This window comes from Melozone crissalis, unplaced genomic scaffold (assembly GCF_028551555.1).
Source record: "Melozone crissalis strain CALT ecotype California unplaced genomic scaffold, PUWL_Pcris_2 ptg000155l_1, whole genome shotgun sequence".
Lineage (NCBI taxonomy): Eukaryota > Metazoa > Chordata > Aves > Passeriformes > Passerellidae > Melozone > Melozone crissalis.
The window spans coordinates 1,022,553-1,310,910 of NW_026535926.1; the positions used below are offsets into that span (position 1 = coordinate 1,022,553).

The 288,358-nt window shown below is 43.7% G+C and overlaps 1 protein-coding gene and 1 long non-coding RNA gene across 2 annotated transcripts; both read left to right on the forward strand.

The window, feature by feature from the left end:
- The first annotated feature begins 40,598 nt into the window (after positions 1 to 40,598).
- On the forward strand, positions 40,599 to 215,775 carry LOC128948752 (inositol polyphosphate 4-phosphatase type II-like). The gene is made up of 21 exons (XM_054293515.1): positions 40,599 to 40,629; positions 90,696 to 90,709; positions 118,654 to 118,704; positions 121,822 to 121,901; positions 127,095 to 127,204; positions 128,816 to 128,890; positions 133,718 to 133,865; positions 149,061 to 149,191; positions 152,231 to 152,335; positions 155,568 to 155,676; positions 160,833 to 161,010; positions 165,714 to 165,926; positions 170,601 to 170,745; positions 178,823 to 178,994; positions 179,864 to 179,988; positions 180,904 to 181,021; positions 182,709 to 182,849; positions 185,398 to 185,495; positions 189,154 to 189,266; positions 191,092 to 191,246; positions 215,550 to 215,775. The coding sequence occupies exons 1-21, from the start codon at positions 40,599 to 40,601 to the stop codon at positions 215,680 to 215,682; spliced, it is 2,445 nt and encodes an 814-aa protein (XP_054149490.1). The 3' UTR covers positions 215,683 to 215,775.
- A 53,759-nt stretch (positions 215,776 to 269,534) lies between these two features.
- LOC128948753 (uncharacterized) lies at positions 269,535 to 279,586 on the forward strand. Its single transcript, XR_008484156.1, has 4 exons — positions 269,535 to 269,612; positions 269,729 to 269,988; positions 270,379 to 270,496; positions 279,365 to 279,586. It is a non-coding gene; the product is annotated as an uncharacterized LOC128948753 (long non-coding RNA).
- The last annotated feature ends 8,772 nt before the right edge of the window (positions 279,587 to 288,358 follow it).

Consider the following 288,358-nt stretch of genomic DNA (forward strand, 5'->3'; position numbering starts at 1 on the left):
AAGGCGCACACCGCAGAGCACTGTGAGCGGCAGAATCGTCTTTGCGCGAAGAAGCAGCTTCTTCGTCTCCGGGAGCCGGAGAGAGCGGCAGCTTCGCAAAGGTGATGAAACAAGCTGTACAACACTGCGATTGTGTGCGCAGCTTGCCAAGTGAGAGAAAACAGTACCTGACACTCTCCTGCCTTTTCTAATCACATGAATATTCGATTGCAAGCTGTTTTGGATAACTTTCTTTCTCTTCTTGCAAAACACTCGGCAGACCTCCATGCAGCCTCTAGAACACGATGGGAGATGTTTTCTGTGCTGGCAAAGTTTCTCCTTGCCAGACAGAGTGGAAAAGCTTTTTGCTAAGATGTAGACGAGAAGAGAGACTAAAGACGAAGGTACGGTGCTCTGCAGAGCTAAGCACAGCCCCCGGGCCTCTTTCGGCAGAAGGCGCACACCGCAGAGCACTGTGAGCGGCAGAATGGTCTTTGCGCGAAGAAGCAGCTTCTTCGTCTCCAGGAGCCGGAGAGAGCGGCAGCTTCGCAAAGGTGATGAAACAAGCTGTACAACACTGCGATTGTGTGCGCAGCTTGCCAACTGAGAGAAAACAGTACCTGACCACTCTCCTGCCTTTTCTATTCACATGAACATGCGATTGCAAGCTGTTTTGGACAATTTTCTTTCTCTTCTTGCAAAACACTCGGCAGACCTCCGTGCAGCCTCTAGAACACGATGGGAGATGTTTTCTGTGCTGGCACAGTTTCTCCTTGCCAGACAGAGTGGAAAAGCTTTTTGCTAAGATGTAGAGGAGAAGAGAGGCTAAAGACGAAGGTACGGTGCTCTGCAGAGCTAAGCACCGCTCCCGGGTCTCTTTCGGAAGAAGACGCACACTGCAGAGCACTGTGAGCGGCAGAATCCTCTTTGCGCGAAGAAGCAGCTTTTTCGTCTCCGGGAGCCGGAGAGAGCGGCAACTTCGCAAAGGTGATGAAACAAGCTGTACAACACTGCGATTGTGTGCGCAGCTTGCCAACTGAGAGAAAACAGTACCTGACAACTCTCCTGCCTTTTCTATTCACATGAATATTCGATTGCAAGCTGTTTTGGACAACTTTCTTTCTCTTCTTGCAAAACACTCGGCAGACCTCCGTGCAGCCTCTAGAACACGATGGGAGATGTTTTCTGGGCTGGCAAAGTTTCTCCTTGCCAGACAGAGTGGAAAAGCTTTTTGCTAAGTTGTAGACGAGAAGAGAGGCTAAAGACGAAGGTACGGTGCTCTGCAGAGCTAAGCACCGCTCCCGGACCTCTTTCGGCAGAAGGCGCACACCGCAGAGCACTGTGAGCGGCAGAATCGTCTTTGCGCGAAGAAGCAGCTTCTTCGTCTCCAGGAGCCGGAGAGAGCGGCAGCTTCGCAAAGGTGATGAAACAAGCTGTACAACACTGCGATTGTGTGCGCAGCTTGCCAACTGAGAGAAAACAGTACCTGACCACTCTCCTGCCTTTTCTATTCACATGAACATTCGATTGCAAGCTGTTTTGGACAACTTTCTTTCTCTTCTTGCAAAACACTCGGCAAACCTCCGTGCAGCCTCTAGAACACGATGGGAGATGTTTTCTGTGCTGGAACAGTTTCTCCTTGCCAGACAGAGTGGAAAAGCTTTTTGCTGAGATGTAGACGAGAAGAGAGGCTAAAGACGAAGGTACGGTGCTCTGCAGAGCTAAGCACCGCTCCCGGGCCTCTTTCGGCAGAAGGCGCACACAGCAGAGCACTGTGAGCGGCAGAATCGTCTTTGCGCGAAGAAGCAGCTTCTTCGTCTCCGGGAGCCGGAGAGAGCGGCAGCTTCGCAAAGGTGATGAAACAAGCTGTACAACACTGCGATTGTGTGCGCAGCTTGCCAACTGAGAGAAAACAGTACCTGACACTCTCCTGCCTTTTCTAATCGCATGAACATTCGATTGCAAGCTCTTTTGGACAACTTTCTTTCTCTTCTTGCAAAACACTCGGCAGACCTGCGTGCAGCCTCTAGAACACGATGGGAGATGTTTTCTGTGCTGGCACAGTTTCTCCTTGCCAGACAGAGTGGAAAAGCTTTTTGCTAAGATGTAGACGAGAAGAGAGGCTAAAGAAGCAGGTATGGTGCTCTGCAGAGCTAAGCACCGCTCCCGGGCCTCTTTCGGCAGAAGGCGCACACCGCAGAGCACTGTGAGCGGCAGAATCGTCTTTGCGCGAAGAAGCAGCTTCTTCGTCTCCGGGAGCCGGAGAGAGCGGCAGCTTCGCAAAGGTGATGAAACAAGCTGTACAACACTGCGATTGTGTGCGCAGCTTGCCAACTGAGAGAAAAGAGTACCTGACCACTCTCCTGCCTTTTCTATTCACATGAACATTCGATTGCAAGGTGTTTTGGACAATTTTCTTTCTCTTCTTGCAAAACACTCGGCAGACCTGCGTGCAGCCTCTAGAACACGATGGGAGATGTTTTTTGTGCTGGCACAGTTTCTCCTTGCCAGACAGAGTGGAAAAGCTTTTTGCTAATATGTAGAGGAGAAGAGAGGCTAAAGACGAAGGTACGGTGCTCTGCAGAGCTAAGCACCGCTCCCGGGTCTCTTTCGGCAGAAGACGCACACCGCAGAGCACTGTGAGCGGCAGAATCCTCTTTGCGCGAAAACGCAGCTTTTTCGTCTCCGGGAGCCAGAGAGAGCGGCAACTTCGCAAAGGTGATGAAACAAGCTGTACAACACTGCGATTGTGTGCGCAGCTTGCCAACTGAGAGAAAACAGTACCTGACCACTCTCCTGCCTTTTCTATTCACATGAACATTCGATTGCAAGCTGTTTTGGACAACTTTCTTTCTCTTCTTGCAAAACACTCGGCAGACCTCCGTGCAGGCTCTAGAACACGATGGGAGATGTTTTCTGTGCTGGCAAAGTTTCTCCTTGCCAGACAGAGTGGAAAAGCTTTTTGCTAAGATGTAGACGAGAAGAGAGGCTAAAGACGAAGGTACGGTGCTCTGCAGAGCTAAGCACAGCGCCCGGGCGTCTTTCGGCGGAAGGCGCACACCGCAGAGCACTGTGAGCGGCAGAATCGTCTTTGCGCGAAGAAGCAGCTTCTTCGTCTCCAGGAGCCGGAGAGAGCGGCAGCTTCGCAAAGGTGATGAAACAAGCTGTACAACACTGCGATTGTGTGCGCAGCTTGCCAAGTGAGAGAAAACAGTACCTGACCACTCTCCTGCCTTTTCTATTCACATGAACATTCGATTGCAAGCTGTTTTGGACAACTTTCTTTCTCTTCTTGCAAAACACTCGGCAGACCTCCGTGCAGCCTCTAGAACACGATGGGAGATGTTTTCTGTGCTGGCAAAGTTTCTCCTTGCCAGACAGAGTGGAAAAGCTTTTTGCTAAGATGTAGAGGAGAAGAGAGGCTAAAGACAAAGGTACGGTGCTCTGCAGAGCTAAGCACCGCTCCCGGACCTCTTTCGGCAGAAGGCGCACACCTCAGAGCACTGTGAGCGGCAGAATTGTCTTTGCGCGAAGAAGCAGCTTCTTCGTCTCCGGTAGCAGGAGAGAGCGGCAGCTTCGCAAAGGTGATGAAACAAGCTGTACAACACTGCGATTGTGAGCGCAGCTTGCCAACTGAGAGAAAACAGTACCTGACCACTCTCCTGCCTTTTCTATTCACATGAACATTCGATTGCAAGCTGTTTTGGACAACTTTCTTTCTCTTCTTGCAAAACACTCGGCAAACCTCCGTGCAGCCTCTAGAAGACGATGGGAGATGTTTTCTGTGCTGGCACAGTTTCTCCTTGCCAGACAGAGTGGAAAAGCTTTTTGCTGAGATGTAGACGAGAAGAGAGGCTAAAGACGAAGGTACGGTGCTCTGCAGAGCTAAGCACCGCTCCCGGGCCTCTTTCAGCAGAAGGCGCACACCGCAGAGCACTGTGAGCGGCAGAATCGTCTTTGCGCGAAGAAGCAGCTTCTTCGTCTCCGGGAGCCGGAGAGAGCGGCAACTTCGCTAAGGTGATGAAACAAGCTTTACAACACTGCGATTGTGTGCGCAGCTTGCCAACTGAGAGAAAACAGTACCTGACCACTCTCCTGTCTTTTCTATTCACATGAACATTCGATTGCAAGCTGTTTTGGACAACTTTCTTTCTCTTCTTGCAAAACACTCGGCAGACCTCCGTGCAGCCTCTAGAACACGATGGGAGATGTTTTCTGTGCTGGCACAGTTTCTCCTTGCCAGACAGAGTGGAAAACCTTTTTCTAAAATATAGACAAGAAGAGAGGCTAAAGACGAAGGTACGGTGCTCTGCAGAGCGAAGCACCGCTCCCGGACCTCTTTCGACAGAAGGCGCACACCGCAGAGCACTGTGAGCGGCAGAATCGTCTTTGCGCGAAGAAGCAGCTTCTTCGTCTCCGGGAGCCGGAGAGAGCGGCAGCTTTGCAAAGGTGATGAAACAAGCTGTACAACACTGCGATTGTGTGCGCAGCATGACAACTGAGAGAAAACAGTACCTGACCACTCTCCTGCCTTTTCTATACACATGAACATTCGATTGCAAGCTGTTTTGGACAACTTTGTTTCTCTTCTTGCAAAACACTCGGCAGACCTCCGTGCAGCCTCTAGAACACGATGGGAGATGTTTTTTGTGCTGGCACAGTTTCTCCTTGCCAGACAGAGTGGAAAAGCTTTTTGCTAAGATGTAGACGAGAAGAGAGGCTAAAGACGAAGGTACGGTGCTCTGCAGAGCTAAGCACCGCTCCCGGGTCTCTTTCGGCAGAAGACGCACACCGCAGAGTACTGTGAGCGGCAGAATCGTCTTTGCGCGAAGAAGCAGCTTCTTCGTCTCCGGGAGACGGAGAGAGCGGCAGCTTCGCAAAGGTGATGAAACAAGCTGTACAACACTGCGATTGTGTGCGCAGCTTGCCAACTGAGAGAAAACAGTACCTGACCACTCTCCTGCCTTTTCTATTCACATGAACATTCGATTGCAAGCTGTTTTGGACAACTTTCTTTCTCTTCTTGCAAAACACTCGGCAGACCTCCGTGCAGCCTCTAGAACACGATGGGAGATGTTTTCTGTGCTGGCACAGTTTCTCCTTGCCAGACAGAGTGGAAAAGCTTTTTGCTATGATGTAGACGAGAAGAGAGACTAAAGACGAAGGTACGGTGCTCTGCAGAGCTAAGCACAGCCCCCGGGCCTCTTTCGGCAGAAGGCGCACACCGCAGAGCACTGTGAGCGGCAGAATCGTCTTTGCGCGAAGAAGCAGCTTCTTCGTCTCCGGGAGCCGGAGAGAGCGGCAGCTTCGCAAAGGTGATGAAACAAGCTGTACAACACTGCGATTGTGTGCGCAGCTTGCCAACTGAGAGAAAACAGTACCTGACCACTCTCCTGCCTTTTCTATTCACATGAACATTCGATTGCAAGCTGTTTTGGACAACTTTCTTTCATTTCTTGCAAAACACTCGGCAAACCTCCGTGCAGCCTCTAGAACACGATGGGAGATGTTTTTTGTGCTGGCACAGTTTCTCCTTGCCAGACAGAGTGGAAAAGCTTTTTGCTGAGATGTAGACGAGAAGAGAGGCTAAAGACGAAGGTACGGTGCTCTGCAGAGCTAAGCACCGCTCCCGGGCCTCTTTCGGCAGAAGGCGCACACCGCAGAACACTGTGAGCGGCAGAATCGTCTTTGCGCGAAGAAGCAGCTTCTTCGGCTCCGGGAGCCGGAGAGAGCGGCAGCTTCGCAAAGGTGATGAAACAAGCTGTACAACACTGCGATTGTGTGCGCAGCTTGCCAACTGAGAGAAAACAGTACCTGACACTCTCCTGCCTTTTCTAATCGCATGAACACTCGATTGCAAGCTGTTTTGGACAACTTTTTTTCTATTCTTGCAAAACACTCGGCAGACCTCCGTGCAGCCTCTAGAACACGATGGGAGATGTTTTCTGTGCTGGCACAGTTTCTCCTTGCCAGACAGAGTGGAAAAGCTTTTTGCTAAGATGTAGACGAGAAGAGAGGCTAAAGAAGCAGGTATGGTGCTCTGCAGAGCTAAGCACCGCTCCCGGACCTCTTTCGGCAGAAGGCGCACACCGCAGAGCACTGTGAGCGGCAGAATCGTCTTTGCGCGAAGAAGCAGCTTCTTCGTCTCCGGGAGACGGAGAGAGCGGCAGCTTCGCAAAGGTGATGAAACAAGCTGTACAACACTGCGATTGTGTGCGCAGCTTGCCAACTGAGAGAAAACAGTACCTGACCACTCTCCTGCCTTTTCTATTCACATGAACATTCGATTGCAAGCTGTTTTGGACAACTTTCTTTCATTTCTTGAAAAACACTCGGCAGACCTCCGTGCAGCCTCTAGAACACGATGGGAGGTGTTTTTTGTGCTGGCACAGTTTCTCCTTGCCAGACAGAGTGGAAAAGCTTTTTCCTGAGATGTAGACGAGAAGAGAGGCTAAAGACGAAAGTACGGTGCTCTGCAGAGCTAAGCACCGCTCCCGGACCTCTTTCGGCAGAAGGCGCACACCGCAGAGCACTGTGAGCGGCAGAATCGTCTTTGCGCGAAGAAGCAGCTTCTTCGTCTCCGGGAGACGGAGAGAGCGGCAGCTTCGCAAAGGTGATGAAACAAGCTGTACAACACTGCGATTGTGTGCGCAGCTTGCCAACTGAGAGAAAACAGTACCTGACCACTCTCCTGCCTTTTCTATTCACATGAACATTCGATTGCAAGCTGTTTTGGACAACTTTCTTTCTCTTCTTGCAAAACACTCGGCAGACCTCCGTGCAGCCTCTAGAACACGATGGGAGATGTTTTTTGTGCTGGCACAGTTTCTCCTTGCCAGACAGAGTGGAAAAGATTTTGCTAATATGTAGAGGAGAAGAGAGGCTAAAGACGAAAGTACGGTGCTCTGCAGAGCTAAGCACCGCTCCCGGGTCTCTTTCGGCAGAAGACGCACACCGCAGAGCACTGTGAGCGGCAGAATCCTCTTTGCGCGAAAACGCAGCTTTTTCGTCTCCGGGAGCCAGAGAGAGCGGCAACTTCGCAAAGGTGATGAAACAAGCTGTACAACACTGCGATTGTGTGCGCAGCTTGCCAACTGAGAGAAAACAGTACCTGACCACTCTCCTGCCTTTTCTATTCACATGAACATTCGATTGGAAGCTGTTTTGGACAACTTTCTTTCTCTTCTTGCAAAACACTCGGCAGACCTCCGTGCAGCCTCTAGAACACGATGGGAGATGTTTTCTGTGCTGGCACAGTTTCTCCTTGCCAGACGTTGTGGAAAAGCTTTTTGCTAAGATGTAGACGAGAAGAGAGGCTAAAGACGAAGGTACGGTGCTCTGCAGAGCTAAGCACCGCTCCCGGACCTCTTTCGGCAGAAGACGCACACTGCAGAGCACTGTGAGCGGCAGAATTGTCTTTGCGCGAAGAAGCAGCTTCTTCGTCTCCGGTAGCCGGAGAGAGCGGCAGCTTCGCAAAGGTGATGAAACAAGCTGTACAACACTGCGATTGTGTGCGCAGCTTGCCAACTGAGAGAAAACAGTACCTGACCACTCTCCTGCCTTTTCTATTCACATGAACATTCGATTGCAAGCTGTTTTGGACAACTTTCTTTCTCTTCTTGCAAAACACTCGGCAAACATCCGTGCAGCCTCTAGAAGACGATGGGAGATGTTTTCTGTGCTGGCAAAGTCTCTCCTTGCCAGACAGAGTGGAAAAGCTTTTTGCTGAGATGTAGACGAGAAGAGAGGCTAAAGACGAAGGTACGGTGCTCTGCAGAGCTAAGCACCGATCCCGGGCCTCTTTCAGCAGAAGGCGCACACCGCAGAGCACTGTGAGCGGCAGAATCGTCTTTGCGCGAAGAAGCAGCTTCTTCGTCTCCGGGAGCCGGAGAGAGCGGCAACTTCGCAAAGGTGATGAAACAAGCTGTACAACACTGCGATTGTGTGCGCAGCTTGCCAACTGAGAGAAAACAGTACCTGACCACTCTCCTGCCTTTTCTATCCACATGAACATTCGATTGCAAGCTGTTTTGGACAACTTTCTTTCTCTTCTTGCAAAACACTCGGCAGACCTCCGTGCAGCCTCTAGAACACGATGGGAGATGTTTTCTGTGCTGGCAAAGTTTCTCCTTGCCAGACAGAGTGGAACAGCTTTTTGCTGAGATGTAGACGAGAAGAGAGGCTAAAGACGAAGGTATGGTGCTCTGCAGAGCTAAGCACAGCTCCCGGGCGTCTTTCGGCGGAAGGCGCACACCGCACAGCACTGTGAGCGGCAGAATCGTCTTTGCGCGAAGAAGCAGCTTCTTCGTCTCCGGGAGCCGGAGAGAGCGGCAGCTTCGCAAAGGTGATGAAACAAGCTGTACAACACTGCGATTGTGTGCGCAGCTTGCCAACTGAGAGAAAACAGTACCTGACCACTCTCCTGCCTTTTCTATTCACATGAACATTCGATTGCAAGCTGTTTTGGACAACTTTCTTTCTCTTCTTGCAAAACACTCGGCAGACCTCCGTGCAGGCTCTAGAACACGATGGGAGATGTTTTCTGTGCTGGCAAAGTTTCTCCTTGCCAGACAGAGTGGAAAAGCTTTTTGCTAAAATGTAGAGGAGAAGAGAGGCTAAAGACGAAGGTACGGTGCTCTGCAGAGCTAAGCACCGCTCCCGGACCTCTTTCGGCAGAAGGCGCACACCTCAGAGCACTGTGAGCGGCAGAATTGTCTTTGCGCGAAGAAGCAGCTTCTTCGTCTCCGGGAGCCGGAGAGAGCGGCAGCTTCGCAAAGGTGATGAAACAAGCTGTACAACACTGCGATTGTGTGCGCAGCTTGCCAACTGAGAGAAAACAGTACCTGACCACTCTCCTGCCTTTTCTATTCACATGAACATTCGATTGCAAGCTGTTTTGGACAACTTTCTTTCTCTTCTTGCAAAACACTCGGCAGACCTCCGTGCAGCCTCTAGAACACTATGGGAGATGTTTTCTGTGCTGGCAAAGTTTCTCCTTGCCAGACAGAGTGGAAAAGCTTTTTGCTAAGATGTAGACGAGAAGAGAGGCTAAAGACGAAGGTACGGTGCTCTGCAGAGCTAAGCACAGCTCCCGGGCGTCTTTCGGCGGAAGGCGCACACCGCAGAGCACTGTGAGCGGCAGAATCGTCTTTGCGCGAAGAAGCAGCTTCTTCGTCTCCAGGAGCCGGAGAGAGCGGCAGCTTCGCAAAGGTGATGAAACAAGCTGTACAACACTGCGATTGTGTGCGCAGCTTGCCAAGTGAGAGAAAACAGTACCTGACCACTCTCCTGCCTTTTCTATTCACATGAACATTCGATTGCAAGCTGTTTTGGACAACTTTCTTTCTCTTCTTGCAAAACACTCGGCAGACCTCCGTGCAGCCTCTAGAACACGATGGGAGATGTTTTCTGTGCTGGCAAAGTTTCTCCTTGCCAGACAGAGTGGAAAAGCTTTTTGCTAAGATGTAGACGAGAAGAGAGGCTAAAGACGAAGGTACGGTGCTCTGCAGAGCTAAGCACCGCTCCCGGACCTCTTTCGGCAGAAGGCGCACACCTCAGAGCACTGTGAGCGGCAGAATTGTCTTTGCGCGAAGAAGCAGCTTCTTCGTCTCCGGTAGCCGGAGAGAGCGGCAGCTTCGCAAAGGTGATGAAACAAGCTGTACAACACTGCGATTGTGTGCGCAGCTTGCCAACTGAGAGAAAACAGTACCTGACCACTCTCCTGCCTTTTCTATTCACATGAACATTCGATTGCAAGCTGTTTTGGACAACTTTCTTTCTCTTCTTGCAAAACACTCGGCAAACCTCCGTGCAGCCTCTAGAACACGATGGGAGATGTTTTCTGTGCTGGCACAGTTTCTCCTTGCCAGACAGAGTGGAAAAGCTTTTTGCTGAGATGTAGACGAGAAGAGAGGCTAAAGACGAAGGTACGGTGCTCTGCAGAGCTAAGCACCGCTCCCGGGCCTCTTTCAGCAGAAGGCGCACACCGCAGAGCACTGTGAGCGGCAGAATCGTCTTTGCGCGAAGAAGCAGCTTCTTCGTCTCCGGGAGCCGGAGAGAGCGGCAACTTCGCAAAGGTGATGAAACAAGCTGTACAACACTGCGATTGTGTGCGCAGCTTGCCAACTGAGAGAAAACAGTACCTGACCACTCTCCTGCCTTTTCTATTCACATGAACATTCGATTGCAAGCTGTTTTGGACAACTTTCTTTCTCTTCTTGCAAAACACTCGGCAAACCTCCGTGCAGCCTCTAGAACACGATGGGAGATGTTTTCTGTGCTGGCACAGTTTCTCCTTGCCAGACAGAGTGGAAAACATTTTTCTAAAATATAGACGAGAAGAGAGGCTAAAGACGAAGGTACGGTGCTCTGCAGAGCGAAGCACCGCTCCCGGACCTCTTTCGACAGAAGGCGCACACCGCAGAGCACTGTGAGCGGCAGAATCGTCTTTGCGCGAAGAAGCAGCTTCTTCGTCTCCGGGAGCCGGAGAGAGCGGCAGCTTCGCAAAGGTGATGAAACAAGCTGTACAACACTGCGATTGTGTGCGCAGCATGACAACTGAGAGAAAACAGTACCTGACCACTCTCCTGCCTTTTCTATTCACATGAACATTCGATTGCAAGCTGTTTTGGACAACTTTCTTTCTCTTCTTGCAAAACACTCGGCAGACCTCCGTGCAGCCTCTAGAACACGATGGGAGATGTTTTTTGTGCTGGCACAGTTTCTCCTTGCCAGACAGAGTGGAAAAGCTTTTTGCTAAGATGTAGACGAGAAGAGAGGCTAAAGACGAAGGTACGGTGCTCTGCAGAGCTAAGCACCACTCCCGGGTCTCTTTCGGCAGAAGACGCACACTGCAGAGCACTGTGAGCGGCAGAATCGTCTTTGCGCGAAGAAGCAGCTTCTTCGTCTCCGGGAGCCGGAGAGAGCGGCAACTTCGCAAAGGTGATGAAACAAGCTGTACAACACTGCGATTGTGTGCGCAGCTTGCCAACTGAGAGAAAACAGTACCTGACCACTCTCCTGCCTTTTCTATCCACATTAACATTCGATTGCAAGCTGTTTTGGACAACTTTCTTTCTCTTCTTGCAAAACACTCGGCAGACCTCCGTGCAGCCTCTAGAACACGATGGGAGATGTTTTCTGTGCTGGCAAAGTTTCTCCTTGCCAGACAGAGTGGAAAAGCTTTTTGCTAAGATGTAGACGAGAAGAGAGGCTAAAGACGAAGGTACGGTGCTCTGCAGAGCTAAGCACAGCTCCCGGGCGTCTTTCGGCAGAAGGCGCACACCGCAGAGCACTGTGAGCGGCAGAATCGTCTTTGCGCGAAGAAGCAGCTTCTTCGGCTCCGGGAGCCGGAGAGAGCGGCAGCTTCGCAAAGGTGATGAAACAAGCTGTACAACACTGCGATTGTGTGCGCAGCTTGCCAAGTGAGAGAAAACAGTACCTGACACTCTCCTGCCTTTTCTAATCGCATGAACACTCGATTGCAAGCTGTTTTGCACAACTTTCTTTCTCTTCTGGCAAAACACTCGGCAGACCTCCGTGCAGCCTCTAGAACACGATGGGAGATGTTTTCTGTGCTGGCACAGTTTCTCCTTGCCAGACAGAGTGGAAAAGATTTTTCTAAGATATAGACGAGAAGAGAGGCTAAAGACGAAGGTACGGTGCTCTGCAGAGCGAAGCACCGCTCCCGGACCTCTTTCGACAGAAGGCGCACACCGCAGAGCACTGTGAGCGGCAGAATCGTCTTTGCGCGAAGAAGCAGCTTCTTCGTCTCCGGGAGCCGGAGAGAGCGGCAGCTTCGCAAAGGTGATGAAACAAGCTGTACAACACTGCGATTGTGTGCGCAGCATGACAATTGAGAGAAAACAGTACCTGACCACTCTCCTGCCTTTTCTATACACATGAACATTCGATTGCAAGCTGTTTTGGACAACTTTCTTTCTCTTCTTGCAAAACACTCGGCAGACCTCCGTGCAGCCTCTAGAACACGATGGGAGATGTTTTTTGTGCTGGCACAGTTTCTCCTTGCCAGACAGAGTGGAAAAGCTTTTTGCTAAGATGTAGACGAGAAGAGAGGCTAAAGACGAAGGTACGGTGCTCTGCAGAGCTAAGCACCGCTCCCGGGTCTCTTTCGGCAGAAGACGCACACTGCAGAGCACTGTGAGCGGCAGAATCCTCTTTGCGCGAAAACGCAGCTTTTTCGTCTCCGGGAGCCGGAGAGAGCGGCAACTTCGCAAAGGTGATGAAACAAGCTGTACAACACTGCGATTGTGTGCGCAGCTTGCCAACTGAGAGAAAACAGTACCTGACCACTCTCCTGCCTTTTCTATCCACATGAACATTCGATTGCAAGCTGTTTTGGACAACTTTCTTTCTCTTCTTGCAAAACACTCGGCAGACCTCCGTGCAGCCTCTAGAACACGATGGGAGATGTTTTCTGTGCTGGCACAGTTTCTCCTTGCCAGACAGAGTGGAAAAGCTTTTTGCTGAGATGTAGACGAGAAGAGAGGCTAAAGACGAAGGTACGGTGCTCTGCAGAGCTAAGCACCGCTCCCGGGCCTCTTTCGGCAGAAGGCGCACACCGCAGAACACTGTGAGCGGCAGAATCGTCTTTGCGCGAAGAAGCAGCTTCTTCGGCTCCGGGAGCCGGAGAGAGCGGCAGCTTCGCAAAGGTGATGAAACAAGCTGTACAACACTGCGATTGTGTGCGCAGCTTGCCAAGTGAGAGAAAACAGTACCTGACACTCTCCTGCCTTTTCTAATCGCATGAACACTCGATTGCAAGCTGTTTTGGACAACTTTCTTTCTCTTCTTGCAAAACACTCGGCAGACCTCCGTGCAGCCTCTAGAACACAATGGGAGATGTTTTCTGTGCTGGCACAGTTTCTCCTTGCCAGACAGAGTGGAAAAGCTTTTTGCTAAGATGTAGACGAGAAGAGAGGCTAAAGAAGCAGGTATGGTGCTCTGCAGAGCTAAGCACCGCTCCCGGACCTCTTTCGGCAGAAGGCGCACACCGCAGAGCACTGTGAGCGGCAGAATCGTCTTTGCGCGAAGAAGCAGCTTCTTCGTCTCCGGGAGCCGGAGAGAGCGGCAGCTTCGCAAAGGTGATGAAACAAGCTGTACAACACTGCGATTGTGTGCGCAGCTTGCCAACTGAGAGAAAACAGTACCTGACCACTCTCCTGCCTTTTCTATTCACATGAACATTCGATTGCAAGCTGTTTTGGACAACTTTCTTTCATTTCTTGAAAAACACTCGGCAGACCTCCGTGCAGCCTCTAGAACACGATGGGAGATGTTTTTTGTGCTGGCACAGTTTCTCCTTGCCAGACAGAGTGGAAAAGCTTTTTCCTGAGATGTAGACGAGAAGAGAGGCTAAAGACGAAAGTACGGTGCTCTGCAGAGCTAAGCACCGCTCCCGGACCTCTTTCGGCAGAAGGCGCACACCGCAGAGCACTGTGAGCGGCAGAATCGTCTTTGCGCGAAGAAGCAGCTTCTTCGTCTCCGGGAGACGGAGAGAGCGGCAGCTTCGCAAAGGTGATGAAACAAGCTGTACAACACTGCGATTGTGTGCGCAGCTTGCCAACTGAGAGAAAACAGTACCTGACCACTCTCCTGCCTTTTCTATTCACATGAACATTCGATTGCAAGCTGTTTTGGACAACTTTCTTTCTCTTCTTGCAAAACACTCGGCAGACCTCCGTGCAGCCTCTAGAACACGATGGGAGGTGTTTTCTGTGCTGGCACAGTTTCTCCTTGCCAGACAGAGTGGAAAAGCTTTTTGCTATGATGTAGACGAGAAGAGAGACTAAAGACGAAGGTACCGTGCTCTGCAGAGCTAAGCACAGCCCCCGGGCCTCTTTCGGCAGAAGGCGCACACCGCAGAGCACTGTGAGCGGCAGAATGGTCTTTGCGCGAAGAAGCAGCTTCTTCGTCTCCGGGAGCCGGAGAGAGCGGCAGCTTCGCAAAGGTGATGAAACAAGCTGTACAACACTGCGATTGTGTGCGCAGCTTGCCAACTGAGAGAAAACAGTACCTGACCACTCTCCTGCCTTTTCTATTCACATGAACATGCGATTGCAAGCTGTTTAGATAATTTTCTTTCTCTTCTTGCAAAACACTCGGCAGACCTCCGTGCAGCCTCTAGAACACGATGGGAGATGTTTTTTGTGCTGGCACAGTTTCTCCTTGCCAGACAGAGTGGAAAAGCTTTTTGCTAAGATGTAGACGAGAAGAGAGGCTAAAGACGAAGGTACGGTGCTCTGCAGAGCTAAGCACCGCTCCCGGGTCTCTTTCGGCAGAAGACGCACACTGCAGAGCACTGTGAGCGGCAGAATCCTCTTTGCGCGAAAAAGCAGCTTTTTCATCTCCGGGAGCCAGAGAGAGCGGCAACTTCGCAAAGGTGATGAAACAAGCTTTACAACACTGCGATTGTGTGCGCAGCTTGCCAAGTGAGAGAAAACAGTACCTGACCACTCTCCTGCCGTTTCTATTCACATGAACATTCGATTGCAAGCTGTTTTGGACAACTTTCTTTCTCTTCTTGCAAAACACTCGGCAGACCTCCGTGCAGCCTCTAGAACACGATGGGAGATGTTTTCTGTGCTGGTAAAGTTTCTCCTTGCCAGACAGAGTGGAAAAGCTTTTTGCTGAGATGTAGACGAGAAGAGAGGCTAAAGACGAAGGTACGGTGCTCTGCAGAGCTAAGCACAGCTCCCGGGTGTCTTTCGGCGGAAGGCCCACAACGCAGAGCACTGTGAGCGGCAGAATCGTCTTTGCGCGAAGAAGCAGCTTCTTCGTCTCCGGGAGCCGGAGAGAGCGGCAGCTTCGCAAAGGTGATGAAACAAGCTGTACAACACTGCGATTGTGTGCGCAGCTTGCCAACTGAGAGAAAACAGTACCTGACCACTCTCCTGCCTTTTCTATTCACATGAACATTCGATTGGAAGCTTTTTTGGACAACTTTCTTTCTCTTCTTGCAAAACACTCGGCAGACCTCCGTGCAGCCTCTACAACACGATGGGAGATGTTTTCTGTGCTGGCACAGTTTCTCCTTGCCAGACAGAGTGGAACAGCTTTTTGCTGAGATGTAGACGAGAAGAGAGGCTAAAGACGAAGGTATGGTGCTCTGCAGAGCTAAGCACAGTTCCCGGGCGTCTTTCGGCGGCAGGCGCACACCGCAGAGCACTGTGAGCGGCAGAATCGTCTTTGCGCGAAGAAGCAGCTTCTTCGTCTCCGGGAGCCGGAGAGAGCGGCAGCTTCGCAAAGGTGATGAAACAAGCTGTACAACACTGCGATTGTGGACGCAGCTTGCCAACTGAGAGAAAACAGTACCTGACCACTCTCCTGCCTTTTCTATTCACATGAACATTCGATTGGAAGCTGTTTTGGACAACTTTCTTTCTCTTCTTGCAAAACACTCGGCAAACCTCCGTGCAGCCTCTAGAACACGATGGGAGATGTTTTCTGTGCTGGCACAGTTTCTCCTTGCCAGACAGAGTGGAAAAGCTTTTTGCTGAGATGTAGACGAGAAGAGAGGCTAAAGACGAAGGTACGGTGCTCTGCAGAGCTAAGCACCGCTCCCGGGCCTCTTTCGGCAGAAGGCGCACACCGCAGAGCACTGTGAGCGGCAGAATCGTCTTTGCGCGAAGAAGCAGCTTCTTCGTCTCCGGGAGCCGGAGAGAGCGGCAGCTTCGCAAAGCTGATGAAACAAGCTGTACAACACTGCGATTGTGTGCGCAGCTTGCCAAGTGAGAGAAAACAGTACCTGACCACTCTCCTGCCTTTTCTAATCGCATGAACATTCGATTGCAAGCTGTTTTGGACAACTTTCTTTCTCTTCTTGCAAAACACTCGGCAGACCTGCGTGCAGCCTCTAGAACACGATGGGAGATGTTTTCTGTGCTGGCACAGTTTCTCCTTGCCAGACAGAGTGGAAAAGCTTTTTGCTAAGATGTAGACGAGAAGAGAGGCTAAAGAAGCAGGTATGGTGCTCTGCAGAGCTAAGCACCGCTCCCGGGCCTCTTTCGGCAGAAGGCGCACACCGCAGAGCACTGTGAGCGGCAGAATGGTCTTTGCGCGAAGAAGCAGCTTCTTCGTCTCCGGGAGCCGGAGAGAGCGGCAGCTTCGCAAAGGTGATGAAACAAGCTGTACAACACTGCGATTGTGTGCGCAGCTTGCCAACTGAGAGAAAACAGTACCTGACCACTCTCCTGCCTTTTCTATTCACATGAACATTCGATTGCAAGCTGTTTTGGACAACTTTCTTTCATTTCTTGCAAAACACTCGGCAGACCTCCGTGCAGCCTCTAGAACACGATGGGAGATGTTTTTTGTGCTGGCACAGTTTCTCCTTGCCAGACAGAGTGGAAAAGCTTTTTGCTGAGATGTAGACGAGAAGAGAGGCTAAAGACGAAAGTACGGTGCTCTGCAGAGCTAAGCACCGCTACCGGACCTCTTTCGGCAGAAGGCACACACCGCAGAGCACTGTGAGCGGCAGAATCGTCTTTGCGCGAAGAAGCAGCTTCTTCGTCTCCGGGAGACGGAGAGAGCGGCAACTTCGCAAAGGTGATGAAACAAGCTGTACAACACTGCGATTGTGTGCGCAGCTTGCCAACTGAGAGAAAACAGTACCTGACCACTCTCCTGCCTTTTCTATTCACATGAACATGCGATTGCAAGCTGTTTTGGACAATTTGCTTTCTCTTCTTGCAAAACACTCGGCAGACCTCCGTGCAGCCTCTAGAACACGATGGGAGATGTTTTTTGTGCTGGCACAGTTTCTCCTTGCCAGACAGAGTGGAAAACCTTTTTGCTAAGATGTAGACGAGAAGAGAGGCTAAAGACGAAGGTACGGTGCTCTGCAGAGCTAAGCACCGCTCCCGGGTCTCTTTCGGCAGAAGACGCACACTGCAGAGCACTGTGAGCGGCAGAATCCTCTTTGCGCGAAAACGCAGCTTTTTCGTCTCCGGGAGCCAGAGAGAGCGGCAACTTCGCAAAGGTGATGAAACAAGCTGTACAACACTGCGATTGTGTGCGCAGCTTGCCAAGTGAGAGAAAACAGTACCTGACCACTCTCCTGCCTTTTCTATTCACATGAACATTCGATTGCAAGCTGTTTTGGACAACTTTCTTTCTCTTCTTGCAAAACACTCGGCAAACCTCCGTGCAGCCTCTAGAACACGATGGGAGATGTTTTCTGTGCTGGCACAGTTTCTCCTTGCCAGACAGAGTGGAAAAGCTTTTTGCTGAGATGTAGACGAGAAGAGAGGCTAAAGACGAAGGTACGGTGCTCTGCAGAGCTTAGCACAGCTCCCGGGTGTCTTTCGGCGGAAGGCCCTCACCGCAGAGCACTGTGAGTGGCAGAATCGTCTTTGCGCGAAGAAGCAGCTTCTTCGTCTCCGGGAGCCGGAGAGAGCGGCAGCTTCGCAAAGGTGATGAAACAAGCTGTACAACACTGCGATTGTGTGCGCAGCTTGCCAACTGAGAGAAAACAGTACCTGACCACTCTCCTGCCTTTTCTATTCACATGAACATTCGATTGCAAGCTGTTTTGGACAACTTTCTTTCTCTTCTTGCAAAACACTCGGCAGACCTCCGTGCAGCCTCTAGAACACGATGGGAGATGTTTTCTGTGCTGGCAAAGTTTCTCCTTGCCAGACAGAGTGGAAAAGCTTTTTGCTAAGATGTAGACGAGAAGAGAGGCTAAAGACGAATGTACGGTGCTCTGCAGAGCTAAGCACCGCTCCCGGACCACTTTCGGCAGAAGGCGCACACCGCAGAGCACTGTGAGCGGCAGAATTGTCTTTGCGCGAAGAAGCAGCTTCTTCGTCTCCGGGAGCCGGAGAGAGCGGCAGCTTCGCAAAGGTGATGAAACAAGCTGTACAACACTGCGATTGTGTGCGCAGCTTGCCAACTGAGAGAAAACAGTACCTGACCACTCTCCTGCCTTTTCTATTCACATGAACATTCGATTGCAAGCTGTTTTGGACAACTTTCTTTCTCTTCTTGCAAAACACTCGGCAAACCTACGTGCAGCCTCTAGAACACGATGGGAGATGTTTTCTGTGCTGGCACAGTTTCTCCTTGCCAGACAGAGTGGAAAAGCTTTTTGCTGAGATGTAGACGAGAAGAGAGGCTAAAGACGAAGGTACGGTGCTCTGCAGAGCTAAGCACCGCTCCCGGGCCTCTTTCGGCAGAAGGCGCACACCGCAGAGCACTGTGAGCGGCAGAATCGTCTTTGCGCGAAGAAGCAGCTTCTTCGTCTCCGGGAGCCGGAGAGAGCGGCAGCTTCGCAAAGGTGATGAAACAAGCTGTACAACACTGCGATTGTGTGCACAGCTTGCCAAGTGAGAGAAAACAGTACCTGACCACTCTCCTGCCTTTTCTATTCACATGAACATTCGATTGCAAGCTGTTTTGGACAACTTTCTTTCTCTTCTTGCAAAACACTCGGCAGACCTCCGTGCAGCCTCTAGAACACGATGGGAGATGTTTTCTGTGCTGGCACAGTTTCTCCTTGCCAGACAGAGTGGAAAAGCTTTTTCTAAGATGTAGACGAGAAGAGAGCCTAAAGACGAAGGTACGGTGCTCTGCAGAGCGAAGCACCGCTCCCGGACCTCTTTCGACAGAAGGCGCACACCGCAGAGCACTGTGAGGGGCAGAATCGTCTTTGCGCGAAGAAGCAGCTTCTTCGTCTCCGGGAGCCGGAGAGAGCGGCAGCTTCGCAAAGGTGATGAAACAAGCTGTACAACACTACGATTGTGTGCGCAGCATGACAACTGAGAGAAAACAGTACCTGACCACTCTCCTGCCTTTTCTATTCACATGAACATTCGATTGCAAGCTGTTTTGGACAACTTTCTTTCTCTTCTTGCAAAACACTCGGCAGACCTCCGTGCAGCCTCTAGAACACGATGGGAGATGTTTTTTGTGCTGGCACAGTTTCTCCTTGCCAGACAGAGTGGAAAAGCTTTTTGCTAAGATGTAGAGGAGAAGAGAGGCTAAAGACGAAGGTACGGTGCTCTGCAGAGCTAAGCACCGCTCCGGGGTCTCTTTCGGGAGAAGACGCACACTGCAGAGCACTGTGAGCGGCAGAATCCTCTTTGCACGAAAACGCAGCTTTTTCGTCTCCGGGAGCCGGAGAGAGCGGCAACTTCGCAAAGGTGATGAAACAAGCTGTACAACACTGCGATTGTGTGCGCAGCTTGCCAACTGAGAGAAAACAGTACCTGACCACTCTCCTGCCTTTTCTATTCACATGAACATTCGATTGCAAGCTGTTTTGGACAACTTTCTTTCTCTTCTTGCAAAACACTCGGCAGACCTCCGTGCAGCCTCTAGAACACGATGGGAGATGTTTTCTGTGCTGGCACAGTTTCTCCTTGCCAGACAGAGTGGAAAATCTTTTTGCTAAGATGTAGACGAGAAGAGAGGCTAAAGACGAAGGTACGGTGCTCTGCAGAGCTAAGCACAGCTCCCGGGCGTCTTTCGGCGGAAGGCGCACACCGCAGAGCACTGTGAGCGGCAGAATCGTCTTTGCGCGAAGAAGCAGCTTCTTCGTCTCCGGGAGCCGGAGAGAGCGGCAGCTTCGCAAAGGTGATGAAACAAGCTGTACAACACTGCGATTGTGTGCGCAGCTTGCCAACTGAGAGAAAACAGTACCTGACACTCTCCTGCCTTTTCTAATCGCATGAACATTCGATTGCAAGCTGTTTTGGACAACTTTCTTTCTCTTCTTGCAAAACACTCGGCAGACCTCCGTGCAGCCTCTAGAACACGATGGGAGATGTTTTCTGTGCTGGCACAGTTTCTCCTTGCCAGACAGAGTGGAAAAGCTTTTTGCTGAGATGTAGACGAGAAGAGAGGCTAAAGACGAAGGTACGGTGCTCTGCAGAGCTAAGCACCGCTCCCGGGCCTCTTTCGGCAGAAGGCGCACACCGCAGAGCACTGTGAGCGGCAGAATCGTCTTTGCGCGAAGAAGCAGCTTCTTCGTCTCCGGGAGCCGGAGAGAGCGGCAGCTTCGCAAAGGTGATGAAACAAGCTGTACAACACTGCGATTGTGTGCGCAGCTTGCCAACTGAGAGAAAACAGTACCTGACACTCTCCTGCCTTTTCTAATCGCATGAACATTCGATTGCAAGCTGTTTTGGACAACTTTCTTTCTCTTCTTGCAAAACACTCGGCAGACCTCCGTGCAGCCTCTAGAACACGATGGGAGATGTTTTTTGTGCTGGCACAGTTTCTCCTTGCCAGACAGAGTGGAAAAGCTTTTTGCTAAGATGTAGACGAGAAGAGAGGCTAAAGAAGCAGGTATGGTGCTCTGCAGAGCTAAGCACCGCTCCCGGGCCTCTTTCGGCAGAAGGCGCACACCGCAGAGCACTGTGAGCGGCAGAATCGTCTTTGCGCGAAGAAGCAGCTTCTTCGTCTCCGGGAGCCGGAGAGAGCGGCAGCTTCGCAAAGGTGATGAAACAAGCTGTACAACACTGCGATTGTGTGCGCAGCTTGCCAACTGAGAGAAAACAGTACCTGACCACTCTCCTGCCTTTTCTATTCACATGAACATTCGATTGCAAGCTGTTTTGGACAACTTTATTTCTCTTCTTGCAAAACACTCGGCAAACCTCCGTGCAGCCTCTAGAACACGATGGGAGATGTTTTTTGTGCTGGCACAGTTTCTCCTTGCCAGACAGAGTGGAAAAGTTTTTGCTGAAATGTAGACGAGAAGAGAGGCTAAAGACGAATGTACGGTGCTCTGCAGAGCTAAGCACCGCTCCCGGACCTCTTTCGGCAGAAGGCGCACACCGCAGAACACTGTGAGCGGCAGAATCGTCTTTGCGCGAAGAAGCAGCTTCTTCGTCTCCGGGAGCCGGAGAGAGCGGCAGCTTCGCAAAGGTGATGAAACAAGCTGTACAACACTGCGATTGTGGGCGCAGCTTGCCAACTGAGAGAAAACAGTACCTGACCACTCTCCTGCCTTTTCTATTCACATGAACATTCGATTGCAAGCTGTTTTGGACAACTTTCTTTCTCTTCTTGCAAAACACTCGGCAGACCTCCGTGCAGCCTCTAGAACACGATGGGAGATGTTTTTTGTGCTGGCACAGTTTCTAATTGCCAGACAGAGTGGAAAAGCTTTTTGCTGAAATGTAGACGAGAAGAGAGGCTAAAGACGAAGGTACGGTGCTCTGCAGAGCTAAGCACAGCTCCCGGACCTCTTTCGGCTGAAGTCGCACACCGCAGAGCACTGTGAGCGGCAGAATCGTCTTTGCGCAAAGAAGCAGCTTCTTCGTCTCCGGGAGCCGGAGAGAGCGGCAGCTTCGCAAAGGTGATGAAACAAGCTGTACAACACTGCGATTGTGTGCGCAGCTTGCCAACTGAGAGAAAACAGTACCTGACCACTCTCCTGCCTTTTCTATTCACATGAACATTCGATTGCAAGCTGTTTTGGACAACTTTCTTTCTCTTCTTGCAAAACACTCGGCAGACCTCCGTGCAGCCTCTAGAAGACGATGGGAGATGTTTTTTGTGCTGGCACAGTTTCTCCTTGCCAGAGAGAGTGGAAAAGCTTTTTGCTAAGATGTAGAGGAGTAGAGAGGCTAAAAACGAAGGTATGGTGCTCTGCAGAGCTAAGCACAGCTCCCGGGCCTCTTTCGGCAGAAGGCGCACACCGCAGAGCACTGTGAGCGGCAGAATCGTCTTTGCGCGAAGAAGCAGCTTCTTCGTCTCCGGGAGCCGGAGAGAGCGGCAACTTCGCAAAGGTGATGAAACAAGCTGTACAACACTGCGATTGTGTGCGCAGCTTGCCAAGTGAGAGAAAACAGTACCTGACCACTCTCCTGCCTTTTCTATTCACATGAACATTCGATTGCAAGCTGTTTTGGACAACTTTCTTTCTCTTCTTGCAAAACACTCGGCAGACCTCCGTGCAGCCTCTAGAACACGATGGGAGATGTTTTTTGTGCTGGCACATTTTCCCCTTGCCAGAGAGAGTGGAAAAGCTTTTTGCTAAGATGTAGAGGAGAAGAGAGGCTAAAGACGAAGGTACGGTGCTCTGCAGAGCTAAGCACCGCTCCCGGGCCTCTTTCGGCAGAAGGCGCACACCGCAGAGCACTGTGAGCGGCAGAATCGTCTTGGCGCGAAGAAGCAGCTTCTTCGTCTCCGGGAGCCGGAGAGAGCGGCAGCTTCGCAAAGGTGATGAAACAAGCTGTACAACACTGCGATTGTGTGCGCAGCTTGCCAACTGAGAGAAAACAGTACCTGACCACTCTCCTGCCTTTTCTATTCACATGAACATTCGATTGCAAGCTGTTTTGGACAACTTTCTTTCTCTTCTTGCAAAACACTCGGCAGACCTCCGTGCAGCCTCTAGAACACGATGGGAGATGTTTTCTGTGCTGGCACAGTTTCTCCTTGCCAGACAGAGTGGAAAAGCTTTTTGCTAAGATGTAGACGAGAAGAGATGCTAAAGACGAAGGTACGGTGCTCTGCAGAGCTAAGCACCGCTCCCGGACCTCTTTCGGCAGAAGGCGCACACCGCAGAGCACTGTGAGCGGCAGAATCGTCTTTGCGCGAAGAAGCAGCTTCTTCGTCTCCGGGAGCCGGAGAGAGCGGCAGCTTCGCAAAGGTGATGAAACAAGCTGTACAACACTGCGATTGTGTGCGCAGCTTGCCAACTGAGAGAAAAGAGTACCTGACACTCTCCTGCCTTTTCTAATCGCATGAACATTCGATTGCAAGCTGTTTTGGACAACTTTCTTTCTCTTCTTGCAAAACACTCGGCAGACCTTCGTGCAGCCTCTAGAACACGATGGGAGATGTTTTCTGTGCTGGCACAGTTTCTCCTTGCCAGACAGAGTGGAAAAGCTTTTTGCTAAGATGTAGACGAGAAGAGAGGCTAAAGACGAAGGTACGGTGCTCTGCAGAGCTAAGCACCGCTCCCGGACCTCTTTCGGCAGAAGGCGCACACCGCAGAGCTCTGTGAGCGGCAGAATCGTCTTTGCGCGAAGAAGCAGCTTCTTCGTCTCCGGGAGCCGGAGAGAGCGGCAGCTTCGCAAAGGTGATGAAACAAACTGTACAACACTGCGAATGTGGGAGCAGTTTGCCAACAGTGAGTAAACAGTACCTGACCACTCTCCTGCCTTTTCTATTCACATGAACATTCGATTGCAAGCTGTTTTGGACAACTTTCTTTCTCTTCTTGCAAAACACTCGGCAGACCTCCGTGCAGCCTCTAGAACACGATGGGAGATGATTTCTGTGCTGGCAAAGTTTCTCCTTGCCAGACAGAGTGGAAAAGCTTTTTGCTGAGATGGAGACGAGAAGAGAGGCTAAAGACGAAGGTACGGTGCTCTGCAGAGCTAAGCACCGCTCCCGGACCTCTTTCGGCAGAAGGCGCACACCGCAGAGCACTGTGAGCGGCAGCATCGTCTTTGCGCGAAGAAGCAGCTTCTTCGTCTCCGGGAGCCGGAGAGAGCGGCAGCTTCGCAAAGGTGATGAAACAAGCTGTACAACACTGCGATTGTGTGCGCAGCTTGCCAACTGAGAGAAAACAGTACCTGACCACTCTCCTGCCTTTTCTATTCACATGAACATTCGATTGCAAGCTGTTTTGGACAACTTTCTTTCTCTTCTTGCAAAACACTCGGCAGACCTCCGTGCAGCCTCTAGAACACGATGGGAGATGTTTTTTGTGCTGGCACAGTTTCTCCTTGCCAGACAGAGTGGAAAAGCTTTTTGCTAAGATGTAGACGAGAAGAGAGGCTAAAAACGAAGGTACGGTGCTCTGCAGAGCTAAGCACCGCTCCCGGACCTCTTTCGACAGAAGGCGCACACCGCAGAGCACTGTGAGCGGCAGAATCGTCTTTGCACGAAGAAGCAGCTTCTTCGTCTCCGGGAGCCGGAGAGAGCGGCAGCTTCGCAAAGGTGATGAAACAAACTGTACAACACTGCGATTGTGTGCGCAGCTTGCCAACTGAGAGAAAACAGTACCTGACCACTCTCCTGCCTTTTCTATTCACATGAACATTCGATTGCAAGCTGTTTTGGACAACTTTCTTTCTCTTCTTGCAAAACACTCGGCAGACCTCCGTGCAGCCTCTAGAACACTATGGGAGATGATTTCTGTGCTGGCAAAGTTTCTCCTTGCCAGACAGAGTGGAAAAGCTTTTTGCTAAGATGTAGACGAGAAGAGAGGCTAAAGACGAAGGTACGGTGCTCTGCAGAGCGAAGCACCGCTCCCGGACCTCTTTCGGCAGAAGGCGCACACCGCAGAGCACTGTGAGCGGCAGAATCGTCTTTGCGCGAAGAAGCAGCTTCTTCGTCTCCGGGAGCCGGAGAGAGCGGCAGCTTCGCAAAGGTGATGAAACAAGCTGTACAACACTGCGATTGTGTGCGCAGCTTGCCAACTGAGAGAAAACAGTACCTGACCACTCTCCTGCCTTTTCTATTCACATGAACATTCGATTGCAAGCTGTTTTGGACAACTTTATTTCTCTTCTTGCAAAACACTCGGCAAACCTCCGTGCAGCCTCTAGAACACGATGGGAGATGTTTTTTGTGCTGGCACAGTTTCTCCTTGCCAGACAGAGTGGAAAAGTTTTTGCTGAAATGTAGACGAGAAGAGAGGCTAAAGACGAATGTACGGTGCTCTGCAGAGCTAAGCACCGCTCCCGGACCTCTTTCGGCAGAAGGCGCACACCGCAGAACACTGTGAGCGGCAGAATCGTCTTTGCGCGAAGAAGCAGCTTCTTCGTCTCCGGGAGCCGGAGAGAGCGGCAGCTTCGCAAAGGTGATGAAACAAGCTGTACAACACTGCGATTGTGGGCGCAGCTTGCCAACTGAGAGAAAACAGTACCTGACCACTCTCCTGCCTTTTCTATTCACATGAACATTCGATTGCAAGCTGTTTTGGACAACTTTATTTCTCTTCTTGCAAAACACTCGGCAAACCTCCGTGCAGCCTCTAGAACACGATGGGAGATGTTTTTTGTGCTGGCACAGTTTCTCCTTGCCAGACAGAGTGGAAAAGTTTTTGCTGAAATGTAGACGAGAAGAGAGGCTAAAGACGAATGTACGGTGCTCTGCAGAGCTAAGCACCGCTCCCGGACCTCTTTCGGCAGAAGGCGCACACCGCAGAACACTGTGAGCGGCAGAATCGTCTTTGCGCGAAGAAGCAGCTTCTTCGTCTCCGGGAGCCGGAGAGAGCGGCAGCTTCGCAAAGGTGATGAAACAAGCTGTACAACACTGCGATTGTGGGCGCAGCTTGCCAACTGAGAGAAAACAGTACCTGACCACTCTCCTGCCTTTTCTATTCACATGAACATTCGATTGCAAGCTGTTTTGGACAACTTTCTTTCTCTTCTTGCAAAACACTCGGCAGACCTCCGTGCAGCCTCTAGAACACGATGGGAGATGTTTTTTGTGCTGGCACAGTTTCTAATTGCCAGACAGAGTGGAAAAGCTTTTTGCTGAAATGTAGACGAGAAGAGAGGCTAAAGACGAAGGTACGGTGCTCTGCAGAGCTAAGCACAGCTCCCGGACCTCTTTCGGCTGAAGTCGCACACCGCAGAGCACTGTGAGCGGCAGAATCGTCTTTGCGCAAAGAAGCAGCTTCTTCGTCTCCGGGAGCCGGAGAGAGCGGCAGCTTCGCAAAGGTGATGAAACAAGCTGTACAACACTGCGATTGTGTGCGCAGCTTGCCAACTGAGAGAAAACAGTACCTGACCACTCTCCTGCCTTTTCTATTCACATGAACATTCGATTGCAAGCTGTTTTGGACAACTTTCTTTCTCTTCTTGCAAAACACTCGGCAGACCTCCGTGCAGCCTCTAGAAGACGATGGGAGATGTTTTTTGTGCTGGCACAGTTTCTCCTTGCCAGAGAGAGTGGAAAAGCTTTTTGCTAAGATGTAGAGGAGTAGAGAGGCTAAAAACGAAGGTATGGTGCTCTGCAGAGCTAAGCACAGCTCCCGGGCCTCTTTCGGCAGAAGGCGCACACCGCAGAGCACTGTGAGCGGCAGAATCGTCTTTGCGCGAAGAAGCAGCTTCTTCGTCTCCGGGAGCCGGAGAGAGCGGCAACTTCGCAAAGGTGATGAAACAAGCTGTACAACACTGCGATTGTGTGCGCAGCTTGCCAAGTGAGAGAAAACAGTACCTGACCACTCTCCTGCCTTTTCTATTCACATGAACATTCGATTGCAAGCTGTTTTGGACAACTTTCTTTCTCTTCTTGCAAAACACTCGGCAGACCTCCGTGCAGCCTCTAGAACACGATGGGAGATGTTTTTTGTGCTGGCACATTTTCCCCTTGCCAGAGAGAGTGGAAAAGCTTTTTGCTAAGATGTAGAGGAGAAGAGAGGCTAAAGACGAAGGTACGGTGCTCTGCAGAGCTAAGCACCGCTCCCGGGCCTCTTTCGGCAGAAGGCGCACACCGCAGAGCACTGTGAGCGGCAGAATCGTCTTGGCGCGAAGAAGCAGCTTCTTCGTCTCCGGGAGCCGGAGAGAGCGGCAGCTTCGCAAAGGTGATGAAACAAGCTGTACAACACTGCGATTGTGTGCGCAGCTTGCCAACTGAGAGAAAACAGTACCTGACCACTCTCCTGCCTTTTCTATTCACATGAACATTCGATTGCAAGCTGTTTTGGACAACTTTCTTTCTCTTCTTGCAAAACACTCGGCAGACCTCCGTGCAGCCTCTAGAACACGATGGGAGATGTTTTCTGTGCTGGCACAGTTTCTCCTTGCCAGACAGAGTGGAAAAGCTTTTTGCTAAGATGTAGACGAGAAGAGATGCTAAAGACGAAGGTACGGTGCTCTGCAGAGCTAAGCACCGCTCCCGGACCTCTTTCGGCAGAAGGCGCACACCGCAGAGCACTGTGAGCGGCAGAATCGTCTTTGCGCGAAGAAGCAGCTTCTTCGTCTCCGGGAGCCGGAGAGAGCGGCAGCTTCGCAAAGGTGATGAAACAAGCTGTACAACACTGCGATTGTGTGCGCAGCTTGCCAACTGAGAGAAAAGAGTACCTGACACTCTCCTGCCTTTTCTAATCGCATGAACATTCGATTGCAAGCTGTTTTGGACAACTTTCTTTCTCTTCTTGCAAAACACTCGGCAGACCTTCGTGCAGCCTCTAGAACACGATGGGAGATGTTTTCTGTGCTGGCACAGTTTCTCCTTGCCAGACAGAGTGGAAAAGCTTTTTGCTAAGATGTAGACGAGAAGAGAGGCTAAAGACGAAGGTACGGTGCTCTGCAGAGCTAAGCACCGCTCCCGGACCTCTTTCGGCAGAAGGCGCACACCGCAGAGCTCTGTGAGCGGCAGAATCGTCTTTGCGCGAAGAAGCAGCTTCTTCGTCTCCGGGAGCCGGAGAGAGCGGCAGCTTCGCAAAGGTGATGAAACAAACTGTACAACACTGCGAATGTGGGAGCAGTTTGCCAACAGTGAGTAAACAGTACCTGACCACTCTCCTGCCTTTTCTATTCACATGAACATTCGATTGCAAGCTGTTTTGGACAACTTTCTTTCTCTTCTTGCAAAACACTCGGCAGACCTCCGTGCAGCCTCTAGAACACGATGGGAGATGATTTCTGTGCTGGCAAAGTTTCTCCTTGCCAGACAGAGTGGAAAAGCTTTTTGCTGAGATGGAGACGAGAAGAGAGGCTAAAGACGAAGGTACGGTGCTCTGCAGAGCTAAGCACCGCTCCCGGACCTCTTTCGGCAGAAGGCGCACACCGCAGAGCACTGTGAGCGGCAGCATCGTCTTTGCGCGAAGAAGCAGCTTCTTCGTCTCCGGGAGCCGGAGAGAGCGGCAGCTTCGCAAAGGTGATGAAACAAGCTGTACAACACTGCGATTGTGTGCGCAGCTTGCCAACTGAGAGAAAACAGTACCTGACCACTCTCCTGCCTTTTCTATTCACATGAACATTCGATTGCAAGCTGTTTTGGACAACTTTCTTTCTCTTCTTGCAAAACACTCGGCAGACCTCCGTGCAGCCTCTAGAACACGATGGGAGATGTTTTTTGTGCTGGCACAGTTTCTCCTTGCCAGACAGAGTGGAAAAGCTTTTTGCTAAGATGTAGACGAGAAGAGAGGCTAAAAACGAAGGTACGGTGCTCTGCAGAGCTAAGCACCGCTCCCGGACCTCTTTCGACAGAAGGCGCACACCGCAGAGCACTGTGAGCGGCAGAATCGTCTTTGCACGAAGAAGCAGCTTCTTCGTCTCCGGGAGCCGGAGAGAGCGGCAGCTTCGCAAAGGTGATGAAACAAACTGTACAACACTGCGATTGTGTGCGCAGCTTGCCAACTGAGAGAAAACAGTACCTGACCACTCTCCTGCCTTTTCTATTCACATGAACATTCGATTGCAAGCTGTTTTGGACAACTTTCTTTCTCTTCTTGCAAAACACTCGGCAGACCTCCGTGCAGCCTCTAGAACACTATGGGAGATGATTTCTGTGCTGGCAAAGTTTCTCCTTGCCAGACAGAGTGGAAAAGCTTTTTGCTAAGATGTAGACGAGAAGAGAGGCTAAAGACGAAGGTACGGTGCTCTGCAGAGCGAAGCACCGCTCCCGGACCTCTTTCGGCAGAAGGCGCACACCGCAGAGCACTGTGAGCGGCAGCATCGTCTTTGTGCGAAGAAGCAGCTTCTTCGTCTCCGGGAGCCGGAGAGAGCGGCAGCTTCGCAAAGGTGATGAAACAAGCTGTACAACACTGCGATTGTGTGCGCAGCTTGCCAACTGAGAGAAAACAGTACCTGACTACTCTCCTGCCTTTTCTATTCACATGAACATTCGATTGCAAGCTGTTTTGGACAACTTTATTTCATTTCTTGCAAAACACTCGGCAGACCTCCGTGCAGCCTCTAGAACACGATGGGAGATGTTTTTTGTGCTGGCACAGTTTCTCCTTGCCAGACAGAGTGGAAAAGCTTTTTGCTAAGATGTAGACGAGAAGAGAGGCTAAAAACGAAGGTACGGTGCTCTGCAGAGCTAAGCACCGCTCCCGGACCTCTTTCGGCAGAAGGCGCACACCGCAGAGCACTGTGAGCGGCAGAATCGTCTTTGCGCGAAGAAGCAGCTTCTTCGTCTCCAGGAGCCGGAGAGAGCGGCAGCTTCGCAAAGGTGATGAAACAAGCTGTACAACACTGCGATTGTGTGCGCAGCTTGCCAAGTGAGAGAAAACAGTACCTGACACTCTCCTGCCTTTTCTATTCACATGAACATTCGATTGCAAGCTGTTTTGGACAACTTACTTTCTCTTCTTGCAAAACACTCGGCAGACCTCCGTGCAGCCTCTAGAACACTATGGGAGATGTTTTCTGTGCTGGCACAGTTTCTCCTTGCCAGACAGAGTGGAAAAGCTTTTTGCTAAGATGTAGACGAGAAGAGAGGCTAAAGAAGCAGGTATGGTGCTCTGCAGAGCTAAGCACAGCTCCCGGGCCTCTTTCGGCAGAAGGCGCACACCGCAGCGCACTGTGAGCGGCAGAATCGTCTTTGCGCGAAGAAGCAGCTTCTTCGTCTCCGGGAGCCGGAGAGAGCGGCAGCTTCGCAAAGGTGATGAAACAAGCTGTACAACACTGCGATTGTGTGCGCAGCATGACAACTGAGAGAAAACAGTACCTGACCACTCTCCTGCCTTTTCTATTCACATGAACATTCGATTGCAAGCTCTTTTGGACAACTTTCTTTCATTTCTTGCAAAACACTCGGCAGACCTCCGTGCAGCCTCTAGAACACGATGGGAGATGTTTTTTGTGCTGGCACAGTTTCTCCTTGCCAGACAGAGTGGAAAAGCTTTTTGCTGAAATGTAGACGAGAAGAGATGCTAAAGACGAAGGTACGGTGCTCTGCAGAGCTAAGCACCGCTCCCGGACCTCTTTCGGCAGAAGGCGCACACCGCAGAGCACTGTGAGCGGCAGAATCGTCTTTGCGCGAAGAAGCAGCTTCTTCGTCTCCGGGAGCCGGAGAGAGCGGCAGCTTCGCAAAGGTGATGAAACAAGCTGTACAACACTGCGATTGTGTGCGCAGCTTGCCAACTGAGAGAAGACAGTACCTGACCACTCTCCTGCCTTTTCTATTCACATGAACATTCGATTGCAAGCTGTTTTGGACAACTTTCTTTCATTTCTTGCAAAACACTCGGCAGACCTCCGTGCAGCCTCTCGAAGACGATGGGAGATGTTTTTTGTGCTGGCACAGTTTCTCCTTGCCAGACAGAGTGGAAAAGCTTTTTGCTGAAATGTAGACGAGAAGAGAGTCTAAAGACGAAGGTACCGTGCTCTGCAGAGCTAAGCACAGCTCCCGGGCCTCTTTCGGCAGAAGTCGCACACCGCAGAGCACTGTGAGCGGCAGAATCGTCTTTGCGCGAAGAAGCAGCTTCTTCGTCTCCGGGAGCCGGAGAGAGCGGCAGCTTCGCAAAGGTGATGAAACAAGCTGTACAACACTGCGATTGTGTGCGCAGCTTGCCAACTGAGAGAAAACAGTACCTGACCACTGTCCTGACTTTTCTATTCACATGAACATTCGATTGCAAGCTGTTTTGGACAACTTTCTTTCATTTCTTGCAAAACACTCGGCAGACGTCCGTGCAGCCTCTAGAACACGATGGGAGATGTTTTTTGTGCTGGCACAGTTTCTCCTTGCCAGACAGAGTGGAAAAGATTTTGCTGAAATGTAGACGAGAAGAGAGGCTAAAGATGAAGGTACGGTGCTCTGCACAGCTAAGCACAGCTCCCGGACCTCTTTCGGCAGAAGTCGCACACCGCAGAGCACTGTGAGCGGCAGAATCGTCTTTGCACGAAGAAGCAGCTTCTTCGTCTCCGGGAGCCGGAGAGAGCGGCAGCTTCGCAAAGGTGATGAAACAAACTGTACAACACTCCGATTGTGGGAGCAGTTTGCCAACAGAGAGTAAACAGTACCTGACCACTCTCCTGCCTTTTCTATTCACATGAACATTCGATTGCAAGCTGTTTTGGACAACTTTATTTCTCTTCCTGCAAAACACTCGGCAGACGTCCGTGCAGCCTCTAGAACACGATGGGAGATGATTTCTGTGCTGGCAAATTTTCTCCTTGCCAGACAGAGTGGAAAAGCTTTTTGCTGAGATGGAGACGAGAAGAGAGGCTAAAGACGAAGGTACGGTGCTCTGCAGAGCTAAGCACCGCTCCCGGACCTCTTTCGGCAGAAGGCGCACACCGCAGAGCACTGTGAGCGGCAGCATCGTCTTTGCGCGAAGAAGCAGCTTCTTCGTCTCCGGGAGCTGGAGAGAGCGGCAGCTTCGCAAAGGTGATGAAACAAGCTGTACAACACTGCGATTGTGTGCGCAGCTTGCCAAGTGAGAGAAAACAGTACCTGACCACTCTCCAGCCTTTTCTATTCACATGAACATTCGATTGCAAGCTGTTTTGGACAACTTTCTTTCATTTCTTGCAAAACACTCGGCAGACCTCCGTGCAGCCTCTAGAACACGATGGGAGATGTTTTTTGTGCTGGCACAGTTTCTCCTTGCCAGACAGAGTGGAAAAGCTTTTTGCTAAGATGTAGACGAGAAGAGAGGCTAAAAACGAAGGTACGGTGCTCTGCAGAGCTAAGCACCGCTCCCGGACCTCTTTCGGCAGAAGGCGCACACCGCAGAGCACTGTGAGCGGCCGAATCGTCTTTGCGCGAAGAAGCAGCTTCTTCGTCTCCGGGAGCCGGAGAGAGCGGCAGCTTCGCAAAGGTGATGAAACAAGCTGTACAACACTGCGATTGTGTGCGCAGCTTGCCAACTGAGAGAAAACAGTACCTGACCACTGTCCTGACTTTTCTATTCACATGAACATTCGATTGCAAGCTGTTTTGGACAACTTTCTTTCATTTCTTGCAAAACACTCGGCAGACGTCCGTGCAGCCTCTAGAACACGATGGGAGATGTTTTTTGTGCTGGCACAGTTTCTCCTTGCCAGACAGTGTGGAAAAGATTTTGCTGAAATGTAGACGAGAAGAGAGGCTAAAGATGAAGGTACGGTGCTCTGCACAGCTAAGCACAGCTCCCGGACCTCTTTCGGCAGAAGTCGCACACCGCAGAGCACTGTGAGCGGCAGAATCGTCTTTGCACGAAGAAGCAGCTTCTTCGTCTCCGGGAGCCGGAGAGAGCGGCAGCTTCGCAAAGGTGATGAAACAAACTGTACAACACTCCGATTGTGGGAGCAGTTTGCCAACAGAGAGTAAACAGTACCTGACAACTCTCCTGCCTTTTCTATTCACATGAACATTCGATTGCAAGCTGTTTTGGACAACTTTATTTCTCTTCTTGCAAAACACTCGGCAGACGTCCGTGCAGCCTCTAGAACACGATGGTAGATGATTTCTGTGCTGGCAAATTTTCTCCTTGCCAGACAGAGTGGAAAAGCTTTTTGCTGAGATGGAGACGAGAAGAGAGGCTAAAGACGAAGGTACGGTGCTCTGCAGAGCTAAGCACCGCTCCCGGACCTCTTTCGGCAGAAGGCGCACACCGCAGAGCACTGTGAGCGGCAGCATCGTCTTTGCGCGAAGAAGCAGCTTCTTCGTCTCCGGGAGCCGGAGAGAGCGGCAGCTTCGCAAAGGTGATGAAACAAGCTGTACAACACTGCGATTGTGTGCGCAGCTTGCCAACTGAGAGAAAACAGTACCTGACCACTCTCCTGCCTTTTCTATTCACATGAACATTCGATTGCAAGCTGTTTTGGACAACTTTCTTTCTCTTCTTGCAAAACACTCGGCAGACCTCCGTGCAGCCTCTAGAACACGATGGGAGATGTTTTTTGTGCTGGCACAGTTTCTCCTTGCCAGACAGAGTGGAAAAGCTTTTTGCTGAAATGTAGACGAGAAGAGAGTCTAAAGACGAAGGTACGGTGCTCTGCAGAGCTAAGCACAGCTCCCGGGCCTCTTTCGGCAGAAGTCGCACACCGCAGAGCACTGTGAGCGGCAGAATCGTCTTTGCGCGAAGAAGCAGCTTCTTCGTCTCCGGGAGCCGGAGAGAGCGGCAGCTTCGCAAAGGTGATGAAACAAGCTGTACAACACTGCGATTGTGGGCGCAGCTTGCCAACTGAGAGAAAACAGTACCTGACCACTGTCCTGCCTTTTCTATTCACATGAACATTCGATTGCAAGCTGTTTTGGACAACTTTCTTTCATTTCTTGCAAAACACTCGGCAGACGTCCGTGAAGCCTCTAGAACACGATGGGAGATGTTTTCTGTGCTGGCAAAGTTTCTAATTGCCAGACAGAGTGGAAAAGCTTTTTGCTGAGATGTAGACGAGAAGAGACGCTAAAGACGAAGGTACGGTGCTCTGCAGAGCTAAGCACCGCTCCCGGACCTCTTTCGGCAGAAGGCGCACACCGCAGAGCACTGTGAGCGGCAGAATCGTCTTTGCGCGAAGAAGCAGCTTCTTCGTCTCCGGGAGCCGGAGAGAGCGGCAACTTCGCAAAGGTGATGAAACAAGCTGTACAACACTGCGATTGTGTGCGCAGCTTGCCAACTGAGAGAAAACAGTACCTGACCACTCTCCTGCCTTTTCTATTCACATGAACATTCGATTGCAAGCTGTTTTGGACAACTTTCTTTCTCTTCTTGCAAAACACTCGGCAGACCTCCGTGCAGTCTCTAGAACACGATGGGAGATGTTTTCTCCGCTGGCAAAGTTTCTCCTTGCCAGACAGAGTGGAAAAGCTTTTTGCTAAGATGTAGAGGAGAAGAGAGGCTAAAGACGAAGGTACGGTGCTCTGCAGAGCTAAGCACCGCTCCCGGGCGTCTTTCGGCGGAAGGCGCACACCGCAGAGCACTGTGAGCGGCAGAATCGTCTTTGCGCGAAGAAGCAGCTTCTTCGTCTCCGGGAGCCGGAGAGAGCGGCAGCTTCGCAAAGGTGATGAAACAAGCTGTACAACACTGCGATTGTGTGCGCAGCTTGCCAACTGAGAGAAAACAGTACCTGACCACTCTCCTGCCTTTTCAATTCACATGAACATTCGATTGCAAGCTGTTTTGGACAACTTTCTTTCTCTTCTTGCAAAACACTCGGCAGACCTCCGTGCAGCCTCTAGAACACGTTGGGAGACGTTTTCTGTGCTGGCACAGTTTCTCCTTGCCAGACAGAGTGGAAAAGCTTTTTGCTAAGATGTATACGAGAAGAGAGGCTAAAGAATCAGGTACGGTGCTCTGCAGAGCTAAGCACCGCTCCCGGACCTCTTTCGGCAGAAGGCGCACACTGCAGAGCACTGTGAGCGGCAGAATCCTCTTTGCGCGAAAACGCAGCTTCTTCGTCTCCGGGAGCCGGAGAGAGCGGCAGCTTCGCAAAGGTGATGAAACAAGCTGTACAACACTGCGATTGTGTGCGCAGCTTGCCAACTGAGAGAAAACAGTACCTGACCACTCTCCTGCCTTTTCTATTCACATGAACATTCGATTGCAAGCTGTTTTGGACAACTTTCTTTCTCTTCTTGCAAAACACTCGGCAGACCTCCGTGCAGCCTCTAGAACACGATGGGAGATGTTTTCTGTGTTGGCACAGTTTCTCCTTGCCAGACAGAGTGGAAAAGCTTTTTGCTGAGATGTAGAGGAGAAGAGAGGCTAAAGACGAAGGTACGGTGCTCTGCAGAGCTAAGCACCGCTCCCGGACCTCTTTCGGCAGAAGTCGCACACCGCAGAGCACTGTGAGCGGCAGAATGGTCTTTGCGCGAAGAAGCAGCTTCTTCGTCTCCGGGAGCCGGAGAGAGCGGCAGCTTCGCAAAGGTGATGAAACAAGCTGTACAACACTGCGATTGTGTGCGCAGCTTGCCAACTGAGAGAAAACAGTACCTGACCACTCTCCTGCCTTTTCTATTCACATGAACGTTCGATTGGAAGCTGTTTTGGACAACTTTCTTTCTCTTCTTGCAAAACACTCGGCAAACATCCGTGCAGCCTCTAGAACACGATGGGAGATGTTTTCTGTGCTGGCACAGTTTCTCCTTGCCAGACAGAGTGGAAAAGCTTTTTGCTGAGATGTAGACGAGAAGAGAGGCTAAAGACGAAGGTACGGTGCTCTGCAGAGCTAAGCACTGCTCCAGGACCTCTTTCGGCAGAAGCCGCACACCGCAGAGCACTGTGAGCGGCAGAATCGTCTTTGCGCGAAGAAGCAGCTTCTTCGTCTCCGGGAGCCGGAGAGAGCGGCAGCTTCGCAAAGGTGATGAAACAAGCTGTACAACACTGCGATTGTGTGCGCAGCTTGCCAACTGAGAAAAAACAGTACCTGACACTCTCCTGCCTTTTCTAATCGCATGAACATTCGATTGCAAGCTGTTTTGGACAACTTTCTTTCTCTTCTTGCAAAACACTCGGCAGACCTCCGTGCAGCCTCTAGAACACGATGGGAGATGTTTTCTGTTCTGGCACAGTTTCTCCTTGCCAGACAGAGTGGAAAAGATTTTTGCTAAGATGTAGACTAGAAGGAAGGCTATAGAAGCAGGTATGGTTCTCTGCAGAGCTAAGCACCGCTCCCGGGCCTCTTTCGGCAGAAGGCGCACACCGCAGAGCACTGTGAGCGGCAGAATCGTCTTTGCGCGAAGAAGCAGCTTCTTCGTCTCCGGGAGCCGGAGAGAGCGGCAGCTTCGCAAAGGTGATGAAACAAGCTGTACAACACTGCGATTGTGTGCGCAGCTTGCCAACTGAGAGAAAACAGTACCTGACCACTCTCCTGCCTTTTCTATTCTCATGAACATTCGATTGCAAGCTGTTTTGGACAACTTTCTTTCATTTCTTGCAAAACACTCGGCAGACCTCCGTGCAGCCTCTCGAAGACGATGGGAGATGTTTTTTGTGCTGGCACAGTTTCTCCTTGCCAGACAGAGTGGAAAAGATTTTTGCTGAAATGTAGACGAGAAGAGAAGCTAAAGACGAAGGTACGGTGCTCTGCAGAGCTAAGCACAGCTCCCGGGCCTCTTTCGGCAGAAGGCGCACACCGCAGAGCACTGTGAGCGGCAGAATCGTCTTTGCGCGAAGAAGCAGCTTCTTCGTCTCCGGGAGCCGGAGAGAGCGGCAGCTTCGCAAAGGTGATGAAACAAGCTGTACAACACTGCGATTGTGTGCGCAGCTTGCCAACTGAGAGAAAACAGTACCTGACCACTCTCCTGCCTTTTCTATTCACATGAACATTCGATTGCAAGCTGTTTTGGACAACTTTCTTTCTCTTCTTGCAAAACACTCGGCAGACATCCGTGCAGCCTCTAGAACACGATGGGAGATGATTTCTGTGCTGGCAAAGATTCTCCTTGCCAGACAGAGTGGAAAAGCTTTTTGCTGAGATATAGACGAGAAGAGAGGCTAAAGACAAAGGTACGGTGCTCTGCAGAGATAAGCACCGCTCCCGGACCTCTTTCGGCAGAAGGCGCACACCGCAGAGCACTGTGAGCGGCAGAATCGTCTTTGCGCGAAGAAGCAGCTTCTTCGTCTCCGGGAGCCGGAGAGAGCGGCAACTTCGCAAAGGTGATGAAACAAGCTGTACAACACTGCGATTGTGTGCGCAGCTTGCCAACTGAGAGAAAACAGTACCTGACCACTCTCCTGCCTTTTCTATTCACATGAACATTCGATTGCAAGCTGTTTTGGACAACTTTCTTTCTCTTCTTGCAAAACACTCGGCAGACCTCCGTGCAGCCTCTAGAACACGATGGGAGATGTTTTCTGTGCTGGCACAGTTTCTCCTTGCCAGACAGAGTGGAAAAGCTTTTTGCTAAGATGTAGACGAGAAGAGAGGCTAAAGACGAAGGTACGGTGCTCTGCAGAGCTAAGCACCGCTCCCGGACCTCTTTCAGCAGAAGGCGCACACCGCAGAGCACTGTGAGCGGCAGAATCGTCTTTGCGCGAAGAAGCAGCTTCTTCGTCTCCGGGAGCCGGAGAGAGCGGCAGCTTCGCAAAGGTGATGAAACAAGCTGTACAACACTGCGATTGTGTGCGCAGCTTGCCAACTGATAGAAAACAGTACCTGACCACTCTCCTGCCTTTTCTATTCACATGAACATTCGATTGCAAGCTGTTTTGGACAACTTTCTTTCTCTTCTTGCAAAACACTCGGCAGACCTCCGTGCAGCCTCTAGAACACGATGGGAGATGTTTTTTGTGCTGGCACAGTTTCTCCTTGCCAGACAGAGTGGAAAAGCTTTTTGCTAAGATGTAGAGGAGTAGAGAGGCTAAAAACGAAGGTACGGTGCTCTGCAGAGCTAAGCACCGCTCCCGGGTCTCTTTCGGCAGAAGACGCACACTGCAGAGCACTGTGAGCGGCAGAATCCTCTTTGCGCGAAAACGCAGCTTTTTCGTCTCCGGGAGCCGGAGAGAGCGGCAACTTCGCAAAGGTGATGAAACAAGCTGTACAACACTGCGATTGTGTGCGCAGCTTGCCAACTGAGAGAAAACAGTACCTGACCACTCTCCTGCGTTTTCTATTCACATGAACATTCGATTGCAAGCTGTTTTGGACAACTTTCTTTCTCTTCTTGCAAAACACTCGGCAGACCTCCGTGCAGCCTCTAGAACACGATGGGAGATGTTTTCTGTGCTGGCACAGTTTCTCCTTGCCAGACAGAGTGGAAAAGCTTTTTGCTAAGATGTAGACGAGAAGAGAGGCTAAAGACGAAGGTACGGTGCTCTGCAGAGCTAAGCACAGCTCCCGGACCTCTTTCGGCAGAAGTCGCACACCGCAGAGCACTGTGAGCGGCAGAATCGTCTTTGCGCGAAGAAGCAGCTTCTTCGTCTCCGGGAGCCGGAGAGAGCGGCAACTTCGCAAAGGTGATGAAACAAGCTGTACAACACTGCGATTGTGTGCGCAGCATGACAACTGAGAGAAAACAGTACCTGACCACTCTCCTGCCTTTTCTATTCACTTGAACATTCGATTGGAAGCTGTTTTGGACAACTTTCTTTCTCTTCCTACAAAACACTCGGCAGGCCTCCTTGCAGCCTCTAGAACACGATGGGAGATGTTTTTTGTGCTGGCACAGTTTCTACTTGCCAGGCACAGTGGAAAAGCTTTTTGCGAAGATGTAGACGAGAAGAGATGCTAAAGACGAAGGTACGGTGCTCTGCAGAGCTAAGCACCGCTCCCGGGCCTCTTTCGGCAGAAGGCGCACACCGCAGAGCACTGTGAGTCGCAGAATCGTCTTTGCGCGAAGAAGCAGCTTCTTCGTCTCCGGGAGCCGGAGAGAGAGGCAGCTTCGCAAAGGTGATGAAACAAGCTGTACAACACTGCGATTGTGTGCGCAGCTTGCCAACTGAGAGAAAACAGTACCTGACCACTCTCCTGCCTTTTCTATTCACATGAACATTCGATTGCAAGCTGTTTTGGACAACTTTCTTTCTCTTCTTGCAAAACACTCGGCAGGCCTCCGTGCAGCCTCTAGAACACGATGGGAGATGTTTTCTGTGCTAGCACAGTTTCTCCTTGCCAGACAGAGTGGAAAAGCTTTTTGCTAAGATGTAGACGAGAAGAGAGGCTAAAGACGAAGGTACGGTGCTCTGCAGAGCTAAGCACCGCTCCCGGGCCTCTTTCGGCAGAAGGCGCACACCGCAGAGCACTGTGAGCGGCAGAATGGTCTTTGCGCGAAGAAGCAGCTTCTTCATCTCCGGGAGCCGGAGAGAGCGGCAGCTTCGCAAAGGTGATGAAACAAGCTGTACAACACTGCGATTGTGTGCGCAGCTTGCCAACTGAGAGAAAACAGTACCTGACCACTCTCCTGCCTTTTCTATTCACATGAACATTCGATTGCAAGCTGTTTTGGACAACTTTCTTTCTCTTCTTGCAAAACACTCGGCAGACCTCCGTGCAGCTTCTAGAACACGATGGGAGACGTTTTCTGTGCTGGCACAGTTTCTCCTTGCCAGACAGAGTGGAAAAGCTTTTTGCTGAGATGTAGACGAGAAGAGAGGCTAAAGACGAAGGTACGGTGCTCTGCAGAGCTAAGCACCGCTCCCGGACCTCTTTCGGCAGAAGGCGCACACCGCAGAGCACTGTGAGCGGCAGCATCGTCTTTGCCTGAAGAAGCAGCTTCTTCGTCTCCGGGAGCCGGAGAGAGCGGCAGCTTCGCAAAGGTGATGAAACAAGCTGTACAACACTGCGATTGTGTGCGCAGCTTGCCAACTGAGAGAAAACAGTACCTGACACTCTCCTGCCTTTTCTAATCGCATGAACATTCGATTGCAAGCTGTTTTGGACAACTTTCTTTCTCTTCTTGCAAAACACTCGGCAGACCTCCGTGCAGCCTCTAGAACACGATGGGAGATGTTTTCTGTGCTAGCACATTTTCTCCTTGCCAGACAGAGTGGAAAAGCTTTTTGCTAAGATGTAGACGAGAAGAGAGGCTAAAGAAGCAGGTATGGTGCTCTGCAGAGCTAAGCACAGCTCCCGGGCCTCTTTCGGCAGAAGGCGCACACCGCAGAGCACTGTGAGCGGCAGAATCGTCTTTGCGCGAAGAAGCAGCTTCTTCGTCTCCGGGAGCCGGAGAGAGCGGCAACTTCGCAAAGGTGATGAAACAAGCTGTACAACACTGCGATTGTGTGCGCAGCTTGCCAAGTGAGAGAAAACAGTACCTGACACTCTCCTGCCTTTTCTATTCACATGAACATTCGATTGCAAGCTGTTTTGGACAACTTTCTTTCTCTTCTTGCAAAACACTCGGCAGACCTCCGTGCAGCCTCTAGAACACGATGGGAGATGTTTTTTGTGCTGGCACAGTTTCTCCTTGCCAGACAGAGTGGAAAAGCTTTTTGCTGAAATGTAGACGAGAAGAGAGGCTAAAGACGAAGGTACGGTGCTCTGCAGAGCTAAGCACCGCTCCCGGACCTCTTTCGGCAGAAGTCGCACACCGCAGAGCACTGTGAGCGGCAGAATCGTCTTTGCGCGAAGAAGCAGCTTCTTCGTCTCCGGGAGCAGGAGAGAGCGGCAGCTTCGCAAAGGTGATGAAACAAGCTGCACAACACTGAGATTGTGGGCGCAGCTTGCCAACTGAGAGTAAAGAGTACGTGACCACTCTCCTGCCTTTTCTATTCACATGAACATTCGATTGCAAGCTGTTTTGGACAACTTTCTTTCTCTTCCTACAAAACACTCGGCAGGCCTCCGTGCAGCCTCTAGAACACGATGGGAGATTTTATTTGTGCTGGCACAGTTTCTCCTTGCCAGACAGAGTGGAAAAGCTTTTTGCTAAGATGTAGACGAGAAGAGAGGCTAAAGACAAAGGTACGGTGCTCTGCAGAGCTAAGCACCGCTCCCGGGCCTCTTTCGGCAGAAGGCGCACACCGCAGAGCACTGTGAGCGGCAGAATCGTCTTTGCGCGAAGAAGCAGCTTCTTCGTCTCCGGGAGCCGGAGAGAGAGGCAGCTTCGCAAAGGTGATGAAACAAGCTGTACAACACTGCGATTGTGTGCGCAGCTTGCCAACTGAGAGAAAAGAGTACCTGACCACTCTCCTGCCTTTTCTATTCACATGAACATTCGATTGCAAGCTGTTTTGGACAACTTTCTTTCTCTTCTTGCAAAACACTCGGCAGACCTCCGTGCAGCCTCTAGAACACGATGGGAGATGTTTTTTGTGCTGGCACAGTTTCTCCTTGCCAGACAGAGTGGAAAAGCTTTTTGCTAAGATGTCGAGGAGTAGAGAGGATAAAAACGAAGGTACGGTGCTCTGCAGAGCTAAGCACCGCTCCCGGGTCTCTTTCGGCAGAAGACGCACACTGCAGAGCACTGTGAGCGGCAGAATCCTCTTTGCGCGAAAACGCAGCTTTTTCGTCTCCGGGAGCCGGAGAGAGCGGCAACTTCGCAAAGGTGATGAAACAAGCTGTACAACACTGCGATTGTGTGCGCAGCTTGCCAACTGAGAGAAAACAGTACCTGACCACTCTCCTGCGTTTTCTATTCACATGAACATTCGATTGGAAGCTTTTTTGGACAACTTTCTTTCTCTTCTTGCAAAACACTCGCCAGACCTCCGTGCAGCCTCTAGAACACGATGGGAGATGTTTTCTGTGCTGGCACAGTTTCTCCTTGCCAGACAGAGTGGAAAAGCTTTTTGCTAAGATGTAGACGAGAAGAGAGGCTAAAGACGAAGGTACGGTGCTCTGCAGAGCTAAGCACAGCTCCCGGGCGTCTTTCGGCGGAAAGCGCACCCCGCAGAGCACTGTGAGCGGCAGAATCGTCTTTGCGCGAAGAAGCAGCTTCTTCGCCTCCGGGAGCCGGAGAGAGCGGCAGCTTCGCAAAGGTGATGAAACAAGCTGTACAACACTGCGATTGTGTGCGCAGCTTGCCAACTGAGAGAAAACAGTACCTGACCACTCTCCTGCCTTTTCTATTCACATGAACATTCGATTGCAAGCTGTTTTGGACAACTTTCTTTCTCTTCTTGCAAAACACTCGGCAAACCTCCGTGCAGCCTCTAGAACACGATGGGAGATGTTTTCTGTGCTGGCACAGTTTCTCCTTGCCAGACAGAGTGGAAAAGCTTTTTGCTGAGATGTAGACGAGAAGAGAGGCTAAAGACGAAGGTACGGTGCTCTGCAGAGCTAAGCACCGCTCCCGGACCTCTTTCGACAGAAGGCGCACACCGCAGAGCACTGTGAGCGGCAGCATTGTCTTTGCCTGAAGAAGCAGCTTCTTCGTCTCCGGGAGCCGGAGAGAGCGTCAGCTTCGCAAAGGTGATGAAACAAGCTGTACAACACTGCGATTGTGTGCGCAGCTTGCCAACTGAGAGAAAACAGTACCTGACACTCTCCTGCCTTTTCTAATCGCATGAACATTCGATTGCAAGCTGTTTTGGACAACTTTCTTTCTCTTCTTGCAAAACACTCGGCAGACCTCCGTGCAGCCTCTAGAACACGATGGGAGATGTTTTCTGTGCTGGCAAAGTTTCTCCTTGCCAGACAGAGTGGAAAAGCTTTTTGCTAAGATGTAGACGAGAAGAGAGGCTAAAGAACAGGTATGGTGCTCTGCAGAGCTAAGCACCGCTCCCGGGCCTCTTTCGGCAGAAGGCGCACACCGCAGAGCACTGTGAGCGGCAGAATCGTCTTTGCGCGAAGAAGCAGCTTCTTCGTCTCCGGGAGCCGGAGAGAGCGGCAACTTCGCAAAGGTGATGAAACAAGCTGTACAACACTGCGATTGTGTGCGCAGCTTGCCAACTGAGAGAAAACAGTACCTGACACTCTGCTGCCTTTTCTATTCACATGAACATTCGATTGCAAGCTGTTTTGGACAACTTTCTTTCATTTCTTGCAAAACACTCGGCAGACCTCCGTGCAGCCTCTAGAACATGATGGGAGATGTTTTTTGTGCTGGCACAGTTTCTCCTTGCCAGACAGAGTGGAAAAGCTTTTTGCTGAAATGTAGACGAGAAGAGAGGCTAAAGACGAAGGTACGGTGCTCTGCAGAGCTAAGCACCGCTCCCGGACCTCTTTCGGCAGAAGCCGTACACCGCAGAGCACGGTGAGCGGCAGAATCCTCCTTGCACGAAGAAGCAGCTTCTTCGTCTCCGGGTGCCGGAGAGAGCGGCAACTTCGCAAAGGTGATGAAACAAGCTGTACAACACTGCGATTGTGTGCGCAGCATGACAACCGAGAGAAAACAGTACCTGACCACTCTCCTGCCTTTTCTATTCACTTGAACATTCGATTGGAAGCTGTTTTGGACAACTTTCTTTCTCTTCCTACAAAACACTCGGCAGGCCTCCGTGCAGCCTCTAGAACACGATGGGAGATGTTTTTTGTGCTGGCACAGTTTCTCCTTGCCAGACAGAGTGGAAAAGCTTTTTGCTAAAATGTAGACGAGAAGAGAGGCTAAAGACGAAGGTACGGTGCTCTGCAGAGCTAAGCACCGCTCCCGGGCCTCTTTCGGCAGAAGGCGCACACCGCAGACCACTGTGAGTCGCAGAATCGTCTTTGCGCGAAGAAGCAGCTTCTTCGTCTCCGGGAGCCGGAGAGAGAGGCAGCTTCGCAAAGGTGATGAAACAAGCTGTACAACACTGCGATTGTGTGCGCAGCTTGCCAACTGAGAGAAAACAGTACCTGACCACTCTCCTGCCTTTTCTATTCACATGAACATTCGATTGCAAGCTGTTTTGGACAACTTTCTTTCTCTTCTTGCAAAACACTCGGCAGGCCTCCGTGCAGCCTCTAGAACACGATGGGAGATGTTTTCTGTGCTAGCACACTTTCTCCTTGCCAGACAGAGTGGAAAAGCTTTTTCCTAAGATGTAGACGAGAAGAGAGGCTAAAGACGAAGGTACGGTGCTCTGCAGAGCAAAGCACCGCTCCCGGGCCTCTTTCGGCAGAAGCGGCACACCGCAGAGCACTGTGAGCGGCAGAATCGTATTTGCGCGAAGAAGCAGCTTCTTCGTCTCCGGGAGCCGGAGAGAGCGGCAACTTCGCAAAGGTGATGAAACAAGCTGTACAACACTGCGATTGTGTGCGCAGCATGACAACCGAGAGAAAACAGTACCTGACCACTCTCCTGCCTTTTCTATTCACTTGAACATTCGATTGGAAGCTGTTTTGGACAACTTTCTTTCTCTTCCTACAAAACACTCGGCAGGCCTCCGTGCAGCCTCTAGAACACGATGGGAGATGTTTTTTGTGCTGGCACAGTTTCTCCTTGCCAGACAGAGTGGAAAAGCTTTTTGCTAAAATGTAGACGAGAAGAGAGGCTAAAGACGAAGGTACGGTGCTCTGCAGAGCTAAGCACCGCTCCCGGGCCTCTTTCGGCAGAAGGCGCACACCGCAGACCACTGTGAGTCGCAGAATCGTCTTTGCGCGAAGAAGCAGCTTCTTCGTCTCCGGGAGCCGGAGAGAGAGGCAGCTTCGCAAAGGTGATGAAACAAGCTGTACAACACTGCGATTGTGTGCGCAGCTTGCCAACTGAGAGAAAACAGTACCTGACCACTCTCCTGCCTTTTCTATTCACATGAACATTCGATTGCAAGCTGTTTTGGACAACTTTCTTTCTCTTCTTGCAAAACACTCGGCAGGCCTCCGTGCAGCCTCTAGAACACGATGGGAGATGTTTTCTGTGCTAGCACACTTTCTCCTTGCCAGACAGAGTGGAAAAGCTTTTTGCTAAGATGTAGACGAGAAGAGAGGCTAAAGACGAAGGTACGGTGCTCTGCAGAGCAAAGCACCGCTCCCGGGCCTCTTTCGGCAGAAGCGGCACACCGCAGAGCACTGTGAGCGGCAGAATCGTATTTGCGCGAAGAAGCAGCTTCTTCGTCTCCGGGAGCCGGAGAGAGCGGCAACTTCGCAAAGGTGATGAAACAAGCTGTACAACACTGCGATTGTGTGCGCAGCTTGCCAACTGAGAGAAAACAGTACCTGACCACTCTCCTGCCTTTTCTATTCACATGAACATTCGATTGCAAGCTGTTTTGGACAACTTTCTTTCTCTTCTTGCAAAACACTCAGCAGCTCTCCGTGCAGCCTCTAGAACACGATGGGAGATGTTTTCTGTGCTGGCAAAGTTTCTCCTTGCCAGACAGAGTGGAAAAGCTTTTTGCTAAGATGTAGACGAGAAGAGAGGCTAAAGACGAAGGTACGGTGCTCTGCAGAGCTAAGCTCTGCTCCCGGGACTCTTTCGGCAGCAGGCGCACACCGCAGAGCACTGTGAGCGGCAGAATCGTCTTTGCGCGAAGAAGCAGCTTCTTCGTCTCCGGGAGCCGGAGAGAGCGGCAACTTCGCAAAGGTGATGAAACAAGCTGTACAACACTGCGATTGTGTGCGCAGCTTGCCAACTGAGAGAAAACAGTACCTGACCACTCTCCTGCCTTTTCTATTCACATGAACATTCGATTGCAAGCTGTTTTGGACAACTTTCTTTCTCTTCTTGCAAAACACTCGGCAGACCTCCGTGCAGCTTCTAGAACACGATGGGAGATGTTTTCTGTGCTGGCACAGTTTCTCCTTGCCAGACAGAGTGGAAAAGCTTTTTGCTAAGATGTAGACGAGAGCAGACGCTAAAGACGAAGGTACGGTGCTCTGCAGAGCTAAGCACCGCTCCCGGGCCTCTTTCGGCAGAGGGCGCACACCGCAGAGCACTGTGAGCGGCAGAATCGTCTTTGCGCGAAGAAGCAGCTTCTTCATCTCCGGGAGCCGGAGAGAGCGGCAGCTTCGCAAAGGTGATGAAACAAGCTGTACAACACTGCGATTGTGTGCGCAGCTTGCCAACTGAGAGAAAACAGTACCTGACCACTCTCCTGCCTTTTCTATTCACATGAACATTCGATTGCAAGCTGTTTTGGACAACTTTCTTTCATTTCTTGCAAAACACTCGGCAGACCTCCGTGCAGCCTCTAGAACACGATGGGAGATGTTTTTTGTGCTGGCACAGTTTCTCCTTGCCAGACAGAGTGGAAAAGCTTTTTGCTGAAATGTAGACGAGAAGAGAGGCTAAAGACGAAGGTACGGTGCTCTGCAGAGCTAAGCACCGCTCCCGGACCTCTTTCGGCAGAAGTCGCACACCGCAGAGCACTGTGAGCGGCAGAATCGTCTTTGCGCGAAGAAGCAGCTTCTTCGTCTCCGGGAGCCGGAGAGAGCGGCAGCTTCGCAAAGGTGATGAAACAAGCTGCACAACACTGAGATTGTGGGCGCAGCTTGCCAACTGAGAGTAAACAGTACGTGACCACTCTCCTGCCTTTTCTATTCACATGAACATTCGATTGCAAGCTGTTTTGGACAACTTTCTTTCTCTTCTTGCAAAACACTCGGCAGACCTCCGTGCAGCTTCTAGAACACGATGGGAGATGTTTTCTGTGCTGGCAAAGTTTCTCCTTGCCAGACAGAGTGGAAAAGCTTTTTGCTAAGATGTAGACGAGAAGAGAGGCTAAAGATGAAGCTACGGTGCTCTGCAGAGCTAAGCACCGCTCCCGGGCCTCTTTCGGCAGAAGCCGTACACCGCAGAGCACGGTGAGCGGCAGAATCCTCCTTGCACGAAGAAGCAGCTTCTTCGTCTCCGGGAGCCGGAGAGAGCGGCAACTTCGCAAAGGTGATGAAACAAGCTGTACAACACTGCGATTGTGTGCGCAGCATGACAACTGAGAGAAAACAGTACCTGACCACTCTCCTGCCTTTTCTATTCACTTGAACATTCGATTGGAAGCTGTTTTGGACAACTTTCTTTCTCTTCCTACAAAAGACTCGGCAGGCCTCCGTGCAGCCTCTAGAACACGATGGGAGATTTTTTTTGTGCTGGCACAGTTTCTCCTTGCCAGACAGAGTGGAAAAGCTTTTTGCTAAGATGTAGACGAGAAGAGAGGCTAAAGACGAAGGTACGGTGCTCTGCAGAGCTAAGCACCGCTCCCGGGCCTCTTTCGGCAGAAGGCGCACACCGCAGAGCACTGTGAGCGGCAGAATCGTCTTTGCGCGAAGAAGCAGCTTCTTCGTCTCCGGGAGCCGGAGAGAGCGGCAGCTTCGCAAAGGTGATGAAACAAGCTGTACAACACTGCGATTGTGTGCGCAGCTTGCCAACTGAGAGAAAAGAGTACCTGACCACTCTCCTGCCTTTTCTATTCACATGAACATTCGATTGCAAGCTGTTTTGGACAACTTTCTTTCTCTTCTTGCAAAACACTCGGCAGACCTCCGTGCAGCCTCTAGAACACGATGGGAGATGTTTTTTGTGCTGGCACAGTTTCTCCTTGCCAGACAGAGTGGAAAAGCTTTTTGCTAAGATGTAGAGGAGTAGAGAGGATAAAAACGAAGGTACGGTGCTCTGCAGAGCTAAGCTCTGCTCCCGGGCCTCTTTCGGCAGAAGGCGCACACCGCAGAGCACTGTGAGCGGCAGAATCGTCTTTGCGCGAAGAAGCAGCTTCTTCGTCTCCGGGAGCCGGAGAGAGCGGCAACTTCGCAAAGGTGATGAAACAAGCTGTACAACACTGCGATTGTGTGCGCAGCTTGCCAACTGAGAGAAAACAGTACCTGACCACTCTCCTGCCTTTTCTATTCACATGAACATTCGATTGCAAGCTGTTTTGGACAACTTTCTTTCTCTTCTTGCAAAACACTCGGCAGACCTCCGTGCAGCTTCTAGAACACGATGGGAGATGTTTTCTGTGCTGGCACAGTTTCTCCTTGCCAGACAGAGTGGAAAAGCTTTTTGCTAAGATGTAGACAAGAGCAGACGCTAAAGACGAAGGTACGGTGCTCTGCAGAGCTAAGCACCGCTCCCGGGCCTCTTTCGGCAGAAGGCGCACACCGCAGAGCACTGTGAGCGGCAGAATCGTCTTTGCGCGAAGAAGCAGCTTCTTCATCTCCGGGAGCCGGAGAGAGCGGCAGCTTCGCAAAGGTGATGAAACAAGCTGTACAACACTGCGATTGTGTGCGCAGCTTGCCAACTGATAGAAAACAGTACCTGACCACTCTCCTGCCTTTTCTATTCACATGAACATTCGATTGCAAGCTGTTTTGGACAACTTTCTTTCTCTTCTTGCAAAACACTCGGCAGACGTCCGTGCAGCCTCTAGAACACGATGGGAGATGTTTTCTGTGCTGGCACAGTTTCTCCTTGCCAGACAGAGTGGAAAAGCTTTTTGCTATGATGTAGACGAGAAGAGAGACTAAAGACGAAGGTACGGTGCTCTGCAGAGCTAAGCACAGCCCCCGGGCCTCTTTCGGCAGAAGGCGCACACCGCAGAGCACTGTGAGCGGCAGAATCGTCTTTGCGCGAATAAGCAGCTTCTTCGTCTCCGGGAGCCGGAGAGAGAGGCAGCTTCGCAAAGGTGATGAAACAAGCTGTACAACACTGCGATTGTGTGCGCAGCTTGCCAACTGAGAGAAAACAGTACCTGACCACTCTCCTGCCTTTTCTATTCACATGAACATGCGATTGCAAGCTGTTTTGGACAATTTTCTTTCTCTTCTTGCAAAACACTCGGCAGACCTCCGTGCAGCCTCTAGAACACGATGGGAGATGTTTTTTGTGCTGGCACAGTTTCTCCTTGCCAGACAGAGTGGAAAAGCTTTTTGCTAAGATGTAGACGAGAAGAGAGGCTAAAGACGAAGGTACGGTGCTCTGCAGAGCAAAGCACCGCTCCCGGGTCTCTTTCGGCAGAAGACGCACACTGCAGAGCACTGTGAGCGGCAGAATCCTCTTTGCGCGAAAACGCAGCTTTTTCGTCTCCGGGAGCCAGAGAGAGCGGCAACTTCGCAAAGGTGATGAAACAAGCTGTACAACACTGCGATTGTGTGCGCAGCTTGCCAAGTGAGAGAAAACAGTACCTGACCACTCTCCTGCCGTTTCTATTCACATGAACATTCGATTGCAAGCTGTTTTGGACAACTTTCTTTCTCTTCTTGCAAAACACTCGGCAGACCTCCGTGCAGCCTCTAGAACACGATGGGAGATGTTTTCTGTGCTGGCAAAGTTTCTCCTTGCCAGACAGAGTGGAAAAGCTTTTTGCTGAGATGTAGACGAGAAGAGAGGCTAAAGACGAAGGTACGGTGCTCTGCAGAGCTAAGCACAGCTCCCGGGTGTCTTTCGGTGGAAGGCCCACACCGCAGAGCACTGTGAGCGGCAGAATCGTCTTTGCGCGAAGAAGCAGCTTCTTCGTCTCCGGGAGCCGGAGAGAGCGGCAGCTTCGCAAAGGTGATGAAACAAGCTGTACAACACTGCGATTGTGTGCGCAGCTTGCCAACTGAGAGAAAACAGTACCTGACCACTCTCCTGCCTTTTCTATTCACATGAACATTCGATTGCAAGCTGTTTTGGACAACTTTCTTTCTCTTCTTGCAAAACACTCGGCAGACCTCCGTGCAGCCTCTAGAACACGATGGGAGATGTTTTCTGTGCTGGCAAATTTTCTCCTTGCCAGACAGAGTGGAACAGCTTTTTGCTGAGATGTAGACGAGAAGAGAGGCTAAAGACGAAGGTACGGTGCTCTGCAGAGCTAAGCACAGCTCCCGGGCGTCTTTCGGCGGCAGGCGCACACCGCAGAGCTCTGTGAGCGGCAGAATCGTCTTTGCACGAAGAAGCAGCTTCTTCGTCTCCGGGAGCCGGAGAGAGCGGCAGCTTCGCAAAGGTGATGAAACAAGCTGTACAACACTGCGATTGTGTGCGCAGCTTGCCAACTGAGAGAAAACAGTACCTGACCACTCTCCTGCCTTTTCTATTCACATGAACATTCGATTGGAAGCTGTTTTGGACAACTTTCTTTCTCTTCTTGCAAAACACTCGGCAGACCTGCGTGCAGCCTCTAGAACACGATGGGAGATGTTTTCTGTGCTGGCACAGTTTCTCCTTGCCAGACAGAGTGGAAAGCTTTTTGCTGAGATGTAGACGAGAAGAGAGGCTAAAGACGAAGGTACGGTGCTCTGCAGAGCTAAGCACCGCTCCCGGGCCTCTTTCGGCAGAAGGCGCACACCGCAGAGCACTGTGAGCGGCAGAATCGTCTTTGCGCGAAGAAGCAGCTTCTTCGTCTCCGGGAGCCGGAGAGAGCGGCAGCTTCGCAAAGGTGATGAAACAAGCTGTACAACACTGCGATTGTGTGCGCAGCTTGCCAAGTGAGAGAAAACAGTACCTGACCACTCTCCTGCCTTTTCTAATCGCATGAACATTCGATTGCAAGCTGTTTTGGACAACTTTCTTTCTCTTCTTGCAAAACACTCGGCAGACCTGCGTGCAGCCTCTAGAACACGATGGGAGATGTTTTCTGTGCTGGCACAGTTTCTCCTTGCCAGACAGAGTGGAAAAGCTTTTTGCTAAGATGTAGACGAGAAGAGAGGCTAAAGAAGCAGGTATGGTGCTCTGCAGAGCTAAGCACCGCTCCCGGGCCTCTTTCGGCAGAAGCGGCACACCGCAGAGCACTGTGAGCGGCAGAATCGTCTTTGCGCGAAGAAGCAGCTTCTTCGTCTCCGGGAGCCGGAGAGAGCGGCAGCTTCGCAAAGGTGATGAAACAAGCTGTACAACACTGCGATTGTGTGCGCAGCTTGCCAACTGAGAGAAAACAGTACCTGACCACTCTCCTGCCTTTTCTATTCACATGAACATTCGATTGCAAGCTGTTTTGGACAACTTTCTTTCATTTCTTGCAAAACACTCGGCAGACATCCGTGCAGCCTCTAGAACACGATGGGAGATGTTTTTTGTGCTGGCACAGTTTCTCCTTGCCAGACAGAGTGGAAAAGCTTTTTGCTAAGATGTAGACGAGAAGAGAGACTAAAGAAGAAGGTACGGTGCTCTGCAGAGCTAAGCACAGCCCCCGGGCCTCTTTCGGCAGAAGGCGCACACCGCAGAGCACTGTGAGCGGCAGAATCGTCTTTGCGCGAAGAAGCAGCTTCTTCGTCTCCGGGAGCCGGAGAGAGCGGCAGCTTCGCAAAGGTGATGAAACAAGCTGTACAACACTGCGATTGTGTGCGCAGCTTGCCAACTGAGAGAAAACAGTACCTGACCACTCTTCTGCCTTTTCTATTCACATGAACATGCGATTGCAAGCTGTTTTGGACAATTTTCTTTCTCTTCTTGCAAAACAATCGGCAGACCTCCGTGCAGCCTCTAGAACACGATGGGAGATGTTTTTTGTGCTGGCACAGTTTCTCCTTGCCAGACAGAGTGGAAAAGCTTTTTGCTAAGATGTAGAGGAGAAGAGAGGCTAAAGACGAAGGTACGGTGCTCTGCAGAGCTAAGCACAGCTCCCGGGCGTCTTTCGGCGGAAGGCGCACACCGCAGAGCACTGTGAGCGGCAGAATCGTCTTTGCGCGAAGAAGCAGCTTCTTCGTCTCCGGGAGCCGGAGAGAGCGGCAGCTTCGCAAAGGTGATGAAACAAGCTGTACAACACTGCGATTGTGTGCGCAGCTTGCCAACTGAGAGAAAACAGTACCTGACACTCTCCTGCCTTTTCTAATCGCATGAACATTCGATTGCAAGCTGTTTTGGACAACTTTCTTTCTCTTCTTGCAAAACACTCGGCAGACCTGCGTGCAGCCTCTAGAACACGATGGGAGATGTTTTCTGTGCTGGCACAGTTTCTCCTTGCCAGACAGAGTGGAAAAGCTTTTTGCTGAGATGTAGACGAGAAGAGAGGCTAAAGACGAAGGTACGGTGCTCTGCAGAGCTAAGCACCGCTCCCGGGCCTCTTTCGGCAGAAGGCGCACACCGCAGAGCACTGTGAGCGGCAGAATCCTCTTTGCGCGAAGAAGCAGCTTCTTCGTCTCCGGGAGCCGGAGAGAGCGGCAGCTTCGCAAAGGTGATGAAACAAGCTGTACAACACTGCGATTGTGTGCGCAGCTTGCCAACTGAGAGAAAACAGTACCTGACCACTCTCCTGCCTTTTCTATTCACATGAACATTCGATTGCAAGCTGTTTTGGACAACTTTCTTTCTCTTCTTGCAAAACACTCGGCAGACCTCCGTGCAGCCTCTAGAAAACGATGGGAGATGATTTCTGTGCTGGCACAGTTTCTCCTTGCCAGACAGAGTGGAAAAGCTTTTTGCTGAGATGTAGACGAGAAGAGAGGCTAAAGACGAAGGTACGGTGCTCTGCAGAGCTAAGCACCGCTCCCGGACCTCTTTCGGCAGAAGGCGCACACCGCAGAGCACTGTGAGCGGCAGCATCGTCTTTGTGCGAAGAAGCAGCTTCTTCGTCTCCGGGAGCCGGAGAGAGCGGCAGCTTCGCAAAGGTGATGAAACAAGCTGTACAACACTGCGATTGTGTGCGCAGCTTGCCAACTGAGAGAAAACACTACCTGAATACTCTCCTGCCTTTTCTATTCACACGAACATTCGATTGCAAGCTGTTTTGGACAACTTTCTTTCATTTCTTGCAAAACACTCGGCAGACCTCCGTGCAGCCTCTAGAACACGATGGGAGATGTTTTTTGTGCTGGCACAGTTTCTCCTTGCCAGACAGAGTGGAAAAGCTTTTTGCTAAGATGTAGACGAGAAGAGAGGCTAAAAACGAAGGTACGGTGCTCTGCAGAGCTAAGCACCGCTCCCGGACCTCTTTCGGCAGAAGGCGCACACCGCAGAGCACTGTGAGCGGCAGAATCGTCTTTGCGCGAAGAAGCAGCTTTTTCGTCTCCGGGAGCCGGAGAGAGCGGCAGCTTCGCAAAGGTGATGAAACAAGCTGTACAACACTGCGATTGTGTGCGCAGCTTGCCAAGTGAGAGAAAACAATACCTGACACTCTCCTGCCTTTTCTAATCGCATGAACATTCGATTGCAAGCTGTTTTGGACAACTTTCTTTCTCTTCTTGCAAAACACTCGGCAGACCTCCGTGCAGCCTCTAGAACACGATGGGAGATGTTTTTTGTGCTGGCACAGTTTCTCCTTGCCAGACAGAGTGGAAAAGCTTTTTGCTAAGATGTAGACGAGAAGAGAGGCTAAAGAAGCTGGTATGGTGCTCTGCAGAGCTAAGCACAGCTCCCGGGCCTCTTTCGGCAGAAGGCGCACACCGCAGCGCACTGTGAGCGGCAGAATCGTCTTTGCGCGAAGAAGCAGCTTCTTCGTCTCCGGGAGCCGGAGAGAGCGGCAGCTTCGCAAAGGTGATGAAACAAGCTGTACAACACTGCGATTGTGGGCGCAGCTTGCCAACTGAGAGAAAACAGTACCTGACCACTCTCCTGCCTTTTCTATTCACATGAACATTCGATTGCAAGCTGTTTTGGACAACTTTCTTTCATTTCTTGCAAAACACTCGGCAGACCTCCGTGCAGCCTCTAGAAGACGATGGGAGATGTTTTTTGTGCTGGCACAGTTTCTCCTTGCCAGACAGAGTGGAAAAGCTTTTTGCTGAAATGTAGACGAGAAGAGAGTCTAAAGACGAAGGTACGGTGCTCTGCAGAGCTAAGCACAGCTCCCGGGCCTCATTCGGCAGAAGTCGCACACCGCAGAGCACTGTGAGCGGCAGAATCGTCTTTGCGCAAAGAAGCAGCTTCTTCGTCTCCGGGAGCCGGAGAGAGCGGCAGCTTCGCAAAGGTGATGAAACAAGCTGTACAACACTGCGATTGTGGGCGCAGCTTGCCAACTGAGAGAAAACAGTACCTGACCACTGTCCTGCCTTTTCTATTCACATGAACATTCGATTGCAAGCTGTTTTGGACAACTTTCTTTCATTTCTTGCAAAACACTCGGCAGACGTCCGTGCAGCCTCTAGAACACGATGGGAGATGTTTTCTGTGCTGGCAAAGTTTCTAATTGCCAGACAGAGTGGAAAAGCTTTTTGCTGAGATGTAGACGAGAAGAGACGCTAAAGACGAAGGTACGGTGCTCTGCAGAGCTAAGCACCGCTCCCGGACCTCTTTCGGCAGAAGGCGCACACCGCAGAGCACTGTGAGCGGCAGAATCGTCTTTGCGCGAAGAAGCAGCTTCTTCGTCTCCGGGAGCCGGAGAGAGCGGCAACTTCGCAAAGGTGATGAAACAAGCTGTACAACACTGTGATTGTGTGCGCAGCTTGCCAACTGAGAGAAAACAGTACCTGACCACTCTCCTGCCTTTTCTATTCACATGAACATTCGATTGCAAGCTGTTTTGGACAACTTTCTTTCTCTTCTTGCAAAACACTCGGCAGACCTCCGTGCAGTCTCTAGAACACGATGGGAGATGTTTTCTGTGCTGGCAAAGTTTCTCCTTGCCAGACAGAGTGGAAAAGCTTTTTGCTAAGATGTAGACGAGAAGAGAGGCTAAAGACGAAGGTACGGTGCTCTGCAGAGCTAAGCACCGCTCCCGGGCATCTTTCGGCGGAAGGCGCACACCGCAGAGCACTGTGAGCGGCAGAATCGTCTTTGCGCGAAGAAGCAGCTTCTTCGTCTCCTGGAGCCGGAGAGAGCGGCAGCTTCGCAAAGGTGATGAAACAAGCTGTACAACACTGCGATTGTGTGCGCAGCTTGCCAACTGAGAGAAAACAGTACCTGACCACTCTCCTGCCTTTTCAATTCACATGGACATTCGATTGCAAGCTGTTTTGGACAACTTTCTTTCTCTTCTTGCAAAACACTCGGCAGACCTCCGTGCAGCCTCTAGAACACGTTGGGAGACGTTTTCTGTGCTGGCACAGTTTCTCCTTGCCAGACAGAGTGGAAAAGCTTTTTGCTAAGATGTAGACGAGAAGAGAGGCTAAAGAAGCAGGTACGGTGCTCTGCAGAGCTAAGCACCGCTCCCGGACCTCTTTCGGCAGAAGGCGCACACTGCAGAGCACTGTGAGCGGCAGAATCCTCTTTGCGCGAATAAGCAGCTTCTTCGTCTCCGGGAGCCGGAGAGAGCGGCAGCTTCGCAAAGGTGATGAAACAAGCTGTACAACACTGCGATTGTGTGCGCAGCTTGCCAACTGATAGAAAACAGTACCTGACCACTCTCCTGCCTTTTCTATTCACATGAACATTCGATTGCAAGCTGTTTTGGACAACTTTCTTTCTCTTCTTGCAAAACACTCGGCAAACCTCCGTGCAGCCTCTAGAACACGATGGGAGATGTTTTCTGTGCTGGCACAGTTTCTCCTTGCCAGACAGAGTGGAAAAGCTTTTTGCTGAGATGTAGACGAGAAGAGAGGCTAAAGACGAAGGTACGGTGCTCTGCAGAGCTAAGCACTGCTCCCGGACCTCTTTCGGCAGAAGCCGCACACCGCAGATCACGGTGAGCGGCAGAATCGTCTTTGCGCGAAGAAGCAGCTTCTTCGTCTCCGGGAGCCGGAGAGAGCGGCAGCTTCGCAAAGGTGATGAAACAAGCTGTACAACACTGCGATTGTGTGCGCAGCTTGCCAACTGAGAGAAAACAGTACCTGACCACTCTCCTGCCTTTTCTATTCTCATGAACATTCGATTGCAAGCTCTTTTGGACAACTTTCTTTCATTTCTTGCAAAACACTCGGCAGACCTCCGTGCAGCCTCTCGAAGACGATGGGAGATGTTTTTTGTGCTGGCACAGTTTCTCCTTGCCAGACAGAGTGGAAAAGGTTTTTGCTGAAATGTAGACGAGAAGAGAAGCTAAAGACGAAGGTACGGTGCTCTGCAGAGCTAAGCACAGCTCCCGGGCCTCTTTCGGCAGAAGGCGCACACCGCAGAGCACTGTGAGCGGCAGAATCGTCTTTGCGCGAAGAAGCAGCTTCTTCGTCTCCGGGAGCCGGAGAGAGCGGCAGCTTCGCAAAGGTGATGAAACAAGCTGTACAACACTGCGATTGTGTGCGCAGCTTGCCAACTGAGAGAAAACAGTACCTGACCACTCTCCTGCCTTTTCTATTCACATGAACATTCGATTGCAAGCTGTTTTGGACAACTTTCTTTCTCTTCTTGCAAAACACTCGGCAGACGTCCGTGCAGCCTCTAGAACACGATGGGAGATGTTTTCTGTGCTGGCAAAGATTCTACTTGCCAGACAGAGTGGAAAAGCTTTTTGCTGAGATGTAGACGACAAGAGAGGCTAAAGACGAAGGTACGGTGCTCTGCAGAGATAAGCACCGCTCCCGGACCTCTTTCGGCAGAAGGCGCACACCGCAGAGCACTGTGAGCGGCAGAATCGTCTTTGCGCGAAGAAGCAGCTTCTTCGTCTCCGGGAGCCGGAGAGAGCGGCAACTTCGCAAAGGTGATGAAACAAGCTGTACAACACTGCGATTGTGTGCGCAGCTTGCCAACTGAGAGAAAACAGTACCTGACCACTCTCCTGCCTTTTCTATTCACATGAACATTCGATTGCAAGCTGTTTTGGACAACTTTCTTTCTCTTCTTGCAAAACACTCGGCAGACCTCCGTGCAGCCTCTAGAACACGTTGGGAGATGTTTTCTGTGCTGGCACAGTTTCTCCTATCCAGACAGAGTGGAAAAGCTTTTTGCTAAGATGTAGACGAGAAGAGAGGCTAAAGACGAAGGTACGGTGCTCTGCAGAGCTAAGCACCGCTCCCGGACCTCTTTCGGCAGAAGGCGCACACCGCAGAGCACTGTGAGCGGCAGAATCGTCTTTGCGCGAAGAAGCAGCTTCTTCGTCTCCGGGAGCCGGAGAGAGCGGCAGCTTCGCAAAGGTGATGAAACAAGCTGTACAACACTGCGATTGTGTGCGCAGCTTGCCAACTGAGAGAAAACAGTACCTGACCACTCTCCTGCCTTTTCTATTCACATGAACATTCGATTGCAAGCTGTTTTGGACAACTTTCTTTCTCTTCTTGCAAAACACTCGGCAGACGTCCGTGCAGCCTCTAGAACACGATGGGAGATGTTTTCTGTGCTGGCAAAGATTCTACTTGCCAGACAGAGTGGAAAAGCTTTTTGCTGAGATGTAGACGAGAAGAGAGGCTAAAGACGAAGGTACGGTGCTCTGCAGAGATAAGCACCGCTCCCGGACCTCTTTCGGCAGAAGGCGCACACCGCAGAGCACTGTGAGCGGCAGAATCGTCTTTGCGCGAAGAAGCAGCTTCTTCGTCTCCGGGAGCCGGAGAGAGCGGCAACTTCGCAAAGGTGATGAAACAAGCTGTACAACACTGCGATTGTGTGCGCAGCTTGCCAACTGAGAGAAAACAGTACCTGACCACTCTCCTGCCTTTTCTATTCACATGAACATTCGATTGCAAGCTGTTTTGGACAACTTTCTTTCTCTTCTTGCAAAACACTCGGCAGACCTCCGTGCAGCCTCTAGAACACGTTGGGAGATGTTTTCTGTGCTGGCACAGTTTCTCCTATCCAGACAGAGTGGAAAAGCTTTTTGCTGAGATGTAGACGAGAAGAGAGGCTAAAGACGAAGGTACGGTGCTCTGCAGAGCTAAGCACTGCTCCCGGACCTCTTTCGGCAGAAGCCGCACACCGCAGATCACGGTGAGCGGCAGAATCGTCTTTGCGCGAAGAAGCAGCTTCTTCGTCTCCGGGAGCCGGAGAGAGCGTCAGCTTCGCAAAGGTGATGAAACAAGCTGTACAACACTGCGATTGTGTGCGCAGCTTGCCAACTGAGAAAAAACAGTACCTGACACTCTCCTGCCTTTTCTAATCGCATGAACATTCGATTGCAAGCTGTTTTGGACAACTTTCTTTCTCTTCTTGCTAAACACTCGGCAGACCTCCGTGCAGCCTCTAGAACACGATGGGAGATGTTTTCTGTTCTGGCACAGTTTCTCCTTGCCAGACAGAGTGGAAAAGCTTTTTGCTAAGATGTAGACTAGAAGGAAGGCTACAGAAGCAGGTATGGTGCTCTGCAGAGCTAAGCACAGCTCCCGGGCCTCTTTCGGCAGAAGGCGCACACCGCAGAGCACTGTGAGCGGCAGAATCGTCTTTGCGCGAAGAAGCAGCTTCTTCGTCTCCGGGAGCCGGAGAGAGCGGCAGCTTCGCAAAGGTGATGAAACAAGCTGTACAACACTGCGATTGTGTGCGCAGCTTGCCAACTGAGAGAAAACAGTACCTGACCACTCTCCTGCCTTTTCTATTCTCATGAACATTCGATTGCAAGCTCTTTTGGACAACTTTCTTTCATTTCTTGCAAAACACTCGGCAGACCTCCGTGCAGCCTCTCGAAGACGATGGGAGATGTTTTTTGTGCTGGCACAGTTTCTCCTTGCCAGACAGAGTGGAAAAGGTTTTTGCTGAAATGTAGACGAGAAGAGAAGCTAAAGACGAAGGTACGGTGCTCTGCAGAGCTAAGCACAGCTCCCGGGCCTCTTTCGGCAGAAGGCGCACACCGCAGAGCACTGTGAGCGGCAGAATCGTCTTTGCGCGAAGAAGCAGCTTCTTCGTCTCCGGGAGCCGGAGAGAGCGGCAGCTTCGCAAAGGTGATGAAACAAGCTGTACAACACTGCGATTGTGTGCGCAGCTTGCCAACTGAGAGAAAACAGTACCTGACCACTCTCCTGCCTTTTCTATTCTCATGAACATTCGATTGCAAGCTGTTTTGGACAACTTTCTTTCATTTCTTGCAAAACACTCGGCAGACCTCCGTGCAGCCTCTCGAAGACGATGGGAGATGTTTTTTGTGCTGGCACAGTTTCTCCTTGCCAGACAGAGTGGAAAAGATATTTGCTGAAATGTAGACGAGAAGAGAAGCTAAAGACGAAGGTACGGTGCTCTGCAGAGCTAAGCACAGCTCCCGGGCCTCTTTCGGCAGAAGGCGCACACCGCAGAGCACTGTGAGCGGCAGAATCGTCTTTGCGCGAAGAAGCAGCTTCTTCGTCTCCGGGAGCCGGAGAGAGCGGCAGCTTCGCAAAGGTGATGAAACAAGCTGTACAACACTGCGATTGTGTGCGCAGCTTGCCAACTGAGAGAAAACAGTACCTGACCACTCTCCTGCCTTTTCTATTCACATGAACATTCGATTGCAAGCTGTTTTGGACAACTTTCTTTCTCTTCTTGCAAAACACTCGGCAGACGTCCGTGCAGCCTCTAGAACACGATGGGAGATGTTTTCTGTGCTGGCAAAGATTCTACTTGCCAGACAGAGTGGAAAAGCTTTTTGCTGAGATGTAGACGACAAGAGAGGCTAAAGACGAAGGTACGGTGCTCTGCAGAGATAAGCACCGCTCCCGGACCTCTTTCGGCAGAAGGCGCACACCGCAGAGCACTGTGAGCGGCAGAATCGTCTTTGCGCGAAGAAGCAGCTTCTTCGTCTCCGGGAGCCGGAGAGAGCGGCAACTTCGCAAAGGTGATGAAACAAGCTGTACAACACTGCGATTGTGTGCGCAGCTTGCCAACTGAGAGAAAACAGTACCTGACCACTCTCCTGCCTTTTCTATTCACATGAACATTCGATTGCAAGCTGTTTTGGACAACTTTCTTTCTCTTCTTGCAAAACACTCGGCAGACCTCCGTGCAGCCTCTAGAACACGTTGGGAGATGTTTTCTGTGCTGGCACAGTTTCTCCTATCCAGACAGAGTGGAAAAGCTTTTTGCTAAGATGTAGACGAGAAGAGAGGCTAAAGACGAAGGTACGGTGCTCTGCAGAGCTAAGCACCGCTCCCGGACCTCTTTCGGCAGAAGGCGCACACCGCAGAGCACTGTGAGCGGCAGAATCGTCTTTGCGCGAAGAAGCAGCTTCTTCGTCTCCGGGAGCCGGAGAGAGCGGCAGCTTCGCAAAGGTGATGAAACAAGCTGTACAACACTGCGATTGTGTGCGCAGCTTGCCAACTGAGAGAAAACAGTACCTGACCACTCTCCTGCCTTTTCTATTCACATGAACATTCGATTGCAAGCTGTTTTGGACAACTTTCTTTCTCTTCTTGCAAAACACTCGGCAGACGTCCGTGCAGCCTCTAGAACACGATGGGAGATGTTTTCTGTGCTGGCAAAGATTCTACTTGCCAGACAGAGTGGAAAAGCTTTTTGCTGAGATGTAGACGAGAAGAGAGGCTAAAGACGAAGGTACGGTGCTCTGCAGAGATAAGCACCGCTCCCGGACCTCTTTCGGCAGAAGGCGCACACCGCAGAGCACTGTGAGCGGCAGAATCGTCTTTGCGCGAAGAAGCAGCTTCTTCGTCTCCGGGAGCCGGAGAGAGCGGCAACTTCGCAAAGGTGATGAAACAAGCTGTACAACACTGCGATTGTGTGCGCAGCTTGCCAACTGAGAGAAAACAGTACCTGACCACTCTCCTGCCTTTTCTATTCACATGAACATTCGATTGCAAGCTGTTTTGGACAACTTTCTTTCTCTTCTTGCAAAACACTCGGCAGACCTCCGTGCAGCCTCTAGAACACGTTGGGAGATGTTTTCTGTGCTGGCACAGTTTCTCCTATCCAGACAGAGTGGAAAAGCTTTTTGCTAAGATGTAGACGAGAAGAGAGGCTAAAGACGAAGGTACGGTGCTCTGCAGAGCTAAGCACCGCTCCCGGACCTCTTTAGGCAGAAGGCGCACACCGCAGAGCACTGTGAGCGGCAGAATCGTCTTTGCGCGAAGAAGCAGCTTCTTCGTCTCCGGGAGCCGGAGAGAGCGGCAGCTTCGCAAAGGTGATGAAACAAGCTGTACAACACTGCGATTGTGTGCGCAGCTTGCCAACTGAGAGAAAACAGTACCTGACCACTCTCCTGCCTTTTCTATTCACATGAACATTCGATTGCAAGCTGTTTTGGACAACTTTCTTTCTCTTCTTGCAAAACACTCGGCAGGCCTCCGTGCAGCCTCTAGAACACGATGGGAGATGTTTTTTGTGCTGGCACAGTTTCTCCTTGCCAGACAGAGTGGAAAAGCTTTTTGCTAAGATGTAGAGGAGTAGAGAGGCTAAAAACGAAGGTACGGTGCTCTGCAGAGCTAAGCACCGCTCCCGGGTCTCTTTCGGCAGAAGACGCACACTGCAGAGCACTGTGAGCGGCAGAATCCTCTTTGCGCGAAAACGCAGCTTTTTCGTCTCCGGGAGCCGGAGAGAGCGGCAACTTCGCAAAGGTGATGAAACAAGCTGTACAACACTGCGATTGTGTGCGCAGCTTGCCAACTGAGAGAAAACAGTACCTGACCACTCTCCTGCGTTTTCTATTCACATGAACATTCGATTGGAAGCTGTTTTGGACAACTTTCTTTCTCTTCTTGCAAAACACTCGGCAGACCTCCGTGCAGCCTCTAGAACACGATGGGAGATGTTTTCTGTGCTGGCACAGTTTCTCCTTGCCAGACAGAGTGGAAAAGCTTTTTGCTAAGATGTAGACGAGAAGAGAGGCTAAAGACGAAGGTACGGTGCTCTGCAGAGCTAAGCACAGCTCCCGGGCGTCTTTCGGCGGAAGGCGCACACCGCAGAGCACTGTGAGCGGCAGAATCGTCTTTGCGCGAAGAAGCAGCTTCTTCGTCTCCGGGAGCCGGAGAGAGCGGCAGCTTCGCAAAGGTGATGAAACAAGCTGTACAACACTGCGATTGTGTGCGCAGCTTGCCAACTGAGAGAAAACAGTACCTGACCACTCTCCTGCCTTTTCTATTCACATGAACATTCGATTGCAAGCTGTTTTGGACAACTTTCTTTCTCTTCTTGCAAAACACTCGGCAAACGTCCGTGCAGCCTCTAGAACACGATGGGAGATGTTTTCTGTGCTGGCACAGTTTCTCCTTGCCAGACAGAGTGGAAAAGCTTTTTGCTGAGATGTAGAGGAGAAGAGAGGCTAAAGACGAAGGTACGGTGCTCTGCAGAGCTAAGCACCGCTCCCGGACCTCTTTCGGCAGAAGGCGCACACCGCAGAGCACTGTGAGCGGCAGCATCGTCTTTGCGTGAAGAAGCAGCTTCTTCGTCTCCGGGAGCCGGAGAGAGCGTCAGCTTCGCAAAGGTGATGAAACAAGCTGTACAACACTGCGATTGTGTGCGCAGCTTGCCAACTGAGAGAAAACAGTACCTGACACTCTCCTGCCTTTTCTAATCGCATGAACATTCGATTGCAAGCTGTTTTGGACAACTTTCTTTCTCTTCTTGCAAAACACTCGGCAGACCTCCGTGCAGCCTCCAGAACACGATGGGAGATGTTTTCTGTGCTGGCACAGTTTCTCCTTGCCAGACAGAGTGGAAAAGCTTTTTGCTAAGATGTAGACGAGAAGAGAGTCTAAAGAACAGGTATGGTGCTCTGCAGAGCTAAGCACCGCTCCCGGGCCTCTTTCGGCAGAAGGCGCACACCGCAGAGCACTGTGAGCGGCAGAATCGTCTTTGCGCGAAGAAGCAGCTTCTTCGTCTCCGGGAGCCGGAGAGCGCGGCAACTTCGCAAAGGTGATGAAACAAGCTGTACAACACTGCGATTGTGTGCGCAGCTTGCCAACTGAGAGAAAACAGTACCTGACCACTCTCCTGCCTTTTCTATTCACATGAACATTCGATTGCAAGCTGTTTTGGACAACTTTCTTTCATTTCTTGCAAAACACTCGGCAGACCTCCGTGCAGCCTCTAGAACACGATGGGAGATGTTTTTTGTGCTGGCACAGTTTCTCCTTGCCAGACAGAGTGGAAAAGCTTTTTGCTGAGATGTAGACGAGAAGAGAGGCTAAAGACGAAGGTACGGTGCTCTGCAGAGCTAAGCACAGCTCCCGGACCTCTTTCGGCAGAAGTCGCACACCGCAGAGCACTGTGAGCGGCAGAATCGTCTTTGCGCGAAGAAGCAGCTTCTTCGTCTCCGGGAGCCGGAGAGAGCGGCAGCTTCGCAAAGGTGATGAAACAAGCTGCACAACACTGAGATTGTGGGCGCAGCTTGCCAACTGAGAGTAAACAGTACGTGACCACTCTCCTGCCTTTTCTATTCACATGAACATTCGATTGCAAGCTGTTTTGGACAACTTTCTTTCTCTTCTTGCAAAACACTCGGCAGACCTCCGTGCAGCTTCTAGAACACGATGGGAGATGTTTTCTGTGCTGGCAAAGTTTCTCCTTGCCAGACAGAGTGGAAAAGCTTTTTGCTAAGATGTAGACGAGAAGGGAGGCTAAAGATGAAGCTACGGTGCTCTGCAGAGCTAAGCATCGCTCCCGGGCCTCTTTCGGCAGAAGCCGTACAACGCAGAGCACGGTGAGCGGCAGAATCCTCCTTGCACGAAGAAGCAGCTTCTTCGTCTCCGGGAGCCGGAGAGAGCGGCAACTTCGCAAAGGTGATGAAACAAGCTGTACAACACTGCGATTGTGTGCGCAGCATGACAACTGAGAGAAAACAGTACCTGACCACTCTCCTGCCTTTTCTATTCACTTGAACATTCGATTGGAAGCTGTTTTGGACAACTTTCTTTCTCTTCTTGCAAAACACTCGGCAGGCCTCCGTGCAGCCTCTAGAACACGATGGGAGATGTTTTCTGTGCTAGCACAGTTTCTCCTTGCCAGACAGAGTGGAAAAGCTTTTTGCTAAGATGTAGACGAGAAGAGAGGCTAAAGACGAAGGTACGGTGCTCTGCAGAGCTAAGGTCTGCTCCCGGGCCTCTTTCGGCAGAAGCGGCACACCGCAGAGCACTGTGAGCGGCAGAATCGTATTTGCGCGAAGAAGCAGCTTCTTCGTCTCCGGGAGCCGGAGAGAGCGGCAACTTCGCAAAGGTGATGAAACAAGCTGTACAACACTGCGATTGTGTGCGCAGCTTGCCAACTGAGAGAAAACAGTACCTGACCACTCTCCTGCCTTTTCTATTCACATGAACATTCGATTGCAAGCTGTTTTGGACAACTTTCTTTCTCTTCTTGCAAAACACTCGGCAGCTCTCCGTGCAGCCTCTAGAACACGATGGGAGATGTTTTCTGTGCTGGCAAAGTTTCTCCTTGCCAGACAGATTGGAAAAGCTTTTTGCTAAGATGTAGACGAGAAGAGAGGCTAAAGACGAAGGTACGGTGCTCTGCAGAGCTAAGCTCTGCTCCCGGGCCTCTTTCGGCAGAAGTCGCACACCGCAGAGCACTGTGAGCGGCAGAATCGTCTTTGCGCGAAGAAGCAGCTTCTTCGTCTCCGGGAGCCGGAGAGAGCGGCAACTTCGCAAAGGTGATGAAACAAGCTGTACAACACTGCGATTGTGGGCGCAGCTTGCCAACTGAGAGAAAACAGTACCTGACCACTGTCCTGCCTTTTCTATTCACATGAACATTCGATTGCAAGCTGTTTTGGACAACTTTCTTTCATTTCTTGCAAAACACTCGGCAGACGTCCGTGCAGCCTCTAGAACACGATGGGAGATGTTTTCTGTGCTGGCAAAGTTTCTAATTGCCAGACAGAGTGGAAAAGCTTTTTGCTGAGATGTAGACGAGAAGAGAGGCTAAAGACGAAGGTACGGTGCTCTGCAGAGCAAAGCACCGCTCCCGGACCTCTTTCGGCAGAAGGCGCACACCGCAGAGCACTGTGAGCGGCAGAATCGTCTTTGCGCGAAGAAGCAGCTTCTTCGTCTCCGGGAGCCGGAGAGAGCGGCAGCTTCGCAAAGGTGATGAAACAAGCTGCACAACACTGAGATTGTGGGCGCAGCTTGCCCACTGAGAGTAAACAGTACGTGACCACTCTCCTGCCTTTTCTATTCACATGAACATTCGATTGCAAGCTGTTTTTGACAACTTTCTTTCTCTTCTTTCAAAACACTCGGCAGACCTCCGTGCAGCTTCTAGAACACGATGGGAGATGTTTTCTGTGCTGGCAAAGTTTCTCCTTGCCAGACAGAGTGGAAAAGCTTTTTGCTAAGATGTAGACGAGAAGGGAGGCTAAAGATGAAGCTACGGTGCTCTGCAGAGCTAAGCATCGCTCCCGGGCCTCTTTCGGCAGAAGCCGTACACCGCAGAGCACGGTGAGCGGCAGAATCCTCCTTGCACGAAGAAGCAGCTTCTTCGTCTCCGGGAGCCGGAGAGAGCGGCAACTTCGCAAAGGTGATGAAACAAGCTGTACAACACTGCGATTGTGTGCGCAGCATGACAACTGAGAGAAAACAGTACCTGACCACTCTCCTGCCTTTTCTATTCACTTGAACATTCGATTGGAAGCTGTTTTGGACAACTTTCTTTCTCTTCTTGCAAAACACTCGGCAGGCCTCCGTGCAGCCTCTAGAACACGATGGGAGATGTTTTCTGTGCTAGCACAGTTTCTCCTTGCCAGACAGAGTGGAAAAGCTTTTTGCTAAGATGTAGACGAGAAGAGAGGCTAAAGACGAAGGTACGGTGCTCTGCAGAGCTAAGGTCTGCTCCCGGGCCTCTTTCGGCAGAAGCGGCACACCGCAGAGCACTGTGAGCGGCAGAATCGTATTTGCGCGAAGAAGCAGCTTCTTCGTCTCCGGGAGCCGGAGAGAGCGGCAACTTCGCAAAGGTGATGAAACAAGCTGTACAACACTGCGATTGTGTGCGCAGCTTGCCAACTGAGAGAAAACAGTACCTGACCACTCTCCTGCCTTTTCTATTCACATGAACATTCGATTGCAAGCTGTTTTGGACAACTTTCTTTCTCTTCTTGCAAAACACTCGGCAGACCTCCGTGCAGTCTCTAGAACACGATGGGAGATGTTTTCTGTGCTGGCAAAGTTTCTCCTTGCCAGACAGAGTGGAAAAGCTTTTTGCTAAGATGTAGACGAGAAGAGAGGCTAAAGACGAAGGTACGGTGCTCTGCAGAGCTAAGCACCGCTCCCGGGCATCTTTCGGCGGAAGGCGCACACCGCAGAGCACTGTGAGCGGCAGAATCGTCTTTGCGCGAAGAAGCAGCTTCTTCGTCTCCGGGAGCCGGAGAGAGCGGCAGCTTCGCAAAGGTGATGAAACAAGCTGTACAACACTGCGATTGTGTGCGCAGCTTGCCAACTGAGAGAAAACAGTACCTGACCACTCTCCTGCCTTTTCAATTCACATGAACATTCGATTGCAAGCTGTTTTGGACAACTTTCTTTCTCTTCTTGCAAAACACTCGGCAGACCTCCGTGCAGCCTCTAGAACACGTTGGGAGACGTTTTCTGTGCTGGCACAGTTTCTCCTTGCCAGACAGAGTGGAAAAGCTTTTTGCTAAGATGTAGACGAGAAGAGAGGCTAAAGAAGCAGGTACGGTGCTCTGCAGAGCTAAGCACCGCTCCCGGACCTCTTTCGGCAGAAGGCGCACACTGCAGAGCACTGTGAGCGGCAGAATCCTCTTTGCGCGAAAACGCAGCTTCTTCGTCTCCGGGAGCCGGAGAGAGCGGCAGCTTCGCAAAGGTGATGAAACAAGCTGTACAACACTGCGATTGTGTGCGCAGCTTGCCAACTGAGAGAAAACAGTACCTGACCACTCTCCTGCCTTTTCTATTCACATGAACATTCGATTGCAAGCTGTTTTGGACAACTTTCTTTCTCTTCTTGCAAAACACTCGGCAGACCTCCGTGCAGCCTCTAGAACACGATGGGAGATGTTTTCTGTGTTGGCACAGTTTCTCCTTGCCAGACAGAGTGGAAAAGCTTTTTGCTGAGATGTAGAGGAGAAGAGAGGCTAAAGACGAAGGTACGGTGCTCTGCAGAGCTAAGCACCGCTCCCGGACCTCTTTCGGCAAAAGGCGCACACCGCAGAGCACTGTGAGCGGCAGAATCGTCTTTGCGCGAAGAAGCAGCTTCTTCGTCTCCGGGAGCCGGAGAGAGCGGCAGCTTCGCAAAGGTGATGAAACAAGCTGTACAACACTGCGATTGTGTGCGCAGCTTGCCAACTGATAGAAAACAGTACCTGACCACTCTCCTGCCTTTTCTATTCACATGAACATTCGATTGGAAGCTGTTTTGGACAACTTTCTTTCTCTTCTTGCAAAACACTCGGCAAACCTCCGTGCAGCCTCTAGAACACGATGGGAGATGTTTTCTGTGCTGGCACAGTTTCTCCTTGCCAGACAGAGTGGAAAAGCTTTTTGCTGAGATGTAGACGAGAAGAGAGGCTAAAGACGAAGGTACGGTGCTCTGCAGAGCTAAGCACCGCTCCCGGACCTCTTTCGGCAGAAGGCGCACACTGCAGAGCACTGTGAGCGGCAGAATCCTCTTTGCGCGAAAACGCAGCTTCTTCGTCTCCGGGAGCCGGAGAGAGCGGCAGCTTCGCAAAGGTGATGAAACAAGCTGTACAACACTGCGATTGTGTGCGCAGCTTGCCAACTGAGAGAAAACAGTACCTGACCACTCTCCTGCCTTTTCTATTCACATGAACATTCGATTGCAAGCTGTTTTGGACAACTTTCTTTCTCTTCTTGCAAAACACTCGGCAGACCTCCGTGCAGCCTCTAGAACACGATGGGAGATGTTTTCTGTGTTGGCACAGTTTCTCCTTGCCAGACAGAGTGGAAAAGCTTTTTGCTGAGATGTAGAGGAGAAGAGAGGCTAAAGACGAAGGTACGGTGCTCTGCAGAGCTAAGCACCGCTCCCGGACCTCTTTCGGCACAAGGCGCACACCGCAGAGCACTGTGAGCGGCAGAATCGTCTTTGCGCGAAGAAGCAGCTTCTTCGTCTCCGGGAGCCGGAGAGAGCGGCAGCTTCGCAAAGGTGATGAAACAAGCTGTACAACACTGCGATTGTGTGCGCAGCTTGCCAACTGATAGAAAACAGTACCTGACCACTCTCCTGCCTTTTCTATTCACATGAACATTCGATTGGAAGCTGTTTTGGACAACTTTCTTTCTCTTCTTGCAAAACACACGGCAAACCTCCGTGCAGCCTCTAGAACACGATGGGAGATGTTTTCTGTGCTGGCACAGTTTCTCCTTGCCAGACAGAGTGGAAAAGCTTTTTGCTGAGATGTAGACGAGAAGAGAGGCTAAAGACGAAGGTACGGTGCTCTGCAGAGCTAAGCACCGCTCCCGGACCTCTTTCGGCAGAAGCCGCACACCGCAGAGCACTGTGAGCGGCAGAATCGTCTTTGCGCGAAGAAGCAGCTTCTTCGTCTCCGGGAGCCGGAGAGAGCGGCAGCTTCGCAAAGGTGATGAAACAAGCTGTACAACACTGCGATTGTGTGCGCAGCTTGCCAACTGAGAGAAAACAGTACCTGACCACTCTCCTGCCTTTTCTATTCTCATGAACATTCGATTGCAAGCTGTTTTGGACAACTTTCTTTCATTTCTTGCAAAACACTCGGCAGAACTCCGTGCAGCCTCTCGAAGACGATGGGAGATGTTTTTTGTGCTGGCACAGTTTCTCCTTGCCAGACAGAGTGGAAAAGATTTTTGCTGAAATGTAGACGAGAAGAGAAGCTAAAGACGAAGGTACGGTGCTCTGCAGAGCTAAGCACAGCTCCCGGGCCTCTTTCGGCAGAAGGCGCACACCGCAGAGCACTGTGAGCGGCAGAATCGTCTTTGCGCGAAGAAGCAGCTTCTTCGTCTCCGGGAGCCGGAGAGAGCGGCAGCTTCGCAAAGGTGATGAAACAAGCTGTACAACACTGCGATTGTGTGCGCAGCTTGCCAACTGAGAGAAAACAGTACCTGACCACTCTCCTGCCTTTTCTATTCACATGAACATTCGATTGCAAGCTGTTTTGGACAACTTTCTTTCTCTTCTTGCAAAACACTCGGCAGACGTCCGTGCAGCCTCTAGAACACGATGGGAGATGTTTTCTGTGCTGGCACCGTTTCTCCTTGCCAGACAGAGTGGAAAAGCTTTTTGCTGAGATGTAGACGAGAAGAGAGGCTAAAGACGAAGGTACGGTGCTCTGCAGAGCTAAGCACCGCTCCCGGACCTCTTTCGGCAGAAGGCGCACACCGCAGAGCACTGTGAGCGGCAGCATCGTTTTTGCGTGAAGAAGCAGCTTCTTCGTCTCCGGGAGCCGGAGAGAGCGGCAGCTTCGCAAAGGTGATGAAACAAGCTGTACAACACTGCGATTGTGTGCGCAGCTTGCCAACTGAGAGAAAACAGTACCTGACACTCTCCTGCCTTTTCTAATCGCATGAACATTCGATTGCAAGCTGTTTTGGACAACTTTCTTTCTCTTCTTGCAAAACACTCGGCAGACCTCCGTGCAGCCTCCAGAACACGATGGGAGATGTTTTCTGTGCTGGCACAGTTTCTCCTTGCCAGACAGAGTGGAAAAGCTTTTTGCTAAGATGTAGACGAGAAGAGAGTCTAAAGAACTGGTATGGTGCTCTGCAGAGCTAAGCACCGCTCCCGGGCCTCTTTCGGCAGAAGGCGCACACCGCTGAGCACTGTGAGCGGCAGAATCGTCTTTGCGCGAAGAAGCAGCTTCTTCGTCTCCGGGAGCCGGAGAGAGCGGCAACTTCGCAAAGGTGATGAAACAAGCTGTACAACACTGCGATTGTGTGCGCAGCTTGCCAACTGAGAGAAAACAGTACCTGACCACTCTCCTGCCTTTTCTATTCACATGAACATTCGATTGCAAGCTGTTTTGGACAACTTTCTTTCATTTCTTGCAAAACACTCGGCAGACCTCCGTGCAGCCTCTAGAACACGATGGGAGATGTTTTTTGTGCTGGCACAGTTTCTCCTTGCCAGACAGAGTGGAAAAGCTTTTTGCTGAAATGTAGACGAGAAGAGAGGCTAAAGACGAAGGTACGGTGCTCTGCAGAGCTAAGCACAGCTCCCGGACCTCTTTCGGCAGAAGTCGCACACCGCAGAGCACTGTGAGCGGCAGAATCGTCTTTGCGCGAAGAAGCAGCTTATTCGTCTCCGGGAGCCGGAGAGAGCGGCAGCTTCGCAAAGGTGATGAAACAAGCTGCACAACACTGAGATTGTGGGCGCAGCTTGCCAACTGAGAGTAAACAGTACGTGACCACTCTCCTGCCTTTTCTATTCACATGAACATTCGATTGCAAGCTGTTTTTGACAACTTTCTTTCTCTTCTTGCAAAACACTCGGCAGACCTCCGTGCAGCTTCTAGAACACGATGGGAGATGTTTTCTGTGCTGGCAAAGTTTCTCCTTGCCAGACAGAGTGGAAAAGCTTTTTGCTAAGATGTAGACGAGAAGAGAGGCTAAAGATGAAGCTACGGTGCTCTGCAGAGCTAAGCACCGCTCCCGGGCCTCTTTCGGCAGAAGCCGTACACCGCAGAGCACGGTGAGCGGCAGAATCCTCCTTGCACGAAGAAGCAGCTTCTTCGTCTCCGAGAGCCGGAGAGAGCGGCAACTTCGCAAAGGTGATGAAACAAGCTGTACAACACTGCGATTGTGTGCGCAGCATGACAACTGAGAGAAAACAGTACCTGACCACTCTCCTGCCTTTTCTATTCACTTGAACATTCGATTGGAAGCTGTTTTGGACAACTTTCTTTCTCTTCCTACAAAACACTCGGCAGGCCTCCGTGCAGCCTCTAGAACACGATGGGAGATGTTTTTTGTGCTGGCACAGTTTCTCCTTGCCAGACAGAGTGGAAAAGCTTTTTGCTAAGATGTAGACGAGAAGAGAGGCTAAAGACGAAGGTACGGTGCTCTGCAGAGCTAAGCACCGCTCCCGGGCCTCTTTCGGCAGAAGGCGCACACCGCAGAGCACTGTGAGCGGCAGAATCGTATTTGCGCGAAGAAGCAGCTTCTTCGTCTCCGGGAGCCGGAGAGAGCGGCAACTTCGCAAAGGTGATGAAACAAGCTGTACAACACTGCGATTGTGTGCGCAGCTTGCCAACTGAGAGAAAACAGTACCTGACCACTCTCCTGCCTTTTCTATTCACATGAACATTCGATTGCAAGCTGTTTTGGACAACTTTCTTTCTCTTCTTGCAAAACACTCGGCAGCTCTCCGTGCAGCCTCTAGAACACGATGGGAGATGTTTTCTGTGCTGGCAAAGTTTCTCCTTGCCAGACAGATTGGAAAAGCTTTTTGCTAAGATGTAGACGAGAAGAGAGGCTAAAGACGAAGGTACGGTGCTCTGCAGAGCTAAGCTCTGCTCCCGGGCCTCTTTCGGCAGAAGTCGCACACCGCAGAGCACTGTGAGCGGCAGAATCGTCTTTGCGCGAAGAAGCAGCTTCTTCGTCTCCGGGAGCCGGAGAGAGCGGCAACTTCGCAAAGGTGATGAAACAAGCTGTACAACACTGCGATTGTGTGCGCAGCTTGCCAACTGAGAGAAAACAGTACCTGACCACTCTCCTGCCTTTTCTATTCACATGAACATTCGATTGCAAGCTGTTTTGCACAACTTTCTTTCTCTTCTTGCAAAACACTCGGCAGACCTCCGTGCAGCTTCTAGAACACGATGGGAGATGTTTTCTGTGCTGGCACAGTTTCTCCTTGCCAGACAGAGTGGAAAAGCTTTTTGCTAAGATGTAGACGAGAGCAGACGCTAAAGACGAAGGTACGGTGCTCTGCAGAGCTAAGCACCGCTCCCGGGCCTCTTTCGGCAGAAGGCGCACACCGCAGAGCACTGTGAGCGGCAGAATGGTCTTTGCGCGAAGAAGCAGCTTCTTCATCTCCGGGAGCCGGAGAGAGCGGCAGCTTCGCAAAGGTGATGAAACAAGCTGTACAACACTGCGATTGTGTGCGCAGCTTGCCAACTGATAGAAAACAGTACCTGACCACTCTCCTGCCTTTTCTATTCACATGAACATTCGATTGCAAGCTGTTTTGGACAACTTTCTTTCTCTTCTTGCAAAACACTCGGCAGACTTCCGTGCAGCTTCTAGAACACGATGGGAGATGTTTTCTGTGCTGGCACAGTTTCTCCTTGCCAGACAGAGTGGAAAAGCTTTTTGCTAAGATGTAGACGAGAAGAGAGGCTAAAGAAGCAGGTATGGTGCTCTGCAGAGCTAAGCACAGCTCCCGGGACTCTTTCGGCAGAAGGCGCACACCGCAGAGCACTGTGAGCGGCAGAATCGTCTTTGCGCGAAGAAGCAGCTTCTTCGTCTCCGGGAGCCGGAGAGAGCGGCAACTTCGCAAAGGTGATGAAACAAGCTGTACAACACTGCGATTGTGTACGCAGCTTGCCAACTGAGAGAAAACAGTACCTGACACTCTCCTGCCTTTTCTATTCACATGAACATTCGATTGCAAGCTGTTTTGGACAACTTTCTTTCATTTCTTGCAAAACACTCGGCAGACCTCCGTGCAGCCTCTAGAACACGATGGGAGATGTTTTTTGTGCTGGCACAGTTTCTCCTTGCCAGACAGAGTGGAAAAGCTTTTTGCTGAAATGTAGACGAGAAGAGAGGCTAAAGACGAAGGTACGGTGCTCTGCAGAGCTAAGCACCGCTCCCGGACCTCTTTCGGCAGAAGTCGCACACCGCAGAGCACTGTGAGCGGCAGAATCGTCTTTGCGCGAAGAAGCAGCTTCTTCGTCTCCGGGAGCCGGAGAGAGCGGCAGCTTCGCAAAGGTGATGAAACAAGCTGCACAACACTGAGATTGTGGGCGCAGCTTGCCAACTGAGAGTAAACAGTACGTGACCACTCTCCTGCCTTTTCTATTCACATGAACATTCGATTGCAAGCTGTTTTGGACAACTTTCTTTCTCTTCTTGCAAAACACTCGGCAGACCTCCGTGCAGCTTCTAGAACACGATGGGAGATGTTTTCTGTGCTGGCAAAGTTTCTCCTTGCCAGACAGAGTGGAAAAGCTTTTTGCTAAGATGTAGACGAGAAGAGAGGCTAAAGATGAAGCTACGGTGCTCTGCAGAGCTAAGCACCGCTCCCGGGCCTCTTTCGGCAGAAGCCGTACACCGCAGAGTACGGTGAGCGGCAGAATCCTCCTTGCACGAAGAAGCAGCTTCTTCGTCTCCGGGAGCCGGAGAGAGCGGCAACTTCGCAAAGGTGATGAAACAAGCTGTACAACACTGCGATTGTGTGCGCAGCATGACAACTGAGAGAAAACAGTACCTGACCACTCTCCTGCCTTTTCTATTCACTTGAACATTCGATTGGAAGCTGTTTTGGACAACTTTCTTTCTCTTCCTACAAAACACTCGGCAGGCCTCCGTGCAGCCTCTAGAACACGATGGGAGATGTTTTTTGTGCTGGCACAGTTTCTCCTTGCCAGACAGAGTGGAAAAGCTTTTTGCTAAGATGTAGACGAGAAGAGAGGCTAAAGACAAAGGTACGGTGCTCTGCAGAGCTAAGCACCGCTCCCGGGCCTCTTTCGGCAGAAGGCGCACACCGCAGAGCACTGTGAGCGGCAGAATCGTCTTTGCGCGAAGAAGCAGCTTCTTCGTCTCCGGGAGCCGGAGAGAGAGGCAGCTTCGCAAAGGTGATGAAACAAGCTGTACAACACTGCGATTGTGTGCGCAGCTTGCCAACTGAGAGAAAACAGTACCTGACCACTCTCCTGCCTTTTCTATTCACATGAACATTCGATTGCAAGCTGTTTTGGACAACTTTCTTTCTCTTCTTGCAAAACACTCGGCAGACCTCCGTGCAGCCTCTAGAACACGATGGGAGATGTTTTTTGTGCTGGCACAGTTTCTCCTTGCCAGACAGAGTGGAAAAGCTTTTTGCTAAGATGTAGAGGAGTAGAGAGGATAAAAACGAAGGTACGGTGCTCTGCAGAGCTAAGCACCGCTCCCGGGTCTCTTTCGGCAGAAGACGCACACTGCAGAGCACTGTGAGCGGCAGAATCCTCTTTGCGCGAAAAAGCAGCTTTTCCGTCTCCGGGAGCCGGAGAGAGCGGCAACTTCGCAAAGGTGATGAAACAAGCTGTACAACACTGCGATTGTGTGCGCAGCTTGCCAACTGAGAGAAAACAGTACCTGACCACTCTCCTGCGTTTTCTATTCACATGAACATTCGATTGGAAGCTGTTTTGGACAACTTTCTTTCTCTTCTTGCAAAACACTCGGCAGACCTCCGTGCAGCCTCTAGAACACGATGGGAGATGTTTTCTGTGCTGGCACAGTTTCTCCTTGCCAGACAGAGTGGAAAAGCTTTTTGCTAAGATGTAGACGAGAAGAGAGGCTAAAGACGAAGGTACGGTGCTCTGCAGAGCTAAGCACAGCTCCCGGGCGTCTTTCGGCGGAAGGCGCACCCCGCAGAGCACTGTGAGTGGCAGAATCGTCTTTGCGCGAAGAAGCAGCTTCTTCGTCTCCGGGAGCCGGAGAGAGCGGCAGCTTCGCAAAGGTGATGAAACAAGCTGTACAACACTGCGATTGTGTGCGCAGCTTGCCAAGTGAGAGAAAACAGTACCTGACCACTCTCCTGCCTTTTCAATTCACATGAACATTCGATTGCAAGCTGTTTTGGACAACTTTCTTTCTCTTCTTGCAAAACACTCGGCAGACCTCCGTGCAGCCTCTAGAACACGATGGGAGATGTTTTCTGTGCTGGCACAGTTTCTCCTTGCCAGACAGAGTGGAAAAGATTTTTGCTAAGATGTAGACGAGAAGAGAGGCTAAAGACGAAGGTACGGTGCTCTGCAGAGCTAAGCACCGCTCCCGGACCTCTTTCGGCAGAAGGCGCACACCGCAGAGCACTGTGAGCGGCAGAATCGTCTTTGCGCGAAGAAGCAGCTTCTTCGTCTCCGGGAGCCGGAGAGAGCGGCAGCTTCGCAAAGGTGATGAAACAAGCTGTACAACACTGCGATTGTGTGCGCAGCTTGCCAACTGAGAGAAAACAGTACCTGACCACTCTCCTGCCTTTTCTATTCACATGAACATTCGATTGCAAGCTGTTTTGGACAACTTTCTTTCATTTCTTGCAAAACACTCGGGAGACCTCCGTGCAGCCTCTAGAACACGATGGGAGATGTTTTTTGTGCTGGCACAGTTTCTCCTTGCCAGACAGAGTGGAAAAGCTTTTTGCTGAAATGTAGACGAGAAGAGAGGCTAAAGACGAAGGTACGGTGCTCTGCAGAGCTAAGCACAGCTCCCGGACCTCTTTCGGCAGAAGTCGCACACCGCAGAGCACTGTGAGCGGCAGAATCGTCTTTGCGCGAAGAAGCAGCTTCTTCGTCTCCGGGAGCCGGAGAGAGCGGCAGCTTCGCAAAGGTGATGAAACAAGCTGCACAACACTGAGATTGTGGGCGCAGCTTGCCAACTGAGAGTAAACAGTACCTGACCACTCTCCTGCCTTTTCTATTCACATGAACATTCGATTGCAAGCTGTTTTTGACAACTTTCTTTCTCTTCTTGCAAAACACTCGGCAGACCTCCGTGCAGCTTCTAGAACACGATGGGAGATGTTTTCTGTGCTGGCAAAGTTTCTCCTTGCCAGACAGAGTGGAAAAGCTTTTTGCTAAGATGTAGACGAGAAGAGAGGCTAAAGATGAAGCTACGGTGCTCTGCAGAGCTAAGCACCGCTCCCGGGCCTCTTTCGGCAGAAGCCGTACACCGCAGAGCACGGTGAGCGGCAGAATCCTCCTTGCACGAAGAAGCAGCTTCTTCGTCTCCGGGAGCCGGAGAGAGCGGCAGCTTCGCAAAGGTGATGAAACAAGCTGTACAACACTGCGATTGTGTGCGCAGCTTGCCAACTGAGAGAAAACAGTACCTGACCACTCTCCTGCCTTTTCTATTCACATGAACATTCGATTGCAAGCTGTTTTGGACAACTTTCTTTCTCTTCTTGCAAAACACTCGGCAGGCCTCCGTGCAGCCTCTAGAACACGATGGGAGATGTTTTCTGTGCTAGCACAGTTTCTCCTTGCCAGACAGAGTGGAAAAGCTTTTTGCTAAGATGTAGACGAGAAGAGAGGGTAAAGACGAAGGTACGGTGCTCTGCAGAGCTAAGGTCTGCTCCCGGGCCTCTTTCGGCAGAAGCGGCACACCGCAGAGCACTGTGAGCGGCAGAATCGTATTTGCGCGAATAAGCAGCTTCTTCGTCTCCGGGAGCCGGAGAGAGCGGCAACTTCGCAAAGGTGATGAAACAAGCTGTACAACACTGCGATTGTGTGCGCAGCTTGCCAACTGAGAGAAAACAGTACCTGACCACTCTCCTGCCTTTTCTATTCACATGAACATTCGATTGCAAGCTGTTTTGGACAACTTTCTTTCTCTTCTTGCAAAACACTCGGCAGCTCTCCGTGCAGCCTCTAGAACACGATGGGAGATGTTTTCTGTGCTGGCAAAGTTTCTCCTTGCCAGACAGATTGGAAAAGCTTTTTGCTAAGATGTAGACGAGAAGAGAGGCTAAAGACGAAGGTACGGTGCTCTGCAGAGCTAAGCTCTGCTCCCGGGCCTCTTTCGGCAGAAGGCGCACACCGCAGAGCACTGTGAGCGGCAGAATCGTCTTTGCGCGAAGAAGCAGCTTCTTCGTCTCCGGGAGCCGGAGAGAGCGGCAACTTCGCAAAGGTGATGAAACAAGCTGTACAACACTGTGATTGTGTGCGCAGCTTGCCAACTGAGAGAAAACAGTACCTGACCACTCTCCTGCCTTTTCTATTCACATGAACATGCGATTGCAAGCTGTTTTGGACAACTTTCTTTCTCTTCTTGCAAAACACTCGGCAGACCTCCGTGCAGCTTCTAGAACACGATGGGAGATGTTTTCTGTGCTGGCACAGTTTCTCCTTGCCAGACAGAGTGGAAAAGCTTTTTGCTAAGATGTAGACGAGAGCAGACGCTAAAGACGAAGGTACGGTGCTCTGCAGAGCTAAGCACCGCTCCCGGGCCTCTTTCGGCAGAAGGCGCACACCGCAGAGCACTGTGAGCGGCAGAATCGTCTTTGCGCGAAGAAGCAGCTTCTTCATCTCCGGGAGCCGGAGAGAGCGGCAGCTTCGCAAAGGTGATGAAACAAGCTGTACAACACTGCGATTGTGTGCGCAGCTTGCCAACTGATAGAAAACAGTACCTGACCACTCTCCTGCCTTTTCTATTCACATGAACATTCGATTGCAAGCTGTTTTGGACAACTTTCTTTCTCTTCTTGCAAAACACTCGGCAGACCTCCGTGCAGCTTCTAGAACACGATGGGAGATGTTTTCTGTGCTGGCACAGTTTCTCCTTGCCAGACAGAGTGGAAAAGCTTTTTGCTGAGATGTAGACGAGAAGAGAGGCTAAAGACGAAGGTACGGTGCTCTGCAGAGCTAAGCACCGCTCCCGGACCTCTTTCGGCAGAAGGCGCACACCGCAGAGCACTGTGAGCGGCAGCATCGTCTTTGCGTGAAGAAGCAGCTTCTTCGTCTCCGGGAGCCGGAGAGAGCGTCAGCTTCGCAAAGGTGATGAAACAAGCTGTACAACACTGCGATTGTGTGCGCAGCTTGCCAACTGAGAGAAAACAGTACCTGACACTCTCCTGCCTTTTCTAATCGCATGAACATTCGATTCCAAGCTGTTTTGGACAACTTTCTTTCTCTTCTTGCAAAACACTCGGCAGACCTCCGTGCAGCCTCTAGAACACGATGGGAGATGTTTTCTGTGCTGGCACAGTTTCTCCTTTCCAGACAGAGTGGAAAAGCTTTTTGCTAAGATGTAGACGAGAAGAGAGGCTAAAGAAGCAGGTATGGTGCTCTGCAGAGCTAAGCACAGCTCCCGGGCCTCTTTCGGAAGAAGGCGCACACCGCAGAGCACTGTGAGCGGCAGAATCCTCCTTGCACGAAGAAGCAGCTTCTTCGTCTCCGGGAGCCGGAGAGAGCGGCAACTTCGCAAAGGTGATGAAACAAGCTGTACAACACTGCGATTGTGTGCGCAGCATGACAACTGAGAGAAAACAGTACCTGACCACTCTCCTGCCTTTTCTATTCACTTGAACATTCGATTGGAAGCTGTTTTGGACAACTTTCTTTCTCTTCCTGCAAAACACTCGGCAGGCCTCCGTGCAGCCTCTAGAACACGATGGGAGATGTTTTCTGTGCTGGCACAGTTTCTCCTTGCCAGACAGAGTGGAAAAGCTTTTTGCTAAGATGTAGACGAGAAGAGAGGCTAAAGACGAAGGTACGGTGCTCTGCAGAGCTAAGCACCGCTCCCGGACCTCTTTCCACAGAAGGCGCACACCGCAGAGCACTGTGAGCGGCAGAATCGTCTTTGCGCGAAGAAGCAGCTTCTTCATCTCCGGGAGCCGGAGAGAGCGGCAGCTTCGCAAAGGTGATGAAACAAGCTGTACAACACTGCGATTGTGTGCGCAGCTTGCCAACTGATAGAAAACAGTACCTGACCACTCTCCTGCCTTTTCTATTCACATGAACATTCGATTGCAAGCTGTTTTGGACAACTTTCTTTCTCTTCTTGCAAAACACTCGGCAGACCTCCGTGCAGCTTCTAGAACACGATGGGAGATGTTTTCTGTGCTGGCACAGTTTCTCCTTGCCAGACAGAGTGGAAAAGCTTTTTGCTGAGATGTAGACGAGAAGAGAGGCTAAAGACGAAGGTACGGTGCTCTGCAGAGCTAAGCACCGCTCCCGGACCTCTTTCGGCAGAAGGCGCACACCGCAGAGCACTGTGAGCGGCAGCATCGTCTTTGCGTGAAGAAGCAGCTTCTTCGTCTCCGGGAGCCGGAGAGAGCGTCAGCTTCGCAAAGGTGATGAAACAAGCTGTACAACACTGCGATTGTGTGCGCAGCTTGCCAACTGAGAGAAAACAGTACCTGACACTCTCCTGCCTTTTCTAATCGCATGAACATTCGATTGCAAGCTGTTTTGGACAACTTTCTTTCTCTTCTTGCAAAACACTCGGCAGACCTCCGTGCAGCCTCTAGAACACGATGGGAGATGTTTTCTGTGCTGGCACAGTTTCTCCTTGCCAGACAGAGTGGAAAAGCTTTTTGCTAAGATGTAGACGAGAAGAGAGGCTAAAGAAGCAGGTATGGTGCTCTGCAGAGCTAGGCACAGCTCCCGGGCCTCTTTCGGCAGAAGGCGCACACCGCAGAGCACTGTGAGCGGCAGAATCCTCCTTGCACGAAGAAGCAGCTTCTTCGTCTCCGGGAGCCGGAGAGAGCGGCAACTTCGCAAAGGTGATGAAACAAGCTGTACAACACTGCGATTGTGTGCGCAGCATGACAACTGAGAGAAAACAGTACCTGACCACTCTCCTGCCTTTTCTATTCACTTGAACATTCGATTGGAAGCTGTTTTGGACAACTTTCTTTCTCTTCCTGCAAAACACTCGGCAGGCCTCCGTGCAGCCTCTAGAACACGATGGGAGATGTTTTTTGTGCTGGCACAGTTTCTCCTTGCCAGACAGAGTGGAAAAGCTTTTTGCTAAGATGTAGACGAGAAGAGAGGCTAAAGACGAAGGTACGGTGCTCTGCAGAGCTAAGCACCGCTCCCGGACCTCTTTCGGCAGAAGGCGCACACCGCAGAGCACTGTGAGTAGCAGAATCGTCTTTGCGCGAAGAAGCAGCTTCTTCGTCTCCGGGAGCCGGAGAGAGAGGCAGCTTCGCAAAGGTGATGAAACAAGCTGTACAACACTGCGATTGTGTGCGCAGCTTGCCAACTGAGAGAAAACAGTACCTGACCACTCTCCTGCCTTTTCTATTCACATGAACATTCGATTGCAAGCTGTTTTGGACAACTTTCTTTCTCTTCTTGCAAAACACTCGGCAAACCTCCGTGCAGCCTCTAGAACACGATGGGAGATATTTTCTGTGCTAGCACAGTTTCTCCTTGCCAGACAGAGTGGAAAAGGTTTTTGCTGAGATGTAGACGAGAAGAGAGGCTAAAGACGAAGGTACGGTGCTCTGCAGAGCTAAGCTCTGCTCCCGGGCCTCTTTCGGCAGAAGCGGCACACCGCAGAGCACTGTGAGCGGCAGAATCGTCTTTGCGTGAAGAAGCAGCTTCTTCGTCTCCGGGAGCCGGAGAGAGCGGCAACTTCGCAAAGGTGATGAAACAAGCTGTACAACACTGCGATTGTGTGCGCAGCTTGCCAACTGAGAGAAAACAGTACCTGACCACTCTCCTGCCTTTTCTATTCACATGAACATTCTATTGCAAGCTGTTTTGGACAACTTTCTTTCTCTTCTTGCAAAACACTCGGCAGACCTCAGTGCAGCTTCTAGAACACGATGGGAGATGTTTTCTGTGCTGGCAAAGTTTCTCCTTGCCAGACAGAGTGGAAAAGCTTTTTGCTAAGATGTAGCTGAGAGCAGACGCTAAAGACGAAGGTACGGTGCTCTGCAGAGCTAAGCACCGCTCCCGGACCTCTTTCGGCAGAAGGCGCACACCGCAGAGCACTGTGAGCGGCAGAATCGTCTTTGCGCGAAGAAGCAGCTTTTTCGTCTCCGGGAGCCGGAGAGAGCGGCAGCTTCGCAAAGGTGATGAAACAAGCTGTACAACACTGCGATTGTGTGCGCAACTTGCCAACTGAGAGAAAACAGTACCTGACCACTCTCCTGCCTTTTCTATTCACATGAACATTCGATTGCAAGCTGTTTTGGACAACTTTCTTTCTCTTCTTGCAAAACACTCGGCAGACCTCCGTGCAGCTTCTAGAACACGATGGGAGATGTTTTCTGTGCTGGCACAGTTTCTCCTTGCCAGACAGAGTGGAAAAGCTTTTTGCTAAGATGTAGACGAGAAGAGAGGCTAAAGACGAAGGTACGGTGCTCTGCAGAGCTAAGCACCGCTCCCGGGCCTCTTTCGGCAGAAGCCGCACACCGCAGAGCACTGTGAGCGGCAGAATCGTCTTTGCGTGAAGAAGCAGCTTCTTCGTCTCCGGGAGCCGGAGAGAGCGGCAGCTTCGCAAAGGTGATGAAACAAGCTGTACAACACTGCGATTGTGTGCGCAGCTTGCCAAGTGAGAGAAAACAGTACCTGACCACTCTCCTGCCTTTTCTATTCACATGAACATTCGATTCCAACCTGTTTTGGACAACTTTCTTCCTCTTCTTGGAAAACACTCTGCAGACCTCTGTGACACTTCTAGAACACGATGGGAGATGTTTTCTGTGCTGGCACAGTTTCTCCTTGCCAGACGTTGTGGAAAAGCTTTTTGCTAAGATGTAGACGTGTAGAGACGCTAAAGACTGGATGAAAGCAAATGACACCCATCTTCAAAGAAGGCAATTAGGTGTGCTCGGAAGAGTCCGAACCAGCCAGCCTGTTTTTTATCTCCAGGAAGTTTATGGAGCAGCTATTCCTGGAAAGACTTGCCCGGCACATGAAGTACGGCAAACTCAGGTCGTCAGCATGGATTTTCCGGGGGAATTTTTTGCTGAACATCTTTTTCAACTCCTCTGATGAATCGACTGGTCGATGAACGGAATTTTCACTGCCTGGGCCTCAGGGAGGTTTTTGGCATTTCTCTGCATGGCAGCACACATACATACTGGAAGCAATAATGCTAAGGGGAGGGAACCAGTGTCTTTTCAGTGATGCTGAGTGAAAAGACAAGAGGCAGTGGGCACACTCTGAAATACCGGATATTGCCTTTGAACATCACCAAAAGATTTTTTAATGTGAGGGTGACTGAACCATGGCACAGACTGCCCAGAAAGGCTGTGGAGCCTGGATCTTTGAAGACATTAAAATTACACCCAGATAGAATCCTGGGCAAGAGGCTCTAGGTATCCTGGTTTAGCAGGGGGGTTGGATCTGGTTAGCCCCACCAACCCCTTCCACTCTCAGTCGTTCTGTGCTAGTGAATTCTCTTGGAGATGCACTTCAAGCACTGGCATGACAAAGTTCTGTGCAGAGATCCAAATGGACATGGGATCTAAGTTCCTTAAGCAGTGTTCAAGAAGAATATAAAACTCTGGGACAAGGATCTCTTCCCTAACTGAATCCCTTTCAGGGGTAAATTCCCAGCTATAGAAAGATCTTCTGATACGCGTGCATTAGACTGACACTGGCTGAGCAAATTTCTCCCTATGTGTATCTAAGACCAGTTAGGATCTTCACCCAAAGTGTTGTCAACATAGTCACAGAATGTCTACTGTTAAGAAGTGACAACTGACATCAGAATGGCAAATATTGGTCCACAAAATGGATGAATGGATGGGAATCATCTACTTGGGTTAAAAACAAAAATACAGAGTTGGTCTTTATTTCTCAATTTCATTGCAATATTGATAAGGGAAGAAAAAGACCTAAGTCCTTGACTTTCTTAACTGGAGGAAAGATTTTAAAAATTCCTTGTAAAAATGTATTATCACTATCAGACTATTGAAACCATTTGAGATTTGAGTTGGGAAAAAAGATCCGAATTTGTCTAGATAGTGGCAAAGAAGCCAAGAAAATAGGAAAGAAACAAAAAGAGAGCAAAAGAGTCAGCTTCAGCGGACAAGCTCGTTCTGGAAGTAGTCTGCGGGGAAAAGGAACTCCCAGTTGAATTTCCAGTGTATTCCTGCGCTGCTTTCACTAACTGCTCAATGGAAAAACCAATCCTTTTGTATAACTTCTCCCAGCAAGAAAAACTCCAACAGGTTGACACCACCATCATGCCTGTTCCAGACATATTGAAAAGAGAAAGGATGATTTTCTTGAAAAGCTACTTGCATAAAAGTCGCAAGACAGTAGAGGGATTCCCACATTCTCCTTCCTCCATCTGGCTTGAAAGTATGTTTGATCAAATATGCAACAAAGCACATGATTTATAAGGTAGAGTCAAATGGATGGTTTGGGAATTGATCTCTTGTTGATAGTAAACTTCATATCCACTCTGTGTGACCTTTCTAAAACAAAATGTGGAGCGGAGGCATGAATCTGCCACAACAAGGGTTAAGCAAACCTACACACTCCCGTTCACATGCCCCCCCTTCCACACACACCTAGGCACACACAGAGATCAGCATAGAAGATCATGAACACCTTGGAAAAGACTGAAATGCTAAATGCCTCTCTTTATGGGCAAAGGAGCTGGTGCAATAGTTCAAATGCCTGGTACAAAAATTCTGTTGAACATTTAGCTCCTATTTAAAAGACAGCTTTTCATTTCATTCCATTTACAAATCATTTTCATTTCATTTGTCTCTTTTAAATTACTTAGTTCTCATGTCTTGTATGTCTAGGAATATTTTCTTTGAAAAAAAGGAAAAAATAGGTGAGATCTTTTCAGCACAAAACATTGCTTGATAGAATTTTAAACCATCGTGATATGGAAGAATTGTTCTGTCCCTCTCTAAGGTGGAAGAAGTATTTGGATCACAGATCATCTACAATGAAATACTTGACATGTTTAAGATGCTTTCAATCCGTGGCACTTTTGTTTCTTTTCATTTTCTTGTGGTGTTGCTGATTTTTTTTTTACATTTATTTTATTTCCACAGAGATGTCAAATGTTAGTAAACAGAAGAATATATATTTTAAATGGAATCTGAAATTAATTGTTATAGGTCCTTAGTGATTTTTGTTGAGATGCCAGCTGCAGTCATCATCTTATTTCAGATGAAGTGATTACCAGTATAAGCTTATGGTATGAAGCAGGTAATAGTTCACAGAGTAATGGAGTTCTGCTTACCATTTGCAGATGTTCTGATTCTTCATTTGCTACTTTAACTTGTAACCACTCTCTTTTTTGGATAGCTAGAAATCTGTGAGAGAAACTACAGCAAGATTCCTTTGTCGTTAGATACTTGATATGACAATATTAGGAGAAGGGGAAGGAGAAAATGGTGTTTAGCTCTGTTTCCATGAAGATTCAAACCCTTTGGTGGTGTTCTGAAATACCAACAACCCCAAAATAAATTGCAGCATTGGAATTGCAGTAGCAAAATTTATTTTGATATGGATGTATTTTTGATTAGTAATGTATAGCAAGTTTTTGTAAGGCTTCAAGCCCCTGCCCCCTTCTTTCTTAATTTCTCTCCCTACAAAACTGAAGAGAAGAGCCTAAATATCATTAGGAGCTGGTGCCTTGTGTAGAATAGTTTTGAACAGAAGGAAAGAGGGTAATTGATAACCTAAAGCAAACAGCAAGAGATCTGCCTTGCTGTCACAAGTCTGCTGCATCTCTGAGAAAGCTTGCTGTGCTATTAGAGTCACAATGTGCTCAGTAAGGAAATCTTCTTGGGAAAAAATATCTTTTCGCAATTACTTGAAAGCAATAAGCAGATGTGTATTCTCCGATGCATTTTCAAAAATTACAGAAGTTTAAAAATTTTGATCAAAACCAGTTTGTTTCATTACTTGAGGAGCTTTTCTAAGCCAAGCTCTAAGTTCTCCTCATGTTGCTGTTGTGTAGCTGAAGCCTAGAGCATGAAGATGACAGAACTCGGTTCTCACAACTGTAAATAAAGCTGGAGGAAGGTTGTGGATGTGCAGGAACCGATTGTCTGACGTTAGCAGCAGATCAATGCACAACAAATGTGAATAGCACTGGATGGGTGCTGAACACATATGATTGTAACCTTAGTCTGAGAGAGATTACCTCTGGTTTGCACCCTGGTGGTGATTCTAACCCTAGTCTGAGAGAGATCACCTCTGGTTTGCATCCTGGTGATTCTAACCTTGGTCTGAGAGAGATCACCTCTGGTTTGCACCCTGGTGATTCTAAACTTGGTCTGAGAGAGATCACCTCTGGGTTGCACCCTGACGATTCTAACCACATTAATCGCTTCATCTGCAAATGAGATGATGAGTGCAGCTGGCATCTCCACTCACGGGCATGATCCCTTACCAGCGTACAGCATTTCTCCCCAGCAGCATTCATGTGTATCTTACTTCAGTGACTCATAAATAATTATGTTCTTTTAGCTGCAAATTAAGTGGCTGATGACTGAGGTTTTTCTGGGCAGCATACTGATAGATTATGTATGGTTAGTACTGTTCATATTGTTTTGTGCTTGTGGGGGTTTATTCCCTCAAAACCTGTACTTGTAGGTCTTAGAGATTATTTTTTTTTAATGATTAATTTGGTAAGACTTCCCTATCATCTTTCTCCTTGGATTACTGGTAGAAATTTTCTTCCTGCTGTTTGTTACATACCTCCCTGAAGGATACTAATCGTTTTATGTATGTACCTTTCCTTGAAAATATAACTAGGTTACTTTGGCAACCAGCCGTATGTTCTGGAGAAGAGATTTATTATTTTTATAGAAGCCTCTCACCCCCAGAGACAGGAACAGTGATCTTGAATGTCTCCATGGGTAAAAATCAATGGATCTTTACTTATTTGTATATATGCTCCAATGTAGTTTTCTGTTGCCCTGAGTTTCTTTTCACGATAGAGTTCACCTGAGTCTGAGCATCTATTTTGGTTGCTACAATTAAAAGGTGTCCCTCCTAATGCATACCTGTTGCATGGCTGTGTAACTGTGCTCTCATTTTGTGATAGCATGGGCATTCTAATTTAGTCTTGCATGGTGAATTATTCTGGGAGTCCACATTGCAAATTGCCAAGTCTGGCATTCCCTTCTCTATCAGGTCCTTTTGCCCACTAAGGAATAGCTACACCTTACTGATTAGTTTATCAAGACAGACTGTACATTATTGCTTATAAACTAAGTTGCTCTGGGATAATAATGCTTCTGCGCTGTCGATGAATGAGTAAAAATTTGAACATTACCTTCACATATATATGTGCATGTGAGGCACAGGCTTTTCCCATGCCCCTTGCCATCAGATGCTACTCATTTTCTGTTGTTTGGACAGCGTACAAAATAGCATACCCTGGAGACAACAGGGCTGTGTTGTGAATTCCTGTTCCTAGCCAGCCCCTGGAAAATGTTTTGGTTTGGAATATGGGAAGAAATGAAGCTGTGGGGAAACGGTGTTTGTCCCTGGTTAAAGAAAGAGCTACCTTGCACGCTGTGAGATGGGCTGATACATACATTGTGTGAATCCAGAGTATGAGGAGACATTCACCAGGGTACTGTATTTTTCCTCACTAGCAAAAATAAACCATTCCGTTTCAATGCCATTTCCCAATTTTTGATATCCTTCTTGCCTCATTTCCCAAACAACTCTGAGCTGGGAATGTCTTTCATTCCCGCTGCCTGTGTTGTTTGTTCTGGCTACTGGATCTTTTCCATTTCTGGGAGATGCTGCATCTCTCTGTTTCTCTGCCAGACTAATTCTTTTTTGCTCCAGTGGGCTTTGTGCTTGGAGCAGAGAGTGCAAAATGCCTGGTCAGAAGTGTTACAGTTTCAGGGAAGGTAGATGGTGAATTTCCAGGCTATTTCTATTTTGGGTTTTGTTTGTTTCCTTTCTTCTTACTGTTATATGCTAATAGGTTTTTTTTTAGTTTTTCTCTCTGTACTCTCTTCCAATATAGAAATAACATTTTTCAAAAATCCTCCAAGGTCCCATGAGGAAACAGTAACCAGTCTTTCATTTCTTTGTGTAGGCACACACTCAGAAGGGCAGAGGGCACAGTCATCCTGTCAGTGCAGCACAGAGAACAGTGAAATATCAGTAGAGGATTTGTTTCTTCCTGCTATCCTAACTTTTTTTCTTTGTTGATATTAAAGCATAAGTTATTCTTAATGCGGTTCTTCCTTAAACATTCCTTGTACGCTGATAGGCTCAGCAAAGGTTTGGTCACTGGGGAATGGATGACTCAGGCTTTTACACTCTGAGTCAACAGTCACAATGAGTAGATTCATATACTTTTGGCATGTAAGTACAAGCTGGTGCTTCATTTCACTGTGTTTTGTCGATGAATTTTTCCAGAGTTAATTCAGACATTCTGAAGCATTGAGAAGCAACATAACCTGTGCTCTGCTTGGGCGTAGGTTATGGTGGAAAGTGAGTTGATGTTGTTACCTGCTCTCACAATGCTACATTTGCAGTTAAGGAAACAGCCTCAGAATGCCTTCCATGCTTGTATTTTTATCAGTTTCTCTTTGAGGGGCATGCCTATACTACCTAACAAACTTGTTTAAATATATAGCATACTTTCCTAACTGCGTAATGTTTCACTTTGTCCACTTTGTTTCTTTGAAGACCTAAGGTGCTGATAGTAAAATTGTTGAAAGGGCGATAATGCAGCATGGGGCTGTGGAGCTTGCCAGGCTGTGAACAGGATATAACAAGCTTCTATTCTTTGGCATCAGCTTAAAAGTAGTCCTTTTGTTTTGTGAAACTTTTAATTTGGGCTGTTTTGAAGGGAAGTGATGTACTGTGGCTCAAACTGGCAACTTCTGTGTTCTTTACTGGGATAACTTTATTGAATATCCTCTCTGACTGAAAGGAGAGTGGTGAACAACACTAGTCCAGTGTCACAGTAGAGATAAATAACACTGTTATCGAAGTAGATGCAGGTTTCATTTAATTTCATTTATCCTCTGCACCAGTGTTTCCCGAAGAGTTCTGATGCTTTGTGCTGATCCTCCCTACTGGAGATATGCAGATGAGTTATTTTTCTGTCAGCTCTGTCCAATGAAAGTCAAGATCGTGCTGCTAGGCCACCTTTTTACAGGAAAAATAATCTAATGACTGGATTGCAGTACTGTCATGGAAATAAATTGCCTCCTATGTTCAGATAGCAGCAAGGTGGTGACCACTTAGTGCAAATCTTCTTCCTATTGTTAATGGTTTCTCAGTAGCATAAAAGCCTGTGCTCTTGGCAGCTAAAAGATTTAGTCACATCTAGATAATGTATTTGAGACAAGACACAACTAGATCAAATGATTATTTGTGAGGGTTTTGCCTCGATTCATCATGCGGTAGTACATTTTCCAAGAGTTCGGCTGCAGAGCTCCTACCAGAGACACTGATAAGGTTTTTTGGGGGTCTGATTTTGTTTTTCCTAGGTGTCTCTGTGTGTCTTTGTTTTTCTCACTTTTGTTGCATTCTAGTGAGTTGTGAGCCAGCTAGCCTTCCTGTGTGGTAGGTGTGAAAAATTGGACTGTCTCGCTGTTCCAGCCTCTGGTGAACATGAGCTCTCTTGCCATTCCTCTGAAACTGTGCTACATTCTAAAAAGATGATTATGGAGTGCAGTATTTAAGGGTTGTATGGTGGCATGAGGTCAGGTTCTGTGGGGGGAACTGGCTGTATTTGGAAATCTCAGTGATCTGCTACTACTCGTGATCAGCTTTAGAGAGGACAAAGTCAAATAGCGTCAGAAGGTGTCTGCTGAGCCTTTTGACAACTGCTTTGCACGACATCGACTGTAATTTTTAAGATGATGTCAAGTAGTGCTAGTATTCAGTCATTTTAATAAGGCAGTGAGTCTTAGCAGCAAAGACTTGCTGGCAACTCGCTGTTTGAGCCTGGTGCTGTTACATCAGCTCTTTTGTGAAGGCTTCATCATGCACAAACTTTTATGCTTATCCCACTTTTTCCACCAAATTAAAATAGGGGTCAATTTGAAACTATATACCAGGAGATTTCATTGGCAATTTGGGCTAAAGCAAAAACTTTAATCTCTGAAGGTTAGATTTAATTGTCTCCCTGCCTCTCTTAACTGTAATAAAAGAGTAGTGAAAAAGCTTCAGCTAGTTTTCCTTTTATTTACTCCAGCAGCAGGTTCGAGCCCAAAGGAAAAAAAAAAAAGGTGTAAAACAAGCTGACTTGGCCTTTTGTATGTATCAGAGCTTTTGTAGCATTGGTTTCTCATCAGACCAAGCTTGCTTGCTGTGAGGATAATCTGACTCACCTTTTGGAAAGGTAAAGGTCAGCTGCACTTGAGGAAGCCCCTGGTAGGCAATGCAGGCTCATAAAAATACTCTCAGCTCTTTCTTGACAGTTACCTTCTCTGGACCATGGTCTTGTCTTTGCTTGCCTCAGGCTTCTGGGAGCCCAGGATAGTTTATTGCCCTGCAGAAAGCACTGGGTAGATCCCACAGCAGTGTTCACTGCTGTATATTCCTGTATATATATATATATATATATATATATATATATATAAAATACATATATATTTCAATGCATGGCTCATTAATCTGTGTCCCTTCTGTGGAGTAGCTGATGATGCGTTTATTTATTTCTTCCTTCCTTCTTTTTCTTCAGTGCTTTGACCCTTTCATTTTGAAGGCATAAGGTGTGGAAGTGTAAAGAATGATCTCATGGTAAGGGACTCTGAGTCCAGGATAAAAGTGAATTATTAGAACAGAATTTCTCTCTGAGGTAGAATGGGTTTTAAGAATGATGCCACATAGGCAGAATGCATTTCTCATTTGTATACCCTGACAAAAGAATTGATTGTTGCTGCCTGCTTTTAGGTATGTAGATTTATACCTGACAACTAGCTCTAAGTTCACAAGTAGTAACAAACGATAGAAACCAGCTTAACCACTGGTAGCAATTAGCTGTTTTAGAATGTGTTTGAAAAGGTTGTGTAACTGGGGAAATTGTCAGACAAGAGAAGATCCAATCAGGCTGCTAAAAGAGATTTTGTGGGCAAATGAAATGAGTACTTCGGTAAAATTCCTTACTATTGCAGCGTATGCGCGTGCACACTGGTGGGCTGGGGCTGATGAGCCTCTGGCAGGGAGCTTTGCAGAAGCTGCAAATGTTTTCAGTGGAAAGGAGACCTCAGCTCAGTTCTGCGGCATGTGACTTCCTATTTCGGTAGGTTACTTCCAAGGGACTTCCTCTGTTAAATGGACTCGTCTCTGGAGATTTAATCTGGAGCTGGAGCGTGGTCTGCTTTGTCCTGTGCCTCTGACAGCACTTTCCTGGAGTTTGCTTTGGAGTATTTCATTTTTATTTTGCACTGTCTCCAGCGTGCAAGGGTCTAGTGGCTGCTACTCGTGATCGGAAGCTGAGCACGTTTGTCCAGGTCTCAGTGGTGCATCCAGCAGAGCACATTGCCGCGCGGTATTCGAGCACTGAAATCGTGGAGGTGAGAGTCTTCCTTACTCAATTAACATGCTGATTGTTCCATTGCTCATTTCTTCCTTAGAAAGTGAGTTAGGAATAAAACAAGTTGGTGCATAGTGCCAGGTAAGACAAGCACACCCTGGCAGTTAGTAAAGCATACTGAAGTGTGCTGTAGTTCTTGGCATTTAAGCAGGATCAAGAGAAATTCACTTGGCTTCTCATGAAAGCTCTGTTGTTCCAAGTGGAGGCATGGAGAATATTCCAATTCTCCAGACACAGGTTTAGAATGAAACAGGGAATAGTTGCTCTCATGAAGGGACAAGGCAATGCAAAATAAAACTTAATTAAGAGTATAGTGAGTTTGGAAAGTATTTTTAAATGCAGAAAAGCATAGGTGTATTACATGGTCTGTTATCCTATTTGGTTTTTGTTCTATTTTTTCCATTAAAGAGCTGATGCTTTTGCAATTTGAAAAATATTACTCTAGATCTATAATTTGGGAAAGAAATGTGTGTATGTAATGTCTGTGACTTTACATGTAAGAATTAGTAATTGGTACCATACGTGACAACAAAAGTCGTCTGAGGCTGCTTTGCTAATCCTGACTTTGCCCTGTAAGCATTGGTGTCAGAAACAGCGAAAATGGTTCAGAGAAAATGAAGGGTGAGCAATGTAGATGTAACTTGCTTAACTTACAGGGGAGATTCATTAAGAGCAGGAAAGTCTCATTGTAAACACACACATGATTTCACCAGAGGCTTGTTTTAACTCTTAAATACAATGAGAATATTTCATGAGGTCTTTGTGTGATTACTTTCAACCAACTACTAATTAAATTATTATGATTTCAGCCCTCAACCATCCTGAAACTGTCTAATTCAAATATCTTGTATCTGATCAGGATGTCTCATTGCAGACTGTCTGGAATGATGTTGTGCAAAAGATGGATAGATAACCATGTATTCTTTGAAATAGAAGTTGATGCATTTCCTAATACAATGTCCTAGACCTCAATAAATTCCTGAATTTGTTTTATCAAGGTTCTTGGCTTTGTAGTCAAGCTTTGGTGGAGGGCAAGGCAGGGTCACAGAAAGTTAATCCGTAAGATAAATTACCTTTGTCGTGCACAAGCCTTTTTTTTTTTTTTTTTAATTACTTAATGGAAAATTTAATGATACCCACCTGGTAATCTTTGGCAATTAGGTGTAATTAAACATGAAGAAATTATAAATAATGTTTTGCATTATTCATTTAATTGTACATCTTTAGCTATGATATAGTTAGTTCTGTGTACAGCTTTTAAGTGTAATCATAATGTTTCAAAGCACAGGAATTTTATTTTATAGCAGTACAGCCTAAAGAGGAATATTTCAATCCCCTCTCCACAAAATCAGTATCCTTAATGTAATACTGAGAGTCTCTGTAGCATTTCTATACACTCAGTATTGTGGCTTAATGAAGATTGCTCTTTTTTGTATGTGTGTGCATGTTAAATCCTTAGTTCATCTAAATTAAGATGAAATTTTGGTACTTTCAAAAAGTGTTGAGGGAGTAAGAAAGGTTTTTTGGTTATTATAGGTTGTATTCCAGAACCTGGTACTAGCTGAGCTGTTTAAAAATGTGATAGCAGGCTCTGCCTCTGAAGCACTTCATATCCTTCCCAGTTAAAAAAACTTTCCAGGAAGTTCTTGTAGTTTTGTTTGGGTTTTGCTTGTTTGCTTTTAGCTTTCCTGATAAAGTTTTAAGGCTGTTTGTTTTTTCTCTTTGATTGGGTAATAAAACTGAGCTGTTTCCATCTCTCTGCTGTAGACAGCTGGCACCCTCTGGGTTTCTGTACCTCCACAGTGACACCCTTCACATTGCTCAGCTGTCCTTACTGAGTGTTTGCCCATGTTGCACAGGGTACAAAAGATCCTCTGTTTCTGACTGGTGTGACCTTCCCACCGGAATACCCCATCTATGAGGAAACTAAAATAAAACTCACGGTCTACGATGTCAAAGATAAATCCCAAGACACGGTAAGCGCTTTGCTTCAGTCCGTGCACAGATCTGACTGAGGAATGAGTTTCTTGCTGTGTTGTTCTTCGGCTCTCATTAGCAAATTGGGGAGATGGTTTGATGTCAAATTGGTTTTGTTGTTCTCTTGTGCCTAAAATCTACTTCATCTGTTGTTGATATGTTAGAGACTAGAGAAAGAGAACCATGCACTTAAGGTGGGCTTTTTGCTATTGGCTTTTTAACTGGTTACATGAGTCAGCACAGGTATTCCTGGCAAAGAAAAGACTGCTCTCTTGTGCTTTTTGAGAGCAGAGAACACATGGAATAGACTCTGATAGCACTGCTGTGAATAACTTTTCAGAAATATATTTCTGATAATATTTTACTTCTCTGCATAAACCAGAATGACAGTAGAGCCTGTAACTTGGGAGAGAGCTACTCCTATTTAATCTCTTGGGTGGTGATACCTGCAGCTTTCTGTTGCTGCTTTTGTTCTTGATTTGTAGCAGTCCAAACTCTACAGCTAAAGGTGAATCATTTGGGGTTCCAGTGTTGTAGACTCTTGAGTACAGAGTCAGCTTTTTATTCTTGGGAGTTACTCACTTGGGCTGATACATGGAGGTCAGAGGAACAATCTGAGTGGTTAAACTGCCAAATAAAGAGCTTGAGTACTATTTGATGTGTTCCAGATAATCCAAGACAGCCTTAGACAAGGGCTAAGCCTTTGTCTTAGCCTAGGACAGAGCTAGATGTCATAACAGGACCTGTGGGAGATGTGTATTTTTCTTCTGCAGCAGGCTGGAGTCCAGCTGATTAGTTTGCTCTCAGCCATCAAGAATGGCCACGTTGACACCTGTGTTGAATTGACTGAATTGCTCTGTAGTTGGCACCCAGCATGATGAAAGCAAGTGCAAGCTTCTGTCCTGGCTGTATATATGTTCATTATCTAGAAGAAGGTAATCGAGGACATGATTTGAAGCTTGGGACTGTCTTTGAGCTGCTTACAAAAGTAAAGTTCTATGTTTTGAGAACTTGTAATTTTTTCAGGTAGAAAATTATTGGTCTATTTGTTTAAATTTTCAACCTTTGTGAGCCAGCAGGTTGCTTCTGTCCCCTCACTGTGCTCTTTCATGGGAATATGTGGAGTGTCTTAAGCATCAAATCTGAATTTCTTCTCTGTTTAAGAAGGGAAGGGACATGTATATGCATTTTATAATGTATATATTTTAAATTTGGTGTTGGATTAGACTACAGGGACTTAAAATGGGATCTGCTGTTTCTTCAATAGAGTTGTCACCTGTGGACAGGTAACAGGCATTGAGTTAATGGAGTTGGACTTTGTCCTTCCCTTCCAGTTTCATTTTGACTGACAGATGCTGGAAAATAATATCCTATCAGTAAGTGATAAAAGTGAACTGGGTTGGTAGTACTTTTTCCCTGTGTTACTGCTTTTCTAGCTCCAGGCTCCTCTACTGCCACTTATGAAAGAGAAGATCTACCCTAGAGAACTAATAGAACTTGATAAGCTTTTTGCAAACATGTAAGGACTTTCTGTAACTGTTCCTTACAATTGTAGTTCAGGACTAGAGTCTCTCCCAGGGAATCCCACTGATGTAGCTTGTAAATCACGAGATAATACCTTTCTCTTTTGTCGTAGCATTTGTATTGTTCCTATGTGAAACATTCTAGATCTGTGCTGTAGGACCTTTTTGTGGGGGCAAGTATTGATCTCATCTCTGATTTACATACATTTAGCATTTTTTACTACTCAACCATTTTAAGCTGGATGTAGGCAATAAAAAATTAAATAAGATGCAAGATTTAAATCAAGATGAGCTGCAGCATATGTGAATGACCCCAGGCTACCCTAGTTGCAACTTCGTCTGTGGCAATATTTCCACTTCTGTTTACATCCCAGAATCTCAGTCATGCTATCACTTGACTTTCTTACCTGTAATTAATTAGAAACCATCATGCTTTCTATTAGTTTGGGTGATTTTTTTTCAAGTCTGGATGTTTATGTAGGCTCATAAGAGTCAGGTTAAAACGAGCTATAATTTGATATCATTACCAGCATAGCTGCAACAGCACGGATCTCCATGCTTGGAGATCAAACCAAACAAACTGGATATGTCCCTTTGGCAGTGAAACTGCTCCCAGGGCTGTGGTGTCACAGCTCTGATTCTCCAGTCTGCAGCAGAGCTGGCTTTCCTGTTCTTCAAAAAGTGCTGCCACGTATTACAGCTGCCAAATGTAGTCCCACCATTCCTCCAAACGGACAGGTAATCCAGTTTTGGGTGGGGGGGAATCCAGGCCTGCTAGGCATGCCCTGCTCTTCCAGGCTGTGCTCCAGAGCAGATGTGAGCTCAAATCATTGGGCATTTGTAGCAGAAATAAACCTTGGATTGGACTGTGAGCTGTTCTGCAGAAATCGTGTTACAGCAATAATTCCCACAGCATCAGGGCTGTGCTACTGCTTGCCTCAGTTAATGAGCTCAAAGTAGTTAATATCTCTTGTCACAAATAAATACTTTAACTTTTCTTATTTATTTTGATGCAACTATAGGAAGTGAATTCTGTGCATGAATTAAACTCAGCAGGATTTTACTACCACAAATAGAAGACTGTAGAGAAGGCGGGAAAAGGGCAGTGAGTACATCACGGGTAAAGCATTTTCTTGTTGTCAAAGGTTTGACATTGGCACAAGGCCAAATGCCCCCATGAAAATACACCTTCTCTGGTGTCTGCTGTGAGATTTTGACCAGGAATAAACAAAGCAGGCTCTCACTTGAAAAAGAAGAAAAATTTATTAACTAAACTACAAAAACAATTACCAAACTACACACAAAAGAAAGGGGAAAAAAAAAAACACAAGGAAAATGAAAACCTCACAAAAACACTCTCCTCCTCCTCCTCCCCCCCCCAAATTCCCAATACAATACAATCCAAAATCAATTCTGGGTCCAGCACCACCCTTTAGAATACTCGACTTCAGTTCCTCAAGAGGAGAGGGAGTCCTTCCATGTGTCATGGTGGCCTTTTCCGTCCTTGTTCCGGTGCTCTCACCACCGGACCAGAATCAGGGCTGCTTCCAGGGTTGTCCTTTTAAGGAGGCTGTGTCCAGTTCCAGAAAAGCTCAATCTCTCACCTCTGGGACATCTGTCCCCCCCATATTTTATATACCCCCTGGGGCCGAGGGGTGCCCACACTGAATCTTCTTTGGCTCTGGGACATTTCTCCCCCTGGACTCAGTCTCTGTATTACACGGAAACATAGCTCTGTCCATGGCTACACAAAAGAGTCCAGCATAAAATGCCACTCCCTCTTCTCCATCTTTCCAACATCTCTCACTCTCTCTCTCTCTCTGGTCCAGACCTTCATCACTCGCTCATTTCCTTCGTCCTCCTCCACTCTTATCTCTCGTCTAGGAAGGGGTAATGTTCTGTGAAGTTTTCATTGTCCAAAAAAAAAGGGTGAAAAACTCCTCCAAGCGGCTGGACTCCTGGCTGCACCCCCCCCATCTCCTCAGCCGGGCTGCCTGCTGCCAGCACATGTTTACTGCTTTCAAGGTAACGGCACACAAACACAGGCTGCCCTCTCTCTCTCTCTGTCTGTCTCCAAGGGGGGGGAACAGGCTGCCCATTGCTTCCTGGCATTTCTTTACTTCTTCCTTCCACCCTTGGGGGGGGCCAGGCCTACCTCTCCCGGGCCGGGCCGCATGGCTTTTCCCCTCCCCCCGCCCAGCCAGCAACTGGGCCGGGGGAAGAGACCCAACTCCTTCGCCGCCGGAAATCCAAAGAGAAGCTGCCGGGGGAGAGCCCTGCTTTTACCCTGTGTTCTCAGAGGTGGATCCCAGTGCCCAGTGGTTAGGCCAGATGGCAATATTCAAATCTGAGCACTCATTGGCCCCATCCACACAACATCCCAGAAATCCTGTTTCCGGGTCAAACCATGACACTTGGGTTTTGTTAAACCTGGCTCTGACTGTACAAGAGAATTTGCTCTCATTTTCAAATCTGCTGGAATTTTACTATAATAGAAAACTAACTAAATACTTCTTGAGTTGTGCACACAAGTGATAACATTAAAGTGAAAGAAGATGCTCCTCATTGAGAAACAACCAGAATTTATTTTTGGCCTGCTCTTTAAAAAAAAAAAAAAATCTTGAAAATTACCTTTCAATGCTAGTATTCCTGTACCAGGAAGCTTTTAGTTGCTTCACTCTTGACTGTCACTTCACTTCCATTATGTAAGAAGTATGGTTTAATTATATTGAAATACTGTGCAGCTGGGATCACATTCACTCTGCTTGACACCCGGAATGTTCAGACTGCACTTCTCACTTTTTATGCTTCTCTGTCTGATGTTGATCATAATTATATCTTGGCTGTGTCAGATTTTCTGTTATTGCGGCTTTTTAGGTTGATGAAAGGGGGGTTTTTGTTTGTTTTGACTAGTCTTTCTAAGTGATTTGTTACTGTAAGTTTTCACGTAAATAGAAACTTTTAAGAAAGACTATGGTATTCCCAGTTCACTTAGATATACTCAGAACAACGTAGCTGAAACGCTTATGAAATATCCTTTAAATATTTCCAGCGAAGCCACGCATACAGATCGGTGGGTAATGCCATATTGTGAGAAATGCATAGTGACATCTGTTTCTACATCACAAAGATTTTTCTTCTCATATTGCCGTGGGCAAATTTATGTTTTGCTGGCTTGAGCTACACTGTCTTTAGGATTTTATAAAGTTGGGTTTTTTGTAATGCTGGGGCTGTACCTGTTCTATGTCATTGTCAAATAAGATCAGAATTATAGGCTTATAAATCGTTGAAAAATTACCTCTGTCCCACTTTTGCACAGGCATGCTGTTCTTACCTTTCTTATAGGCATGTAGGTTAGCCCAGTTTGGTCTGGCAAGATTTAGAGCTGAAGCTGGGCTCATTCTCTGGGACAATACTGCATAGCACGAGTCAGGTACCACTGCTGCATGGCAGAGCCACAGAGAATACAAAGCTGATGGTTTTGTGTTCCACTGAGAGAAGTCTACTCAGTGTGGACTCCTCCTCCTCCTCTGCTCCTCATCTGGGAGGCAGTGGGTGTTGTTCTTTGTTTGGAATATGTCTATCCTGCAGCAAGAATTAACCTCATACCCAGTGAGTTGGCCACTTCTTTTTCATCCACACATGGACAAGTGCTGGGAACAGAGGCAGGAGCAACTTTCTGAACCTGCTGGGAACTTTCTATATCTGATCTTTGCGTCATCCCTTCAAAGATAATCTCCTTTGGATGGATATTACTATTGGAATTCATGTGCGGTACTGAAAGTTACACACAGCCACTCCAGTGTTATCTCCTGAGGGCAAGGAGAAACTGGATGTATAAAATACTGTTAAAATATTGCATTTGACAGTCCGGTCTCCCTTTTTTTACTCCCCAAATTTCATCTTAATCACTCAGAATAAAAGTCGACTCATTTGATAATCTTAGAAGTAGTGGGGCTAGAAGTTCTGTTTTTGATATGGGAATATATCTTGTAAAGTGGCAATTTAAGATTACTCAGGCTTTAAATAACTTGTCTTCTAACTTTTGGGGTTTAAATTTTCTATTAAACCTGTTCACTGGGAATGATATTTTGCAAAAGGCTTTGCTTTGTGTGTTTCTTGATTTTGCAAGCGCCCCTGTTAAAATTGAATCCTGCTGGGGTGAGCTGGAAAATGAGGCCTGTCCATCACGACAGAGGCGTTTTGAGTTAAGCCAAATCTGAAGTGACAGCGTTCTGTGTTCCCTTGTGGGCACTGATCCCTGTTACACCACCACCACCATGCAGTTTGGTCCTTGTGCCTTTGCCATCTCTGCTGAGGGGACACTGGAGCACCAGGAGTGCTGCAGGGCAGTGTGTAAAATGCATTGGCAGAGATCAATGTGAAATCTCTACCTCGCCTTCCCGTTCTCTGCCTGCACCACAGTGCACACAGTCCCTCATTCCTGCGAATGCTAAAAATACCGAAACAGTTTATCTTCAAAAGCTGAAGCAAAGTGGTATACTTTGTTTAAAGACAAAAACACCTAAGTCTTCCCTTTATCAGTTGTGTTCCCTGCTGTCTCTGCAGGATTTGCAGAGAAATATTGCCTTAAACTAGAAACTCCTATTATCTCATTCTCCGTAATAGAGCAGTACTGTAGTCTGCTACAGTCCTACCCACAGAAGTACTTGCATTAAAGCTTTAGATGTTCATCTTTCTCTGCAAAATCATCTATTTTTTTCATAAATATATATTTGATGATAGATTTAGTTTTCCTTTTGCATCAGGCTGGATGTTCTTACTAAACATCATTATTAGGAGGAGGAGAGGAACGTCTTTTGATTCTTCGAGGCACCTGCATGTTGAATCCCTCTAAAGTATTGTCAGTTGTTTCCGTATTTTTTAAAAGTCTTGGATGCAAAAAGGGAAAGTCAAACTACTGACTTTTCTTTGGGTTTATATTGATATAAATTCTTTCTTTGAAGTGGCTGAGCTACAAATAGGTTTCATATATCTTAGTCTATCTGTAAGAGAATTGAGGAGAAGTGTCAAGACTGGTCAAGTTACAGTTATAGGCTTAAAGTCCATTTGTAGCCTTACTGCTCTTTGCACCTCACCTTTGAAAATTTAGTGGGAGGATTTGGTTTTGCAAAAATCTTTCTCCCTTTGAAACTATCTACTACTTTTTCTCCTACCCTTTTATTACTTTTTTTTCTTTTCTTATTGAGGAAAACTCCTCCCTCTTCCTGTATCTTCAGGGAAAATTGTAACCTACTGTTTGTTAATTTTCTATTTTCTTTTCCTTTTCCACCTGCTCTGCCAATCAAATGTTATTTGCTGCCTCACATCAGGCAAAGGTTTGTTCTAAGAGCTGACATTTGGGCAAAGGTTTGTACAAGTACCTAGCAATGAGACTAATGGTATTCTCTGAGAGTTTAAAGGGTTGCCTTGAAAATTGCTTAGGAAGAAAAGAACGAATTAGTAAATGATTGCATTTTCCTGTAAATTTTACTGGACAAGGCACTGGAGGAGCTGCTCATCCCTCAGGAGGGATGGCTGGTGCTGGATACTGAAGCCCTCCTAGGGAGCCCAGGCACACCACAGGGGTGAAGGATTTCCTTGAGCTAAATGCAGCAACATGGAAATGTTAGAGTCACTTCAAGGATGAGATTTGTTTGTTCTCATTGGTCATTTTTTATTTGTTGTCAGTTTTTCATTTCTTGATCAGTTCTTCCAGCTCAGATGCACGGGTAGCCAGACAACAGCTGGCCTTGCTATTAAAGTCTGGAGCAAAGAAGGCATTTGAAGTACCTCAGCCTTTCCCTCGTCTTTTGTCTCTGTGTGTCTCTGCATCCATTAAAGATGAGGTTCTCCTTAGCCCTCCTTTTGTAGCTAACGTATTTATAGAAACATTTGTTACTGTCTTTGATGGCAGACGCCAAATGAAATGTCAGCTAGCCTTTGGTCTTTCTAATTTTCTCCCTGTATAAGCGAATGGAATCCTTGTAGTCCTCCTGCATTGCTTTCCCTTTCTTCCAAGGGCCACAAACTCTCTTTTTCTCCTTGAGTCCCAGCTCTAGACAATCCTAACAGAGCCCTTCCTAACATGTGGGGCTACCCCACCTCCTATCTCCTTCCTTGCTTACCCCTTCTGAAGGGTTTGTAGACATTGCACCCTTTGTAGAGATTGATGTCAAACAGAGCAAAGTATCCCATCAGGATTGAAAAGATGAAAAGAAAGGTGTATGGAGCAGTGGTAAGTCTGCCCTTGCTTCTGTGCTATGAGAGCAGGTACTCAGAGGTTGGAACCAGATTTTTCTTTGGAGGTTTTGGAGTGTGTGCTCTGTGAAATTGAAAGCAGCAAATTCAATCTGTTAGAACAGATTTTTCTTCCTCTGCCGTGTGCCTCATAAAAGTGTCTTTTACAGTTACAGCCATGCTTGTACCAGTAAATGTTTACATTTGAAAATTTGTACCTAAAAACTAAAGCTGAGGAAATAATTCTATTAAAAAATAACGTTAGAAACATATGCACTGGACGTAACGTGAGACTTTATCTTCTTGAGCAAATTTTTGCTGGAAGAGCACAGTAAATTGCTCTCAAAGCAAACTAGTTCAACGTTTTGTACTATGCTGTATTTTAAATATTTGATGAATAAACATGAAAGGCTTGTGTAATCATTTAGGATTTCCAATGCTGTTAGAAGTGCACGTATCATTGTATTTTACAGTAATCAAAGCCTCTTGATGTAATCATTATGCAGTATTTTACAGAGCTAAATTCCCATGTGGCTGAAATTCTCCATGCTTGTCTTTCTTCATGCCAAAAATGAGGATTTTGTTTTGATCTGTTCTTTGTTTTGTCCTGTTCGTCACAGATTGTGTGATCTCAAAGAGAGGGCAAGAATCCCTGCCTTCTAACATGCATCGTTTTTAAACAATGCAGCTTGCGTAGTGATGACCAGAAAGCCAGGAGAACAAACGAAAAAAATGCAGTCTTGTAGCATGGTCAGAATTTAGTGCATGTGGTCCTGTCAAAATCTCAGCAGCATAAATGTGAATGAGCACTATCAACAGCAACAATTGTGGGCCCAAGGTTTCAGTGTGCAAAGCAGTTACTGCATTCAGCAGAGCATCAGCTGCTTTGTAGTGTTCTGGCAATTTGTGGTGTCTGAGATGTCCTTTCACCTTGAATTTATTACTTTTAGGTGAGATCTTGGGTTATAACCAAGGATTCACTGACACAGGGAGACATTGGTTATGTTTCTATTTATTCTTTTTTTGGTGGTTTTTTTCACCATTCTTCAGTGATGAGAATTCAGTGCATTTTGTTCCCCCTCCCTTCTGTCCTCCCTTCCCACCTCACCCTCCACCACCCTCCTGAGTTCTTCTCATTGCAATCATGGTATTTTTAAAGCAAGAATAGTTGAATACTTTTAGAGTACCATGCAGCTGTTGATCTTTATTCTTGCAGGCTTATCATCCTTAAATCCCTTGCTGTATACACAGTCTCACTAACGTCAACGAAATTCAGAGGTCTCTCACTGGAGAGGAAGTAGAGGAATGTATTTCGTCTGCAAGTTGCTAAGCAGACATGTTGTCACACACATCAGGAATAGTAAGTAAGCAGAACATTTCTAGCATATGTATTCTTGTGAGATAAAATGAAGGTTTTGAGTGTGTCTATGTTATATGTTAGTCTGACTTGATATCTGCCTTGACAACCCTTTCTGGTGGAATCTGAAATCATTTTACTTCATGTATCTCACTGTTGCCTATGGTTGTCTACATTGCTCAGCTTTTTGGTTCTAAGGCAAGACCGTGGGCATTTGTTACTGTATTTTTAGTGAAAGAAAGAAAATTTCTAGATCTCTCCGTGGAGTAGAAGTCTGGGTCTTTTAGCAAAAACAAATTGTGCAGGTGTAAGTGTCTTAGAAATTGGTCTCTACTATTTCCATCAAAATCTGGCAGCAGCAGTTGGAGCAGCATTGTATCACAGCGCTTCAGGGTTTTTTTCCCTACTTTACAGAAGTTTTACTGGGTGTATTAGAAGTGCATCCAGAGTTACAAGCTATTTCCTTTCATTGCAACAGCATCTACACTGTGAGTAGTTGTGTGTAGGTATGTTTTGTCTTAAAATGCAGATCCATGAGTTTGTGTTGGAAAAATAATTTCTCTGTTGAGAACCCTTCAGACAGGTTTGTTTGCTTCTGAACAGAAGGTCTGTGTCATGAGGGACAAATGTGATTTTTTGCCTGTAGAAGGCAGCGGTTAGTATGTTTTTGAGATCCTTGGAAGGCTTGGATTTTGGCACACAGCTGCCTCAGCGAAATCGAACACTGAGGTCTTTGATTGTTATAGCTGTAGATTCTCATTGCCTCTGTTCCTGCTGAATAACTTGGCAGCTTTTCAAAAAGAAGTAATTGCTAGACTCTTGCTAAAGAAATTATCTCTGAACGTGGAAGCTCTGGATGGTTACTGCCCAATTATTGCTACCCTGTTTTGAAATAACGTCATCCCTGTGAGACAAGGAAGGTTCTGAATAATTAGCTGGGTCCAAATGGCTTTCAGGCTTGGGTATGACAGAAGACTGTCTTTGCAGTATAAATTAAAGTATAGGCACATAGACCCAATTTCATTGAGAGGCTTCCCGAGAGACTTTTCTCTCTGACCCAAAATAGTCATGTCCAAAGTTTCATTGCCCATTAAGACGACCTTGGCATTATCAGCCTGCAGTCCTCTCGTGGTGAATAACTCTGTCTGGACTTAGAATTAGCCCTGTACAGAGTATTTGATAGTAGGGCAGGGATGTATTCCTTTTCTCTACTGCTTTCTGAAGTTCCTTAGGCAGCATCTCAGTGGCCCCTGGAAAAGGCTCCTCTCGGAGGGACCACAGGGCCTGAAGTGTTCATGTCTGTTCTCAGGCAGGCGAAACTCATAATGAGCAGGGTATTCAGTATGAAGACAAAAAGCCTGTTGACTCCAGTGGCATAAACTCCACAGGAATAGGACACTGGCATTCTTAACATCTGAACTATTGTTCCTCATAATCCATGAGCTATCTTTTGAAGGAGTTGAAGAGACGGTAACAAGAAGTGAAGGGGTGTTATGCAGTTTGAAAAAGCAAAGCATTATTTGCCCTGGGTTTGGTTTGTTTCCCCCCTTTTCCTGCCAGTTCATTTTTTTTTCCAGATTTGCAGTTTGGTTTCCCTGCTAGGTGTGCAGCCTGTTCTGTATGCTCAGCATGGACCACGCTGTTTATTTGATGTTTCTGAAACTCCTAGATGAAGCTGCTTTTAGAGTTACCTGATTTTTTTTCACTTTTATTTTAAGACAAATTGGATGTAACCATTGACTACAGGTGTCTATATGTGATGAATTTTGCAAGTATTTTTCTTAATATCTTAAAAACATGTTCAGAGAATATCAAATTGTCTAGTGTGCTTGCCTATACCAAAATAGTGATTCAAGTACTTTATTTCATTTTATTGTGGTTGCTCATTTATGTGATGTATTCATGTCTTGTTCAGGATTAGCCCTGCAACATATGAGAAAAAGCCTTCAATACTTTATTAAAATAATTTAATTTTTCAATGAAATATGTAAGTTGGCTTTTCCAAAGAAGGAAACGTTGTCATTACCATTAAACTAATGTAATAATATTGCATTATTATTAGCAGTTATTTTAAGCAGATCATCACTTTATCTTAAATTAGCCTCTCCTGTTACTGTGAGGCCATTCACTTCTAATAACACCTCACCTTCCTGAAGAACACAGTGGTTAATGGGGACGTTTGGTTTGGCTCATATTTCTAAAATGCTTTCATTTTCTTGTCCTCCATGAAATTTAAACTGTTCTAAAAGCTGATATTAGACAAAGTACCCTTTAAATGTTTGAAATAAAATTCCAAGAATGTTCACCTGGTGTGTTTGATTTCCCTTGAATTAGGTTTGGTTTGGTTTGATTGGGAGATACTTTTAGGGGGGAAAGGGACTGTTTCTGTCAAGATCCTTGGCCTGATAGTGCTTTAAACCTCGTAGGCCTAGCTGGCTGGATGAGTCAGAATTTCCATGTGGTGTAACTGCTGGAGCTTGAGCTGGCTCGGAGTTTGCGGGCAGGGTGCTGCTTGCAGCCTGGAATGTAGGTTAGTGTCTCAGCCACAGTGGCATTTGCAGGAGACAGGGCTAGGATTCTAAAAGGTGCATGTCCTTACATGAAGGTTTCTACATTCATTTCTGGAAGGCAGCTTAAGTTGTTTCCTTTAATCTCTTACTCCTCCTCCTGGTTTTCAGAGCAGTAAGGAGGTCACATATAGGTGGATTATTTTCTAAGCTAGGTGTAAAGACTGGAGTTTGTACCCAAGAGCAGAGTGTGCTGCTTAGTGCTCTTTTTCCTGTGTGCTGCTTCTAGAGTCAATATTAACAAAGTCCTATGAAAAATGAAAACAGTCTATGATAAAACAATGAATAGCATTGAAGGTCTGCTGCATGTTAATAGAGCAGTTCGTATTCATGCAGGAGGAATTTGTATACCTGTATTTAGAGACATGCAGTCTTAGAAAAGATGCTACTTTTTGAGGTATAGTTTCTTCAAGATGTTTAAAGGAAAAGGCTGGAATGTAGGCTACGGTATCAGGTATCTTTATTTACATTTTTTGTTTGTTTGTTTGTGTTTTCCTCTTTCTAAATCTAGATAGTCCTTGTTACTGCTGATCAAGTTCACTGTCTCTCCTTAACCTTTCAGTTTTTAGGGAAGGGAGCTGAAGTAGTGCTTGTGTTGCTACATTTGATTAGCTTCAGATCCAGAGCTGGAAATGTACGAGTTCTGTTAATAAATCCTTTTCTCTAGTGTCTCTCTGGAAGTTGAAGTGATGTGTGACTGCAGGATTTCCCTGGTGATATCACTTCAAACACAGAGTTGTTTGCAACATGTACTGAGTGCTCCCACGTCTTTCTTCTGAGGGTTCTGTTAAAAGTGTTACTGTTCACATAACTCTGAAAATTTCTTGCTAATGAAAATTTTCTTTGCAGTAAATGTACATGAAAATTTACCTACTTTCAGCTCCAGAACTTGTATTTGAATCCAGTCTTTTCAGATATAATGGGATTCTTAATCAGTCTGTCCTTATTTGGAACTGAAAGGAAATTTGTTGAAAAAAGCAAAGAGAAAAAGGGAAGAGTAGATTCCTCACTGATCTTCATGGAAATTGTTAAATTTGCCATGAACTTTTTATGTTGCTCATGGTGCTTGCTGCTGTAGTTCCCTTCTGTTAATTTCAGAAAGTTGAAGAGTCAGGTCAGTAGCAAATGAAACCAGTTCTGCTGACAAACTTACAGATTTCTGAAAAGTGCCCTAAAAAATAACAGTTTCTTTTCAATGGCTTTATGATTTGTGGCATCCTCTGTTTCACGGTCCTACCTTGTTTGTCTTTTAAAGCACAACACATCATACCCTTGAACAAAAGGGAGATTTCTGACATAAATTTCACTGAATATTTTTCATTCAGTTGGCTGCTGCAAAGGCAGTTGATTCTTATATAATTTTCATTCACCTGTAGAATTAGATTTATGTAATTTGTGATAGGCTCTGCTGCATGTCACTATTTGTTACTTTTTTACCTTTTAGCATGGATTTACCACAGCAGTGCAAAGAAAAAAGGCAGTTTATCCTGCATGACAAAGTTACTCCCCTAACACACAGAGTTTTCACGTAACCTACTAAGACTGTAGATGTTACTATTTATGTGCTGTATAGCCTTTGGGGAAATCATAGCTTATACACTGGGCTGGAAAAAGACTGAAAGGTCTGGAATGGGACTGGATTGTCTAAGGTGCTTTTTAAGAAGGAAACATGAGTTTTTAATGTTTTTTCATTTTTTTCCTTCATGTTAGAACTTCTGCTGTAGCTGAAGAGTATGTTAACTCTTATGGGTAGATTTTATAAAGGTATTCTGATGGGAGATACTTATACACCTGGAGATGTCAATGGGCTGCTCAATGGATTTGAATCAAATTAGACATCCAATTTCCCATTTTTTTTAGGTATTTGAGATACTTTTTTTTTTTTTTTTTAGCCCCATGTATCTCCTCAGGCACTTTTAAAACTGCTTGAAGAAATGTGTCAGCACCATTTTCAGACTCCGTGTGCATTTGAAAAATGTGACCCTGACTTCTCCAGAGTGGTGCCCAACAGAGCATCTCTGTTAGAATGCAGAGTTCAGCCTACCTACACAAAGCAGTATGCTCCATTTACTTCAGAGAGGAAGACCAAGCACCTTTCCAAGAATTCATTAATCAGGGGTCTGGATGAAACACATTCCTGGGAGTCAAAAAACAAACACATTTTGCTTCCCTCTCCATCCTTTTTTAGTGAAAAAACTTAGCAATAAAACTCTTAAACTGAAATATGAACGTGTGTTCATTACTCCTGTTCTTACAGTCACAGGAAGGTCCATGAAGGCTGTGATGCCTTTTGCTTCTAAATCTTTGTTATAAAGGACCACTGGAAAGGAAAGTAAGTGTTTAGAACAGCAACAAGAATGCATTTAGGAAATTTCAGCTCTGTCAGCAAGTCCTTTCTGAAATTCCTATTCTCTTGCAGGGTTTTTTGTCAAAGAAGATTTTGATACAGGGACCTCTTATTCTGACAGTGTGAATATATGTAATGCTTATTATTTTTAAAATTAATTTTAAAAGTAATTGGTTTGAGGTGCTTGAGTGTGATGGTTTGGTTTGGAAGAGGTTCTTCGGCTGGGTTAGTTTTGTGGGGGGTTTTGTTATTTGGGTTTTTTTATTGTTCATTTTAAGTAATTAGCGAGAATAGGGTAAGGAGGAATGAGGAAGGTTGTGTTGGGGGCTACAGTACCGATCCTGTGCTTATGTGGATGTATGTAATTAGCACAACAATACTGTCACTATTTTAAGCAAGGCAATGCTCTTACTCTTTTACACACCTCAGGACAAAACAGGAATTTTGGGTGCTTTGAGCCTCTGCCACTGAATCCAGGCCAGGTGGTTAAAACTGTGCCAGATTCATAGCTGAGTGTGTCTGCTGTGGCCCAGAATAGCAGTCATGGTCCCCAGGGCAGTGCAAGCATAGCAGCAGTCATGGAGTGCCCAAAAGAATTCAAGAGGAGTACAGCCCAAAGGGAATTTGCAATTTTTCAATTACATTTGAAGATATGGTCATTTGGAAGATAGGATTCAGTTAGGTTGAAAACTAATCTTTTCTGAAAGAAAAATAATTATGCTGAGTCACAAGGGGATCTCTTGTTTAAATTATTTTGGTATTATTCAGTCTTTAAACAGTGACTTTTATCTATTTTTATCTATTTGCATTTGGATGCAAGGAAGTTCACTTTTTCTAGTAAGGTTCTGCCACTTTTCTTGTCACTAGTTCTAAATAGAGGGATGCTGAGAAACTTAGACCTGCTTGGAGTCTTTAATACACTGCTATCTGTCTGGTTTGGGTGTCCCCACGTGCTGTGGCATAGTGTTTGGGATGTTCCAAAAGCTTCAGTTCTTTGCTTTTGGTTAAAGACTACCCCAGCTTTTAGACTCTACTGATATTAGCCATCTGCATTCTAACTAAGTAGAAAAGTTGAGTTTCTTCCTTGGGATGCCAGGGGGCTACCAGCGGCTTTAGAATTTATTTTCCATCCTGGTGCAACAACTTGTTTGCGCATAATTTTTTCACCTCTTCCCCAAACCAGCGTGCATTCCACTGCCAAAGGCAGTTCCTGACTCCAGTGAGGAGTTCTGAAGCAGTATTATTCATGCCCCTTGTGAAAGTATCACTCGTGGAGAGGAATGGTTTTAGTTTTCTGCAGGTAAATTCCTCATAAGTAATTCATTTTATCTCTGGGGGTCTTGGGCTGTGGGAGAAGGCAAAGTTACTCATTTCAGCCCAAACTCTTTTGTGTGGTGAATTCTGACCAGAATGGAGGAAGAGTGCCATAATTTAAAACAGTTTCTGAACAGCTAAACCAAGTAAAAAACCTATAGTGTGTTTCTTTTTTCCTTCTTTTTCTTTCACAAAGGTATATAAATACACAGCAATCAAGGTAATAGAAACAGATTTTTTTCTTTTAATGCTTTTGTAGCTAGAGTTCATCTGTCTACCTGAAATGAATAGGGATCCAAAGCTTTTCCATAGATTCTTGGTTTATTAACCCTTTTTTGCAGCTGCAGATACACTGGAGTGAGTTCCATGGAATATTACTGTGTGTGATGGTCAGGAATGTGATTTGAGCTGGCATTTCGTTTAGTTACCCGACTGAGCTGCCTTTAACTTAAATGTTACTGTGTGTAACCTTTGCTGAAATATTTTGTGTTGTCCTGCTTGGCTGCCAGTCAGCCTCTGGGGGCTTCACCCTGACTATTCACTGCAGCTTGTTTTCACTTATTTTGAGTATGGTGGTGTTGCTTGTTTTAATATGCAAACAAGTGGAGAGGTTTTTTGTTTGTTTCTTTAAAATTTGAAATGTGGGTGTCAGGTTTTTCTGATCTACTGATCTACTGTTGTACAGAAATTACTGAAGTTTGCAGGAGCATGAGACCGTTTATGAATAATTTTCTTTCATATATGGAGAGAGAAAATCTTATTCTCAGAAAATAAAGAGCAGGAAAGTCAGGAGTAGATAACCGAACAGTTGTTTAGTGCAGTCTAATGTGTGTGTGTCTCCTCATGGAAAGTGGTGTATATTAAAATATTTGTACAAGAAAAAATTTCTGTGAAATCCTATTATAAATGCTAGTAGATCACACCCAGGAATATATTTGCCAATGTTACGGTAAGGATTAAAAGAAAGTTAAAAGACATGTAAGTGAAAGTTAAAAGACATGTATGCGAACTTTGATAATTTTGAATTTGAAACTTTGCAGATGGAGTTTGTTAAGGCCTTAATATAAAAAGGCTGTGAATGTGGGAGTTTAGAAAAGCAGAGATGACTTTCCTTTGTGATGCAAACTTGGTGGCCAGTGAGCTGGTTGCTCCGAGTCAAGCACAGAGCCTAGTTTGATTTGTGGTTACTAACAAAAGAATAAGATATACAGAGAAAAGAGTAAAACCCTTTTCTGGGTTCAGCGTGACCATGCCGACTCCTGGTGTCTGGAACCAGTGAATGTGCTGCACTGGCCCCGTGCCACGGGGCAGCCTTTATCTGTGCCCTGCAGGCACGAGGAATTATACTGCCACATGATTCATGGGTTGCCAACAGAGCAGGATTTATACAGAATGCATTGGAGCTGTTTATTATCAGCACAGGATGTGGGAAATTTAGGGGAGAAAAAAAGGGAGAGGAAGAAATACTGCTGTTAATACAATTGAGCTGCATAACTGGAAGTGGCTTTTGTCGTTGCTTTGCTATATGGAGGCAGTGCTGGAAGCAAACTGAGCATCTGCTCAGGAAGTTTGGTGTTCTTAAACGATGTTCACCAGGCACTGGTGCTTATCTTTACAGAGAAATATGCAAGACAAAATGGAAGCCAGCCTACAGACGTTCTTTCCTGGAAAGTGTAGTTTGCTGGGATGACACTGTGCTTATGTCTTTGGTGAAATGGAACAAGAACAGTAGCTCTGCCCTTGAGAGATCTTTAGCATCCACAACACAGTAGATGAACAAAAAGGTTAAACCTTGAATAATTCTTTGTCATTTGAAGATCACTTTTTAGCAGGGAAAAAAAAATATCTTCCAGACTTCACTTGGATTTGTGGGGTTATGGTAGCTATAGTACTGGCAGGAGCTCTCTTGTGTGTAGGCAGGTGAAGTGCATGATTGTAAAATGATCATCAATACATGGCAAACCAGAAGAACCAACAGGAATTTTTTGGCCGTGAGACTAATAATACTTCTCATGATGCTGACATTTCCAGTTGCTGCTTCTTAATGTTGTCTTTGGAAGAACCAAGTTTCTGTGATTATATGTTATGGATAACTGGTATGGTATTTTTAAGTAGAAACTGAAGTTAGGAGTAAAATGGGTTCTGTCATTTGGAAGAACTTGGAAGAGACATGTGCCAAAAAGTAGTCCTTCAGCAGCTGTGTGCCTTTTCCCAAGGCTTCTACCAGCTGTGTTCACAAATAAAACTTAAAAAGAGGGAATGGTAATTTTTTTAAATGAAGGCATTTATTTGCATGAGTTTCCTTTTTATGTCCATAAAATAAAAAAGAGTAACCAACTTAACTTTTGTTTCATATGCCAGTGGTAAAACGTCATAATGACTTACATGAAAAGGAAACTTCTGCAGCAAACTTTATTATCAAATTCTTGGTAGTGAAGAATGGAAAAGAGTAGAAGTTTGGCCTACCAGCAAAGAGAAGTTTCTGATCATGGGAGTCCAGGAATCCTGGAAGGATGCTTATGACATGTGATCCATCCTGGTGCTGTCCAGGTTGAGGTGTTAAATACCAGCTTTCCTCAGCAGGGCTTTGTAGATCACTGTGTTCAGCTCACTGTTAGGCAGGAAAAGCAATTCTCTCTTCCAGGAGAGAAATATCTCAGGAGAAAATACGCCTGGGTTGGCACATGGCTTTTGAAGAAAAGAAGGGTCTGGGTGCTGAGTGCTGTGCAGTCTGACTTCCCTCTGACAGAGGCTGAAAATGTCATTCTTTGTCCTGTTGTGAGTCATGGTGAGGAATTAAGGGAAGTGCTGCCTCAGGAAGGACGTGTTTCACTGTGGCAGCATGGAAGGAATTGCTGTGTGCTAAGGACAAAGATGCTAGGTAGAAAATAAATTAACAGTTGAATTAAATTGGGGTAGGGGAAACAAAAACTACCATGACAGAAACGAGAGGACAGGTGGAGCAGAGAATTGATGTCCTGGCTCCAGCATCTTAGGTCCTCCATTCTGCAGGACAAAGGCATTTAGTTTTACATAGACATGGATGGCTTTTATGAGATGAATATTGACCAGAAAACAGCTTCCATAAATGTCTAGCTTTTGAGCTTGCTATTTCACACAATCAACCTTCCTGCAGAGGTCTGCAAGTCTGTCACTCTTGTGTTTGCAAAACGTTCTTCATGGGCTTCATTCAAGGGCTCTTGGTTTATTCTTACATGCACAAGGGAAAAGGGAAGTATTGTTAACTCAGACCCTCAGACCAACCTTGAGAATTCTTGGCGTTTTTGAGGACCTTCACATGCCCTGAAACTGTCCCTCTCAAGGTATTTGCAATTGTGGATTGCTCAAAGGTTTGTGGTAGAGAGTGGTACATAAATCACTGCCTTTCTGTGCCATGAGATTTGTGTGGAAGGAGGAGAATTTTAAGCTGCAGTCTTTAAATCACACCTGTCATGCACACTTTGTTAATCCTAACATAATCTTGAGCTGAAGCCTCACATGAAATTTAGATCAGTGCTGGGCCTTCCTTTTAAAAGAATGCTCAGCTATTATTTTTAAATGTGTGCTTTCAAGTCCAAGCATGTTTTAGTTTTTGCAGGGAATGATTACTGAAGATCATTAATGTGGGTTTTATTCCACTCTGATCTTTTCAAAACCAAAAGATAGACTTCAATAAAGAGCATTTTATTAATGGCTCTCTGATGAGGTCTGTGCTGATAGCTTTGGAGTTAAGGTTCTTGCAGCAGTATTAAATTAGGTATTATTTCAAGATCTTTAGTGCTTAAAGCTGAGCAGAGTGACTTAATGAAATCACAGACTGCAACAAAAAGAAATTATTCTCGTTTAGGCCATGTCTATTGAAGGTGCATAAATAAACAATTGGTATACTTTGGTTTAACTGCCCATTTTCGTTCTTGTACATCTGAATAAAGATGGTTTTTAATGGTGCTAATATTTATGTGCAAATAGAGGAAATTGTAGCGAATTCTAGGAGATGTGTATGGAAATACTTATTGTGATTTTGCTGGTGTTTGGTTCTTTTTAAAGTTAAATTATTAGCTTCTTAGATTTTAAAAATATTTTTTTGATTTGCTAGCCAAAATATTGAAAAGCATTTTGAGCCTTTTTATTCTTTCCTTTGTGAAATAAGCTAGAAGTGACAAAATTAATTTTGGCCAACTTTATGGAAGTTTTAAAGATGGAGAGAAGACTCAGGATTAATTTCAAAATAATTCTGATGATACTGGTACTGTACAAAATAATGACTAAGTTGGGGCATATATGTGAGAATGGGATTTTTCTGTCTTCAGAAAGATGTGATAAACTTTTATATGGGGTGTTTCAAATGATGTGTGTGAAACAGACACTGTCTGTCTCCCTTTAAGGTTAGACTCTCTACTCATCTCCAGTGTTCATTGACCTCATTACATCCTCATGTTTTGTTTGTCATTTTTCAGTGTGGCTGTTGCTGTTGTGGATGAGGACTTGGACTCTTTATTTGTGGTATGACAAATAAAAGTCATAAATCTGTGTGTAGGAGGTGTTTTGGCTTGTGTTTTTGGGGTTGTATTTTTGGGGTTTGATTCTGAATTAACTTGGACAATTCAGCTGCTGGATATGGCTTTTTTAACATTGGAAATTGAATGGGTTTTATTAGAAAACTGGGCACGTGACCCTTGGCATTCATGCTAGCTTAGTTAATATCTTGAAATGTTTCCTGGAATTAATTAGATAAAAATGAATGCATTTTTATCTAATGGAGTTTTGTCTTGCTTTTGATTTTTGTCAGAAGGACCCATCTGTAAGATGGTTGAGTTGGAGGACTCCTTTTGGAGGGCTTTTCCAACACTGATGATTCTATGATTCCACCATAATAGTAATATTGGATGCAATGTGGGTCTGCAATAATTTACGGAGAATTTATAGCATGAGTTGTGCGATGTTCTGTGAATACAACATTATTTCACATATAAGCTCTTCCTTGTTGCATATATCTTTTTCCCTTTTAGTTGAGTTGTGGAAGGGGAAGCCTTTAAACATTAATTTTCCAGAACTACCATTATCCTGCCAGCACATGGGATGCTGTGCTATTGGGGATGCTATATCACCAGCTGTCCTCAGGCTGAGGAGGTTACCATATTTTCACATGTAAAGTTACTGTTCATATCATCCATCATGTGTTAAAATGGTTTTCTTTTACAAATAATGACTCCCTTTGTCAGGGAAGGAGGTTCTGCTCCATGTGGAAGGAGTGAAGCTGCTCTGTACTTGGCTGAATTATGATACCTACAACTTGTGGCCTGTGGCCTTATGATACATGAGGCCACCAACACATTTTTGGAAGCACAGACTATGTGGTTTATTAAACTGATAGAATCTCTCACTGTTTTTCAGAAGTCCCTCCTCAAGATGTTGCATTATCTGTAGTGACCCATTTCAAGTTATGTATATTTAGATTTGTCTACGGCAAAATGTATCTGTTCCTTTCACTTTATTTAGAGAGAAATCAACTCTGTCATCTAATTTAGATTACATAAAATCCTTGCTGTGGAAATGTGCACGTGCTTTTTTCAACCCCTATTCTTGCGGTATGATGGAGAAAACACAGAAATTTTCAGAAGCACGAGCTTTCTTTAGTTCCTGAAGGAACCTTGGGCCAAGAAAAAAGTGCCTGTTTCCATCTTACATCAGCTTGTCTGATAACAGATCCTATCTTTCCCAGAAAACAATGTCATGCTGAATTTCCAAATAAGAAGATGCAATATAAAAAGGAAGAAAGAATCTGTAAGTAATTTCTAGAAATAGAAGTGTGGTGGTCAAATTTCAGACCTAAGCAGCTTTGCCAACAATATTGTTCCTAATAGATCCTTTTATTTGCAGAAAAAGCATCACTGAAACAGTTCCCCAAAAAAAGGCCACTTTTCAGGTTCTGAAAAAACTCTTATTTTGTTTTTTCTAAGCAGTGAAAATATTGAAATATATTTGGCTCTCTGAGCCTTAGCATCTTTCTGCATTAATTCTGAAAGAGGCAAAATGATTGCTTAAAAACATACACCTAATGTCTTTATTCACACCTTGTGCTTCGTAAGAATCAGAGTTTAATTACTTATCTCAGGCAGCTGTGACTATGAACTTTCCTGAGCCTGCTTATCAGTCTGAAAGTAGGGAGCTCATTTCTTACCTGGTTTTAAGTAACATCTCTGCAAGAGCTTGATCATGCTTGCAGAAGAGGATTACCATGTCTTGCAGATTGCAGTTGTGCTTTAAAAAAAGTAGAATTGACGCTGTAGAGGAGGGAAAGGGTTTATCTTTGTGTGGCAGTCAGGCACAATGACGCACACTCTGGTGAGGAAAGCTGCTCTTCCTGTGAAATGGTTTGGAGAGCAAAATCACGTGTGTTTAATGGGGATGTAGCCATGAATACAGTATCACTGATGGGAAAATGAACTTCTCTTCACACAAACCTGTGTCTGGTACAGGAGAGAGAAGGTGCTGTGTGAAAATTGCTTTTTACCTTCGCTTGTAGGCACAAAGTTTCTTTTGGGTTGCTGCATAGTGAAATAGTCCCACAGAGATACTTGTTCCCAGTGATACCTCCTCCTTCCTTTAAAGCAGAAACTAATTTAGATTGTGGGACAGATGACACATTTGTCTGGAAACTTCTTCCAAAGCCAGCAGTGAATTTATTTGATAAATAAATAAATAAAACTCCTTTCAGTTTCTCATCTCAGAAGACAGGGAGCAAAGGGCAGAGCACTAGCAAAAACTATTTAAAGATAGCTGATCAGGAGGTTATGGGTTTTAGTGTTTGTGTACTTAAGAATTTAATTCTTGCTATGCAGGTTTAACTGTTTTAACCCAAGAAAAAATGCTTTCTCAAATGAAAAAAAACAATTGTACATTTTTTCTTTTTAGATAGCTTTAGAAATGTTTATATTTGGGTAGTTGGGAGTGTTTATATTTGGATAGCTGGCAACATTTATTTTCCCAGGATCTTCTGGAGGCTCTTTAGAGAAAATTCCTTGCTCCCCTCGAGCGCGGATTGTTAGAAATGTGGACGGAGCATGTGGGAGCCCTGGACAGAGCAGTAATTCTCATGAATTCTCATGCTGCTTTTCCACAGGCTGGAAGGGACATTCACTATGGAAGTGCAGCTATAATCTTGCTAGAACAGACTTTTGTGAATAAATAGATCCTGTCTATGAAGGCAAAAAAAAACAGAGCTTGTAGGAAGCCCCGAATATTTTCCTACTCCCTCTCATCTGTCTAAAATACACCTTCTGCCACAGTAAATCTGATGAGCAATTTTACCCCTAATTCTGTAAAGGAGAAGTGAAATCCTATCCATTAGGTAATGCTAGCACCAGACCTCAGCCTCAGCTGTTTTTTAAACATTATCACAAACTGTCAGGAGAAGAAAAGAAAAATCCTTCTTGGCAAATATAATTTTCTTTGCTTTTGTGGATGTTTGTGCGAGAGTCCTTCAGCTTCTATGTGTTAGAGAAAAGTTTGGTGTGTGCAGAAATTTCCCTTAGTTCTCCTAAAAAAAAAGCGTTTGCCAGCTGGAACAATGCAAACAGGATGAAATAAAGTAGACTCTCAGTACATGCCTCTGTGCTTTTCTAATAACATGAAGTTTTTTGGGTGAACAAAGACTTAATACATCAGAAACAAATGGTGTGAAGGAAAAAAAAAGGTAAATTAGTTGTTCAAAGTGTGACATAGGACTGGAGCAGATGATGGGATTTGGGGAATGCAGAGCTTATGGTATGACAGTGTACTGGAAAAGATTGGCTTATTATCCTAACAAAATGAAGTACAAGAGGGCATATGATTCCTTTCTCATTGATTCATCAGGAGACCAGTATGAGGAACAGAAAAGAATTACTTATCTAAGACACCATGTTGGCAGAAGAGCAAAGGAGTATAAACTTGCCATGAATAATGATGGGCTGTAGATTAGGAAAGGACTCTGAGCTATCATTGCAATCCTGTGTTTTGAATGACCTTCCAGTCAGAAGAGAGGCAGAGGAAATAGGAAATTAAAATAATTTCAATGTGTAGTTAGAAAGTGTTCACTTTAGAATCTAAAAATTTATGTTAAAAAGTTACCATAAAACATGGAGTGGGGGATAAAATCTTCACTGTTTTTTGGGGGTGATCTTAAAACCACTGTTTGCTTCTATATTTGGTTAGTTTGGTACCTCACATGAAAATAACTCTTTCAAAATATTGAACTCAAGGCCCCCAGCTGGAAATGCACTTAGGTCTTCTTGGCAGAGGGATAATACAAGCTCCTCAAGGGAACTTTGGAGGTTCATGGACTGCTCCAGCAAGTTAAATTCTGAGTTCTTCATTTCAGCTTCTGCCATGAGTCAGAAGACAGGGGTATTTTGTGTGGAGTCTTGAAGGGTCTGGACTTGTTTAAGGCAGCAAGACTTTTTTTCTGTGTTTAATATGTGAATAATCTTTTGTCACTTGAGTAGATGTTGCAATCTGGTAAGGAACTGGAACACTTGGATATACCTCTAAAAAATGAATAAAATCAATCTTGTTTCTTGTAACTGGTTCGTCAGTGGAAATGGCATCATGCTTAATTTATACTAAGATTTCTTACTGCAGCTTCTATGGTAATAGATGCAAATTATGAAACGTGGACTTTAGCATATTCAAAAAAGGCTGTTTATTCGGTAAATCAAAATATAGGATTTCAGTTTATTTTGTCAGATATTCACAGTCAAATTTTAAATTTTGCTGAAGTTTTGAGGCAGAAGATCATGTTCTGGAAATTTTGTTATGCCATTGAGCTCATCTGATCACTCCAGTAATACTTGCTTTAATTCATGTTGTCTGCCATACACTGAAGCGAGGTGGAGCTGACCTGAGTGTTCATCAGACAACTGTAGGAGCTTTTTACCAGCTTGGGCTTGCATCCTCTCAAGTTTCCTATTTCCTTCATCGCACTAGAGTGAGTATTTTTTGGGATATAATTTGTCAGAACATCTGGATTTCTTTGGCTGCCATTAGCTGCTGCCTTGTTTGGACTGTGGAGTCTGTCTCGGGGATTTTTGAATAGTGCCATTGCAGTGACTAGGCTGAGGTGTTTGGATCTGGGAACACAGGTCCCCATTGCCTGCTCCATGTAAATGAAGAGCCAGAAGAGCTTAGGAATGCTCCAGCTGTAGCTTGCTGACAGAAGCCAGAATTTGCTTTTTGTGAATTTTATTTCACAGTGGAAGAAAGCTGGAAAGAGGAGGCACCGCAAGCACTTTGAAGGGTATTTTTACTCTTCAAATTTTGCAGATTGTTCCCAGCATAAAACAGACTTCAACAGGTTCATTCCTGGGAATTATTATGGGGAGGAGGCAAGGCTAACTGGCTGATTGTAACAGCTACAGACTTAAATGTGATTTTCTGCTCTATTTCATTAAAATTATAACTGACCAAATGCTTAGAATATTCAGTACCTATTAAGACTTTAGAAGGCTACTTTGCATCATTGGGCTTTGTTCAAAAAAGCCTGAAAAATGGCAGAAAAAGCCTGTGGCTCATTAGCTTGCTACCAGTGGTCATGGATTGCAAAAATTCAACTGCTTAAAAAAACCCCAGTGGGTCTGTGCCAGTCAGCACTCATCACTGTGGGGCACTGGGATGCCTGAGTGTCCCTGTCACAGTTATACACGTTTTTCTTTGTCACTTTTTATCTGTGGCATAACCTTACGTGACAAAGCTTTCTCTGCAGAAAAAATGCTGTTTCAAATTGGTTAAAAAAATTGAATCCAGTCTCACGCTGTGTGCTGTGTTAAGAAGGTAAATAAACTCTTCCTTCCTTCCATTTTTTTCGTTGCATATACTAAAAACATATTAAAATTATTTAGATTTATGTTAAACTCAGTCTTTGCTTGGGGGATCTCGTGATTCTTCTCTCGTGCCATATCAGTTGCTATACAGCAAGTGATAGGGGCATACATATTTTCCCTACTATCTGTAGTAGGAAATATATATATATATATATATATACACACACAGGCACATATATATATATATATATATATATATATATATATATATATATATAAAAAAATTTTGTAAGTTTAAACTAATTAATATATAATAAAAATCATGCAGTTATTATGCAATGTTGCAGTAATTTGATAAATCTTATATTCCCTTTATTAGTTTTCATCTTTAATGAAGTTTTAACATTTATTAGTTTCGCTGCCTATCAGGTTTTCCATTGGAACTGTAGAATCCCGCAATACCACGTGCATGTCCATTTTGAAAAGATTTTCTCTTTTGTTTTATATGGACTGTAGGAAAAACTGATTGGTTTTGTGGCAGAACCCCATAACAGTTTTGGCATTTTAGGCTCACCCAGCACAAACACACAAAGCTGCAATTTGTTTGACTGGGAAATTCCAGGGAGTCGTAACTCCTGGACTCTGATGTGTTTGGCATTGAAAACTAACTCTACTCTTGTGCATCTTTCACTTGCACGAACCTTCATCACACTGCCCTTTTCCCAGTGGGTTCACAGGCCTCCACTGTGGTGTAAAAAGGTAACTGTGTTGTTCTACACACAAAATTACAGGAATGGATAGATGCCAAAACCTTTGCTGCATTTAGTCCAGGTCACAAGCTGTGTTTCTTGTGTGCCTTTGTGATCTCTTTGTGTCACAAAGGTAAAGCAGTAGTGGTGCTATTCCCTGCAGGCATGGGCTTACCCCGGTTGTGAATGACCTCCCCACTCAGAGGTTTGCATTTTGCACAGGAAAACCTAGAGAGAGTAATGGGAAAACTGAAATTCTAACAGAGTAGTGGAGGTTTGGGAATAAAATCTGACTTTCTGTTTGCTTTTAGATTTTATAGTTGTTCTGGATGGGGCCAGAGGGGAAAAGTTGATTTATGACGTGGTTTTAAAAAGTGTGGCAGTTTGTTTAATCAAGAAATGCGCTGGGAGGATATTTGACCTGTCAAATCCTCTGTATTTATCTCCCATTTTTTCTCTTCCATTTTGTGGACTGGGACTAAAACTGACTCGTTTCTTATGTTTTATGTTTTTATGAGCTGACCTGATGTTTATAATGAGGCCTGTGTGAACACCCCATAATGATACCCCAGTAATTGCAGCATTCAGAGAGTTTGTTCGGGAACTCAACCAACAGACAGCCTGATAGTGTTCAGCCTGTACCACCCATGTATGTATTTACATACACATATGTGGCTTCTCTTTTGATAAATGTCAAATAGTAAAACTGCTTCCGAAATTGCAGATATTTGCACACACTTGGATCAAGGCACTAGATTTAATTTCAAACAAAATATACTTTGGGAAGAAGAGAGGTACGGTCTAATGTACAGTCTAATTTAAAGGGGTTAAAACCCAATGAAAACAAATAAACATAGCTGAACCAAAAAGTATTGCAAAATGCAGCAGAAGTTTTTTCTGTATTTTAAGTCCATTTGAAATTCAGGAATATGCTTTTATTATATGGAAGACTCTAGGTTAGTCAGGTGTTGACATCCCTTTCTGCTCCTGTGTTGGGTCAGAAAAGCTGAAATATGTTCTCCTGAATTGATATTTTATCCAGCAAAAGAAGGAATTAATATTCTTTGATTCTAAATTAATGTTGAATTTCCTTGATTTCAGTATGTGTAAAAGAAACATTAGCTTTCTCTTGCTGTGAAATACAACGTAGTCTCATATAAAAACGCATACACTGTTAAAAATATGAACTGCTGTTGGGTTACAAATACGTAAGTAAATTATGAAAAGGAGTGTTAATTCTTACATTATTAGTTTATTTCTCTTGAATAAATAGCCATAATAATAATTAGAAAATATAAATACCTCAGTTGTTGGGCCAGATGTCACTTCTTTGAGGCTGGCACATAGAGCAGCTTTTTAGCATCTTAAAATGACACAGCATTTTTGGTTTGGTGTTGATACTCCATCTTTCTTTTAAGAAACAGATTGCTCTAAGTTATTTCCTCAGCTTCAAAAGGGAAAGATGGGTATCACCAACAAGAAAATGCCAGTAATTTCATTTTCATTCAGGGCGTGAAGCATTTAAAGGTTAATTTTAGATAAAAATATCATGATTGAACATTTTATACTAGCTTTCTGTAGATTTCCAAATGCTTTGGAGTTGCTAATGTATTAGTGTGGAAAATCGAAATGTAAAATTGCATCCATATGAGGACTCCCACAGATTTCTAAAGTATGCTGTCCCTTAATAAATTAATTATAGCATTTTTTTTACTATCTCCAGGCTTTTGTGGAAAAATCAAAGTTCTCACTGTAGGAAATCAAGGGATAAGAGCTGGCTGAGAAAAGCTGTGGTTCTGCTTTGTCAAGTCTTTGTGGTAGCCTTTATATTGGTGCTTTATAACAACATGTATTTAGAATAACAAACAGACAATTAAATTATCTTTACATTAAAGGAGTGTTTCTTTTTGTGCACTAAGTTGCAGCTAGAATAGAAGAATTGAGGGTCACTTTTGAGGGCATGGGAAAAAAAATGAGTCTTTTGCAGAGAGATTTACAGAAGGAGTTTGATTATTTCTTGCCTTTTTTTCCCCTCCCTTCTCTCAGGTCCACACCAGTGTCCTACCTGACCACAAGGAACCAAGAGCAGATGTTGGGGTAAGAAATCATTTTCAGTAATTGATTTTTTTTTTTTCCATCTCATTGGAAGGCACTAACACTCAGTGCTCAACAGGAGCTGAAAAGCTTTTTTAATAGCGAAAGTTTTTGGTGGAATGAATAAAATAATCAAGGCAGGAGTGGCAGTCTCATGGATTGATGTCATCCCATTCACATCTTTTTGAAAACCTCTTTCAACTGAAGCTATCCTGAGACCAGCATAACCCTGTAAAGTCCTTGCTAATATCAAGCAAGCAGTCTGGATGGGAAGTCATTTTCTGAGAGGGCTAAAACCTCATGGATAATATGGGCCCCTGGTGGGAGTGGGAAAGGTTGGTCCTGCTCGAGCTGAGTAGAAGAACAAAGCTCACCTGGTGCAGGTGTCAGATCTGTCTGCAAATATGGAAAATGCCTGGAGGCTTCAATTTTTTAGCCTAAGGGTTTGACTTTTCTGCCTTACAAGGGCTTCCTTGGCATGGTTTTCAAGACTTCAGCTAGTGTTTGAAAAACCTGTAGCTTGGCAGCAAGTTCAATCTTAGTGAAATAATCAGTGTGTTTTAGCTTTCCATATAGCTATTATAGAGACTTTTCTCTTTGGCTAGTTGAGATTATTCATCAAACTACTCAAGGCGAGTGTCTTTAGATTTGTGTCTGGAACACTAGCAAAATTCCGAAGGAGCATTACTCTGCCATTAGGATTACAGCACAAATTTTGTTCTAAAGCCTACTTTTCAAGCCTTTCCAAGTCATGTGGGCAAAGTTAAATTGGTTTGTAGACTGCCAGTTCAGGCCCCAGGGTGGACTATTGGTATCTGAATCAGTATAGAAAAAGTATTCTCCAGTTTGATATTAGACCCCTTGAACATTAGCATAACTCTCTTAATTTGGGTCATGGGATCATTTGAAATTTTATTTGATTTTGCACATAGCTCTGTGCTGTCAAGCAAAGAATTTCTTTTTTTCTAAATAAGCATATGAATATGAAACAGAGAACTAAGTAGAACATTTTAAGCCGATAAAATCATTCACCTTTAATTTCATGACACAGAAGAAGTAGATCTGATGCTCAGACATGTTTAGTGGGTACAATGACCAAAGCTCTTTGGCTTTATGAGAGAGCAGTGTAGTTGTCTCTTGGCCCTGGTCACTTGAGGATTCTGACTTAGGATTCTTAAATATATTTATGGTTCTATTTTGCTGCAGAAAGAAGCCCCAGGTGACCAAACCTTATATCAGTTTCATTCCAAATAGCCCTCTTCCCCTTTCCAAGCGGTCAGGTTTCAAATACAAACACTCAAATGTCATGAAATGCCAGAATAAAGGCTGCTGTGGAGAGACAGTGCTGTGGAATGCGTTCTTGCAGCATGGAGAAGGATATGCTCTTGGAAGAAGATGAATAATCTGGGCTAAGTGTGTGTGACCACAGAGTTTTAGTGTGGAAACACTCTCACACTGACTCATCCAAAGGAAGACAGAACCACCTGTGTGTTCACTCCAGCAAGGCTGTGCATCACCATGTGTTGCACCTGGATGTCTTTTTTTGTAGAAGTGCCTTTAATTTTGGCATTGAAAACTAACTGTGCTCTTTGCTTGTGTGGCTGTGTTATTTTTCTTCCTTTCTTCCTGTTCATCGCTTCCCAAATTCAATGTTTTTCCAGCCTGCCCTAGACACTCGTGTCCTTGTTCCATTGCTGCTTACATGCTGCTTAGGAAATCTAAGGCTGTGCCATTTATGGGAACAAGCCTTACCTCATGACTCAGTTTATTGAACTGCAGACATGCAGTTTGCAGTTTACTAACTGCACTGTGGGTGCTTGCCCAATTTCAGAGTTGGTGTTTGAACTGTACGTTGTGTATGGAAGAAAACTTATCTTAGTGTAAAGCTTTATTGTTTGCATTCAAGCACACAACATCCTGCTGGCTTTCCTGAAAGAAAGCAGGCTGAAGGTTTGTTTTTTTTTTTACCAGAGAAGTAACTCTTCTCAGCAGTGACAAATTCTTTTCTGTTTTCCTTGAAGAGAACATTGCTCTCTGTAGGCAGCCTCTGTTGACTCAGAGCAACTTGATTCTTCTTTCATTTGTATAGCCAAGAATGTATATAATTTAGCCTGGAATTCTAATTTGCCATTCCAACAGTAAACTTAGTGTTATGTAAGAAAAACCAAACTTTGTGCCCTTCTTATTTTTTTTTGCTAAAAATTAAACATAATGTCATGATCTTCTTACAATTTATTTAGAGCAAGTGATGTTGTGTTGTACATTTGAAAGATAAATTGGTAGAAGATGGCTGTTAGTTTCTTGCCCATTGTTCCCAAGGCAAGAATACTACTGCTGGCCAAATTGACAAAATGGGATCTCAGCAGGATATGAGCAGAGGTTAAAAAATAGCCCAAGTGCAAGAGAAGATTTAACCCTTTTTCCTCTTTGTACTTTGTTATGCGTGAAGAGTGATTTTTATAGAAGAAAAAGATACAGTGGTGTAGCCTAATTTAACTTTAGGCATTCTAGTTACATTACCACATTTCTCTGCAATTTTAATGCAGTAAATAAGTTCACCTTACAACGGAAATAGAGGAAAACACTACTTAAAACATTGCCAAGAACTAGAGAAATAAAACATTTCTATTAATAAACTTGTGCTGAACTCAATTTAAGAATGCCTTCCTAGCACATACATTCATATTTTGAATACGTGGATGGTAGTGCCAATGGCTTGAGGAAAAACCATAACAAGAACAACTTTGGTATAACACTGAAAACTTAGCACTTCTTGTAATCCAGAAATTAGAAAAATAGGAAGGAACAGATGCAAAATGCAAATACTGGTACTGAATGAAAATCTTCCTGTGGCTGTACATCTTACAACCTGTTATTTTGTCAGGTTGTTAGACTGTTCTTAATGGAAATGAGAAAGGTTCCTGCCCATAAAACCAAAGTTTTTAACAGTTTACTGATAATCATGCTGCACAAAAAAAATTCTAGAGGATTAAGTATCAAACTGTTATATTGAAATGCAATATTTTTCTTTGTAGCAAAGAAAGATTTTCAAGTGTGTGAGCAAAAGAAATAACAAAAATGAATGAATATGTTATCTTTTCTTTCTGCTTTGATTTGTAGCGAAGCTTCCTGGGCTGTGCAACTTTTAGAGTGGGTGATCTGGTAAAGTCAAAGGAGCAGCAGTTGACCCTCACCCTCAGGTAAGTGTTGTAAATCAGGGTTTTTCTAAGTACTAACCTTTGGCATTTCTCATCCAAAGAATGGCAGCAGAGATAGGGAAGGGTCTGCAGCACGAGTCGAACAAGGAATGGCTGAGGGAGCTGGCATGTTCATCCTGCAGAAAAGGAGGCTCAGCCAGACCCTGTCACCCTCCACAGTTAACTGAAAGGCCATGTTGAGAAATGCAGGTTGGTCTCTTCTCCCAAGAGGTAGCAAGTGAGCTTCCCATGTGCCAGATTAGAAAAGCTCATTTTATACCATGATAACCTATGGAAGAATTGTAGAGAACTTGGCATAGGGAATATTCATTCAAAGTTTCCTTTAGAAAGGAGCATAAAATTGTCAGTTTTGTTTGGTGTGTGTGGTTTAAAGAATTAGCAGTGTACAGGTTTTTTTAGGCACGTTTAAAGAAGGTGGTCCTAATTATTGAAGGTGTCTCCCACATGAAAATGCTTGTGGTCTCCTGAACTCGTTGTATGCAGCTACACTGAGACTGCAGGGGGTGTGATACAGAACTCTAATCAGTGACAGGGTACAGACCTAGGTTGATGAACTCCAGCTTAGTGATCGTAAGAATCTGTTCTTACAGGAATTCAAGTTGTCTTCAGCTCTTTGGGATAAATTTGGTTTCCCTAACTGACATATTGAAAATTTGATCTGGAAGATTGTCTCCAACAGGTGGCACAGTAATTGACAGAACGGAAAGCTTCGGTTTCAGAGTAAATATTTTGTATCTCAGCCATCCAATTTGTAAGCAAAAAGTTAAGATGGAAAACTCATAAGAAATAGATGAAAAAATTGGTTTTCATTAATATTTTTAGTCTTGGTTGCCCTCTTTGTTCAGCTAACACTAAAATACAAATGTACCAATGAAATTTAATTTGCAGACACATTAAATGGTAGGGTTTAGTCAGTTGGATATTTTTTAAGAAAAACATCCTAACCTTTCAAAAGTGGGTTTGTTTTCTGGTTATGACTATTGGGCAGCAGAATGTCAGTAGAAATGATCCACATTTCTTTGATGGCAATTTAACCAGAGCAGTCTACTTATTTAAGCTTGCTTTCCTCTAATTACCCTGCAATATTAGTACCTCTCAGGAGGATAGAGGATATATCAAGGGACTTGTCAGAGCAACAAATTCTATTTAATTCTTGTTGATATTCTTTGGATAGGAGTTTATCAGGGCATGCCTGTGATTGAGATACTCCTTTGTTAGATTTAAAGTAGAGATTTAAGGACCCAGAAATAGCTCTGTGGTGTGCCCTGTAAAGATTGGTGTAATTATAGAATCTGCTTAATTTTTAACTGAGTTTTCTTTTTCTTTTCCTTTTTTTTAGTTATGTTTTTCCTTTATCTTTCTGAGGTACAATGGAACAATATAAAAGTGTTTTCAAAGGAGCATTCTTGTGTTTTTCTGTTATTTTGTGGAGAGCTGGCTTGTGTCTACAAATTCTTACTGCTGACACACAGTGCTCTACTTCCCTTTTTTTCTACCATTGTGCCCTAATAGTGATTAGGGACACAAGTTACAAAACCTCTGCAAAAGAAGTTTTTATTTTGATTGTCCTTTCTTCTCCATAAAGGTGTCCTAAACTGGTGGCTGAGTGTTTCTGGTAGATCTATGCAGTAATCATCAAAACACAAAAAGATTGATTTGCAGAATTACTTCAGTGTACACAACAGGTGTTGGGAGAGGAATTTAGTTATTAGAGATTTGGGATTGCAGTTTTCAATATGGAATTTATAAGAAGAGAGAGGTTTTCTATAGACTTGCATGTTTCATTTTGCAGTGATAACGCAATGTCACTTGCTTCCAGCTTTCTCATACAGTTGTGATGATGAAAGGCAAAAAATGGGCTGTTGAATGCAACAGAAGTATTTTTCAGTAGGAGAATGTTTCTTAATATTGAGTGTATGATACAGTGTGTCTGATGAAAAAAATAAAATCACACTTTTTTTTTTCCTTTCTAAATAAGAGCTAGGTATACTGGTTGCTAATTTAGCAATAAAAGCTGATTTTTTTTTTTTTTTTTTTAGAAGATTGGAGGCAAATGCCTGCTGTTCTCAGTCCATCTTGTTCACTTACTTTTCCATCACTAGCTTGTTACCTTTTTTCTCCCTGGATGCCTTGGTCAGCATTTTATGGCCAGAAGGAGTAAGGTGGGCACAGATTCCTGCTGCTCGTGGTGTTACTGGCTATCTCCTTCCCTCACATTTGGGGGAACTAATACTGACCTGGGGATCCTTAAGGACCTGGGATAGTAGAGAAATCTGTTTCAAATGCAGGTGCTCTGCTGACAGGTATCAGATGAGTGCTGATCCTTGTCCCAGGGTGCCAAAAAATATCAGCAATTTTCCATCTCCATAAGCCAGGTGGGTTTTGTCCCGTGTATGGGCTTCTTATGTTGATGCTGAGTTTATTCTCTTGGCCAGATTCCCCATCCCAACTCGCCCTAAGCAGGTTGTCAAGGTGCAGTCCTTTGTTTTGTGGGGATGTGTCTCCTCACTCATGACTGAAAGCAATTTGGTGCAGGGACCGTCTTCACTGCACCGTGTGAGTGCAGAGTGCCCTTCTCAGCTTTATTAAACTACAGCAAATAAGCTGATCTCATTCTAATGCATTGTGAAGTATCCTAAAACCAATTGATTCCTTATCTGGTGCTGTGTTGAACAGTGTGTCTGTGTGAGACTTTTTACATCTCTACAAGCAAAGGACATGAGGTGTATACATAATGTGTGTGTGTGCTCAATACTGTTAGTGCAAAGTAAAATTATGCAGGGTTTTATCCTACTAAGGTATGATCACTAAGCTTTTTTTTTTTTTCCCACTCCGTCACTTCTGTTTCTCTTTTTAAATTTTCTTTCAAATGAAATTTTAATCTCATGGTATTGCTGGAAAGTTTGAAATGCGTGTTTTCAAGTAGCTGAAGACTCTCAAGCACTGCTGGTGTTTTAAAATCAGTCTGACAGTTTTACCCTGGGCATTTACAGAGCTCTTTGTTGATTTGTATGCCTGTAGCATTTAAAAGAAACTTTGGGTTTGGATTTGTTGATTTTGTTGTTGTTGCCTTTTTCGTTAAAATGTGTCTTCGTATTTCTGTGTGGGAAGATAAGAACTGGAGAAAGGAGTGCAACTACAGTGCAACAAGTCCCACTGTTTAGTTTTATTGTGTTGCATTACCTTCTCTTACAGGTAACACCTGTAACAGATTGTAGTATTAAATATGTATTAGACCAGAACAGGAGTGATTTTGAGAAGAAAATAATAATAAAAAAATATATAAAAGTGGAATTATATCAATCACTGTTTTTAAACCCATACAAAATACATATTGCTCCTTGTGCAGGCAAACAGTGCAATGCTCGTTATCATACTGAGGCCAAGCTTTTAATAATAGCACCAAGGGAAATATTTAGGATTCTAAAGAACAGGAGACAAGGATGAGAAAGTGTAGTTAGCATTTCCATTTTACTGGAGCAACAGGCCCTGTTGGTTTGGATCAGTTCATTTGCTTGGCACTTTGATCGGAACACCTTAAGCTCCTGAAAAATTGTCAGTCTCATAACCACACACTTTGGCTTCTAAAGATATGTGATTTGCTGACATCTGCTGTATTCCCTTTCTGCTGGGGATGCTGCAGTGCATTTGTTGACAGAGCCTAGTTTGGGTGCTGGTTTGACACAAGAAGGAGCAGTCAAGCCACACAGCTGTAGCAACTCCAGAGAAAGTTCTTCATTCAGAAGGCCCTTTCAATATTATTATGTATTTCTGCTCATAATTTGGACACTGAACCCTTACTGCTTTTCTTCTGGATACTTCTTAAATTAATACAGGCTTCTTCAATTGCAAAAATATCTGGAACTGGTTCATTTTTAATAGTCTCTTTATTGTCAGTAATTAATTTGGCTTAGAGCAGATGAAGTTTTACACATGTAAAATATGAAGAATTATGTTTATTTTGCAAGGTTTTATAGAAGACCAGATTTGTGTAGTTGCAAGATGAGTGTATTCTACTGAGTGCATAGTAAAGCCTAATGGTTTTCAAGGAAGATAATTATTTAATTTGAAAGCTTGGGGGTAACTATTTTTTGAGACTTTACTGTACGAGCTGAACTTGTTTAATGGGTCCCTTCCAACTCAGCATATTCAATAATTCTGTGGTTTAATGATTTTATGACATTGAAGTTTTCTATGTATTCTTTTTTCTTGATTCATCACTCTTCATTTCCACTGCTCAGAAAAGACACAGTATTGCCCCACACGTATTTGTTTTGATTCTCCTTCCTCGCTGTGTTTTTGTAATTGTGCTGAACTTATTCTCGTCATTTCCTTTTTGCCTATTTTTGCTTGGTGCCTTTTGTTACCCTTTCCTCATTATTATGAAACTATCAGTTACTCTTCTTTCCTTCCTTTAAAAAAAAAAAATCTAGCTGTTCAGAAGAAGTCAGGGAGATAAACTTGGTGCTGTGCTGCCAGTGAAAGCTGAAAAAGCATTTGGTATCTTTCAGGAGTTTAAATCCTTGTTTCTTCCTAAAGGAAGTCAGCAATGCTCTTCCCTCGGTGATGTACATCTAAATTATTTGTTTTTGATTAATTGAAAGTAAACTATTTATGGGGATGATAATGAAGGAATTCACCTGTAACTATACTACCATTCCCATATAGTTCAAGAAATGGGATGGATTCTGAATAATTTCTCTGTGGAGGGATTACAAAGGGAAACGTGATATTCAGATTAGCTTCACTGTTTTGGTTTTGCAGGGATTCTGTTAATACACTCTGTCCTTTCTTTGCAGATTGTTAGGAAACAAAGCCATGTACTCTGCATTGGGATTGCAGATCCTAAGTGGAATATTGGTGCAGTGTTACAGCCCTTTATCCAATGGTCCACAAAGAGGATAAGGTCTAGAATGAGAACCTGGCAGTGTTCATGGATTCATGCACCATTCATAGCACTTACCTGTCCTCAGTGTTGTGATGAGAGCTTTCATTGTCCTGAAGAAGTTGCCTCATTATTGTTAACATTTGGTTTGTGATGGTAAATAGCCAGCTCAGTAGCGGTGGCTGCACTTTACAGAATGGAGAGGGCACTAAATATTTACTGATGTTATTCTAATTGAAAGGATTTGATGCTGCAAGTGACCCGGTGTCATGGGTTGGTTTTTTTCCCAGGACATCTGATGGTGGAAAGACAGTTGGTACCATTGAAGTCAATCTTATGAAGATGGGAGAGCTGGATGAGGGGGAAACAGACCACATCACAGCAGATGCTCAGGATCAAAAGGTAGAAACTCAGTTTATTGCACAAAGTTAATTAGAATGATCTGTTGTACCAGATGTCTAAAATACTAATTACCAAATTGGGTTAAGAACTTAAAACAAAATTTGTGGCGCAAGTGCTGTGTAAACTTATCTCCCTCATCCAAAAAAACCAAATTCATGAAGATGTACAGAGTAATATCCTAACCTGAGTTTCCTAGGCCCTCTCCTTCTTGAAGAAAAAAATAGCTTATTTTTGTCTCAACTGAATATATTTGATCACTTCTGATAAAAACTGTCCAGAGAGATGCCATAAATACAGCTTCTTTTTCCCTTGGACAGCTGGTCTGGTTTCTGCCCTTGAAGTCCTGTTTATGTTGATTTTTATGTGCAATCTGTGCCCACAATACTGAAAAGCTGGAAGAATGACAGACAGGCAAAGCAAAGAAGAGGTAAATTCCCTTGCAAAGGGGCAGGTTCATCTGCATTAAATGGGAGCACACAATTTTTGCAGCCAGAATACAACAGTTCACTGCTTAACACTGTGGTGTATCCTGTTCTTCCTGAATAAAAGGAAATATTGCTACAGGGAATGCAGGATTTTTTTGTTTGGAAGTTACATATAAAACTATTTTTTGAGCAGAGGACATTATTTTCAGTATCTTTTCTGCATAGCAAAATCAGTCTGAGGGTAAATTTCACACTTTTTTTTCACTGCTTATCTCAGAGAACTTCAATGCCTTAGATGAGTGTGACCAGTTCCAAAAAAGCAACAAATGCTGTGAAATCTTCCTGACTTTGACCCGTAAAACTTGCACAATATAGGCAACATGAGCTGTTTTTTTCAGCCTTCTCTTTTATTTGGCTTTTCTTCCACTGCAGAATGTGGAATGAGACTCCTTGCAGTTATTGGAGATGTAGTTACTGAGCTCTGTTGGGCCTGGGGGACACAGAAGGCTTTAATAGCAGCTTTCTAGGGGTTTCTAATACTTGTAAAGAGAGACCAGACTCATGACCAATGTATGGTCTTTAAAGGAGTCCTTGGTTTGTACAAATCAGTGGCAACACAGTCTTGGATTATATGTTGATAGTGAGGATGCAATTGTGAGAATGGTGAGTCATTGAATTAATAAAAAATAAATAAGTTTTGAAGTGGTGAATCACAAAATCTGAGCACATTTTAAGGACTTTTTTGTGCTTCCTGCTTTTCCCTTGTTTAAAAATTAATGAAGGGTTTTCTTGCACTGTGCATGTGAAAACTGCTTTGTCTAAAGAAACCTCTTCGAAAGTATGGAACTTGTCAAAAATGGTTTTAAACTAAAGTGCCTTATTTTTATAGTAAAACGTATTAAGCTAAACTATTACTATCTCTCAACATTTCTGCCATAATACTGGTAGGAAACATTTCTGTTTTGTTATGGAACAGCTGATCATATTTTTTTCATTTTCTTGGCTATAATTCTGATTGTGTTTCAGTATCTTGGAACAGAAATATAAAGAAAAATGTAAATTCTAAGTAAGACTTTGGAAGTTTGTATTATTATCACTCATGGTTTTCAGCCTACCTTTTATAAACTGCCATGGATTTATCTCAGACCCCCTGAATGTGTCACATCTGTATTGTATTTTTTTGCAATGTGCATTGGTTCGTGAGTGTACAGCCACTGAGGGCATAAGTGGGAAGGACAACCTGCCTTCCTTAAATGCAGGTAAGAATTCCAATATCTGTAAGAGACAGCTCTTGCAACTCCACCTCTGGTCCTGTAGAAATCACACAGATTCGTGGCAGAGCTCATCAATGTCTCTTCAAATGCTGCACAGATGTTCAAGTTCAATATTTTAGTGTTTTATACATGTTTGGCATTATCATTTCACGGAGAAGTTTGAATAAGTGTGTGTCAATTGCGCTTTCTGAAGCAGTGCTGAAATCTCCATCTCCTGCATCTTTACTGTTCAGTGATTTTCAGTGACTAAAAATCACTGTCAGTGACTTCCATGGGCATGGAATTACCATCATTAGTTTCTGTTGTGTCATTGCACGGCATTCTGTAAAATAATTCTGCGTTATTTGTAAGTGAATACCCAGGACAATCAATCTCTCTCATTCATAACTGGTGAAGTGGCAGTTTCAGATTGATCTGGAAACTGTCTGTCCTAGAATGAAGGGAGCTGTTGGCAAGGCATTCTCAATTCTAGGCCAGCTTGGGCTTGAGTGCATGGTGTTAAACTAGATCTGTTTTTCTTTCATTATCTGAGGAGTATTACATGCTGATGTGCTGTGCCATAAAACCTTTATTAGCCCGAGTTTATGAATCTCCATTACTCGGCAATAACAATGTCACAAATAAGTTATATGGGTCATCTAAAACCACAGCACTGTCAAGAATTCTGTGTTTGCTACATACCGTTGAGGAGGAATGTTACCAAACTTTTACAACTTTTTAAAATCTTTCTTGAAACTTTTTAATCTGATTTCTCTGATAGGGCAGACTTTCTGAATCTGCTTTGCAGTCTGAAGGAAGCCCTAAAAACTGCCAAAAATTAAGTTCTTCCATATGTGTGTGAATATTGCATTTTTTTTCTGTGAGTTGTTGAGATTAGATCAGAATCAGAAAAAATATGTTCTAGAGAAATACCATTTATTTTCATCAATTCAAAGTGAGAAAGATGTTAATTGAGAATTTCTGAATGTGCCGGAGCTACATCCGGCTCCAGAAATTCCTGAACTGGAAATAGCTGGAGGCATGGAGGGTATCCTGTGTCTCCAGGTGTGTATTTATGGCTTTTCTTGGGCACAAGATACAGAGGCCAGGTGAAGGATTTCATCTAGCCCAGTGCAGTTCTTTGGTTGTGATTCTGTATGTCATCCAGATTAGTGAGACTTGAAGAAATGACATTTCTGCCAGAGAACGATGCTGATTCACAACAGATTGTTTTCTGTTTGTTGCCTCCCTTGTATAGGTCTGATTGGGGTTTTTTGTTGACTTCTTTTGTATAGGAAAATGCTGTAGGTTGTGAATATGTTTTGTTGGAACTTCCAAGGTAGATGTCAGTTTTAGGAATATTGAAGTCTCGATCAATTTGTCAAGAATATTTCCATGTGATTCTACAGTGTATCTAGGCAGCGTTTTCACATTTGTTATTGTCATATACAAACACAATATAAAACCAAAGCCCACCCAACACTACTCGGGTTTATAAAGTTATAAAGTCAAACACACCTTGAAGAGCTTTTTTTTTTTTTTTTTTTTTTTGTCATTTTTTGGGTTGTCAGGCTTTTTTTAAAGAATTGAGGGGAAAGAGGTGCATATGCAAGAAATGACAGCATGCAGGCTATTGGGAAGAGTTTGCACTCACAGGAAGTTTTTCTCAGATAAATAATTAGTCTTCAGTCTGTTTCCTGTATTTGTGACTTTCTCTTCTCGTGCAGCATCACCTCCACTTTCCTGCTGACATGCTGTGCTCATACAGAACTGCCCCCAGAACAGTATGTTTTCCATATACATTCATATTTAGTTCACGTGTATGCTGCTGTAAAGCTTTCTGGTATTTTCTTGTTGTTTATCAGGCCTTCAAAATGATGAAACTGAAAAAAAAAGCTGCCTCTGTGAATCCTTAAGCTTGTAGGCATAGAAGCATGCTGGCATTCTTGTGAAATTTAAATCCTAGGATAGGGAACTCTCAGCCCTCCAGTGAGTTATGAGATGCTTGTTGAGCGAGTGGGAATAAGCAGTGTGTTTCAGAGCCTTATCACTATTGCTTCTATACCTCCAGAGACTGAATTTACGTCTCAAAATTCAGTTACTTATTTATAATGCTGGAGAGTTTGCCAGTTGTTTACATGTAAACAAATTGCATTCTAAATTAAAAAAGAAAGATAAGAAAAGTAATTGAAATTAAGCAAAATTAGGAAAGCTTTAATTATTATTCCTGAGGTAATACACATCATATTCCTATGCTACAAAGAAAGATATAAATAGGAACACTGTTAGCAAATTAATATATGGCAAAGATATGCTTTGATCTGTGTTCAATAGGGAATGAAAATAAAACCAGAGTATTCAATCTTTTATTATTTTTATTGTACTTTCAGGGGAAGCAATGTGAAGGATATTGCATGGAATAAAAAGCACAGAGGTTCTTCATATTAAAAATGACAATGTCCAAAAATATTCATGGGTAAATATATGGCATTGGCTTTCAGGCTTAATGCTGTGGAGAAAAGCTTTTAAAACAGAGTTTTCTCTTTTTTAACCACTGCAGTTCATGTGGATTTTGGGTTTTCTTCAATGCCTCTCATGATCACTGTCTGAGTACAGCAAGGATTATCTTTATGAAACTTCCACTCATTTTAATCACTACTTTTTATGAAAACCAATTCTAGTCTCACCCTTCTTATTGTACATGCCCTCTAGAATTTGGTTCTAGACAACTTGTTACAGGTAGAAATTAATTATTGTTGCAGTTGGAGGGGAAGATACTTCTGAGATTTTTATGGAGTTGCATGCCTTCAGTAGTTCTGTTTATAAGGAAAAAACATCAAGTACTTATGCAGCTTTTATTGGCCTTAAATCTTAAGCTTTAGCAATACTGCATATTGGGATTATTTGGGAAAAATGCCCAGGCTTTTTTTGACTTTGTAAATGAAATTTTCTTCTTAAACCCATGGATTTGACCATTTAAAAAACTTACAACACACTTGAGATTATCCCCATCTGAAAATTCAGACCTGAATCAAAGACCTGAAGATGAAGCCAGTACCTGGAGAGGAGTTTAATAATTCTAGCCACAATAAAAGTCACAACTTTGAATCCATATTTTTAGTGTTCTTTGTCCCTTGGTGCAGTTGTGATGGGTTTTCTGGGCTTTGTTTTACTTTGTGATGGTGGCAACATTGGGGAGATGGGAGGAAAGAGATTTTTCAGATACATATTTGCATTAGGTTCTCACAGATTAATGTGCATTTTTCAGTGTAGTCGATTCTGAGTGTGAATTTAAGGGCTGCTCTTGGAAAAAATCCCTTGATAAACTCCTTAGGAAGTAGATATAAAAAGGTAAAATAAAGAATCTTTTGTGTCAGGGGCATCATCATTTAAAATGTCCAGGTAATATGCTGATCGGGGGGCACAACAGAAAAAACAGTACCAACTCAAAATTATCATCTGGTTTGGCAGTTTTCTGTTTAAGGCCAGACTTGAATTAGCCCTTGAATTAGCCCTTAGTTTCCTGAGGTTTGAACATTGAGATATTTTGGGTATTGATAGTAAAGAAAAATTGCTCTTTTTAATATGTCAGAGAAATTAAGCATCTCTTTCGCTTATTTCACAATACTGAGTGAAAATTTAGTTTTTGAAAGTAAAATCACTAAGAACTAAAGGCAAAATTACTCTAAAAAGGCTCATAAAATGACAATAAAATGGCAAGAAGTGCTTATAATGTACTGTAATTAAGAAATAGTTGGCTTCTGATTGTAAAGGCGTAAATTATAACATCTGTATTGTCTCACCCTTCCCAAGAGATTGAAAATAGAATAAAAGTTTTTTAAGACTCGGTTGCTCCATCTCTGGATCAGAAAAGGGCATAATCCAACAACAGTTTTTCATCCAAGATTGCTGATGAAAGACATCTCAGTGGAGTGATGGGAATATAGAGCAGTGCGACCACTTAAACATTGCTCCTTTCTTCGGGTTGCAAGCAGTGGGTTTATTATCAGTGTATTTAAATCTCTGGTCTTCTTTTAGGCCTTTCCTAAAGGATATTTGTTAAAAATCCTGATTGCTTAGATAGACAAGGCAGTTTGGGTACCTTTTATTTTTAATTCTCTATAAATCAGACTACATAAACATTAATGGTGTCTGTGAAATGTCTGTTAGTAGCTGTCACTGTTAGTAGCTGTCACTCATTCCAAGTCAAGTGATGTTCTTATGTCACATTGCAATAGTGATCTGAAAACTGTGTGTGTAACATATCGACAGGGCTGTTATATTTATTTCTATGTAGTGGCAGTGTCTTGACCCCATCAAAGTTCCAGGTAACTCTAATATGTTCAAGTTTCCTTTAATGCAGAAGCACACCTCCAATTTGCATTAATGATTTGTGTGTGCATGTCCAGGGGAAGATGCAGCTGAACCCTGAGTCCTGTGCAATTTATTGGAATTGTGAGTGGTGCTGGCAAGCTGTGGTGGTGGCTGTACTGAGTTCATTGTTCATTTGTGCTCTCTGGTTTTCCTAACTCCAGCTGAAATGCAAGAAAAGAGAGTCTGATTGACATTCTCACTACTTTGAAGACCTAAATTCAAAAGTTAGCTACTCTGCTGGTAAAATGCGATTTATTGATGTACTAGTAATACTTTGCCCTCCACATGCTGGTATAAAAATGAAATAGATATTAAATGTTTTTAGTGGAATTTTAATGATACTAAAATTAATTTTGTAAGCTAGGGGGAAATAATATAATAATTATGCAGGTTATTGTCATAAATGTTTGGACTCATATAAGCACATGAAAGCAATGATATTATTTTTGCTCTTTGCAGTGTTGAGAAACCCTGTTTGTAAGTTGTATAGATTCCCTACTTCTGACAACAAGTGGATGCGGATCCGGGAGCAGATGGCTGAGACCACCCTCTCCTTCCACGTTCCTAAAGAACTAATAAATCTGCACATAAAGGAGGACATGAGAAGGTAAGGAAGAGGCAGCAATATAAATTATATTTTTCTGACTTTGAATCATGCAGACGAGGAGCTAAAATATATTTATTTGTAGTATGAAATGGGCACTTTTATAGCTGCTAAGAATTTACAGCTGTAACTGAACAGAATTGATTGCTCAATAGGACTCCAGTGACCTCATAAGTTCTGAGCAATGAACTGTGCTAAAGTGCAGTCATGGCTTTAAACCTGTTAGCACCACCGTTTGATTAACAATTTAAATATTCTGGAACATTAGCATTTTATAAAGGATCAGAAAATGACAGGGGGCTGAGCAACATTGTGCTGTGTTTGGCTATGTGTCTGGGTAGAGTTAATAACATAGACAAACATTATGCCATGAAAAATGACAAGTTTATAGTGAATAAAGGAGCAATGAGGATAAAATGGACATTCCTTTAGCTAATCTAAATTAGTTGGCATAAGAAAAGGATTCCAAAGTAATGTTTGTTTGAAACCCTAACGTTTGGCCTCATAACCCAGAGAGATATCTGAGAATCATAACAATGTGTATGGCCTGGAGAAAAAGGAGAATAGAGAACACAGGTGTCCCAAAAGCCTTTGAATGTCCAATTTGCTATTGCAGTGATTAAAATGGAGCCTGTCCTTGAACCCTTGTAAGCTGTGCTGATAAAATTTGGGGAAACATCTTTTTAAGTAACCCAGGGCTACCCTGAAGACAGTGCCTCCTTCTTCTTCCAGCGATAATGGATGATGTAGAAGATATTGCCTCCTTCCTCATGCAAGTTACTTAACACATAGATGGGCAGCTGGTCTCATGTGTAAGAGTGATGCTGGGACCCAGTGCTGCATTCCAAAGCCATCCTGTGCGCTTTGAGGCAATTCCTTCCTGTTGTGTCACATCCCAAAACAACCTGTTGTGGCTGTTTGTTCTGCAGTACCAAGCTTCTTTTCCTTTTTTTATTTACCCCATCTGTTGCTTCCCTGTGATGTTTATATGCCAATAGAACAGCATGTGGGAGGCTGGAATCTTGATTTTAATAAAGTCACTGGACTGATACATCCTTATGCATGGTGATGATGGGTTATAAAATTCCTATGAATTGTTATAATAGTTTATTTTATTCATTTAGTACTGTGTTTAGGCATTTATGGCCTCATCTTGTTTGAGAATACTTATGGGCAAGGTTTTTGCAGTAAGCAATAAAAATAGATTATACTGAGTCTCACAGTTCATGCACTTCCCATATTTTCATTTGCCTCATGGGTAAGTGCCTTTTAAATGTTAGAGGATTACTTGAACCACTTTTACTACTTCTGCATTATTCTCTCCAAAGGCATAATACAAGTAATAGCCCTTGTTGTTGTATCATATTATAGAATTCACCTCCCTGGACAAACTCCTAGTAAGAATTCACCATGGTGGGGTTTTCTCTTCACCAAAATAAAGATTTGAAAAAGAAACAGAAGTAACAGTGGCACAAAGATTGAGATAAGTGCCTCTGATTTTCCTGACTGCCGGTGTGGTTGAGCTGTTCAAGCCTAGTTGAAAGTGTGGGTGTGAAAGAAAGAGACCAAGTGATTGATGCAGTCTGGAGGAGGAGATAAGACTAACCAAAATGAGCAACACTATGTAGAATACCAGCAGATGGTGGGAACAGGAGCATCTGTGTCATCTACCATCATATAAGAGTGTGAGTTGGAGCTTCTGCTTTGTCTGGCCTTTCTTTTTCAAGAAAAGCAATTGTGGAGATGTGTGTTCTTGTGGAGTCCTTACACTTGTAGTCTAGTAGAACGTGTGAGGAGGATGCTGCTATATTCGGTGTGGGCTCAAGTATTCTTCTCTGTGTCTTTTCCCCTCTGTTAGTATAAAAGGATAAATATTTCTGTCTCAGAAGCCACTTATCATACTCAGCCTGTTTCATTTTTTTTATTGTGGCTTCAATATAGTCAGGCCTGAAGCAATTATCTATAAAAATGTGCCAGTAAGTGTTAATGCTATTCAGTATTCATTAAAAATTGTAGTTTAAATTCCCTTTTCTCGCCATCTTGAGATTGATTGTCTCTTGATAAAACTTCAGTGTTCATTGTTAACCAAACCCTTTCATTTATTGACATGATGCTTTGAAATTTGTAACTTCTAACAGTATTTGACTTTATTTTAACTTTAAGGGAAAGAATTTAAAGCAGGAATGGAAGCAAAATGATCTTAAAGTAGGAAGGGAGAAACAAGTTAAATTTAGCTTATAATTGTCTACACTTTTGTATAATAAAAAGTGTAGTGGATAGAAATTTAAAAGGAACTTAAAGTTTTCATCTCTTAGGAACCATATAAAATCGTATCATGGCTTTGCAAATCCCAGTCTATTCTCCTCACATGCATAGGAAAAGAGGCTTTAAAATAATTTTAAATGTATTTGTTGCCATTTTTGGGGTGGGTAGTTTGCTCATGGGGTTCTGGTGGGGTTTCTTTTGTCTCTTTTTTCTGCTTTGTTTTCTCTTTTTCTGTTTCTAAACAACTGTTCAGGGCATGCAAAGGTAAGCACAACTCACATTGAAGTTTTTAGTTGCCTGTCGGGTCAGGCTCACCAAAACTTGAAATAATTTTGGGAAATTCTGTAAGGAGACAAAAATTGCAACTGTTTTCAAGAGAGTCTAAAATGAGATTATTAGTAGAGAAAGAAAAACATGCCTTTTTTTTTTTCTTTTTTTTCTTTTTTTTTTCTTATTGACTCCTCCGTAATAATTATTTGCCTGGTTTGGAAACAACAGAGTGAAAAAGCTATGAGTATTTTATTTCTGGAGGGAATGTTATATTGTTTGTCTGGAGTTTATTGCCTATATATCACAGAAGCATATCTTGTAGCAAAGAAAAATGAGAGTAATTTTATCTGATTCTGTTCTTTAAAAAAAAAAAAAAATTGAAGTGGTTATCCATACATTTTAAAGTGAACTTTGTTAGGAAGAATAATTCCTGTGCTCCTTTCCTTAGAAGCTTCTAAACTTCCATTATGTATGAATGATTGAGTCATATCCCAAAGCTATAGTTTATATTTACTCCAAAGCTGCTGTTTGATAAATATTCAGAATTTTTAAGCTGTTACAATATTACAGAAGTTTTGCAAATATAATCTGCAGAAATGTCCCCTCTTGTTTTGAATCCTGCTAAGCTCTTTGCTTCTGATGTGTTGTAGTGTGTTTTTAAGTTTCTTGTTTTGTTCCCCCATTTTAGGTATTATTCTCTCCCTGTTCTTTGTAAGATGATTCTTCCCCCTCCAGTTTTCCCGCCACAGAGTCTTTGGCAGTTATGTTACCACGGTTACCCCTGCCCCCCTTATTTGTCAATCTCCCAAGTTACATAACTGCTCCTCCCTTATCCCACCATATAAGTAAAGTTTTCCTCCTCCCTGGGCCCAGTCAATCACCCCCCACTCCTCCCTGCTTTCGAGAACATTCTTCTCTCTGGGGGTCATAGTTGGCTGGCGTCCCAGGGCCCCTCCTTTGTTCTATGTTTATTGGATAAGTTCTTGTGTCAGTTTTCTTATGTACCTCCCCACATGTTCCCCTATTGGTTAGCTGGGCTTCCCCTCCCGTCTCCACCCCTTCCCTGTAAAACTCTGTCTCCCCCCGTGTTCGGGGCCATTTTGCTGTGGGTTTTTCCACCTGTTGGTTTGCCCTGTGCTGCATGTGGGCTCTTCAATAAACCGACGTTTTACCCCCAGCAAGTGGTCGCCTCCTCTCTCGTCTCGTCCAGCGCGAACCCAAGTCCGCAATCCAGCCCAGCCCGAGGCCAGGACGCCAAGGGGGGCTGGCCTCAGATGCGCAGGGGCGTCGGCCGCTTTACCCCTTCAGCTAGCCGGACTTAGGGCCGTGTACGCCCTCGCGCAGTTTGCCGTCCAACGTTGGGGCCGACGAAGTGGACTTTTGACCACGGACTGGACCCTGCGGAGTTGGGATTTACTTACCCTCTGGACGCCAGACTACCCCGGGTAGTAGCAGGCTTCGTTTTAGAAGCAGCGCTCCCCGGCGGAAGGGAGTCGGGACTCCTCGCACCCTCAGAGGACGACTCCCCGAGACGAGTGACCTTCGCCTGGTTTTTTCTTTGTCGCCTCGCCGCAGCAGGATTGGTGAGTTCGGGCCCCGTCCTGGGGACTCTCCGGCTTCCCCTCTGCCTTTTTAACTTTCCCTAGGGGTATACGCCCTGCGTTGGGGACCTACCCCCCCGCCTTCTCTCCTTGAGGTTTTTCCTCGTCCCCGCGCCGTTTTTGTTTTCTCTTCCCTTTGGGTGCCGGATTTCCCCAGACGTGGGGCCGCACCCATCACCCAATCTCTTTTTCCCTCCGGCTGTTTACCCAGACTTTGGGGCAGTGGGGGGGGCAGGGGCCGGCGGCAGGCGGCTCATTGTTTAAGTTCTCGTTGTTTCCCGGGCGTGCGGTTGCGTCATCAGAGGATTTTCCCCCTTTCTAGCGGTAGCAGTTTCTGCTCTAGAAAGGCGCAATGGGAAAATCCCAGAAGGAGGTTTATTATGTTGTGAAGGGTTTGTTGCTTGGGGGTGGTCAGAAAGCCCGCAAGCAGGAGTTAAAATGTTTAGTTAAGTGGGTATTTTCTAGGTTTCCCGAGGTCTCCCCGGAACGCGTAAAAGAGCCGCGGTTTTGGGCAGCCGTTGTGGCAAAATTAGAAGAGGCCATAAATTCCGGGGAGACAAAACTAGCCACCGTGGCGTATTGCGCGCGCAGAGTTCATGCGACACTCGGCGTGCCTGTGGAGCCTAAGAAATGTCCCGCGGTTTCTGGTTTGTCCCCTCGTTCTCCTCGTTCAGTTGCCCTTGTCCCCCAAACCTTTCCCTCGTCCCGTAGGCATGAGCCCTCGAGGGGGATTTTGAGGGCCGACCAGAGGCAGGGGGTCCATCCTGCCCCTGCTCCCCCTCGACCGGCTCGGCCTCCCCCTTCGAGGAGCCCTGGCCAGGCTCCTTCTCTTCCCTTACCCTCCAGCCCGGTCCCCAAGTCCCCGGTTCCAAACCCCAAAGTTGTTCGGTTTTGCGACGACCCTCAAAAGGGGTCCCTTGGTGCCCGAGATGGCGGCGGCCACGCGGCCGCTCCCGCCAGGGCTCTTTCTTCTGCTCCTAACCCTTTCCTCCCTAATGCTAACCCTTTCCTTCCCCTGGACCGAACCTCTTTTTCGGTTGTCCCTCCCCCATCTCTTTCCTCTGCTCCTTCCATTTCTCCGCCCTCCGATCCTCCGTCGGCTCCTCCCCAGGTTCCTCCCCCAGTTCAGCCCCCTGTTTACTCCTCCCCTGCTCCACCTTCATACTCTGCTCCGCCTCCGAACTCCACCCAGGGGGCGGAGAGGGGCGGTGTGCCGCGCCCACTCCCTCGCCCTGCCCCATTGCCAGACTCCGCCTCAACCTCCTCCAACTCCGGTTCCCACGCTCCCCCTTCCGGTTCTCACGCCTTGTGTTCGGGGTGGGGGGGGATGGATGACTGGAAGCCGGGGCAGGCGCCTTTATTGGAAGCCGCTCCGGTTACGTACCACCTCAGCGGGGAGGGGAGCTCTCAGGCCCAGTGGGTGCCTTTAGCACAGGCCCGGATTAAGAAACTGTGCAAGGCGCAGAAGGACTACTCCCGCGGGTCTGAATACTTCTGGGGTATGCTCCGGAATGCCCTTGCACAGGGAGATCTGGTGCCGGCGGACCTGAGGGCCCTTTTCTCTAGTTTAACAAGACCCATGGAGTTTAGGGTCTGGGTGGGGGAATGGAGGAGGGAGATAGTGGAGGTTCTCCCGATTCTTTGGGGGAATCCTTCAGTGTCTCATGACGCGGACGGTTTGGCAATTTCCCAAGAATATCTTTTAGGCGAGGGACAGTGGGCAGAGGGGATAGCTCAAGCAAAGGCCTTGTTCTCGTCTCAGCTTGTAGAGACCGCTAAGGCAGCAGAGCGGGCCTTTTATAAGCTAGAGGTGATGACCTCCCAATGGGAGGACGATGAAGTCCGGCAGGGGCCGCAAGAGCCTTACATGGTTTTTATCGAGCGCCTCTACAGATACGTGGAGGCGCAGGCGACCGGGGACGACGACAGGGAGAAGATGCTCTGGAGGATGGCGTATAGCAACGCCAACCTAGAGTGTCGGAAGGCCATCAGGAGGCTCCCTCGAAGTCCCCGGCCCACGGTGGAGGCCATGATAGAGGCCGTGGTAGGCCAGGTATCCTTACCATCGCGGCCTAAAAGAGCCTCAGTGGCTTTTGCGGAGGACCCCGAACCGGACTTCTTTGATATAGAAGCTGCCCCCGTTGCCGGGCCCCCAACACCCGGGTCCGGCAGAAGATCAACAGCCACCCACCCCTGCCACCTCTGTGGCAAGACAGGGCATTGGATGCCTCAATGCCAGATGCGATTAGATTATTTGGAGTATAGAAGGAAGCGGGAAAAGGAGGAGAGTAAGGGCACAAAAAACTAGGCCTGGAGCGCAGCCCCTCCCTGCGCGAAGACAAAAATGCGGCAGGCCACTTAACAACAAGCGGGGAGGGAGGAGACGACAGAGAGCTGCCGTACACACTGCCGGATTTGTCTTACTTAGTACCAGACTTGACACATACCTGTGGTATTCAGCCTACACCTGCGCTTGACACCATGTCCTCTGTCCCTACAGGCTGCAGCTAACTAGGGACTTCTATCTCCCTAGTAGTGACATGCAGCTGGTGTCTGTCGACCTGCAACACCCGGGTCGCTGGAGGAAACTTGGACGTTGCAGGTGGACAGTCGTCGGGGACACAAAGCACACACCGCGAGACATTCACATCGTCCCTGGTCTAGTAACTACCGACCGGGACCGTTTCGCGGTAGGGCTGTACTGTGTCCGACCCCCACTCTTCCTCCCTAAGGGACAGATCATTGCCCAGGCTATTCCGGTTCCAGATAAAGATAATTGGAAGAACTCCGTGGAGAAGACATCGCCTCCGACAGTAGCCTGGGCACAGCTGGTGGGGAGGGAGAAGCCCCGCCTGACTTGTCAGCTCTCGTTGGGAGGGGACAGAAAGATCGTGAGGGGTCTTTTGGACACAGGTGCGGATGTGACGATCATTCCCTCTCGGGAGTGGCCGTCACATTGGGACTTGCAAAGCGCTGCGGGCACAATCTCAGGTGTTGGGGGCCTTCAATTGGCCAATCAATCTAAGAGCATTGTGCAAATTAAGGGGCCCGATGGGCAGTTGGCCTCTATACGCCCGTTCGTTTTAGATTATACCGAGCCTCTCTGGGGAAGGGACCTACTAGCCCAGCGGGGAGCCAGAATTGACCTCCCAAAGGCTCCCCAGGTTTTTCGGGCAGTGGCCACTGAGGAGCGCCAGACCTGGAAGCTGAATTGGCTGTCAGATAAACCAGTACAGGTCTTGCAGTGGCCACTCAACAAGCAAAAATTAAAAGCGCTCAATGAGCTCATTCAGGAGCAGTTACTGAAAGGCCACCTGGTGGAGACAATGTCACCTTGGAACTCCCCAGTGTTTGTCATTAAGAAGCCTAATAAGGACAAGTGGCGGCTCCTGACCGACCTCCGCCAAATTAACGAACAAATAATGGACATGGGTCCTCTTCAGCCAGGGATGCCTTCCCCAGCAATGCTCCCCCAAAACTGGAATTTGGCAGTTATAGATATAAAAGATGGTTTTTTCCAGATTCCCCTGCACCCAGACGATGCCCCGCGCTTTGCGTTCACGGTTCCATCCATCAATCGTGAGTCCCCAGCCAAGCGCTATCATTGGCGAATGCTTCCGCAAGGCCTAAAGAACAGCCCTGTGATCTGCCAATGGTATGTCGCTTTGCTGCTGTCACCCATACGTACAGCCCTCGGGGATGCCGTCATCATTCACCATTACATGGACGACATCCTCGTGTGTGCACCCGACCACAGTCTGCTTGCCCACGCGCTTGACCTGACAACCAATGCGTTGGTTGCTGCAGGGTTCGAGCTCCAGCAGGACAAAATTCAGCGGATGCCACCTTGGAAATACCTGGGCCTCGAAATCACAAAGCGGACCATTGTTCCGCAGAAATTGGCTATTAGGACAAAAGTCCGGAGCCTAGCGGATGTCCATCAGCTGTGTGGGTCTTTAAATTGGGTGAGACCCTGGCTAGGCATTTCAACTGAAGACCTAGCCCCCCTTTTCAATTTGTTGAAAGGGGGAGAGGGGCTGAGTTCCCCTAGGGCTCTCACCCCAGAGGCAGGGGTGGCTTTGGAGAAGATACAGAAAGTTATTTTGGCCAGGCAGGCCCACCGTTACCATCCGGGCCTGCCCTTCAAATTTATTATACTGAGAAAATTGCCACATCTCCATGGCGTGATACACCAGTGGGACACCAGTGTAAAGGACCAGGGGCTGGGTGACCCCCTCTTAATTATAGAGTGGGTGTTTCTCAGCCACCATCGGTCCAAAAGAATGACACGGCCACAGGAGTTGGTAGCCGAACTGATCCTCAAAGCAAGATCGAGGATCAGGGAGCTGGCGGGGTGTGATTTCGCATGCATACATATCCCAATTAAATTAGAATCAGGACAACTCAAATTAAAGACCTTTGAAGAACTGCTGCAAACTAATGAATATCTTCAGCTTGCACTCGACAGCTACACCGGGCGCATCGCAGTAGATCGGCCGGCCCACAAATTATTCAATTCGGAGTTTAAATTATCGCTGAAAAAGGTTCAGAGCAGGAAGCTGCTGGATGCCTTGACAGTTTTCACAGATGCGTCTGGAGCATCCCACAAGTCAGTAATGACTTGGAAAGATTCTCAGACTCAGCAGTGGGAGACTGATGTTGTTGCTGTGGAGGGCTCTCCACAAGTTGCTGAGTTGGACGCAGTCGTCAGGGCATTCCAGAGGTTCCCTGGGCCTTCTAATTTGGTTACAGATTCTGCATATGTCGCAGGTGTAGTGTCTCAAGCTGAGTCTGCGGTTCTTCAAGAGGTCACCAGCAAAAGATTATTTGAGTTGCTTAACAGGCTCGTCGAGCTAGTCTCCCACCGCGAGCACCCTTTTTATGTTATGCATGTGAGATCACATACTGATCTGCCCGGGTTTATTGCGGAAGGCAACCGTTGTGCCGACTCTCTGGCCGCGGCTGCTGTTACGCAGGCCCCTCTCCCAGACGTGTTCGGCCAGGCTAAGATCAGTCACCAACTTTTCCATCAGAATGCGCCTGGCCTGGTCCGGCAGTTCAGTCTGACACAGGATCAGGCCAAGGCGATAGTGGCCACATGTCCCCAATGCCAACAAGATCAGATGCCTACTGTGGCCTCAGGGGCCAATCCCCGAGGTTTGGCGAGCTGCGAAGTGTGGCAGATGGACGTGACGCATGTCCCATCTTTTGGTCGATTGTGTTACGTCCATGTCTCAGTTGATACCTTCTCTGGGGCTATCTATGCTTCTGCCCACACAGGTGAAAAGGCAGCGGATGTGCAGAAGCATCTGCTTCAGGCATTCGCTGTCTTGGGCATCCCTAGGGCCCTAAAAACAGATAATGGCCCTGCGTATACCTCCAAGGAGCTGCGGAGCTTCCTGCAGCAATGGGGAGTAGTCCATATGACTGGCATCCCCTATTCCCCAACAGGCCAAGCCATGGTGGAGAGGGCCCACCAGAGCTTTAAGAAGATCTTATCCCGGCAACAACCGGCGATGAAGGTGGAGACCCCCCACGTCCGGCTGTCAAGGGCATTGTACACGCTTAACTTTCTAAATTGCTCTTTTGACAGCCAAAATCCTCCAGTGGTCCGGCACTTTGGCAGTCACCAGCAGCTGCAGCCTAAAGCCAGGCCACCGGTTTTTGTAAAAGATCCGGAGACCTGGCGGACGGAGGGCCCCTTTGACCTGGTGACCTGGGGGAGGGGATATGCCTGCGTGTCCACTTCCTCAGGCCCCAGGTGGATTCCATCTAAGTGGGTCAGGCCCTTCGTCCCGAAACAGAGGACTAAGAAGGAGGCAGTACCACAAGTCCGGCAAGCTTGTTGGCGTTGGCGGAGGAAACCACACCATCAATCTTTGTCTTTCTTTCCAGATCTTCCCCCAGTTACAGAAGAGCCCTCTCCTCCAGCTTCTCCTCCACCCCTTGACCTCCTATGTCATGTTTCCTCCCATTCACCCCCTGCTCCAGCTCTTACCCCCCTGTATGTTTTACTTAAACTGGTTGTTTGGAGAAGAACCATTTTTGTGAATTCATCATACTTTTACTATCTTATCTCATTTCAGTTACATCTCCCCCATGGCCCCCGTTTCAACATCGCTGACTCCCATCCCTAGCCTGCTAATGGCGATCATGACGACCTGCGGACTCCTTTTGCCACCTTCGGAGCCGTGGGTCATCCCCCAGCGGAAAGTCAACGTCTGGCGTGCCTTGGCTCAATCGTTAGGACAGGACAGTATATGCCTAGACACCGGCGCAGCAGAGGACCCGATGTCGCCTTGTGGGGATCCCTTTCTCTCCAGGCGAGTTTCTCCCTGCCTTCTAAAGTGCCTTTAATGCTATCCTAGCCCAGAGCCTCACTATCCTCCCCAGTTGTGATTCCTCCAACGCCTGGAGAGACGGAGTGAGCAGGCTAGATCCTGCACCCTCCGAGCCCACAGAGTTACATTTCCTCGGTTCGACCAATGCATCAATTTGCTTTCAGTTTGATTATACAATCACCCCCGTCGAGAGGGGTAGTGAGGTAGTGCTACAGTCCAAGTTAGAATACCAAGCTAAGCAGTGGTGTAAGGCTGTCCTAAAGATCCTCGGCCCCACCACTACCAGACGGACCCCTTACTCCCTTCCCCGAGGCGTGTTTTTAATTGTGGCGACCGGGCGTGGGCAGGCATCCCCTCTGGCCTGGTCGGAAGGGCCGTGCACTTTTGGCCGGCTGACACTGTTTACCCCCAACGTCACTCAAATTATCAATTGGAAGAAGACAAACATCACATCTAAATTGGCTAGACCTAAAAGAGATCTCAAGGATCTCATTGAGGATTGTGATGATGAAATTACTCATTGGTCACACTCAAAATCCGTCGCCTTTACCATCTTGTTGCCTTGGGTATCGGTGGCGAAGGCTCTAGGTGAATTGGGCTGTCTAGAGTGTTGGGTGGCTAAACAAGCAAATTTTACTTCGGCCGCGCTCTACGACCTCCTCACAGACGAGGAAATAACAAGGAAGGCGACACTCCAAAACAGAGCAGCAATAGATTTTCTATTGCTGCTCCATCATCATCACTGTGAGGAGTTTGAGGGCCTCTGCTGCCTGAACCTATCCTCTCGAGCCGAGGACGCCAGACATTCCATCAAGAGGCTGCAAGACCTTGTCCATCAGGTCAAGCAAGAAACCTCTGACTGGCTGGGGGACATTTTCAAGGGTTGGGGCCTCAGCGGGTGGGCCGGTTCCATAATAGAATCTGTTTGCAAGGTTGTTCTGAGTTAATTAGTACTTTTAGTTTTCATTATTTTGATCCGCGGTTTGGTCCAGAGACTAATGGTCAGAGATACCTCAGCATCTGTCAACCATGCCGCAGTCCCGTCGGACAAGCCCATCGAGCTGGAAGACCTCTCCTCGGAGGCCGAAGAAGCTACAGATGAGGAAGGGGCGACCGCACCGTCCTTCGACCACCCAGGGGCGGGCGGATTCCAGCTCGAAGAAAGCGAGGCCTGGCCAGACCAGCCGCGAGATCCTGAATTTTAAGTTTCTGTGGACTTCCCGTTCTTTTTATTTTATTTGTTAAGAAACGGGGAGATGTTGTAGTGTGTTTTTAAGTTTCTTGTTTTGTTCCCCCATTTTAGGTATTATTCTCTCCCTGTTCTTTGTAAGATGGTTCTTCCCCCTCCAGTTTTCCCGCCACAGAGTCTTTGGCAGTTATGTTACCACGGTTACCCCTGTCCCCCTTATTTGTCAGTCTCTCAAGTTACATAACTGCTCCTCCCTTATCCCACCATATAAGTAAAGTTTTCCTCCTCCCTGGGCCCAGTCAATCACCCCCCACTCCTCCCTGCTTTCAAGAACATTCTTCTCTCTGGGGGTCATAGTTGGCTGGCGTCCCAGGGCCCCTCCTTATTGGATAAGTTCTTGTGTCAGTTTTCTTATGTACCTCCCCACATGTTCCCCTATTGGTTAGCTGGGCTTCCCCTCCCGTCTCCACCCCTTCCCTGTAAAACTCTGTCTCCCCCCCGTGTTCGGGGCCATTTTTGCTGTGGGTTTTTCCACCTGTTGGTTTGCCCTGTGCTGCATGTGGGCTCTTCAATAAACTGACGTTTTACCCCCAGCAAGTGGTCGCCTCCTCTCTCGTCTCGTCCAGCGCGAACCCAAGTCCGCAATCCAGCCCAGCCCGAGGCCAGGACGCCAAGGGGGGCTGGCCTCAGATGCGCAGGGGCGTCGGCCGCTTTACCCCTTCAGCTAGCCGGACTTAGGGCCGTGTACGCCCTCGCGCACTGATGTTTTGCAAAAGTAGATTTCAGAAGCTCATTTTGCTTAGCGGAGGCCAAAATCACTTAGTCTTCTAGGTTTTGAATTTGTCATGTTTGCTTTACTAGGAAACACATCATTAGATTTTTGAAGCTGTATGTATAAAAAATTGCTACTTGGCCTTCATACAGCATTTTCAGCTTATGTGCTTTTTAATAGCACAATTGTTGTTTGACACAGTTACTGGTTGAAGTGGATTTTTAAAGTTATTCAATGAAATAAGTTAACATTAAAGTATTAAAATATTATTAAAAATTTCAACAATTGTATTAGTGTGAACTGTAAACTTTTTCAAAAATGGAAAATATTATGGTTTTTCCACTCTGTGTACTTTTAGAAAAGGCCTTTCATGTAATAATAATAAAGCTTGGTACTGTGGAGTATTGTTGATGGAGTTTAGATATAGAAAAGACAACTCTTTTTTCATTCATAACTCAGAATTTTATGGAGTCAACAACAGCAGTGATAAACTGTAAAAAGACCACGAGACATAAATCCAATTTAAATGCTCTGTCTTCTATAATTTCATTAGAAAAAGAAATAGATATAAAGTGAGGCTATGAGACTGTTTTCTATGGAAGTGTCTGCCATATAATCCTGTTTTCTAATGGTTTTGATTTTGCTGGAGTTTAAAATGCAAATAAATTCAGAAATCGTAGTCTTTAAAATTTCCACGCTGTGTATGCTCTAGATTGCTATAGCGCTGTACTCTCACTTTAAGCATTGTTGATGTGTCTTTTTTTGCCACATATTGAAGACTGAATTTTTACTTCATTGATTTGTACATGTTTCTGAGGAGAAACAAATACCAACCTTGTCACCAGTAATGGGGACAGGATTTGATATTTCTTGAAGACCTATTAAAATTAATATTCCCATTGCTATTGATGTCAGTGGAGTTAACTCTCAAACTTCAGTTTGAGACCAGCAGCTCCAGGCATGAGCTTAGATGGAGGCAGGGATGTAGTTCTTGGATAGAATACTCTATTCCTATACAGAAGGAGTAGTAAAGTTTTGGAAGCCAGCCAGGTCCAAACATTGTTGCTAAAACTATTAAATCAGACACCATAAATATTAAGGGCCAAAACATTATCGCTGCACATAAACAAAATTGCATACCCTGACAAATTTTACACATTTTGCTGAGAAGGAAGCCCTAAGATTTTAATTGAAAGGGAACCTCATGTTATACTGCTAAAAACTGGCAAAGAAAATGGTCCCTGAGAATGTTTGGTTTATCCTCTTAAATCCCTTCGTGACAGATTGTTCTTATGCTACAGCATTACCAGTTTGTATTGCTGGAGGAAAGTTTAATTGGTTCAGCTTCAGGAGCAATTAAATGGCAGAAAGTAATAATATCGTTAACATAGACTGTCAGCAAGTCCATGTGTTGTGTCTTTGTTTCCATGTTGATATTTTCAAGAACATGTACAAATGCAATGCTTTAATTCCGCTTCCAGTGCAGTCTCTCTGGTTTTGATTGTCACCTACACCAGGAGCAGAGGTCTGCCTATGGAGCTTGTTCTGACTGCACTGCTCACACTAATGCAAAGCTAATAATGATGGGGAAAGCACCACCAGTGTGTTGCTGTTCCATTTAAGAAGTCATTTTAAGGCTTTTTTGACTAATGGTCAGATCTGCTGCTCACATAAGTGAGCTCTGTGTTCCTGCGCTGCAAGCTCACTGGTCCTTTCCTCCCTCTTTCCACCTCTTCTACCCTATTTTTGCTTTTTCTTACATAATTTTTCTGTATGCAAGAACTGTCTTCTGGAAGACTTTTTGGAGACTTCCAAGAATTACAGTGGAACACTCTTCTTGATGCTCCAAGGAAAATAATGAAAACTGGTTGTGTTGCAAACATTTTCTCCTGTTAAATTCCAGATGTTTGAAGACTGACTGAAGATCTTTTATTTTCCTTAAAAGCAGGTCCCACAAAATGGCTTTGGGAGAGATACAGGAGAAACTTCCTCTGCAAGAGGAAAAACCAAACAGAAAGCCCAAAATACTAAGCTTGTTTGTGCAGGAAATTCAGATGATCTCTATTTCACTCAGGTCAGCTCTCAGGAGTGTACAGGAAAACTGATAATTTACTAAAGGATTTCCTTTTGGATTTCCAGTGACCTGTTTGGTTACCACAGCAGTACTTTTTTGACCTGATGAACACTGGACATGACATTTTAGGGAGCAGGTGTTGGGATTTTTTGTGTATATTTTGTTTTGAATCCTGAAGAAATGTGGTGAGAGCTGATGTGTTGATTAAACTGAATTTGTAGAAACACTGCTAGAAATATGTGTTTATGAAATGTTTATGAAAGTATACAAAGAGTAGTGCATCAAAACAACCATACTGAAAGTTTTGCAGGAAAAAGAAACTTTATATTCTTTCCAATGTTGTTTAATATCTCTTGAGATAAAGTTACTTGCTCTGAGCACAACTCTCTGGAGCCTGGAAGCCTTCTTTCCTTCATGAAAGAAGTGGTATTTCATTTTGAAGGTTACTGCATTTATACCAGATGAGTTTTGAGCACAAAAGTTACTGCATTATCTACTGACATAATTTATTGTTTACTTGTAAAAGAGAGATGAAAAGCAGATCTCACAAGCAGTCCGAAAACGGATTTTATTTCAATTAGAAATCTTTCTGATGTTTTGTAGCAAACTTGTTTTAGATTAATTTGGATGAACCTTGATAGATTAATGAGTTAATTAGCGCCTTCCCTTTTTGCTTTTTGGTACAGGAATCAGGAGCTTAAAGACCTGGGAGAGCTTGCTCCTCACTGGGACAACATGCGCAAAAGTGTAATTGCTCACTGTGATCAGTTGCTGAGCATGTACCAGGACACTCTGGCAGAGCTTGGGAAGCATACAGGTGGGAATCTGTGATTTTATCTGGAACCTTTCAGAGCTTACTAGATTGTTAGCTATAAAATACTGGCATATTCAGTGGGAATAAAATACATAAAAATCTTAGAATCAAAGGATGGTTTGGATTGGAAGGGACCTTAAAGATTATCAAGTTCTAGCCCACCTGGACCAGGTTACTCAAACTCCCATCCAGCCTGGCCTTGAATACTTCCAGCAATGGGGCATCCCCAGCTCCTCTGGGCAGCCTGTTCCAGTGTCTCACCTCCCTCCACATTAAAGAATTTCTTCCTTATGTCTAATCCAGATCTCCTCATTTAAGTTTGAATCCCCTTGTCCTGTCATCACATGATCTTGTAGAAAGTCCCGCTCCAGCTTTTATTGTAAGCTCCCTCCAGGTACTGAGGCAGTAAGGTTGCAATTGCATCAGCCTGAAATCTCTTTCCCAAGCTGAACTGTTCCAATCAGCATCTCTGTGGCCTCCTCTGGACTCACTCCAGCAGGTCTGTGTCCCTCCTGCGCTGGGAGCCCAGAGCTGGATGCAGAGATCTTGGTCACAGAAAAGGAGAAATCCGATTTGAGTGTATTAAAAAAAACCAGTCTCTAACTGAAAGTCACCTTTTTGAAAGCAGTCGGTCAGCTGCTTAAATATTTGGTGGGGGAAAAAGCTCTTGTGTTGCACTAAATGTTGTATAATTATTTCCATTTTGTTGGCAGAAGTGACGTTTCTTGTATTTATGATTGTTTGTCATCATCAGAATATCCCAGTTCCAATTTTGGCATCTACTGTCTAGCCCAGTATGGCACTTCCTGATTCTGTTTTAAATAGTATCTATATGTATTTTCAATCTTTGCCTAATTAATCTTGAAAGCGCTCCATAAAGTGTCGTAAACAAGCCAATAAATATAGATAATGACAGATCCAATGTAATAATTATAACATTCAGGAAGATATTGAGGGGACATTTTGAGATTTTAAAAAACAGACAATATAATCTCTTAAACATAAACCCTGCAAGACCTGTGTTGTGCAAAGTGGCTTTCTAAAGGGTTTATAATGTTAAAGGACCCATCTTAATTGGGTCTTGAGAGAAATAATGTGGTCCTGGGAAACTGAGGTCATCCGGGAGGAGCAAATCAGCACATGTAAAAGAGAAAGGGACATTAATCAGAAAACAAAGCAGTCTAATACAAGATTGTATACAAGATCAGAAAAGCAAGCCAGACATAGATTTGATTTAATACTGTAGTTGAACAAATAGTTACGTTGGGAGCACGTTGAAATTCAAGTACTTATGAAGTAGAAATTGCTAAGATTAGGGATGTGAGTACAATTTTAATTCAGACTTTTCAGGTCAACATATTTCAAGGCATGCCAAAAACCATTTTGCTGTTCAGTGTAGCCAGTGCAGGTGTCTTTCTTCATCCTAAAACATCGCCTGAGTTTGTGTTGAATTGTTCAGAAGGGCAGATGGCACCTGCAAATAAAATTTCTCCAAAATATGCTCATGCTTCCCCAGCACAATAATCTCACGTTGGGCTTTTTGAGTGATACCCACTTGAACTCAACCAAACTATTTGGGAATTTAGTGGAGAAGGCTGTTAGGAGACCACCTAATTTCTTTTTGAAGTTGAGAGATTGCTGTGGAAGTATGAGGAAGCCACATTAGTGTTAGACAGCAATTTTGGTTTACCAGCATATTTATTGAAAATGGATGTTTAAGAAAGTTAAAACTATTTCAGATTTGAGTTGTTTTGGCAAACACTTTTATCCTCAGTTATGGGAGAATTTGAGAGAATGTAAAGCATTTTATTGTAAGGAAATATACCAGGAAGATATAAGTGTTAGGAAACAAAAAGCCCAGTAATTTCAGGTAACTCTAAAGCACAGATTTGGTGATATTGGGAGGGAGTGGAACTTTGAAAATTATTTGTTTGTTTCAATCTGCATCATGGGATTTCCTGTCTAATCTAAAATTTTGACTCCTGGCTGTGCTCTTCATCTGTATTAAATTATAATTTAAAGTTCCTAACTTAGGGAGCAGCCTGAGCATGCTTGGCTGGTCTGGAGCATCGTTGGTGCCCTCTGGCAGAGTGGTTTATATTGGGAGGCTCAGTGCTCAGTCCTGTGGCAGTTTCAACAGATAAACACTAGCAAGTCTTGATTGGGCAAGCAAAAAACAATTTAAAATATTTTCTTTATCTTTTTATGTGTTTGCTTCAAAAAAAGGCTGAACCTTGGCAAAACTTATTTAAAAATTCCATCTGAGTGAGAGGAATTTTAGTTCTAGTAATTAATAGTTGGCGAAATGATAGAATGTTGGAAAAGTGGCCTAGGTGAACGTTGGGCTGCCTGAGTTAGAAGACTAGGCCACCTCTCTTTCCTAATCTACACCCTTTTATTTTATACAGATTCTGTATTAAATGTGTTCAGGTAAATTATATTTTAATGCTGTCGGACTTTAATTATTTTTCTTTACGCTACCAAAAAACTACTCAAATTCTAATGTTTTGGAAATATACAGCCATATTAATTTGTTTTGTTTTGTTTTTCCAAGGCATCATGCCTCCTCTGAACAAATATATAGCTTTTCTTAAGATAGTTTGTGTTTCTTTATTTGACCTTTCTAGGAAGAACGCATAGCCTATTCAATACAATACTTTTCTTCAAAGAAAATAATCTTACTTGGAAAAATGCAGTGCCATCATAGCTCTGTAACCTCGCAGTTTTAGCACAGAATATACACAATGCACATTAACTGCTGCGTTGTCTCCAGCAGACTACAGACTGATTTCAGACAGCAGGGAAGAGTATCTGTCTCCCAGAATAAAACAGTTAGATTGCTCTGTGAATTAAATGCTGCTTTGCTGCTTCCAGTATGGATACATGCTGAGACTCAGTGAACATTTCATCTCCTAATATATAATTATCCATTGAAGGTAAATTAAAGACAACTCCTCACATACAAGTATTGTCTCCCATTAAAAGGAATACAAAAACATCTGGGTAGTTAAGACAATGATTCTTTAAACTTTTGTTTTTCAGGTTCTTCCTTTAAATCAAGCTGTAGCAAAGGAGAAAAAACACTAGAATTCATCCCAATAAATCTTCATCTGCAAAGAATGCATGTGCATAGTCCTCGATTGAAAGGTAAAGAAATTCCCCAAGTATGACTAAGTGTGCTTTGAAACACAGTTTCACTGAAATCTAGAAATCACATCCAAAGTCAAAGCTCTGCAAGGAATTTCCCTGCCTCGTCTTCTGATGCCACAAGTTGTGGACAATTACTGCACATCTTGGAAAACTAGGGGCTGGTTAACTAAATTTCTTCCAAGTTCTTTTCTAAAAACAGATTCCAAGAATGTGCTCATGTTGTTCCTATGACACTTCAAGCAAATAAGTAAATGGAGAATATGTGCTATTTTGGCTCAGTGTTGAGTGAAAATACTGCAAACTTCCAACATCCCCTGGAAAGGGGGATAACTTTCTCTAACATGGTCTGTGGTTCTTTTTAACACAGAATTCTGTTGTTGCCACTTGCATATGATTTTAGCAGCTTCCTTTACAGATCAAAGATCATATTGATACATATATATGACCAAATGGCACAGTGAATAATTTGTTGATCAATTGAGATCTGATAAATTTGCTGTAACTACAAACACAGAAATTACATTCTGATACGGTTTTTGCCTTATTAATACACTCTGCATCTAAGATTGTAAAACAGGAAATAAAAACAGTGGTAAATTTCCTGTTTTGTACTGTGTGAGTATACATCCACTTCTAAATTGGGACACAGGGGCTTCCAATTATCTGTTAGATATTTGTTGGTTCAATATTTTGTTATTTGTTTTACTAAAAAACTGTGCCTCCAAATATTTCTACAAGATGGGGATTTATAGTGACATAATGTGATAACACAGATTTTAATTTAATGTTTTCAAGTTAATTAATTAACTGAAAAGGATTTTTAGGTTTGTAATGGGGGCCAGAAGCTTAACGTTGTCTTTTCAACAAAACCTCTTTGTGAACAGGACACTGTTCTATTTGCTAAATAAAAAGAGAATTTGAGTGAAATCTGTGACTTACTTAAGCACCCACAACTTTTACAGTACTGGAGTTTTGTTTTGCTTTTTAATGAATTTTCTCCCTTCTTCTCCAAAACCATTTTGCTTTGCACACATCATTAATTGATAATCAAAAAGAGTACAGGAAGAGATAAATGTTAGAATTGTTCTAGTTGTCTTCCAAATTTGGATCTTCAAATTATAAAACTCTGCCTCTGTTAGTTAACTGATGTTCTTCCCTGTGTCTTGTATTAGATATATGCAGGCTAAGCAGTTTGCAGCAATTGCTAATTGATCTGGAATAGGCAGCACTTCGATATGAAGTTGGTCTTTCTCAGCTCATGCTTTGCTTGGCATATATCAAAGGACACCTGGAATATAACCAGGAGAATGATACTGGAAGGGGAAGAATAAAAATTCATGGAGGTGGCATTTAAACAAGCTAATGATCCATGGAGGTGTCATTAGCCCTTACACTATCAGATATCTTAATTTTGGGAATGCAAGATAGGTTTTTATCCCATCTATTGTATATACACATTGGTATGTGGGTTTTTTTGTGTTTGACATGTATAATAATAGGTTTGCTTTTCCTGAACTTTTGTTTGGGTTGTCATTGAGTACTGAAATGGAAGAGAAAGTGTGCTTAAGCTTTCAGTAGGAGTAGCTTTGAGGAAAAATACTGTTTTCCTATGGGTCAATGGTATCCTTATCCATTTGATAAACCCCACATTGTGCTCTGTTCATCATACTAGAGAACTTAAATCTGTATATTGACATAGCTTTGCTTTTGTTTCTGTTTGCAATATGTGCTTGTTTTAAATAGATTTGGTGAACTGAAGTGGTTTTTGTTTTGCATCTGGCCAGTTTAAGACACTGACTGCCTCCTCCTCCTCCTTATTGTCAAGTATCAGTGGAGTCCTAATAGCTGAAGAATATGTATTAGTGATAATCTGTATAAAGACCTAAAAGAATGGGCTATTTAAGAACCTTGAGGCTCACCTTAGGCAAATGAAATTATGTCACTTCTCCTTTTAAGTGGATATTGAAGAGTCACCAACTCATTAGAGCTCAAATCAATTTGAGCAAATGTGTTCTGAGATTCAGCTCAGGAAGTAAGGCATAGTTCATTAACTGTGAATCATTTGTACAGTGCTCATGCTTCTGGGCATATTTATCATCACAATGCAAGTTCTATTTTAGGAGAGGTCTAGATTTTAATTTACATGGGAAACTTCTTTGAGGAATAAAACAGTTCTCAAAAAACATCCTGTAACGTTTCCTTTAGAAATGCATTTTAAAGATGAGGCATTCGGAACTGCACTTTTGTACCTCCAGTAAGTTCAGGTACAAAACAGGTACTTACTGTAAATGTAAATTTTTAAACTTAGAAAAAAATAGTTATGTGGTGTGGGATGTAATTAAATCTTCATCTCCACCCTGAGAATCAATCACGAGCTCTTTGAAAAATGATGTTTCACCTCCAGTTCTGTAAGCATATATCCACAAAAAGAATTCATCCCCTATGTCATAAGGCACCAGGTATATACAGAAAGAGACAACAGATTGTTTTCTCAGCAAGCATTTCATTAGTATGATTTATTTCCTATTCTGGTAGCTTCTCAACTGACTTTGTGTTTATAAACATATATAAGAAGTGTATATCCTAGAGCAGGGCTCACCAATTCAGCATTAAACACCATTATATCTGAAAGTACAGTAGCATTACATCCGAACAAATTGAAGCTAGAAAAGGAATAGGGATTTTTACTAGCCTAATTGACTTCTCTGGGAATGCAGTGAGTTTGTTGTCATTTGAAATCTTTTAATCAAGATTAGATGCCTAAACAAAGAGATGCCTTCACTCAACCAAGAGACAAGCTTGATGCAGGAATTATTAGCTGTGATTCAGTAGTCTCTATTATTCAGTCAGACTATTCCATCAAAATGGTCTCTTTTGACTCTAAAATGCTTGAACATGACTACAAGTTAAATAATGAAAGGGGCAATAGAGTGGAATACGCAATGGGCCAATTTACTTGTCAGCTTTGTAAACTGCAGAGCTGGAATATTCTTCTACTCAGTGGCACATAATTTACATATAGCCATAAATCAAATGAACTTTTTAAAGTGTGCAGTGGCTGTATAGAAAGATTGATTAGCTCTTGGGCCTTCTTGGGACATGGATTATCAATTATTCCCTGGAAATTATATAGACTTGTCCTTACTTTTTGTGGAATAGATGTCATAGTGTTTCCATGATTTAGGGATAGAAGCATTCAGATGTCTGTGTTCCTCTGTTCCCATTCCAGATGCTCTGTATGATGTTATCACTGTGGGAGCCCCAGAAGCACATTTCCAAGGATTTAAGAATGGTGGTCTCCGGAAACTGCTGAGTAAATTTGAGGCTGAAAGACGAAAGTAAGTATTCTTTCCAACAGCTGGGAAAATACCATTAAGGTTGCATTAAAATGCTATAAGCTCACTGAATAACAAAACAGTTTATCCTGCTGAATGAATGGAAGATTAAAATCTGGTAGGATTGAACACTGCATTCATAAAATATTCCCCTTTTTTCCCCTGCTTTGATGAAAATTGAAACACGCTCTAGTTCTTGTGTTAAGACCAATTTTGAGTAAACACAGGAAATTACCTCAAGCTGTGCTGCAGGGTGTTCAGGTTGGGAGGATTTCTTCATGTAAAGGGTTTTTGTGCATTGGGACTTGTGGTGGAGTCATCATCCCTGGAAGTGCTCAAGAAAAGGCAGGACTCGGCACTCGGTGCTGCGGTTTAGTTGATATGGGGGTTGTTCTGTCAAAGGTTGGACTCGATGATCTTGGAGGTCCTCTGCAACCTTAATGGTTCAAAATTATGATTTTTTTTCCTTGTATTTTAGGAAGCTGGAGGTATATCAGTACTTGAAAACCTGCTGTTCAGAATGAGCGATCTCTTTGGCAATTCTTGTGCTAAGAGGAATGTATCTGTAGACAATTTTTAAATACAGAAATTGTAACTTAAGGTAGCAGCTTTATTTCTGACAGGCCTGGGTGTATGCTAAGGTAGAAGTATTTTTAGTACGCTGTGAAAAAACAAACTACTCTTATTCTTCAGAAAGCCAAAATAAGACTAATCAAAAATAAAGGTTTCAGTTTATTGTGGAGCTCAAATGCTTTGTTCACTGTTGAACATGCGCCAAAGTGTTAGTCACATCTTTTCCTAAGAATTGGATGTATTTGTGTTTGTTGCTGTGGCTGTTCAGATTTTTTCAGTAGTTGTGACTGCTCAGTGCTCCAGCTGATGGTGCCAACTGCAGTGTTACAGCATTCCAAAGGGAAAGCAGGGAGGGAGTGCTCTGATCTAAATTACCATGACAGTCCACAGCAAATTAATTCCATTATAGTCAATGCTCAAAAAAGTTTCATGGATAAAATATCATAGAGAATAAAAGGGAAATTATTCAATTCTTCTGTTGACTTCTAGGTTGAATAGGAGCTGGCATTAATATTAACATCAAACAAAACCCAGCAGATCTAGTTGCTTTGAAAGCTGTATTATTGAGGGGGTCTTGCTTGCCCTACACAGTATAAAAACCCTGTTAAATCTTCGAAAAGCTTTCATTTCCCTGACCACCTCTGATGCTGAAACCTGCCAATGAAACACGTACATCATGTTGATCACATAAGACGCATCGAGAAACTCGGTGTTAATATTCTGCTGTCAGCAAACTGGTATGGGCAGCCTCATCCCCATCATATGAGGGCCTAGAAAGTACATGTTTTCTGTTGAAGAAAATGCCTGAAGACACTTCTTAAAGTATTTTCTCCTTTACTATCTGATTAATGCAGTTGCAATAGTGATTTGTGGGTTTTTATCATAAAAATTTATAACTGAAGCCGCTAGATATAAATAATATAATAGACATAATCCTTTAAAGTTATATGATATAAAGTAGCATTACAGTTCTCACAGTGCTCACCTTTCAGAAAATGAACCATTTCTTACTACATTCTCAATCTTATAATGGACAAATTTATTTCACTCTGGCGACAACAGTGCTACTTTGCATGCACCTGTTTATTTTGCTGGATAAAGGTGTTTTGAGGACACCTTGTGTCCCCCGGGGCACCTTCTGCAATTTGAATTTCCTGTTTTATGATGGGGCTAGATTTTCTGAAGATTTTGTTGAAGGAAGAAGTGACACCTTGCGATATCAGTCAGAATACAGAACGAACAGGAAAAATGCAGATTCAGCAGCCGTTTTCTCTAGGCTAACTGAGCTGAAGACCTAATGCAGGACGTGGGAAGAGACTAGTTCTCAGCCAATCCTAGCAGCTGTCTAGATGTGACAGAATTGCCTTGCGTGTTTTTGACCTTCAGTCTGATTATTAGAGCAGTTTATCAAAATATTCAACAGTGTCAGCATATTGCAATATATTTCTTGCGCAGTCTTAGACTTGTGGAATTTGCAGACAAAGAGAAACAGTTATCTGGTAGCATTTGCAGTTGCAAAACAAAAACAAGACTGAGACATATGTTTTGTGAAAGTTTATCAAGCAGAAGAATGTGGAAAATGTGTATGTGAAGATAGTTCTGGCATCTTTTCTATTACACAGAATATCAATCTTTGTGCAGACACAAAGGGAAAGTCCTGTATAATAATATTTACAAAAATGCAGTGGCTTTGCAATTCTTCTCTCATTTATTACCATCAGGAATGTCATATCCAATTTTTATAAAAGGCACATTATAAAAAAAAAATAGGACCTGAAATGAGAGCAAGAAAGGCTTTTCTTTTAAGTGAAAAGTTTCTGGTATGTGATCTGAAGAATGTCCATAAAGCAAGTTTAGGACTGAAATGACCGCTGACAGTCATGTGGTTATGGTTAATGATGGCGCCAATATATGGAAATGGTCAAGTGTGGTTTTATATGCTTAGTGAAAGCTTTCAAACTTTTCCCAGAAAGCATTATAATACAGTTTTCAAAAGGTACCTGAGTCATAATTTACATATGAGAGGTATGTTTTCATTATGCTGCTGCTATTCTGCACTGGACCTACCCATGCGGCCTTTACCCTAATGCAGAAGTTTCATGCAGTTTGTGCCTTAGGACACCTGTGAAAAGTTTCTCTTCTGCCTAACAGTGCTTACATACCAGAGCTGCATGCAGCAGTAAGCTTTAAAAGTAGCTGCAGAGGAGGGAATGTCGCTTACTTGTGAGTGGGAATATCTGTTTGTGAAGGCTAAGGCCACAGAAAACCTCAGCTAGTCATACATGCAGCAGTGTGAACACAACAGTTAGAAACTTCAAACGTGTTGTTTCTGAAAAATAATTACACATTCTTCTAGGGGGATTGAGAAAGTTGCTCTCAAATTATGAGAGGAACTAAATATTTGAAGTTGTGTCGTGCTTTCTAGGGTTCTGAAAATGTTTAAATTGTCCAAATAATTACCAGTCTGGTAGTGCACTTCATTCTGAAGAGTCATTCTCTCTTCACTAATTCCTTTACTTAAAAGCTATGATTTACTTAATTGCAATGAGAACTGCCCACACCTTTGGTGTCACTGCCCTCTTTCTTACAAGTGGTGTCTGTAGCTTTTCTGCTGCAATATTCAGTGAAGCCTAGAGCTGTGGGAGATCAGTGAAAACTATCTAGGATTTAAAGACTGAGGGAAATCCCAGAAAGGAGTGAACTTGATAACAGCATTAGCCAGATTCAGCCTGCAAAAAGGACTTTTTGATAAAGGGAGGGAAAAGCCTGATGGGGAATTAGAGAAGTGTCAAGACTTTTAAGACTATGTCTTCACTGCAATTAACATAGACTGTTGCTCTTTGTCCCTGCCCTATCCACTGAGCCTGCTGCTTGAGGGTTCCAGTGGATGTAGTGCCAGATCTGACTCTGGAAGTCATCTCACTAACAGGCTCTCCACCTCAAAGGCAGAACTGTGGCAGTTTCTTGATTACTCAGAGGGACAGAGGTTTGCTTGTTTTTCCTAATTCATTAGGAGGGACAGTTTATATTATTCACTTTGCTGAAATACTCAGAATTATGACTTCTACTAGACATGGGTCTAGTAGACATGAGTAGCTCATGTAAGTTGGAGATGCGTCGTAATTTAGATGTGGCTGGTAGTAATGGCAGCTATATGCCATTAATCCTGATTGCTTCTACAAAGAATTGTATCTAGGAATGAAGACATTGGTGAAAGACAGAAAAATAGAATGGATATTGGGGAATAGAAAATTAGAATTGGGTATTGAGAGTATACCTCAGCAAAATATGTAAGCAAGAGCCTTCATTTTAAAACTGCTTGAAGCTATCCTTATTTGCCAGAATCATAGAAAATGCTGAATTGGAAGGGACTGATCAAGATTTAGTTTCTAATTTGTAGAAAACTAAAGAGAAGGAACTAGAATTCACTCAATAAAAGGCACAAAGGGGAACTGGGGGTAGGGAAGAGATCTGGACAAAGACTGAAATGAAAGCGAATGCATAAAGTTCAGAGGATTGAACAAGTGTCAGTATTTGGTCTTGGTATGCCAAATTAAGAAAGAAAGAAAGTGGTGAAATGGCTGAAGGGACTGAAATACTTCAGACAAAAAGGAGAGAAGGGAGATACAAACAGTACCAGCTGGGAGTAGCATGTACATTCCTCTGGCATTGGTGATGTGCCAGGAGGGGCTTGGGTTCTTTTTTTCCTGTTTTAATCTGAAGCTGCAGAAGATTTTGGTTAGTTTCTCTGAAAGACTAAACCAGGGCTTTATAAAAGGAAGGGTTACGTACCAGAGGTTCAGGTGAGGAGCTGTGGGCTGCAGGCAAGAGCCAGTGGGTGTGTGCATGCTGTCTGAAGTGGTGTTTGAGAACAGTGGTGTAAGAGGATATTGCATAATTTGTAGGGAGGAAAAGAAGAAAGAGGGATAGGAGAAGTCCTGCAAAATAATTGCAGTAGTTTGAACAGTGGACAGTAGGAAGTTTGCAGTGTGCATTTGTGTGGTTTTGAAGTAATTCACTTCCGCACCCATTGCTGGGTCTCTTCTTGCAAATCAGATGCCTGTTCTTTATTGGAGATAACTCTGTTTATCGTCTCTTCCTGGACATCATTGAGGCCAATCAAAACACAGTGTGGGCCACTGATCAATTCAACCTTAATGGCCCACTTGGAAAGACTCGGTGAGGCAGTCAATTCTCTTTTGGGGAGCTCAGTTGGAAGAATAAGGAGCCTTATGCTCTTTGATATTATTACCTGACTTTGTCAAATATTTTCTGTCTCTAGAATTACAGTGTTTAAAAGAAACACATAAAAACATGGGGGTTTATGTTCAGATCACCCACTCAAAGGAATTTTGCACTGTATTACTTGGAGCATGTGGTGGTGGGCTGTTTCATGCCGTTTATGCTTTTACTGTTCAAGGAAAGGTTTGTTTTTACCCTTAAATGCAGGATCAGTGGTGTCTGTGAAGTTCAGGCATCTGGCGTTTTTTTTTTTTGCAAAAGTAGTGGTAAGATTTTTAGCACCATAAGCATTGCTGTTAATGGCAGAAATGAATTTGACATGATGTGACTCTCTGTTATCACAGCACTGGATACCAGTGTATTTACTATTCACCTGAAAACACAGCCAAGGCAAAAGAAGTTCTCAGCAACATCAGTCATCTGCAGCCTCTCATATCAAGCCATGCAGACCTGCTGCTCAGTTCTGCAAGCCAGCGTTCTCCAGACAGCTTGAAGAACTCTTTAAAGATGCTTTCAGAAAAAGTAAGATTCAAATCCTCACTGCAATGGAAAATGGAGTAACCAAGTCTCTCTAACTGCTGGGGAGGAAGGGGGGGGGGGTTTCTGCATCATTTGACTTTCACAGCATCAGGAAATGTTAAATAAACTCAGCTAAAATAAGCATCAAAATGTTGTTATTAGAAAAATAATGTTATTTAGCATTTCTGTAGGCCTTCCGTATAGAAAATTAATGAAATCTATAAAGATTGCTTTATTAAAAAGTGTAATTAATTTAATTTCATGTAGCTTCTTCATCCTCTAGTGGCTACATACTGGAGTTTATGAAAATATCAACAATTATAAATAATTTTGTAGTATGAGAAGTCTTTTTTTTTCATTCTCTTTCTATGATATTTCAAGCTGCTGGTTATGGGAGGTAGTTCAAGCCAGGTTGGTGTATAAGGTTTAGAATAACAGCATGATCAGAAATGGTGATGCAGCCTGGAAGGAGAAGCTGGGAAATTTGCTCTAGGAGATCTCAAAGTTTATTTCTCTTTTTCCTATTATATCTGTCTGTAGCTGTAACCTCTTCCTCATTTTAGTTCCTTTAGTTCTAAATTAGAGAAGATAATGTTCGCCGCTGGTCTCACAGACTGATAATGGAGATTAGCTGAAGCCTGTAGTGCTTCCCAGCATATGTTACCCTATAAAAATATGAGCCCTTATATGAATAACAATATGAACCCTGTGACCCGAGAGCTTGTGAAGAGTTTCCCATTTCTCCACGGGCCATCCCTTCAGCAGTATGATCCCAGTATGGCTCAATAACACGATCAGTAACCATTTCCATGCATCTTCAGCTATTGGGAAGTGACAGCCCTGTTGGTCTGTTGAGCACCATTACCCCAGCAGCTCCTTGTGCCATAGGAGGGTTTCAAATATTGATATTGAGCTTGGCCACTTGCTGGGAAGGCATTCCAGAAGAGCACTAGGGAGAGGAACATCGCTCTCAGCGGCAGATGTGTGAATCCACACTCGCTCTGAGAATGTGGAGTCGCTCTGAGCGTCAGGGGTGATGGAAGAAGGCAGAATTCAGCCTGGAAATGAAACAGAGGAATTTAAGGAGGGGGACTGTAGTGATTATGGTGTACCTCTGGATGCAGGAGGGCATTTTTAGCTGTGCATAGAAGAGTGAAGCTGCTCTGTTAGAGGTTAGTTCAAAGAAATCTGTATGCACAGGCAAAGCCAATCAGGCAAAGAAGGGTTTGTTCTGAAGATCCAAGGGGTGGTTGCTGAGCAATGTGCATTTTCTCTGCCATTGGCCTCTGGACAGGAGGAGGGGATGATTTCAGAGGCAGGAGCCATGGTACTAAAGTACTGCTTGAACCATGGCTCGCTAGAGACTCTGGCTATAAAAAGGGGACAAAAAAGACAATTCATTCAGTTTGCTAAAGCCTTAGGTATTTTACATTTATAGCTGGTGGCTTAGTTGAGTGTGTTCATATCAGCTTTTCAGGACCAGGATTAAATTGCTGTTAGTGCATGAGCTCAGGTTCCCAGAAGAAGGAGTCTCACCCCATGTACTCCTTGGATGTCTGTCTAGCCTCCACCTTTTGCTTGGAAGAGACAAATCCAGTTGTCTGAACAACTGCAGCAGGAGTGGTTCAATACCTGCTTCCCTGTCTATTACCAAATGCACTCCTAGGAAAAGGTGGACAATAGAGAAATAGGGTGGATTGCTGAGGAAGCAAGTGTGCTGGGACAGCTGCTTGTAAAGAGGGGAGGAGAGATGGGGAAGAGAGACCAAGAAACAGCTTCAGGAAAGAGAAATACAATTTCAAAGCCCTAAACTCAGTGAACCCACACAATACTGAAATTAGATCCCTCATGGTTAATTCAAAGCCTTATATTGCTGTCTTGAAATATTCTGTCTGTATAGTCTGGTACAGTACTGGAGAACCAAGACTACCAGAGTGTTCCTGCTTGCATTTAACACAGAGTAGCACATGCTCTGCTGAGTATAATGACATGATATCTGCTTGTGCTCCTGAGGCATATGTAGTGCTTTGCTATTCCATCTTTCCTGCACTTTTTGTATGTAAAAAATAAATGCTCTGATGTTTTAACTGGATAGATATTTAGAAAGTAACATCTGTTTGAAGCCATAAAAATTATTTGCCTGGTGATTAAATTCTGCAAGTTTATTAAAAAACATATCACTTGGTATATATAAGAATTCTTTCTATAATTATTAGGTAGCAGTGAGTAAATCTGAATTATCAATAATGTGAATTACATTAAAGTGTTCATGTTGGAAATGGAAGGACTGGCTGCATGGATTGAAAGTGGAAAATTAAATCAAATAATTCCACTGCTGCTTCTTAAAAGGAGCTTATTTTCTCCTGTTAAGCATCTCCATATATAATTTACAGTTTCCTGTAGTGTTTTCCTGAGACTAACCTTTTATCATCCCTTTTTGTTAGTTGATTAAGGAAGCCTTTAGCTATCGACAAGTGTATCAGCATTTGCAGCTTGCAGCAGGCTTGATAAATTAATTTTCCAGCTATGCCTATCTTTGTTTGCAGAAATACTCTTTAGTAGAGTATCTGAAAGAATTTGCAGAGTTTTTATTTCTTTGTATAGACTGGTTTTGTGATTTCAGTGCAGTTTCATAAATAGTGATGTTCTGCAAATTTAGCTGTACTGAGCTGTTAGAAAGTGAAGTTAAAACATAGACTGCTGTAAAACCAATGGGATCTCTGAATGGAATTTAATTACAGAATTATTTGAGTTGCTGCATGAAAAATGGAGTCACACTTCTGTACTGATTTTCTTTTAAAAACTAAATTTCCCTATAAAATATTTCTATTCAATTATATTACTTAAACTTTGCAGTCCTAGTGGGCATTATTTACATCAAGCTATCCAATTCTCCTAATTTTTTGAAATGTAAAGTTTTTTTGAGCGTTATTCTGAACCAGAAACGTGAAATTTTCTCAAACAGACATTGTGGGGAAGGTAGATATTAAACCTCAGCAAAACCATGATATTGCTGTTTTTAAGGGTAGACAAGTAATGGAGTTTCAACTCTCTTGCTATGGAACTGTAGAAGTGTTGAAGAGGAGCTTTGCTGTTACCACACAACCCCTCAAATCTCATTGTGCCATGGTAAGGCAAAGAATGGTGGGGTGTGATAGCACTATTCCCCAGAGACTAAGTCATTCTCCAGGCATGCACCATCTGGGTTGGAAATGTAGAAAACTGCAATTGTCCTGCAGAGCAATTCAGGACAACGAGGAGACAGTCCTGAGAAAACTGTTAAAAAATGGCCTTTCCCTCAGGCACCAAGTTGGTAATGAGGAGAAGGAATGGGTCTGGTAATATCGCCAGGGAGATGAGTAGCGTTGCCAAGTCTAAAGAATCCCAAGTCAGGTCTGATTTTGGTTTTAAAAAATCAATAATTTTTCTTAGATGTGCCTGCAGTTCTTATTTTTAGAACTGTAGAGATTTATTTGGAGTAAAATTTTCAGCCCGTCCATGTGAAACAATTCAGAAAGCATTTTTTTGGTAAACATAATGAAAATGGGAAAGACAGAAACTTCTCATTTAAGTACCTCACCTAGCAGCTGGAGCCTTAAGAAAACCATTAATTTTTTAGAGCCTTTCTGTCTTAAATATCTGTAAACTTTTGAGAGGGTCTTGAGACAGGAAGGCAAGAAAAAGAAGTTGAGTAGGAGTGGGTGCAAAAGAGGAACAGGTAGCATGAAGAAAGGGATAGGATAAGAAATGCAGAAACTGGGAGAAAAGACTTCCAGGAATCTTCTCAGGAGTTCCAGGGAGGTGCTGGCACTTGGCACTTGTTTGTTTTGGGGTTTTTTTGGCTACTTTTCCCTCCAGTTTTTGCATAAGCAGCACATAAGGGCTGAAGAGAGCTTGGCTGGGCAGCCCTCATTTTTGGCATTTCCTGCTGGTTGAGGCTGGATCCTCTGACTCTTATCTACATACCTTCCCACATCCCTGTTTAATTAAGATTGTCTGCACAAAGGCATACTTTCCTTGTTGAGGTGGAAGGGAGATGAATAATGCAGGGAGGTTGAAGGATTTAAAAAATACGGTAAAATGCCAGCTGTAACAGTCAACATAGAAAAATGATGCAGAGATTGAATAGCATCTTCAGAAGACCCGAGAAGACAACTTCAGAGTTTCCTTTCTTTAAAATATACAAAAAAATCAAGCTTGAAATCAGGTGTCACCTACCATGATATCTGGGTTGACACCTACCAGTAGTAAAACTTATCTGTGGAAATACTGCTTTTGCAGATACTGCTATTTCAGCATTGTAGAGTGGTGGGTTTTATTTAGAGAGATTATTGAACTGGTTAATTGTGTTTTATCTTACACTTATTCAGAAATCATTGTGCTGTGGTTGGTTACTCTTGGAAGTGGTTCTTGTTGAGGCTTGCCTCTGAGGTGAAATTTGGAATTCAAATAAAATGTGAAAAGATTGTGATCTCTGACAGATAATGTGCTCCTGTGTTAATGCTTAGAACACTGGGATTGTAGAATGTGATCTCTAAAACTCTTGAAATTTTCCTCATTATTTGTTGGCCTACTTTGTTTTCTGCCTCCCAGGCAGGCCTGAAACAAATAGCCGCTCTGCCTAAGGATAATTCAGTGTTACACAGCTTTGCTGCCATACCACATTCTTTGCTCTAACCTTTCCATTGGTTTGGTTTTTTCCCTAGACGGAGTTATTTGTGCACACGTTCAAGGACCAGCTGGTGAGAAGTGCCCTTCTAGCGCTGTACACGGCCCGGCCTGGCTGTGTGCTCAAGAAACCAGCTGTGCCCAGGAGCAGTGCAGAGGAAGGGGCTGATGCACAGCACCAGGACCATCCTGCTCACGTCAAAAGGCAGGACTCCATACCCCATCATTCTGAGTATGATGAGGAGGAGTGGGTAAGTGGACAGAAACCCTTGGCCAGTGAAACCCTACAAATTAGCATAAGCCACCTCAAGCCCTCAGTGTCCTTGTCACATGCCGTTGCAGGGGGCAAAGGGGTGCAAAACTGTAAAATTGTGCTTCTCAGATGCATCGCAGATATGCAGATTTTGAAGCTAAATTGCAAGGCTTTGCCTAAGTACAGTGTGCTGCTCTGAGACTGCCTAGTTGTGCATAGAACAGTGAAGGTGTTGAGTGTATTCTTGCCCAGACACAAGAATAGTCTTTGTTCTTACTTGGGTTGGTTTTGCTAGTTGGGCAGATTTAAGGACTGGAACAGTATATGCTGTTCACAGGGAAATGGTTTTTTTCTTCCCCACCCCCTGCAACACCCCTCTCCAGCCCTCAGGGTGTAATCATTTTAAATACACTGAATTAACCCTCAGCCCATTGCCCCTAGACTCTGTTCTTAGAAACTGTCTGAGGTTCTGTAAAAGAATTAAATACAGTGTTTGGATTTTAACATTCTTAGCATATCTTTCAAAGATATGTATTATTTATATGGCTGAAATGTTATAAATCAATTATTTTGGTGGATGTCTTCTTTAATAGGTCTGTTACTTTATTTCATACGTACTCAAGCTATTTTTATTCAGTCCAGGCTCATGCTTTGAGTTCATCACTGTATTCTCATAGACGTAAAGGATGTCAGCATATTCATCTCTATTGTAAATAATTAATAACTTGTGTGAGCTATGGTATTCCACCTAACCTGTAATTTTTTCCACACCAAAAATAAAGGAAGAAGAATATATTTCTTCTAGAAGAAAGGCAATTATTTCCAGCCCCATGCATTAAGTATTCGTGAAATTTAAACAATAAATAACTCATTATTTCATTTGTCCTCCAGTTTTAGAGCCTTTAATTCACTTTTTCTTGTTTTCTCAACAACCTGAGGGGCTGGAATGGTGCTCTTTGCTTGAACTAAAGCCAAAATGTTTGTTTTTAGCTGTTGAAACATTTAGAGATATAAATAACACAATAGTTTTTGTAAAAGAGATAAATTTTGCACTGGAAAAAGTGGCATTTGTGAAAGCTGCATTTTAATTCAGTACTGCAGTTCAGCATCTCTGAAGAGAAGATAGCTTTGCTGTAATTCATAACTAAAAGCCGCCAGGTGCTTGGTCCTCACCTATTAAACTGCATAAGTGGGTCATTTTAAACAGCATTCATTTTTTTCTGCTGAATTAGTAATCTTGATTCAAATTAAATGTATCATTCACTGTTTTCTGAATTGAGCTGAGTCAGAGTCATTGTCAAACTTGAGACAGTATAAATTTTGGAGAAATTTTGTGATTTTTTCTGGATTTGAATGGTTAAACTTTTCAGTTATTTCTGTCAGTAGAGGTGATATGAGTTTTAATAATCAAATTGTGATTAGCACGATGGAAAGAGAAAGAATAAAGGCATGTAAAATTTGAAAAAACACTTAATCCACTGTGAAACACAACTATAAAGGGAAAAACTTTAATATATGTTGCTTTGTATGCACAGTGCTCTATCCTCCTTTGCTGTTGTAGGTTTTTTCCTCACTATTATCAGTACTAAGTGTTATAAGTACTATTATAAGTACTAGTGTTACATTTTGCAGTTGGAACTTTAGTTTTGCCTGAAATCTACATCCTTAAACAACTCTTTAAGCTGACCCTTGAAGCAGCCCACGAGGGTGTTAATCTCTGAGCAGAGCTCAAAAAGGCCTTAAGGAATTATCTGAATATCCACTGAAATGAAGGCGACACAGCATCTTCAGAGTGCTTGGACGTGCAGATGCTGTGCCATACATGGCACAAGCAAAGCACACAGCTGAAGTGGTGTGTATGGAGGGACAAGAAGTGACTGAGGAGCTCTGTGGTGAATTCGGAAAGGCTGAGAATCCTTTAAAAACAGAAACAGCCTCTGGGACTCCACTGGCTGGCAGTGTTTAGAAGGAAGACATCCAGTCAGGTGCAGTGACAGAAAGGAGTGTCCATTCCTGCTCTCTGAAATGAGGAAGGTGTCTTAGTTTTTAATGATACTTTCTGATCAGATGGAACTTAATTACAATTTTTTCAGTTGGATGAATGAAAGAGAATTATTTTACAGGCTCATTTTTAATTGTCCTAGGAGAGGTGCCCAGCTTTCACTGATGCCAAGGCCTGCCTTTCCATCTTTTCATCTGCTTAAGAAGATGAAAGGTCAGTGCTAGGCTACAGGAAAATATTCTGGAAGTAGTAAAAGATGACAATAAGAAGTGACGAAGTGAAGGGAGACGGCCCATCTTAATTGATCAGCATCGAACTCCAATTTATTGATCTAACATGCACATTTTTATAACCGTGTTAATTAAGTTCATACATATTGCAAAACCCGAGCTCATCATTGGCTACAGATTACACAGCAACCCCTCCTCTTGTTTTCAATACCTGTGGTTTGTTATTGAGACCAAAACTTGTGTTTCTCATCCTGTTATTAACTGTTCTCAAGGCCTCCATGTTTGTCACTGCTTTCCCATCACTACCCAAGGACAAGGTATTTACTTGTTATTAAAAACAAGCCTGAGAACTTTGCTGTTTACAGCTGCCTTTTACTTTTCAATCAGCTGTATATTTTCATGGCCTTTTTTCCTTCAAGCCATGTCTGAGCAAAATTCTCCAACAAAGAAACGGATTAATTTCTTCTCATGGAGAATCATAGAAGCCACTTGATTTTCAGTGATGGGAAACTGCAGTTTTACTTGAAAATTGTTCCTGCCAAACTGCAGAATTTCAACAGCCTTCTTAGATAAACGTGACTGCCTTTGGTGCAGACAGAATAACATCTCAATGAATGATAAATAGATGCCTCTACATTTTCTATCTGCCCACAATCCCAGGAGCCTCCTGTGTGGAGAAAAGGGGCTGTGAAACAGGCCCTTGCTCCCTCTCAGTTGCTTGTATATAAAAAAGCCAGATACATGATAATAAGAGTGAGCTTTCTGTCAACAGATGTTTATGAATTTCGCTTCTAAACCCTCAGGGAACGTTTGTGGGAATATTGTATAGAAATCATCTCAATGCTGGGTTAATAGTTGGTTTGAAAAAAGTGCTCTTTCCAATGTGAAACAAGGGCTCATATTTGTGTTGCTTGTGCAATAACTCCAGATGCTCTTTAAGAGCTTAATGCTTTTTTTGTGCAGGAATTAAGTTCCCCCATCACACAAAAGAAAAGGGAAATTAGATTGCTCCAACTTCTCTGAGCAACCTCACTTGCATATTCCTCAGCAACTTCAGTGACTGAAAGCTCTGAAGCTCCCTTATACTCTGGAGGATTCTTCATAGAATCCTTCTCCCCAGAATTATGCTTGTGGGCGGTAAAAATCAGTAGTTTCACACATATTGTAAATGTTTTTTCAGGATTGCTTGAAGTGCATAGAGGAGGAAACTTTTGAAGGAATCTATACCTGCCCTCAGTCTTTTGTGTCCTCAGGAGGAGGGAGCAGGGCATAAGATAAGATCCCTCTAGTCAGGCTGAAGCGAGGCATATAGTTGAAAAGCGACATTAGATTTAAATGTTTGCCTTAGCAGTGGCTCTAGATTTGCCTCCACTCAAAATCCAAGGGTTGCCATTTAAACGGAACTATGCTATTTCTCTGAGTTCTCAGTTTTCTTTAACCTTCTCTCTTGGTATTTTTGCAACTTCATTTTTCTGCCTGAAGACCTGACAAATACATAATGCTTCTGGCTCTGTAAAATACAAAACAAAGCAGTGATGTTAAATTCCCATTTTTAACCCTCAAGCAAACTCTGGTTGCTCTGCAATACTTTCAGAATGACTCAGCATTGAAACATATACTTGGAGAGGGAAGGGTGGTTTCTGTGGGTTTGTTATGGTTTGGTTTTAGTCTGATTGCTTGTCTTGTGAACAGCCTCATTACTTGTATGGCTTGGTTTCTTCCTTCTTATTCAGTGCTGCAAAAGTAGGTGCAAAAGCTTTGATTTCTGCAGCATCCAGCACCTGAAGGACCCTCCCTATATCTCTGATCCATAACAGCTCTTTCTTATGCTCCACATGATTTCTTTTCCTCTCTGCTTGTACAGAACTTTTTGTACCTCTCTATTACTTCCCTAATTCTCCTATTGTAAACTCAGTTAAGTGTGATGGTTGCAGTTTGTGTGAGAGGTGAGGAACAAAACTGAAATTGTGTTAGCTAATAAATATGCCATGACAGCAAGTTTCTCATTTTAGTCCTTGAATTAACATTTTCTTCAGCAGAGTAACTGATGTGATAAAATACAGGATATGTTAAATTATCAAAAAGAGGTTATTAAACACTGTGACAAAACTGGCCCACACAAGGTTTCATTTGTCAAGCTTTGAGTGTGTCTGTACTCTTAAGGTATCATTTAAATAGACAAGCTGCTCAGTTCCTTGCTATTAGACCTGAAACTTTGTCTGCATTATGTCGAGTTTGAAGCGCTTGTGCACAGTGTCTAAAACCATAAAAGTTTGGGTTCATTTACGCTGCAAGAGAATCTCCATGAAAAAGGCTCAGGTTGGTAATAGGCTGAAGGATGAGAGGAGCAGTCGTATGCTAACATCATGAATAACTTACTATTGTCCCTTTTTGGTTTTTTTTCTGCAGTAACATGCAGTGATAATTCTGGTCTTTTCAGGACAGGGTCTGGGCCAACGTGGCAAAGAGTTTGAACTGCCTTATTGCCATGGTGGACAGGCTGCTTGAAAAGGACAACATCAGCAACATCAAAGAGGGTGAAAATGAGCCTTCAGCAGAAGATTGCAAGGTGTTGCATACAGGCGGTAAGCAACCTCCCCTAATTTTTTTTTTTTTAGTCATTGACAAGAGTAAAGAAAAATTTGCACAGCTACAGAAAAGTCATCTAGAGAAGACTCCATAGTATCTTTGATGAGAGTGCTAATGGCAAGGTTTACACATTTGTGGGAGGTTATTTATCAAAGTACAGCTTTAATGTGTGCTCAGACTGCTTGCCATGTGCAGTTGTTTGTACTAGAGTGTAAACCTTTTGAAACTACAGTCTTTTCTTTTTGTAGGCTGATGTAATTTAATTTACTCTAGATTTTACTTGCGTGTAGTATTTTGAGGAAAAAAAAATTGGACTGTGTCTTACCCCATAGAAAATTTGTAAGGAAAGGTGAACATTCTGAATCAGTGTCATTCTCCTGCAAATGCTTCTGCTTTTCTGAGGTGATATACTGAGTTTTATTTTCTGATTTGATAAAATTCATGTTTACCTGGATATACCTGTCAGCCTGTGTCAAAAGGTCAAATGGAATAATTCAGTGGGATGATGTAAAGAAAATTTTGTGACAAGGGTCCTTGTCACCTTCTGATCTTCTCCTTCTCATCTTCTGATCTTCTTCTGATCTTCTCCTATGATTCATGTTTGCATTCTTGATGCATAGATTATATCTGCTTAATAAGTCTAATGGGATTTTCTAGTCTGAAAGTGTGTTGCAATAAATGAAACAGATCCTTAGTGATGGTGGTAGTAGTCCTAATGGAAGGACATCAGAGCCAACCTTTGTGCCACTCTTTGGCTAAATAAATCAACTCCCCATACAAAACAACAAACCAACACAACTGCTTTATTTTGTACAGTTTTGTATAGTTTCAATTTTCTTTTTTTTCATTGTGCATTTTATCCTGTGTCTTCCCTTACATGTTCTCCACGGAATTTAATTACATCATTTTATATAAAGACTTTTAAAGTTATCAGTACTCACTTGTAATTTATTTCTTACACAACAAGAATTAAAATAACTTTTAAAGTTTTATGTCATTTGTGTAGTACTGGTGAGATCTGTGAATTCTGGTTGTAGTATTGATTTTTAATGCAGCTGTAACATCTGCATTTTACCAGTGTGAGAGGTTTATGCTGGAGTCCTGGCATCCTTGTTTTCAGTGCAAGATGTGTTGGACTTGATTTTGTGTGATTTGTTCAGAGAGCAGCTTATTCCTTATCTGTTTGGTTCTCTAAGTTTCTGTCTACCAGGCATGTAATGTTAGACAGGAGGGTGATATAATCTCTGCTCTCTAGTGAAGGCTTGCAGGTGAAAAATATCAACACAGCTTTCTACACCTTTCCCGCCTTCCTCAGAGAAAGTACAAATATTCAACAGCTAGGTAGGTGTAGTTTTGAACTTGGGAGAATCCTTAGATGGTGGGCCTTTTACAGACTTTTACAGACTTTTCCCTAATTTCCTTCACTCTCTTCAACCCCCTGAGTATCTCCTCTGCTATACGCCGTGTTATGGATTTAACCAGCACAGGCAAATGAAATATTGGTTACAACTTTTAGGTCACAAGCCAAAAACAAAAAAGGAAAAAGCAAAGTTGCATCATTTAAAGTACTGTAATAAGGCAGCCATCAAGTCATCAAGTAGAATGAAAGGTAGCTCTTGCTTAGCAATAATGATAATAGTGATGGTTAGAAAATTTTAGATGAGCTTCATCCAGCTGAGAGGTTGTCTTCTGGAGCTGGTGGGCCAAAGACACAAAAAATATCCAACTGCTATGATGCTGGAATAAATCCTTGCTTTTTTCTTCATTTCAGAGCCATCCCTATTTCTCTTGAATAAGTACAGGTGTCCTTCAGTGAGAGCAGTGCTTTTGTTGAGCTGTCCTGAAAGTTCTCTAACACTCCCTCACATGAGAGCTGCAGAGATCTGTGGGGCAAACTGCTGTGTTTTCATGTCCTTTTTGAGTAAGACATCGTTTTAGGAATGCCTTGGACAGTTTATAGGACTTTCAAGGTCACATAGAGATGGAGACGTTTTAAAATTGCTTTCTTTTATAGGACTAACTTGAAAGATGGAGCTTTCTGAAGAGCTTTCCAGGTGTGTGCCAAAGTTGGTTCCCTAATGATTTTCAAAACTTTGGGGCCAGAATTTTTCATGCTTGACTTCTCTATGAGAGTGTGGGTGTAGATGTTTGTTTTTCTCTGCATCTCCCTCTCTGAAATTTAACGTGAAACCCTAAGGCTGCACTGTGAAGCAACTACACAGAGGTTGAGATTCCAAGTTTACAGTTACAAATTTGGCTTTAATTCTGCTTCATTTTAAACTTGAAGCCTGATTATGAGTTCACAGCATTTTCCTAGATACAAAATCACACTGTGTACGCCCATAGATACATTTCTAAAATAACAGACTTTTGCACTACTTAAAATTCACAAACGTGACATAAATGAAAAGCTTGCCACATCTTGCTTATATATTATACATAATTTGAGCATATTTGAGCATAATGTATTTCATTAATACTGCAAATATATGGCACAGGTTGATCTTTAAGTCTGAAACTGCTTTAGTTGATACTCAGAGAAATTGGGCTGCTTTTGTAAGAAAAAGAATGCAGAGTTTTGAACAAAATAATAACAAATAAGCCTTGAAGTATGAGATTAAATTTTTGCTTATTTAGTGAACCTGACTGGTTTTTTGTAGCATATAGCAATGAAAGACCTTTCAAAAAATGCACATCTGTTCATTTTAGATGATAGAAAATATTATGACAATATTTTGATGCAATAGCATTTTCATATAAATTTAGATATTGTTGTAACATATATTCAGAGTTTCCTAAAGTAGGTTGATATTTGCAGTCTCAGTGACTATGGCATTGTGTGGTCTTACTCTCTTTTTTCAAACATGTTTATATTTGTTGTTTGGAATCTTTGTAATTGGAGATACTGGAGCACTTTTTTTTGCTGTACTCTGCCTTTCAATGTGAATTATACCTTCCTTAGCCTTAACTTTTCATGCAGTCTGACCTTTGAGTGTATTCTAAAGACTGAATTTGAGTTACAGTTACCAAGGTAACATGCTATGGTTTCATCAGTCGCAGGATTATGAATCCTCTGCAGGATAAATCAGGAAGAGTAGAAGGATTTTTAAGGAGAGGGCTTTTTTGTTGTTCTTCTGACTCTAGTCTGGTTTGCCTTGGAGAAATATGTGACAACATTAAATTCTTTTCACTTTTGCCTTTTCGTTTTCCGTGAGAGTTGTGATGTGAAAGCCTGTCCTGCAGCATTAGAGGTGCCAGTGGAACACAGCGTTGGCTCTGGTGCTGGCACAGCCCCGACAGATGTCTGTGCTTGGCTGCTGCATGTGGCTGCTGTTTCTGTCTGCTGCTCGTGCCTCCTGTCAGAGCTCCCACCCAGCCGTTCCCTCGCTGCCTCTGCGTGAGGACTCCCCCATTTGATACACACAGGATCCACCTAGCATCACAAACAATTTGAGTTGCCAGTGTGATTGCACCTGGATTTTGCCTTTAAGTGAATTATGGAATCATGAGCTCCGTGAACTGGCCCTTGATAACCTTCAGCATAGGTTTGCAAAGAGCACCTGGGGAACATTGCCACATTTCCTAGCTGGAATTACAGGAGACCTCTGTTCATACTCACATTGCTACAGACACATGTGGGTTTATTTTTCTTGTATTATCTCATACCTGTTGGGGACTATATAAGTTTAGATTCAAAATTTCGGACTTTCATTGCCCTGGGGATGGGGACTACATCTTTCGTTGCATCCCTTCCAATGCAGGCTGGTAGAAGTGGGAAATAAAGCTATGTTCTGTGGGAAATAAAGCCGTGCTCTAGTTTTATTGGAATCTTCAGAAAAGCTTTTATTATAAAATATTGTTTAGTCATGAAGATGAAAAATTTTTCTGTGGTCTGTGTCCTTGAGCAGCAGACATAATTTATTTAGAGCAGTCACATGTGAAAAGCTTTCTCTTTCCTTCCTCTTCCTCACATTTTTCCTTCCTTTTCTTTGAAGCTTGTATTTACAAAAGTTTTACTTATGCTTTTTTTTCCCCTTTTCCCCTCTCTTCTGTGTCATCCTTTTCTTTTTGATAGGATCCTTATCTGGGCTGAATGTAGCCCAGGAATACAAGACAATCCCCTTCAGCAGTACTTTCTCTAAGTACTTTGGCTAAAAACAGAAGCTGAAAAATATGTAAGGGAAAGACTGTTTAACTGAATCAACAAACTAAAACAAGATATAAGAATATTTAGTTGCACAGCATTCACAGAACCTCCCTATGCTTAAAGTGTATTAGATTTTCTTAGCTTTGTCTTTTATTACCTTTGTCCTCTCTTTCTGTTTTCACTCTGACTAAGCATGCTGAGATGCTCATGTAGGTATTATTGGATGGTTTTGGGTTTAGCTATTAATCCATGTGACAGTGGAGAAAATCTTGGATGGTTGCAGTGGAATAATAAATCCCAAGAATTCCAAATTTCTGGACACCCAAACTGTGCAAAGCAAACTGCTACCTTCAAGTGCAGGAACACCAGGAAATCTTATTCAGGTTTTTATTGTTCCTGCAAGAACTGCTGCAGCATTATGAGTACAAAGCCTCCTCCTTTTTCAAAGAGCTTAGCCCTCAGCTGCAGTTCAGCTGAGCTCCAAGAGCTGCGTGGCAAAATAAAGAAATAAGGCACTGACCTTTTTATGGTGCAAAGTTGAATATGTGCAATCTTCTGTCTTTTTAAACCTCCCTTTTAAAAAAAAAAAAACATTAATTCAAAGACTGTTCCTTTCCTAAGTCAGTAAAATCAAATTCTGGGTTAATTATTTCATGCTGATTTTAGGGATTTACTGCTGCTGTGTTGGTTGGTTGGTTTGATTTGCCTGCCTTTTTCATTAAAACAGAGTTTGTCTAATGATCACTTTGTGATATAAAGACAACTCATTTATGTTTTTTTACCTCTAATTATTTCAATTCTGTCATGGAATATTTTTATGATCAGGTAGCGAGTGATTAATTTAAGTGAAACGTTACCTCGTGGGTATCTGCTGTTACATTTATACGTCACATTTATATTTGTATTTCTTACATTTGTGTGGCTGTAGTGCCCCCCTTTGCTTTAAGGGCACAACATTATGCATTCTTCTGCTTTTTCTTTAAGGTTTGGTTTTTTAACTTCATACCATTCAAGTTTTGAAGTGACTTAAAGCAATTTATGGATTTTAGGTGGCACAAATAGCAGTGACAAAATTGGCTTTTTTAATCTGTTGCTAGGGCTAAAGGAGATAGGAGTACTATGCTGAAGCATCCTTTTTGGTTACCAGCATATTTTAATGAGCATTTCAGTGGGCCTGACTTTGAAAAGACCAGAAGCTTGCTTTTCTGCCAAAGTTTATAAAATTTAACATGTGGTTTGACATATTGCAACTTGGATATGAGCACGCAGAACTGACTAGCTGGGTGCTAAGCAGGTCATTTGCCTGCACAGCCTGTTGATTACAGGAACATGGGGCTGAAGGGCGTTTTCCAGTAACCAAAGGGCAAATCCTGTCACAGACTGAGCTGCCATCACTCTCTTGGCAATGAACATGGAATATTTACTCAGTGCTTTGTGGAACATGCACTTTTGTTTTAATCTCATTCTAACTGCATAGCGGTGGTACTGTCCTTTTAGTTTCATCCTTTAATTTTTTAATTTAATATGTTTGGTTTTCATGCCTTGTTTTAGTTTCCCGTGGCTGACTAGCTCTATTTTTGTGCTGAGTTTCTTTGCTTTATCCGGAGACTCTGACAGTTCTTCTGGATGCTAAGTGTTCCAAACTGACAGGCTGCCCATGTCATTTTAGCAACCTGACAGTCATCCCGGAGTCTCCTTGTCGCTTCTGTTCTTGCTTCTAATCTCCTTTTTTTAGATGGTCACTCATTCAGTTAATTCTTCACCCCTTCTTCAAACAATTTTCCGCTGTGATTTTAATTTAAAAGAAAGTTGAGATCCGAAGGCTCAATGTGTGTGAGTCCATGAATGTGTTAAAAGCAATAATTTGTATTATTCCTTTCCTGAAGTGATTCTACAAAGGTATTCTGAAAAATATCTTATTCTAAAATGTATACAATATGATTTACTGAGTCACTCTAAGAGAACTCTTAGACTTTAGACTTTGAGCTTACTTTGCTGCTGATGCTTTTATTGGCATATGTATATTGCTTAAATTAATAAAGGATTGTAATTTGACTGAGACTTTAGATTGCCTGATCTGTCTACACTGGCTTCCAGTACATTACACTTTTTTGTCTACCTTATTTCTAAACTCGTCTGTGTTTTGCAGCAGCCTCTGGTTGTTCTTTTGCTTTTATTCCCTGGAATAAACACCACAGTTAGTTCTTGTTATTTTCTCCTCAGGAAGAGGGGAAATCAAGTTGCTGCTCAGTCTTTTTCATCAGCTTAAGGAGATTAAATCTTGGTAGCTCTGCGCTGCAAGCTCTCCATTTTTCCAGCAGCCTCTCTAAAACGTGTACACCAGCGTTTGGCACACAGCGTGTCATCACTCTGTTAGCCAATGACATGTATAAAATCACCTGGAGCTTGTGCCTGGGGGTGGCTCATGGTCTGTTTTGTCAGGATGACACTCGCTTCAGAACTGCTTTTTTCCAGGGAATGCTTCCTCAGTCTGTGTTACTCATGGTTAAATATGTATGACTGTGGTAAAACTCATGTTGTCTGACCACAAAGTTAACAAAGAGCTCATCCGATTCTCTGTGCATGCTCTGTCCTTGTTCCCCTTTCCTGCTCCTTGCTTTCTCTAATTTCTCCCAGCTTTCAAAGCTCTCTGCAGTCTTCTTGGCTGCAGTTTTATTAATTTGTGTGTTTTTCTGGAGCTCAGCCAAATTGACTGGCAACAGGCAGCTGTCTTCTGCCTCAAGAACTTCCTCAGTTCTAATGAGGTTTTACTGGCCTGACTCAGAATGTTACCTGAAACAACACGCTGCTGTCTTGCACCTAATTACAACAGATTTTAATTATCATTGATTCTTAATTACACTGACCTACAGAAAATATGAGCCAATTATAGACTGTTGCATTGTCAGTTGCATTCCCAACTTTTATATAGATTCTTCTAGAGTGTTGATTTCCCTCATTTCAAACTGTACAATCAAACTGAGATGTAGATTCTGAAGGAGGGGGATTTATTTATTTGTTTTTATTATTTGCTCAACTTAGGGGTAGGCAAAGCCATATGCAACTACCAGGCAGGTCTGATTTTATTAAATCATATAAAATTCAGGAGTAGCTGGGATTATTGGGCAAGTTTGTGTAAGGTGTTCCAATTCTCCTCCATTCCTAGTTATCACTGTTTCATTTGTAATGTATTAAGGAATCACATTTTTCAATCATTTCATGAGTGTTTTTTTTAATATGCCTAGCGTGTATTTTCATAGAGAAAAACATGTTTCAAAATACTCTGCATCTCTCTGATAGAAATAGCTAAAATGAGTTCAAAATGTCTAAATGTTTAAAGAGAACAACACAGAATCTAAAAAAAAAGGAATATGGTCTGAAGCTTTTTATATTTCCAGCCTGTAGATTAAGTAGGTGATACCCTTCCAGATACCTATTTGTTATTGTGTTTTACCCTCCAGCACCCACCTTTTCTTAAATATTTGGTTATTCTCTCTGGTTTTGCATTTTTGATGCTATTTCATTTCTTACATAGCCAGTTCTGAGTCCTGAAAGGAGACTCCATCGCCACTGTATTAATCTCTGTGTGCTAAATGAGGTTTTATGTGTTTCCCTGTGTACTCTGTTTGTGACACTTGAATACCAGTTTTACAGGGATGCTGGGACTGTTGGAAAAGGCCATTGTTTCAGAGTGCAGTTGGATTCAGGCCAGGGATTTAACCCCATTCCCAGTGGTAAGATGGAATCCTGCTTATAAGTATGTTCTCCAGTGGCATTTGTGGTCCCACAGTGGTCTGGGGAGAGCTGCAGGGGTTGTTTTAAAGGGAAGGGTGATGTGCACAGCTGCTCCTGCCATCCTTCCTAGTGAAGAAGGGTTTTTCACTGCGAGTTTTCCAGTCTGGAGCAGATGACCTGTCGTGTTGTAGGTGACTGGTACGAGCAGCTGTACCCGCTGGTGGTCACGCTGAAGGACTGCATGGCAGAGGTGGTGACCAGGGCCAAGCAGTCCATGGCCTTTGTCCTGCTCCAGGAACTTGCCTGTGGCTTGCCCCAGTGCCTGATGCTGACCCTGAGGAGAGACATCGTCTTCAGCCAAGCAGTAGGTTGTCTTGTGTCGCTCACTTCCTTCTCTTGCTCTAATTATAAGCATACTCTTCATGCCAGTGTTTGTGGGTTTCTTTCTCATTGGTTTTTTTTTTTTCCCTTACAATTTGATACAGCTTTTTCATTTATTTTCCATTATATTCACCTAAATAATTTATAATGTGGTAAGAAATTAAATAGGAAGTAGAAATCCATGGTACTGGCTAGGCAGCATCCAAGCCAGGGAGATTTTTTTCTCCTGGTCACCTTGGAAATAGGGAGAAGACAATTTGTTTTCAGTTTGTGGCAGTGTTTTAAGTGTTTAAATACTATTAGCATGTCTTTCCTTAGAACTGTCTTTTCTTGGCAAATAACTGAAGCTCTTTATGTCTTCTCCTGTATATCATGTTTTTTTCAGATAGATTTTTTTCTAAACATTTCACTTAATTTCTCTCTTAAGTTGGCAGCTGCCTAGGAGATTCAGTTACATTAGATGTTGAACCACTTTCAAATCCATCAGAATTCACATGTTTAATTCACAGTCTTGCATGTTTGAAGCCTGACAAGTGAGGTTCTGGTCTTATTTATGTCAGTGTAAATAACACACAATGATACAAAACAAATTAAGCTTATCTAATATACCTTAACAGAATATTTCACTACTTTATACACCCCCAAAAAACCCATCAAAATACATTATTATGAAATCATGTACTTAGTCACTAAACAGAAATACCTATGCTGATTTCTCAAATATGTAGGTGCTACCTCTGTTGTGTATAATGATGGCAAGCCTCATTTTAACTGTTTGTCTTGTAACAGTTGAAATGTCTTGTATCTGTTTGTCTTGTAACACTCTTGCACATGTTTTAATTATCTTTACAACTCGCTGGATTGGTCTGTGGTTTTGCAATCAAATTGCACACAGGTTTACATGATCAAGGATTTTTACAACAGCTTCACACTGTTGGATTGCTGGTGCAGTATGAAGGACTCCTTAGCACATACAGTAAGTATTGCTCTTGAACAAAGTTTCTTATGTTCCCTGCCCAGAAGTTACCCAGGAAGTTCTTATTTTAACCTCAGCAAGCCTCTTATTTGGCTTGCTGAATCAAATCTTGTCCTTACAAGACAGTAGACTTGCACATAATAGCACAGCTGAAGTCATTGACACTGTGTTGTTAATTCTGCAGCAAAAGTTATTAATCTGTTTCATTCTGAGTTCCTCAGAGAACACGGCCTGCTTATTGTTCCATGCAGACCTGACCCAAAATAGCAGGTTTATAAAACTAATGCAAACGGAAGATTTAAACACTTACTGCTTTTATCAGCCTCGGCCCTGATCCCCAGTGCTGATAATGTGAAGATAGCCTGAAAAGAGTTTCATAGTTTGTTACACATGCCATTATTTGATATGTATTAAAAAGGAAATTTGGAGGGAGAAATTGCCTTATGTTTCAAACTTTGAACTAGATCTATTGGAATCATTCCCTGAATCAGAGATTTTGACTAAAGTAGAGGAATTTAGCATTTGTGCAGCTTTATTATGCAGTTGCTCATTTGGAGATAGCTGTCTTCTTCATTTTACATGATGCTTGTTTTTATTCTCAAAACCTTTGTCCTCCATCAGCAGGAAAGCCTTTTGAAAACTTTCAGAATAGACAAAAATGGCTTTTCTGAGGTTATTTTATGTCTATATAGAGCAGGCTGATTTTCAGAATTGCTTAATACTCATGGTTACCATTTAGGGCACAGAATTGTCAGCAGTTCAAGAAATGAGTCTGGTTTTATGTAGGTTACTGTAATGTGGATTTAGAACTGTGATTTTTAGATGCACAGACTGGAAAATATATTGCTTTGCCCTGACCTATACAGTGACTGATCTGCCAACTCTGTTAATAGTCTCTTTAATCTTTTCATGTAGGTGAAGAAGCAGGGATGCTCGAAGACATGGCTGTGGGCATTTCAGATTTGCAGAAAGTAATGTTTAGAGTAATTGAAGCCAAGTCAGAAGATTTTTTGCCTATTATAAGTGGAAGGCGGTAAGAACTTTGTTTCTTGGAGCCCAGGAAACTGAGCTGCAGTTTTAATCTGTAGCCCATGAAACCCGTCTAATGGTTTTCTTGTTGCTGAGTTCTGTTTTATTGAAAGTGCATTGTTTTACTTTTTAGAAGGTGAGTTAGTAGGGATTCTAAAAGCCAGTAGGCTCTGGGTTACTCTCCTGATAAAAAGCTGAAGTTCCAGTTACTAATACAGATTAATCTGAGCAGCGTCTGTGTTGTGCAGAGCTGCTGGTGCATTATTCACACATGGATACTGAACCCTGGGCAAGTGACAAGGCCATTGTTTACAAATGTGGTCTCTAACTGAGAAACTTTGCTTTTGAATGTCCTGAATTTGTATTTCAGCATGAGAAATGAAACTGCAGTTCCAAGAGTTAGGCCTTGATTGTTTTTAAGATGGAAACCAAAAAACTCCGATGCCACTTAGTATTAAAAACTTAGTAGTCACTTTTAAAAATGGAAGCCTTTTTTAGCTGCTGAAAATCACACAGGACATAGGCAGTCTCAGAAATCCTTGCACAAAATCACTTATCCTTTATGAATCTCACGTGAGTACTGCTGAATGTCAGGACATATACTGCAATACTCCGTTTATTTTGGCTATTTGAGGGTTAACAAGATTGGAATGGATTTTTCATCTTTATTATTATTCTAGTCTGAAGCTCCAAATAGTTTTATTTTGCAAAAATCACTTCCTTAATAGTATCATTGCTCTTAAGATGACTGTAAATTAAATTCAGCTAAAAGCAGGAACTTTTAGAAAATATATGTTTCCTCTGAAGGGGGCTTTCACCACTGATTTACTTAATTAATCTGGATGATTCACTCTCATCATATGGGCTTTCTGAGAAGGGATTGAATAAATAACAGGAAGGCTGGAATATGATAGGCAATACAATGGGAATAATTAAAATTAAAAAAATTTTAAAAATAAAATCTACAAGGTTTATGTGGAGGAGTGCCATTCCTCTTAGAGCTGTGATAAGACTGCTCCTATCAAACAGCATTGGAAGTGAACCGTAAAAAGAAAAGATGAAAAGGTGAAAATCTAGTTATTTTCTAATAATTTTTTTAGAAACCCTCCATTTTTATTTTGGTTGTTATATGGTATGGCTCAATAAATGAGAGTGAAAGACTGTAGAAATGCAAGACAGAAAAATCAAACTACAAATTCTTATCTTGAAGAGTCAGCATATTTACTTGTAATTGTTTTTTCTAGGAAAGTGCTTAAACCTGACATTCTGTGTGCACAAACAAATCAATCCAAAGTGTGTGGCACTGTCTAGCAGTGCACTGATCATCTGGTGTGGGTGGTAGACACCAGCCACCCAGGGGAGGTGAAATTCTGTTCAGGAGCTCACATGCTTTTATTAGAGGCCATTCTTTTATTAGAGGCGCTTTTGGAACATTCTTTACAGAATCACAGAATATTTTGAGTTAGAAGGGACCCATATGCATCATCAAGTGCAACTCCTGGCCTTGCACAGGGCTTCCCAAGAATCACACCCCGTGCCTGAGAGTTCAGATGCTTCTTGAACTCTGTGAGGCTTGGTGCTGTGACACTTCCCAGGGGAGCCAGTTCAACCTGCTCAACCATTCTCTGGCTGAAGAAACTTTTCCTGACATTCAAGAACCCCATCCTCACTCTTGTTTTCATTGTTGCTAGTGAACATTACATTATAGAGGTCCAGCTCCCAGCAAAGATGTTTGAGCTGCTGCCACAAGAGATTAAAGAGGGAAAGCTGCTTCGCATGTATCCAGTGCTCTTTAATGTTGGAATCAATGAGCAGCAAACACTGGCAGAGAGGTAAGGAAAAGTCACGTTGCATTTTCTGTCCAAGTACTCCATGCTGGTACAGGCTATCTCTCAGGATTAGAAACAAATCTTCTTTGTTATTTGCTCTTAGACAATCTCACATTGACTCAGTGTGTATTTTCAAAGGTATTAAAGGAAATAAACACAAGCTATGAAGCAATGTAGAACAGTGAAAAAGTCCAGATGAAGATAAGATCATAAGCAGGGCTCCGTTTCACAGAGTTGGTGCCATGTTTCTCTTGGATACAGGTGCAAAATGGATTTCTATTTCAGATGCAGAATTTTGGTTGTATGCAGTACTCTGAAATTCTCACACAAGTTTGAAAATTCAAAATTCTTACATCTTGAAGATGGGTTTGAAGAGACCAAACAAGTGATAAGCTAGAGAAATTAGTACTCCTCTGCAACAGATTGCTGGAAACTAATTAATTAGTATAAAAATAGTCATGGATTCACCAACGTATTAATTTTCTCTTCCAAGAGAAGGGTATCTGTCAGTCATGTTAAATTACCACATTTGTGCAGGGCTAAAACTGCAAAGTAGAAGTCAAGATGTCAATACAGACAGCTACTTTGTTAAAACTTCTTTTCTTTTAGCTGCTTTTATTAACAGAGCGTCCAAAATACCTAATGCTTATCTTGAGGTTGCATTTGCTCTAAGCCAAAAGCTTATAGCAAAGCTGTAGCTGGAGTAATGGAGGGATACAGTGAAAATCCTTAACCTGGGTAATAGGCAAGAAGTTAAACACCACAGGATTTTATCTCCTGTTCACTGTAGACAGCCAAGTAAACCCAGTCTTTTAAAGAAGTCTACTAAAGAATGTCATTAGGTAGCTTTGTGAATGTTTATGGGACACTTCTCCAAGTTGAGTGGTGGTATGTGAGAAAATTTAGGCAGAAAGTTGAAATGGGAGACATAGACTGAATCTAAAGACAGTAAAATCTGGCATTTTACTGTGAAAGAGCTGGATAGCTGGTTAGAGAACTTGGAAACTTCTTGAAAATGAAAATAGGTTATTCTGATGACATAAAGAGAAAAGTGCTGAGAGGAGTGACGTGGCCAAACTCATAATGTGCAAAACCAACAAAATCAGTCATGACAGTTCTGAGTGGGACACTCAAAAAATAAGAGGTAAGACATGATGTGGTAAGCAAGAAGCAGGCTGGTGGGAGCTTACACGAGTGAGATAGGCAGGAAGGACTGAGTTATGAATAGTCTGAGGAAAAATTTGACAACATTTAGAAATAGCCTGATTACCTGGGGGCTTGTAGAGGAGTTGGTATGAAAAGATGCCTGGCTTGCAAGTGAAGTGGCAGGAAGTGTTGTTCCCAGTGGTCATTTTACATTGTGTGCAAAGAAAGCCATAGGAGAAAACAAAATAACTGCATATTTATAAATATGGATATGTACTAATATCTGCCAAGAAAATAAGTTCAATGCAGAAGCAGCTTTAATGCATGCAGTTACAGTCTGCTTTTGTCTTAATTCAAAATGCTGCTTAACTCCTAAAGTTGTACATTTGTTTTTGAGACTGAAAACACCACACACGATTTATGGCTAAAAACATGGAGGGGTTTGTGGGATAAAGAACCTGAGAATATAAAAACACTTTCGTGGCAAATTTCTAGGAAATGTTACTGTATTAGAAAAAAAATCTTTTAATTTGTTTTTTGATAGAATACACTTGAGAATGTTTCCGATTTAAAAGAAATGTTCTCATGTGACAGTGCAGCAATGGCTACTAAGGAAGTAGTTACATCTTCTCCCTGTGGCCTGTTGAAATATTTGCTTCCCTTGTTCCCAATTTAGCAGCATATTTGGTATCTTCTGATCTGTGTCCCCTTCTCTCTGAGTTTCTCACTTATCTGCCCATGCCTCTCTTCCTGTACTCCTCCATTCCCGTTTCAAATCTATTCTGAAGATGAATTTCAAAACTTTGGCCCTAATTGTCATGGGGACATTCGTGTCTTTACAATCATATCTCTTGTAGTACCGTGAGATTTAGTTTCTTGGCATGTGAAATGTGGCTGTTGTAGAAATCTTGGTCTCAGAGAGAAAGATATTTGTTTTTATAGCTACAGTTATTTTGTAGATAAGCTTCTCTTCCATCTTGTGTCACTTCCATATTATCCAGCTCTTACAGAAATTGGTATGCTTAAGCAGTAGCAGCACTAAGAGATGGAGAGTTGGTGTTCTCTGCCTGTGGTACCCAATTTTTGGAATTGGAATTCCCCCAAAGTGCCTTTCCATTTATTCACGATTTGTGAGGGGAAAAGAATAAGTGCCTTATTGCATGTTTGTAAATAGATTGCTTTGTTAATAAACTTTTGGAAGAAGTATGCATCAGCGATGATCTCGTTTCCAAAAATTAATTCCAAAGCATACAAGAACTTAACTACTGCATGTTTGACAAAATCTAATGCATTTAGCACCAAAGTTATTTCTTTATGCAAAGAAATAACTATGAAGGATAATTTATCTTTTGTTGTTGTTTGTGGGTTTTGGGTTTTTTTCATAATTTATTGTGTATTTTCATAGGTTTGGAGATACCACTTTGCAGGAAAACATTAACCAGGAAAACTTAGAGCTTCTCAAAGAATATTACAAGTTATTTACAGAAAAAATGCCTCCTGATTGTGAGTACAAAATAATGCAATGTCCAAATCGGTTTGAAAAGCTTTGAGTAGGTAGAAGGTTATAAGACAGTAATATTAGCAGAATCCCATAACTTGTTCCATAAATTTAAACATTTTGTACCTGTACATGACCCTGCTGGTCTCAGGAGTGATTTCAGGCCTTGTGCCACAGCAGAAACTACAGAGAAAATGAAACAGAAGAATGATGAACTGAACAGCTATTTTAAGTTATTAAAATAATAAGTTTGTTAATATTTCATGTAGAGGACAGTCTGTACCTACTGTATTTTTACATAAATACTTGGTGGGCAATTTCATCAGCTTCAGTCATACCCTCTGTTCTTATTCTGAAAATATGTTGAGGTTTGGTGAACCATGGAGAAATCTGCAGATCAAATACAAGCAATGAGCCACATCATCATTATATGAACGACAAGGTTTCATTGGAATAGGCCCTGTATTCCACTTCTGTAGAACTTCTGTATTATAAACATAAGCATTACTATGCTGTTACTCTGATTGCCAGAAGCAAGGACTGAAGAAAACATCTGCATCAATCGAATCCTGTTAGTTTTAATGCCCAAACTATAGTCCCAAATGTGGGAGATTTAACTGCCTGATGTTTAAATGCTATGTAAAACTTTAATACATCACATGCGTATGTATACATGTTTATCTCTTATATCAGGATGATTTTAATTTGTTAATCATTTTGACAGAAACAAAAGCCCTTCCTAAATGATGGGCAGGATGCCCATCCATCCCCCCACAGACCTAGTATTTATTTCCAGGATGTCTACAGAGAAACTCATACAATAAGTTGGGTGATTAATTGAGGGGAAATCTTGCTAAGAAAACATCCTCGAAAAACTAACCTCATGCAGGTTAGGACTAAGGTAGATCTGCTACCTCATAAATGGATTTTATTTTATAAAATACTACATGCAGACAGTATTGGCTACTTTTCATTAACACAATTTAAACTTGTACTGCCTTCCTGAAGGATTATTAGTGAGCCACACAGTTCCTGGACTTCTTTCAGACTGTGAAGGCTTTTGAGAACTAATTGTGTCTAGTTCATCGTGTATTTTCTGGTTATTATAACTTTCTTGCTTTTTTTCTTTACCTTTAAGAACTCAGTCTCTTCTTTATACAATTTTTTGTGGAACATAAAGCATCTTTTGGTTCCACTGCCCTTCCCAGTAGCTCCCTGCCAGTATACAGAGTCAGTCTTTTGCCTTGGAGAAATGTGCCTTTTAAACCAGCCCCCTGGGAAAAAAGGGAAGCTCTCAAACTTGTTCATTTGTGGCAGGACTTAATCCCACTCCTGTTCCCCCTCGTCTGGAAGACAAACCTCCATACAAGGCTGGCAGCAACCCTGGTGCTGGGGCCACGTGAGAGGCATTCAATATTGATGGCTTTTTGATGGTTTTGTCCCACCTATCCAGATAATTTCCTATAATGCCAAATCTGTGCTACAAAATCAATGCAGGACTGTGTTCCCAAAGCTGTCAGTTCCAAACAGTGCTCAAAAAGCCCAACAGAATTTGAGCATTTGCAGCCCTATTTGCCAGGCTGTTGGATCCACCCTTGGTAGCCTCCCTGGCCTGCTGCCTCATTCATATATTCCCTTTCAAAGAATTCAATTTCCCACTCCCTGAAAGGTATTGCCACCTTCGCTGTTAGTTTTCCTCTTGTGTCTGTATTTCTCCTTGGCAATAATAGTCTTGCTTGTAACTAAGCATCCACTGACTTTCTGTCTTTAGGATGAACATACACTTCGTCATTTACCCATTTGTTAACTTCTTAAATTCTTTTAGCAGAAACTGAAAATAAGAGCATGTTTCCAGCAAGGTTCCTACCAAAAATGCTGACCAAATATAGCTCAAAATGGTACTGCTTTTATAGAAATACTAAGACAGTAAGGGTCCAAAAACGTAAGATAGTTGTTTAGTAGTACGTAAGTACCTGAAAACAAAAAGGCTGTTTGGTATTTCCAGGCTTCTCCCCCTTATCAGCCTGATTTGGTGGTTTGGTACTGTGGGGGACCCAAGGAGTTTAGGCCATTGATCATTTCCAGTCAAGGTGCAACCCCTTTGGCAGTACTGTGAATTAGGAGACTCTTGCTGTACCTGTGCTGAAGTCATCCCTCTGAGATGTCACGTTTTCTGCTGTGACCCAAAGGAAAGCTACTGGGAGCAATAGAATGTTTAGTGATACATTTGCATCATCTCAAAGCATCTTTGCCATTTTGTGCTCTCTGTTTTAAAGAAACAGATGCACCCATAAGTGTAATAGTCTAGCAGAGTGTGATGTGGTTTTATGTGCTCTACATTATCTAATGTACAATCAGAGCTTGTGATACAGAGGTAAAACAATCCACATTAAAATTATTGCAAAACAGATTCTGGATGTACGTTTTCCTCCCTTTTTCTTTTTTTCTTGTTTGTTTGTGAGTTTTTTTAGACAGCACAGTATGACTGGAGCAACTTAGTTCTTTTTGAATAGATTTAAAGTACTTCTTCCTATGAATCATGGATAAGGGAAACTACAGAATTTATTAGATGTAAAAGGTAAAAGCCTGTTGATGAGAGGGATCATTCCAACTTGGATCACGTTAGGAGAATGGATATTGACCTTCATTAATACTTCCCTCATTTTTTTTCTTCCAATTGAGTATAAGTTTTTGGGCTTGGGTTTGGGGCTTGGGTTGTGGGGTTTTTTCCCCTCACTGGATGGATAATTTACTTTCTCTGCTTGAAGAAATCCATTGATCAATTTAGTTTCACTTTGTTCCACTTGATTCTGGCCCCTTTATTTGGTGATAACTATGATTTAAATTCTTTTTACTTTGCCACCATGAGAAGAAATAATTTCAAAAAACAGATTCTGCATGTTTTTATTGATTTTCAGAACTAGCAAGGATAAATGCAACATTAGAAAAATCCCTCCTCTATATACATATGAAACAGAGGGGGAAATTAAATTGCCTACTCTTGAATTTTTGCTGGAGATGTAGGATAAATTAAACTTCAACTTAAATTCCATACCCAGAACAAGCAGGTAAATTTTTGGATTTTAAGCAAACTTGAAATTATTTTCTACTTCAAAATAAAGCCCCACTTAATTTCAGGAGAAAGATACTTTGTTACTTTTTAGAGGGGATACTAAGTGCTGTTTAACCCTTATCTTACATTATAGAAAAATCTAAGGCATATTTTAAAACAAAAACTAGATGTTTCAATTTGAAAACAAAACCCTAATTTTTTACTTTAATTTTAAAAAATAATCATCCCATCAAAGCAGGTTGTAATACACTCAGTTTTTTTTTTATTTTTCTGATTTCTTTTGAATGTCTGTAATAGCTGATGAACAGAACTACAGCAGAGATTTGGTTTTGTTTTTCACCATCCATTTATAAGATAAAGGTTGAAGATACTTCAAATTTCCACGTGAAGATCTTAGGGAGGACAAGGCAATACTCAAAAGACATAAGGTTTGCTTATTCCTTAAATATTTAGCTGGTAATTTCTATCCTGTGTTCCAAAACAAGGCTGTAAATAATAGACCTGTTCTTTACCATGAGCGTTCTTTAGTCGGGACAATCATATCACCAACCTTATCAAAATGAGCAACTTTTTTCGTCCTTTTTTCCCAGGTTTACCACATTTTCAAGAACAAAATGATTTAAAGGGATTGCTAGAAAGTCTTCATCAAAATATCCAGGCCAAAAAGAGAAAGAATGTAGAAATCATGTGGCTGGCTGCAACGGTGAGCTCTCTTGTTTCAAAGAAATTGATGAACTAACCATAAACTCATTTTCATAAGCTTGCTGACTTTGTAACTGCAATGGATTTTAAGGAAATGACTGGAAAACTCACTGGTTAAAGGAGGCAGATGTGCTGTAATAGTTTTTTGCAGACAATTTCTTTTTCTCACTTTTTAAACTGGTAGAACCTGCTAGAATTTGAGTGATTTGTTTGATATCCATTCTTTGATAATATAAAATTACTCAAAATAATTTTTTAGTGTCCTTGAGGTATGATGTGGGACACGATTGCTTGGTTCCCTTACTTTAACTTTCTGAAATGTGTATTTCTGGTCCTAGTGATCTACACACTGTTATTCTATATTCCATTTATTTATTGAAAAAGATGTAAGAAGAAAACTTTGTCAGTGCAGTAGCTGTGCAATATCACTTTTTTATTGCAGTGGAAGTACAAGATTCCACATATGAGCCCATCACTCATCCAGAATAATTACCTGGGATTTTTTTACTTTATTTTATAAATGATTTTTTAATATTTTAAAATTTTTTTAGGACTCATTCACATCGAATAGCCCCAATGAATCGGGGGCTTCCAAAGATACTAGTGCAAAGAGAATTAATCTCTTCAATGAAACAGTTCTTTCACATAATTATTTAAGCAGATTATCATATAGTACTTGTTTTAAATCCCAGTGCAACTGTTCAAATTTTTAAACAGATTTAACTTTTAAAATTTTCAATTATATGATGGAAGAAACACTCATAGGTTCTCCTTCACTATCCTGTACCTCTTTGGATTCTAAGTAAGATTCCCTTAATTGGTTCCCTAAATTAAACTTTTGAGATTGTCCTCACCATGGTATCACAAAGAACTTAAAGGCTCTAAGTATTTTCTGATTTTTATAGAATTTAATAGTATTTATTGTTTAATAGAATTTCTAAGAATGCAATTAGCATTAGATGAAGAAACACTTATTTGCTGGACTGACACTGGTCATGTTTCAGTTCATGTTCCAGTTCATCCTGCGAGCTCTCCCATGATAGCCAATGCGGGAAGTTTCTTTTTGTGATTCCTGCTGTAGTTTATTGCCTTGCTGCATTCTCACAAACATTTTGAGGTTTTGTACCATTACAGCTGTGATTCCCCAGGGATAGGTGTAAGCAAAGTATTACCTTTTCTCAGGACAGGTTATATCTGGGAAATGGTAGATTTGGGCACAGAAGCTCTCCTTCAATTTTTCTTTTTCTAGTAAAATATCATTTGAAACCATAGTATAAACTAATGGAATGATACAACCACAGATTGATTCCTAAGAGGAGGAATCATCCTCCAAAATGTCATGTTTCCTTTATGTGTTATAACTTTTTCAAAGTATAAGTGAAAGTAGACAATCCATGGCAGCAATTTGTTAAACTTTATTAATTGTGAGCCATACATTGAACAGTTCACCTGTTGAAAATAAAAACTATGTAAGTTAGATGTGTCTGACTCCATACCTTCACAAGAAGTTAGTCTGCTACATTCATGTTTGTGAGTTAAGACTCACCATATCTTCATTCATCAGATATTCAGACAATTTAGCTTTCATTGAACAGGGCAGCTGCTGCATTCAGTGAGGAAACGGTGAAGGAACTGTTTCTTTTATAGTTATGAAAGTCCCATGTCAAATTCAGGAATTCAGTGTACTGGTACTAACTTCCAGAAGATGTTTTCTTCTTGAGAAGTGCTGTAGCTGTCTGGAAGCCCTCGCTGGGCTTGCAGAGCTGTAGGGCTGCGCAGCCTGGTAGGAAGGAAGGGCTGACCTGTGGGGCCTGCCCGTGTTTCAGATTTGCCGCAAGCTGAACGGAGTGCGCTTCACCTGCTGCAAGAGTGCCAAAGACAGGACATCCATGTCAGTGACGCTGGAGCAGTGCTCCATCCTGAGGGACGAGCACCAGCTGCACAAAGACTTCTTCATCCGGGCGCTGGATTGCATGAGGAGGTACGTGGGGCTCCATGGAACTCTGAGCCAGGCCAGGGCTGCCAGCGAACAGGGCCTGAGGCTGGTTCTGAGGGCCCAGCAGAGCCTGAGGCAGGTTCTGAGTGCCCAGCAGAGCCCAGGGCCACGGGCACACAGGGTCTGAGGGTGGTTCTGAGTGCCCAGCAGAGCCTGAGGCTGGTTCTGAGTGCCCAGCAGAGCCCAGGGCCACGGGCACACAGGGTCTGAGGCTGGTTCTGAGTGCCCAGCAGAGCCCAGGCTGGTTTTGAGTGCCCAGCAGAGCCCAGGCTGGTGCTGAGTGCCCAGCAGAGCCCAGGGCCACGGGCACACAGGGTCTGAGGCTGGTTCTGAGTGCCCAGCAGAGCCCAGGCCTGCCTGCACAGGGTCTGAGGCTGGTTCTGAGTGCCTAGCAGAGCCCAGGCTGGTGCTGAGTGCCCAGCAGAGCCCAGGGCCACGGGCACACAGGGTCTGAGGCTGGTTCTGAGTGCCCAGCAGAGCCCAGGCTGGTGCTGAGTGCCCAGCAGAGCCCAGGCTGGTTCTGAGTGCCCAGGGCCACGGGCACACAGGGTCTGAGGCTGGTTCTGAGTGCCCAGCAGAGCCCAGACTGGTGCTGAGTGCCCAGCAGAGCCCAGGGCCACGGGCACACAGGGTCTGAGGCTGGTTCTGAGTGCCCAGCAGAGCCCAGGCTGGTGCTGAGTGCCCAGCAGAGCCCAGGCTGGTTCTGAGTGCCCAGGGCCACGGGCACACAGGGTCTGAGGCTGGTTCTGAGTGCCCAGCAGAGCCCAGGCTGGTGCTGAGTGCCCAGCAGAGCCCAGGGCCACGGGCACACAGGGTCTGAGGCTGGTTCTGAGGGCCCAGCAGAGCCCAGGCTGGTGCTGAGTGCCCAGCAGAGCCCAGGCTGGTTCTGAGTGCCCAGGGCCACGGGCACACAGGGTCTGAGGCTGGTTCTGAGTGCCCAGCAGAGCCCAGACTGGTGCTGAGTGCCCAGCAGAGCCCAGGGCCACGGGCACACAGGGTCTGAGGCTGGTTCTGAGGGCCCAGCAGAGCCCAGGCTGGTGCTGAGTGCCCAGCAGAGCCCAGGCTGGTTCTGAGTGCCCAGGGCCACGGGCACACAGGGTCTGAGGCTGGTTCTGAGTGCCCAGCAGAGCCCAGACTGGTGCTGAGTGCCCAGCAGAGCCCAGGGCCACGGGCACACAGGGTCTGAGACTGGTTCTGAGGGCCCAGCAGAGCCCAGGCCTGCCTGCACAGGGTCTGAGGCTGGTTCTGAGTGCCCAGCAGAGCCCAGGCTGGTTCTGAGTGCCCAGCAGAGCCCAGGCCTGCCTGCACAGGGTCTGAGGCTGGTTCTGAGTGCCCAGCAGAGCCCAGGCCTGCCTGCACAGGGTCTGAGGCTGGTTCTGAGTGCCCAGCAGAGCCCAGGCCTGCCTGCACAGGGTCTGAGGCTGGTTCTGAGTGCCCAGCAGAGCCCAGGCCTGCCTGAGCAGCAGCCTGACTGCTGCTGGGTCACCTCAGGGCAGGCTCTTTGCAGCGGTGTGTTTTATCTGTCATTAACAGTTTGTGAGACAGATATGTGAAATCTTGCAAGGGTCAGCTCACCGAGTGTAGAATATGAGCAGTAGTCTGAGCAGCAGTTGCTTTTAAAAAAAGTTATCTTTCAATTTTGAGGGTATTTTAAAAACCATTTGCGCAGTCATTAAATTTTTTGTTCGACATCTACACAAACACAGAGAAAGCAAAAGAAAAATTTGTTACGCATGGCAATTCTTACTAGTCACGTTATTGAAAAGAAACATCCAAGTAGGTTTGGACTGGTGGTGTTTGCCACTAATACCTGATGAAATCTTTACTGCGCTTTAGAAGAAGTGAATTAAAACATGTTTTATTCTAAATTGCAACTATGCAGAAATTGAGGCTGATATTATCAGGAATGTGTAATTAAAAGATGTAAAGATTTTTCATTACCTGAGTCTTTGATGAATAAAAAAACCTTCTTGAGCAAACAAATGTCAATCATAAAATTAATCCACATGCTAGATTATCTAAAGAAACTTTCATCATTGGTTTTAATGAGCTTAATCATATAGTTTTAATCGTATAGTAACAGTTCTAATCACATTGTCAAGAGGAGTTTTAAAATGTGTATCCCCGACACTAGAATAACATATAACAAAGGTCACTGCAAAACTAATAGAAAATATTTTGGTCAGCCTGCAAAGAAGTAACTGAATCATATCTTGGACTTTTCTTAAACACAAATTGTTTGTATGGTGGCTTTATAAAGATCCTAATAAGTAAACAAGCATGTTTACGGTCTGTAATGGGTAATTCTGGACCTTCATATTTATTATTGCCAGAATAGGTGCTTAATGTGTAGACTAATACTGTAGGTTTGCCCACATAAACCCTTTGTCCTTTGGCAAAGATAGCTGCTCTGAAGAGAAAAGGTAATTTTATAAAGAGTAAATGAGCTGAGATGGCTTAGCTGTAGGTTTAGTTGACAAGTGCTACTAATGCAGTGAGATGTGGTGTGTTGAACTGAGCTGTATTGTTTTGGATGTATTGCACCTTGCATAAATCCCTCAGTCTCTGTAGTGATTCAGTGAGTGAATGAGTTTTGTGCAGTCTTTCATAACTAAATATTTTATCATTAATGAATTCTGAGTTTTCTGTGTTAAATTTTGTTTTTTGGCATTTCAAATGCTTTTTTTTTTTTTTCTGGTATGTCTCCAATAAATACAAAAGTATGTAAACTACAGTAAGTTACCAGACAGGAAAATAATTTAATTACATAAAATCGCCATAATGTTAGAATAGCTTTGAGTAGAGTAGGAGATTGGAAAATTTTCACAGACATAAATATAATTTTAAAAAACCTGAACTTGTTAGTAAAAAAATGTAGTAGGTTTTTGTAGATCAAAATATAAATGGTTTTGAGTGGGTTTATGTCATGTGAGTGATTTGAAAGTTGAGAAGATTAACACATTAGTTATATTTGCAGGCAACAGTAATTTGAAGTCACAGAAGAATGTTGTAAAGGCAAAAAAATCAGAATAATACTTAAAAATTAAACAAGCAAATGGGTATATGAGGTTGAAGCACCATTACAAAAATGTAAAATCTATCAGTTATGCTGTACTTTCAAACAGACAAAAGCTTTATCCTGCTCTTGCCCTGTATATGAATTTCAGAACTGAATTAAAGTAGGTGAAAAATGAGTTACTTTGACTTGGGTAATAGGATTGTCTGAGGACTAAAGCAAAGGCTTTGCAGTAGTGGCAGTAGCATACAAAATAATTTGCACCATCAGGATAGTAAAGAAATAAATCTTCTAACTATGCTGGTTGCTATCAGTCTAACACAATACTAGAGGTTTAAAAATAAAATACAAAAAAAACCCAGCCAAATTCCTCTTTTTCCCTCCCGAATTCAAAATTTTCACGTCTAAGAAGAGAACCTATTTTCCTTCAAGGGCAGACAGAGAAAAACTATTTGCCATTTAATTTGCAATTTTAGCAGTTTTTTTCCCAATGAATCTTCTCTAGATCACTTTGTTAAAGTTTGTCAATCAAATCCCTTTGTGCTGATTGCCACAAATTGCTTTTAAGCCTTTCAGAAGAACAAGTAGACATGAAAAATTCAGTTTTACCATCTAGAATCCTAACAGTTTGGGTTGACCTTTGAAAGGCTTCTTTTAAGAGTTAACAGTGGGAGGTAGAGACTGCTGTGAAACTAAGTGAACTGTAGAAGTAAATGGTGATTCAAAAGCAGACTTTATTGGAAATGCCATAATTTTGAGATATGAAAATTATAAAGGTGCCTGTGTAGCCATTAGACTTTTTCTTTGTCTGCCAGTGGTGACAGAGCTTTTGCAGTGGAAAAAGGAAGCATGCGTTTACAGGTTCATGCTTCCTTGCCACCAGCAGCTTGGAGATGCTGCCCTCCTGTGTGCTGCTGCTTTTCAGCTTCTTCAGGGTGCCCAGAATTTTGAGCAATCCAGAAGTGATTCCCAAAGTTTCAGCGTATTTGCCTTGGTGTACATTGCATAACTCTGTTTTGGAAAATACTGCCTGTAGCTGTTCTTTTAATGACTTAGTTTGTAAGTGGAATTGTTGTCGTTTAGTGATAAACTCTACAATGTTTGTTGCTTCTTTATAAAAAAAGGCTGTACAAGAATGCTTCTATTAGTTCTTCCTTTCACTTATGAAAAATGTGGAAAATGAAGCAATGATGGCAATGCACACTTTCTCATTTACAATATGTAATAGATGGCTTTGTCCTCAGTCATAAGTCGGGCCATTATGATGCTGCAATTGATGTGTACCTGGAGCAGCCATTCTATAAATAATTCCACATATTATAATTTCCTTGATATAGGTTTGTGACTTCCATTGATCTTAGTGACAGGCATAGTTCAGAATGAGGAAAATCAATATATCATCCCCTCTGTATCAAGTGCTTGTAATTCACATCGTATTAAAACCCTGTTTATAATGTCTCTGCCACTTCCAAGTCTCTTTTTGCAGGCATCAATATTCTTATTTTTCCCTTCACCCATACCTGAATGTTTCCTATCATTCAGTGTTAAGTCTATTCCAAGAGACAGAGAGGCACAAAACTGGTTTACCTGAGTTCATTGCAGTATCTGTCACATGGTTCTATTTTTTTGGTCTTTAGAGCTGACTGCTGTTAAGGGAGGATGGACTGGTGGGCAATGCATAATGAAGTAGCTCTGTAAAAAAAAATAGATTTTTTTCCCTTTTTAAAATTTATTTCTTTTCTGACTCTATTTAGCTTTATTGTTTCAGTGACAGGATCCCTTTTGGAGGCTGTGGGTCATGAATAACCTCAGGATCTCCTGTCATTGGGCATGTTTCCAATAAAGCCTCAAAGCAGTAACAAAGGCCATGACAAATCCACTGTCTATGGTGAATCCTCCATGCTGTCAGCCTTATCATCGTTCTGAGCTGGGCACAACACCTGTCACGTGTTTCTGACATTGAATACAAAATTTGACTCAGTGTGGCACACACTGTTTCCACTTGAAACGGTTAAGGATATTTCAGGGTGTCTTAGATAAAGTGCCTATCAAAAATCTCCCTGAAGCACGAGTTCAAAGAATGAATGATCTGGACAACAAGTATTGGGCTTTTGATGAGCCAATTATAAAGAAAATATCTCCTTTTTTAAAGAGCTGTTTGAGGACATTAAAAATGAGTGAGTTGAGGAGGAGGAATATCTGACCTCCACCACCTTTTCTTTTTTCTTTTAAAAGTATAAGCACAGTGCAAACAAAACTTTCGAAAGGCAAGCCTGACTTCCAGTATAGATTTTTACATCATTCTATGGCTCTTTAGAAACTTAACATCTCTATTTGGAGGTGGAAGCTGTAGATGATTTGCATCACCTGATGTGCTGATAGGAGCCTGGGCATTAAGTAACAGTAAGGTCCAGTTTTGGTGCTTTGAACTGCCATCCATCTTGTTTTCTAAAAGTTAATTCACCTGTTGTGATTAGACAAAGCTAGCATGCAAGTAGTTAGATTATTGTAAAATATTGTTTGGTGTTCACTTTTGAGGTTTTTCTAGTTGCTTATGGAAAACTTCATTAATTTTCTCATTCATCTAGTGCTTTATTGCTTATTAAGAGCTTCCATGAAAAACTCGGTCTTAGCAGAAATCAACAACCAGATGTTTATAATCACCAGACTGAGTAATACCAGGTTTCTTCCTGTTATATTTCACTTTGATTAAGATTTCCTGGAAGAGTGTGTGGGAAAAGTCCTGTATGCATGTTCATTATCTATTGAAAATCCAGTTCCTACAGCTGAATTACCATGGCTTTGGCCATGTTCAGCTAAATCTCAGGAAGAACAACACTGCCAAGTCTAAAATGTAGATAAGAAAGAAGCAGGAAATGAGAGTAAGAGGGCAGTAGTAGCATACAACAGCGAGTTAAAGCTATCAAACATGAAATTTCTTCTAGAAGTTACTGGCCTCTAAACCAGTGTTCTTCTCAGAGTGATATAACTTGGACAGGGAGGGCTCATAACTTCCTGTCTGCAGTCCCAGCAACCTACAGACTGTCCAAAGGTGGGAGGGGGCACACAAGGATGAAGCAACCAGCTGCTCTTCCAGACAAGGTGGTTTTGTGATAGCAGATCCTGCATTCCTTCAGGAGAAAGGTGACGGAGTGTCAGGCTATAGCTCTGGCTGCCTTGTAAAGGAAGCAGCTAAATACATTTCTAGGTTTATCTTTCCTCTCATTTTAGACTCCCTTGATCCCTTCATAAACTTAGTTTCCTATTGTAGGAATGCTCTCTGGCTCAGATAATCATCTTTTCTTGTCCAGCAGCCTGGTTTCAGGTTTTTTTTCCCTGAGTCCCATCCTTTGGGATGGAACACTGGCTCAGGGCCAGCCACCATCTCTGGGGGCTAGCCTAGTGCTTAAGATGTACATGACATGAGAGAATTCAGCATTCAATCTCCACATTATCTTTTTCCATTTTTTATTATGATGCATTCATAAGGTGACCAGGCACATTCTGTTATACAATTGTGCTTTCAAATAATTAGGGTCCTATTCAGCTTCAGACACTGGATCTGAATTTTTCTATCTCAGGTTCTTTAGGGAAGGAATCTAAAATCATATTGGATACCAAAATAAAAGGAGAGATGTAATTGTGTGTCATCATCAGCCCCCGTATTTTATAACCATAATTTGAGGAACTGTCTTTGATGTATGGGGGTTTTCTCCCTTCAGCCTGCTGCTTTTTCTTTTTCCAATGAGCATTTCCCTGTTTCTTACTCTCTTGCAGTAACATCTTAGTGTGTGGTATTTTTATAGAAACTCTTCTGACAGTGGCTTTTCTCAGCTTAGTTTTAGCAGTAGTTTCTACTTGTTGCTTTCTGTGGCAGCTCTGGTTTGGTGAGTGACATTTTGTAAGCGTGTCCTTACCATTACAGCAGCCACTGGTGACCTTTCACTGGAATCCCTGGCAGCAACAAGTTGTTTCTCAGTATTAACCTGCAATACAAGTCCTGGTAGCTGTTTGCAGGGCAGTGACCAGAGGAGTTTCCATTTGGATCATTATGTACCTATTATGTATTTCCTACTTTCATGATGTTGTCTGCAGTCAGCTGGAACTAAACCCAGGAATGGAGACAGCAGTATTATATTGCTGTCCTATTCTCTAGATCACCCAGAGATAAAGCTGGGAGATAGTTTGGGGAATTTGCATTCTTAGTAGTGGAGGTCTCTGCTATAATTTGTATGAATAGAAAGCACATGTTTGTAAGGAAGTTAATGCAAAGGAAATGTTGGAGTCCTGCCAAAGTGCACAGCCCGCTCCACAGCTGACTCCTAATGATAGAACAGTTAAAGTAGTTTCTGCAGCCCTGGGACTTAGTGGTGCTGCAGTTGTCCTGTGGGTCTAACCAAACCCCTAATGCCACAATCCCTGGGCACTGGTTTGGCTGTGCATCTGCAGTGCTGTTCCCGTGCCCTGGTCTGGGTTTACTTCCCTGCCAGCCTGTCTCCTCTCCCCAGCCTGCAAGTTGCCATGTGTGTGTTGTCTTCCAGCAGTGGGAAAAGCCCTTGGCTTTTCTGCTCTGTTGGAGATGCTCCTAATGCCCCAGGAAGGTGCCAGAGCGCGTTTCTGCCTCTGCAGAGTCTTGTGATTCCAGACAAGGCTTAGCCAAGATCTACAGTCCCTTAGACCACGGAGATCAGCGCGTGGGAAGGGAATCACTGCTCCCTCTCTCTTCTGTTAAGGGATGACATCCTTTGGTATGTGAACCAGCCTCTTTTGTTAGGTTGCCTCTTGCTGAGGGAGACAATGCCTCTGTGTGTGCTGCTCAGGAACTTCACTTACTGCTCCGTGAAATTGTTGTGTAGTACATAGATAAGAAACCTTCCTTTGTGTCCCTCTCATTCATCCTATGGGTTTTCTGATGTATCATCAGCTTTAATTTCATGCTACAGCCTCCCCTTGGCTGCACGTCTCCTTACCCTTGTGGGAACACTGTAATGTGTGAGCCTTCTTATCCCACATTTCAGTTTAGCTGAACTCAGTCCTTGTGCCCAAAGAGGATATGTACACATTGCTGTTCCTTCCCCTCACACCGAGAGCTAGCATGTGCCCTTTGCTTTCTAGAGAAAGACAGGCTAAAAAGGCATCATATTATCTGCAATAGATCACTGAGATACACCTGACTTTAAAAAATATATATATTTACTCTTCAGCCCCTCTCCACTCAGCATTTTTCAGATTTGAGGAACTTGTTTAGATTACTGAAACATTGAAAAGACTGAGGTGCAATCTGATCACACAGTCATGTATTTTATAAAACCCCGTTGTAGGATCATCTGGTTAATAGTTTGTGTCCTGGGTGAACTGAAAATCTGATGAAAATACATAATTCCTGTCAAAATAGTGTTGGCTTTTATATTTGATTTGCAACCATCGTTCCAAAGTTGGTGGTTTTTTAATTTAAATTCCTTTGTAATTCTTTCATAACTGTTGATAGCAGAGCATCTACAGAATACAAAGTAATCAGCTCAGAAAGGTTTGCAGCTTCCAACAAACTGCCTTGTGGTGTGTAGTAAGTAAAATATGTGAGGGTCCAGAGTAGTTTGTTGTGGAGTGTTTTTCACATGGTTTTGGTTTGGTTTCTTTAGGGTTTTAGCTCATGGTGTTTAACCAAGACTGGCATGGTCTCTGTTCTAAGTTTATTTCTCCTAAATGGTTGTTACATTGAAAGCCTCAGGAAAGCAAATGAAAATGGGTAAACTGGCACTGTGGCAGAGGCATTATTGGCTGGTTTTGAAGTGATCAAAGTAGCATCAGGCAGAGGCAAGCAGCTACAACAATATCTCATTCTCAAAGATCCATTAAATTATTCTTAAAATCCACAAGAGACTGCTTTGATAATATTGGCTATAACTGGTTTGAGTATTTATTCCACTTGCACTTTTTAAAGTCAAATGTTTTTTGATTTAAAAAGCTTATAATTGACAACCAAAGGGCAAGAGAAAGAAATGCTCTTGGATCTCTTTCAATTTTAAAGTGGGAGAAAACTAGTACAGAGGTGCCAAGTCCTTTATGACATCATAGTCCTTCCTTTGTTTGAAATTTCATTTGAATCTACTTTTTCTTTAAAAGGGCCTCTTCTCATAGACTGTTTTGCTTTAAATAAGAGTCCTGTTGCTGTACTTGAGTGTGCAATAGCAAAGCTTGTAAATAATGTTCATTACCTTACTGACATTCACTTTTCTGCATAGTACTAATTCTGTTTTCACACTCCTCCTTGCTACTTGGGTTCATGCTGACATAGCAAATGCAGCAATGCTGGCTGCACAATTCAAGGCTCTCTGCCTTCTGGACACTGCTGAACTGGTGTTTAAGCTTTTGAGTGCTGATGGATAATCTTCCCTCAACATCATCCTGAATAAAATCCTCTCTGGCTTTCCTGCTGTGTGGTAGCCTCAGGGAGAAGGCTGCTCCCTATGTCACCTTTCTCTGTAAAAATTTGCTATCACAGTGATATTATCAGCAAATTTGTAGATAACCACATTAAAGTTAGTTTGACGTTCATTTGCCGTGTGAAGACGCTTTTTGAATTTATTTTTCAAGTAATTTGGCACATATCAGACGACTATGATGCTGTTTATTTTCTCTCCTGTGCCATGCAAGGAGCCCAAGATGTGCTGCCAGATTTATTATCTTCATGTGATGATCTTTGTTTGTAAATGAAAATTTTGGTGGGATAGAAGCTCTAGGAAAATGTAGGCATTTCATACAATGTGATCAAGCTCTTGTTCTTGGTTTTCAGAGAAACTTGAGTGCAGTAACATTTTTCAAATCAGACACATTTTCTTACTTTTACACCAAGGGTATTCACTGGCAAGACAATGCTGGGTACAGTAGTGTAGAAAAGTATTTGTAGGCTTAGCAGACTATTTAAAAATCTTTTTGTGACAGATGTATCTCAAATTTTATATTTTCTATCCTAAAGGCAATCGTTCTTCCTGCTGTCACAAAGCATCTTCTTTGGTGCAGCACAATAGGGATTAAAAAAACCTCATTTCAGTCTTAACTTAATTCCAATCTGAAAAACTTGCAATGAGGTGGTAATGAACTTGAACTTAGTACAGATTACCTCCTGCATGCTTACACAGATGTTCAAACACAAGACAGATATTTTTGAGACATAGTTCTCTTCTGAGAGTGTTTCTCTCTTGAGCAGATTAAACCCTGACATTTTCTGCTTTGCTTGTTGTTGCAGCGAATACGGTAACACCGTTTGGAGTTCACCTCCTAGGTTTGAATTAGGTCTACATAAATTCATACCCAGAAGAAGTATGGCTCATGATTATCAGGATGAGATCCTTGTAGCAAATAATAGGTTGTTGAGATGAAGAGGCTGATCCTCTGATCAGACCAATCAAAGCCATTTGGAAAGCAAAACTCTATGCTAATGTGTAACCCGATGGAATAATGTGTCCACACTGGGCTAGGAAAAGTCTAAAAGCCTTTCTTCAGACAGGACCTACACCTGGTACTACTGTGGGCTGCTTTATGCAAATACTACAGCTTCGTTATTATTGCACCACAAAATGCATTAGGCATCCAATTTCCTTTGTAAATGAAGCAATACATTACTTCAATAGCTACTTTTGAAGCTTTCTGCAACTTAAACCACAGATGTTAAAACTATTGGAATTAAATGAACCCCCTCTGAATTGTAATCCTTGAATAAACTAGAAGGGGTTTTTTAATGATAAGTTTTATTAAATTAAAAATATACTACAATGGAGTGGAAAAAGTCAAATGATCTTATATGGCAAAAATAAAAACTTGAAGCTCGCTATCCATACTCCATTGGGTATGGAATGCCAAAAGAGAAATAATACATTTCATCTTGTTGCAAAGCCTAATGTTCTGTACCACATCATAATGTAGCCCAAACCTGACAATTCCTGGCTCATAAATCTCTTGGTTTTTCTTTTATTTACACTACAGACAAAAATCAAGTCTGTCCTTCAAAAGTACTCTGTCGTCAAGTGAGCTTGAAAGTTTATGTTGTTATCCATCATGTTTGACTATGTTTATGGTGCTGGAGATAAAATCTAGGCTTGTGAGCTTCATATTTTAGGGGATACAGTGGCAGTGCAAGTATGGACTTGAGATTATGAAGCTCTTTGAAGATGAGAGGGAAAAAACATTTGGGCGATTGGCATTGGAGAAGTTATTTCCAAAGACCACTGAATTCAGTGCAACACTTATAATCAAGCTATTTCTATCATAAAACTTTAGATAGCTATTGTATCCCAGCTAAGGACTCAGGTTCCCAATACTGTCCTGGGGAGGATGGTTAGTAGCCTGATTTAGGGGCCCTGAATCATCCTGGGGATGCTCTGTAGAACTAGAGGAAGCCTGGGCTGTTAAATTTGGCACCCAAAGACTTGCCACTCATGGTTAGGGAATGTTGCCTTTTAAAGGAGTTGGATCAGGTCTCAGAAGTGTATTCTGTAGTTGTCATGGTAAATACCTGAAGGTGAAATAAAGGTATGAGGGCAAAACTTAGCTTGAGGAAAATTTTGCTGACATCAGAACCTGATGGGCTTTTAAACATATGCTTGTCACTAGACACTAATTTATTTATTATCATGAGGTCAAGGAAGCCAGGAGTTATTAGAAAGAAGAAATGGGTAAGAAACGAAATGTGTACTGTTAAGTTACTCTTTAAACTTTAGCTGCTACAAGATATAGGCTGCTTGTTTGCTCAATTCATATGATAACTACTGCATGCTTTGCAATAAGGGTAGAAGTCCACTTTGGTTACTTTCCTTGTTTACATAGAGAGCAGTAGCCATCAAGTGATGTAGTTATAGTGCCCTTATGCTAAATTCTTGTTTATTTTCATAGAAAAACTTTATTTGATAACTCTTCCAGACAAAGTTACTTTAGCTTGCATAACTTCAGCAACATTACAAATTCTGCAGATATTTAGCCATTTTGAGTAGATACATGTGCAGAAGTTATACTTCTATACTGAAGAACACTTTTTCAGTATTTCGTTAGATGTTGCTCTAGTTTTTCTACCATTGTGATTTGATGTGTTTATTTTTGAAAAAGAACTTATAATCAGTGTTCCTTAATAAAAATATGCAGCTAATAATTTGAATGAATGGGAGGGTGAGGAAGCTTTCTAAATAAAGTATGTCCTGTTTATGGAAGCAAGTGTTTGGTAGAGAGCTCTTTCCTTGCCCTCAGGTTGTCTGTTGCTTCTTCGGTTGTTGAATTCCTCTGCACTCGAGAGAACATTATTGGTCAAATCTAAACCCATTACTTTTCCATTGAAATTTCCATTATCTGTGAGCAATTCCATCTTGGGGAGGATTATAATATTTCTCATATTCTGTAGTGTTCTGCATGTGCTTCATTACTGTGCACCATACATGGGAAAATGTCATTTATTATTTCATACATCAAAATACTCTGTCTGCATTGATGAGCCTTCTTGTCTGACAAGTGCAGCTGCTGGCCTGCACTCACATATCTTTAGCTTTATTTGAATCTCATATCTGCCATCATTAGCTATTCATGCAAGCAGGAAAAGCAAAGGAAATAGTTCAAGGAATTCAGAGTGCTTGCTTTAACCAACTCCAGTGTTCTAAGAGAGTAGCAAGGATATTATGAACAACAAAGAGAGCACAAGCCCTGTCCCATGTGTACATTAATGAGATAACAAGAGATGCCTGTAGCTCTGCAAAGATAATTTTTTTTAAATTGCTTTTGCTGTTTAATTGCAGCTTTTGTGTTTTATAGATTTTATTTAAGCTATCAGTAGCTGTACATTAATAGTGCATTTAACACAGAATTGAATACTAATAAAAAGGGACAAGTGGACTAATTTCCATGTGTAAACCAGGCTCTGACAAGATGATGTTAACTGACCATAAGTTTTTAATAAAGGGTAATTGAGAATAAAGCTATAAGAATTGTTGAGATCTTTAAAAAATAATCAAACCGAAATTGTTTAGTTACCAGAAGCCTGTAAGTGCTGTCCAACAGACATAGAAGCTCAGGATTATCTAAAAACCAGGGACAGAATCAGCCTGCTCAGATGTTTTTGGAGGGTGGCTGCCCTTTTTCGTAGTCCCCTGGCCACGAGCAAGTGCTAGAGAGGACTGTGAGTGCTGACATCCCTCACTCACCTGGAAAGGCAGCATTATTCCTAATGAGGTTAATGTGGAGTGAGTTGCAATATAATTGAAGGACATTAGCATTTATTAGAAATTGAAAAGAAAGCGGAATTCCTTAAGGCCTGACATTACAGGCATTTGGAGAGGATGAAATGTTTCTCATTAACAACCTGTGTGCTTTTTGGCTGCACTGTAGGTTTTTCTGTATGAACACCTGGCCTCTGGCTCATATTTATTTGATCCAAACACCTGAAGCATATGAATAAGTGTTATTGGTTTTCCTAGTGACTGAAGAAGGCATGGCCAGAAACATAAGCATACCAGAATATATGAATGTAATACAAATGTAATAAGAATGTAATCTTATATACGTATAAGAATATAGTTGAGAACTGTATTCTTATAAAGAGAGTGTAAAATCAGAGGCACTGGCATTGCCTCCAGCACAACCTCAATCTGTGTAGTCTAATATTTTGTAGTTATTTCAAAATACAGAGTTTTTCTGGAAAATTGGAGCAGTGTTTAGCTAAAGTCGGAGCACCGTGAGATGATGAAACTCTGAAATGTACCTTGAGCTGTTTTCCTTCCAGTGCACATAATAAGCAGTGCATATAATAGAGTAGGAAAATGCACTGCAGACAAAGGTCACTCTCCACCATCCCAGTGAGACATTTGTACCCACTTGCTACCTTCTGTGTCCCATCCTGGGGAAGGAAGGAAGGAAGGAATACTCCAACATTGCTATTGGCATGCTGCTTCTTCAGAAGAAAATAATAATGGATGAATGTTTCCCACAAAATCTTGGATGGTTCTTTTTTTTTTTTTTTAATGTTTTGGATTTCTCACAGGAAAACACCCTCTTTTCCCCGTGATTGCAATTGCCACCAAATGTGGAAAGCCCCATTGCTGTTCTGCTTGGCAGTTGCATATGTGGCTTGCTAAACATGTGCTTGGGAACATTCATACTTAAAATATCTCAAACCCAGAGACTCCAAAGTTTCAGGAATTGGCAGGTTCTGTAGAAGGTCCCAAGGCATTGTAGTTTAAACTCTGGTGATAATGTTTCAGCACCACTGGTCATGCGCTTGAGGGAACACAGTCTGCAACGCAGGAAAGACTGACTTTATAAGAAACTTCATATGTATCTGATAGTTCAGTCCAGGTCAGGAAATAAATGGCCATTTTTTTCATCTGTCAGAGACTTAGCTCATGGTTAAGTGCTGCTGACAGTGCAGTGAACTCCTCTTGAGCTCAGGGAGTCTTGAGCATAGTTCATAGAGCTTATCCTGAGAACTGCGTCTTTGATCTTTGGCAAACTGACAATTACTGTTACTGCACTGAGCAAAACCACGTCCTTCAGCTCTTTGTAACAGTGAGAAAAATGTAGTGTTATTGCAGAGAGGAAGGTATTTGCACCTGTGTTATAAATTATTTACTCCTTTCTGCCAGCAAAGATTTAGGAATGCAGAAGGTAAATAAATGGCTTATTGAATTTTTAGTCTTTAGTGATCTCAAATCTTCTGAAAGTCTTTTTTTTTTTCTTGATACTGGGGGAAAAATAGTATGGGCTTTCATCTCTTTATTTTCCCTTTCAGTGCAGTGGTATTTTTGCTTAAAAAGTGAATCTGTGCTAATATTGTCTTTGTGAGATACAATGAACTTCTTAACAAATCTGCAGTAGCATTCAAATAAAGATTTCCTTACAAATGCAGCTTAACAACCAAAGAGAAAATGCTTGTATTCAATATTGTTTAAAAGATTTCAGTTTCAGTTCTCCTCCTTGGTACTTGAGTGAAGAACAGACTCCAAAATTTCAGCCATCTTCTAAAAAGATACTGAAACAAAACAAGTAAGATGAAAGAATTACATTCACTCCTAATTTCTCATAGAAAGGTTTATTTCTCTAAGTCTCCACATTGTACCTATTAACAGAAAAGATGACAAATGCATTCAAGGCATTTAAATTAGAATTTTATCCAGCCTTGTCATTTGCCCTGAAGGAAGTACATGGAAAAATTGTGTGTTTCTGATTCAAATGGAGTTTTCCTTGCATTTTCCAAAGTTCTCTAACAATCTACCTGCTGAAGAGAGGAGAAGATGGTTTATTGGTAGTAATGTTGGGACACAATTTTCAGGTTGCTGCAGTGTGCATCCCAGCCTATGCATTTTTTGGATAGGTTGTTTTGGTTAGCTCCCTACCTAACCAAAACAGGGCTGCATTTTTTTTCCTGGTGGCAGCTAAAATCAGATTTAGATGCATTTTTCTTTGTGGCTGGGGAATCTATATGTGCACAAATTCACCTTGTATAAATATACCCCCAGACTGTGTGCTGCTGAAAGAACAGCTGGGATCAGAACAGATAAAATCTCAAACTGGTTTTGTGGTTTTTAAAAAATGTATCAGTGTGTTAGGTGAAAGTTTTTTTAATGAACTGACATTATTTAGCTGAATTATTTAGAGACTAGCAGTTGTCTGCAGTTTATGACTCACACTTTGGTTAATCCCATGAAGAGACTATGTCTCTTGGTGTCATTAATGAAAAGCAGTTGCATTCCTCCTTTCATATATCTCAAAGTGAAAACCCAGCAAGTCACAACATTCAAATTTAGAATTCCTTCTGTTCAGCACCCTCCTCCCTTAAAATACCTAAATTAGGGATGCAACATAGATTAAATGATGTTCTGTTTACACCAGCAGTTCTCTGACCTTAATTCTGTCATCCTACCCATAGATTTGGACATCTCGAAATGAACAACAGATTTTAAGCTTCATCTTTCACACGTGTCTGTTAACTAGTGTAGGAAGCCCTTTCTGCCTCTTAAATCAGCTTTGCTACTTTGTCCTCAGCATGGGGAAAAAGACTAAAAAAATTTTTGCCAAAAGAAAAGGGATGACTCACAAAGATTTATTTTCATGGCCAACAGAAAGTATTTAAACCTGATTAGACATATGAAAGAATTTATCATGGATTTATGTTTCACTGTGCTATGTGAGCTAAATGTGTAACTACATCTTCAGTAAAACTCTCTTGCTGTGACAGAAACAGTCTGGAAACAAGTGTGACTCGCTAACCAATTATGCCAGTGCCCTACCCTTACGGAAGGGAAATGTTGGATCTGTTCAGAGCTCAAGTGAATGTCAAACCCGTGGGGTTTTGCTTGGTTGTTTTCCTGCACAGAGATGCAGACCACATTGGCTTTAGTGTTGGTCGTACATTAGACTGAATTTGACACCTTGTAAGAGAAATTTGTCAGGAAAGATTTCGCAACTTTGACCTGAGAAATTCCCATACACATGTAATCCTAATACTTTATAGAAGAGTGTCTAGGAAGATTATTAGAACCATACTTTTTGATAGACAGAGAAACCTTTGTAAAATTGATGTGTAATACTACAGAGGACTATCAGTAAAAAGCAGAATGAAATAGCAAATCCTTTCCTTGGAGTACAGTAGAGGTGAAAATCATGTTTCAGAAACTGCTCTGCTGTCTCGACAGGTAAAGAAGAATCTCCTCTGCAAACCCATCACTTTCCAGTTCTGAAGCTAATCTCTCACACAGTCACCACAATGACTTTGCAGGACTTGAAGCTTCTGGCCACAGCTGTAAATTGAAAACCTCTGGGGACAGATGCTAGAACATGATCTCAGTCATTTTATACAGTGAAATTATTAAATGTTTGCGGATGCAGTTTTGGCAGATTAAGTGTGCTCTCAAGTGATTCCAGGGCACTTTGGGAGTTGGCATGACCAGGATACTGTGCCCATGGGGCAGCATCTGCTGTCCATTTTGGCAGATTAAGGGACACAGGCACAGAAAGTCAACTTGGCTTTGCTGTTCAGATGCTGAGGGTGAATTTAGCCTGCTAATGGAGGTGTCCTAAATGCACCAGTGACAAAAATTGTGATTCTAACTGGAATTTTTTCTTAATGTTTCTTGTATTTTCACTATAATAAGTTTGTCAATGTTATTTTTTTACCACATAGATACTCTTTAACATTGAGGGAAAACCATTCTTGAAGGCATTCTGTATCAGTCAAAAAGGAAAATATTAATTCTTCTGCAATCAGCAGAGATTTCTAAAGTGCTAAGATGAACACTGGTAGAGATGTATATTACCCAGTAGCATGTTTTATGCATATTAGATATCAAGCTTGAAACTGCCCTTTTCCCGTCTATTCTTTGGAGTTAATTGTATGTTAAAAAGTAAACATAGACAAATATAGGGGTGTTGCTCTGTGTGAACCAGCAATTCGGGAGATGTTTCCATGGCCCAAAGCTGGAGTGAGTTGTGCTGTTTTGTTGCCTGCAGTGCAGGGTGTGTGCCTCTTTCACTTGCTCTGGGAAATCCAAACACAGCTAAGCTGATAAAATAGGTCATAAATTTGCACATTTATAATTATTTTGACTTCAAGGAGAACACATACACAGCAGAGCAAAAGAGCAACTGTGTAAATTGAGTTTTGACTTCAGCATTCCTTCCAAAGGATCCCTGTCCATGTCAGCACATAAGACAACAGGGTTTTCCCGGATGTGGTTGTGTGGCTGTGGGACCAAGTGTCTCCTTGCCTGTTATTAAATATTGCTGCAAGAGGGTTTCTTTATTAATCTCTTGCTCTGTACTGAACTGTTAAGGCCTGTTCATAATAGTGCTGAAAACCTGTACCCTGTCCAGCACTGAGCCTCCAGTAGCTTGCTGTCTCTGACCACCTCCTCAAAATTGAATTTTTAGCTCTGTACAGACTGAAACTCCGTAATGGTTTTGAGCCCAAACCCCACAGTTACTTCACAATAGCTGATTTTCAAGATCTAGGTGTCCTATCATCATGACTGCACCATGAATCTGCTGCATGGTCCAACTCAGTGGTCAAGCCTCATATTGTATGATCTACTTTCCTTTCTATTTCCTAAATATTGCATTAGAAAAGTCGTGTGTTATAACCAAGCAAGGAGAGAAGAAAGGAGTGGGGAAATAGAGGATTTCTATTCTAGCAACAAGAGTAGGGAAAAACTTGCATTACAAAAGGTTAAAACAGGAGGAGGGAGTTTAGTGTGACAATTTGATAAAACAGATTTGATAAACAGTCTGGGGTTTTTGTGTATGTTTAAATAGCAGCTTCCTAAATCACTAACTGAATTTCTCAGTATTCTTGGATCTAAGACTGCTTATCAGTTTCAGCAATTCTCGTTGTTTTGAGCTGAGATTATAGGATCATGTAAGCAGCAAAAATTGATTTCTAGCATCTTCTACTTTATTTAGTGCCATGTGGATTTGAGGGAAAAAATTTAAGTTATTAAATGCGTATCAGAAAAAGAATAATTTTAAAGATCATTGATACAAAAGATGTCTCTGCTGATTCCCCTCCCTTAGCTTCCATTTTGAAACAATGCAGAACCATTTTTTGTTCTTAAAAATTGTTGGAGGTTTATTGCATCAACTTCATATTTCAAAATAAAATTTTGTTTCCCGATGTTCCTTTATATGTTTTATCTGAGTTCTGCTCTGATACTGAAATCCTTCAGGACTAGGCTGATACCTGTTTATTTCCTTCTGCATGATGTTTTATTCTTCTAGATGTGCTAGTGCAGCAGCTTGGTAATGGCTAGGAGATGTTCACAAGGATCCCACATTTTCTCTTTGAAAAAGTTAAGGCTGCCTTCTTGAACTGTAGTGCTGTACATTGATACAGGTGATTATTCTCTGAAGTGTTTCAGTCAATCCCAGTAACATGTATCATGTAGAAATTAGGATGCTTTCGTTCCAAAAACTGCTTAAGAGAAGCTGCTTCTTGAAAGCTGCTTATGAACTTGACTGTCTTGAAATAAAAGGAATAGGTAAGTTATCAAAATTGTGTAAGACTGAGAACTGTTAGCCATCCTTTCTATTTGAAGAAATGTCTCTACTATTACCAGATGGCACTCTAGAGAAGCAACTTACTTTTGCTATTTTCTGTGTCAGCACCGAAGTTTAAGAAGAAAAACACATCAGGACCAGAAAAACCTTGCTTGAATCTGTCTACAAAAAAAAAAAGGGAAATTCCCATAAAGTACAAGTGCAGTAGGACATGAATTCAAACGGTAGTCACCACTAGCACGTGGGACACCTGTTAATAGAAAGCTGCCTGTTTATTCCACCTGAAGAAATCGTGTAGAAGAGTTCAACGTTTCCAGTGTTGCTAATAACTGTAGCTGGAAAAGTTCTAAAAAAGAAGCATACATCCCAAAATGTGAAAATCATCTCCTCCAAAAACGTTGCTCAGGGACATCAGTGTGACTGACAATCGAAAGCCAGAATGTGCCCTCATGTGTGTGCTTGACTCTCTTAAGGACTTGAGAGGCTTTTTCCTCACACCATTTTCATCATCTCTGCTTCACTACTTTGAGGTCCAAATAATTTATCAGCTGAATTTGAAAAGAACAAAAAATACCTGCTGTTTTGCCTTTGCCTCATTTGATAAGCATGTAGCAACTCCTAACAGGAGTTTAGGATGATAAAACATCAAATGAGATAGAAGGCAGGCTGAAATGGTTATATTGTCATTAACTTACAGAACCCTTGGCTGCTACAATGTGTTTGTGCTGTGCCGGAGGTCTCAAATGAACAATTTGAGAGTAAATGAATAAAAATTGTATGATAGGTTAGTGGGGTGTTCATGACTCCAGATGTTGCGAACTTAGGTGGTTTCACTACTTCTGTTTAAATTATTTGTAAAATAGAAACTTGCTGGTTATTTTTCAAGTTTTCTTCCTTCCTTTTGCTGTTAAAGTTCAATTTGTGATGGAGATAACGTCTGAAACTATGGCTGTACCTTCACACCTGAGCATGTAGCACCCTTAGCGCTCTGTTCTGGTTGTGCTGTCAGTCAGAAGCCACATGAATCCAGCTGACAGGGCACTAGTGGGATTTCTGCTGTTTGCAGTGAAACTCCTCCAGGGTGGGGTGAGCCAGGGGAAGCAATGTTATGGTGCTGACAGCTGGGTGTAGGTCTTTGCTTTGTTCAATAGTCACTGCAGAGGACACTTTGGGGTGTGTTGGAAGGCACTGTCACTGCACTGCACTGAGAAATGTTGGCACACGCTATAGCAAGGCATCTGACCCTGATCAAATATTCCTCCTCAATTAAAAGCATGCGTAGCTATTCTGCTCAGCTTGTTCTTAGGAAGCTAATAATGGACTTGGATCCTCTTGCTCTATTTTGGCGACATCTTATTGAATCATGCATTGAATGATGTGACTAATTTGTGGAACAGAGTGCCTGTGCATCAGCTGTTCACGGTTGCTTTCCTGGGGGGAAGATAAACTTTTTATGTTAAAAGACACCAATCATTCTTTTCAGCATATCAAAGAACAAATGTACTGTAGGCTTTTCTGTTGGAAAAAAAAAAAAAAAGAGAACAAATGGCTTTTATCTGTATTTCCATCATTACTCCCGCATAAATCTCACTGAAGCTAATGTGACTTGTAGCAATGCAGATGAAAGCCAGACACTGTTGAGATGTGGAGTCCAACAGAGCAAGGCACACCACAGAAGCAGGAGGGTTCATCCCTGTAGGAACAACCTGCAAGTGTGTGACTCAGCCTGCTTGGAATGAACCATTGGTGTGCAAAGCCAGGGCTCTCCAGATTGGTGTAAACAATCAATCTGATTAATGCAGTGGCTGTGCACCCTACTGAATGCTCAACTTCACTGCTGCCCAGATGGATTTCTCCAGAAGAAAAAAGTTTGGTGTGTGCATAGGAGCACACGTGATGTCTGTGATGGAAGGGATGCAGGGCAAACAAAAATCACCCGGACTCTGTGACTGGGAAGGAAGAGATGGGACTGGGAGGGTTGAGCTGGACTTCTCATGAGTTGTGGGCATAAGGGGAGTAAGCTGAAACCTGCAGGCTCACCTTGAGGAGTTGGAAGGGAGTAAGGGGACAGGGTCAAAGGGACAAACCTGTGGGATGCTGTGGAGATTAAAAAAAGAAAAGGAAAACCAGCAAGCAGCAGGTTCTTAAAAAAGTATATAGAAATACATAATGGAGGACAACATTAACTGGGAACAATAAAGTTAGTCCTCCCAGCTGATCACAAATAGTAATGTCACTGTGAGCAGAAGAGGAAGGCAGTTCTGTAGGTGGGCCCTAGGACAGAGGCATAGCTGGAGCAGTCTGATAGAGAAACACAGAATTACTTATTTCAGTGCTGACAAGGCCAATAAACCATGCAATCAGCTTAATTTCTTGATAGTTTCTGAGATAATGTCTACAGCAAAGTCTCAGTTCTGCCCAAGTTCCATCCATGGACACTTGAGATCTGTAGAACAAAAGCAGCAAACACCCTGCCACCAGCAATTACTTTGACCTAGATGAAAATAGCAGGGGTTTTATTTTTTTATCTCTTATTTTGCTATTCAAAATAGTATGTATTGATCCCTTTATTAGTGTAACATACAGACTGAAGTTCAAAGCAAAGACTAAGACTAAGAACTTATTATGGAAGGCTTGTTCAAAAGAGAAATTGGGCAAGGAAAGGTTTTGATCAACCCCCCCTTGCCTAGGGTTCCACCTGCAAACGCAGCTCTTGCACCTCTCTTGCTATCCAAGCTTAGGAAATGTAGCACTGCCCTTTAACACACGAGTCAGAAGGCAGGCTTTCTGTAAGGTGATGTGGCTGCTGCTGTTTTCAGAGTATCCTCTTCATCTTACCTGCAGCTGTGGGACAGTAAAGATAATGTCTGCCAGCTTTTTCTCTCTTGAAAGCAAGAGCATACTTGTGACCTGTCCTTCTGAAAGGGCGCTGCATTGTCATCTGATATATTTGGATATTCTCAAGTCCACATTAAAAAATGGCAAGTTATCTTTTCATCACAGGATATTCATAGTAAATAGAAAAAAAAAAAAAATCTTGCCAGTCCTTGCTGCCCAAAGGAAGTCTATAAACAGGACTCCTGAGTGTATGCAAGTAAGCTTCAGAGGAATTGAAGAAGTGTGGTTGCAGTGTGAGTAATTGTACTTACAGAGAATCTGTCAAGAATACAAAAGGCAAGCCTGGCAGTGGAAGTGTCCCTGTTGCTCTGGTAGGACAAGGACCACACAATCCAGCGTGATTCAGTAGAACTTCCTTCTAAGTAGATTAGCTCCTCCCTGTGTTGACTGATAAAGATACAAGGTGATTTACTTACAGGAATGCAGGTGCGAGCCTTTGAATAAAAAGAACTGCTATGGACTTTGAGTCACCAGCAGTGATGAATTTTTGAAGTCAGTTTACCATCATTTAATACTATTTTAGAATAGCTGTTAGTGTGTGGCCTTTTCATTTCTGCCAATAAACTTCCTAATAGATACTGAAGCAGGACTGAAAAGCCTGTGAGCACCATGGAGACATCATTTGTTCAGTGTTGCATTATGACGTACTCATGATCTTTTTTTCTTTGCTTCCTTAACTTTTTTTTTCAACCTCCTTATTTCATTTCTGTTCAGTGTGTGTGTTGATTTTAGTGATGGTGTAGTTCATTGTGGAAGTGATTTAATGTTCACTTGTGAATACTACTCCAAGGCACCTAGTAGCATTAGTATGCTAGTAGCCGCCCAGTGATGGTGCTTCCTGTGTCAGCTGTAGAACACAAAAGTTATACTGGAAGTACTTAGATAAATCTATTTCCTCAAAATGGCTCTGTACTTTCATTTTGTCAAAATGCCTGCGTGTTGGCTTTCTTTGCTGCTGAAATGCTGTTCTATCTGTTCCTAACTTCCCTGTTTAACAGCAGACAGACCCAGGGAGCACTGACTGACTCGGATGATCCCGAAACAGGCTGTCTAACTGATAACAAGCCAACTGCTCGACACTTCTATCCTGTCGCCTTGCTGCTTGTCAGCTCACACCTGCTGGTTGTGTGGCTTATTTTAAGTCTTGCTTTGCTATTAGCCAAATATCAATAAACTTTACTTGTGTTCCTTTCTTTTCTACAAACAGCAACGAACTAACTCTAGAAAAAAGAATCATGTTGTAATATTTCTACAGTCTCAGACCCCAAGGATTCATCTTTAAGATTCCCATGTCTGAAATGTACTGTGTTTTCATTCTTTTTTTCTGAACTCCAAGAAGTATACTATGCATTGAGTGAATTGATTTGCTCTTTCTGTTCATGGTAAAGCTTTCCCACTGTAATTAGCGCAAAGAAAGCCCACTTACAATGCTGTCACTGTATAGAAGTTGTGGAATCCTGAATGCTTGAATCCCTCTTTCCAGAGTAATTACTCTGACAAAAAAAAAAAAAAAAAAAAAAAAAAAAAAAAAAATTTGCACAACACAAACTAACCCCTAGACAAATATGGCAGGGCAATGGTTTGTGAGACTTATCTTCCGTTGTGTTTTTTCATTGTAACTAGCTGACGGGATTGTTTTCGTACTAAGTTCTGTTTTGTAATGAAATTAGCCTGTTTGTAATTGTTGCTTTAGTTGCTTTTGCTTTCAGTACACTTTTATATTCTTTTTAACAAAGTCCTGTTTATGTCTTGATGCACCACTTTGGCACTTGTGACTTTTGTACTGTATGTGAACGAACATCCTTCCTTTATAAAGCAGAGAGGTGGATTGGGCTGTTTGAAAAGCCATTCTCTCTTTTTTTCATTGCAAAGCTGAACATACAGCAAATGAAGCAGAGATGAAACTTTCCTTCACGAATCTCTAGGGCCAGACTTAATAAAATTCCTTATTCCTAGAATGTGCATTTTAGGGCAATGTATACTCACACATATATAGCAAATCAATTGAAAAAGAAAGGTATGAAAAGGTTTAAAAGGCAAATATATTTCTGGAATTAGAACAAAATGTATCATTAAAGTTATTAAATTTTTTTACTGAACTTTAAACCTCAAGGGCAGATATATTAGGGGGATGGAAAATCTTATCACCTATTTCTGAGGGCAATAAGTGTACTGGGCCTGGCCTTGGATTTAATTCTGTAAGATGTATCATCACTCATGGAAAACAAAAATGTAGAGTTGAATCCTTGTTATTTTTACTTCAACTGTTGCTGAAACTCTGCAATGAACAAATAAAGCATATTTATTTATTCTATGTTTCATGAAGTTGTACTTTTTCCCCCTTTCACTAGAGAAGGATGCCGCATAGAGAATGTTCTGAAGAATGTCAAATGCAGAAAGTATGCATTCAACATGATACAGCTGATGGCTTTCCCAAAGTACTACAGACCTCCAGAGGGGACATATGGAAAAGCTGACACCTAAGTTTAACAAAAGTGTAATCAGGAGCATGTATCATGCTAATTAGTGAATATAACAACTGCTGTTTATGACATATGAATTGGGAATGTATGACCAGTGGAGGTGTTATTTTTAGCAGGTTTTATCACTTTACACTGAAATGAATCTGATTAGTCATGAAATAAAACCATGAAAAAGCAATGGACTGGATATTCTGAAAATCAAATATACTCAACTTATCTTTGTGAAATTGAAGCTTAGTATGACTCATAAGCCAGCTGGAATTAGTTTCTGGGGTCATTTGATTGAAGATTAAAAAGGGAAATGGCATTTGCTGTAGGAACAGAGATTAGTAATCTGGAAGGTGGCATTCTGACTCCAAACCAAACCCTGAGATTTGATTTAAGGGGTATCTTACTGCTGGAAAAGGTGTTTTCTGTAACCAGCAGAGCACTGAGGTCTTGATCACTAAGGATTAAACCCTTCACAGAAATGTTTATGAAAGATGCTAATGATAATACCTGGGCTAAATATAATTTTGGTAATTACAATTAGCTTCTTTACATAAGCGTGGTAACTTCATAATGTGTTTTTAGTAATTGCAGACTGTAATTTCAGTAATTCCATTTTGATTCCCTGCGGTTCATTTGGATGTATCACTCTTGGTTTTCTGTACCCCAGCCAAATACCACTTATTTCACTTTCACATAGATCACACTGAAATCAGGGCGATTAATTCCACAAGTCATGTGACTTGAATTTCACCTCCTCTTTAGTGTAAACCCTTAAAAGCAAATTTTCTTTAGTGCTAGGGAAAATAAGTTGTATATACAGGAGTTAATGTATCTTTAGACTCTGAAAACTTGTATGTTATTAGAAAGCCTAAAATAAATGTTATGAGTAAACTGCTGTACTAGGACTAGTTAGCCACAGCAGCTGATTTATATCAAATTTGTAATGCTGCAGGTAGACACTCTAGGATGAAGAGCTATCAGCTTTAAAAATGAATGTTAATGTTCTGCCAGCTGGTGTTAATCCTGAAATTTGTCTTGCAAAGAACATTTGTGTTTTCTAATTGTGTCTATTTACTTCTATTTACCTTCTTCTGCCTCCCAGAGAGGAATACAATTTAAAATTCCCAAGTATTCACTGGTTACTGACCTTTATGCAATGCCTTCTTTTTATATCTAGAGCAGAAGTATGAGAAATGTAGCCTAATGAAACTACCCTGGGAATTTGAGCATCTGTAGGAAATTGTAATTGCCATGGATAAAGAAGTAGACGTTTGCTTACTCCTATGGAAGTCAAAGAAATCTCTATACACCGTGACTTTTAATTAGTTCTTTTTAATCCATTAATATTCATTACTGGGTATAAATCTGTAACTATAATAGAATTTAAGAGCCTGATTCTGCAAATTCTATTTGGGTGATCCATGGAACTGATCTATCATTTGCCTAAAATTAAATCCATCTTGTGTATTTGCAAGATCAGGCTTTGGAGTTTGTAGGAAAACATCAGAAAGAGATTCTTGTTCTAATACTCATTGACTTCAGTGGAGCCAGAAATTCACCTATACAATACATTAGCTAATTGGAACTATTTTTTCCAAGAAAAGTAGATAATGTAAGTAGTGTTTTGGTGCATTAGTTTTTTATTTCTATTATATAATATGCTGTCATTAATTGCTTCCTTTTTCTTGGAATGTATTCAGTATATGTCAGAAGAGTTGACAATGCATCACAGATAAGCTCAGACTCATGAGAACATAATGCCTTGATTTCTTCTTGTCATGTACCAGTAGAAGGGGACAATACTCATTGGGTGGCTGGATATGTGCATAAATTAGTGTTTGTCTATTAATATAATGTAGCTGATCTGTGTGAAACTTTCTTCTGAATTTATGGAACATAATCTTTCCTAGAAAAGTAATTTTTCTTGTGTCAGGCTGCTGCACTAACCCTCACTATATACATGTTTATTATTAGCTTAAAGAACCCCTACATATGCAGTTTAGAGATAGTGATAAATTCCTTATGGGTCTCTGAAATAACCTCCAGGCATGCAGTAGAGAATGCCAACCATTGCACAGTAATTCTGAAACTGTCTGTAAAAATCTCAGTGGAGATGGTGCTCTTTGCTGGGTGCTATAGGTACCTAGACTTCTTTATCTGAGTCCCATTGGCATTCTGTCACATTAAAATATGAAATTATTCTAGATTTTCTTGCCAGGAAAATAGTATTTCAAGATTGTGCCTCAGCATTTTAGCCCTGCCCAGGCTCTAAATTGCTGTTATCACTACCATGTTATTTTTGCGTTGAAATTGTTTTTCACGCTGAAGCCATGGATTTGATGAGGAGAAAGAAAAAATGGCACTGGATTGCTATCCTTTTTGTTTTAGCAACCATTCACAGTATGTTCTTGTGAAATTAAATAAATCCCTTATTTGCTAAAGATAATTAGACAAAACCACAAATACATCAGTCAGCTGCCGTGAAGCCTCGTGCTTGGGCCATTACAGAAGAGTTGCCTGAGCTCTGTGCTAAATAGTGCTGAAATTTTTCTCACTGATATTTGGATTGGAACATCTTGTTGTAGGTCTGGAGAGCTTTGTAAAACCTGCACAAGCGCTCCAAGTGTCCTGGAAAAACCTCATTGCTTCAGTAGCAAAACAGGCCCAAAGATTTTGTTGTTTGGTCAGTGCCTGCTGGGGCTACTGTGGTCCCTGTGGGCAAAGGCTGTGCCGTCAGCTGGCCATGGATTCAAAATTTTGGGGTTTTCTGGTTTGCCTTTTATGGAGAAACAAAGAGGGGCTTGCTGCAGGTTGATGGTTGTGCTACATGGAGTACATTTACTCTTTGTAGCAGCTGCTCCCAGCCCTGTGGGTTGTTTGAGTGTCTGACAGAGGAGTTAAATCATCCCTGGGGTCTTGCACATTATCTTCTAGCTCACTGTGCATTTCAGTGCACTACTTAATTTTTATGAGCAAACTACATTTTTTGTCTTGCAGAGGGATAACATAAGCAGAGTGATTTTGATGGTGGCTCCACAAAAACTGTTCCATAACTGCTGTCTTAAAACTTTTGTAAGGTATAAAATAATCTGCTTTTAGAGGAGGGCAGTTCTTAAGGGCTAGAAGATGAAAATTCAAAAATACATCTGGCATCTAAAGCCAAATCTTGTCTTAGAGATGATATTATTTGTAGAAATCTAATCAGGATCTGTCTCGAGGAATCCTGAAATAAGGGCTTCTAGCTTTCAATATTTGTACAATGCATCACACACTTCCATGGGGGTTTTGTACCACAGAGTAGTGACTAAATAGAGAGCTAGCCTAAAATAACTAAAAACATAAGGAAAGGAATGTTAAAGTATTTTTCCCCAGAAATGATTGTAATATTGTTATAATACATGTCTATGAGTGACATTATATTATCTATTGTTTATAATACATGTTTATGACTGACATTAAGCAGGCAGGGTATTTTTTTTGAGGTCTTCTGAGGAATTTAAAATGCATTCTGATTAATGTTCATACTTTGGCTTTTATGGAGCAATTAGAAAGCAAAAATTTTTAATCATGTTGTGTGATTTTTGTCTATGTGAAGCTATGTATTTTGATGGAATCCTAGCAATGTCTGTGTTATAAAAAAAAATAATTTAGGAGGACAGCTGAAACAAAATATTAACTGGGAAGTAGCCTTAAGGAAGCCCTTTGCAATGCAATTTTAATTTTTTTCTGTCTGAATTTTGCCATTACGTAAGTGAAATGAGGAAATTAACAAACAATTTTGTGTCTAAATCAATCTCTCCTGATGAAAATTCACTTAGTTGCAGTGGAATAACTTGTAATGATATTCTAAATCTTCATTAGTAATTTTGGTATAAAGAAGTGCAACACTCCGTTCTGAAGCCTACTCTATAATATGCCTATTAAAAGTTTCAGGAAAAAATTATTTTTATTTCTAGATTAAACACAAGTTCCAAGAAATCCTTTGGTCCATTTAAAAAAAAGCATGAAATGCACTGAACATCCACCAGTGTAATAAAGAAAGGAATTGCATTGAAAACTATGCAGCAAAATTACTTGTGTGAGTTAATGTATGTAATCACTTAACAGTCTTATACGTACATTGTGCCAGTTGGTTATGTTGTAAACTTGAAACTATTGATATTTATATTTATGCTCTTTTTTATTATAAAGAACTGCGCTGTATAGGTAGTGCCATGAGGCATGTTTGCATCTTGCTTTTCACTTCCTTGCAGCTTAAAAGCAGATGTTTACAGTGGAAATGCTTTAAAGTAATTTGCTGTTCTCGAAAACACAAACTTACCTTGTATATTGTGTGTTTACAAAAAAAAAAATCATACAAATGCTTTTTAGAGAGAAAAAAATCACAGATTTCAGTCCTTAAAACACTGGGGTTTTCCCTTAGCCGTACAACACCTCAACTGTTGTGCTGCCAAGCATTTGGCTTGCACTCTGCAGGACTCAAACATTTATTTTCTTTCTTTCATAGCATCTGCTGAATAAGTAATATAACAGCCGTGACTATCAGCATGATACTCACGATCCAAGTTAAAAACTTACATTTGCTCAGATATGAGCAAATACTTCAGGATAAATGAACTGTAAGACACTTGTGAACCAGCGTCTCCCTATTCCAAAGAGCTGAAACATAAGGCACAGGATTTGTGTGCTGGCTGGGAAAAAAGGTTACAGTTGGAGTCTGTGCTAACAGAGTGCCCTGGCCATGCCAGGTTCAGAGCAGTGAGAATTCAACCACGCTGCAGTGGTGTTTGGTTACTCCTTCCTTGCATGCAAAGTGCCTTGAAAGTTTTCAGCACTTCTGTTTATGAATGGCCTGACTTTAAAACTTCTAAAATCCCAAATTACTTTGGTACTTGTTTTCCTTTTGTGTAGCTGTTCCTTGTGATGTTCCTGTCTTACATTCTGGAGCACACAGGGCTGTGTATCAGTAACATTAACAGGACCTCAGTCCGCAGCATGTGTGTGTCCAGAGAAACAAAGCACAACTATAGGAATTCAATGCTTTTTATATTTCAGGGTTTATCAGTTTTGTTTCATTGCTGTCTGTAAGCCATGTCCATTGTACACTATGTGTATATTTTTATTTAAATAAATTTAATGTTTATTTTTTATGTTTCTGACTTTTCTGTTCGTTATTCATTTTTCATTGTCATTGCGGTGGCGTTGCCCAGAGGGAGGATTGTCCATGCTGATGACAGTGTGTTCCCTCCTGAAGCAGTTGGGGGAAGCCCACTCACAGGTCTCATCACCTCTAGGAGCAAGGATTTAAGAAAAGTTCTGAAATAACATTTAAAAGCCGGCAATGGGCAAAAATTTATAGTTCATATTCTTCTTAGTCTTACCATAACTTTCATCTCAGAACCAGGTGGGTCATGCGTTTTCTAGTTCAAAGCAAACAAAACATTCCAATGCCCATAAGGAGATCCCTTTCACATAACTGTTGATCTTTAATTCAGGTGGGATCAAGGCTTTTCGTAATGAAGACTTTTAAAAAGGTGATGTGTCATGCTTTGTCTGGTATCACATCTTCACCATCGCAGCAAATTATTTCCTTGGGAAATAATTATGGATTGCTTCTGTGCTGTTTTCTTGAGTTTCTGTTGGAATCCGGATTTATTATATGATCTCTCACCACAATGAAAGGTAAGTTCCCCATGGCTGGCTGAAATGTAGCAAACAGATCTTCTGTTCGGGTATATGATAAAATGTGGCTCATCTGTACTGTCAGTACTACGAGTAGAAGGTGGTTGCATAATTTAGTATCTCTGTTTATATGTTAGCATTTTTAGTTTTACTAAAATATATTTAGTGAGATTTTAACTACTTGCAGAGTTCTTGATAACCTTTAGAAAACACTGGGAATTGGTGCTTCTTTGGAAATAAATTAAAAAGCTGTTAGCATTCAGCTAACAGGAGCCTAGGAGTTTTGTCTCTTAGTAATAAAAGTGAAAGTATTTTTAAATTACTTTGTCTCACTTTGCATGTTTATGGATTTTATTTTCCTCGTAAACTGGGAGCCGCTTTCTTCTCACAACGATGTAAGACAGAAAAGGAGAAAGAACCTACAGCTGAAGTGAGATGATAGAATAATATGATAGCAAAAATATGTTTTCACTGATTCCCTTTCCAGTGTTACTTCAGAGCATGCTTGAGTATGTGACATAATATTTCTGAACCACAGTCTGCAGGGTTCCACACTGGGCTGACCATTGCTGCCTGTAACAGAATGTGTTCACAAATGCTGCTTCTGCTAGGCAAGAGCTTGATTTTGAGGGAAAAATGGTTGTTCCACTTTGCACATTCTGCCAACAGCAAGGGAAGAGGACAGTGCTCAGCTGAGGAGGTAAGGAGTGTAACAATGCATCAAGGTTTAATGCTTTTTTTATGATAGATAAAAATTGTAGTCACATCCAAAGGTTACAAAGCATTTTAGATAAAGAAAAGATAAAGAGAATTTTAGAGGTTGATTGCAAGTCCTAATGTAAATATAAATTACTTGCTTCTAAGTACTTTTAATTAAGTTTAAATAGGTTAATTATTTACACTGTTCAACGGGAATATTTGATACATATCAAGGTAATTTTCAGCAGGAATTAAAAACAACTCCCAAACTCACAAAATAACATCATCTAGTATAAATGAATACTTTTAATGACTACCTTTACCTCCTCATGATACACCACCTCCATGCTTTGTTGAAAGAAAGAATTAATTAAAAAAAATTAAATCAGGGTTTTTGCTTTTTTAATATCAGTATGGGAAATAGAAGTGATCATTTCATGGGTGGGAAGTAGTAGGTGTTAGCAGGTTTTTTGTGTGTGAATCCAGTTAGTGTACTTAGGTATAAAATACTGAGTAAGAGTTCAAAAAACAAAAAAGTGGAGCACCCAGTTTATATTCACATATTCAATGGCATGGTTAATGGACATCAGCAGGGGAGATGTGATCCCACACTTTTTAAAAATCAACAGGAAAGCAGTGCACACTATGCAATTCGCTTTTGCATTAAACTTATTAAGTCAAATCAATTTTTACAAGCACATAGGCTAGAGTTCTGGAACTTAATTCCTTTTGATCTTCCGCCTGCTAAATTCTGCTTCCCATTGTGCTACCATGCAGTTTATTTTTAACAGATAATTTGTTTGGACACCATTAAAATGAAAATATGACAACTTCTAGTGCTACTAAGGCACTGAAATTCCTGTCAAGTTATTAATTGTCTGCACTCACACACACAAACAGACACGCAAACAGCCATTTGCACAAGGGAAAATTGTAGAGTTAAGAAAATATCGCTGCTATGTTCAAGAGCATGAAGCACACAAAACACAGGATCCTGACTTTTGCAAAGCCAGCATTACAGAATACTCCCACTAATTTCTGTGCTTGAGGTGCAGCCCCCATACCTGTTAGGTGTCTGGAGAAGAAGACTGCTATGATGTGACAGGTTTTAAATGGAACATTTTGGGGCTGAGTCAATTGATTTTTCTTTTCATTACAATATGACATTAATTCAAAACTCTTTTCTATGATTAGTGTTCTGAAAGGCACATTTCCGAATTACGGATTCTTTTTTCAGCTGAGCACTGCTTAGTGTTAGGGAGAAGGGTGGATGCACCTTAGCTAAGAAGGGAACTGTGTGGATCAAATGGCCTTCAGATATTTTCATGGTTTGTGATTGCACTCTCATGGATCATAAATACTGTCATAATCCTGTGACCTACTAAATATGCTGGCCTTTTGTTTTGCTCTAGCACCTCCTATCTCCTTTTTAAGTTATGATCTAATTAGCAATTCATGATTTAATGAATAACCTACATAAGTAGATATGAGTTCATGTCCTCAAAGAAGATACTACAAAAGATAACCAGACACATGAGAAGTTCCTTCTATGGATTAAATACTCTGGTGAGTCTCGATCTGAATCATCTCTGTGTCAATAAATCCCTGCCACTATCAGCAATATAGATCTATGACACCACAGGAAGCTTCTAGTACTTAGTTTTCCTCTGCCAGAATTTTGTTTTACAATCTAGCTTCCTGCTTTCATTGCTCATCTGGTAACTTGAGAAGTTGCAGCCCTCTTGCATGGTACTAAAAGCTTTATTCCACTTCAACAGTTTCCTCAATCATTTTCTCCCAGTGTACTGCTCAGTTCATGACTAGGTTTGACAGAAAATGTGTCATAATATCTCCCATTTCTCTAGTGTGTTATTGAAACAGCAAAATGAAGACTAATAGCAATTAAGGCAACTTAAATTCCAGATCAGCACACAAAGCAGATAGGAGAGTTTTATATCTATTCTTGTTTGAGGCAGCTGGATGTTCATACTTATTTTCTTACTCTGTGCTTCCCTGCAGCAATCCATGTCCCAGGAGCTTGACCTTGGGATGCTGGCTGTATGTCAAACTCCTCTATCTCTTTGCCTGGTGTTTGCTACAGTTTTTATTGGCTGATAATCTTCATCCTCTTCCACTGTCTAGAAAAGGACATAAAACAAAAGGGAAAAAGGTGTAGTGCACAGTAATATGTATTTCTCTTCATAACAATGAGTGTATATATATATATAAATATATATATATATATATATATATATATATATATTGTGCACCAGCGGGAATACAGACATAACACTTTTTGTCTCTCTACTTTATTCTACAGCAAATTACCATCACTGTAGTGATACATTCTTCAGCAGTGAAAATGGAACGGATCACAGTTTTCTGAGTTGCTAACTGCATTGAGATTTTGCAAATGATGCAAGATGTAACACATTGCCATCACAGTTCTGAGACTGCAATCTGAATTTAATGCTGCCTTATTTCATTTGACCTGCTGGAGGAATTGTGATAAATTCCACATCAAAATGTTTTCCAAAAGAAAATTAAACCTTTGCATTTCTCTCATTGATAAATTAGCTATCATTAAGACTACCACATTTTAAAATGACATGTTCTTACTAAGATGGGTCTTTATTATAATTTCACATTTTTTAGTATGTTTATAGGTAGTTGATAACTTATTCACTTCCTTTTCCCTGTAAAGACTTTTATAACAAGTTATTTATATCTGAACTTACTATAACAAAGAGAACCAGAGAAACAATGGTCCAAATAGATGGATATGGGAAAAATTAGTTGTGCCGGTCTATGGCATGTCAGATCCTATTTCTTTATTCAATAGAGTTTCCTAGGACTTGAGACCAGAAGAAATAATGAACTCCTCCATGCTTCATAAAGTATGGCCAAATAACCCCATATACCTGAGAGCAATACAAATCCAAAGGCCATTGGATGTTCAGTCCTTCTCAGAGACTGTGACTGTGACTGATACCCACATGTGCATACAGACCCCTCAGGGGGATGCGGAGGAATCACTGCAAGCCTTCTCATGGGCTCTTCTTCACCAGAAGTGGGTATTTTATCCAGTACTGCCTAGTGAACCCAAAGCTATACAGCATGGGAAATGGGTGAAGCCTTTAGGTAAAGGAAGGAGCACTTGTGCAGCTTAGCTCATATCAGGGAAATTTCTCCCCATTGGCAGGAGGGATGATGAGGGGGACTCCATGATATCAGCAGGCTAATTAATTACTTTATTATACTATTATTCTATACTATATTACACTACATCTAAACTGAAACTGAACAAGAACTCCACGGAGCAAAATCTTGTGACTGTCTCCTGACCAACCATCCAGACTCAGCTTGCAAAGATTGGTAAAGAAAACAAAACACTCACACAAGAATCCTATTACCACATTCCTTCAGGTAAATAATCTTCCAACACATTCCACACGTTCACAAAACAACAGGAGCAGCACATGAGATAAGAACTGTTTTCCCTCTGTCCTTCTCCAGGAAAAAGCCTGAGAGAGATAATTGTCTCTCTCTGTTCAGAGAATGTGAATCCCACAAGTTCATGCTAGGTTCATGTCAGGTAGTCCTTAGTTTTAGGACAGGCAATTCAAAAACAGCAGGTTGAAATATATAATCAAGGATTTTATGTTAAAGTGGAGACTTGGTTTATATGTCACTTCTGTTGTCTATATTTAGTCTAATTGTCATTTACATTCCCAGGAGAAAAATGGCCACAGCCAGAAACATCATCAATCCAATTCTTTAAGGAATGTGTGACCTGTCCTCTAAAGATATTAGTCTTTATCTAAGTTAGGAAGGGACTAAATAGGGAGCTCTGAAAAGCAGTTTAAATTAGACACCTATAGCCTAAGTTAGGATTTCTGAATCCTAGTCACAGCAGCTGCCAGCTGTCAGTGTTGTTCAGCTGAGGAAAGGAAAATAAAGCTGTTGTTAAAAAAATACAGAGAAGCCTAAGATGTGTTAGAAAAGCTTTTTCAAGAATGCTCAAGGTGTGGAAAAGCAAGATAAATGCTGTTTTAAGGAAGTGAACATGGGGTTGTCTCGATATGTCTGTACTATGTTGCCAGTCTGCCAAAATTCAGTACCAAAAATCCTTTTTAATAATCAAGCAGCGCATCTTGAATTTAGCCAGCAGCAACATTTACTCTGCAGTGACATTAAAAGTAAGTAATTTATGACTGTAGCCCTCAATCTATTTGCAGACAAGACTGTAATATTGAAAGCTGGCTATTGGTCAAATTGCTTATCTAGTTTTTTACTTGGTGAAAGGAAGTTTTGAAATGAAAGGTAAATAAAATACTTTTCAGCTACATGTAGGGGCTTAGTGTGCTCTCTCTCTCTCTCTGGGCTAATTCAATAGCAAAGCCTGTGCTGAGCCATAAGGTCAAGCTTTTTAACTTGGAAAGGTTAGAAATCATTGTTATTGAAAGCAAGGCTGACAGCACAGCAGGTATGGCCATCAGTGGAATACCTGGCAGCCCTGTGGCTGGAGCAGCAGTGGAAGGGGGATGCAAGACTGCTATTTCAAGGGAAAGAACCAACAGCCACATTGCTTTAAGCATCTGGATTGTGAGATTAGGCTGACAAATAAAGCAGCAGCTTGAATACCATATCCTGAATTCCTCTCTGCAGAGACGTGCTTCTCTGAGCTTGGAGGAAATGTAAGGAGTTGCTGCGACTTGCACTGAAATCACAGAATAATCACAGCAGTGCTGACAAAAAATTTGCTGGCAGTTTTCACATCTGCATGGCTATAAAAAGCAATGGCATTCAAATATACAGCAATACATTGGCTGCCCCAAATACCCCTTGGTCTCCTCCTTGCCAAAATGGCTTCCCTTTGTCTTGAAGGAAGAAAGATAAATGGGGCGATTCTCTCTTCAGAAGTTGCTGCCTGTCAGTGGAATAGTGAATAGTCAGCACTTCCAAAAAAGCTCTTTTAATGGCACCTACTTCTCAGTCATTGCAACAGAATTAGCTACTCAAACAGACGGGTCTAGCAATCATTCCAAACAAAATCAATTCTCCTTGGGAATATTAAACATCTTGGGACTGTAGAAGGGTTGGGTTTCGTAGAGGTAGGGTTGGGGTTTTTGTTTCTCTGGCAGCCCTTCAAGACACATTTCAGGTGTAACCACTAACGAAAGCAGCCCTGAGTGTAAACCCTCTGACAGGGGGAACAACAGATCTCCTTGGGTCTGGGGCCAGAGGAAGCACCACCATGGAGAAAAACCGTCAGTTGAAGCACTTCCCTCAATTCCTCACAGAGACACTTCCCTCAATTCCTCACAGAGACATTCTTCATCATCAGCATCACACATGGGCAGGCAGGAGTGTTGTTAACATCCAGAAAACCAGCGTGTTTGGTGAATCTTGGTAAGTTAATTTCCAGGGAGGGTTTTCCAGAGTTCTGTGTTACTGTCCACGGTGGGGGCACCCTGCAGGCCAGCACAGGTGTCTGTGAGCCTCCTGCCACAGCTCCTCGGGGCTGTCTCACTGCAGGGACAGCAGAACCCTCTGGAAGGTGTGAGGGGGTCCTTTGGGAAACTCTGAAGAGTATCTTTGAGGAAGGCCGCTCTTCCGAATTGTGTCAGAGGCCTGTGGAGGGGCTGCAGGAGCCCTAGGGACACCCAGTGAGGCCAAGACAGGCGTGAGGCCTTCTCCTCGAGGAGCTGGTGTTGTGATGGTGGTTTTCCTCCTGAGGAAGCTGCCATTGATCAGCCAGTTGAGGCAAATCCTCCACTAAGCAAAGGCTCCATCTTGACAGGCTGAGCTGAACAGGAGATCCATTTAAAAAAGGAAGAAAATAAAAAGGAAAGAAATCAGCTCTCCCAAGTGAAACTTGTTGCACAGGGTCTTCCCACTACTGCTGTGGTGAGTATTTGGAGAGAAGACAACAGGCTCCCCTCAGAGCCATGGCAAGGTCAGGATGGGGTCCCTGAGGGGATTGTGCTGTGCCCATGGCCTCAGAGCATAGATCATTTCAGCAGGGAATTGCTATTTCCAAGAGGGATTGCATCAGACCTGCTTGTGCAGCACAGCCAGGGATGGCAACTCTGCGAGGAAAAATCAGGACCTTCACAACTTCAGAATCCTTTATTTTGTAACCTAGTAGCATGTGAAAGGGAGTACCTTTAATTCTCTTTCTGTTTTAAAAATCCACTTGCAGAATGTAAAAGAGCATTCGAAAGCAAGCTGCCTGTTTGTTCTCTGCCTTTTCCTTGACTGCTTCCTTTTCAGAGGAGGGCAGTGCTGCTCGTCTGTCTGTCCTCTCTGCTCCAGCAGTGGCTCTGTAAGGGGAATTCGGATGGCTTGTGCTGAATCTTTGCTGTTCTGCCATCTGAAAGCACAGCCCACTCTGATGGCCTGTGCTGAATCTTTGCTGTTCTGCCATCTGAAAGCACAGCCCACTCTGATGGCCCGTGCTGAATCTTTGCTATTCTGCATCTGAAAGCACAGCCCACTCTGATGGCCTGTGCTGAATCTTTGCCGTTCTGCCATCTGAAAGCACAGCCCACTCTTTCCCCCAAGTGCTGCAGCAGAGCTGAGGTACCAGGTGGGTCTGTGTGCTGCACAGAGGAACTTGAGGGGAAGAAAGATTTTTTCCCATGAGGATTCTCATTTGACCTTATGACATTGCCCCCAGCATATGATTTAGGAGGACAACTCCAACCATTTCACTAAGATCAAACCATTTGGGAAAGAGACAGTAATGGGAGGAGTTAAAAATAAATTTCCTTTTGCTTTTCTGAACCAGCTATCTGAAATCATATTGAACCCTTTTCTAGTGCCTTAATAATAGCAAAATCCTTGGTGATACTTTGAGAGGTAACACCTCTATTTAGATTATTTTGTTTTATACATGCCTTTTTATTATTATTTCATTTCAGAAAGATTCAATTTGTGACTATGCTGGGTATTTTGCACCTGTGGTTTTGTTTAAAAATATCTTCTTTCCCTTGGAATCAAACAGATTTTATATTTCCTCTTCCTAAGTTCAGCATTGGAAGATTTCAAACTGCTGTCATTTGGAACTGATTGCTAATAAATCTTTATTGAAAACTATAACAGTGAGATAAATAAAGTTTACTCTTCTCTTATACTTGTGATAGTACTTAGAATTAGTTTTATACTCTCCAACAGTTTTCTTTTAAGTGAAGAGTGCAACTTTAAAGAAGCACATTTTCACTGTCGGGTTTGGGTTTTTTTCATTCTGGGGTATGTTATATTTCTCAGCGGGTTTTACAGGAAAAGTAGCAGCTGAAATATCAGTGGAATTACTGCTTAATTACTTCAGCTTTATGAATAAGCCAGCACAGACTTTTTAGCTTTGTTGGAAGAGAAGCCTCATCACCTGTATTTCATAGGTCACTGGAAAAACCAAGATTGGCACGGAGTTTACAAGTGCCCGCTTCTTACTCTCGGGCTGGATTCAGCTCCTGCAGTTCTCGTGGACATTGATGGTCCTTTCACATTATGATGGCAGAAATCCAGCAAGAACTGACTATGTGTGAGTGTGTGAATGCCATTTTGGTGCTGCATTGGGTTCCTTGGACTGAAGGTGACTGAGGGGTCCCTGAGCAGTAAAAATGTTTGTCCTCCCACCTTCAGCCTCCTTGTCCTGCAAGGCAGGTATTCCAATATCCTGCTTGGTGCTGCCTTGGGGGCCACCGGTGTGGAAGCACAACCATTTGTATGCCAAAAGTGTTTTGAAGGAAGCATTCTTGACAATAATTTCCTCATACACACTGTGTTTTCTTGCATCTAAATCATTATTTCGTGCCACTGAAGGGGGATGGAGGAGGAATATTAAGTACAATAAAATTGCTGTGAAGCCCTAAAGCAGATAGCCTTCCAGAAGTAATGGGTTAAAACATAGAATAAGAAGCATGTAAAGAAGGGCCTGGCACTAGAACACACGGAGAAAGCACAGCACCAGGAAAACAGAGCAATAAATTAGATAAAAGGTAGAGCATCATGACAGGGGAAGAGATAAGTATAGGAGAAACTAATAAGCTGAGCAGGTTTAGAGCCAGCAATGTCAAAACGACCCTATGGGTTTTGCCAAGCCACGGGATCCAAGCCAAATACACCGGGAATTGACCAAATTAGGAAAAGAGTTCAAAAGTTTAAAGAGGAAGACTCATCAGAAAGACCCCGTCTATGATGAAGGCAACAGGAACGACCACCTGAAAATTCCCCAAAAGAGATGTCTCCACCTACGCTCCGCCCACGCTCCGCCTACACCACGCCCCATATGAATATGCATGATTATGTACCTGATCTGATGTAATCCTATACCCAAAATTGTATATAAGACTTGCTTTGCTATGAGAACTTAGAAATCCATTTTGTGATTTCTCCGACGCGTCGCTAATAAAAATACCTCCTGCTTAATTGACTTAAGCTGAGTCTGATTAGGCAGTCACCCTGCCTGTTTGGGGCAAAATTTGGCATCATTTTCTGGCGACCACGAAGGGACGTATGGCACCAGACAGGAGATCCAAGCCTTAAGGGTCCTCCCCCGGGCCCGGGTCTGGGGTCGGGGTCTTCTGGGCGCCTCTGACGGCTTTTCGTCGGGAGAAGCTCCTTCCCTGGACCGGTGCTCTCGGATGGACGCTGGCTGCATCTCCTGCTCAATTAAGAGGTATTTGAATTGCCTATTGGCTTTAAGAGGTATTTGAATTGTTTGTTGGTTTTGAGATAAAGCGCTTTGTTTGGAAAACGAGAGTCAGACGTGACCGCTCGCAGGGTAAGCCGGAGGGACACCTCGGTAAAAATCCCTGATTTTACGAGTTAAAGTCCCGTAAATACGAGTTAAAGTCCCGTAAATACGAGTTAAAGTCCCGTAAATAGAGTACAAAAGGAAACGACTAGGTTATGGTAGAGAAGAGTTGAACTTGGTATCCTTGGTTTGTTTTGCTGTATGGGAGATTGCCTATTGTTCTTTGAGAGCGGGAGAAAGATGTGTTAATTGGTGGTTTTATGTGTTTGTCTTATGTGTCCGCTGTAAAATTTTATAGAAGATGCTTTTATTACTTTCTATGTAAACAGATTGGAAATGTATGTGCATGAACTTGGCAAACTGGTATCTCACAGTCTGCAGGCGACCTCTCGTGGCCCTACCTAGTAAACGGTCCGTTCTGATATAGACCATAAGGCAAGAACTGTTTCATAAAGATGTGTGGGTGAGAGTGAATGAGACGCAGCATCGCTGCGAAGCGAGAGGGAGTCCCGCTCCGCATTTCCTGTTCTTCGCGAGAAGCCAAGTCGGAAACGGACAAAGCGATTGGAAATTGTGTGTATGAAGAGTTAAAATCAATTGACATACAGTATTTGCAAAAAGAGACTGTTCCGGTTAAACAGAAAACGCAGACACAGGGAATAGCCATGGGAAGCCAACAGAGTAAAGATATAAATATGAAAACCCCTTTAAGATGTATCTTAAAACACTAGAAGGACCTAGGAGAGATTCCAGGGGGAAACATAAGTAAAAAAACACTTCTTAAGTATTGCACACAATGGTGGCCTCTGTACCGTCTTGATGACAGAGAAAAGTGGCCACCAGAGGGGACAACTAACTATAATACCATTTTACAACTTATGCTCTTCCTCCGACAGCTCAATAAATGGGATGAGGTAATATACGCAGACATGTTTTTCACCCTAAGGAATAAACCTGAGTGGCAAAAGGGATGTGGAATTAATGTAGCCCCTCAAGACCCCCTAGTATTGGCTTTGGAAAGAGATAAGAAAGGTCCGAAGTCAAAAGACCGTTGCTGTGATGCATGCAGTATTGGACAGCAGTGTCTCAAGTTAACAAAGAGAGATAGTGGAAAGGAGAGCGAAATAAGCTTGTGGGAATACCATCCATTCGCTCCAGGGCGGGAAGGACCCCTTCCCGGACCAAAAGAGGAACAAGGGGATCCTAGCCCATTAAAGGAATTGGAGCAGTGGTAGAAATCTAAGTCTAGATGCAGTCCTCAGAAACTAGACAACGGCTGGGAGGAGGGTAGCCCATCAAAATCAGAGATTAGCGAGGGAAAGGGCAGCCCTCAAGAACTAAGTAGCCCACAGGGGTCGGGGAGCTATGTTGACAGCCCACCCAGACTAGAGCTCGAAAGGGAAGAAGGCAGTCCATTGGGAGAAGAGAGCCGGGGGGAGACACGCAGCCCGCCCAAGCTTAGTCCATACGGGGATAGTAACACATCCAGAAATGGGGGTGACTGTAGAATGGAAACTAACACACCAAGGACTGGTGTTTGCAGAATAGAAACCAGCACACCAAAGGCTGGGGACAAGAGCGACTCATGGGGGGGCGACGTCCCTGAATTAAAATATAAGGGGAGTGGTAATGTGACATGCGAAAAGGAGACAGAGAACAACTCGCAGAGATTGAGTATAATAATACAGATAAAGGATAAAAGAGATAAGAAAGCAGCAGAGGATGAGAGGGGTAGTAGCCCGGGGCAGGATAAGGGTCGACAGATATTAGGGGGACGACAGACCCAAGACGGGAGTCGGACGGACTGTGTAATAGAGATAGGAGGTGAAAATGAAGAACTGGACATAGAGGCACAGGAAGAGAACCCCAGAGCAAGGACCAGTCACTCGCATTATACCAGATCTGTGGCACAGGGGGAAACAAAGCAAAGAGAAGAGGAAAACCATACGATAGCTCCTCTCCGACAAATTATGCCAATGGTAGGAGAAAAGACTAGAGTAAAGGTGCCGTTCTCGACAAGTGATTTGAACAATTAGAAAGATGAAGCAAAAAATTTTAAGAGAAATCCAGAGAGAGTAGCAAAGAGATTTAAATTAATGGCGAAGAATTTAGATATTGATTAAGAAGATATAGAAGTGATGCTGTCGGAGCTGACAGATACAGAAAGGGGGCTTGTGTTAGAAACAGGGAGACAACATGCTCAAGTGTTACCGGAGAGAATAGAAGATAATTTTCCCAGCAGTAAACCAGAATGGGACCCAGGTAACGCAGATCATTATCAACAGTTGGTGCAGTATAAGAAACTGATAGCGATGAGCTTGCGTAATGCAATCCCTAAAGCTATCAACTAGTCAGTGCTATATAACATCAGGCAGAGAAAAGATGAGACCCCATCAGAGTTCTTAGACAGACTCAGGGCGGCAATAAGACAATACACACCCCTAGACCCGGCAACAGAAGAAGAGAAACAGCACCTGCTAGGGTTAATGATGGGACAGAGTAACCCAGACATCAAGAAGAAGTTACAAAAGCTTGAGCACCCAGCAAACAAAAACCTAGAGACACTGCTAAATGAAGCATAGAAGGTATATAATAATAGAGAAGCAAAAGAGAAGAAAAAGGAAGACAAGAAGATAGCCCGAGTAGTAGCTGTAGCAGTGGCAGCTCAAAAGACAGGTTACCCAGAACCTAGAACTCGAGGAAGGGGTAGAAGCAACCCAATGGGAAGGGGAGAGAGACTCCAGCCCCACCCCACTAGGGTAGGGCCAAATCAATGTGCGCACTGCCTACAGATGGGGCACTGGAGGCGAGAATGTCCCCAACTGAGAGAAAGATTTATAGCCACTACCACCACCACACATCAAGATAGTGAATGACGGGGACCGGTAGGCCGTAGCCTAGCAGACCCACTAGTTAAAATGGAGCTAGGAAAAGGTAAAAAAGAATTGCGATTTTTAATTAATACGGGAGCAACTTTTTCAGTTTTAAATCAAGAATTGGTACCTAAAAGTGATGAATTTGTACAAGTTGTGAGAGCAACAGGCCAACCAGAAAAAGCTTACTTTTTGAAACCCATTAAATACAAAATTGAGAAACAAATGAGAATACATCAGTTCCTGTATTTACCAAATTCGCCAAAGCCCTTATTGAGAAGAGACCTATTGGAAAACCTGGGAGCCATAATAAAGTTCAACAAAGACAAATTAGAATTTCAAGTAAACGATGAACAACTGATTACAGCCCTAAGCCTAACAATCAGTTGTGTAGAACCCAAACCTGAGAACCACAATTTCGAGCAAATCCTGAGCAAGACTTATCCATTAGTATGGGCTACAGATATACCTGGAAAATCAAAACGAGCGACACCGATTGTTGTCGAACTTAAAGTCAAGGCAAGACCAGTAGTAAGAAAACAATACCCTCTGAAGATAGAAGACAGAAAGAGAATTGAGCCCATAATCAAAAAGTTTTTAGAACTAAAGTTATTAGTAGAATGTGAATCAGACTTTAATACACCGATCTTGCCAGTAAAGAAACCTAATAGAACGTATAGGCTCGTTCAGGATCTGAGGGCAGTAAACGAAATAACCAAGACATTACACCCAGTAGTTGCTAATCCATATACGCTTTTAACTAGGCTAAAGGATAGCCTGGCCTGGTTCACCGTATTAGATTTGAAAGACGCATTCTTCTGCCTTCCCTTAGCCCCCAAGAGTCAAAAGATTTTTGCCTTTGAGTGAGAATCAGTAAATAAGGAGAGAAAGACCCAACTTACCTAGACACAGTTGCCCCAAAGCTGGTCTAACTCGCCCACGATCTTTGAGAATCAGTTAGCCAAAGAATTAGAACAATGGGAAAGGCCGCCGAGAGATGGCGCTCTCCTGCAGTACGTAGACGACCTCCTAATAGCGACAGTGACAGAAGAAGAATGCATTGAATGGACTATTTCCTTGTTAAATTTCCTGGGTTTAAGTAGATATCAAGTCTCTCAACAGAAAGCACAACTGGTGCAAAAGGAAGTGGTGTACTTAGGATACGAAATCTCCAGAAGACAGCAATCCCTGGGAGCAGCCAAGAAAGAGGCCATCTGCCAGATGCCCAAACCAGAGACGGTGAGAGACCTGCGCGCCTTTCTGGGGATGACAGGTTAGTGTCAGCTATAGATCTACCAGTATGAGATACTCGCTAAACCATTGTATGATTTGCTAAAAGAAACCAAGAATGTCCTAGTTTAGACTCCCGAGGCAGAAGGAGCCTTTAAGAGGCTGAAGCGAGAGCTGATGAGAGCACCAGCCTTAGGTCTCCCAGATGTGTCAAAACCATTCTGGCTATTTTCCCATGAGCGGCAAGGGATGGCCCTAAGAGTACTGGCACAGCAGTTGAGACCACACAAGAGAGCTGTGGCCTACTTCTCCAAGCGATTGGATGAAGTAAGTAAAAGATAGCCAGGCTGTCTGAGGGCAGTGGCCGCAGTAATAATTAACATAAAAGAGGCCAGGAAGTTTACGCTAGGCCAAAAAGTGACTGTGTTAGTATCCCACACTGTGTCAGCTGTGCTAGAACAGAAAGGCAACCATTAGTTGTCGCCTTCCAGATTTTTAAAGTACCAGGCCATCCTGGCTGAATCAGATGATGTAACCATTCAAGTAACTAATATTGTGAACCCAGCTTCATTCTTAGAAAGAAGAGCTCCAGCAGAACCCATCGAACATGACTGCCTAGAAACAATTGAAGCCGTCTACTCCAGTCGCCCAGATCTCAAAGAAAAGCCGTTCGAAGGCGCAGACAACTAGTTTTCAGATGGCAGCAGCTTCGTGAGGCAAGGAGTAAGAATGGCTGGCTATGCAGTCACCACTACAGAGAGGGTAATTGAGTCAAACCCCCTGCCTGCAGGGACTTCATCTCAAAAAGCAGAGCTGATAGCCCTGACCCGAGCCCTAGAATTAGCAGAGAACATGCAAATTAATATATAGACAGACTCTAAATATGCCTTTTCTGTCGTACATGCTCATAGAGCCATCTAGAAAGAAAGAGGACTGTTGACTACACAAAGAAAAACAGTCAAACATGCAAGAGAAGTTCTGCGACTGCTAGAGGCAGTCCAACTCCCAACACAGGTGGCCATAATGCATTGCAAAGGGCATTTGAAAGGCAATACTATTCCAGAAATAAAGAACAGGAAGGCAGATACAGAAGCTAAATTGGTGGCCATAAGAAATAAGGAAGCAGAAATAGCAGCCCTAATACCAGGAGAGCTGGATATCAATATCCAGCCAGATTACCAAGAATCAGATCATAAGTAGATTCAAAAGAATAAGGGCAAAATACTAGAAAATGGTTGAGGTCGATTAGAAACAAGACAGTTAGTGATACCAAGAAACGTGATGTGGCAGTTTGTGAAGGCAGAACATGAGAAGGCCCATTGGAGCCTAGATTCGCTTTACCAATATTTGCAGACCAGAATAGCAGGACCAAAATTATTTACTACTATAAAACACGTTACGTCCCAGTGTGAACAGTGTCTGAAGAACAACCCAAACACAAGAACCAAAGTACACCTAAGAGCTATAAACCGAAGTAAATTCCCAAGTGAGATATGGCAAATTGATTTTTCTGAACTCCCAAGAAAAGGGGAGTTTCGGTACCTGTTAGTATTAACTGACACATTTTCTGAGTAGCCTGAAGCATTCCCCTGTAAGACAAATAAAGAAAGAGAGGTAACTAGAGTACTATTGAATGAAATTATTCCACAGTTTAGAGTACCGAAGAGCATTTCTTCAGATAGAAGTACACATTTCTGTGCAAAAGTAGTGAAAGCAATAAGCAAAGCATTACAAATCAATTGGCAATTGCACACGCCCTACCGTCCACAGGCCAGTGGGCAAGTAGAAAAGATGAATCATCTTATCAAACAGCAAATTGCTAAAATATGCCAAGAGACTAATTTGCAGTAGTATCAAGCTTTGCCTATTGCTCTGCTGAGATTGAGAGTCAAGCCAAGATCGAAAGAAAAGTTAAGTCCTTTTGAAATTCTATATAGTAGACCTTATGCTATGCAAGCTGCAAATGGAAATGTCATAGACCAGATTGGTAATCAATACATTTACGATTATGTAATTGCAGTGGAGAAACAGTTTGATAAGAATGCTGCTGTGATGATAGAGCACCAACCTAAGCAACCAGATTACAAATTGCATCCGTTTAACCCCAGAGATTGAGTGTATGTTAAGAATCTTTCAAGAAAACCCCTACAAGAAAAGTAGGAGGGACCTTTCCAAGTGCTGCTGACTACCTTCACCGCAGTTCAGATCAAAGAACGACCTACGTAGATCCACTATTCACGAGTCAAGAGAGCTCCAGAAAACCAACAAGAAGAGATTAAACCTGCCCTAGATGTACAGACTTCTGAGTCAGCTGTCTCCGCAAGATCACGTGAGAATCCAACATAAACTAACATTGACTTTGCCAAAACCTTTATCTCTCATAGCAGAATTTAATGCCGAAGCTAGAGCTGCATTGCGTAGCACGCCAATACAGTAGATAAGGTGAGTCGAAACGTACAGTCAACAAGGACCTGACCCACAAGGCCCTATTCACGATCGGCCGTGTTTTAGATGTGGAGAAAGAAATTGTGTGAGACTAATTAGATTTCTTTGTAGAAGTTGCGATAGAAAATTTTAGAACGTACAAAGTTGTTTACTAGACCTCCAATGTTATGAGTGTAGCTGCAAAGAAGCAAAAGAAAATGACGACTATTTAGCCTTAGAAAAATTCGCCAACAGACCCATTTTAGAAGCTAAGGAATTGTTTGAAACTCCCGAACAAATTGTATTAGAGTGGTGCCATTAGAAAGTACACCGCTAGTTACAATATTGTTTGAAACTTAGTCGTTCTAAGGTTTTATCGACCCGTTGCTATTCTTCTGTCCCACGACATCCACTAACAAGTGACCAAATTAGACCCTTTAAAAAACAAAGAGATTTAGACACTGAACTAGAAAAAGCTATTTTACGAGTAGAACAAATTCACATCAAGCAACGAGAACGCCAAAAGAAACAAAATTGACAGCCAGACATTATGACCCCGACTCCACCCCAAACCTTTACAACTCTGATCATTAGACTCTCGATAAGTATAGCTCTTCCCCAAGACTCTTCCCCAATAGACCCATGGTCTCATGCACATCAGTGTATCCACCCAGAATTAAGAATAAGCAGACCCTACTTCGAAGTTTATGCCTTACGTAACAATCAGCCATATACAAGTAAAGTATAGCATCAGCCCTCCATGATAGCATACAAGAGAGACCAAATCCAAATTGAGTGTCGAGAGCTTGACCCAACAAGAGAAAAAAGAAGAAAAACAAGGCGGCTAGTATTAACAATTCAACCCTCAATGCCAGCCTCTAAACAAAACCTAATTACCTTTAGTCTAGTGAAAATGGGCAAACCCATTGCCTAGACTCAACAAAAAAGCCCAATTTCATGTCAGTAGAGCGACTTCAAGGAAGATCCACCTAAATCACAACCCCGAAACTCAGTGATTTATAGAGCATCTAGTAGTCCTGAGGGAAGAGAAGCACTGTGTGAAATAGTATTTAGATTAGATCAGTCAATGACGTTCACATGTGAAAGAGAGTTAAAAACACTAAGACAGAGTTTTAGCTCCCTCGAGCGTGTTTTCGAGCGTGCTGCCGAATATAAGATACAATTACCAGAAGATGTGATCCCATTGTATCCAGATCTAGACTTGCCTCAAGAAACCACCCTACCAGTAGAGTGTAAAGCAGTACACAACCTAACCTTTATAGAGCCTCAGGTGATAAGAAAATCTAACGAACTAAAATTATTGTTAGACCCCACTTATTCCCTGAAAAAAGTGCAAATGAACATTCACACCGATATTACTTATTTGCAAAAAGATTGTCGACCATTTATACAGCAAAGCCTTAAGAGATAGAATGCATAGCTAGCGACAAAGTCTCATCACAGAAAAACAAAAAGAGATCTAAGTGGGTAGATTAGCACCAGATTTGGCATAGTAAACACAATAGATCAAGAAGTATTAGTAAACAAATTAAGTACCGTCACATCGAGCTTAAGAAAGCTTAAGGTGCCTCTCAGTACATCCATGCTTACATTAGCTGAAACACAATCGCTAGTAGTGAAATTACTAGCCATAGTAGCAAACCATACTGCAGAAGATTTTGTAAAGCTCACTGACTACACAGGGGAACTCAGCAGAGACGTTGCACTCGCTATCCAATGCTCTCAGACGCAACAATGAGTACAATCAGTAGCAGCAAGAATAATGAGAAAAAGAACGTCAAGTATATTACCTCAAGAAATAAGAGAAACAATATTAAAGGACAATCACACTACACAATTTGAGAGAGACCATCAGGCTTAGTAGCAACTAGTGAACTTCACCTATGAGCCTCAACAAGAACACATTGAAGCCTATGTCCTCACCATTAGTGCAGCAGAAGAAAGAGCTATCTTTCCCATCCTCACTCTAGAGACAATACACCAAAAAGTCGTTGTTAAGCCAATAAACCATAACGTCTAGGCCAGTTATGATTACACCAAAAATAAGTGGCAATCAGTTAGCACAGAAGCATGTATCCCTAGAAGACAATTAAGCTATGTTTGCGAAAATGCTGCAGTAGAAGCCGAAGATTTATGCTTAGATGCTGAAAATAGTGTATGTACCTTAGAAATGCTTCCGCATGATAAAACACAATCACAAGTTTACTATATAAGAAATAAGTGTGCTTGCGTAAAGACAGTTTGTGACAACATCACTATAGATAATTGCCTAGAAGAGACTAACAATACTAACTTTTGTGTATGCAACTTTACCAAGATCATAAGTTGTGATTTTCATTACACTGTCCCAATAACTACCCAACAGCTAATTAACACAAATTTCGACCTATATCAAGAGATACCGAAATTACAAATAGAGATGGACGTCAAAATCCTCAAAGCAATGTTTGCACACCCTGAAGTAAAGAAATTGGTGCAAAAAGTGAATCAAACAACTAAACGAATGGTATGGCAGATAGAACACAATTCAGAAAAGATAAAGAATGTCCTGACCGAAGTAGAACAAGTAAGCCAGCATCACTAGTAAGACATCCTTACAAGATACTCCCCAACAGCTACACAAGTCTTCCATTACCTAGTGCACCCAATGCTAGTAGTAATTGTAGCTTTGTTATTACTAACTCTTACAAACATCTGTTTGTAGTAGAAATTAAAGAGCATAATAAAGAAGACCCAAATAATTTGAGCAATAGTACGAGCCTATCAGCGTCCTGTGAGACCAGAACTTGACGAAAGAATTCGTAAGTTACTAGAAAAAGGGGGGAAATGAAGCCCTAAAGCAGATAGCCTTCCAGAAGTAATGGGTTAAAACATAGAATAAGAAGCATGTAAAGAAGGGCCTGGCACTAGAACACACGGAGAAAGCACAGCACCAGGAAAACAGAGCAATAAATTAGATAAAAGGTAGAGCATCATGACAGGGGAAGAGATAAGTATAGGAGAAACTAATAAGCTGAGCAGGTTTAGAGCCAGCAATGTCAAAACGACCCTATGGGTTTTGCCAAGCCACGGGATCCAAGCCAAATACACCGGGAATTGACCAAATTAGGAAAAGAGTTCAAAAGTTTAAAGAGGAAGACTCATCAGAAAGACCCCGTCTATGATGAAGGCAACAGGAACGACCACCTGAAAATTCCCCAAAAGAGATGTCTCCACCTACGCTCCGCCCACGCTCCGCCTACACCACGCCCCATATGAATATGCATGATTATGTACCTGATCTGATGTAATCCTATACCCAAAATTGTATATAAGACTTGCTTTGCTATGAGAACTTAGAAATCCATTTTGTGATTTCTCCGACGCGTCGCTAATAAAAATACCTCCTGCTTAATTGACTTAAGCTGAGTCTGATTAGGCAGTCACCCTGCCTGTTTAGGGCAAAATTTAGCATCAGCTGCCTCTGTGAGGCAGGGCGGGACACGGCTGTGCTTGAATTCTTGATGAATGAGGTCATTTATGGGCTTCCCCACACAGAAGGGATCTGCTCAACACTTTCTTCTGACACATGGTTCCCATATGAAGAGATTATATACCACATTAAGGAATGCGTAATTCGTGATCTCTTCAAAGAATATTCCAGGAAAGGTGAGGGAGAATCCGATACTGCTGAAGGTGTATTTAAAGCCTCTGCCAACAAGATCATCCTAAGGATTAGAGATTTTCTTAGTCATTTTGCTTTCAGTGCTGCTGACATTTCTAAATAAGAGGCTGACAGTAAACTAATTCAGAATGAGTTCATGCCTTCAGGCTTTTATCATGCTATAGACACAGCAGTTTCCATAGGAAAAAAAAGGCAGTGCAGAGGATAGGGTGTGGAAGGCTTTGCTTGAGTCAACATTTCTCATGTCAGCAGTGTTTTAGATTTCCTGTTGTAAAGGATCTTTCAACTTCAACAGATACCAGATGCTTTTTTTCTTCATCTTTTTCTTAATCCCAAGTTGCCAGCAGCCGTTGTAGAAATAAAAAATTCTGTCTGGTTCTGCAGATGCGTGCGTGACTTTTAATTAACCCAGTGAACACATATAGATCCAATTTGCTGTATCCATTCATCTGTACTTGAATTAGGGTAAGGGATGTCTTCAGTGCTGTAATGTAGTAAAGTTTATTTTTAATTAACCTGCTTTGCACTTGTAAGTGAAAGCTAATTAGTACAGCTCATTCATTGTTTATATCTAGGAGCACTGGGAATAGTTTGATTTCTCTGCCTACTTGGTTCTGAGCCATAAATACACATCCACTACCTGCAACTTTCAGGTTTTTCACTGAACTGACACCAGTATTTGTAGGAGTTCATATTATATACCAACAAAGTTTTCTTAGGGCAGGATCCTGGAAAAGATTTCTGAATCTTTGTCCATGTTACCTCTAGCTCTTGCTAGTATGTGAATCGTGGATCTGAGTTTTGCAGATAGAACCAATTTTTATTCTTCTTAAGCAGCTGTGAATTATCCTTAAATAACTTCTCATTTTGGTGAGGGAGCATACTGAACCATAGAAAACTGGGGGCTTACAGAGCCCATCTCCCTCCTTTCACTCCTGAGTGATATTTAACCTGCTGGCACACCATTGAGATGTCAGACAGAAGGGAAAACAATGCATCCTTCCTCTGCCCCCCAAAAATCCAGTCAGATTTTCCCTGTGACTTCCAGTGTTTAATCTTGGAAAGATTTTCCTGATATCATCTGCCTGAATTTTCCTGGAATGCTGTGGACAGCGAATCTCTCAGGAAACAAATGAGCTACAGCAGAATGGCCTGGGCAAGATGTTGGAGGGGAAAATGTATCACTGGAGGTCATATTCCATGTTGCTACACAGATGCCCAAAGCTAAAAAAATATATTGCAAACTCTGGTTTTCTGGGGGATAAGTGGAGAAAGACTGGGCCAGGGTGTATTCTGAGCTTACTGGCTCCCTAAAGGGAGTAAACAATGGCAACAAAAATACCCCTGGTGTTCTATAGCTGCTGTCAGCTGGAGCTGCTGAAAAGGTATCTGCTAATGGTGCACACTGCTAAATGTTTTATTTCCTGACAGCTTTTCTGAATAAACAATTTAAGTTGGATTTTGTTTTAAATGTGATCCTGCTGCATTCTTTATGTGGTTTTTTTATTACTCCTCAGTGCATAAGCCCTATAATCAGCAAATGGCAATGTTTCCTTGTAGAATGCAAGTGCAACTTCTTCTGTGGATGCCCCTGATTCCCCCTCCCTGTTGGTCTGCACTGAGGGAGGTCAGTGCGTAAACCTAGCACGGCACAAAGCAATCAAGGCATTTTTAGCACCCGTGCATGCCGGAGAAAAGAAATCAGATCCCAGGACAGGACGAAATAGGAGCCTACCAGCTTGTCAGAGCAGCGAGTTGTTGGTGGAACAAAACTTCCCTCACCAGTTATGTTGTTAATGTGAGTGCAAGCCTCAGCATGCTCACAGACAGAACCAGCTTCCTGATGCTGCTGAAAGTGTGATAGCTGATACGCTCTTGGCCTCAGGTGCCACATTCACTGTCAAACAAGCCCTCCCAAGCATTTATTCCTGCACAGGTTGTATTGCTGGACATGATTCAAAAAGTGCTTTAACTAACACAGACAGCCTTTTTAAAGGCTGTGACAGATCCTCGTTATAAGCCACTTTTGTTTCAAATCAGTAAAACAAAAAAACAAAAAAAAAAAAACAGGCAAAAGCAGAACAGTTTTCAATGAAGTAGGAGTTTCTATACAGGGAATCCTCTGCTCTATTTAATTCTTGTTTCAGATTTTCTTCTGGTGGACAAATGTATAAGTGACCTTATTGAATAAAATCTGCATACAAATTTGGTAAAGGCAACAAGATCTAAACTTTTACTTTAATAGCTGAAAAGTGAACTTATCATGCCTTTCAATGACTTTCCTTGGGAGTAAGGATGGGAAGAGTGACCAGCAGAGATCAAACCACACAATAAGATAATGGTTAAATATTTTTAGTTAAGAAACACTGTCTTTGAAGATTCTATGCATTAACAATCAAGTCTTAGTGGCCTGTATGGAATGGAGAGCATTATCAAAGATTATGTGGGGACCTGTGTCCAGACAGTCTTTAGAATGTCAGTACATTCCACCTGACTAAGCAGAACCATTGGATACTGCTCTGCAGTGCTGCTGTTATTGCAGCAATGACAAACATTCTTTTATTAGTGCTGTCCAAAGGTAAAAAGGAAAGGTAAGGGTATATATGACAAGTGCATTCTCTTGACTGTTTTCTTCCTGCCTCCCCACACCCTTAGTGATTTAGCAGAATTCTAGTAAGAGGGAAGAAGATAAGAAAGGTGATTGGAAAAGGACTCTGTCTTTATGAGACGCTAATGTGTGCTTTAGGAAATCACCTGCCAGCAGGGAAAGTTTTTCACTTGGGCAACTAATGCTTTTGTGCAGTGAGGGTGCCACGTTTTGACAATTTGTAATGTCAGTGCTGTCTTTGGGACCTTTTACTCCACTTGATTTCCCACAGTGTTTTGTGTTCTGTGTCAGCTGCAGCTTCATTGAGTCATAGAGTGCTCTGGGTTGGAAGGGGACCTTAAAGACCATCTTCTCCCAATCCCTGTGCCACGGGCAAGGACATCTATTTTACTAGACCAGGCTGCTTGCAGTCCCATCCAATCCTCAGGGCAGCATTTTCTGTCTTTTATCAGCTGCAAATCCTGGCTTTTCATTTGCCATATAGAATTTTCCCTTTAATTTATTTTTCTGGAACTAGGATTTTTATTGAGAGTATGGTGTAATTTCTCAGGAGTCAAATAAGCAAATTCAGAAATCACAGAATCTGTGGACATAGAGATTCTGCTAATGTAAGCCATAGCCAAACCTCTGGAGATATATGGGATAACTGGCTACACGATGGTCAATCAAGTTTGATACAAGTGTCTGTGGAATCCACATAAGGGAACTATTGTAAAAAATCCCTCTCTCTGTAGCTAGGTCTGAGCAGTGCCCAGCTGGAAACTCTTTGGTTCTGAGTTTCAGATGTGCCAGCATTCAATAAACCATTGTGTGAACTCCAGAGGAATATTCCGCCATTCTTCCCCTAAGATAAGTCAGACACTTTAATTTGTATTGTGATAACTCCTGCTGACACTGCTCAGAAATTAAGATCTTTCTTTGCATTCCAAATGAAAATTAAGCTCACTGAAGAGAGACCCCTTGTACCAAAATGCCTGCAGAAATGATACTAAAACAAAATGGATTTTCAGGCCAGGTTTGAAGTTTGGTCAAAATATCCAAAACTGGGATGATCTTCTTTTCCAGTCTGCCTTGACGTTTTGTGATAAAAGGAAATATTGCAATTCTTCTGTAAGTTTTTGTTTTCAAAACATTTGTTTTGAAAGTGACACATATTAGATTTAACCTCTCAAAACCGCTTCCCTAATCTGTGAGTTGGGAATTGAAGGAATTTGGGGTTTTTTTATATAACCATGGTAATGAGTCCATGGCAAAGACCACCACCCTGCCTGTGTATGACTTTCTGTCTAGCCACAAGCCAAACTAATTGGTAATTGTTTGACAGGCACTTTCTTTGGTATCACAGAGCTTTCCACTTCTTTTTAAAGCACTTACAGGGTGGATTTCCACAGTGAAGAGACTGACTAGATGTAAAAATTCCCAGAAAGAGCATAAATAACCCAAATAACTAATACTGCTGAATTTTCCCTGCCCATTCCCTTAAAATTTTTTGAAAGGTAAAAAAAGATTAAAAAACTACAGAGAATTGGTGTGACATAAGTACACCAAATTCAGGAGTCCTTTCATCAGAGTGAGGTGATGACTTTTCCGTGCAGGAAAGGATGATTTCAGGATAAATTTGAGAGTGTCTCCATCAAAGAGCACCAAACTGTGTAAACCAGGATTGGGCTGTGAGATGCCAACTGTAACTTGTATGAAGTGAAATACACAAAGTGTGGTAATTGTCTTTATAATTTAACTCCATTTTTAATAGTTTTCCTGAAACTACTATGAAAGAAGCTCAGAATTGAATTGTTCTTACTAATTGTTCTGACATAAACCAAACTTGTATCATGTACTCCCAACTGTATATGGATTTACTATTATTGTGTCATTTCTTTATTGCAGTATTCTCTGAGGTTTTCAGGTGGAGACTTAATAAAAATAATTAAATAGTGCTGCCCATAGCAAACAATAATAATAAAGAATCAGGTTAATCCACAAATATACTCAGCATACTAAAAAGGAAAACTATCCAAGGAGTAATCGTGGTCCTAATACCAAATTAATCCTCTTGAAATAATAAGCTTTTCAGTCTGAGCTGAAAATGCAGTGCCTGAGTGCAGCTTGAGACCTTCCATGAGCTCTAAGGAGTACAGGCAGGAATTAGAGACTCTGAGAGTGTCAGAGTGCAGATGTCCTAGGGCTGGCTGTGGCCTCATGTCGAGCTGACAGTAAGTGCTGTCAGAGCTGGCCTTCACTCCAGTAACACTGCCTTTCCATGCCAGTTATAAAACAATAATTGCTTTTCCACCCCACAGACAATGCCAGCAGAAAAGACATGGTGGATATTAAAATATCCCGTTTAAATTCCAGCTCTGGATATTTCTGTGGTTGAAATAACACTCCTCATGGAGTTTCCTCCATCTCTACCCAGCCTGTCTAAACCAAAAAGGAAACAGAGCTTCAAGGGGAAAGAATAAAAAAGGTGGATTTTTCCTTGTGAGAAATGCAGCTCTTTAGACTTCCTGGCTGGCTGCTCTGCATAAATTAATAACCTGAAGTAAATATAACGAGCAAGTATTTTCTCTAAATTAAATTTGTGGGGAGATGCAGAGTTGATCAGGCTGTATTTAAGTCTAGACAGTTTATGTTAATTATGGTTTCCTGAGGCTGTGGTTACTTCCAGCAAACTGCTTTTGTTGGCAGTGTCCACTCAGTGGATTATCCTTTTTGCACATTGTATTGTTTCACAGGAAACCTCTTTTTACTTGTTGGACCTTTATGATGAGAAACAACAACACAGCAGCAGGTGAAATTATTTCTACATTCCTTCATTTGTTTTGATGAAAAATCAGTGGCACATAGGACTCTTTCAGGCTTCTGCCACTGTTAATTTTCATATAGAATTCACAAAGGATTAATCAATGCATTTGTTTGAGAGTATCTCTGGGGATGTTGCTGGAGAAAATCGTGTTTAGGCTTGTTGTCGACTTTCTGCACATGACTTGAACCAACACTTATACTAATTTCTCAATCTACTACAACTGCTCTGGCTTAAATATAAAATAAAGTTCTGATTGATCTCATGTTCAGGTTTATTTTTTTGGAGGGGTGGTGGTTACAGGTGTTCAATGAAAAACCTCACACTTTTAAGACTAATTATTTTCTTTCTTTTATTTTCTTTGTCAACATTGTGGTTTTAAATTAAATGAAGCAATTGCCTAGTACATATTTCTCAATTTTAAAAATGACAAATAATGGATGAACGGCATTCCTGAGGCAGGGAAAGTTCCTCAGACATTGTACAAGACTGCAGAGAAACCAAAGAGCCTGCTCTGTCAAAGCTGATACACAGCAAGAGCCCAACAGGTGAATTTTTAAAAGCTGCTTAGATAAACATGGGTGAAGCACTGCCTTATATGCACCTGCTCGAGGGTTTGGTTTTACTCCTTCTCCTCAGAGGTTTTACTCCTTCATCACTGCTTCCTGCGAGGAAACCAGAAGCCCAAATCGTGAGTGTCTGATGGAGGCTGATGAATTGCAGGAATGGAGCCTTGCTATTAGACTATAGGAAACATAACATCTTTGAAAAAAGGTATTAAGGATTCAGGAAATAAAAAAGGTAAAAATTAGGAAGTAGTAGTGGATAGCATAAAATAAAGGCAAGTTATGTACTAACTCCAAAAATTGTTCTTGTGATGCAAATTACACGAGTTTCTGTCTTTATAGTTTGTATTAACATTGCAAAAATATAGAAATGTTATTATTAAGTAGTTATTCTTTTTACTGAGGGGGAAGGTGCAGAGACAGTGCAGAACCATGATCTGAGTAGGATTAAAAGTGAGAATGAAGATAAAGGTATTTTCTGTGTTCAGGGTTTCCCTAGATGCTCTCCAAATCAAGAGGGAAATGTTATGGAACTAACAATGCAGTGCTGTGTGTTGTGGATAAGATCACTACTACTATACAGAAGATATAGGAAATAACTGCACAAAGGGGAAAATCAACTAAGACCTGAAAAGTTTGATGGGATATGATCTTATGAGACAGGATATTGGATTTTCACTGACATTAGAACTTGCATTTTCCAAGTGGGTAAAGAGGAATGTGGGTGAGTTAGAGAATGCAGCACTGGATGAACTAACAAATCTCTATTACGTTATTACAACATATTCAACTCAGATTGCATAGACATTCTTTTCACTGGTAACAGCAGAGCTGTTCTATTTATTTGGCATGTGTACATCCTCATTTTCTAAAGCAAAATACATAACTCTGTATTTTACCACATTCTTGGGCCTCACTGCATGAAATCCCTCCACCAGCAAGGAGCTCAGCTTGCAGTCTCCTCTCTTTCTAGCCTTCCATTCCAGCTACCAAAGCTGGACAACCCCTGAGACTAAGGGGAAGACACATTTAATTGGTTGTGATAATTCTTAGAAAACTAGATTCAACTAGGACAGTAAATCCACGTAGCTGGATTGCTGTACTTACTGTAAGTGTCAAGAAGATCAAGTGACTGCAACTAGGAAAATATATAGAAATTTGAAATGACTCAGCCAAGAAATTCTGACACAGTGAATGTGTGCAAGTAGCTGGGATAGATTCCAAACAGAGGAATGAACGTTTAAAAATATTACAAAATTTTCTCATATAGAAATACTTTGTTGAATGCAAAAGTATTCAACATGTATTTAATTCGTTCAATTTCATTTCCATACATTTTCTTCTTGAAAGTGTGTGTCCTGGAAACAGATTGATTTCAGTACAACACATGGCAGAATAAAGTTCAGGCTCTCCAGTGGGATTTGAATCTGGTGGGTGCTGTAAAGATTATAGAATTCCATAACTGAAAATCAGGTGTGCTGCCTTGGAGGGGAACCTGCTGGTGGTGAGAAATGGATTGGTGCTAGCAGACATCCTTTGTGCAGGTTTAAATCTTGCTTCAGTTTGTTATTTGTTTCACTTATATTGTTCTGAAATCACGGTCCTGAGAAGGGCTTGTCTGAACAAGAATGTCTCATGTGAATTACTTAAACCAGATTATAAAACTGCAGTGCTAAACTATGCAAAAGGGTGTGTGGAAATATTTGGTCTGGTTTAGGCTGTGCATTTTGGTGATTTTTTTTTTTTTTAATAAATTGTAGGTAATCACATCAATGCTCTGGGAAAAACATTGGTTGCCATCCTGGAATGAACACATATGGAATTTTTAGAGACAAACACTGCTGAGTTCTGGTTTCTGTGTGAAATGGAACTTAATAGAAAGTAGGGAATTTAAACAAAGGGCTACACAGATTAGGCAGAAAACAAACCATGTGGATTTATAGAATTCCGTTTGTATTATTTTTCAATAGATAAGTCAATAAGGCTGTAGAGAGTTTTAATATAGGTAGATGTCTTTAATTATGAAGATATGAGATATTTTACAATAGGACAAGGGAGAATGGTGGGGGTTTGATCTCAGAAGAGCCTATCAGTATCTTGGGGCTGCAGAGTGATGTCTCCACATTGAAATAATGGCTACAATTAATTGTCATGTATCAGGACTTCAGTCAGATGCCTGAGACAATCCTTCCTCTCATACTAACTTGGTTTCTGGCATTTTTATTTATAATTTTCCTTCTCTGAAACACTCAAGATTTCTTAGAGTTGTGGATCACACAGTGAATCCCAAGCAAGGTGGGAGGTGGGACAGAGGCTCCTCTCCACTGCTTTTCATGCCTTACTAATATGTTCACGGTGATATTGGATGCCTGGGCTATAATTTTTTTCTGCAGGTCAGAGTGTCAGGCACCTTTAAAAATGTTTTAATCCGCTTTCCTAGGAGAGCAAGGTTCATATAATCATGTCTGGTTTTTTCCCTCCAATAATCTCAGAAACTGTTGGCTAATTTTACTGAAATGGCAGGAAAAACTGTAGCGTTAAAGGCATTAATCTTCCACGGGTTTGGGGCAGCAGGGTTAATGCCATGGCACAAGCTGTGTTCAGCAGTGAGAATTTGCTCTGTGAAAGACACTGGAGCAGACACTGAGGAATAAATACGACAGAGAAATATCTAAATATCTTTGGAATATCCAGGGAGCTACTGATTTCCTCTTGGTTTTTATGCAGTAGCCTTTCCGAGATTATCCTGGCATGTCTCAAATGAACTCCTGGTATTCCATGGCTTTCAGGTTTCATCTTTCCTGGTCTATCAACAGCACTGGCAGGCCTTCTTTTAAAGAGCTGACATGCTTGCTTTGGCTGGAGATCACTGATCATTTCTGCGCTGCGTAACTCTCTGGCAGGTGAAGGGGTCAGCCCTGGTGGCCTGACATTGTCCTCCAGTTTTATTTAATTTGGAGAAAAAGCTCTCCTGTGCAGTTTGCCCTGGCAGTGCACCACTGGAACTTTCTCGTGAAGTTAACAAAGCCAGTTCTTGGTGTGATATCCACCTTGTGCTCCTGAAGTACAGTAAACATAAAAATCCATCTTCCAAAAAAGGAATGAGTTCTGGGTTTTGTTTGGTTTTGTTTGTTTGTTTGTTTCTTTTTGTATTGTTTTGGGTTTTTTAATGGAAAATGTTCTGTCATGTCTCAAAGGTTGTCAGGCTTGAAAAGAAAATGGGTTACACTAAAAAGGCTTGGATCTATCAAGGCAAATTCCCTTATGAAAGCTAAAAACATCACTTAGTACCATGTCTGCAACTGAGAGGACAAAATCACTGTGAAAGTCATACAAGGTCTGCTTTTGATCACCAAATGAAAACTAATCAGCTGTGGGGTTTATGTGCAAAACCAAAGTAAAAAGAAACAGGTTCATATAAAATCTTTGTCTTATTCACCGACTGTGTTTCACTAGTCTTTTCAATCCACTTTTCAAATTTACCTTGTGGCTCTATTATATTTTATACATACTTATTTTACTCATTCACCCCTTTTTCCGCAGCCAACTCTATAATGGCAATTTTGGCTATTCAAATCCTTATTTAAGATGTTTTCATTTTGTTAACTGCTCTTTGAATGCAACCAGTTATCTTTCTGGATTAAATTAATTGATTACTATTGCTTAGTAGACTGATAACTTTTGAATCCTTCTAGTTTCACAAAACACACTAAACTGATACAGAAAATGTAATTTTCACTGTCTCAAAAATACTATATTTTCTTTTTATCAAAGAACATGAGTGACAAAATGTTAGGTAATATGTAGAAAATTATCACTCAGCACATTAAATCAGATTATCTCTCAATCCTAGTATGACCATCAAGCTGTTCAACCTTGGTTACCCAACAAAACAAATATTTATTATCCTCAAAATCTGTGCAGTGAAATGTCATATCAAACATACCATAACAATTCTCAGGAGAAGATCAATACAGCACATGGGCAGCAAAAGCTACTGATGTGACAGAGATAAAAAGCATCCCTCCAGAAATCTTGGTAACAATTTTTAATGAAACATATGTGAAAAGTGCTGCATTTCTCCTTACTGATTAATAGGGACCCAAAGCGGAGCAACATTCAGAAAAGAAGTGTCCTCCTTTCTCAAGTGGAGCCTTGGGACTCTTCATATTGAAACACAATAAAATCTTTGTGTTTCTCAAACAGCCACTGATTTTAGAAAGAATTCCATGGCATAAAAATCCATCTTTCCTTACCTAAAAGAGTCGATAAAGTATTTTTATTTTATGGGTAGCCTCTTTTCCCAGCATTACTTCACCACAGATTTTCAGGAGAAGTCACGACTGACTAGTGCTCAAAAATTTCTTCTGGTGGCCTTCAGAGTAAGACAAGAATTGTCTAAATTAGGTTAACTATGGAGTTTGGCAATCAGTAAAAGGATAACAACAAAAACCCATTCTCCTTTCAATTTGTGATATGCGTTTCAGGTTTTAGTATGTGTTTTGAGGATTTGAGTGTTTTCAGTCTCATCAGACATTTTCATGTAGAAACTAGGCTACAGAGGAAAGCAGCATTTCAGTGCAGATGTTGAAGGCAGTGACAGTTTTGGATTTTCACCGAGTCTAGTGAATATTCCAAAAATAAATACCTGTTCCTGAAAAGCATCAGCTCAAAGAGAGCAGCCCAAATCCTACACCAATGCAAGTGTGGTAGTGCCTCTGACACATGAGGAGCTGACAACTGGAAGAGACTTGTCACACAGATCACCTCATTGGAAGAGAATAGCCTGCCCAGAAAAAGGGGCACTAAAGATTCTGTTCCATTTTCTGTAGCTGTCGACAGAGGTCTGCTCTTCCCAATGGCCTCAAGCACTCCTGATCTGAAAAGGGGTGGCTGAATTAGGTCTTGCCCTACATTCTTCCTCTGTGTAGGTGCCAGCGGCCATCAAGCAAGGATTTTCAGCGAAGGCAAGCAAAGGTGAATAATAATAATAATTCACCTCAGGAACTGGTCCCCGTTCTGGACGGTGTGTGCACCTTTTCCCCTGCAAAACATTAACTCCATGTGAAGTGGGAACTCCAGGAATTTCTTTTACAAGAACTGACATCTTGGCTTTCTATTTAGGTCACCATGGAATGCTTCACTCCTCCATGGGCCCTTTCACATCAGAAAGTGACAATGACTAATGACAACGACTGTTTCAGTTTGAATTTTCATGGGGGAGACAGAAGGTCAGGAGTTGAGACCATCCAAAAGAGAGGAGACTTGCCACAAATTGTAGGAAAATGGTAGTGGGCTTTTAGCCGTATATTGGAGGTAAAGTTTTTCCTCGAATTGGCTGACAGCACGTGACTGTCAGGATGTTATTTTTTATACTTTATTATGTTCTGAAAATAAGCTTATACATTTGAAGTAAATGCTGGGACAGAATTTTGTGGGGAAAATGCATAATGTAGAAGATAAAGCACAGCAGGACTCTGAAGCTCACATGAAGGAGAAATTTTGAGAAGAGGGAATGGGGAGGACAGTGTAAGATTCTCAAGATCTGCGCTAAAATGGTAAGAATTAAGGTTATTGATTATTCTGGAACATAACACAGTATCCTTCTAACCTTCACCTTTAAAGACCCCCCTCATTTTCATGAAAATAGTCTTTTTTCACAAGGCAGCTTAAACTTTCATCACAAAATAACTTTTCTACCATTTCTGTATACTACAGAAATACAGTTCAAAGCCAATAGTGTCAGAGGGCATTACATTTAAGGGTAAAACACAAATGAGAAGAAACTGGTGTTATTCAAGACATGTTCCCTATTTTCCTCTGCAATATTTGATATGTACTAATTTTTAGAAGACAACTCCAGGGGAAATATTTTCTTAAAAATAAAATTTTTGCATAAGCTTGTGACCCTTGTACTGCCTATAGGCTCCTGAGGTTCTCACCAAATGGAAGAGATATTTTTCTATTGGCAGGGACTCAATAGAAGAAAGAAGGGAAAAAAAATCCATGCCCCAAAAGAATAGCTTCATGGGAAAATGTATTAAACAGTGAAAGAACCAGGAAAATTAGAGCTAATTTAGATTGACAGTGTTTTCAAACATGTCAGAACTAAGTGAACTTTTTAGGCAAAAATGTTGTGCTAGATCCCTAGAGGACATAAATAATGATATCCATTATCTTCCTCATGAGATAAAATCAATATTTTATTTTTAAAGGCCATCAAAAGAGATGGAGCTCCAGATTCTCAGAGGCACAAAATACCAGTGTAAGCAGGATAGAGTGTCTGAGGCTGTGTGAGCCTCAATCCTACTTTCTTTATCTTGGAAAGTTGCAGAGGCTAAAAATGGCCTACAGACATTTCAGATGATCCTGATCCGAGGCATCTGGTTTCCATGAGGGTTTTTGTCATTCATTGAGAACAGTGAAATTATTTCTGGAATGCTGAAAGGCGGGACAGAATCAGCACAGCCTTTGTTAGAAGTGGGATCTGCAGAGTCAGAAATGCTTTTCCTTGGAGTGATCTCATGTAGTCCATGCAAACTTTAGATTTAGAATTTAGCTGCCCCTCAGGTGGAGTCACTGCTTCTCCTCTGAGCTGATAGCTGACCCAAAGAGATGGGCTTGCCGATGTCTGCAGCAGCATTTGGCAATGACTCAGAGCAGCAATTACTGACTCACAAAAGAACCTTTTCCACTAATGCATGTTTCTCTACATTTTCCTAGGGATGGGAGGCTGTGACTCACTGCGTGCTTCAATTTAGAGGAAATGCACGATCAATGTCGTTTACAACTCACTCTTTTGGACTACTGATGCCTAGATATGCAGCTGCAGGCAGGTAAATGAATACCATTATCACAAGAGAGACTACCAATTCTGGGATACTGAGAGCCAATTCAGGGCCCTCCTGCTTGCATGTTGATATGGGGATTTTTGTGTTGGGAGGGTTTTTTTTAAACATCATGAGTGAAAATAATTTGTTAGAGACACAGAGGAATTTGATGAATACTAGGAAAAGAAATGTTCTTATTTTTGTTATTTAAAAACTTTTAAGCAGTCTCCATAGAATATAAATGCAGTGCAAAGAAGTTCTGTTCTTATCTTATAAATACCAGTGAGAACAAGCCCATTAATTTGTAATACTGCCAAGGGTTGTACTTATGAAGCGTAGAATGTATGAAGTACAAAACAACTATTTCTATTCAGTCACAGAACAACTAAAATTAGGCTATACTTTGAATTCTCTATGGCAGAAAATGAAACCTTCAAGTGAAGAAAATGAAACCCTTTCAGGGTTTTTTATGTTTGAGCAATTAAAACACCTCATAATTCCACAGTATATGAGATCCAGTGGAAGACTCATTGAAATAGATCAGAACAGATTCTCTACATCACATTAACGATTTGAGCAACCAAAACATGCTTTGAATTAAATACAATGACAAAATACTAATCTTGATTTCATTTTAATAAATTCCAGAGATGGATGGTTGTCATATATGTGTGCTTTCAGTTTCCCTGCAAGGCATTTAAAGTTCAGTTGTATAGTGTGGTTTCATACATTGAAATATTGTAAATAAGTTTTAAAAAACAACCCAGAAGACTATTTTTCCCCCAAAAATATTTTTGACAAAAAAATAGCAGCATTAAATGTATGTTTGACAAAACAAATTTTGTTTGGAAATTTGGACTAGATCTAAAGTTTCAAATGTCAGCTTGAAAAATTCTCTAACAGAGACTACCAGTCTGTGAAGCTTCATGTTTAAACTTAGGCTCTGCAAGAGTCAGAGAGCTACATTGATGGTAATTAGAAAATTTTTTGTTAGATTAAGTGGGTTAAGGTTATTCAGAGTAGCTCTTTCACACTGTCCAGTGACTTCAGCATCCTCAAAATAGTAGTGGACTGCTCACTATACTCTGAGCAGTTATTTCATTTTTATAATTCCCTTTTTGACATATTCTAGGTGTGTCATGAGGGCTTTCTGTGTCCCAAGGACTTCACGTTTGGGAACATTCAAAGGAATAGGAGTCATAATGCAAAAAGTATTTCAGTTTTTATGTAGCTCCACATGTCTCGGCATATTATAGAATTTTATCTGTGACTTTTTTCCTGTAAGGAACAGAGTCAATTCCCAATACTTCAAAACCCAGCAGTGGTTTACATGTTTTTCTATCCACACTACTCCATGTGCATTACACATACAGACACACTGCTGTATATTATAAAGTGGGTAGGTTTATGCACATTATAACATGTATGTAGTTACACACAGACACACACAATTAATATGCTTTATACCAAAGCTATATTCTGTACAAACTACTAACAAAACCCCAGACCATGACATGACAAAAGAATTAATTTCTTTTAGAACCTTTTGGGGTTTTTTCTGGATTGCAGGAAAGTATTTATTAAGAAAGCATAGTCTTTCAAACATACAAGATAGTACACTTCCATCAATTTATTTTATTTAGTGACAGAGAAAAAGTAACACTTGTAGTAAAAGAACCAAGAAACCCTATAAATTGCTATCTGGTTCAACACCATTTCATAGAAGTTCTTTGAGAAAGAAAACAATTCTTTTTTTTACAAAGCTGTCCTTTTAGAATTTGTTCTACAACCTTAATTAAAACATTTGACTATGGGGTAGAGAGATGTTGTGGGTTTTCCATTATATTTCAGTTTAAAATATCTTTTTATTATCTTTTAAAATGTGAAAATCATGGTAGCCGTTTCCTTCAGGTGACAACTAGAAGGAGTATGAGATATTTTGGTAGTTTGATTTGTGCTTTGACTATAAAACTTTATGATGCAGCTTGTCTTGATGAGAAATCTTATAACTTAAGCAGTCCTCTAATTCTCTCACACTTGCTTTTTCAAAAGGGATAAAATAAAGATTTTGTGTTGAATTTGGCTCAGCTGAGTTTGATGGCATAAATGAGGGCAGAGGCTAAGCCTGACTGTGGAAGTGGGACCTTCGAAGGAATTTGGCTGTGGGCACATGAAAAGCAAAGCAGAGCAGCTTATTCACAGCCTCATCCGGCTTTTGAATTTGATGCTTTGATATGATGATTTGATATCAGTAAAAGGGTCAAACATATTTTAAACTAAAGAGAGCAATTGAGTTGAGAGATAAAATAGTGCAAATTGGAAAGTTTTCACGTTTCACAAACTGCTCAGCGCTGCAGAATGAGACTGGAATATTTTTAATTACCCTTAAATGTGACTAAGCTGTGTGTAGGTTTCAGAAGCAGGTGAGTCAGAGGAGGAAACCTCACTCCTCAGCAAGGATTTGGACCATCTGAGATAAATCAACATATGTAGAAAATTAAATCTGATTTAATAATGATGAAATTATTAGAAAATTGTATTATTTTATTTTTAAAAGCCTGAAGCTTACTGCTTCATTCAGTTTAAGAAATGAGAAGAGAAACAACAGAGTGGAAGGGTATCATCACAGAGAGAAACCCCCTCAGAGAGCAAGCTTTTAATTAAATCATAACAGATGCTGACCTAGGCATTGAGGGGAATCAACGTTTCTGATTTGTACAGCATTTAAGGTGATACAAGAGGTGAAGAGTGAAAAGCAGGGGAATTCATGTATACATTGGTTTTATTCCTCCTGGGATCACAAAGGTCATTGGCAAAGTTCCTGCTGACCATAAAGTCGCATGCTCAGGCCCAGCTGCTCACGTTGTTGTTCATAAAGAAAACAGATTTATGCAACTGAGCCGCTGAGTGGAGGGGTTTATGGGGCGCTCCCGGCGCTGTCTCATGGAAGGACTGCAGGAGCTTCTCACAGGGTCGGGGGGAACGCCTGGATCCGCGCTTGGATACGTGGAGCATCACTTAAAGGAGGCACCGAGGGACGAATCTTGGTGCCGGGGAGCAGCAGCCGAACAGGTGAGCCCGTGTGGGTTTGGAGCGGGGAATTTTCTCCTTCCCCTTTGCAATTTCATCTCGCCAGTCCCTCCCCGGTTCCCTAGAACAAAAATGGAGCTTATGAGGACAAAAGGGATTAAGGAGAAGGAAGCAGCTACTCTTCTTTTATTGTCTGCGTTTGAACTGAGGGGATCCCTCTTCACTTGGGGTTTTAAGGGTGATGATTGCAGGAAAAGCTGCCTTTTCCAGGCTGTTAGGGGTATTCCGGGGGTGACAGGGAATCCCTGCGTTCTATTTTAAGGGGAATGGGAAAAGTATTCTTGTGGTGTTATGGGTTTGATTTGAAGGCAGCCCACCCCATTTTCATCACCCTCGGGTTTAAATGGAGGGGGCAGCCCTGGTGTCCCTCCTTTTCAAGGGTTTGAATGGAGGTCGAAATCGCCCTTTCCCATCAGTCGAAGACTTTCATTTAAGGAGCGCCCCTTCTTTTCTGCTCTCATAGGGGACGAAACTGAAGGGAAGAACGCATTTCTTTGCCCTTGTTGAAGTGAGGAAAGGAAAGGAAAGGGAAGATTTATATAGAAATATAAATCTAAATATAGAAATATACAGTCAATATAGAAAGATATTTGTAAAAACACGACTGAACGAGGCCGCCTTCGGCCGAATGGAACGAGCTCAGCCGAACCAAGGCGAGACCGGCCGAACCTGACGGGCTCGAGCGAACCGAGGCCAGGCTTGCGAGGCTGCCTGAACGGAGCCGAGCTCAGCCGAACCGAGCCCACTGCTCTCGTGCGCGCTAATTAGCGCGAGTGCGGTCACAGCCCAATGAGCTCCTGTGCCACCCCGCGCTCCCGGTCGTGTCGGTGCGATGGCCGGGCCACCCGCGGGACGCGGCAGCAGGAGAGCCCCGAGCCGGGCGAGTTTAACGTGAGGCGCCGCCGCTTGCCCGCCCTCAGGGAGCCCCGAGCCGCGTCGAGCGCATTGAGCGGCTCCGAGTTCGGCCGAAGCGAGCCGAACGCACGGAGAGGCTCCGAGTTCGGCCGAATGAAGCCGAGCCGCGCCGAAGGCACAGAGAGCGGCTCCGAGTTCGGCCGAAGCGAGCCGAGCGCACGGAGAGGCTCAGAGTTCGGCCGAAGCGAGCCGAGTGGCGCCGAACGTACAGAGCGGCTCCGAGTTCGGCCGAAACGAGCCGAGCCGCACCGAGCGCGCTGAGCGGCTCCGAGTTCGGCCGAAATGAGCCGAGCCGCACCGAGCGCACGGAGCGGCTCCGAGTTCGGCCGAAACGAGCCAAGCCGCACCGAGCGCACTGAGCGGCTCCGAGTTTGGCCGAAGCGAGCCGAGCCGCGCCGAAGAGGCGAGTCCAGCCGAACGCAGCCGACAATAGCCGAGTTTAGCCGTTTACAGCCGAATTTAGCCGAGCAGCTGTGAGCCTTGCACGCTTGAGGTGAGCGTGCATCATTGCCGGTTTGGGATTGAGTGAAATGCACTAAGGAAACCAGCTCTGGGGAGGGAGGCAGGGAAATCCTCTCTTAACATTTACCAATTCTTCCGTCAAAGCCATCACGGCAGGACAGCGTGAAGACCGAAAGTGTAAGAAGATGTGGAGGGAAACAGAGAATCTGACAGGAGCAGCCAACGCACGAGTGCACGAATTTTGCTTGTTGCTTGGATGTAAACTCAGAAGTTGTAAGGAATTTGGGAATGAGAAGGGACATTTCAGAAGAAGAAGTTGTTGTTACAGTCCTGGCAAAATTTTTTGTTCTAGCTAATAAAAGAAGTTAGTTTAAATTAAAAAAAAAAAAAAGTGGTTTTTTTTTTTTCTTCACTATTATATTCATTGGTGGTATATGGTGTGTTGTTTTATTTCTTGGTGTTATTAACTCTGTGTAAATTGTTTTTTGAGTGAAGCTGACTTTCTGGATGGGTTGGTTTGTATTTGAGGTAGGATTGATTTCAATAGGTTTCTTTCATAGACTTGTGATAGCTATTACTGGGATTTTGGTTTTGTTTACTGTATGTATAAACATACAGATTTGGTAGGGCCAGCTGGGCTGCTGGAGTTTTGAGTGTGAACTTATTAGATGGCTTTTCCTAAACACAGAATAATTATGTAAGGTAACAGCAAATTTTTTGTGAGAAAAAGTTACAAAAAGCAGCCAGACCACGGGTAGCTGCTGAAGTTCTTCGTGTTTTGTTATTGTAATCACGAGTCGTTGTGGCTAATCGCTCCTTTTGTATCAGCAGAGCCTCGCCCGAGGCTAAGTTGTACCTTTCCCAGAAGGGTGGGAACCTTCCCGAACAGTAGAAGAGACCTGAGAAGGTGCGGGGGGGCTATGCAAAGTGACTCCAAGACCACAATGCAGCATGGGTCCCCCGCTGTACGGAGAAAACCCCAAAAAAAACGAGCCACCTAAGAATTGAGAGACCAGAGTGATGTCTAGACGTGAGGAGCCGAATGCTGAGCTTGCAGAGATGCAGAACACCTTCGGACCCTCTCGCCCTGACCAAGAGAGACGACCCCGGCGGTGAGACCAGGCCGACTGAGTGGGTGGGGCACCATCTGACGGGATCAGCAGGCCCTAAAGGCTCCCACGAGGACGTGATCCCCAGCTCTGCCCCTAGTGGACAGAGCTGTGCATATCTTCCTCCTCTGAGTCGCCCGGGAAGACGACGGAGACTGCAGACCCGTTGAGCCACCCAATCCTGAGCTGTTCACTTTTAATAAAGGCATTAAAAAGGAGAAGAAGTCTCCTGGCCCTTTCTGTTTATTTCACTGTCCAGCTGTAAATTTATCTTGTGTTTTGTCTTCCAGGTTCGCTCGTGTTGTAATTTGCAAATGGCACGCCGAATGCCACGAGAGCAGCTGGTGAAGGTGGCTCAGAAGCAATGACAAGAATGTGCTGCAAAGTTGGGTCCAGCAGTCCAGCTTCCCGACACGGTAGGGCAGGCACACCTTTTGATAAAGCATCAAACGCTGTAGTTTTTATTCTTGGTGTTTGTCTGCGCTCCCATTCTGATCACCCCTTGAAGTATTATTTTTCAAAATGATATCTAGGAGAGAAATCATGTTTATTCAGGGGGAGCCATAATTTTCATCTGTTCCAAATGCACCAGGTGTGTTTTAAGGCCTGCACACACAGCAAGAGCTGCAGAGCTTGTTGTGCAGTTTCCTGCAGCACTGATTCATTCTGTATTCCAGTAACCATGCCCTGGGCTGCCAGCCAGGCTCAATGCCAGGAGCGGGAGGAGCAGACCCGAGAGGTGCTTTGGGTGGAGCCCAGCCAGGTTTCAGGCAGCCCGCAGAGTCTGCCCTTGCAGTCCACGCCGGTCTGCTGTTGCCATCTGCTGGAAAAATCCCTAATGGATATTTCCAAAGGTGGGGAGGAGCATCCGCTCCTGTCACGGACCTGCTGGGGGCTCTTTGCCCTCTGGCTCCGTGCGCTCTGCCCAAGAACAGCGTGTGCAGCAGGCTGTCACCGCTCTCTGCAGGGTGAAGCACCTTCAGCCAAGGTCAGTGCAAGAGCAAAACAATCCTGCCAGTAAAGCCTGCTACTAGAGAGGCAAACAATGATCCTTCCAAAGGAATTCATCCTTCTTCTCCCTTACAACTCTCCTGTGTCATCACACCGCAGAATGGTTTGGGGTGGAAGAGATCTTGAAAACGACCTAGTTCCACCTCTGTCCTGGGCAGGCTCACCTTCCTCTGGGCCAGGGTGCTGTGCTGTCGCAGATCAGGTGGCAGATCTGTGGAAATTGTAATGATATTATTAAGGCGTGTCTCTTATTGCCTTGCCATTCGTGAATCCCGAGGCTGTCTTGTCCTAGTTTAGCTTTCTGATGTGGAGGAGCAGAACTGCCAACTGATATGGAATTTGGTGCTCTCTGTGGAGTGACGTCCTGTAAAATTTCTGTCCCAGGAATGCTGTCACGATGGCTCTGCTCCATAGAGAATGACACGGCCTGATTGTCAGCAATTTTTGCTTCTGCAATAGTGTATAAATGCTAAAATTTGAACACTGCTTATTATTTCAAAAGAGAATATTTTAAAACTGGAAGAGATAGCTAAAATTACGCCTGAAAGGTAGCAAGAGCAAATACATAGAATATTTCTCCCTGTTTGTAGATATACTTTTCATTCAAAATTATGCTGATGGGGATATGCTTTTATGTATTTAGTGACTTTACAGATTTCTTCCCCGAGTTTTTTGAGTTCATAGAATCATGGAATAATTCAGGTTGGAAGGGGCTCTAAAGATCACCTCGTTCCAAGCCTGCTGCCGTGGGCAGGGACACGGTTCCATGGACCAGGTTGCTCTGAGCCTGATCCCAGAGCACCAATGGGCCTTGGAACACTTCCAGGGATGGGGCAGCCCCAGCATGTGTGAGCAACCTGTGCCAGGCAGGTGCCAGAGGAGGAAGAAAGCCCTTCCCAGCTGGAGCAGAGGCTGCTGCAGCTTGGCGCAGCCTCGTGTCACCGAGCGTGTGAGACAGAAGGGCCCTTCCCGTGGAGGGAGAACGGCACTGGAAGATCTTTTCTGGGGAGAAGCGGAGCAATGGAACGCCAAAGCAGCCTTCAGTTCTTGCAGCAGAGTTGGGAACAACTGGAAGCAGGAGCAGAGCTGGCCTGGTGCCTGGCAGCTCTGCAGGCAGTGGGGATGGAGAAGGTGCAGTTGTCTGTCTTCTTGGCTGAGTCTTGAAAAATGAGGCACTTTTCTGTAGTTCCTTTTCAAGCATTATGTGGCAGTTGCCCCTAGAAGTCCAAAGGCAGCTGTTTTCTTAGCAGGAGGAAGTCAGGAAGAGGCAAAGCAGGCAAAGACATCAGATAAGTCTGGATAAAAATCTTGGCTAAGCTGTTTTTTCCCCCTCCTCCAAACAGGCAATTCTGAAGCGCTGAGCAGAGATCTGCCCCCGGGAGGCAGAGCAGAGCCGATCTGTGAGAGCTGACACGGGAGCTGTGGTGAGGACAGCTGCTCCCCTGCCTCGGTGTGGGACCTGCTGAGCTGCCGTTCCTGTGCTGGGAGTGTTTCTCCTCTCATGCAGGCAAGCCAGAGAGCTCCTAGGGAAGGAGCAGGTAAGGTTGAAGTGCCGAGATCTCCCCGGTAAGAAGTGCCGTGACAAAAGGAAATGGCCTCAAGTTGCAGCAGGGAAGGCTCAGATTGGCTTTGAGGACCAATTTGTTCACTGAAAGGGTGGTCAGGCGTAGGAGCGGGCTGCCCAGGGCAGTCCCCGTTGCTGGAGACATTTGAAGCATGGCAAGATGTAGTGTTTAGGGACCTGATTTGGGTGGGGGCTTGGCAGTGCTGGGGCAGCAGCTGGGCTCGATGGCCTTAGAAGGCTTTTGCAGCCTAAAGGATGCTATGGTTCTGGAAAGCCTCGACCCCTCTGGCTCCGACACAGCACCTGGATGCTGACGGAAGGAGGCTGGTCATGGAGCCTGGAGGTGCCTGTGCCACAGGGAGGGAGAGGACAAGGCAGTGTCACCTGCAGGGAGGGTCTCGTCCCCAGAGAGCGGCCAGTGACTCCATCCGTGCCCGGGGCTCTGGGTGCACCCTCGGGGTGGACACCTGCCCTCAGGTTTCCCTCTGGGCACCCGGGGAGGGAACCGGGTCCATCCGTGTGGCAGCTCCAGGGCCTGCAGGCTCTGGGGCCCTGCAGCCGTGCGCCCTGTCACAGGGCGGCAGGGACGTGACGCTGCCCGGCCGCGCCGCTGGCCTGGGATCCTTGCTGCTTTCCTCCCGATCCCACATGGCTGTAGCAGCAATCTTGTGTCTTTTCTTTAAAAGTGTCCTTGGGAGAGTTCAAAGAGAGGGTAATTAGTTATGTCAAAGCCTACAGATTTGACCTGTTGGCACTCAAGAGAAAAGACAGAAACCTGCTTGGCATCCTTGTGCCTGGAAGTCATTGTGACCCAGGGAAGTGAGGAAGGGGCTGGCCGAGGTCACTGAGGCTCTGAGATGGAGGTGAGTTTGCATTCCAGTTGATTGGAACGGAGGCTCATCAGGAGTTTCCTCGGCTATCCGAGGCACAGAGCCCTGGAGCCAGGTGAGCCTGAGCTGCTGCACGCTTGCTGTGAGCTTTGGGGTGAGGGTGCATCGTTGCAGGCCTGGGATGGATTGAAATGCGCTGAGGAAAGCAGAGGGAGGGAGGGAGGGAAATGCTCTGTTAACTTGTGCCAATTCTTCTGTCAGACTCATCACGGCGGGACAGCGTGAAGACTGAAAGTGTGAGAAGATGTGGAGGGGAAGAGAGAATCTGACGGGAGCAGCGAACGCACGAGTGCACGAATTTTGCTTTTTGCTTGGATGTAAACTCAGGAGTTGAAAGGAATTTGGGAGTGAGAAGGGACATTTCAGAAGGAGAAGAAGAAAAAGAGGTTGTTGTTGTTGTTACAGTCCTGGCAAAATCTTTTGTTCTAGCTAATAAAAGAAGTTAGTTTAAGAAATAAAAAGAAAAAAAATGTAGTGTTTTTTTTTTTACTTGACTATTATATTCATTGGTGGTATATGGTGTGTTGTTTTATTTCTTGGTATTATTAACTCTGTGTAAATTGTTTTTTGAGTGAAGCTGACTTTCTGGATGGGTTGGTTTGTATTTGAGGCCGGATTAATTTCAATGGGATTGTTTCATAGATTTCTGATGGGTATTACTGGGATTTTGGTTTTGTTTGCTGTATGTATAAACATAGACCTTTGGTAGGGCCAGCTGGGCTGCTGGAGGTTTGGGTGTGAATTTATGAGATGGCTTTTGTTAAATGCAGTTTTTAATTTTTGAAATGTTTTTCAATGTAGTGGTTTTAAGGTGGTTTTTAAGAATTCATTGTATTGTTTTCTGTTGTTTGTAGTTGGTGTATGATAAGGGATGTGGTGTGAGGTCTTGAACGCTATGGTTTTAGTGTTCCTAAGTTCTGATTTCTTTCTGGTTCGATAGTTTTTTTTATTTTTTGGGACAGGGGCATTTATATGGTGGGTTTTTATAGGCAATATGTTTTTTAATTTAGGTAGTGATATTTTTTAGTATTTTAATAGTTTAGGTTTTTGATTTTCATGGTTTTAATTATTTTTTTAAATTTTTTTCAAATAACTTTTCTAGATGATAGGTTATTATTTGTGCATTAGCATAAAGGTAGAGCTTTGGGGACTTTTTTTAGTAATGTTTAGGGTCAGTTGTACAGTTTTGAGTCTCGTGAGTTGGTTTGATTTAGTTTTTACTGGTTGTTTGTTTTTATTAGCAGTTGTGTCATTTTCAAGGTGTATTTGAGTTTTTTGGGGTTTTTGAGATACTGGTTTAGGAGGAAGTTTATGATGAGAATGTGCAGAGGTTTTGGGCTACTTTATAGTGGGATTTAAAATTTATTGACAGTTAGGTTTATTTGAGTTTTTATTAGGGTTCAATGACGTTGTGGGACGTTTGTTCCGTTAGTAATAGCAATGGGTTTTGTTTTGATGCGCTGCGATGGGACGAGCATGTGCTGCGTGCCGGTGCTGACAAAGGTACGGTACTGTTGTGGTTCTGGTGCGTGGGGTCAATGAACTTGTATGGTTTAATATAGAGATGAAAATAGAAATAAATATACATTTAAAAATAAATATAACATTAGAGTGGTAGACATGAATATAGATAACAGATACATACATAAAACTGTAATACATGGTATATAATTGTAACATCATATAGATAAATGATAGTCTATTATATATATATATATATATATATATATACACAAAGATATATAAATATAGATAGTTAATATGAAAATATTTAAATGGAGTTAAAATAAATGGGGGGGGTGTTATTAGGTTATAGGCTGGGGTTTTTAAATAAATGATAGAAATAAAATATCAATTCGGATATACAAATATATATACAAATACAAATCTCTATAAATATTTAATTTAAATAAATATAAGGAAAATAAATCTATAATACAGAAAATACAGATCTCTTATTATATTAGAAGGTATTCTCTCTAATATATATAATATCTATGAATAAAATAAATTAAAATGTCCATATGAATATCATTATAATTTTGAAAAATAATATTACTTCCTACATTTTAAATCTGGTTCCAATAAAGGGGTGTCCTTGGTTCTCATTTGGTTAGAGGCAGGAGTTGTATTTTAAATAATATAAGTAATATAGAAATGTGGATCTTAAGATAGAAATATTTAATAAATATATAAAGAGAAATTGCTAAAATATGAATATAAATTTACATATAAATATGTGTAAGTAATATGAAGAGTTGTAGTGTAGAATATAAATAACATTATATGGCAATATAAATTATAAATGGGAATATAAATATAAAAATATGTAAATATAGCTTAAAAGAAAGGGAATGTTTTGGCTTTTATTTAAGTAGAGGCAGGGGTTTTATTTTGAATATTGTAAGTGTTCCAGAAGTAAAAATCCTGACGCAGAAACGTTTAATCAATATAAAAAATATGAATAAAAATATATAAAAATTCATAAATAACTACTCGCATCAGATGTATTATAGAATACAAATTTATTTATAACTTGACATTGGTATAGATAAATGTATAAGTAAGCAATATACATTAATATGCATTATAAATACAAATATGAATATAAAAATTGAATATAAGGATAAAATCTATTTAAATATTGTTTGCAACAAAGGCTTGGGGTTTTTTTTATTCCTATTGTGTTAGAGGCAGGGTTTTTATTTTAAATAATATGAATGTAGATATTATTGTTATTTATTTCTAAATATGGAGATATACAATCGAGATATAAATATATATATAAAAACACAAAATATAAAGAAATACAAATAATAGGAAGAGATGTAATGAAGAATACAAATAACAGTATACATAAGTGTACATTTTAAATGTAAATATGAATATGAACCTGAAAACTAGAATTTTAAAAAATATTTAAATACAGTTGAGAAGAAAGGGGTTCTTTTTGGCTTTAATGTGGATGGAGGCAAAGGTTTTATTTTAAATAATGCAAGTGTTACAGAAGTAAAAATCGTAACAGAAATATATACTTACCATGTAAAAATATGTATAACAATATACAAATAAATTTAAGTTTTAGGGATATATGCAATATGGAATAGAAATGTATTCATAAAAAGAAATGTATAAATGGACAGTGTACATCAATATACATTGTAAATAGAAATGTGAATATTAATAGGAAAAAACTTTTTAAAAAATATTTAAATATTTTTTAAAAGAAATTGTTGTTTTTTTGGGGTTTTTTTGTGTGTTGTGTTTTGTTTTGTCTTTTATCCTTTTAGATTAGAGGCAGAAGTTTATTTTTCCTCTTCCCCGTTGTTTTGGGGCATTTATTTCAGAGCAGTTTTCGGCGGGGGCCTCCCCTGTTCTTTTTCGCCGCCTTCCCTGCCCGCAGCCCCGAGGCGCGCTGCGCCCCCGGCTGGGGCGTGCGGCAGTGCTGCCGCCTTGTGGGCAGAGCGCTGTACTGCAGCCCTGCACCGAGAGGCCGCCACCTTGGGAGTGGCGCGTCGTGGATGTCGCGGACTTTTAATTGACCTTCTCATCATGGCGGCGAAAAGGGCGGGGAAGTGGAGGACCGGGGTTGGTCTAAGTGGACGGCCTGCACAGAATACTGACGTCATGGCGGCTCCGACGGATTTTTCTGCGGCGTTTCATGTGTACCCAACACACGGTGTGGGCTCAGCGGCGCCGCGGGCGGGGTAGTTTGGCGGGTTTGTGCCAGGCATGTGGGTTAAACGCCTTGCTGTGCCGGGGTCCTCTGACGGCCGCTTTCGCGCCCTGAGGGAGCCGAGCCGGGCCGAATTGTTCCGAAGAGCCGAAGAGCCGAGGGTGGCCGAAAACAGCCGAGTTTGCCCGAAGAGCCGAGGGAAGCCGGAAATAGCCGAGTTTACCCGAAGAGCCGAGGGTGGCCGAAAACAGCCGAGTTTACCCGAAGAGCCGAGGGTGGCCGAAAACAGCCGACTTGAACCGAAGAGCCCAGGGCGGCCCAAAATAGCCCAGTTTACACCAAGAGACCATGATAGCCGACTGGAACCGATAGCCGAGTGTAGCCGACACTGGCCGCATTTAGACAATGTGCCCAATATGACCGAGTTTAGTCGAACCGTGCCGAGTTCGGCCGAAGAGCCGTACTGAAATGAGTTTAGACCAAGAGCCGAACCAAGCCGAATTCAGCCGAGTTTCATTAAACAGAACCGAACGACGCCGCAGGGCTCTGCCTGCAGTGCGCCTGTGCAGGCGGCAGGGATCGCTGTGCCTGCAGTGCTCCGAGGCAGACGGCAGGGGGCGCTGTGCCTGCAGTGCGCCTGTGCAGACGGCAGGGATCGCTGTGCCTGCAGTGCTCCGGGACAGACGGCAGGGGGCGCTGTATAAAGTAAGTAGACAATATCAACTCTCTATAAGAAGGAATAAAAGCTCTATGTCACGTGCAGCAGTAGAAAATTTCAGGCTCCCAGGGAATAAATAGTTTTCTTTAAATCCTTTTCGTTCTGGAGTTTTTTTTTTTACTCCCAGGTAGCCTGATAGTTTCTACTGCTGTTTTTTTATTCTAAAGCTAGAAAGGTAAACCAAGATCAGAAATACAAGAAAGGGAAAGGGAAGGGAAAGGAAAGGAAAGGAAAGGAAAGGAAAGGAAAGGAAAGGAAAGGAAAGGAAAGGAAAGGAAAGGAAAGGAAGCAGGAGAGCAAGAGGGAAGGGAAGGGGTGAAAAACAGAGTGAAAAAAGAAAAAAGAATTGGAGGGGGAAAGAGAAGGCATTCGGAAGGAGCGGTGCTGCCTCAGGTCCTTCCCCGCCCAGGGGTGAAGGTCCCGTGTGATGCCCGGGAGGTTCTGCAGCTCCCGGCGGCGGGGGACGGAGCCGTGGCTGTCAGCCCGAGACTACAACTCCCGGCAGGCCTTGCTGCCGGCGCGGCGCGTGACGCAACGGCTGACGCGGCACATGAGTGGCTGGCGGGCCAGGCGGCCGCGCGGGGCTGTGCGCGGGCCGCTCCCGGCGCCTCTCCCGCGCGTGACGGCGACGCTGGACGGGCGAAGCCTCCGTCCGGCCGCCCGCACGGCGCCGAGCAGCGCGGAAGGAGCGTCCGCGGGGTTCCTCGGCCTCACTCGGCGGTGCCGGGGGCGGGGGGCGGGGCGGTGCTTTGCTGCCGCGGGCCGGGAGCTGCAGGAGCCGCCCCGGGCGAGCACGGCGAGCACCTGTGAGTGGTTTTTTTTTCCTCTAAATCGGGAGTAAATATAGCTGAGTAAAATTAGCTTGGTTTTCTTCCTTCTTTTTTAACTGAATTGTTTTTATTAAAAATCCTATTTGAATGTGTAGAAAAAGTGGGGGTGTCCTGTCATATATTGTAGCTTTTCTTGTTTACAGGGTACTCAGAAAATACGTCTCCCTTAGAGTCCCACAGAAAGGTTCTCAGTGCAATCTCTGTCAAGGTATGTATTTCCAAATAAGTGATCCCTTTAGATATTTGCCTGTGTACCTTTTCCTGTTATTCAGAGCTTGCCTTCTGTGGGTTTTATGATAAACCTGTAAAACCGGTTTTGCAAGTCTTAATCGTTGAAGGCAGCATAGAGCCTGTTCTTGACCAGACAAAGGGAAAAAGTGTGACTTTGAGGCTGAACTTGTCATTTTTCATTTGACTTGTCTTGAATTATTTAAGAATAGAGAGAACTAGAAAAAGAGAGAAATAGAATTGGTTATTGAGCACTCCCCAAATGCTCACCATGATTCAGTGTAGAGCCACAGGGCAGGGTGATGGAAAGGGCTCTATGCTTTAGAAGGAAATAAATTTAAACCTGACCTCCACAGAGTCTCACTAACTTCTGTTGTTTTAAAATACAAAATACGTTCAGGAAGTGTTGGAAGTTAGTATTTTGGGAAAGAAATGGCAGTTCCACAGAACATTCCATTTAACAGTAAATTGGAGGAGAGCCCAAGAGAAATTTTTCATCCCTTGATAGAAAAGGTAGGAAGTGACTTTTTTTGGTTTGGTTCTTTTTTCTTTATTATTTTCTGGAAATAAAAGTAATTAAGTATAGGTACTACTGGTCTGTTTCTTCCAGTAACAGGTGATAATAATAGTAGTAGTAATAATAAAAATAATAATAGAAATAATAATAACAGTAATGTAATACTAGTTAAACAGTCTTTATCCATTGAACTGGCCATTTCAAATCAAAACTTCTAAACACAAATCAAACCATCATCCTTGTAGAATCTTTCACAGCAGTGGGCTAAAGATCCTGGTTTTGTTGACAGGATTTATTGGTTCTGGAAGAACAAGAGGGAAGTAGAAGCCTAACTACTTCTAGCTCACAGACCCGTCCAGTGAACAGAGCTTTGTATTTTGATGGGCTTGTGATGACTTTGAAATCAATTGGTCATTACAGTAAAAAAAATTAATGTTTTTTTGAACGTGACAGCAGAAATAACTTTAAGCACCAACTTAATAATAATAGATCACCAATTTAAGTTAAAAATTCATGCTATACTATCAAAATTTAAAGGTAAGTGATTATGTATTAGGTGATGGTATAAAGTGTATGTTCTAATGTGTAGGATGTATGCAAAGATACATACATACCTGAAAGTCCTTAGAGGAAACAAATTTTTATGTTTGCTGTCTGACTGTTTATCATACAATATTTGGTTTTATTTCGCAGGGATCGGTGAATTTTAACTTTGGAGTCCTCTATGCTAAGGATGCTCAGCCTGCAGATGATGAAATGTTCAGTAATGGTGAGTTTTTCACTTTCTCTTTAATTGCTATGCTGATCTGAATAAGAAAAAAACAAAAGCAAGAGAAAAAAAAGGATGGTTTATTATTTTTTACACTGTTATGTTTGTTTCCTCAGTATTTGCTGCAGCTCTGCTTACCCAAGCTTTGGGTTCCTTCTGTCCCACAGGGAGTTGCCCTGTTTGGTTGCATCTGGTGAAATTCACCCTGAGACCTTACAGAAGTAGCTCAAACTACGTGAGAGCCATTTGCAGTTCCCTCCACACACCTGGAGAATGGGTGACGTTTCTGAGGATGTGGCAACTGTACTTCTATCAAAACTCAGTCTGTGAAATTTCTGGGGAAAACTCTTCGGTGACCTGAAGGGTTCAAACTCTGGTGAGAATCCAGTTATCAGGTGCTCACCTGGATGGTTCCAGCTCTTAAAGTGAACACTTGTACTCTTGCCCTGTAGTTTACATCCATTGTATTTTTGTTATTTTGCAAGATTTTATGTCTTTGCAAAATATCGTCCATTTCGCTCTTTGGAACCTCTCAGATTGTTCTTTGGTGTAGCGCCACCTCATGGGACACTTGGCTGCCGTCCTGAAGGGGATGGTCGCTAGAATTGTAAATTCTGGAGAGTTTGTAAGTCTTCTGTCCCCAGGGAGCTATCATGCTTTGTTTACTTTTGTTCTGTTGGTTAGGCGCTGCTTCTCATTGCAAGTATGAATTTCAAACTACCCTGTTCTCTTTTTAACTGTTTTCCTGGTTCTCTCCGTACGGCAGGGAAAGACTCTCGTATCCTTGTCTTCAGGCTCGGTGCTGTCCACGAAGATACGGAGACTAAAAAAATCATAAGAAGCAAAATATGACTGCAGGGAAAACAAGCTGGAGAGAACAAAAGGTGATATTGTTATCCTTACCCTGTATTAGAAACATCCAATGTGCTTTGATGCTGGCAGCTGCCAGGGGCTTGTTAGCTCTTTGTAGGCAGGTGTAGGTGTTCGCTTGTAGGTTTTTTCTCTGGACAAGTCAATTCAAACTTTGCTAAGCTTATATTTGCAGATTACTCTCTAGCACAGTCCAGCATGACATTTTTGAATGCTGTAAAAAAAACATGTTACTTGGAAATTGCTAATGATGAGAAGCTTTAGGGGAAAAAAAGATTTCAGGGTTGGGAGACGTGAGAAGAATTTTGTGGGGATGTTAGACTGAAGTAAAGCACACTTTAGGCTGGACTGGCACGCTGGCAGGTCCCCTATTAAACAGTAGTGCTGAGATTAGCCTGGGGGTTGCCCATTGTTTCTGTAGAAATCAGTGTTTCCTGGTCTTCAGAAGTAAGCTGCTTTGAAAAGCTGGAAGGTGCAGCATGGTGACAATCCGTGTGCTCTGGATTAAAAGTAGATTTCAGAAGGGTCCTAGGCTTTTGTCTTTTCCTAGAAGCCGATGTAATCCTATTGAGGAGTTTTTAATTCTGTGCTGCCACGTCATCGGTCAGGGCCCTGTTGTACTAATCATCATACAGATACAAAACAAAAAATCGGACCCCGTCCCAACCACTTAGAGCCCAGAACACGATTTCCTCGGGCTGCCATTTGTGTGCCATCGGCACTCACCACGGAAGCGAGCTGGGGATTGTTGCAGCTGCTGGGAACAAACCGCTCCTCGTCACACAGGAACGGAACTGGGACGACGCCTCGGCCAGCCCCTCTCTGCCATCGTCTCCTGAATCTGCAGCAGAGCAGTTCCGGTCCATCCGGGCACGTGTAATCCAGTTCCTGATGATCTGAGCGCACGGAGCAGCGCTCCGCTGCTGTGGGGGGCTCAGGGAAGGCAGAGTGTGCATTGTCATCTTCCTGAACCTGCAGACGAATCGAAGTGAGAAGCCACAGGGTGGAAATCAGTCGCATATATGCTAAACGAAACTTGCAGGTTTTTTTTAAGAATTGTTTCTGCTTGTTCTTTTTTGTGCTTCAGTGCTTCGAAAACCTCTCTTTAAAATCAGTTCAATTCATCAGTTGAACCTTTGTTTGCAGACCCTCAGTGAGCAGAATTTGTTGCAGACTCAGTGCACGCTGTGCCGGCCTCCCGGGAGTGTGAGGGGCTCACGTGTGCTACTTTTTGCTTTAGGACGCTCTGAGGTATTTATTCCTTTTGGGATACATGACGAGAATTGCCAAGAGAGGTAGTTACAAGGTATGACATGAGGAAAAAGCCTGTCTGGTTGGAACGTTGTTGCTGTCAAAAGTTAATTTTTCCTTCTTTCTTAGCCAGTAGTTAGCTTTTTGCTTAATTTTTGTGGTATCATTATTTTATTGTTTAAAAAATGGCTTCAAAATCACTTTGGTGGTTGGTGTTGGCCACCAGTACCTTGTTCAGATTTGCCTATTTGCTTGTAGCTAAAATGTTCGCATCCTGTTTATCATTCTATTTAAGAAACTGCTGCCCAGCCAACTAATAACTGAATATCCATCTGTCTGGGACACGGGGAGAGGATTTAGGTAACGTCTTTGTTCCCAGGAAAAGGTTCCAGTGTAGTTTCTAAATAGAGGAGAAGGGGATGAAGACGCGGGGCTCTGATGCCATTGGGGCACCCCAAGGTCCCCAGGAGCGGGAGCCCCGCTGCAGTGCAGGAGCAGGTATGTTCTCATGTAATACTGAACAAATTATAAATATAAATATGACAATTTAAGCATGAAAATATTTTTTAAAATAGTTAAACAAAGTGGGTTTTTTCATTTGTCAATAGGCAGTGTTTTGATTGTAAAAATTATAACTACAAATAATATAAAGGGAGAAATCTAAGTATAGAAATATAAATATATACAGATATATATAAAATTTAAACCTATAAGAAAAAATTAGTTTTAGCAGTAGATGTGATACCTAATATAAATCATAACTTAGATACTTTCCTAGAATTTTATATATATTATATATAATTATGAATATAATGCATCAAAAGAAACTATAAATATAAATGTGAATATAATTATACAAAAGTATAAAAATATTTCAATATCGTTCAAAAGAAGGCTTTTTTTGTGTTTATTTGGTTAGAGACAGGGGTTTTATTTGGAATCATAGAAGTAGAAATCTAAATATAGAAATATACAGTCAATAAAGAAAGGTATTTATAAGAACACGACTGAACGACGCCGCCTTCAGCCGAATGGAACGAGCTCAGCCGAACCAAGGCGAGACCGGCCGAACCTGACGGGCTCGAGCGAACCTAGGCCAGGCTTGCGAGGTTGCCTGAACGGAGCCGAGCTCGGCCGAACCGAGCCCGCCGCTCTCGTGCGCGCTAATTAGCGCGAGTGCTAATTAGCACAGCCCAATGAGCTCCTGTGCCACCCCGCGCTCCCGGTCGTGTCGGTACGAAGGCCGGGCCGCCCGCGTGACGCGGCAGCAGGAGAGCCCCGAGCCGGGCGAGTTTAACGTGAGGCGGCGCCGCTTGCCCGCCCTCGGGGAGGCGAGCCGAGCCGAGCTCAGCCGAACGCGCAGAGAGCGGCTCCGAGTTCGGCCGAAGCGAGCCGGAGGGACGAATGGAGCCGAATGCGGCCGTCAATAGCCGAGTTTAGCCGACAATAGCCGAGTTTAGCCGACAATAGCCGAGTTTAGCCGACAATAGCCGAGTTTAGCCGAAGAGCCGACTGGAGCCGAGTGACTCCGGAGCGAGCCCAGCTCCCCCGAGCGCAGCCTCCCGGGCAGGGCGAGGCGCCGGGCCGGGCTCGGGGTGCAGCCGGGGCTCTGTGAGGCTTCCCCGCCTGTCCCTCTCTCTCGCCCTCCTTCCTTCTCCCCGTATTCGCCTTCTCTCGCTCCCTTTCCCCCATTCCCTCTCCCCCCACAAGCCCGGCTCCTTCCTGTCCAGCCCCTTCCCCGCTACTCCCTTTCTCTTCCCCGTTTCTGCCTCCTCTGTCCACCCTCCCTCTACCCCCCTCCCGGGCTTTCCCTTCCCGTGCCGCTTTCCTGCACAGCCCGCCCTCCCTCGCCGCCCTTTGTCATGCCCTGCTCTCGCTCCTCTCTTCCGGTGCCCGCTTTCCTTCTTTGCCGCGCAGCCGCGGGGCTCGGGGTGCCGGAGAATGAAGGCCCGAGGGTATGGGGGTTCATCCGTGGTGCTGTTAACACAGTCAGAATGGCTCAGTGACTCTGTGCCAGGCTGGTGTGGCCTCAAAGGCTGCCCCTGCTGCTGGCAGAGTGTGTGAAGCGTCTGCTGAGCGGGCAGCGGCATCCCCCTGAACACCTTCTCGCAGCAGGGACGGAGATGGAGCCAGCCCAGCGCGTGGAAATGGATCTCTCCAGCTGAACGCTCAGGTGAAGCGAGCAGAGAACTTGCCCAGCATGAACCAGGTGAGCTGCACGTCTCCAGGGTAATGGTTCTTGCACCTTCAGAGCCACAGTGTCGCTGAGCTTTTTTTTTCCCCAGGCTTTCCATCACCTCTCAAACAGACGAATGCTCCCCTTGGAGGCTGCTGTGCCCTGGGGAGCCTGGCAGGTGGCCCCGTTGGTGAGAGGAGGGCAGCTGCAGGCAGGCAGCCCCCAGGAAAACACGGGAGTTTCAGTGGTTTCTGATGCCTGAGGAACGGGGAGATGGCGTGAGCTGAGCAGGAGTTAAGCACGGTCGTACAGAGGCCTGGCTGTTATGATTTAAGATGGCTTATTGAATATCTGTAGTTTCTATAGATATTTGTATATCTGTCCAAGTAGGATATAGAGCCTTGTGCAGGAGAAAAAGAACTCTTGATGTAAGATATGACCTGGGGGAGGCATCATGCCAGGCTATCCCTTCCAGATTTGGACGGCTTCAGTGTCTTGTGTGGCATGATGGGAAGTTCTGAAAATTAAGATTTCCTCTTTGGTGCGGGTCAGATGGGTGACGCCTGGCAGCTCGTGCACTGCCACTGTGCTAACCTGTGTGCCTCTCCTTCCCTCCCTGCTCCACAGGCAGCGCAACACGGGAGCAGCAGGGAGAGCTGGCTTTGTCCTGGAAGATGCAGGAGCTCGCGGTGGATATCTGAGCCTGCAGCTCCAGGCTGCCGCACGACGCAAGGGCTGCACACACCCAGAGCGTACAGGTACTGTCACAAACGTGGGCTGTCGTGGCTGAGCCCTCAGGAGCTGGCGGTGCCAGCTGGGAGAAGAACAGTAGCTTCCAGCCTTTTCTTTTGTCTGCGTTTCCCGTGTTCAGTCAGTCTGATTACTTCTGGGCATTGCCCAGCAGGGTGTGAAATGCTTCCAGGGCTAAAGGGGGAAAAAAAGGGAAACACAAACTATAATCCAACCTCAGGAGGGAGAAGGCATCTGTCAGGACAAACTCTTAAGAGAAATGGGATGAAGAATACTTGTTTATTCGGTCTTTGGTATGTGTAGCTAGTTCAAAGAGGTCTCCCAGTCCTTCCCATTAGCAGAGCAAAGGAAGAGCAGCAAAGCCCTCAGGCTAAGCCATTAAAAGCAGCAGCAGCAGCTTTGTGTGCTGGAGTGTGGCAGGCATTCCTAGGTTTACTTTTTGGTTTTGCATCTAGCAGTGGTAGAAGAAAGTTCTTTGCAAGGTGATAGTTCCAGCCTTGTATTGAAATGTGAGCAAAGAGGAACTTTCTCAGTTGGATTGGGGTTTATTCACAGCACTTGTAAACAGAGTTAACATTCAGATAACATGTGCAGGGAGTGTGTGCTGTGGGTTAGCACAAGTGACAAAGGAAGTGGGACAGGGCACTTTCCCCTTCAAGGTACTGGTTTTTTTTCTGGAAGAATGACGTGAGAGCAGAAAAGTTGCAATGGCATTGCAGTTCCCTGCACAGAATATACCCAGGGAGGTGAAGCACAGCCCAGTGGTGCCATTCACCTGCGCCCCAATGGGGAGCATCAGTGAAGTGAGGAGGACTGAGGAGCTCTCCCCTTGAGCAATCACAACAGTCATGTCAACGAGTGTCACCCTTTTCCAGACCACTGGCATGTGCTTGGGGACAATAACCTGTGTTTTTTACAGCCAGGTCTTCTGAGCCGCTGCTCACTGCTCGCAGTGAAAAGAAACTTGTGTACAGGCACTCTGCAAAATTGCCACCTCAGATGCCACTGAAGCACAGCTTTGGCTTTCAGGCATCTCCCCTGCAAGCTGTCCCTTGCGGCGTTTCCGCACTGGGTTCATTGTAAATTCATTCCTCCCATTTTTTATTTGTAATTTCCAAAGAATATCAGTCGACTTTTACGGCCTCTTCAGGGCTCCCCAAGCTTCATACCACACCTAAATGCTCGTTTTCACTGCCTGAAGGGCTTCTCTCACCCGAGTGATTCTATGAATTTGGCCTGTACTTCAGCTGAAGGGGAAAGCTGTACATTGATTTTGGAGAAAAAGATTTGACTGTCCAGCTGTAAATTTATCTTGTGTTTTGCCTTCCAGGTTCGCTCGTATTGTAATTTGCAAATGGCACGGCAAATGCCACGAGAGCAGCTGGTGAAGGTGGCTCAGAAGCAATGACAAGAATGTGCTGCAAAGTTGGGTCCAGCAGTCCAGCTTCCCGACACGGTAGGGCAGGCACACCTTTTGATAAAGCATCAAACGCTGTAGTTTTTATTCTTGGTGTTTGTCTGCGCTCCCATTCTGATCACCCCTTGAAGTATTATTTTTCAAAATGATATCTAGGAGAGAAATCATGTTTATTCAGGGGGAGCCATAATTTTCATCTGTTCCAAATGCACCAGGTGTGTTTTAAGGCCTGCACACACAGCAAGAGCTGCAGAGCTTGTTGTGCAGTTTCCTGCAGCACTGATTCATTCTGTATTCCAGTAACCATGCCCTGGGCTGCCAGCCAGGCTCAATGCCAGGAGCGGGAGGAGCAGACCCGAGAGGTTCTTTGGGTGGAGCCCAGCCAGGTTTCAGGCAGCCCGCAGAGTCTGCCCTTGCAGTCCACGCCGGTCTGCTGTTGCCATCTGCTGGAAAAATCCCTAATGGATATTTCCAAAGGTGGGGAGGAGCATCCGCTCCTGTCACGGACCTGCTGGGGGCTCTTTGCCCTCTGGCTCCGTGCGCTCTGCCCAAGAACAGCGTGTGCAGCAGGCTGTCACCGCTCTCTGCAGGGTGAAGCACCTTCAGCCAAGGTCAGTGCAAGAGCAAAACAATCCTGCCAGTAAAGCCTGCTACTAGAGAGGCAAACAATGATCCTTCCAAAGGAATTCATCCTTCTTCTCCCTTACAACTCTCCTGTGTCATCACACCGCAGAATGGTTTGGGGTGGAAGAGATCTTGAAAACGACCTAGTTCCACCTCTGTCCTGGGCAGGCTCACCTTCCTCTGGGCCAGGGTGCTGTGCTGTCGCAGATCAGGTGGCAGATCTGTGGAAATTGTAATGATATTATTAAGGCGTGTCTCTTATTGCCTTGCCATTCGTGAATCCCGAGGCTGTCTTGTCCTAGTTTAGCTTTCTGATGTGGAGGAGCAGAACTGCCAACTGATATGGAATTTGGTGCTCTCTGTGGAGTGACATCCTGTAAAATTTCTGTCCCAGGAATGCTGTCACGATGGCTCTGCTCCATAGAGAATGACACGGCCTGATTGTCAGCAATTTTTGCTTCTGCAATAGTGTAAAAATGCTAAAATTTGAACACGGCTTATTATTTCAAAAGAGAATATTTTAAAACTGGAAGAGATAGCTGAAATTACACCTGAAAGGTAGCAAGAGCAAATACATAGAATATTTCTCCCTGTTTGTAGATATACTTTTCATTCAAAATTATGCTGATGGGGATATGCTTTTATGTATTTAGTGACTTTACAGATTTCTTCCCCGAGTTTTTTGAGTTCATAGAATCATGGAATAATTCAGGTTGGAAGGGGCTCTAAAGATCACCTCGTTCCAAGCCTGGTGCCGTGGGCAAGGACACGGTTCCATGGACCAGGTTGCTCTGAGCCTGATCCCAGAGCACCAATGGGCCTTGGAACACTTCCAGGGATGGGGCAGCCCCAGCATGTGTGAGCAACCTGTGCCAGGCAGGTGCCAGAGGAGGAAGAAAGCCCTTCCCAGCTGGAGCAGAGGCTGCTGCAGCTTGGCGCAGCCTCGTGTCACCGAGCGTGTGAGACAAAAGGGCCCTTCCCGTGGAGGGAGAACGGCACTGAAAGATCTTTTTTGGGAGGAGCGGAGCCATGGAATGCCAAAGCAGCCTTCAGTTCTTGCAGCAGAGTTGGGAACAACTGGAAGCAGGAGCAGAGCTGGCCTGGTGCCTGGCAGCTCTGCAGGCAGTGGGGATGGAGAAGGTGCAGTTGTCTGTCTTCTTGGCTGAGTCTTGAAAAATGAGGCACTTTTCTGTAGTTCCTTTTCAAGCATTACGTGGCAGTTGCCCCTAGAAGTCCAAAGGCAGCTGTTTTTTTAGCAGAAGGAAGTCAGGAAGAGGCAAAGCAGGCAAAGACATCAGATAAGTCTGGATAAAAATCTTGGCTAAGCTGTTTTTTCCCCCTCCTCCAAACAGGCAATTCTGAAGCGCTGAGCAGAGATCTGCCCCCGGGAGGCAGAGCAGAGCCGATCTGTGAGAGCTGACACGGGAGCTGTGGTGAGGACAGCTGCTCCCCTGCCTCGGTGTGGGACCTGCTGAGCTGCCGTTCCTGTGCTGGGAGTGTTTCTCCTCTCATGCAGGCAAGCCAGAGAGCTCCTAGGGAAGGAGCAGGTAAGGTTGAAGTGCCGAGATCTCCCCGGTAAGAAGTGCCGTGACAAAAGGAAATGGCCTCAAGTTGCAGCAGGGAAGGCTCAGATTGGCTTTGAGGACCAATTTGTTCACTGAAAGGGTGGTCAGGCATAGGAGCGGGCTGCCCAGGGCAGTCCTCATTCCTGGAGACATTTGAAGCATGGCAAGATGTGGTGTTTAGGGACCTGATTTGGGTGGGGGCTTGGCAGTGCTGGGGCAGCAGCTGGGCTCAATGGCCTTAGCAGGCTTTTGCAGCCTAAAGGATGCTATGGTTCTGGAAAGCCTCGACCCCTCTGGCTCCGACACAGCACCTGGATGCTGACGGAAGGAGGCTGGTCATGGAGCCTGGAGGTGCCTGTGCCACAGGGAGGGAGAGGACAAGGCAGCGTCACCTGCAGGGAGGGTCTCGTCCCCAGAGAGCGGCCAGTGACTCCATCCGTGCCCGGGGCTCTGGGTGCACCCTCGGGGTGGACACCTGCCCTCAGGTTTCCCTCTGGGCACCCGGGGAGGGAACCGGGTCCATCCGTGTGGCAGCTCCAGGGCCTGCAGGCTCTGGGGCCCTGCAGCCGTGCGCCCTGTCACAGGGCGGCAGGGACGTGACGCTGCCCGGCCGCGCCGCTGGCCTGGGATCCTTGCTGCTTTCCTCCCGATCCCACATGGCTGTAGCAGCAATCTTGTGTCTTTTCTTTAAAAGTGTCCTTGGGAGAGTTCAAAGAGAGGGTAATTAGTTATGTCAAAGCCTACAGATTTGACCTGTTGGCACTCAAGAGAAAAGACAAGAACCTGCTTAGCATCCTTGTGCCTGGAAGTCATTGTGACCCAGGGAAGTGAGGAAGGGGCTGGCCGAGGTCACTGAGGCTCTGAGATGGAGGTGAGTTTGCATTCCAGTTGATTGGAACGGAGGCTCATCAGAAGTTTCCTCGGCTATCCAAGGCACAGAGCCCTGGAGGCAAGTGAGCCTGAGCTGCTGCACGCTTGCTGTGAGCTTTGGGGTGAGGGTGCATCGTTGCAGGCCTGGGATGGATTGAAATGCGCTGAGGAAAGCAGCGGGAGGGAGGGAGGGAAATGCTCTGTTAGCTTGTGCCAATTCTTCTGTCAGACTCATCACGGCGGGACAGCGTGAAGACTGAAAGTGTGAGAAGATGTGGAGGGGAAGAGAGAATCTGACGGGAGCAGCGAACGCACGAGTGCACGAATTTTGCTTTTTGCTTGGATGTAAACTCAGGAGTTGAAAGGAATTTGGGAGTGAGAAGGGACATTTCAGAAGGAGAAGAAGAAAAAGAGGTTGTTGTTGTTGTTACAGTCCTGGCAAAATCTTTTGTTCTAGCTAATAAAAGAAGTTAGTTTAAGAAATAAAAAGAAAAAAATGTAGTGTTTTTTTTTTTACTTGACTATTATATTCATTGGTGGTATATGGTGTGTTGTTTTATTTCTTGGTATTATTAACTCTGTGTAAATTGTTTTTTGAGTGAAGCTGACTTTCTGGATGGGTTGGTTTGTATTTGAGGCAGCATTAATTTCAATAGGATTGTTTCATAGATTTCTGATGGGTATTACTGGGATTTTGGTTTTGTTTGCTGTATGTATAAACATAGAGCTTTGGTAGGGCCAGCTGGGCTGCTGGAGTTTTGGGTGTGAATTTATGAGATGGCTTTTGTTAAATGCAGATTTTAATTTTTGAAATGTTTTTCAATGTAGTGGTTTTAAGGTGGTTTTTAAGAATTCATTGTTTTGTTTTCTGTTGTTTGTAGTTGGTGTATGATAAGGGATGTGGTGTGACTTCTTGAACGCTATGGTTTTAGTGTTCCTAAGTTCTGATTTCTTTCTGGTTTGATAGTTGTTTTTTTTTTTATTTTTTGGGACAGGGGCATTTATATGGTGGGTTTTTATAGGCAATACGTTTTTTAATTTAGGTAGTGATATTTTTTAGTATTTTAATAGTTTAGGTTTTTGATTTTCATGGTTTTAATTATTTTTTTTAATTTTTTCAAATAACTTTTCTAGATGATAGGTTATTATTTGTGCATTAGCATAAACGTAGAGCTTTGGGGACTTTTTTTAGTAATGTTTAGGGTCAGTTGTACAGTTTTGAGTCTCGTGAGTTGGTTTGATTTAATTTTTACTGGGTGTTTGTTTTTATTAGCAGTTGTGTCATTTTCAAGGTGTATTTGAGTTTTTTGGGGTTTTTGAGATACTGGTTTAGGAGGAAGTTTATGATGAGAATGTGCGGAGGTTTTGGGCTACTTTATAGTGGGGTTTAATATTTATTGACAGTTAGGTTTATTTGAGTTTTTATTAGGGTTCAATGACGTTGTGGGACGTTTGTTCCGTTAGTAATAGCAATGGGTTTTGTTTTGATGTGCTGCGATGGGACGAGCGTGTGCTGCGTGCCGGTGCTGACAAAGGTGCGGTATTGTTGTGGTTCTGGTGCGTGAGGTTAATGAACTTGTATGGTTTAATATAGAGGTGAAAATAGAAATAAATATACATTTAAAAATAAATATAACATTAGAGTGGTAGACATAAATATAGATAACAGATACATACATAAAACTATAATGCGTGGTATATAATTGTAATATATTATCATATAGATTAATGATAGTCTGTTATATATATATATACACAAAGATATATAAATATAGATTATAAATATAAAAACATTTAAATAGAGTTAAAATAAATGGGGGGGTGTTATTAGGTTGTAGGCTGGGGTTTTTAAATAAATGATAGCAATAAAATATCAATTCAGATATACAAATATATTTATTTAAATTAAATATTTATAGAGATTTGTATTTGTATATATAAGTAAAAAAAATATAATACAGAAAATACATATCTATTATATTAGAAGGTATTCTCTCTAATATATATAATATCTATGAATATAATAAATAAAAATATCTATATAAATATCATTATAATTTTGAAAAATAAATTTACCTGCTACATTTTAAATCTGGTTCACATAAAGGGGTGTCCTTGGTTTTTATTTGGTTAGAGGCAGGAGTTTTATTTGAAATAATGTAAGTAATATAGAAATGTGGATCTTAAGATAGAAATATATAATAAATATATAAAGAGAAATTGCTAAAGTATTAATACAAATTTATATATAAATATATGGAAGTAATATGAAGAGTTGTAGTATAGAATATAAATAATATTATATGGCAATATAAATTATAAATGGGAATATAAATATAGAAATATGTAAATATAGCTTAAAAAAAAGGGAATGTTTTGGCTTTTATTTAAGTAGAGGCAGGGGGTTTTTTTTGAATATTGTAAGTGTTACAGAAGTAAAAATCTTGACGCAGAAATATATAATCAATGTATAAAAATATGTATAAAAATTCATAAATAACTACTCGCATCAGATGTAATATAGAATATAAATTTGTTTATAACTTGACATTGATAAAGATAAATGTATAAGTAAGCAATAGACATTAATATACATGATAAATACAAATATGAATATAAAAATCAGACATAAGGATAAAACCTATTTAAATATTGTTTAAAAGAAAGGGTTGGGGTCTTTTTTATTATTGGGTTTGAGGCAGGGTTTTTATTTTAAATAATATGAATGTAGATATTATTGTTATATATTTCTAAATATTGAGATATACAATCAAGATCTAAATATATATATAAACACAAAATATTAGCAAATAGAAATAATAGGAAGAGATGTAATGGAGAATACAAATAAGAGTATACGTTAGTATACATTTTAAATGTAAATGTGAATATGAACCTGAAAAATAGAGTTTTAAAAAGTATTTAAATACAGTTGAGAAGACTGGGGTTCTTTTTGGCTTTAATGTGGGTAGAGGCAGGGGTTTTATTTTAAATAATGTAAGTGTTGCAGATGTAAAAATCCTAACACAGAAAGATATAATAAATATATAAAGATATGAATAAAAGTATATAAAAAATATAAGTAATAGGAACACATGTAACATAGAATATAAATTATAACTAAATCGCTAAATAGAAATGCAAAATCGATCATACATCAGTAAACATTTTAAATACAAATTTGAAAAATATTTTTTTTAAGATTTTAAATACAGTTGAAATGAAAGGGGGTTTTATTTGCCATGTATGGGGTAGAGGCAGGGGTTTTGAGTACTGTAAGTGTTACAGAAGTAAAAATCCGAACAGAAATATATACTTACTATGTAAAAATATGTATAAAAATATACAAATAAATTTAAGTTTTAGGGATATATGCAATATGGAATAGAAATGTATTCATAAAAACAAATGTATAAATGGACAGTATACATCAATATACATTATTGATAGAAATGTGAATATTAAAAGGAAAAAAACCTTTTTTTAAATTTTTAATTTTCTTTTTTTTAAGAAATTGTTGTGGTTTTGTTTTGTTTTTTTTTATCCTATTAGATTAGAGGCAGAAGTTTATTTTTCCTCTTCGCGGTTGTTTTGGGGCATTTATTTCAGAGCAGTTTTCGGCGGGGGCCTCCCCTGTTCTTTTTCGCCGCCTTCCCTGCCCGCAGCCCCGAGGCGCGCTGCGCCCCCGGCTGGGGCGTGCGGCAGTGCTGCCGCCTTGTGGGCAGAGCGCGGTACTGCAGCCCTGCACCGAGAAGCCGCCACCTTGGGAGTGGCGCATCGCGGATGTCGCGGACTTTTAATTGACCTTCTCATCATGGCGGCGAAAAGGGCGGGGAAGTGGAGGACCGGGGTTGGTCTAAGTGGACTGCCTGCATGGAATACCGACGCCGGCGCGGCCCCGGTGGTATTTTCTGTGGCATTTCAAGTGTACCCGATACGGGCCGCGGGCTCAGCGGCGCCGCGGGCGGGCGTATTTTGGCGGGTTTGTGCCAGGCATGTGGGTTAAACGCCTCGCTGTGCCGGGGTCCTCTGACGGCCGCTTTCGCGCCCTGAGGGAGCCGAGCCGGGCCGAATTGTTCCGAAGAGCCGAAGAGCCGAGTGTGGCCGAAAAGAGCCGAGTTTACCCGAAGAGCCGAGGGAAGCCGAAAAGAGCCGAGTTTACCCGAAGAGCCGAGGGTGGCCGGAAACAGCCGAGTTTACCCGAAGAGCCCAGTGCGGCCGAAAATAGACGAGTGTGGCCGAAAACAGCCGAGTTTACACCAAGAGCCGATGATAGCCGACTGGAACCGATAGCCGAATGTGGGCGACACTGGCCACATTTAGACAATGTGCTGAATATGACCGAATTTAGCCGAACCGTGCCGAGTTCGGCCGAAGAGCCGAACTGAAACGACTTTAGACCAAGAGCCGAACCAAGCCGAATTCAGCCGAGTTTCATTAAACAGAACCGAACAACGCCGCAGCCCTCTGCCTGCAGTGCGCCTGTGCAGACGGCAGGGATCGCTGTGCCTGCAGTGCTCCGGGGCAGACGGCAGGGGGCGCTGTATAAAGTAAGTATATAATATCAACTATCTATAAGAAGGAATAAAAGCTCTATGTCACGTGCAGCAGTATAGAAAATTTCAGGCTCCCAGGGAATAAATAGTTTTCTTTAAATCATTTTCGTTTTGGAGGTTTTTTTACTCCCAGGTAGCCTGAAAGCTACTACTGGTGCTTTTTTTATTCCAAAGCTAGAAAGGAAAACCAAGATTAGATATACAGGGAAAGAAAGAAAGAAAAGAAAAAAAAGAAAATAAGGAAAGGAACTGAAAGGAAGAAAGAAAGGACAGAGGGGCCAGCTGTCTGTCATCTGAAATTCTGCATTGCACAGGATGCCTCCCAGACGCCAGCTGCCAGCACTGCAAAGTCAGGCTGCTTTGAAGGTTCAAAATGTCCCCAGCAACGTGCCATCAGGAACCTGAGCTGGTGAGTTACACTTACCTGGGGCAATGGGGGGCATTTGCGTCCAGTGCCCGGGGGCCCTTAGTGGCCGGCTGGCTCCTCATATTCTGCATTGCACAGGATGCCTCCCGGAACCCAGCTGCCACCACCGCAGTGTCTGGCTGGTTTGAGGGTGCCAAGTGGCCCCAGCAATGTTCCATCAAGAACCTGAGCTGGTGAGTTACACTTCCCTGTGTAAAGGGCGGCGTTGGTGTCCAGGAATCAGGGGCCCTTAGTGGCAGGCTGCCTGCTGAAACTCTGCATTGCGCAGGATCCCTCCCAGACCCAAGCTGCCACCACCGCAGGATCTGTCTGGTTTCAGGATCCCAAATGGCCCCAGCAATCTTCCATCACGAACCTGAGCTGGTGAGTTACCCTTACCTGTGTAAAGGGCAGCACTTCTGTTCAGAGGTCAGGGGCCCTTTGTGGCCGGCTGCCTGCTGAAATTCTCCATTGCGTAGGATGCCCCCCGTACCTAAGCTGCCACCACTGCAGAGTCAGGCTGGATTTTAGGTCCCAAATGGCCCTGTCAATCTGCCATCAGGAACCTGAGCAGGTGAGTTACACTTCCCCGCGTAATGGGCGGCATTGGTGTCCAGGGTCCTGGGGCCCTTAGTGAACGCCTGGCTCATGAAATTCTTCACTGCGCAGCATGACTCCCAGCCCCAAGCTGCTTCCTGTGCTGAGTTGAGCTTGTTTGAGAGTCCCAAGCCCCTCAAGCAATATGCCACAAGGAACCTGGGCTGCTGAGTTTTGCTTAACTGGAGAAAGGGTCAGCCTTAGTTTTCAGGAGCCTCTGGCCAAGAGGGGCGGGCCGTCTGCCTCCTGAAATTCTGTATTGCGCGGGATGCCTCCCGGACCCACGCTGCCACCACCGCAAAGTCAGGCTGGTCTGAGGGTCTGAAATGTCCCCAGCAATCTGCCATCAGGAACCGGAGCTGGTGGGTTACACTTACCTGGGGTAATGGACGGCATTAGTGTCCAGGGCGCAGGGGCCCTTAGTGGCAGGCTGCCTGCTAAAACTCTGCATTGCGCAGGAGGCCTTCTGGACCCAAGCTGCCACCTCGGCAAAGTCCGGCTGGTTTGAGCGTCCCATATGGATCCAGCAATCTTCTATCAGGAGCCTGGGCTGCTGAGATTTCTTTTTCTGGGAAAGGGCTGGCCTTGTTGTTCAGGAGCCCTTGCCTGGAGTGGCCGGCAGCCTGCTGAAATTCTGTCTTGTGCAGGGTGCATCCCAGGCCCAAGGTGGCACCAGTTCAAACTCCCGCCGCTTTGTCCTCGGCACGTGTCCCCTGCTACCTGCCATCAGGGACCTGGGCGTCTGAGTTACACTTACCTTTTTAAGGGACTAGCATTGGTCTTCAGTCCCAAGGGCCCTTAGTGGCTGGCTGCCTACAGAAATTTCGTATTGCGCAGGATACCTCTGAGACCCAAGCTGCCACCTGCGTAAAGTCAGGCAGGTTTGAGAGTCCCAAGTGACTCCAGCCACCTGCCATCAGGAACCTGAGCTGGTGGGTTACGCTTACTTGTGTAAAGGGCAGCATTTCTGTTGAGAGCCCAGGGGCCCTTTGTGGCCGGCTGCCTCCTCAAATTGTGCATTGCGCAGGATGCCTCCCGGACCCAAGCTGTCACCGCCGCAGAGTCTGGCTGGTTTGAGGCTCCGAAATGTCCCCAGCAATGTGCCATCAGGAACCGGAGCTGGTGAGTTACACTTACCTGGGGTAATGGGCGGCATTAGTGTCCAGGGCACAGGGGCCCTTAGTGGCCGGCTGTCTGCTCAAATTCTGCATTGCTCAGGATGCCTCCCAGCACCAAGCTGCCACCTGTACCTAGTTGATCTTGTTTGAGACTGCAAAGCACCTCCAGCCATCTGAAACTAGGAACCTTGGCTGCTGAGTTTTGCTTTCCTGGGAAGAGGGACTGCACTAGTGTTCAGGAGCCTCTGGTCCAGAGGGGCCAGCTGTCTGTCATCTGAAATTCTGCATTGCACAGGATGCCTCCCAGATGCCAGCTGCCAGCACTGCAAAGTCAGGCTGCTTTGAAGGTTCAAAATGTCCCCAGCAACGTGCCATCAGGAACCTGAGCTGGTGAGTTACACTTACCTGGGGCAATGGGGGGCATTTGCGTCCAGTGCCCGGGGGCCCTTAGTGGCCGGCTGGCTCCTCATATTCTGCATTGCACAGGATGCCTCCCGGAACCCAGCTGCCACCACCGCAGTGTCTGGCTGGTTTGAGGGTGCCAAGTGGCACCGGAAATGTTCCATCAAGAACCTGAGCTGGTGAGTTACACTTCCCTGTGTAATGGGCGCCATTGGTGTCCAGGGTCCTGGGGCCCTTAGTGAACGCCTGGCTCATGAAATTCTTCACTGCGCAGGATGACTCCCAGCCCCAAGCTGCTTCCTGTGCTGAGTTGAGCTTGTTTGAGAGTCCCAAGCCCCTCAAGCAATATGCCACCAGGAACCTGGGCTGCTGAGTTTTGCTTAACTGGAGAAAGGGTCAGCCTTAGTTTTCAGGAGCCTCTGGCCAAGAGGGGCTGGCCGTCTGCCTCCTGAAATTCTGCATTGTGCAGGATACCTCTGAGACCCAAGCTGACACCTCTGTAAAGTCAGGCAGGTTTGAGAGTCCCAAGTGACTCCAGCCACCTGCCATCAGGAACCTGAGCTGGTGGGTTACGCTTACCTGTGTAAAGGGCAGCATTTCTGTTGAGAGCCCAGGGGCCCTTAGTGGCCGGCTGCCTCCTCAAATTGTGCATTGCGCAGGATGCCTCCCGGACCCAAGCTGTCACCGCCGCAGAGTCAGGCTGCTTTGAGGGTTCAAAATGTCCCCAGCCATGTGCCATCAGGAACCGGAGCTGGTGAGTTACACTTCCCTGTGTAAAGGGCGGCGTTGGTGTCCAGGAATCAGGGGCCCTTAGTGGCAGGCTGCCTGCTGAAAGGCTGCATAGCGCAGGATGCCTCCCAGACCCAAGCTGCCACAACCGCAGGATCCGTCTGGTTTCAGGATCCCAAATGGCCCCAGCAATTTTCCATCCCAACCTAAGCTGGTGAGTTACCCTTACCTGTGTAAAGGGCAGCACTTCTGTTCAGAGGTCAGGGGCCCTTTGTGGCCGGCTGCCTGCTGAAATTCTCCATTGCGTAGGATGCCCCCCGGACCCAAGCTGCCACCACCGCAGAGTCAGGCTGGATTTTAGGTCCCAAATGGCCCTGTCAATCTGCCATCAGGAACCTGAGCAGGTGAGTTACACTTCTCTGTGTAATGGGCGCCATTGGTGTCCAGGGTCCTGGGGCCCTTAGTGAACGCCTGGCTCATGAAATTCTTCACTGCGCAGGATGACTCCCAGCCCCAAGCTGCTTCCTGTGCTGAGTTGAGCTTGTTTGAGCGTCCCAAGCCCCTCAAGCAATATGCCACCAGGAACCTGGGCTGCTGAGTTTTGCTTAACTGGAGAAAGGGTCAGCCTTAGTTTTCAGGAGCCTGTGGCCAAGAGAGGCTGGCCGTCTGCCTCCTGAAATTCCGCATTGTGCAGGATGCCTCTGAGACCCAAGCTTCCACCTCTGTAAAGTCAGGCAGGTTTGAGAGTCCCAAGTGACTCCAGCCACCTGCCATCAGGAACCTGAGCTGGTGGGTTACGCTTACCTGTGTAAAGGGCAGCATTTCTGTTGAGAGCCCAGGGGCCCTTTGTTGCCGGCTGCCTCCTCAAATTGTGCATTGCGCAGGATGCCTCCCGGACCCAAGCTGTCACCGCCGCAGGGTCTGGCTGGTTTGAGGCTCCGAAATGTCCCCAGCAATCTGCCATCAGGAACCGGAGCTGGTGAGTTACACTTACCTGGGGTAATGGGCGGCATTAGTGTCCAGGGCGCAGAGGCCCTTAGTGGCCGGCTGTCTGCTCAAATTCTGCATGGCTCAGGATCCCTCCCAGCACCAAGCTGCCACCTGTGCCCAGTTGATCTTGTTTGAGACTGCAAAGCACCTCCAGCCATCTGAAACTAGGAACCTTGGCTGCTGAGTTTTGCTTACCTGGGAAGAGGGACTGCACTAGTGTTCAGGAGCCTCTGGTCCAGAGGGGCCAGCTGTCTGTCATCTGAAATTCTGCATTGCACAGGATGCCTCCCAGATGCCAGCTGCCAGCACTGCAAAGTCAGGCTGCTTTGAAGGTTCAAAATGTCCCCAGCAACGTGCCATCAGGAACCTGAGCTGGTGAGTTACACTTACCTGGGGCAATGGGGGGCATTTGCGTCCAGTGCCCG

Bases quoted from the DNA above. Each gene is read 5' to 3' on its own strand.
- LOC128948752 (XM_054293515.1), top strand. From the start codon at position 40,599: ATGTCGAGGAGTAGAGAGGATAAAAACGAAG. The intron at 152,336-155,567 runs GTAAAGAAATTC...TTCCCATTCCAG, and splicing joins GCATAGTCCTCGATTGAAAG to ATGCTCTGTATGATGTTATC. The intron at 165,927-170,600 runs GTAAGTGGACAG...TGGTCTTTTCAG, and splicing joins AGTATGATGAGGAGGAGTGG to GACAGGGTCTGGGCCAACGT.